The 284,910-nt window shown below is 36.9% G+C and overlaps 7 protein-coding genes, 1 long non-coding RNA gene and 2 pseudogenes across 9 annotated transcripts; 5 read left to right on the forward strand and 5 right to left on the reverse strand.

Moving 5' to 3' along the window:
- Positions 1-28,922: 28,922 nt before the first annotated feature.
- LOC126810623 (frizzled-4) lies at positions 28,923-32,664 on the reverse strand. Its single transcript, XM_050535802.2, has one exon. The coding sequence runs from the start codon at positions 32,132-32,134 to the stop codon at positions 30,431-30,433; it is 1,704 nt and encodes a 567-aa protein (XP_050391759.1). The 5' UTR covers positions 32,135-32,664; the 3' UTR covers positions 28,923-30,430.
- Positions 32,665-42,530: 9,866 nt separating this feature from the next.
- On the forward strand, positions 42,531-58,554 carry LOC126812476 (uncharacterized). The gene is made up of 14 exons (XM_050538883.2): positions 42,531-42,655; positions 43,876-44,031; positions 44,596-44,697; positions 48,080-48,238; positions 48,637-48,735; positions 49,087-49,210; positions 50,422-50,570; positions 51,137-51,217; positions 52,441-52,506; positions 54,899-55,008; positions 55,588-55,648; positions 56,080-56,270; positions 56,900-56,999; positions 57,412-58,554. The coding sequence occupies exons 1-14, from the start codon at positions 42,545-42,547 to the stop codon at positions 57,469-57,471; spliced, it is 1,569 nt and encodes a 522-aa protein (XP_050394840.1). The 5' UTR covers positions 42,531-42,544; the 3' UTR covers positions 57,472-58,554.
- A 471-nt stretch (positions 58,555-59,025) lies between these two features.
- On the reverse strand, positions 59,026-76,453 carry LOC126812478 (testis-expressed protein 11). The gene is made up of 11 exons (XM_050538886.2): positions 76,429-76,453; positions 75,776-75,865; positions 74,067-74,137; positions 72,877-72,993; positions 72,405-72,489; positions 71,417-71,566; positions 67,737-67,845; positions 64,569-64,689; positions 60,137-60,207; positions 59,703-59,796; positions 59,026-59,229 (listed from the first exon to the last, which is right to left on the reverse strand). Exons 2-11 carry the CDS (start codon positions 75,783-75,785, stop codon positions 59,158-59,160), a joined length of 900 nt encoding a protein of 299 aa, XP_050394843.1. The 5' UTR covers positions 75,786-75,865; positions 76,429-76,453; the 3' UTR covers positions 59,026-59,157.
- Positions 76,454-81,198: 4,745 nt separating this feature from the next.
- Positions 81,199-107,930, reverse strand: LOC126812477 (testis-expressed protein 11). Its single transcript, XM_050538885.1, has 11 exons — positions 107,768-107,930; positions 92,998-93,054; positions 92,303-92,445; positions 90,163-90,247; positions 88,958-89,037; positions 88,729-88,759; positions 88,316-88,365; positions 87,435-87,581; positions 86,683-86,763; positions 83,751-83,888; positions 81,199-81,711 (listed from the first exon to the last, which is right to left on the reverse strand). The coding sequence occupies exons 2-11, from the start codon at positions 93,044-93,046 to the stop codon at positions 81,541-81,543; spliced, it is 975 nt and encodes a 324-aa protein (XP_050394842.1). The 5' UTR covers positions 93,047-93,054; positions 107,768-107,930; the 3' UTR covers positions 81,199-81,540.
- Positions 96,300-102,280, forward strand: LOC126812479 (uncharacterized). Its single transcript, XR_007675932.2, has 6 exons — positions 96,300-96,381; positions 96,535-96,619; positions 97,465-97,669; positions 98,682-98,812; positions 100,219-100,282; positions 102,119-102,280. It is a non-coding gene; the product is annotated as an uncharacterized LOC126812479 (long non-coding RNA).
- LOC126812475 (forkhead box protein O) lies at positions 106,832-134,620 on the forward strand. The gene is made up of 2 exons (XM_050538882.2): positions 106,832-107,426; positions 123,826-134,620. Exons 1-2 carry the CDS (start codon positions 107,073-107,075, stop codon positions 125,329-125,331), a joined length of 1,860 nt encoding a protein of 619 aa, XP_050394839.1. The 5' UTR covers positions 106,832-107,072; the 3' UTR covers positions 125,332-134,620.
- A 79,112-nt stretch (positions 134,621-213,732) lies between these two features.
- LOC130010884 (iduronate 2-sulfatase-like) lies at positions 213,733-214,684 on the forward strand (annotated as a pseudogene).
- Positions 214,685-216,428: 1,744 nt separating this feature from the next.
- On the reverse strand, positions 216,429-217,770 carry LOC130010885 (iduronate 2-sulfatase-like; annotated as a pseudogene).
- A 971-nt stretch (positions 217,771-218,741) lies between these two features.
- On the reverse strand, positions 218,742-219,743 carry LOC130010888 (iduronate 2-sulfatase-like). Its single transcript, XM_056099057.1, is given in 3 exon segments — positions 218,742-219,125; positions 219,413-219,448; positions 219,450-219,743. Coding segments are annotated over 3 exon segments (714 nt in total).
- Positions 219,744-226,137: 6,394 nt separating this feature from the next.
- On the forward strand, positions 226,138-239,425 carry LOC126810707 (zinc finger protein 184). 2 transcript variants are annotated; one of them, XM_050535908.1, is made up of 3 exons: positions 226,138-226,305; positions 230,418-231,082; positions 234,354-239,425. In XM_050535908.1, exons 2-3 carry the CDS (start codon positions 230,506-230,508, stop codon positions 236,213-236,215), a joined length of 2,439 nt encoding a protein of 812 aa, XP_050391865.1. In that variant the 5' UTR covers positions 226,138-226,305; positions 230,418-230,505; the 3' UTR covers positions 236,216-239,425. The 2 variants fall into 2 exon arrangements, with proteins under 2 accessions (XP_050391865.1, XP_050391866.1); XM_050535909.1 differs by having other exon boundaries at positions 226,138-226,292.
- The last annotated feature ends 45,485 nt before the right edge of the window (positions 239,426-284,910 follow it).

Here is a 284,910-nt window from a genome sequence, read left to right on the forward strand (position 1 = left end):
TTTCAGGACTTCCGTGCATAGTTTAACTGCTATTATTAGGTCTGAAACGAAATGAAATGGGGTTTAACGTCCTTCTTTTCTGCGCCGACTAATCTAATGAAGATGGACATACGTCATGCAGTGAGCTATGAGGACATATTGCTCGGGTAGCGGCACAACGGCTACTTTTATTTCTAATTCCAACTGTCGGGGCTTGCTTTGAGTTGAACGCCGATGTGTACACGGAACCTCGGGGTTTCGTCCCATCCGAACGACTATACATTGTCCCTTGCCAGGCCGTCCATCCTGCACCGGGAACCACGCCGGAAAATCCCGACGAACTTTAAGGTCGACACCGGGATCGAACATGGTTAGCGAACTAACGTCTTACTCGCTGAGCCACCGCGGCTCCCATTGCTAGGCCTACTTCGGTCCTTTGAGTAGCCTTTTTGGAAATACTAACGATATATATGATACCAAGCCAACCGGGTATCGGAAAAAATCCGTGAAACCGACTTACTCTGATACGCGGTTATCCAAAATGTCGACAAGTATGAACTACTACTTTTTGTCAGTATGATAACGTGCAGGAGTGAGATTGCATGTCACCAATCTGTAGCAAGTGGTTATTGAAATTTAATTAGAATTCAGTACAATTTGTGGCTGATACGTTACCATTGGGACCTAGTAATCAAATATAGCATGTTGGAAATTGATCGCAGCCTGCAGTCTATGTGTGTTCGCTTGTAAGGCATTGCTAGGAAAACAGTACTTTTTTTTCCAGTAAACTCCGGCTTCCGGGGTTAAACATACATTATGCAAGATGTAAATTGGCCTATTACAGACCATTCATTCTTTGGGCCTGAAATGTTATCTAAATTCTTAATTAGACATTAATTAACTTATCCAGACCATAATCAACTCTCGATGTCATCGCTAGCCTACGATATTTTCTGGATTAGAATCCGATCTGCTGCTCAACGCTCATTGATGATTAAATCAAAAGATTGGATAATCGAGACTATATTTTTTATCGTACCGATTTTAATAACGATGATCGAGGCTAGGCCTAAAATTCAATCGCTAAATTCTCGGTTCGGAGTGGATCAACTTGACTGAAATTTTCAGCAAATTCCCTATATATTATCTAATCTCCCATAATGCATCCTTTAGGAATAGGAAAGAAATGGAGTTTAGGATCATCTCAACACATTCGGTCATTTTGAGATTACCATTGTAATTTGTTTTACTTTAGTGGTTACGTGTGCAAGCAAAAGGGGGAGTTTCTCCTGGTAATTCTTCGCATTTCAGCTGCCAAGGGATATGTTACTTGCAACACCAATCTTTACATAAGACAGCGCGAGGAATGGTATGTTTACCTTCATTTTAGGAGTTCACTCAGAAGATATATATTTTTCCCTGTACTCCCGCATCGCCTTATATCCAGGTAGTCACGGTGGCTCAGGGAGTTGGCTTATTAACCAGAAGATTCGAGTTTGACCCCGGTATTTCCCAGAGAGATAGAGAGAGAGAGGGATTAACGTCCAATCGACACAAACTAGGTCGTTTCGGGACTAACATATGGTTCAATTTTATTTCAATCATTCGCTTGCGCGTTTCAGTCTTTAGCAGTGGGAAGACACCCACGAGATTGGACGGAAACCCACGAGATTGGACAGGGGACCCTACTCATTGTCACGTTCAACAGGGGAATCGACACCACGCCAGTTGACTTAATAACCGACCTTACGATGCAACGCGCACGCGTTCTAACCATTCGGATATCCCCCAGATCCCCCCCCCCCGCCACCCCCCGTGGTATAAAGACAATTTGTACACGTGTTGTTGTTAGAAACAGTACCAGGGTTGAACCTACTATATGAATTCTATTATACAGAGTACTTACACAACTAACTAGTAAACGACCAACAAAATTCCCTGACCTAATTTTCTCCCTCGACGAAATGGTGTACAAGACGAGTTAATGGGAAGCTATTTAAATTCCTAGAGAAATAGTTCTATTCCAAAATGTACTGAAATAGTCAATATGTTCGGAGTCAAATTTCAGTCATTTATGACTTGACTTAACGATTGGTGTAAAAGCCTCCGTTCGTTCGTTCGTTCGTTAGTGTGAATTTCGCAGGCAAATAAAGACTACCAAAAATGTGTTTCGTTTTTCATAAAATCGGTTATATCCAATATCGACTTATCTAGGGATCTAATCTTTCATTGTAGATATTTATCTATCAACTTAAATTAAATGTAAGCTCTTAATAGTTCTCCCAAATCAAAGAGGTCATGCCGTTTTGAATGGCCTATTATCTCCTTTTCCACTGGTACCAACAGTATACATAACAATAACGGATTAACCCAGAGACTAACATCTTTCAATGTAGACATTTTCCATCGAAATTAAATAAAATCTAAACTCTTCATTTTTCACCCAAATCAAAGGGTCGTGCCATTTTGAATGACCTATAATTTCCTTTACCATTACTACCCACAGTTTACCCAACAATTTATCAAATGAATAATATATTTGTATTTACAATGTACCGGATAACAGATAAACGTAGATTACAATAATTGATCTACAAATTGATATATTACTGGGTTATAAATAATAATAGTATACTGGACTAAAGTTCGGGTTAGAGCTAATTTTTGGTGTTTTGATAAACGGTCTCGATGAACTTTTAAGATAAAAATACGAGAAAGGTTATTCCCACGGTTAATGTACGCAAGTTGCTCAGTGGGCCAGAATGGTGATTTGAACACCAAAAAACTTATATTTTATAAAAGAAATATCGTTGATGTGCATGGGAAATTCTGTTTTAAACATCCGAGAGAGAGAAAGAGAGAGAGAGGGGGGGGGGAGTAAAATTTCTATCTCGCATTGCAAGCATAACCACTGAATTTACGTAGGTTAGTCACAAAATGATCGAACATAAACATAAACACACAACAGTTAGCCACGGGAACCTGCCAGCGGTCATCATACCAATGTTTTTAACATTATCCCATCTTTATTAACTAATTAACGAATAAAAAAACAGCTCGTGAGAAATAGATCATGACCACGACCAAAATTTTCGCAATATTCAAATATGGGCGGTTCAATACATCTGGTGTAAAACCATGCACCGATAGTTGCCTCCGTGTTTAAAACACAATTGAAATTAAGTTAAATATTGAATCATTGTCTCTAAATCATGTCTTACTTGCAGTTATCACTCATGCTTAATGGAAGCAAAAGAACAAGGCTAATATTGGTCCAAATTTCCCGTCTATTGAAAATCATTATTCCCCTGCTACTGTTATAGTTGTCAGTGCAATTTAAAACAATGACTATCGATGCTATGTTTGTTAGCTTACCCTCTCCCAGATCCGAACCGATGTTTGGTGCAAAATATTTACCCAGTGAATTTCAAGTTGTAGATTTGTGACAACGGTGAGACCGGTCGATGGCTTCTTTCAATTTTAAGAACAATGTGAGGCCGCCATGTTTACGTTCGGTACATACCGGAAATGGCCCCGCTGAAGAATAACAAGAACGAGGCCTCGCACGGTGTACATTAGAGGGTTGAAGAACGTCAAGCATGTGGCTAGCAAATGATTTTTTTTACTAGCAGGTTGAAAGAACTCAATTGTTCAGCAAATACTATGTCATGTCCCGACAATAAATTTCTCCATTTGTTTTAAGATCGTGTATTTATTCGGTTTTATCGTCCGCTTGTTTTAATTTCACCTCGGTGGGTCAATGGCAGAGTATAGTGGTAATTGAATTGAATGTGATAAAATGGCGAGTGAATGTTTTAGTTCGGGCGTGTGATTTGTTGAGCAGTTAACCGTGATTTATAAGACACGAGTTAGCTGTGTAGAATCTATGATGCAATTCGTTTAGATTATATATAGTCTAATTATTGGCTTACTAGGTGATATCGCAAACACTAAAAATGCCTAGAACAAATCCGATGGCCAACAGAAGCCCAGTGCTGTGACAGGCGGGAAAGAGTCAAACGACGACCACGTCACAAGAATTCTAGAAAGGGAACACAGTAACTCGTGTAGCCTATGGCGCTGTCTTGCTAAAATGTATGTTATAAACTACAACCGTCAAATAACCGTGGTGAGTTAGGAAGTAAGGCGCTGTCGGGCACAAATTTGTGATTTGAACATACCATCGACCATACATACCACCAGAATGCTTATACACACAACCGTTGGCAATATGGAACCGGGTTTCAACTATCACAAATTGAGTGTACACAATGATAAGGAAGCCGTAGCCCCGCTGTCGGGGAAACATTTTACTCACAGCAAGTCTTTATTAGCCACCAAACCTTACTTCATTTGGGGCGATCACATAGCTACCAAACTACGATCTGTACTCTTGTATTTCAGATAAATCGTACCGTGTAATATAAGGTAATGATAAGTCGTACCGTTTAAAATGTAAGGTCAATACGTGTTCGTACTGAGAAGATGCAGGAAAAGTTCAACAAAACATAATGTTTCAACATGTGAACATATAGAGAAATTAATGTCATTGCAAATTTTGACGTCTTAGAAACTCCACGTCCTAAATTTACATAATGACTGTAGTAGTATTCCCAATTAAGCTATTAGCCTAAATAATAGTTTTATAAAGATATTGGGTGAAACTAAAGTATTTAATACAGGATTTCGGAGATGACGTTGTGGTGTGGAATTATAATCTGGCAATCAAACACGCTCTAATTCTAGTTTCGTTTTTAATTCATTTGCTATGCGCCGATAGCAGAAAGCCAATTTATTATCCCGGTTGGTGCAGAAAAGTATGACGTTAAACCCCATTTAATTTCATTTCCAATTCTATAATTTGACTACCCGGGAGTTTTCCACAGCACACGGCAACTTTCGTTTTTTCGTTCTGTCTGAAAGAATAGATCCAGTGGCGTCAACGCTGACAAGTTGGAACACGGCCTCATTTTTTTTCTATCGGCCCAGTAGGTGATTCCAACCAGGAGATATTCTAGCCCAACAGTAAGCTGCATTCATTCTAAATTGGTAAAATTGACTTCTCAGATAAAGTATCTTCCATGATAATCAGAACGGATTGGACTAAAATTTAATTCGTCTGTGACCCCTGTCGTTAGATTTCCAATAAATGCAAGTCTCTGCCGTATTGATTGTAAACGACATCTTGCCTGTACGCTAAAACTACAAATAAATCAGAGTGTCTCTATTTATCACAAATGTTATTTATTTCTATTACTTCCCGTCTGACATAAAAAAACTTCTTGCAAATTGTATATCGAAAGCCTGGGTCCTGTGTAAAAGAACGTTTGCCAGTTGGAATTCGTTATAAGAGTATGCCATAGTGCCGCTGTCTGGGCATATTTTTTTTCCCCTAATAGCACACTGTATGACGTACGCTCGTCTTCATTAGCCCAGTCGGTGCAGAATAGTATGACGCTAAACCCAATTTCGATATCTGGTATATGTGTCTTTGGGGAAGGGGATGGGGATGGGGCGGGGGCGGGGGTGGATGGCCGAATGGTTAGCACGTGCGCGCTGTGTCATGAAGTCTGTCATTGAGGCAACTGGCGTGGTTTCGATTTCCCGGTTGTACGTGACAAGGAGTAGAGTCGGTTTTCTCCAGGTCCTCCGGTTTCCTCACACTGCTATAGACCCCTACGCGCAAGCGAATTATTGAATTCGTCCCGATATGACCTAGTTTGTGTCGAGTGGACGTTAAACCCCATCTCTCTCCTTCTCTGTCTTTGTTAAACCGGATTTGGTTGATTGTAACTGATCCAAGGTCACCATTGATTATTCCATCGACTTTAATTTTAATTTCTTCTCTTTAACCCAATTTTCGCTGGGTTGAACGATTTCTGTCACATATGGAACAACTTGTTCTCCAAGGAAATCTTTAGATACACAAATTAGAAGTAGTATATCTTTAAACATGTAACTATCAGGCGTACATATCATCGTAACCAACCTTTCAACTCAACAAAAATCGACATGCAAAAAGGAATGAAAAAATTAAATGAAATGGGATTTAACGTCCTACTGTTCTGTTCCGAACTGGGCTAATGAAGACGGGCATACGCCATACAGTGGGCTATGGGGGAAATTTTGCCCGGACAGCGACACTATGGCAACTCTTATATCGAATTCCAACTGTCAAGAGATCTTTTACGTGCACGCCAATGTGTACACGGGACCTCGGTTTTTCGTCCCATCCGAACGACTAGACAGCTGTCCTTTTCAGGCCCTCCGTCCTGCATAACTGACAAGGGGGAACCGCAAAAAGGGGGGAAAGGGAAAAGGGAGAGAAAGACTTTACATAGAAGGAACTACATTCGTCCCGGGTAACCAATTAATGAGAAAGTAATCGAGTCCTGTGTAAAACTGTTTCAATCAGTGCCAGTATTTGAAAGAAATTTCAGTATGATGGATGGCAAGTAAATATATGCTAAATAAAAGTCGGTCGGAGGCGTTGCTTTTAAAATACAAGCAAAATCGTCATTTGTAATCCATGGGGGCGGGGGGAGGGGGTAGTTGAGTAGGGGGTGGTTGGCCGAATGGTCTAACATGTGCGATTTAAATCATAAGGTCTGTCATTGTGTCAAGTGGCGTGGTTTCGATTCTCAGCTTGCGCTTTAGGTTATAAGGTCTGTCATTGTGTCATATGGCGTGGTTTTGATTCTCAGCTTGTACGTGACAATGAGTTGGGTGGCTTGGCAAACCTCGTGGACTCCCCCCCCCCCGCCCTCTCTCACTACTAAAGACATTTAACCATACGTTAGTCCGGAAATGACCTAGTTTGTATCGAGTGGACGTTAAACCCCATCTCTCTCTCCCCACCCCGTTCTCTCCCTCCCTCTGTCTCTATCTTCTCTCCCGTGCGCGAAGACATTAGTGGTTTTATCGGGTAATGTATGGTATGAAGTAAATGTGAAATATTCGGGTAGATTTTGTACAAAGACACGATAATTAATTGTAACAATTACTGTGTAGACGTACAGCTTGTAAAAAGTAAATGTATGTATTTTTGAGTAACGATATGGCGTGTGAAGCTGTGCCCTCACTAACTCTAGTTAACACGACAAACAACGTCACATCAATCACAAACTGACACGAGGGAATTTTTTACTGGGACAGCTGGGTTTCTCCCTACTCTTCTTCGAATTCCAACTGCCAGAGTTTCTTTTACCTGCACACCAACGAATACACGGGCGGGGCTTTTTTTTTTATCCCATTCAAAAAATTGACTCATTGTCCTTGCAAAGCCCCCGTGTCCTGCACCACCGACAAAAAAGGGCAAACCAGCCTGGAAAATCCTGGTGATCTTTCTCAGCCAACACCGAGACCTTATATCCTATGTAGTATCGTTCACGCCACACTCTCAGATCTAAATAATTTTAGCATTGTGGAATGAAGTCTCCACTGGAGCCGTCCCGGGATTAGGGTTCCTGAAGCGTAAGCTTCATAGTTTCACAGTAGACCCGTCCCTGGGTCAGAATCTATATCAGGATTCGTGACAAGCAAATACGGCTATTTTGACTTTTGGAGTGAAATCCTGAATCCCACGTCATTGAATGTTTTTATTCAACCAAGAACTAAAACTTCATTTGTCCAGATTATCATGATGGACTACTTTTATATCAAGCAGACCTGTTAACTGGACTGGATAACTTGCTCTACAACACGCAAGTTTGGTCCTACGCCATTGTTACTCTCGGAGATTACCGATTGGAACGACGTTGGTTTGAATACCAACGAAGGAATATAAGAATCGCAAACAACTTTCAAATAGTTCAGCAATCATTGTTTCAGCCTATATTTCTTTGTCTGGTTTCTTTTTGGCTGCTGATTTCGTCTATAAAGGAAACACATTAATAAATAACATAATTTTCACTTTAAAATTATTCATATTTTAATATTAAATGTCATCGCGGGAAAAATAACATAGCATTTGGCACCAGAAAGGTTCCAAAGGATTGTGATTTATAGCGATTGTTGTCTACGACATTTTACATGGAAATATAAACACAACATTTTACAGTGCTCTACATTTTATGCCTAACCTTTCGCAAAAGATAAAAAAAACAGCATTAAAACATATATGTCATGGTAGATTATGGTATAAGTTCAAGAACTTTATTTCCCTTTCCTTTGAAATATCACGTTTTATATCGGAAGGTAAGTAATTTTTCATATTTTGAAATTATAGTGCTAAAATTCCTATCAACCTTAATAGCGCACATAGCAATGTACGTCGTCCATTAGCACCAAAACCTGTTACATCAGATATTTTGGTTAAATATTTTTCATATTTGTAGGTTATAGGAGGATTCTTAATAGCCGACCAACTTCAGTGCAAGATAAATCTCAAGACAGGTATTTAATTAACACAGTTGTCTCAGATTGGTGCTGCATATAAGGTGACCAGATCGCCTCTTAAACCAGGAACTGTGGGAACGAACAAACCACTGGTGAATCCACAAAGAATGCATGTTAGAAACATTTCACGTCAAGGCAAAAGCGACAAGCGAGAACTTCCGGTGACAGATTATACGATATTTCGGTCAATAAAGTTATCCTAGGTTCGACCGCGATGATATAATGACATGGCCGCCAACTATAGCGAAATAGAAATTTAATAGTACCTAACTTGTTTACCGCAAAACATGTATATCATGCATTTCCCCAATCAAAGATGTCTGCTTGTTGATTTGAACAGGGTGGGTGTGAGTGGGGTGGCTAACTATACTGGGATTCAGGCAAGATGATCAGTTAAGCTTCAATTATCCTGGATTCAAAATCATATGATTTTTATATCCTTTAACTGGCCTGTTTCACGATAATTTGTGTGTCTATTGTACTGGGTTTGGGTGATTTACTAATAATTCTTATCAACCAGTTTTTAAACCTGTGGTTTACGACGATGGCGGTGAACAGACCTAAAAATAAGGAATATGGGAACTGTTATTTTATGATTGTCCGGAGACTACTTTATATTTAAAGTTAAGTTATTGAAAGTTTTCAGGTGTCTGGTGGACATGGTTGTTGGTTTCTGTATATTGGGCTATATACTTTTTATTACCGATTTTTACCGCGATTTACGATGATGGCTGTGAATAGACCTAGAAATAATTGACATGTGGACTATTACTTGATGACTACTCAGGACCACTTATATTCAAAGTTAACGTTATTCAAACTTTTCTAGCGAGTCGCGGACATATAGTTGTTGGTTTCTGGTTGAGTGTAACATTTGTTAGTCGTTATAAAATGTTCCTTGACTACCCATTCTTAAAGAGGTCAGAGTAATGAATACAGTCCCACGCAGTCCTGGTCCCAGTTAATGTCAAGAACGCTAGTCATTGTGTGGTAAGAATATTGTCTTTAAAGAGCGATGGTGGAATTCACTAACCTACATTCTTGAGTTTTTGGGTCATGTTCCCCACGGGTCAACATTAAAAGACGAAATGAAATGTAATGAGGTTTAACGCACTCTGCACCAAACGAGTTAATGAATATGGGCATATACGTCATGCTGTGTGCTATGAGGGAAAGTTTGCCCGGACAGCCTACTCTTATTTGGAATTCCGACAGTCAAGAGTTATTTTCCGTGTACACCAACGTGAACGCGGGATTTCGATATTTTTTGTGCCATCCGAACGACCGGACACCTTTCCTTGCCAGACCCCTCGTTCTGCATCACTGACAAGGGAAACCCACACAGGAAAATCACGATAGCTGATTTTCAATTTAAATGATACAATTAGAGTATGAACAGAAGAAATATTATAAACTGCCTGGGGTACAGGAGACTTCACATCTTTGGATTTCTAATTATTAATCACCTGGTTGTCCATTGTGAATGTTGCAGGACAGCGGGCCTGGTAAAAAAGACGGGATTCGTTTGTCCCTTAACATTCTGGGCAAAATCCCCCCATAGCGCAATGTATGGCGTATATCCGTCTTTCTGGAGAAAAGTAAGACGTTAAACCCCATTTCATTTCATAAATCACGCCACATGCTAAATTTTGTCTTAAATCATATAATAATTTGTTTGCATCGTCTCATCAATGGCCGATCATAGTTCGTTTCTATCCAGAGTCAATGTTTACACGCAGCTAATCCTTGCTACACGTCACACAATACAAACTTGTTACCATCATAATATTGTTCTTAGTGTAATGAGAATCGTACATGCAAACAAAATGTTAGCAGGTCTGGAAGTTGGTTGGTAGCCTACGTTATTCTGATCTTCGAGATAAAACTCCAATCTATATCCCAATCAATCTATCAACATTCCAAGTTCGGTTTCTTTTCTTCAGACACTGTTGAACGGAACTTGGTTCTCATTTACGATGGCTTAAATTACCAATGCAGACTTGTTCGTTTTTGAACACGGTTCACGAGGTTGATAGATCCACATGTTCTCGGGAACACGCGCACCATCGATACACAATCATTAATGCATTCCAAATTCCTGTGTAAAAGCATTCTTTATTGAAAATGCGGAACCTGTCGTCGTTGATTCTGGTGTGAAATCGTAGATGCAAGTAAATATGGCGGTAAGAGGAGTTAAGGGGTCACGAGCACGTTAAACAACCCCCCTTTTCTCCTTCAAAAGATAAGGTCGTATGATCAAAAGAACTGGTCATTTGATGAAAGAGTTGGCGGCCATATTCAACCATGTAGATATTTAAAGAGGACCTCTCACTCTCACCAGGCAAATAAATGTAATTAATTTTGAATAATATCGCAGACAAAACTCACCTAATTATCGAAAATGCACTGGCATACTTTGAGTAACTAATGTTGAAATTGTACTGGTTAAATTCCTTAAAAACAGAATGGTGAGTACATTGAAAAATGAAACGTGTATATCTCTGCAATGAATAGACAGATATGTCCAAGATTTTGCAAGTAAACTCATTTAAATCTACCCAATTTAACTAAACAGTCAAATCAAGTTTTGGAGTCATGGTGGCTCAGCGAGGATAGCTCTGGCTCACTAAACAGGTCCTGGACTAGGCAGTGGCAAGTAAAGTGTCTAGATGTTCGGATGGAACGGAAACCCAAGGTCCAGTCTTTTACTCGTTGGCTTGTACGTAAAAGACCCATTGACAGTTGGAATTCGGTGAAAAGTAGGCGGAAACTCCGCTGTCTAGGCAAGGTTTCCCTCATATCATACTGCATGGCGCATGCCCGTTTTGATGAGCCCATTAGGTGCAGAGAAGTGGGAGGTTAAACCCCATTCATTTCATTTCAAATCAAGTTAACTGAAGGATTATTTTCCCACTCCCAAAGTGATCACGTCTCTTTAATGTGTACCGGGACACCAGTTAACATCAATAATAATGTTTTATATTTATAATAATATTTAAGGAATATTTTGTTTTGGTGTAAAACATAAAAAGATGAACAATTGAACTCAGACAACTCGCTTTCAGAAATATAATACATTTACGCCGACATACTAATGGCTTTTCTTCGTACATACAACCTTTTCATATCTTTGAACAAAATACTGACGAAAGTTTTCAATTAAGTTTCTGTCCGTCTTGGTAGCCTTTCTAGATGATTTGTGTTCTGTGGTACCCCGGTATGAAATAGCATAAATTACTGTGGGTTCATTTTATAACCACAACTTTGAATCGTTTAAAAGAAATCTGCCACTTGTATTATATGAAAGATTATTAAAAACTGACAAAGATCTTCAAATTTATTTACAACCTCAAACCCTCTATAAGAAGAAATGTAATTTGCAAGCGTCAGAAATAAGGAAAGGTCTTTCTCTCAGAGCGAACCGATTGCAACGGACCAGATAATAATTTTTCTATTTACAATATTCAAAAAGGTATTTAAAAATACAACCCGTGAGGACTTAGCAAAGAACGACGTCTAGTCGTTCGGGTGGGACGAAAATCCGAAACATCGGTTCGGCATGTACAAAAAAAGGACGGTTGGAATTCGTTTATTACATGACATTTTACGTATACATATGACATATTTCTCAGAGCGTGAACGATCTATCCCCAAGATTTACCCCATTTCGATGACCAATGACTAAAAACAATGAAATGAAATGAATTGAGATTTCACGTTCTACTTTTCTACACCGACCCGACTAATGAAGAAGGGCATACGCCATGCAGTGTGCTGCAGCCTATATCAAATTCCAACTGTCAATGGTTCTTCATTAGCCCAGGTTAGGAGCAGAAACGATTATCTGATGATGCTGATAGTTCTTCTTCTCTAAATAATTCTCTCCTCTCCTCGGGTCTTCACTATTTTCAAATTTTACCACCTAATTGTTTTAAACAAGAGATCCCAATCATTGTTTTAAACAAAATAATTGCGTGCTGCCATGTTTAAGAGAGCATTATTGTCCGCAATTATCCGGAATTTCCTGGGCTAACTAATTAAAATACACAATTTATATCCATAAAGTTCGAAATAATGACCCCTGCTATTGTTTCAAGAGTGACACGATAAATTTAATTAAAAGAATTTATTGCGTAGTTCCAGATTTAAAATGCCATTATCAGCGATTATCTTAAACTTCTGCCCATCTAAAATAATTAAAATGTTGTTTTTTCTTTTCGTTTACCAGACCGATTTCTTCCAAGCAAAAATACAAATTATTATCCCAGAAACCTTTTATCGTGTTCTGTTGAGTCGGTGATGCCATGGTTATTCCAAACTGGGAACTGCGGTGACTCAGTGGGTAAGGCGCTGGCTCGCTAATCAGCAGGCGGTTTCGGGTTCGCTGCTGGTGTTGGCCGAGAAAGTTCCCCGGGATTTTCCAGAAGGTTATCCCTTGTCAGTGGTGCAGGTCAGAGGGCATGACAATTGGCAAGGAGAGGGTATTTTCTTTCAGATGGACGGCAAAACCGAGATCCCATTCACACACTGCCGTTCACGTAAAAGAACCATTAAGAGTTGGAATTCGAAATAAGAGCAGGCTGTAGCGCCACTGTTCTGGCAAAATATTCGTTATAACCCCTTGCATGGCGTATGTCCATCTTCATTAGCCCAGCCGGTTCAGAAAAGTAGGGCGTTAAATCCGATTTCATTTTTTTTGATTTATTCCAAATTTCTTACCGAAATGATTTAAGATAAAATTTACGTCCACGATGGTCAAGTTAATACATATATCGTTGTTATTAGTTCCAGCTGTTTTTTTCCGCTTTGCCTTGCTTCCGGAATAACATCCTTAAAATAAATCAACACACGGGAACTGTAGGATTTGAAATGAAATAGGGTTTAATGTACGACTTTTCTGCACCAACCGTGCTAATGAAGACGGCCATACACCATACATTATGTTACGAGGGGCATTTTCCCCAATGATGCCTTCTCTCTTGATTAAAACGTCTAGCGTCAATAGTAGCGGGACTGGACTGTTGATGTTGATTGTCTCTTTCATTTCATATCAGCTTCTTTAATTCTGGTTCAGAAGAAACAAGTACAAGCGTATTATATGAACAAAAAACAGCGATGATGCCATCTTGGAATCGTGACGTCATATCCAGAACCTTAGGCTTTTTTAAAAGAGCGTTGCCTTGAATAAGAAGGAGAAGAAGAGATAACCAAGTCTAGTTTCAAACTCGTTTGTTTTTGAATATTCACTAATTTGACATTTGATTGATCTGTATTTTAAATTAAAGTCATATTTTTTTCATTGTTTTTACTTCATCAGTGTTATTGTTGTATTAAAGGTGTCAGAAAATACCAGACAAGATGACTACTTTGACTTATAATGATAAACATGGAGTCTCCAATATTCATATTTCTATGCATAATAGACAAATATTCGTTTGTACACGGCCCAAAATGTAAACGGGAAACTTTGTGAAAATGGCGCTCAAAAGAATAATCTTTGTCATATGAGATAATTCCACTATTAAAAGAAGACTTGGGAGAATAATAACTTTTTCACAATTGATTGACCTTTTTGGGGTGCTTTATGTGTGTTTATTTTTTTGGCCATTTGATGCATAATTTCCCCTATATAATGCCATTACGATATTGAAAAATGCCTCTATTGTGATTTATGTACAATTATTATACTTTATATTGTCTAATTTATGTTTATGCTGAGTTAATATCGATGTAGACTTACTTCACTGCGGAGCTTATAATAAAAACGTCATAAAGCTCCGCACGGGTCAGTGGTTGTTTGGTATTACGGTGACAATAACTGAAAGGCGAGTCGCGTCTGTATCATGAATTAATTTTACCTCATCATATTTCATACTCTATATACACCATGCGTCTATATAATACATTACTCATCTTCATCGTGTCAAGGTATGGTTTAACGTCCTACTGTTCTGCCCTAACTGGGATAATGAAGACGGGCGAAACACAGGGTGTCATGCTGGACATTTTGCAGAGACAGCGGCGCTAAGGTCTACCCATTTTCGAATTTCAACTGGCAAGGGTTGTTTTACGTACACACGAACGTGTGTGTGTTCGTGTGTACACCTCGGTTTTCGTTCCATCCGAACGACAAGTCACGGTTCCTTGCCAGCAACTTAATTAAGTCACGTTAAAACCTTTAAACGATTTGTCTGAAATGACAATCCATATTTACTATAGATGATAAAATTTTTGATAAACCAAAAATTATTAAAATTTCTGAATTGTATTGGTTTTTATAATATTTAATTTTACCTATTTTTGATATATAATTAATTGTGAATTTCACTTACTTTTAAAATATAATTATTTCTGAATTTTACTTATTTTTAAAATATAATTAATTCTGAATTGTATATTATTTTTTGAACAGATCTCATAATTCAAACTACTCTAAAATATGATTTTATCAGGTTTTACCATCATGACTGCAGACTAATATTTCATTTTAATCTAAACATGCAAGTTTTCTATCTGGTACAAGGATACATTGCCGCCATTTTGCTTTCTTGTGATAGCGTTTCTGACTTCTTTCGTCTCGTGTTGAAGAGCTCTGTAATAAATGAACGTGCAAATTCCCTGCAGAGTAGAAAAAACTGCTCGAGATTGCTTGAGTTTGATTGATTCGACCTGACAAAATGAAGTATGGAAAAGACATAAAAATGATTCCGCCATTATCTTGGGTTGTGAAAATGTCTGACAAACGTTCCTCTTGCTAGACGAAGCAGCCATAGTTAACGTTAAGTCGATATCATTTCTTTTGCATTTTTTCGCTTTCTTCTTTTTTCAAGTCGTGCCTTTCTCTGACATAGATTACCAAACAACCGGTAATTATTTGTACATTTTGGGCTTATTTTAGACAAAGTATTGTTTTTGTGCTTTATGAAAATCTCATTGTAAAAGGTTAATTTTGCTAAATATTTGTTTCTGTTGGTTATTAATTATTTAGAAATATCTTTAATTAATCATTTCGTCCAATTTTTTTTCGACCTAAATTCCGTTGATAAATACCAATTTTCATCGGTGTTATCTATCACGTGAACCAGAAAAAGGGATCTTGTCATAGTTTAAAAATAATACATTTCCCAACACGATATTCAGGACCCCGAGACTATAACACTTTTTTCAGAGGTATCCCAGAATTTATTCATTGTATAAAATACTGAATTTCGAAAACTGCAAATCCAAACACCCCTTAAAGCCCGTATACACAATTATGTATATCAAAGATCGACAAAAACGTAACAATTTTAAAGATAAATCTACGAATGGTTTGATTTTGATAGCCTCGGGGCCTGTTCTTTCTTCTTTGGGGAAATAATAATAAGAGCTTAGACCAATATTATAGAAGTTTTGGTCTGGTTCTTCAGACTACTCGAAGAAAATATTGTGTATGGCGAAATAATGTTTGCTCTTCTGTTCTTAATGACTTGGTATTGTCACGGTTCTACACAAGTTCCAGGAACTGATCCCCAAGCGCTACTCATCGGGTTGTTCTTGTTGGGTGCGACGCTCTTCGATAAAAAAAAGCCTCAGGCTCCGATCGTTCATGTACGATCGATATGAAACATGGATTGGCTGACTTGGCTGTTTGATATGACGCAACAATTCCAATATGTAATAATGTTCGGTTCCTGGTGCATAGTGTTAGTGTTGATTGTTACCTATCATTTGACATAGATTGTATTTACTCACCACCCTTCACTTTTCTTTATAAGAATTTCAACTGCCTGATACTGATCATTGTTATATATCAATGATTAACGTAGCCGGATTGACATCAGTCTAATTACTGGCAGGATTCGATTATACCGACTTCGTCCGCTGGACATTATTTTGTGGTTACTGATTACAATCGACTGTGATTGATGTATATATAGATATCAACGGCAACGGACAGACATATGCAAGGAAATGAATGAGTCTTTCACGTGCTGTCTTGTTTGTGTTTAGACCCATCAGATTGACTTGACGCTTCCCTTGCCCCTGCAACAGAAGGGAAACTTTCTCGGCTAGGATCGAACCCCGCGACCTTCTGAGTAAGCACATCACTCCACGGGTCACCATGTTTCCTCCTCTTTGGTGTTGTGTACAAGGCATGTATTACTTACATCATTGTTCTATACCATTCAATTCGCATTTTTGAGGTTTTTTGTTGACTGTTAGTAAACAAGGAAAGTTTTAATGAATTTAATCATAGAAAATCTCACATTTATGATTTTAAACCCATGGTATTGTTTCTGACAAAAGACAAAAGAACATCTGTTTCCTATAGGATTAAAAGTCTTTTACATTATTGATAATTGATTTAGGAATTTTTGAATCGAGCTCCATTCTTCTTCTGAAAGACGCAAATATATTGAAAATGTAATAAATGATATTTATTGTATTGTCAAAAAAATAGTACACCATTTAATAATTTGCCATTATAAAGAGAAAAGAAATAACCTGCTTTTTGTGGACTAAATCAATAAAAAAAGATAAATGATACATTTTGAAAATATTTTTCTACATATTTTATGTATCCATGTCTTTTTTAGAATATTTACTCAAATGTAATTAAATGACACGCGATGAAATTTCCAATAAATTGGAAAATACTCCCAATAATATATTAATTTTCATGTTTGAAACATCAAAAGACGCCGACACTCATAAAATCCGTATACGATGTTAAATTATATATAAAATATATGTAATTGTAAATAGCCATTGAAACGTGTATAATTTCTTTATTTAAATGTTCTGTCTTCAATGCGCTAATGGTAATATTAACATCTGCTTTCATAGATTGTTCATTAAGAGAATTAGAAACAGAATTAAAATTTTAAAAATTATTTCCATAGGGTATAGTATAGGACTGTTCAACAAGAGAATTTAAATAGAGAATTGACTACACTCGCTTAAAAGCAGAATGTAAAATAGAATATTCTTATCTTAAGGCTTATAGCACTGTTCATCGAGTGGGGTTAATGGGAGATCTAGCTGTCTGAAATATAATTCAATTTCCAAAAAATAAAATCTTATCTTAGGATATAGCTCTGTTTATTAAGGGGTATTAAAGAGATCAGAGGCACTTCTCTCGTTTGAAAATAAAATTAATTGGGATTGAACGTCAGTGGTGTAGGGCTGAGGGCTTGGAACAGACAGTGTCTAGTCGTTTGGATTAGACGAAAAATCGCGGTTCCGTGTACAAAAGAACCCTGACAGTTGGAATTGAAATCAGAGTAGGCCATAGCGCCGGTGCCCTGGCAAAATTTTCCTCATAGCACACTGTAAGGCGTATGCACAGTCATTTCATTTCTTTGAAATGGCCCCATATACCAAGAAATGCTGTGGTCATGTGGAACAAACAGCCGTCTGTGTCGGATAGAAAATCATTATTCTAATCAAACGAGCCCAACAAGCGATATGTTCAAACGGATTAAATCATATTCCTACTCTATTTCATTAATCAGATAAATCGTGTTAAAAGAAGAACCTCAAAGAATTCGATTAACAAAAAAAGGTTCAATATTTTGATAGCGACCATGAAATTGGGATGTTTAAATGATAAATTACAAAAAAACTTTGATGCAAATACCATTGGAAGATTTATTGAAATGTCGATTGGTTAGATGACACTTGTTGCAATTAAGAACTCGAGTTATTAATACATATTTAATGAGTTCTGTGGTTCAATATGAGGGAGGGTCTTCATCAACACGACATCGGTAGACAAGTCGATTTCCAAAATGAGACAATCTTAGGTGAATGGGGTTCAGTTACTCTGTAAATGAAATGAAACGGGGTTTGACTATTGAGAACAAAACACAACAAAAGGTATATATGGATATAACTACTTTTCTGTTATTTAATGACGACGTTTCGTAACACATACAGGTCATGTGTGTTAGGAAACGTCGTTATTAATCAACAAAACTTGAAAACGTGACCTGTATGTGTTACAAAACGTAGTTATTAATTAACAGAGAAGTGGTTATCCGTGTGTTGTGTTTCGTTCTGAATAGTTAACCGTACTTCTAGACGTCATTTAAAGAATTGATGCGGTTTGGCGTCTTACTTTCTTCACCGACCGCGCTAATGAAGACGGGCATGTGCCGTGGAGTGTGTTATGAGGAGTATTTTGCCCGGACAGCGGCGGTACGGATTACTCTTATTTCAATTTCGAAGTGTCAAGAAATCCTTAAAGTACTGCTAAAGGTGTTCACAGGACCATGTTTTTTTCGTTTTACTGGCAAGGGGAGCAGGGGCTGGAATATCCAGATGGGTCCAGGGCTCAAAACATATCCAATGGATTAAATATGTCGGATCTGCAGCCATTCAGTCCACATCGTTGTTTTCAAACCTTCCTATGCTCGGCCCACCCTTAAATGTGGTCTTCTGTACAGTAGCCTCACCTTCCATGTCGTTTTCTTACAAATCTCTTGGTGTTGTACAGCTTACTCTTAAACGTGACCTTCGTTCAAATTGTTCAAGTTTCTGAACTTATTTTGTGCATTACCAATGGGACAAAGTTGCGTGCTCTTTCAATAACAACACCCCGATAGTTATCATAGCTAAACCAATATTATGTTCCACTTTGCCTTTCCATTCAAATCACAGACGTACCTCCAAACGAGAGAGAGAGAGTGGGGGGACGAAATAGGTCATTAGTCACTAACACATGGTTTTCACCTACTCATCATTGAATTACAATTGTCAAGGTTTCTTTTACGCAACGCAAACGTTTACGCGTGATCTCGGTTTTTCGGACCACCCGGACGACTAGTGAAACAACGCCTTACTCACTGACCCACCGTGGCTTCTATAAAACGACAAAGCATGCCCTGCTTCGTGCAAAGCACTTATCATTAAGCGAAGATATTAGCATGTTTAATGACATTATCAAGATATAACTACATCTTCGTTCGCACCAAAGGCCCTGCCAGTCACTATTTATAGCTAAATGCAAGCTATATTAAAATATTATTGCCATAATGATATTATCAAGAAGAATAATTGCATTATCTCGCGTGTTAGAAGCTACATGTGTATGTAGTTGACATGTGAATTAGTCTGCATCACATAAAATGTAATTAACCATATTAAAATAAATTACATGGAAATCTGGTTTAGTATTCAACCATTATTTTTATCGTCTGTAACAAACATAATTGTGCTGATTATGAAATGGAGGAGAATGAATGAATGAAATTTGGTTGAACGTTTTCTGCACCAGTCGAGTTAATGAAGACCGGCCTACGTAATACAGTGTGCTTTAAGGAGAATTTCACCTCTACAGCGACATTTACGTTTACTTTTATTAATCGAATTCCAATTGCTAGTGGTTTCGTTACATGTACGCAATAGAAATAGAGAATTAAGGAAAGAGTTTTATTAATGCTGTGTAGAAATAAAGAAAGGTTGAGTTCTATAATGTTGTATAGAAATGGAGAAGGAATGAGTTCTATAGTGCTGTATAGAAATGGAGAAGGGATGAGTTTTATCAATGCTGTGTAGGAATAGAGAAAGGATGAGTTTTATTAATGCTGTATATAAATAGAGAAAGGATTAATGTTGTATACAAATAGAAAAAGGATGAGTTTTATAATGTTGTATACAATAGAGAAAGGATGAGTTTTACAATGACATTTAAACAGACTAGAGAAAAAACAACTGAATTGATTTAAAGGCTTCTAAATATAATGAGTTGAGGGATTTATTATACTGTTAGACAAGGTAAAAACTCTGTTGACTCATGATATTTTTAACGTCACTTGTTCTGTATGTTATATAACCTCAAGTAAAGGTAGGCGAATAATTGTGTTTACAGGATGAACACATAATTATGTAGGACTAATCCATGGTATAATTTCTATCAGTTATTCCCTTCTTTCCTAGTGACGTTAGGAATCACACTCCCTGCACTTGCATCGATGACATACCTTATAATGATCTATAACGCAAGCGGCAAAATTTTTAAAGGCTACTCCTTTCACTTAATGTGCTCTTTACATCACGGAGTTCACGTTGGGTAACTCCATATACGACGTTTCGGCTACGGCGTTTCGGCCAGAGGTTTTAAACCCTAACTCTAGCCCTAATAGTTCATATTAGCACCTATTATAACCTCTGTGACCGAATTGTCAGTGTTCGGGGGCCTGGATCTAGGACGGGAATGTCCGGTTTCGAACGAAATATGCCAGGGGTTCTTTTATGGGTACGCCAATGTGTACGCCAGTGGCACAATTTCCTTTATCAGCCCCGCAATTTTAAATATGAGCCATGCACACTGTACACCCGTGCAGTACGCGATGCTTCGCAAATGAATTTGAGAAAACGGAACAATGATGTTTATATATAGAAAGATGTAAAACAGTTTAAATCGTAAACAGATAATGACAAAAAGAATTCTTAAAGAGATGTTGATAGGTATTTTGTATAATGTGTAATTTGTATTTTGTATAATGTGTAATTTATTATTTTATGTCCTAAAGTTGAATTGTATTCTAGAGGTACAGTCGGTGTGCACGTAAAAGATCCCCAACTATCACAATAACCAATCATATCATATCATAATCAGCTCTATTATAGATTTAACTGTCGTGAGTTCGAATCCACGCTTGTACGCCTAAATAGGTGTATTTGTGGAGGAGGGGGTGCGGGGGCAGTTTTCTGTTTTCCTCCCAGTTGTCGCCACTCACTTGTCTCTTTATGTATATTGTTTAACATACGCACAGGTAAACAACCTGCTGTACTTTTGTAGACAAAACGTAAACGTTGAAATGGGGTACTCCTACTTTAAATACTATTTTTCAGAATATGATGAAATCTTTTCCAGAACATGTTATGTGTGTTTGATTTTTATTCAAATTAAGATTCTACCATTCTCCTTTAAACCTGATGGGTTTTCTCCGGGTACTTCGACCCTCCCACGTCTGAAGATCACTGCGTGAAGGCGAATTATTGAAATAAATCTGTACCATATGTTAGTCCCGAAATGACCTCTTTTGACTTAATTATAACTCTCTCTCTCTCTCTCTCTCTCTCTCTCCAAGTTGTATTTTTCCATACATCAGCTTGTATTGTATTGTATCTGTGGTTGTATAGGCCTTACTTTACATCAACCTGACAAGTAGGTTGTGTACATATGTATATAAACATTAACGTTTTGTGAGTAGTGGCTTAACACACCGTCATATGTAATGGAGCTTTTTAACAGTTAAAAATAGTTCGCATATTTCAGTTGATTGTCGGGTCATATCTGTCTTAAATAGATATAATGTTGTCAAGAAATGGCCGGTGAGACCAAGCTAATGAAGACAGTGTATACTTCCCCAATAAAAGAGTACAAATAAGCCCCGTATTGAATAGTTAATGGTTGAACTATGACGGTATTATATGCGTGTGTCTTTCATATGTCAAATCACATTATCCCTCTCGTTCAATACTCTCATTTCTATAGGCGCTAAAATCTTTTATGCACCGCTAATTTGTAAATATTGAAAGATAGAAATCAACGTCACGGATCGCTGACCGACAAATCCGTCCAATTCGAAAGAGTTTCTGTACTAATATTCATAGTTTAATTGTAGAGTTGCCATTTTTGTCCAAAGCCCCCAAAAGACGTTATGAATAAAAGGAAACCAGCCTGCTATACCAGCCAACCTGTACACCAGTCTTATACGTAGGGCGACATCTAACAAAGAAAAGCTGAAATCTGCCCCATGAAAACCGATCAGTCATATGTTAAGACCAGACGAGATTTCTAACACACATTTGCCATTGAAGGATAGCAACTGGGTCGGTAGCTGTCAAGTTTCGCTGATAAATTCTCTATATCTGACCTTTAAAAACATAACGCAGGCCAAGCGCTTATTTTAGATTTAGAAGGTATACATTATTACGTACATGCACTCTGTAATAGTATTGTGTGTGTATGTGATAACCACATTTCCACTAATATATATAAATATGCGCCAAAATTCCAATTTTATATATCATTGCCTTGTTATACAATAGCAAAATATTAAATTTATTTAATGTTGATATGGATCTATATATTCTACCCATTTTAAGATGTATTCATGCTTATGATCATATAATTGTTATGGTAACTGTTTGTAATAATATTGTGTATGGATGTGATAAATCATATTATGAACCAAAATTCCAATTTTATATATTATGGCCTCTTATACAATACCAAAATATTAGATTTAAGATTAAAACGAATCTATTATAGTATATTCAGTTCTCTTAAAATGTATTCAATGTTACGACTACATTATAACTTTTATTAGTGTTTGTAAACGTATTGTATATGGGTGTGATAAATAATAAATATGCGCCAAAATTCATATTAGATAGTATGGCATACAATACCAAATAAATATTAAATTTATTTAAGATTGATGCGAATCTATTATAGTATACTTCACTCTCTTAACATTCATTGTTATGATCTTATAATTGTCATTGTATTGTCTGTAATAATATTGTGTATAGATGTGTATTGATGTGATCAATAATGCGCCAAATTTCCAAATTTATATATTATGCTCCACTTATACAATACCAAAATATTAAATATATCTAGGGTCAATACGAATCTATTCAACCCTCTTAATACATATTCAATGTTATGATCTTATAACTGTTACGGTGTTAGTGTTTGTAATAGTATTGTATATGGATGGATTATAAAAAGGGCCACAATTCCCAATATTATATATTATATGTATCCAGAAACATCTTAATCTAATTTAGTCTGTATTGTTTATATAACAATTGACACAAGTGGGTCACAGCGCATAGAATAATGTAATATGAATGTATACAAACTGATTTACGTGCAATCGTTTCGGTTTTTACTGTAATTTCTAATCAGTTATGGTCAATCGAATGGCAATCTCTAGCGTCTGGTATTCCAGTCTACACCGATAGTATTTATTGCGCATGCTCTCCAGAAAAGAATATGGTGTCACCGTTTGACATGACTACAGGAATATGTCTAGCCTCGTTACAAATGGCGCTGAATCACATTATGGTACACGATTCGTTGATTTAAATTGACAAATAATTGGTATTTTCAATGTCGAAGACTTTGGATGGTATTGTGTTAGAGACTTAGCTACTTTAATATCAAATAGGAATCTATTATAACATATAGGCCTACGCCGATTTAAACTATATTCTAGTTTATAGCATCATATAACTGTCACAGCCGACGCGAAGTTGATTAATATATTTATTAATTTAATACTATTATCAATACAGCCGTTTTTTCTTCTTTACGAAAACTTGTACATGCAATAAATATAGTTATGAATAGTTCTTGTGACACTTTACACAACTAAATAATATAGTATTTGATGTTTCTGTAGAAATGTCAGAAATTTATATTATGTGTGAGAGAAAAGATGTCTACTCGGTGATAAGTCGTACAGGGTGTTCTGGAGAGTAAGCATAGATTGTGTACCTTTTTAAAAGAGAAGAAGAAAAAATGTTATTGTTTGTAATCAACTCAAAACAGAGCTGTCAGCTTTCAGTATTAGAGGGAAAATCCAAAACAAGGATATCTCCTAAGCAGATATCAGGCGTTTCTTTATACGAAACCTTTACACGCTGACATTGTTTTCTTGCTGGGATACGAAACTAATTGATATAACCGGGCTACTGTAACGAGGCGGCATGCAGTTAACTTTTTAACTCTACTTGTTGGAGTCTTAGTGTGGTGACTGTCAGGTAAAAGCCCTCTACACACAGGTCTGTCATCGTATCTTGAATTATTTACACAGGAGAAAGCGGTGAATTAATCCTTATCGCACATGTACTTTGAAAGAACGAATCGACATATTTTGTTAGTTGTGGTCGGGTCACCAGTATGTGTTTTATAAGCTTGTTCTCGTTCATACTCGTCACGGGTAGGATTTTAGATGACAGTTTAAATTCGACTGTAGACCCGATTCATCATCCCAGTCCAATACTGTCTATGATTCCCAAATCCGAAAGTACAAGGCAAATTTGTAAATTAAAGTGGTATCAAGTCTTAGAAAAATAATTATGATTTATTAAATTTCAATGGCGGTGTGTATAGCCGTCTTCATTATTGTCTACTGTTCCTAAATCCCAAAGTATAACAAAAAAATGTAAATCACTTGAACTCGTTAAACGGGAAGTGGTATCAAGTGTTCGAAAATTAATTTTTATATTAATTCCAACTACTTTATCAATATATCGATACCCAATCAACCTAAATCATAAACTTTGTTAAAGCAGAATACAAATGGATTACTATTACGTTTTTCTTTCTCTTACAAACGCTTTCAAACATAAATGGAGATAAAAAAAAAGTTTCTAACAAACATTATATTTCGTTTCGGTTACGTTACAAACTATCAGTAAGCGAACCCCGTGGCTTCTGACTTCTGGTTCCCTTGTAAACAATACGAACTTGGCATATATTCTCTGTCTATGCCTTCGCTATAAACATGACATTCTAGATGGAAGTTTAGGCAACCCCTGGCGCTCCCGGTAAATGGATTCCAGTCTCGAGATAAGCCGCCATGACTATCGCCACTCGTATCGTAACACAAAAACTTAAGATACATTAAAAGCCAAAGTTTTAGTTGTGTGTAATATGAAGATATATATTATATCCCCCTGCTTTTTCTCCCGAACTTATCTTAACGTGGATTGCCCTAAATGGGTCAGAATGAATCCATTCTATTCTCGTGTTTTCGAGAGTAGGTTGAATGGAGGGAACAGATGTACAATTCAGACACAATATGATTTAGGAGAAAAAGATTGGTAGAAATTCTACAGACTCGCTCGACCTAGAAAATCGGGTCGTGTGGTTCGCGAGAATGGCTGACTGATGGGCGAGATTAATTGTGGACAGTTATAACCAAGCGAAAACCAGGCAGACATAAATAATAATTATCGATGCAGAAATTTAATTAAATGTTTTATAAATATTTATGAATGAGGAGGTCCAGCCCCCTTCCCTATTTATAAATATTATTTTTATTCGGTAAAGAAAGGGGCTGAGTGGGAAACCGACATAGCCTATATCACCCATGTCACATGGCTCTTTCCAATAAAAATGGAATGATTAATGGAAGCCAAATGCCATCACCCCGACCCCACCCATCTTGGAAACAAATATGCCCCCCGCCCCCCGAGCCTTCATAATCAAAATCGGCGCTTTAATTTCGAGTTTTGAAGATGGTCGACGGTATACAAATATATGTATGTGTATAGTCCAATATTTTAAAAGACATCATCTGTCTATTCCTTTAAACAAAATCATGATCGGGGCTTTAATTGCTAGTTTTGAATTTTCAAAACGCCCCATAGCCCTTAATTATACTGACACGGGAGAATACACGCACATAGGCAAATACGGCGGAATTAAACGAGTGTTTACTTATGTCAATTATTTGGGTTTCGAGTGACGGTTCGTGTTGGATGATTTAGCTTGCCAATATACTAGAAAATAGATGTATCTACTCTGTACAGGTGACAGGTGAAAGTTCAACCTAACTCGGTCTGAGTTAAAAAAGATGATACCAATACATCAGATGTGTACAACCAAAGTTTTCTATACCTATGCGGAGTCCGCAAAAGAGGTATGAATAGGAAATAGGAAAATTTTTATGAAAATATGTGATAAATTCAATATTATATGTAACCAGACTGCATGTTGCTTCAAGAAGCTGCACGTTACTTAAAGAAAACTGCATTTAACTTATTAAAAATACTGCATTTGACTGAAGAAACTTATTTACAATGTATATTGAGAAAGTACGTTTGACGTGAATACTCTAGTCACCCAAATGCGCTTATATCGAACATTACTTATATTAAACAATACTTATAAGTAACTTGGGTTAACATAACCTAAGTAACTAATTTAACTTAAGAGATTGAATATAACTAAGTAACTAACGGTTGTCATTTTAGAAATAATATTCAGTATTAAAATCTTTATTTAGCTTTACACAATAGCAACATGCATTTGTTAGTGAAATACTATTAAACAATACAGACTGTATTGAACTAAAGTAGCTGTGTATTTTAAGCAGCAATGTGTAATGAAGGGCGTCATGCACGAGGCAGGATATGCTTAAGATTTCGGGAACACCCGACACCCTACCTAAATAAACCTAATAATGAGCACCTAAAATATATAAATACATGTAAATAAGATAAGGATAACAAATCAAAGAGTTACTACTAAACAGCCATGTTGTTCAAAAAGTACTGTGTTGCACTTCCGAATTTAAAAGTATCTTTTTATAAAAATATATTCAACTTTTTTAATGACTTATATTTAAACTTGGGTAACAGTGTCGTTAAGATGTGAATCTCGAGGAATCATGTTACAGTAAAGACAGGGGTGTTTGAATTATTGAGGTGGTATATAATAACAACTAGCTTATTTACTGTAGTATATCAGTTATACCATGGGTGTAGTTATGTATTCACATTTTTCATGTTTGAAATATCTCTAGAAAAGAGATGTGAGCTTTTATGATAATTATTTTATTAAAGTAATATAATAGACTTTTAGACTTATTGAACCTTTCAAATAAGACTGAAGTACAAAAGAAATTATTAGCTATGTTAACGTATTCAATAGATAAAGTGGTAGCAGGTGTTCTAGAGAGAGCAAGCATACCAAGGCTCGTGTACGACACCCAACCCCTCTTATATAGCCAATTAAGAAGTTGTCAGCCACAAGTGTTACAGAGAGAGTAAGCATACCAAGCCCTATGTACAACATTCACCGCGTGTTTAAGCCCATTGAGAAGTGGTGGTGGGTGTTATAAGTAAGAGAAAGAAAACTATGCCCCATACATGTACATGACACTCGTCGCTATTATAGACAATAATAATAATAATTGAGGAGTAGTAACAGGTGCTCTAGAAAGCTTAGGTATTCCCTGTCTCGTGTACGGCACCAATCATAGTTAATATGAGTAGTGCAGTGACAAACAGTTATAATGGGGAATTTATTTCAATTAACTACAAAGTAAGTCAAGATTACAAATTACTTTGCATTTGTTTGCAGAGAAGAAATTTAGATACACTAATGTGCGGAAAGTAGTTTCAGTCTTTTGTACTATTTTCATTTAGATGAGATTGTTTCAATTCAACCCTTTTCTTGATTAGCCATTTTTGTGAGCAAAAAATGCGTTGTTATTTTGAAAATTATGAAGTCTCTGGCTCGGCTAGGATTAGTAGCAGTTCTTAATGTGAGGTTTTAATCTATGTTACACAAAACAGAACAAATGTTTCTTTCCCAGAAGATAAGCGGATGAAATAAAGGATATTAGGACTTCTTTAATGTTTGTGTCTTATCTTTCATGTACGCAATAAGTGATTCAATTCCAACATTATCTACCCCGTCTATACATAGTTTGGTTTACAAAGGGTGGAATTTAGTGTTCTAGATTTGGAAGTAAGAGAAACTGTCTAACCCAACAAATATCCCCAAATTCGTTCCGGAACATAAAACAGACTAAATTTGGAACTAAGTGAAACCTAAGGGACACCTACATATCCCCGGGAACATAATACGAATCTATATATAAATTCGGTGTTGTAATGTTGGAGCTAACGGAAACTTTCTAACCCAACGTACATCCTAGAATCACCCTGGAACACAATATATTCGGTGTTCCAGATTTGGAACTAACAGAAGTTTTCTCACCTAACATTATTGAATACATAGAGTAGACCACAAAGCGTTGTGGTATTTTATTTTTGTTTTTGGCTTTAACATATGTTTTACCCAAATTCCTATCACTTGTTCTCAAGGTAAGCTAATATATTTTCCATACGATATACACGAATTGCGTCAACCAAGTCTAAAACACGTGTTCCAGTTATTGTATCGCAGGATAAGTTACAAATATTAGTCATAGATAAACTCAGTTTTTTTTAAAAAGATTTAGAACATTAATCTCACTTAGGAATTATATATAAATATCCAAAATGTTCCTTAATTCCAAACTGAAACTAAAAGACCACAAACATATCTGACTAACAAAAAATAATAAAAGAACGTTTTCAAATGTTCCATAGTTTATATCTAAAATATAACCATCTCTTAAAAACGCTTGTATTCAAATTCTTGTATTGCAAGTAAAAAAACATCATGGGTATTTTTTCTCGAAAAGTTAACTTTTTGGATGTTTTCCGTTTTATCGATTAAAAATATTTTAGCTTAACTTGTATATCCGTGAAAAATAAACATACTTTCACAAAACCCACGAATTCCAACAGAAAAGGAACCAAACATTGATAAAGTTAGTTCTATACTTCAAAGGAATGTCACATAAACAGTGGTATATAGGTGTATCCAGAAGGACCTCGTAGTTATGAAAAGTTATCAGGAGGGGGCGTGGTACCTGTGAGCCGGGGATTACCCCTCATTATCCGAGCACACAACTCGTCTTAGAGAGTAAATCCTCGAATCAACAAACGAACATAGAGAAATAAAGACAACGCAGATGTTCATTGAAAAAACGTTTTCATTCACAATTTTCCATTATTTACATTTTACACGTAACTCCTACCGGTTCAACTTCATTTCAAGTTTTTGGGACTAAATATAGTTTTCTCGTTTTCTTCGTTGTTTTGTTACTATGGTGATTTTGATAAACAATTCATTTTCTTTAAATAGAATACTTTAGTGAACAGTAAAGTTAATAACTTTTAAGTATAAAGTTTAATTATTTTGACCAAGAAATAGAGAGAAACATACATTTAAGTAGAAATTCTGACCAAGAATTTGAGAGAAACATACATTTAAGTAGAGATTTTAATCATTTTGAGTAGAAATTTTAATCATTTGACCAAGAATTTAAGAGAAACATTTGTATATGTTCTTCATTTTGGTCATATATAATTTACTCTAACAAGAAAATGGTGCAGTATTAACGAAAACTTGCCTTACCGTCTTTCTTAAAATAAAAACTGCATCAAAAATCAACATATATAGTCGTTTTTTAAAAATAATATTCAACATTTAACACTTATAATACACAATTTTAAATAACCAATCCCTACACTCCGTCTCTTCGTCCTTTTTTATCGCTTAATCAGAGGTAACCACTAAACAAACGGCACAAAAAAAAAACAAGTTTAAACTTTTTATATATATGTAATTTCACATTGACTTTTGGTTTCTGCTTCTATTGTCACAATTAATAATTCTTGCGATGATCTTTGGGACAATTAGGCGAATAGAGAAATAAAAACAAAACTAAAAAAAAAAAATTACCCGTAGAGTTAGAACATAATAATAACTTGTCGCCTTGTATTCATTTCAACTTATGATAATATATCTTTCTATTACTGTAGGTTGGTCCAAACCTCGACTGACTCACAAAACTTCATCACGAAAGATAGTTATATACCCATTTCTTCACCTGACGTTATTGAGTATTGTAAAAACAGTTCGGTTCTTGTTTTGACATTAAAGTTTCCGAATAATTTGTCGCCTCGATCCCATCGATTCAAAAGAAAGGGAATTCGGTAACAAAACCGTAACGGACATGTCGTGAATTTCAAAACTCCTTCTTATCGATTCCTGTGTAGTTTAACCTCAAAGCCGAATCAATCTACTTTCCTAGTAACCTAACACAAACTTGTCGTCCATTCTTTCACAATATTGCCACATTGTTTTAAAAAGCGCGTCTATTTGTTTTGTTTTGTTTGTTTTTCTTTGGTACAACATATGCATTGCATTGTTCATAATAATGATGTTCAAGATCACGTTTTAGTAATAAAACAAGTCTTTAAATAAAGTTCCGTTCGTGAGTTAAGAAGGGGAGGGGTATTACCTCCACCCCCCACCCCCAACTCACCACCGCACAAATCATCAACATCTTCGTCCTCCTTTCCGACATCGTCGAACATCAATGATATACTGGGACTGTAACAGAGTCATTTTTTGGTATCTCGCTGACAAAAATGTAACACAACAACACAACAATTAATTTGAAAGAGTAGATGTCAGTCATACCACCGTCTCATCGGATTTCACTCGCTTCGTTTTGTCCATTCGGATAGAACGGTTCGGTGGTTTTAAGGGTATCTGATGATAATTGTGAGGCATGCTGTATTCTATGTGTTTACTGTCTCGCTTCCTAACACATAATTTTTTGACAAAGTTTCTCCAGGAACTCACAGTTTTAGCGGACCAGATCCACATGCCACTAGTTATTCCCACGACCAGTGACATAAAAAGTTTGAGCATGAAAATTTCAATATTTGGTGAGGTTTGATAGCTGTAGAGGTACCACGAGGATCTGTTAAGGTATTCGTACAATAAACAGCCAATAACACACGTGGCTGGTACAGTATATAGCACGGAAAAGATGCCAATTCGCACCATCAGAACCTCAAGTTTGTCCGTTTTCACACCGTCACAGCGGACTTGTTTCCTAATCCTGAATAATGCCACAAATCCAGCAACGAGAAATGCGGTTCCTAACAAGAGGTAAACAATAAGAGGCGCGATGCCGAATCCCAGAAGAGTCTGTGTGTTCTGATTTCCGACATAACAGATTCCAGTGAGCTCGTCAGCATCAACATCCCTCATCACTAGAATCACGATAGTTTTTATGGCGGGGATAGCCCATGCGAAGAGATGAAAATAGCTACTATGGAGTTGTATAGCTTCGTGTCCCCATTTTAACCCCGCGGACAAAAACCACGTAAAAGTTAACACCACCCACCACAGTGAGCTGGCAGTACCGAAAAAATATAGCAAAAGGAACACTATGGCACAGTCCGTATTTTCTAACCCTTCTTGGATCAGTATTGCCTTGCCACTTTGACTTTCTGTATCGCATGCTATAGACTCTCGACCAGCCAACAAACGAACAATGTAGGCGATACTGTAAATGTTGTAACACATTGATAGAAAAATGATGGGTCTCTCGGGATATTTGAATCTCTGAGAGTCGATCAGAAAGGTCAATACTGTAAAGAAAGTGGACACGAAGCACAAACCTGCCCATATAGCCATCCAAACATCTGCAAATAATTTATCCTTGCTGGTGAACGCATCGTTTTCTAAACACAACAACGCACACCTCTCCGTCCGATTGATATAAATATATTTCGATGCGTTTCGGTATTTTTCACAACTTTTAGAGAAATGTGGGGGTCGGATGCTGCGTCCGGGTGTATCTGTGCTGCTCTGGGGTCCTCGGGGAAGATGGGGTTTCTTTGGTAGAGGTAGATCATCCTCTATCTCATCCCCTGGACCATCCATACACATGTGGGTTTGGTCATTCCTTTGCGGAAACTTGGAGCAGTTGAGTGCTGCCGGCCAAGGATAGCCAAACTCGTTGAGAACTGGTTGACAGCGGCTCCTGACACTTTCACACATCGGGCGACACGGACCAATCGGCTCCATAACTTTTTCTGTACACATTGGCACATAAACCGAACAGAGGAAAAACTTAAGTTGTTTGGAACATCCATACTGAATGAGGGGGGTAAATGTTTGTAACTGTAAAACAGCATCTCGTTGATCATTGTGGGCCACTAAATTGGGCATCCCAGTAACATTGTAGCCCAATCCTTTACACATATCAAACCGAATAGGTTCACAAGTTCGTACATTCTCAGATGAATAGATGCCAGGAACAGACGAAACAATGGCTACTCCAAGAAAGTACAGTATTATGGTACAAACACCATTACTCCGCATTTTGGCTGATCATGTAGCAAAGAGAACACAATGTGAGTAGTCTTGTTTCTAGCTAGTTGGAACTCGTGTTGAGGTTGTATGAGGGGTACTGCCTAATCTCCTTCATTCACTGTCGACAAACTTTCCCCTCTCCACAATTACACCACGTCCACAGAACTCTGCTTATTGCCAGCCATGTCATTCTTAAAGTTGTCTTCTAATCGCTGTTACATGGGATGGACGGCCTTAAGTTCGTGTACGGCCTACAAACAACTGAAATCAACTAACTATCGACCCGGCCATATACAATCTATGAGAATATAACTCGTGGTAGCATTCAATACAACCAACACCGCGAGATTCCCTTCGTCTCAACTTACCGTTCTATCGTCCAATCATTTTTACTGTTATTCTCGGGAGCCCCGCCTACTTCACGCATTAACAACGCACCACCGCTATCAATCATTGCTTTAAGAGCTGCCAATCATGCGTCTGTCCATTTCTGAATGCGATCGCTTACACCGGTTAAATATAATGTAAAGGCTTTATATGCATCCGATAATGCGGCTATTCATCTCGACTGTTTCTATTAGACAGCCCATTCCGGCATTTTATTTTTCTTTCTATTTTCTATACCTGCCTCGAGAGATTGGTATAATTGAGAGAACACAAGTCAAACAGGGCTAAACAACGTACCTTAAAAAAAGAAAGTAGTATCAGATTAGCGTCGAGATTTAAATAAATTCATCAACGCATACACACACTAGTCTCCTATCCTATTTTATATTCAAAACTGAATTCCATATTTGAATAGAAATAATTCTTACCGCATATATCACTTAAGTCGGTGTATATCCATGGCTTATATTAATGAAACTTAGAGACGGTTAGCGGTCGCTGTAAACTCCGTGTAACCCCACTAACTAGAAGGCTGGCCCAGATTATGACATTTATAGCTGAATTTTATGGACGGGTTTTCATTGTCTTTCACACAAATATAACGGGTTACAGTTAGACGTTATCCCGTCTTTAAATAATTTCATAGTTATTGTCACACCGTTAAGACCCAGTTAAATTATGGCCATTACTCCTTTCCCCTGTGGTTGAAATATGGCCAGTCAACTAACGGCGCGTGCATGTATTTGTATAACTGGTGATAAAGGGGGCTAACAGAAGGGATTAGTCATCAACAGAAGAATGAACCCTTATTTCAGTTCGTCATCAGATAAAGGGTTCTTCTCTTCATTTGGTACTCAGTTGTGTTCATCAATCTTCGACTGTAAACGTTCTCTTGACCAAATATTTCTTTGCTCTTCACTGAAAACCAATTTTGTAAATATTTAGAACAAATACCACCCGGTGTTTGACTCAATCTTTAAGAATATTCAGCTCATGTTTACGGCTCTTTTCGAAGACACTTGGAGTTTGTTATTGTTGCTAATAAGGCTTTTCAATTAGTACTAAACACTTTTTTAAAAATTATATATTTCATGGACAGATTAGAAAGCACGGTGCAGTGGTTCTAGTTGCATGGAACATTCGATGCTATCTGTTCTGTATAAAGTCAGTCATCGGTGTTTAAGAGACAGCGTCTAGTCGTTCGGGTGGGCCGAAAAACCGAGGTTCCGTGTACACGTTAGCCTGCATTATAAAAGAATCCTTGACTCATGGAATTTGAAATAAGAGTATGTCGTAGCACCGCTGTCCAGTCGAACCTTCTCTCTTAGCAAACAGCATGATGGATGTCCGTCTTATAGCCCGGTTGGTACTGAAAAGTGGGACGTTAAACACAAATTGATTTCATTATTTGAGAGGATAGCATGCTGTGTAACAGTTCATATGTTCATCAACCCTTTCTGAGCAAACAACAGAAATTGTCCTTAACGTGTAATCCGAACGATTAGCTAATTTTATTTAAAACAATTAGAACGGTGTTGAAACCCCAGGCACATTTCCCCAGGGTCCTTAAAAACTCCCATGTAACACGAAACCTATAACAAAGCCAATCCTCAACTGAACTAAATTTGTACTTGGATCAATCAACTTGGTCCATTCATAATAACATGAAGTGCCGCTAAGCGAGAAGTTAAAAAGTTTAATTCCCATATCGCACGACATGTAACTTCACTCTGTAAATGTAACTGGTAGCTAATTAATAATGATAATAATAAAAAACCCAAAATTCGATTTTTGTTATTTTGAATTTATAATGCAGACGCCAGTTTATTCTGGGTTTGAAGATTACAAAATATTGATGAATTAGTTCTTTGGTTACATAAATGGTGTTTATCAACTTCTGGTACGAACGTTTAGTCTTATTTATTTGAAGTAATGTTTTAGCACTAGAAAATTCCCTTTTTTTGCATATATTAGTAAAACTCGATCACTCCCATCAATAGCTTATTATTGTTTCTGTAGCTGCATGCTCCAAGACAAAGCTTTTTAATTTTCAAAATCAGTTGCAAAAGGCATGGCGTCAGCTGTCGACTGGCAGAAAGAGCGTATGCCTAGTTGTTCGGATGGTGGAAAAAACGATTCACCTCGCACGAACTTAGTAAATAAAATTAACTGTGTGTTATTTGCAATATAAGCGACATATATTATTTGGTCGAGACGCTCATCGCAACTTTTTCTTTCTTTCTTTCTCTGTAATAGTTCAAGGGAGGTAATCCGGAATTAACTTTTTTCCAGCAATAAAATCAGAACATTAAACGGTGGCTCTGATTTGCCGAAAGCCGACTACCGAATAGATGATTTAGATTCACCTCATATGATTTATTTCCTGTCCAATCCTTGCGATTACCCTAAAAAATGTGTATACAAAATAAATAAATTAAGAAATAAAGGTTTATTTATTTTCTATTACCTATCATGCGTATACGTACATATTGGTGGTTCATTCGTGGGAGCCCCGGTTGTTCAAAGAGTAAGACGGTGGTCCGCAAGTCGCTAACCAGGTGGCTGCGAAAATTCCCATTGTCGATGCAGGACGGCGGTTCCGTGTACATATTGGCGTTGATATAAAATTACCCTCGAAATAAGAGCAGGTCGTAGCGCCTGGCAAAATTTCCCTCATACTCATCTTCATCAGCCAAGTCGGTGCAGAAAAGTAGGACGTTAAACCCCGTTTCATTTCGATTTATCATGGACCTTATGTATTATAAGGTCCATGGATTTATTCACTTTATCGTCATGAATTCATTATGTTAATTTCTCGTATGCGATCTCAAATTGATTTAAGTCTTTCTTTTATATGAATAAGAGCCTATATAATATAACATATTAAAGTACAATGATTACAACATTACTTCGTATCTGGTAATAAGCGAAGATGGGGTAGTCCCCGTTAAAGAGAAGCACAAACAGATCTATGTAAAATAACTTGGAAATTCATAATGACCACTTTTTCAAGTGTTTTAATCTTTGAACATCATATTGTGAAGTAGGGCTTTACACTGTAAAATGTGGGCCAACTCACATGATCCTGTAATGATTGCTTACACTTAAGAAATAAAATGAATGAATAGACCGCAACTGAAGAACAAGGTTTGCCCAACAGTTTGAAAATAAGGATCGACAACTTTGACCTTTAGTGGGCTATTGGGATTAAGTGGGGGGGGGGGGGGGGGCACGGCGGCTCGGTGGGTATGCCCGGTGTTGGTCGAGAAATTTAATCTGGATTTCCCAGCGTGGTTTCAGCTTGTTAGTAGTGCAGGACGGGTGGCCTGGAAAAGAAACGTGTCTAGTCGCTCGGATGGAACAAAAAACATAGGTCCGACGTATACACTGGCAGCACGTTAAATATTCCCAGAGAGTTTGGGAATCGAAATAACAGTAGGCGGTAGCGACACTGTCCGGGCGAATGAGGTTCGATTTTTGCACTTGCCCGCATGACAGCTATTCATTATATGAATGGATAGGCTTGTGAGATTGGATAGGGGTCAAACAAGTAGGGGATCACTGACTGGCAGTCTGTTCTGGTCGCTTGTTGTTCACTTGAGTGACGTGAAGGGGTGCTCGGTATGTGTTGATCGAATGGTATAGCGGTTGTGAAAACAGAGAGACTTCGACGAACTGCAGGCTCTGCAATTAAAGGACCGAATAAGAAGTTAACAGGATAATCCAAGAATTTACTTAGGCTTCGATATTTATTGTAAATGGACATCGGTTAGCGAAAAATACAAATTGAAAATGGATTTTCTCTGAACTTGTCACGTGACAAACAAGGCTGCTTTAAATAAGTTTATACGGCCTGCGGTATAGTTTTCGTGAAATTAAAGTGTCTTGAGGGGAGTTGAAGTTTTGATAGACAAATTAATTTGAGTATATTTAGTACAAATATAATCAAATTACACAGTTTGTACGTAGGAAGGCATCTTTAAATGTAGCCTATAAATTCTAATAAATTTGAAATATTGTCGAAGTATGGTCTGCCATGTTTTTAATTAATAAACTATAAAAAGGGGACAACTTAAGAATTTACGTATACCGGGGCCCTTTTTCACGAAAACTTAAACTAAGATACAATTGAAATTTTAAGAAATACTGCAATTCGATTGGCTGACCAGTAAAATCAATTTGCATATATCCAATGAAGTTGCAGTATTTCTTAAAATTTCGGTTTTAACTTAGTTTACGTTTTCGTGAATAAGGGCCCCGGTATTTAAAAATACGGGTCTACGCATAATCCTCCGTATACACTTCGTTTCATTGTGAACAGCCTCGTATTTCTAAAAATGAAATGCAATGGGGTCTAATGTCCTAAAGTTCTGCTCCGACTGGGCTAAAGAAGACGGGCATATGCCATACAGTGTGTTACGAGAGGAATTTGTCCAGGACAGCTGGGCTACGAACACTGACTCTTACATCCTTTAGCGGTCAAGGGTTCTTTTACGTACACGCTAATATGTACCAGGGACAAAGGTTAACGAGCCAACATCTTACGCACTGAGCCACCGCGGCTCCCCAGTATTTCTATATTGTGAGTAGCATAGGCCAGGTGGCGTTAGTCTACCACTTCCGGTTTCGGAGTTATGACCCCCGAGCGAAGTCTGTCTGTTCGGGGTTGGCGGCTACATCTGCCCTGAGTCTGAAATTTGGGGTATAGGGGTAGCTCGGACCGGGGAGTAACATAGGCCAGGTGGCGTTAGTCTACCACTTCCGGTTTCGGAGTTATGACCCCCGAGCGAAGTCTGTCTGTTCGGGGTTGGCGGCTACATCTGCCCTGAGTCTGAAATTTGGGGTATAGGGGTAGCTCGGACCGGGGAGTAACATAGGCCAGGTGGCGTTAGTCTACCACTTCCGGTTTCGGAGTTATGACCCCCGAGCGAAGCCGGTCTGTTCGGGGTTGGCGGCAACACTAGGTCTGGCCCGAGTCTGAAATTTGGGGTATAAGGGTAGCTCGGACCGGGGAGTAACATTGGCCAGGTGGCGTTAGTCTACCACTTCCGGTTTCGGAGTTATGACCCCCGAGCGAAGCCGGGTATCCTGCTAGTAAAATAATAAAAAATAAAATAAAATATAGGCGTCACATTCCTTGAATCCCGATGATTTAGTTGTTTCATTTGCATTTCGGCTGTCGCCGCTTTTCGGTGGATCCGAACAGCATACAATCTTTAACACGTTGCTAGATAATATCATATTTAGCGCGATTATAAGTATTCACGGCTGGGTGACTCTATTCACGGGGTGTAATGATATTGTGCGCATCGACTGTAGAGATACGACCTACTTATACAGCGTCTTTAGTCACAAATCTACTTAAAATACAACGCCTTTTCCACGGTTGAGTAAACCCAACAAAAACATTTTGGCATAAAGCGCACCGGTTGTAAAGTTTCATTATCATTGTTTGAATCATATCGCACAGTTTACACGCGACTTATCTGCGTGCCATCCTTTAATATATAATAACAAATATAAAACTAAATATTAGAAGCGGTGATTTCACATAAAAAATGAATGATTTATGATAAAATTGACATTTTTTAGATACAGAGTTGTAAAAAGCTTCTGTGTCAAAATTTAAAGAACACGTTCTTTTGTTCAACCGATGATTTGACATAAAAATAAAAAAAACATTGTTTTTTTTTAAAATAAAATTAATATTTGCTTAGATTCAGCAAATAAACTGATGCCGGGGGCTGACGTCAATTAACGTCAAATTAACATAGACTATATATATAATATTAGGTCATTTCGGGACTAAAATGGTGCTATTTTATTTCAAGAATTCGCTAGCGCGTGATCTACTCAAAGCCATTAAAACGCAATGCCAAATTCAAGGTTTATTTACTGCAACAACTTTTAACAAATGTACATAACAATTGACAAAATCGAGATAACAAGCATCTGTGGATAATTTCATGAAAGAATTCACTACAAATGCACAAAACCGAAACGTCAGAGAACCATGAAAAAAAGCAGGAATCAGCTGAAGTCAATATCGGGAATGTCCACCCTGAGCTCTTACACATGCCTGAAGTCGCCTTGGCATGGACTGGCACAGATGTCACACTACACGTTGTGGGATTGTTTGCCAATGATTTTGGGGTGCCTGTGCAACAGTTCGTGGTGGCACGGCTTGAGTTCGAACCCGTCGTCTAAGTTCATTCTAAAGGTGTTCGATCGGGTTCATGTCGGGAGACATAGCGGAACAATCCATAATACGGACATGATGATTGTTCAGAAAGTCTCTTGTCAATCGGGATTCATTAGAGAAGATGACATTTCGAAATGGTTTGTTGTGCAGATACCCCATTACTGTCTGGCAAGTCGATGACTATGCCGTGTTCCAGCAGTTACCCTGGCAGTAGCAGTAGCTGACTGGAACCTATTGCGCAGATGCTGCAGTCGGATGTGGCGATCTTGAGCAGCGGTTGTTACAGGTGGCGTTCCAGGTCGGGGTCGATCGGCAACAATTCCAGCGGCGCGGAAGCGTTGTCCGAGACGAGCAATGGTCGATGAGTGGACATTAAAGTGTCTGGCGACGGCTACCTGTGAAGCGCCCTGATCCAGCATGCCAATAGCTCTGTTCCTGTTTTCTTGTGTAAGGCGTGGCATTTTTCCTAAGTGATGAATGTTGAAATTTTGATCTGTATTTAAAGGGCCAGAGTGCAGGGAATGCACGTGCAAAACGTGTGACATGGGACTGCTTAAAATCGCGAAAAAAGACAAGTGTTGCGTTTGCACGAACAAAGTTCATTACCGAGAACTGATATTGGGTTTAAACCCAGAACTCCACAAAAAGAGACCAGTCACAAGTTTCACCTATGTGCCATAAGATAGGAAAGCCCTCGAAAACGTTTACCAGAAATATTTTACAGATTAGGCATTGCGTTTTTAATGGCTTTGAGTATATATCTGTGGAAGGGAAACCCATGAGGTTAGGCAGGTGACTAACGCCTTGTCAGGTACTAGTGTGGGATCAAAACAAACTGGAGGGGACCGCGGACGAACTGTATATAACAAATTCACAGACCAAACAAGAAAGGACACGTCTCGGTACGACGAGAAGCGGTGAGTTTACATGAAAAGGAATGTTTTTATAATAAGATTTTTTTGAAAAATAAATATACGAATAAATGAAATGGACATTACCGTTCTACTTTTCTGCACCAACCGGGAACTGACGGCGGGCATACACTTTGTAGTGTGCTATAATTGCACGCCAACGTAGTTTTCGTCCCATCCGAAGGACTAGACGCTGTTCCTTGCCAAGTACTCCGCCCTGCACCATTGATAAAGAGAGACCACGCTGGGAAATTCCGGGGGACTATCTGGCCAACACCTAGATGTTTGGATGTGTGTTAACACAAAGGTCCCGTGGCTGCACGGAAAAGACCCATTGGCAGTTGGACATTGAAATAAGAGGAACCATAGCGCGGCTGTCTGGGAAAAATTACACTCATCGCCCACTGCATGACGTATGCGTGTCTACATTAGCCCGGTTGATGCAGAAAAGTAAGACGTTAAACCCCATTTCATTTTCATTTGTTCTACAATTCTATATTCAGTTGGTGCACGTAATATTGATTTGTACAATACAAGGGAGACAACTCTTGTTAAGTACTCATCTTTTCGCAAATACCGCATTCCACGAACCAGGGCCCTTATTCACGAAAACTTAAACTAAGATACAATCGAAATTTTAAAAAATACTGCAATTCGATTGGCTGACCAGTAAAATCAATTTACATGTATCCAATTTGCATATTGGTCAGACAATCGAATTGCAGTATTTCTTAAAATTTCGATTGTATCTTAGTTTAAGTTTTCGTGAATGAGGGCCCAGGCCATTACCAAGTAAAATTCATGTCATTTTTTTTTTATGGACGTGACATGGTCAGAACGAACGATACCATAGATAAAGTACAATATTTTGCAAAAACTAAATGTTGCGGCTCTATACCAATGACGTTTTTGGCCAAGTTCAGCCTTTTTGTATATTTAAGAAATCAGCTAATATTGCAAAATATTGGAAAAATTATTAAATTGCAATATATTGATTTAAACGTTAAAAATGTAGGGTCACGCGCAGAGAACGCTGATAAAATGATTAGATCACGGTTTCTCAACCTTGTCCAACACCCCACTTCGACTAAAAAAAACCCAACAAAACACCCCCCACCCCAAAAACGAGCGCCCACCAGGATCCGACAAAGGCCATTATAAACTTATACTTTATTGCAAGTTTTATTCACTTGTTATTTACTTTCGGCGCCGCGGTGGCTCCCTAACCATGATCCGACAAAGGCCGTATAAAGGCCGCTATCTAGTCAAAATTTTCCCTATAGCACACTGTATATAGCGTAGGCCTACGCCCGTCTTTAATAGCCCAGTCGGAGAGCCTTGATCTTGACGCTGCAAATTTCTTTGATTTTTCAAACAAATTATTGCGAATTATTTCTATGAAAATCCCTACGTCCCATTATGAAACCTAAAACCCAGCAAAATATTGCCTTGTCCCATCAGTGAGGCCTGCGCCCCACCTTGAAAATCACTGGATTAGTGTTAATAAAACTAATGTTTATTCTTCAAGGTCGAGTTAAACCCGTAAACAGTTTCACGGTTTTGCAGGTGAAGGTCAAAATTAATTGGTACCGGTACGAACATTGACGTCATATAGACGTCAATGGGTATACTATGTTGAAACTGAAGTCAAATGATCTTAAAGTAGCATTTAGCGGTTGGGAAATACATTATTAACAGAACACAATTTTTATGTGAAACAATCACTGGTGAAAGTAAATGAATTGCCTACTTGAAGTGACATACATTCCGATTATTATTTTTATAATTGAAATAATTGTCGTTTTATTTTTTTTTTTTAGGGAATCGCAAGAATAGGCCCTAAGAAAGAAAAAAGTAGTTTATTTTCTTTCTTTATTTTGTATCGCATATTTACTCATTGGCAACTAATTAATATCCTTTCTGTGCCCTTAAAGGACCTAAGTCCGTAACTCAAAATCCTCCAAAATCTTCGACATCAAAAACACGAATTATTGGTCAATTTAAATCAACATTGATGATGTAAACTTACCGGGAAAAGATGAGCTTCTGATATCCGATATTTAAGATAAAATAATTTTTTTAACATTGGTACACGAATCGTGTACCATAATGCGCTTCAGCCCCAGTTGTATTGAGAGACTCGGGGGACGAGGCTAGACACTTGCACCAAATCAAATGGAGTTATGTAGACTAGAATAACTAGACGCTAGAAATTTGCACTCGATTGAGATTGCTGACTTATTTCGCCGAACATAACTGATTTGAAATTGGAGTAAAAACGGAAACCATTAAATGTAAATCAGTTTATATACATTCATATTACAGTATTATATGCGTTGCGACCCACTTTTGTGAATTTCCAGGTCCCAAATGTTAGCGATTTAGCTCCTTTAAAAACAACCACCGTCTAAGTTCTCCTTAGTTAGCCGCTAAGCTAGACCCCCTTAAAATGACTAAACATTTGAAGTATAAAAACAGACTTTCAGAATATGAACAATATCAAACAGAAATTTATAACCGATGAGCCCTAATTATCAGCGATCAAGAATTAGCCTAAAAAATGACAATGTTTTGAACTGTTTTAATTATCCCCCAAAAATAAAAGTAGCTGTAGCTCGATATTGAAAACGAGAGGTCATTTCGGGGCTAACAAATGGTTCAATTTTATTTCAATAATTCGCTTGAAGTAGGGGCCTTTAGCAGTGGGAGGAAAACGGAGGACCCGGAGAAAACCCACGAGGTTAGACAGGCGACCCTACTCCTTGTCACGTACAACCGGGGAATCGAAACCACGCCAGTTGACTCAATGGCGCGCACACTAACCATTCGGCCATCGCGTATTAAATAAGTGACTGGAAAACCGACAACATAAACTTTTGATGGTTATCTCCCTTCATCACCTGGCAACAGTAAACTATAATGGCGGAGCAAAGGCCAGTTTCTACGGAAAAAAATGAAAAAATCTCTATAAATAATGATACAATAAACCAAAATCAAAATGATAAGGAGGAAAATGAAGGAAAGGATGAGGTCAATACATTAAATATTCACTCAATTACAAATATAAAACACAGCATCCATTTTACTCGACTTGTGACCAGCAAAAACTAAGTAAAAAAGAAAAAGTGAAAACAAGCATTGAAATTTAACACTAGGCCTATTAAAATCCTGTCAAAGCAAAGTAAATTATAAATTTATAAGAGTTCAAAAGCCACGTCAAACATAAAAGAAATGTTTATTAATCCATTTTCTAGATTTAATAGAAACTAATCCCGAAATATCCCATCACGATTAGGCCTTTCTGTGACCAGCAGTCGAAGCAGGCCTAGCAGAAATGGTTCGACTACGGCACTAGTACTTCAGTCCTTCACGTTTAAGGGGAGCTTTCACTCCTGCTCCTCTTGACGCACGTCGGCTTTCCTTCGAAGGAGTCATTAAAGACTCCTGCAAATTAGCTAGATCGCTCTCCTAAATATTGAGATTAATAAACTACTTTCAGTTTTTGTGTACTTTTAAACTGAATATTCAAGGTATCAGGAGCTTTTTATGGCTCCCGCACAATTTTATAAACATGAAAGACTGGTACTTAGTACTAGCCTACTCACTGATGTCTTCCGTTTTACTCCAGCCACAGTAATGGATCGCTCTGAGCAGTTCCTTGAAGAAAGTTTTAATTTCCACATAAAATGACCCCGAACTGTACTGCACCTATCTTAACATATGGTAATAAACCAATTCCCATCGAAATAAAGGTGAAGCCTTACCGAATAATTATATGATTTGATGAAACCAAACTGCTATGCGAAATTTCTCTCATATCCAACTTAAAATGTTTGCCCAGCCAGAAATAGCATGCACACCTGTCTCACGTGATCATACGTCACTTTCCATATATGGCATTCATAATCATAGTAAAAAAGCATAGTAACACTGCCTTATAACTATTTGTGATAGAATTACTTATTTCAATACTGTAATGATATGTGTTGACAATTCAAATAAGCTATTAAATCAAATTTCTCAGTTGGATTCTGAGAAATTCTATGATTACCAGAAACTTAATTAGAAAAGTCTGCTTCCTTCTCTAATCTTTCTTACTCCTATATATCTGAATCATGAATTGATGAAACATCTACAGGTATCAGTATCACATTCACAAAGACCAAACATCTGCCCCCAAAATAAGAAGAAATTTTAATCTGTTAAGGAAATTGTGAACCTCTCATTTAAACTCTATTTTATTTTGATAGATGGAGAGAGCTTCAGTTGAAGAAATTAAACAAAGCCATCATATGAAGCCTGAATTAACAAACATGAAGAGTTTATACCAACATCGATCTCAACCTTGTCTACCTCACGTTCTCTCAGATTACGGCATGGAAACGAGTAGACAAAAAAAGAAAAAGGTTAATATGAATATATGTATTACTACATTGTATGAGTACTTGCTATAGGGGGAAAGTTAGATCACAAGGTCTGTCATTGAGTCCCCGCTTGTACGTGACAAGGAATAAATTCAATTGGTCCAACCTGGTGGTTTTTTTCTGGGTCATTCTGTGTCCTCCAACAGCTAAAGACCCCTAAATGCAAGTGAATTATTGAAATTAAATAGAACTATGTCATTCCCAATCTTTCCATTACATGGGGGTCAAATGGCTGAATGGTTAGCAAGTTCGCATTGTATCATTAGGTCTGATTGAGTCAACTGGCTTGGTTACGATTCCCCAATTGTACGTGACAAGGAGTAGGGTCCCTGTCCAACCTCTTGGGTTTTCTCCGGGTCCCCCTGGTTTTGTCCCACTGCTAAAGACCCCTACGCGCAAGCAAATTATTGAAATAAAATTGAACCATGTATTAGTCCAGAATCGACCTGGTTTGTGTCGAGTGGATGTTAAACTCTTTCTCTCTCTTAGAAAATGAATTTAAGCAAACCTTGATTTAAAATTGAACTTGCTATTGATATATTGTAGTTATCAGATAAAGCCAGAAGAGAAAAAAGAAGAAAAAGACGTCAAGAATTTGTGGATAGTGATGATGAACGAGATAAAGAACGTGAAAAATTCAAGGAAGAGGTATGACATAGGACAGCATACTTAGACAAACAAAGCTGTCACAGTCCACATCATTTTTCTTAAAAAAATTAACCCAGAAATATAAACACATATTAAAAGTTACGTAGCATGACACTGTATGTAAATGAAATGGGATTTAAAGTCTTACTTTTCTGCACCAACTGAGCTAATGAAGATGCATACAGTGTGCTATGAGGGAAATTTTTCCAGTCAGCATTGCGCGCTGCAGGCTGCTCTTATTTCAAACTGTCAATGGTTCTTTTATGTGTACATAGATCCTCAGTTTTTGTCACATCCGAGCAGCTAGACACTCACCTTGACAGATCTTCCATCTTGCACTACTGACAGTAGTTCAAGTTTCATTTTGTCTTTACAACCTCTGTCCTTTATGTAGTGGAGGATACCAAAAGAAAACCCAACAAAATTTAGATCTGATTATAAAGAAAAAATAATTCAAACTTTATTTATTTGAAAAATGTACAATGCATCATTGAAAATTCTTACATGACAATTTTTTATGCATTAATGAATTTAATGACTCCATATTTTTACATAACCAGCTTCAAAACTTTTTTTAAAACAATAATTGAAAGGGATTGGGGAACAGACATCACATGTCCTCTCTCCTAAATAAAAGAATAAATATGAATATTACATAAAAATAATTAGGTGAAGAAACAATAAAACAATACTTAATCAACAACGTATGAATTATTTACAAACTGGCTACGTGGTTGTTATCTGCGTTTTGATTATGACCAATATAATTTTTTTAAGATCTTCTGATGTCGAAAAACAAGTTTGAAATTTGAAAAAAATGTTTTTATCAAGCAAATATAAATCTATACCTTAGGCCCAACACATTTATTGTGAGGTGATACATGTAATTAACCTGATACTATATTATGTAAAACTGTAGTATGTATAAGCTTATGTATATGTGTTCCCTATAGACTATAGATATCATGGTCTATTAAAGTTTATATTTAACCAGGTTTTTAACAAGGTAATTATATAACATAGATTAATATAATCCAATCTAGGTTCTACCTGTAACAAAGTCAATTGTTTAATAATGTAATAAGATATTCTATTATAAAATCAGTTATTATTATTGATATTATAATTTTGGCAGTTATATATGAAGTTATATGAGCTTTTATTTGGGTTAGTTGCTGAATTGTTTGTCTTTAGTAAGGCATGGATAGCTGTTTCTCATTTTGTGGTCAGGTTGTTCTGTGTATTTAAAATCTCTGATCAACATGTAAGTGATTTTTAATCTCTTGCAAACTAGAACATTGTGAAAGTATAATATATAAGGATTAAGTTATAAAATATTATCTTTTTGTTATAAAATGTAAATGACGATCAGCAAGTTTAAAAACCTGGAATTGGAGTTTGGTGGGGATATTTTAGAAGTAGAGAAAAAAAAAAGAGATTTGAGAATGATATACTGTTTGTAATGGATTTTTTCCAGTGCAAATTACTTAAAGCCACTGATTGTTTTTATTTTTTGCATTTTTTTAACAATATCTCATTCTTCTTGGCTTAATATTAATGTGTTAAAATGTACTCAAATTTATTTAATTGCTTGAAATTCTGTTGTATTCAAAAGATTTTACCCACCACCAGCCATAGGTGTTGCTGGCTTGTTTATTGAGTTTGCAAAGGGTACTGAATGTTGCTAAATTTTCATTTCATCATATCTTTGTAAATACTGAATGGGAATAGAATCAATTTTTGGACTATTAATTGTTATTCATTTTAGTGATTGAATTTTCACAATGTTACTTTCACCAGCGTTACAAAATCTCACAAATGACGACCAGAAGCTTTAACAAATATATATACACAATTTGAGTTTTTGCGACACCCCTGCGTTCCTTTATTTCAATTAACTACTGACACACATGCCTTGTGCCACGTTGGTCTCACACAGCACACATTGACCTACAAAAATACATACACTTGACACAAGTAGTTACGCATAAAAGTGACGCATTCGTGTGAGACAGGCTTTACCAAAAAACATATTGATTGAAATATTATTACAATCAATCAATCCATGAGAATTATTGCCATTTCAAGTTCACATGATTTTTTGTTGTTTTCAAATTATCATCCATAATTTTTTGTAATTGTCAGACAGCATCTAAAGGTTAACCAATATCCATGAACACTGAGGCTAAGATGGTGTCTAACCCATGTTGTTTTTTTTTGATCCAGCCCTTATATTTGTTAAATTGAAATATGGAATATTTTCTGGGCCTTTTGCCAAGTTGTATCTTTGTGTTTAGCCAACACAAAATTCCTTTAATGTAAATATGAAATTAATTGTGATTGATTATATTTAAGTGGTTTGTTCTACATAAAACTAGTGATTATAAAGTAGGTGTCATAATAATAGATTATAGTATAATATTACATGTGATAATTCAATTCAACAAACTAAGTGCTCTTCCATTTAACCCAAACAATGCAATTTTTAGAAATCTGACTTTTAATAATCATATTCTTTGATACAGGAGGTCTTGAAATAATTCTGCATGTTTTACATGCAATTGTTTGAAATAAAATTTGATTGACAGGTTATAGTATGACATTACTTTTGGTGCTGGGTATTGCCACTGCAGTCACGATTCAGGTGCTACGATACAATTCCTATCCCGATTCATAACCAGGTCAATATTTACCAAGAAAATAACAGGATATATGAATAATTGATATTTATAGTCCTGACGAGGAAATATCCTGATATTGATGGGGATCAAAATAAGGCCCCGAAATTTAAGAGTGTTTGTGTACCTATTGATAATGTGTGACATGGATAAATAAGAGTGGCAGGTTACTTACTGAAGCGACAGAAAAACATTAAAAAAAAAGAATCGCGATACATCGATTCAGCGTCTCAGGATTCAATACAATAATCGTGAGAAGGTGATTCGCGATTCAGCGATATATCATGCCAGCACTAATTACTTTATATAACATTATTTTACATGTGTGGATGTAATAGTTGTTACTATGATCCTGGAAATAATCTGTAGTGAAGTCTTCAAAATTGATAATATGGCAAGAAAAACATCTAATCTTTCGGATGGGACATAAATCTGTGGTCCTGTGCACCTAAAAGAACCCAGCAGTTTTTGATAGGGTTCATCAAGTGTGTGAAATACACATCTAGAATATATCAAACAATGTTATAAAATTCTGTGTCAGTTTTTAAGAGACTTAAAAGTGAAAACTTGGGTAGGCCTATTTATACTATAGTCTTTATCATTACCATACAGAATGAGAATATTTTCTGGCATCAAGAGCAGTCCCTAATGGATTGTGCAATATAAATATCGTTATAATTTTGGTAAATGTCATTTCATTTCAGAAATATCTGTCTGTTGTTGATGATTTACATAAATTGAGGAATTATTATTATCGTGAATATCGAGATCTATTGACAAATAAAATTGAGAGGCAGCGGCAGGAAATCAAAGAGAGATCAGAGGTCATGTTAAGTAGGTCACATCTGAAAGAAGAGGATGAGGTATGTTTTAATTTTCATGGGTTTATGTAATATTCTGGCTTTCTTATTTAATCTCTATTGAAATATTCATAGGTTTCTGTCAAGGGTCTTAATCCATTTTGAAACGAATCAGCCACTGACGAGAATTGGGTTACTAGAGGTTGTTGTCAACGAGTTCCCCATGTAATGACAACAAATCACAGCAGACAGCAAGAGACGTGCTGTCCTGTGTGAGCCTCATGAGTTTTTCAGAGAATCCAGTATTTTTCTAGTAAGATTCCATATATACCAAAGAAGCTTTTCATGATAATCAGTATAAGGGATAATATTTCTATAACAGAGAGCTATAATTTTAAAAGTAATATTTCTGTAATGCAGAGCAGATATTCATAATATTAAATGTAAAATGTTTATTGTAGAAAGCAGCTAGTCATAAAGTTAAACGAAGATTACCAAAACATGTGATGGTACATAATGACCAGTATCTGAAAAACATACCAAAAACAGATATGTCCAAGGTTGGTAGCATTTCTAACAAGATCCATTTGGTAGAATATACAGATTGTGATTTTCCAGCCTAGACCAGAGGGCTTAGCAAGGAAAAGCATCTGGTTATTCAATTGGGCGAAACAAACTGAGGTGCTGTATGTGTTTTACATCATAAGGTCCATGATTGAGTCAAGTGGCGTGGTTTCGATTCCCTGCTTGTACGTGACACAGACTAGGGTCACCTGTCCAACAATGTGGGTTTTCTCCAGATCCTCTGGTTTCCTCCAACTGCTACAGACCTATTTGTGTCAAGTCGATGTTAAACCCAATTTCTCCCTCTCTCTACTTCTTATAGTTTCCCTATAATTCTTATTTTTCAGATTGTTAATCTTCAAACTAAGTTACAAAAACAAGGAAAGCTGAAAACTCAGTCTGATATTGATCAGTTCTGGACGTCTATCCAGAATCCTGATGTATTTGCTCTTTATTTTAATTCTGGAAATGGTAAGAAAACTTCTGCTTATTTTGTAGTAAAATGTGTAAGTGCTGTCTGAGTAAAAATTCTCCTCCCTCACATTTAATACTTAACCATAGAGAATCGTGCAGATGCAGACTGACATGGAATTATGAAATATACTAAGTCTGTTATGTGTGGAAACCAGAATGGCTCAGTAAGTATGACACGGGGGTTCGATCCTGGTGTTGGCCAAGAAAGTTCCAGTGTGTAGGGCAAGGAATATGTTCTAGATGTTTAGATTGGATGAAAACCCATGTCCAACTGTTGGTGTAAATTTTTAAAGTTGGAATTTGATGTCCAGGCAAAATTTCTGTCAGAAATTATTACATGGTGTATGCTCATTTTCATTAGCCTAGTTTTACAGAAAAGTAGGGCATTATTAATCCAATTCCATTTCATTTCTATTTGTATACACCCAACTTTATAGAAACTGTGATATCTTGTTTACTAAGCAATTAATTGTGTAAATGTATATTGCTCATGTTATGCAAGAGCTAAATCTGCCTATTCAAGGTCTTTTCTCTGGCTTAAAATGTTATATAAATTATTATTGAAATATTTATTATCATGACAAGCCAATAATTAACTCTCTGAGCCATCAGATGGCTTTGATTTTAACCAGATTAGAATGCTGTCATTTATGTGTTTAATGATTAAAATAAACTATCATAACTTTCAACAGAATGATGTAAATCAACTGAAATTTTCAATATTTATTCAATTTTCTTTATTACCGGTATCTAGTTTTCAGGTATTATAACAAGAAAGGTCAGCTCTTTATCCAATTCTTTCATAGTGCATCTTTAAACATACATTATGCAAGAGTTAAATCTGCCTATTGCAGGTCTTTCTTTAGGCCTGAAATGTTATCTAAATTATTATTTAGACATTAATTAACTTATCCAGACCATAATCAACTCTCGATGCCAATCGCTAGCCTGCGATATTTAGTGAATTGGAATACATTTTTTAAAAAATAATTAAACATAAAAATGGATAATCGCGTTTGTTTTTATTGTACAGACTTTATTAATGATGATTGAGGCTAGCCTAAAATTCAAAACTTAACATCTCGGTTCAGAGTAGAGCAATATGACTATAATTTTCAGAATATTCTATTGATGTTATCTGGTCTTTTAGTCTTGTCATTATTTAATATCAAAATACATTTGAAAATTTTTTTTTTTCTAAAATGAAGGTTCAACCATAAGCCCTGATCCATGTCAGTTGAGTGAATTTGTGGCACCAAGACCACTCAGTCAAATTAACGAATCGGCTGAATCGTCTCGACCTACAACAAGGGGAGATAACTGGGCTGTAACACAGCAGTACAAACATCAACATAAGGTATGTATTAAAACATTATTTATACTTATAGTTCAAATTTCGGTCATACGAAAATACACAATGACATTATCCATATAAAGTTGGGGTCGAGCGAGTTGTCTACTAATGTGGGTATTTTAGATCACAAAGTGTGTCAATGAGTCAAGTGGCGTGGTCTTCGACCCAGACTTTACATGAACAATGTGAAGGAGTAGGGTCTGCTGCCTAACCTTATGTTTTTTTTTTGGTCCTTTGGTTTCCTTCCACTGTTCTGAAATAACCTAATTTAATTTGTATTGAGTGGACATTAAACCCTCCTCTCTCTGTCTCAAACCACAAGAATCACATTCACATGTTAATTTCTTGAGTAATAGACAGTCTGGCAAAACTTCTCACCAGAAACGGCACATAATTGTTAGGGTATACATGGTAAATGGCAAAGCCAATTAAAACGATGTCCATGTAAAACTATAATTTTGAAATACTAATTCTAAAATAAAATTCTGGGTTGTTAGAGAAGACCAATGAAAAGACTAGGTAACACAATTATATAAGCTAAATAATTTGACTATGGTTTTTGTTTTTAGTCTCCAGGATTATCACGACAGAAGACTAACACATCTGTTGGCAAACAAGCGGCCATGAATTTAGAAAAGAAATGTCCAATGGTAAGTTATTTGGAGCGCATGTATGAGTGGCTTGTGTGTAAGGGAATTATATTGAAACAATATAATTTGGACAGAAAATATTCTGTGCCAATCACAAAAATTTGTAAAGATATCTTGGGTGGTTTCCAGGACATGCTCCCGAAAGATATTTGGGATGAACAGAGCCCATTTCAATATCCCTCCCCTTCAATTTGTTCGGTGTTAGAAATAAGGACTTACCAAATCTTAGTCCCAAAATGAAGTAGTTGTTTTCAGTGGCCGTAAACATTTTCTCCCATTCTTGGGGAGGTTGGATGGCCGAATGGTTAGGGCGTGCACGTTGTATCATAAGGTCTGTCATGATTTCGATTCCCCGGTTTTACGTGACAAGGAGTAGGCTCGATTGTCCCACCTCGTGGGTCTCCACCAGGTCCTCTGGTTTCCTCCCACTGCTAAAGACCCCTACGCACAACCAAATGTTTGAAATAAAATTGAACCATATGTTGGTCCCAAAATGACCTAGTTTATGCTGAGTGGACATTAATCGCCATTTCTCTCTGCGTCACCCTTCCATTCTTCAGGTATTGATGTGAATTTTGTTATGTGATTAACTGTGGGCACGATACAACTAAATCGTGAACTCTTTGCTAGTAGTTTGGCTGATTTTAGCTTTGAGTATTCATAAAGGAAACACATGCTGCTCCTCATCAGACTGCTTTATGAGGATTCCTCTACATTCCTATATATTAAAATCACATATCTTGCTCATACATTTTTTGGACAATATCTAATTTTTCATGGCTTAACCAAGATAAAATGTAGGCCCCTACTTTAATTATTTAACATTTAATTTAGGAAAATGAAATGATATGAAATGGGGTTTAACGTCCTACTGTTCTGCTCCTATGCTGGGCTAATTAAGACGGGCATACGCCATACAGTTTGCTATGAGGGAAATGCAGGGATCGAATACCCGAGATTTAATTTAGGAAACAAAAACAAAATATTAATGGTAGATAAGCTTATGGTTTGGATTCAGTTTTTAAAAAGATACATCAAATGATTTTACCCAACACTTACAGGTCATGCTGGCTATATTATCTGCAAAGGATGATGAATGCATCATTATATCTTTGTAAATACCAAACAGAATTGAACCATTTTTGGACATTTTATTCGTGAAATTCAAAATCGTCCAAATGACAAACTTTAATTGTTGTTTTTATTTTGTTTTTCCTATACAGGTTGAAATGCCACCATTACACTGTTTTACCATGGATTTAAGTGCGAAACCTCCTGATCCAGAAGTGGTTTGTATTATTTATAGCTCTTAACTATTGGTAGCAGACAATTGATTAATTTCATTACACATACAACAGTAAACAGGATTTGTTGACTATGTGAATTAAGGTGGTGTTAGTTGATTTCAAAAGTAGTAAAAAAAAAGTTTGCTCAATCAGTCAAAATATACTACGGTATATAGACTGCATTCCATGGGCACAAATTCTCGTGGCAAAAATATTTTCGTTCCTAAAAATCCTGTCTATAAGAAATTTTATCAGTGTTTAGTTAATACAGTAGAATCTGTATGAGCAGCCACTCCTATTCAGCGACATCTCCTTGTAAGCGGTCACGATAAATTCCCCCTGTAGAAATTCTGTTGTTTCATCTCTTTATTCAACGGTCACTCCTCTAACGCGGCCAGCGGTCACTATTTTACTAATAAATTCAACAAAACATCGCCCATTCAACGGCCATTGTTGAATGATACCATCTTGTCGTTCTTTGTAACACCCCCGCTAATCCCGTGAGTAGTATTTAATTAACTGGACCCCCACTGATCAGGTAAAAAGAAATGTAAAAATAACAATCAACCCGGGATTATCTGTTAATTAATCTTTTGTTTTATTAAACGACTAACCTGATCATTGTTTTCACGCGTAACGACACATTATTTGATCCTGATTAAATAAAATAAAAGTACCGAGTTTTGTCACGATCATCTAGTATCTCTCTTAGCGCCTCCTATAATATTACATACAGAGTTACACCCCCTGTAAATAGGTGATAAAATTAGCGATGTTTTTTTGTTCATGTGCTTTTTTGATAAAATAAAATTAATTCATCGATTTTCTTCACAAAAATGGATAAATATTATCGAATGCATCACAATGGTAGACAGTAGTATCGAAGTTTGGTACAAAATGACAAGTTTACAGAAGTTATGTCCGAGATTTGAGTAAAGAATTTTCGTTCGGTGCAAGATTCAGCGACGGTCAAATTTACCGCTTTCAATGCATTCAAGCGTAATATTTAATTTAATTTGAGGCCACTCCCGTTAAGCGGTCAGTTGTGAAAATTCCCTTGGGTGGCTGCTTAATGCAGATTCTACTGTATAGTGATAATCATTTGCAGAAATGTTCAACAAAATTTTTTAATAGTTCTTTGATGATATTCTTCTTTGAAATCCAGTTCATCCAGATTTTCCGGTGTGGTTCCCCCTTGTCAGTGATGCAGGACAGAGGGCCTGACATTAGCCCAGCATAGGAGCAGAACAGTAGGACGTTAAACCCCATTTCATTTCATTTCTTTGAAATCCGGATTATTTATTGATAGTAAAATTCATAGTGCGCGAGGTCACTGGACAGAATTCAAACGGCCAATCACATTATTGTCTACATTAAAAATTTTGCAAGAACCTACAAAGTACTGTGAATCTGTGACAACTTTTTGAAAGTGATAATTACATCATTTACATGGACCTATATCTTCGATTATTGTTGTGGTGAATATAAATAAATTAGCAAAGATATGACTGTCCTCATATTTTCATCAAACTTTACCGACTGGCAATTTTGTCAACATCAATCGTGTCCATCAGATTACGCTCACACGCAAGAGTCATTGAGGCGTCCCACCCCCTCCAACATTTACGCCCGTTTCCACCTGTTCGTCTTCAAGACCCCCATGTTCGATCCCTGCATTGGCCGAGAAAGTTCATCCAGATTTTCTGGCGTGGTTTCACTTGTCAGTGATGCAGGACGGAGGACCTGACAAGGACAGCTGTCTAGTCGTTCGGATGGGACGAAAAACCAAGGTCCTGTGTATACATTGGAATGCACGTTAAAGATCCCTTGACAGTTTGAATTCGATATAAGAGTAGGCCGTAGTGCCGCTGTCCGGGCAAAATTTCCCTCATAGCACACTGTATGGCGTATGCCCGTCTTCATTAGCCCAGTTCGGAGCAGAACAGTAGGACGTTAAACCCTATTTCATTTCATTTCAAGACCCCCAGTTTCCTCAAAAATGCTTTTAGTTTTCTTCTATTTGGAGATTTAAAAGAAAAAAAAATAATTTAAATTTGAGGCTGCTGCCTCCACTATAATTTGCTTCTGGTTAAACCCCAATTCTCTCTGAATAATTGTATAGTAATACAATGTAGAGTAAAAACCAGAAAACATAAATGAAACCAAATATTAATCTAGATTTAATTAGAATGACATGAGCTATAAAATGATAACTTGGTCACAGTCATATTTCAGAAAGAGGTGGTACTGGCTTTTGATCATATCCTGTTTTTTTTGTCTGCAGAGGGTGTCGAATTTTGAATTCATCATATCTTTGTAAATATTGAATGGAATTGAATTACAAGCAATTCCTCAAACCCCCAAATGACTTTCAGAGTAATGTTTTGCTTTACAGACCAGTAAAAGAGTTCAATTAAAAGCTGTAGAAAAACAAAGAAAGAAATTCATGGGGAAATTACATAAAATGCATCAACTGGCAATGGCCAATCATGCTCTAGCAGCTAGGTAAGTTAGAAAATTATCACTTGAACAACCAGTTAATTGTTCAAGATAAACTAACATTCAGTGGAAAACCTAATTTCAACTGAATGCCAATACCTAACAGCCACAGTCTTTTAGGCAAGGGAATGGCATATACAGGATATAATTGTTGACTCACAATGTTACATATGAAAAAAATTAACTCATTGTTAGTTAATTAATGAGTGGATCTGGTAAAAATAGATTATTTTTCGTTTTATTCCCTTCAATAACAGGCAAACCCTCGTCCAGGGGGAATGCATGTTATATGTAGGTTTTTACTGTGTGTATCTTGTAGAAAAATGGTTACTGATTAATTTAGTCCTTATTAGATGGGGCCGACTGATGTGCCTATTTTCCATCCCTAAAATTCTTTCTTTTTAAGTTTTTGAACCAGTGTCTGAGTTTAATATTCTACTACACAATTTACCTCTTGCCTAATCGAAACGCTGCATTCTTAAAATATGTTTTGGTTTAATTTCTTATTAATAAGGCTGTTGTGTTTTAAAAAGTATTATAAAGAATGAATGGTGATTTATAATAATATATTTGTTATAACTGTAGGATATTAGATAAGCATGAAGATTTAACAATGTTTTTACAAGGTCCCGATTTATCAGATTTGGTAAGTAGGTCTATATTCATTTTGATTTATGTAAAAATTAGATACACTAAGCATCACAACAATACTTATTAAAATAATTTTGGCTTGAAAATGATCATATTAGTTTTGGATCAATCTGGTTGTCTTGATATGAGGTCACATTATGTGTTTGACTTTGAATAAATTGATGCATTGATTGTGTTCGACAAAATTTAGAGTTACCAGCCCAACCATTCAGTTACTTCCCAGGTTCTCCGTATTGCTCCTGGTTTTTCATACTACTGGGTTCTCTCCATGTTCTTCCCCCTTCCGACTGAATGAAATATTATACTGATATATTTGTTATTCTGAGATTGAACTAGTTTGAATGTACACAAAACCCTTTTCGAGAACATCTTACATCGGATACCATTTTCTAATTTATTTCACTTATGTATTGTCTATTTTAACAGATATCTGATTATTATTACAACAAGTCTCCTCGTCGTATTCCCTCCCCTCCTCTCTCTAGTGATCAGTGGGCAGTGGAGATGTCCCATCAGTTGCCTGTGTTACCAGATATACCTAGTCGTGGTAGTAGTGAAACTTCTCAACTATCGACATCACCAATAGAAGAGGAAGATGAATCACCTAAAGCATTCTGGTAAGGCATTTAAATCTGGCGCCTCAGCATCCTTGTTCTCGTAGATAGAAAGATATATAAAGATTGCCTCAACGACATTTAGTAATTCAACTGGCAATACACAAATCACAATTTTATGGAATACATTGCTTGATAAATACTAGAGAATCCTAGACATTTGGTAATAAACAGTAGTTGTAATTCATAGACTTGTGACCTATAGATAAATAATTATATATATACATTGTATATGCCACACAGATGTTAATCTGGTTTATAAAAAGAGGTGATCAATAAAAGCCAGCTTAAATTTGACCTGTTCATAAATATCAGCTACTTACCAGTCTTTGATAAGGCTTATCTTGTTGAATAAAAGGATTGGTTTAAAATTGATGGCTTTCGATAGATTTGGGCAGGCAACTTTCATTCATCATATAGAAGAGTAGGCAGAGTCACTATGGTCCAGGCAAAATGAAATGGAGTTTAATGCTCTACTTTTCTGCACTGTCTGGGCTGTTGAAGACAGGAACCTGGCAAATGTCTCCACAGTGCATGGCGTTGCCCAGTTGGTCCAGAAAAGTAGCATGTTAAAACCATTTCATTTAAATTTATCACAAAATGATTTTTTAAAAAAAAATTGTATAATTCAGCGATACACCAATGGAAAATAAGATGAAAATGATAATGGAGAAACCGTCTGCACCTCTTCCATTAACGATGACAGAAGTCATGGCACAGTGTCGAGTTGTTGTAAGTTTATGTAATATTAATTCAAAGAGTTGTCTCACACTTTAGGTGACCTGCACTGGCTATACAAGTCATATGTCACACTCTAGGTTACCTGCTTTGGCTCTATACAAGACACATGTCACACTCTAGGTTACCTGCTCTGACTAAACCAGACATGTGACACTACATGGCCTGTTTGGGCTATATAAGATCCATGTCACCATATGTGACCAGTTCTGCCTATGTAAGACACGTCAGGTTATATGGGACCAGTTCTAGCTAACGAGACATGTCAGGCTATATGGGACCTGCTCTGGCGGTATGAGACTTGCTCTGACTATATGAGTGAAATTACTATGGGACACCAACACTCCCCTTAAATTATTAATCTACAGTTAAATATATTATGTTTTTGTTTGTTTTTATTTTTCAGGAACCAAAAGTTTTGAGTACCAATTGGAATAACTACCTACGCGCTGGAAAAACTAATTAATGATTCCTTTATAAAGTTGTTGTACATGTTTTTTTTTATCAATGTTATTTTTATACTAATTGATTGAAAAAGTTTGGAAATACTCACGATCTGCTGATCCCTATCGTTTGATTCTTGGTACGTACTAATAACATCGAAACATTTGCCTGGCCTTTCAGTGGTATATCCAGCATTTTTTTTTTTATATCAAATATCTACAGATAGCGAGACAGGGGCCGACACTTTAAATGTTTGACAGCCGGTCAGCTTTTGACCTATTTTATTTAACTTGGATTTGTAAGACATTTTTCCCAAAAATATGATTATTTTGGGCAATATCCTAAATTGTTTTGACATTAAACCCATAAATTTAACTGTATTTAAAGGTTAATCTCTAATTATATGGCATATAAAATTGACTGACAGTTAGGTTATCCAGCTGGTTGAGACTAAAAGGAAAGCCCCGAGCGAAACAAAATCTGTTTCTGAAAACGGGGATAAATTATTTGATAACTGTTTTGATAATCAGCATTATTTATTGTAACCAAAGCCATCGATTGATTCAATTTGTTTTGTAAATCGAAATTTTACATTTTTTTTTTAAAACTAAACTGTAGGTGGCTGTATGCTTTCTTTAATTTTCTGTTAAATGCACAGGCCCTATGGATGTAGTTATGGAATGTTTTTCGTATATTTGTATTGTCATCTAATTGTAACTAATATTTTTATTATTTGATAATGTCCTGTTATTCATCCCAATATATACTCTGTCCATCAGTATCTTTTACTATATATTGAAAATCTGTGATATTGTACATTCAGACTTTATATTTTTTAACCAGAAACTGGTTGCATAATACTTGGTAATATTATTGTTGCTTGAGAAAGCTATGGCTCTGCCAATTGTTGATATGTCACAATTCAGAGAGGGCTGCGACGATGTCATGCTCTGTTCCTGGTTCATATAGTATTTATTACAATTGATGGTTAACCTAAATGTAAACCATTCTTGTTATAACACGAATATGTGATATGCTGCTCTACAGTCAATACTCACTATCCATTTCTAGATTATAACTTAATTAAAATAAAACCAATATTTCATTCTGTTTTTTTTTTGAGGAGGTTGTTTACACAATTTTATCTTGTGCTTTGAAGGACATTTCGCCCAGACAGCAACATCCAACTATCATGGGCTCTTTACATACACAGTAACAAGTACATGGATGGGACTTATTTTTCATCCCATCATAACAAAACACTTTATCCTTGCCAGTGGGTGGATGACCGAATGGTTAGCGCATGCACGTTGTATCATAAGGTCTGTCATTGACTCAACTGGCATGGTTTCAATTCCCCGCTTGTACGTGACAAGGAGTAGGGTTGCCTGTCCAACCTTGTGGATTATTTCCTCCTACTGGGAATTTTGATGAATGGTCAAAGGTTCAAATATTCAGTAGAGGAACATGATTGGTCAGCATCAAATCAATTCTATCAGTACCAATTAATGCTGCAAAACCTTTTGAATACTTTGATTATCCATTTAACTAGAAAAGAATATGCAAAATCGCTATCTGGAACTCAGTTCTATTCAAACATAACAAATAATTTAGTAAACATTACACAAGTACCACACATTCTGATGACCCCTCATTTCTCTATTATGTAGAGAGAATAAGATCAGAAGCATAATTTTGTGTACCAAAACTATTCTTCTAATGATGCTAGAGGTTTTGCTTTATCAAGGTTTTCTAATATTTCACCATAAACTGTATTCATCTGAAATTAAAAATATTTTTGGAAAACATTGAATCTAAGGTCAATGCTAAAGTTATAGTGTAATGAAAATTATATCCTTATTTTGTATTGTCTAAATGATTCTGATTTTCTACACAGCTGATGTCCAGTTGGCTATGTTAAAATAAACTAGCAGTTTCCATACAAGATACACCCACACATTCCCAGAGATAAATGAAGAACAAGGAAAATCCTCCCATTGTTCGAATGCTTCATGATTCATAGGGAAAAGGTCATGGAATCCTGAACATTGATAGCGTTTGTTCTCTTATAACCGAAATGCTTCATACTAAATTTGAAATAAATCTGTTAAAAACTCTAGCCTTGACTGTGTTCAGATAATTTTTGGCAAACCGAGTGAACTCGGTTTGAAATGTTCTTACTTTGCATTGAATAGGTAACCAAAATGGCTAAATTATTGTGTTGACTAGAAATTGAACTCCATTATATCTAACCTTTTCTTCATAATTATTTTTAATGGTGGTTAAATGTGAGAGAAGATGTAAAGCCATACCACACCATCTTTCAGCTTCTGTATAATTATCACACCTGTAATTAATAATAGTTATATAATTGTCACCTATAATTAATAATGAATGAAATAGGGTTTAACAACCTACTTTTCTACCCCAGCTGGACAAATCCGGACGAATGAAGATGAATTTACATACATAATTATCACAACTGTAAATAATATTTTTACCACATCTTTAATTAATAATACATGTATAATAGACGTAATCTGGAATGAAGTCAAATGGGTTTTTTCCCCCAAGTGGCAAGTCACGTGAAGACTTTCTGAATTGTATCTTATCACAGAAGGATTAATGCAGAACCATCATTGTTTTTGCAAGTACCAGGACGTAAACATACTAAAGGAATATCAAACCTATAGAAATGTATTCCGCAGTTCCACGCTTTCGTCATTAACCACAGAATTTCCATTTCAGGATAAGCTTCCTGAAAAACAAAAACATTTGAAAACAATCAATTCCAATCTATAGATTCTCTAAATTGCAAAATACGAAGTTGAAACTTGGAGTTGCTGCATTTTTTCGATCTATTAGGATGGGGGGGTGGGGGGGGTTAATGCCGACCCAACACAAACCAGGTCATTTCAGGACTAACATATGGTTCTATTTTATTTCAATAATTCGCTTGCGCGTGGGGGTCTTTAGCAGTGGGAGGTGCAGGGAAAAAACCCACGAATTTGGACGGTGAACCTACTCATTGTCACGTACAACAACCACACCAGTTAACTCAATGACAGACCATTTGATACAACACGCACACGCCAAACATTCAGCAATTCCCTCCCCCACTTTTTAGTCTAAATCTTATATTTCACAGCTTAATCTTATAGCTCGCTGGCCTGGAGGTCGGGTGTTCGATCCCTGCATTGGCCGAGAAAGTTCATCCAGATTTTCCGGCGTGGTTCTCCCTTGTCAGTGATGCAGGACGGAGGGGCTGACAAGGAAGGCTGTCTAGTCGTTCGGATGGGAGTAAAAACCGAGGTCCCGTGTACACATTGGCGTGCACGTAAAAGATCCCTTGGCAGTTGGAATTCGATATAAGAGTAGGCCGTAGTGCCGCTGTCCGGGCAAAATTTCCCTCATAGCACACTGTATGGCGTATGCCCGTCTTCATTAGCCCAGGTTAGGAGCAGAACAGTAGGACGTTAACCTCCATTTCATTTCATTTCTTTTTTCACAGGGGCCACTGTAGCTCAGCGTTGAAGTTCACTAACCAGGGATCTATCCCTCGTTGGCCAAAAACCAAAGGTCTGACATACCCATTAGAGAGGGTAAGTAAATAAAACCTTATATCTGTAATTCTCATTAGCCCGGCTGGTCCATAAAGGTACGACGTTAAACCCTATTTCATTTCATGTCTTATTGCACAGTTCAATTTAAAAGGAATTATACCAATTTTATATTTTAAAAAAATGAACAATAATAATAACTAGATCTGTGAGGCTGGGGTACAGGACAATTGTCCAGAGACAATTCGTCTCCTTGGACTATTCGTACCCCACCAATTTGTCCCTGGACAATTCATCCCCTAGGATTATTTGACCCCAGATAATTTGCCCACGAGGACAATTCATCCCCAGACAAGTTGTTCCCTAGGACTATTCGTCCCCGGGTTGTTAAAAAAATATAAAGGCCAAATGGCGGAAGAAATTAGTAGTTCCCCTTTTCCCGGTTGAAGACTACTATTTTCTGCCAATTGTGAGACCCTTCGGTGGAAATGGGGGGTGCGTGCTTTCTGTTGATCCCCAATCATTTTAATTTTCAATCATAGATCAATTAAATCCTTAGTGGGAAAACATTTAACCATATGAATTATTAATTATCACTTCAGGAACCATTAAGTTAAGGTCTAGATTTAATACTAAATGTAAAACGAAGCAAAACTAGCATCAAAACTGAGATTTAGGATAAAAAGTAAATATTGTTGTCCGGCGACAAATTGTCCTAAGGGATGAATTACCCTAGGGGACGAATTGTCCTTGGGGACAAGTTGTATGGGGTCGATTAGCCTTAGGGTATGAATAGTCTTAAGGGAACTAATATATAGTCCATGGACGAACTGTCCAAGGATGGATAGTCCTTGGTGACGAATTGTTTCGGGACGAATTGTCCAAGAGCTGTCAGGCAGATATGTAAGCTTCATATTCATTGTACCTTTCTTTCACATGTTATGGATTATAAAAAGAATCTCAAAAAGAAAAAAATAATTATTCAAATCAGTCAAAACATACTTTTTTTTACATCTAAGTTCCAGTTCCAGAAAAATTGATCAAGCCGTTTAAAAATGGGAAGGATCAGAAAATGAGCTGAAAACGGCGGAACAAAAACCAAAAAATGGCAGGAAAATCTCTAAAAATAAGGTGAGATAACTTTGAATGATACTTATATTTCTGGAATCGAATTAACTTCAGCTGTTCAAATATTAAAATTCTATAAATTAGATGTTAAACACTTACTTAATTTTAAACAATTTGTTTAGAATTTTATTTAAATTTCTAACAAAAGACAGAATATAGTGACAGCTACTCAGAACCAGTGGCTGCCAGGCAGGATACGCCCACATTTTTCAAGAGATGGATAGAGAACAAGCTAAACAAAAAGCGATTTTTCGTAACATCAAGGGCCATAATTCAGGAAGGTACAGGAACCAAGATCTATGGGTTATAAACATGCATTTCAAGTTTCATTAAAATCGGATCAAAATTGTGACCTCTAGAGGGTCCACAACCTTGATATAACAGATGTTTACACTATTTGGGTAGGGCGGCCATTTTGATTTTGTCTGGCAGTTTTGGTCCGATTTCCATGAAATTCAAACTCAACCACCAATACGGTGTAACGGTGACATATTCAAACGTTTTTTTTTTTAAAATTAGATAATAATTGTGACCTCTTGAGGGACCACAAGCTAAAAACGTGATTTTTTTTTATACAATCAGGGGCCATAATTCAGGAAGTTACGATCCGATATGCGTGAATATCAAAAGGAACCAAGATCTTTGGGTTATAAACATGTATTTCAAGTTTCGTCCAAATTGGGTGAAAATTGTGACCTCTAGAGAGTCCACAACCTTGATATACCATATGTTTTATACTATAAGTGTACGAGGGGCGTCCATTTTGTCCGGCAGTTTTAGTCCGATTCTCACGAAAATTCGAACTCAACCATCATTAGGGTGTAATGGTCATATATTCAAACATTTTGTTTAAATTGGATAAAAATTGTTAAGTCTAGAGGGACCACAAGCTTAAAACGCAATTTTTCATACGATCAAGGGCCATAATTCAGATCAAGGGCCATAATTCAGGAAGTTACGATCTGATATGCGCGAATATCGAAAGGAACCAAGACCTTTGTGATATAAGCATTAATTTTAAGGTTGCATCAAAATTGGAAAAAATTGTGGCCTCTAGAGGGTCTACAACCTTGATGTACCACATATTTACACCATTTGCGTTATACAAGGAGTGGCCATTTTGTCCGTCAGTTTTGGTCCGATTTTCACGAAATTCGAACTCAACCATCATAATGGTGTAACGGTGATATATTCACATGTTTTTTTAAATCGGATAATAATTGTGACCTACAGAGGGACCACAAGCTAAAAACGCAAATATCGAAAAGAACCAAGATCTTTGGGTTATAAATATGTATAAGGTCCACAAGCTAAAAACGCGATTTTTTGTACAATCAGGGGCCATAATCCAAGAAGTTATGGTTCGATACATGTCAATATCGAAAGGAACCGAGATCTTAGGGAGATAAATCTATATTTCAGGTTTTGTTGAAATCGGATAAAAATTGTGACCTGTAGAGTGTCCACAAACAATTGTGGACGGACGGTTCATCAGACTTCCAGACGGACGCCCAGGGGTGACGACAAATCAGTGCCAGAAAAAATGAGAGGCACCACAGTGATTGTGTCTCACGAAGCCAGAATTTGTGCTTAACAATGTCTGTTACAGGTGCCTTATTTCCTTGCTTGGAAATCTGATATGTGAAGTCATTTATTCACACGATCCTTTAGACAAAATAAAGAACTTTCTCCCACATTTTTATGGAACGATTTTCTGCGAATCAGTATTTCTGTAGTATGACCTTATAATGATTTTATTTACAGAATGAAGAATTTAGTCATTGCAGCACTAGTCCTCTGTCTCATTTTACCAGTAGAAGGCGTACGATGGGGGAGAAGACTATACAGAGCTTTAAATCCCAGCTCAAATGCCCCTGTTGGTGGTAAACGAGACCTACAATCTGATGATATGACGGCAGATGTTTTAACACGCAGAGAAATTTTTAACTTATTAGAAATGGAGGAAGATATGCTATAAAATCCTATAAAAAATATTCCGAATGCTATGGTAATTAATAATTCAAGTCATATTATTTTTAGATTTGGCTACTGACTGATTCATGACTCCTGATTCTTCTGTGAAATGATTAAGAAATCATCACAATTGTTTGGCTTGATGACATTTCATTTTAAAAAACATTGTATCACCTTGATTTGATATTTGTTGTTTATTGCTTGCAATGTCTGTATAGTGTGTGTCTTGCCTGTAAGTTTGTCTTTTCGGTTTTGTTTGTGTGGTATATGCAGTCCAACAGTTATTATTAAGAATAGATTTTTGGGACTTTGTACTGAAGAATGTACTTAGTGTTGGGTTAATTTTTCAACGTCCTAGCTATGTATTTTGAGAGTAAATAACTGAAGATCAACCAGTGAAAATACTGCCATCTTAAAAGTTTTTGCACATTCCAGTGTGAACTTTGATAATGCATACCTTAGCTCTATTCTCTATGACATCACAGGTTTCCTTGTAATAATTCATGACTTCCTCTTTAACTGTGTTATCACTAGTAACATTACATATAGACATCTGTATTAAACTGTGGATATCTTTACTGCAATTAGTAACATTATATAATAGACATCTGTTTTAAACTGTAGATATCTTTACTGTAATCAGAACACTAGTAACATATTACATATAGATAGACATCTGTATTAAACTGTGGATATCTTTATTGTAATCATAACACTAGTAACATATTACATATAGATAGATATCTGTATTAAACGGTAGATATCTTTACTGTAATCATAACATAACATTACATATAGATAGACATCTGTATTAAACTGTGGATATCTTTACTGTAATTAATTATAACACTAGTAACATTAAGTATAGACATCGGTTTTAACTACTGCTGGGTTCAAAATTCGTGAAATTGGGAATAATAAATAACTATAAGCACAGCGTTTTAATGTTTTCATTTATTACAGAATTAGGTCACCACAAACACCCTTATGAATATCGTAATATGAATCCGTTTTACTTCTTCGAAATCGGAAGGCCTAAAAATTGTTGCAAGCCCGCGATTCGTGCAATTCTATAATCTGTATCCATGTGAATTCCGCAAAATACAAGTATCATGGTACCAAACTTGTGTTTTAAATGAATAGGCCTACTTCACCATTGCATTGAGGTGTTGAAATCTGATTCTAAAATATCTGCCATAATTACTGAAAATTGATTATCAAAACACGACTTCACACCTGTGCATGACATTATATATATTGCATGAACCACGTGCGGCGGACATGTAACGCCCTCTGGAATTCCTTTCTCACATCCCGTCTATATTTATTTACGCTAAAAATGATATAATATGAAATATTTTCCCGACCAATACAGTACAGATAATTTATTCTGCCATTGTATCTTATGCACAAATGTGTTTCCGAGACTTTATAATTTAGAATGCAGTGGCAAAAGATAACTTCAATCTGATTAAAACACAGATCCTATTTTGTTTCGTTTTTTATAGTTCAAAATTTCGCTTTACTTCTTTACTACACTAGGATCTGGAAGAGTTGTTATATTATTGGCGTTTTGGTTGAAGTGCGGGCTAAGCCAACGAAACAGTCTGTTACGGCGATTTCTTGGCGTGCCATGCACGGAACTGTAGTATATGGAGCGGAATTTCCCCCATAATTCTAACTCCTAACCTAGTAATGCATATGATTTGGAAGCCTGGCCCGATATAGATTACTTCAATGATATCATAAATACTTTATTTGTGTGCGTAAAATATTTCATAATTTTTTGAGGGGAAGAGACAAGCTAAACTAAGCATGACCGATTTATATTCATGTATTCAATTTCATGCATGACGTATATATTATTCTTTTAGAAAACAAATAGGTCAAAACAATCGACAGTTAATTGTTTGTGGAAATGCACGATAAAATAGCCTATTTATTTATCGAAAATAGTTTAAAATAGTTTGCTTTTGTAGGTAAAATATTTTTATTATTTTTGACAAAAAATGTTGTCATGTCTGTCGGGTAAATTGTTCATGTTCCCAATGAGCCACCATACAATTGTAAACAGAGCCGTCTGTTACCAAAATGAGCTTAGAATTATGGCGCCTTTACCGCGAAACATTTGTAACATGTAGGTAAAATATTTTTATTATTTTTGACAAAAAATGTTGTCATGTCTGTCAGGTAAATTGTTCATGTTCCCAATGAGCCACCATACAATTGTAAACAGAGCCGTCTGTTACCAAAATGAGCTTAGAATTATGGCGCCTTTACCACGAAACATTTGTAACATGTCAAAATGTTAACGAAGCTGAACTGCCTACAATAAATTAAAATTAATTATGGAAATTGAACGAAATACAAATTCTAACTGCAATATTTAAAAAAATAAGTCATATAAATTAGCATTTGTACATGTGTAAATAGCCAATTTAACATGTGTCAGTAAGAAGTTACATGCATAGAAGTAAGCATATTAGGGTAAGCATATTAGCATACGCAGAACTAGGTTAGAAGTTAGAATTATGGGGGAAATTCCGCTCCATGTAGGACACCACTAGAAACGCCAATGCTGATTGATTAATCCATAGGGTCAAAGTCTAGTTGAGATATGGGATATCTTATCTACATCTGTCATAGTCAGGGCTGCCGACAACCAGTATCGCAGCGCAATTTGCGATACATATTTTGTCCGTTGCTAATCAAAAATTAAAATCTAACGTTTTTGATTCGCAGTAACTGCGAATCATTAATATGCCTGTCATTTTGGATATTGACACAAAGATTTATCCACATTTCTCAACACTTTCAACGTGTATAAAATATCAAATAAATTTTATAAACAAAACGTAATTCTCCGTGTGACATTTTCTTCTCGAACTACCCAGACTCAATTCATTATACTATATAATACAGGGACATAACTCTATGAATCGGGACTATTAAACTGGAAATAGGAAATCAAGTAGTACCACTCATGTTGCGAGACATGTCAATTTCGAGTAATTATATCAGTATTCAATTTGAAAAAAAAAATAAATTCAGTGTATCCCCCACGTATTGTAAATAAAATATAAAAAATAAATACGTGTAAACGTATTGTAAAATGAGAAATCAATGTAAGAATTCCCGTAAACTATTATTGTGTATATCGCGTGCGTCTAGTTAATCGAGATTATTCGTAAAATACTGCGTGCTTCCAATTGAACAAAAATAATAACACACGATAAAAAGCAGACGAAATTGTTTTCTAACGAAGAAATAAGAAGCCACTGCCAAGAATTGGCTTCAGACATAAGGCCTAACAAAAGTCTACATTCATTCAGAAATGTTCACAGCTACCTGTAGAAGTGCTAAAATTCTAAAAAATCTTAAGAATGAAATCTAATCATTTGTTATCAATTAAAATTAAAATAATCTTGTTATTTAGGCGTTGTATGTTGAAATTGAAAAAGTGCTAATCAATTTTTAAATTTGCTAATCAAATTTGGCAAAATTGGACTTTTTGATTAGCAGTGCTGCTAATCATCTGTGAAAAATTACCGACAGCCCTGGTCATAGTCTGATTTAGATATGAGATATCTTACCTCATAGTCTGGTTCAGATATGAATGACTTACCTACATCGGTCATAGTCTGGTTGAGATGATTGTAAATGGGTTCTAATCGCCACTTTCAAAGCTCGTATACTGATATTTTTATTATTAGCTGGAGCCTCGATTGACAAGGCTGAAATTATACAAATCAATGTACTTATATAGGCACTGTTCCTCACTCTGTACATATTTGCCTATATATACTCTTCAAAAAAAAAGTAGGGGATATTGAAATGCAAATACCTATGCAGGTTGTGATATGATAAATAGTCATAGACACTTGACATGCTTTTAGAGTATGTTCACAGATGCAGAACTTATGGCCCGCAACAGAACCACTGAGCTGCACATGCGACAAGCAATAGCGCCATACATGTGGGAAGGGTTGATGAAAACTGCCGCGTGCTGGTTTATCCTATCCATGTTTGCTTTCCTATCGGTTCTTGCATAAGATTTACTGTTTAGCATATCTTTGCTTGAGATGTCTTCAGCTTGATGAACGTCTACGTTCAGGTCGTCCTAGAGCCACTACACAAGCCCAGGATCGATACATTCGAACACAGGTCCTGCAAAATCGAGGACAAACGGCCAATCAGCTTTCTGTAAACTTGTACCAAGTTATAGGAATTCGAGTTACACCCCAAACGATTAAAAATCGGCTACATGCAGCCCATTTGCAAGCGCGATGACCGCGTGTTGTGCCTCCATTAACTCGCCAGCACATGGTAAACAGCCGTCAATGGTGTAGGCAGCGTAGAAATTGTGGTAATCGTCAATGGGCACGTGTAATGTTCCCAGATGAGTCCAGATTTACTCTGGATTTCACCGATAGGTGTGCTCGCGTTTAGAGGCGTATAAATGAGCGTCACGCTAACGTTAGACAGCATGACAGATTCGGGCGTGGGTCTGTTATGGTGTGGGGAGGAATCACCATGACTGGCAGAACGGACTTGCATATTATTCAAGGAAGGGTCACTGGTGCGTACTACCGTGACCACATCCTGGCACCGATAGTTCTGCCCTTTGCTCAACGTGCAGGTCGACGTTTCATCTTTCAAGATGATAATGCATATGCCCACCGCGCTCGTGTCGTGAATGACTACCTCCAACGTCACCATGTTGTCCATATGCCTTGGCCAGCCATGAGTCCTTACCTTTCCCCTATAGAGCATGTCTGGGACATGATCGGGAGACGTGTTCGTCGACGTCAACTTCAACCAACAACACTGCAAGAGGAGTGGGTCAGATTGCCCCAAATCGTGATTGGACGGTTGATTAGGAGTATGCCACAACGAATTGCTGAATGTCTGAGGATTGGTGGCGCATTTACTCATTATTAAGACAAAAATCAACCAGCGGCTGCCAGGCAGGATAGCCCACATTTTCGAGAGATGGATAGAGAACAAGCTAACAAGAAAGTGATTTTTCCTACTATCAAGGGCCATAATTCAGGAAATTACAATTCAATATGCACGAATATCGAAAGGAACTGAGATCTTTGTGTTATAAACTTACATTTCAAGTTTCAACAAAATCGGATAAAAATTGTGACCTCTATAGGGTCCACAACCTTGATATACCATATTTTTACGCTATTTGAGAACGAACGGCGGCCATTTTGTCTGTCAATTTTGGGTTGATTTTCATGAAATTCGAATTTAGTCGTCCTTAGGGTGTAACAGTGATATAATAATACAGTTTTTTAAATTGAATAAAAATTATGACCTCTATAGGGCCCACAAGCTAAAAACACGATTTTTCGTACAATCAGGGGCCATAATTCAGGAAGTTACGGTCCGATATGCGTGAATATCGAAAGGAACCAAGATCTTTGGGTTATAAACGTACATTTCAAGTTTCAACAAAATCGGATAAAAATTGTGACGTCTATAAGGTCCACGACCTTGATATACCATATTTTTACGCTATTTGAGAACGAACGGCGGCCATTTTGTCTGTCAATTTTGGGCCGATTTTCACAAAATTCGAACTCAGCCATCCTTAGGGTGTAACGGTGATATAATACTAGGTTTTTTTTAAATCGGATAAAAATTATGACCTCTATAGGGTCCACAAGCTAAAAACGCGATTTTTCGTACAATCAGGGGCCATAATTCAGGAAATTACGGTCCGATATGCGCGAATATCGAAAGGAACCGAGATCTTTGGGTTATAAACTTACATTTCAAGTTTTAACAAAATCGGATAAAAATTGTGACCTCTATAGGGTCCACAACCTTGATATACCATATTTTTACGCTATTTGAGAACGGCGGCCATTTTGTATGTCAATTTTGGGCTGATTTTCACGAAATTCAAACTCAGCCGTCCTTAGGGTGTAACGGTGATATAATAATATGGTTTTTTAAATCGGATAAAAATTATGACCTCTATAGGGTCCACAAGCTAAAAACGTGATTTTTCGTACTATCAGGGGCCATAATTCAGGAAGTTATGGTCCGATATGCACGAATATCGAAAGGAACCGAGATCATTGGTTTATAAACTTACATTTCAAGTTTCAACAAAATCGGATAAAAATTGTGACCTCTATAGGGTCCACAAGCTAAAAACGTGATTTTTCGTACTAACAGGGGCCATAATACATTAAGTTTCGATCCCATACATGCCAATATAGAACGCAGCCGAGATCTTTTGGAGATAAACCTATATTTCAAGTTTCGTCAAAATCGGATAAGAATTGTGACCTCTAGAGTGTCCACAAACAAATTGTGGACGGACGGACGGACAGGGGCGACGGCATAATACGTCCACATGAAAATGTGGGCGTATAAAAACGTCCATTTTCACTTTTGACAGTGTATCTCTTCGCCAGTGAAATGGGGCCGCCAGATAAGCCGTCCATATGAACTGTTTATGTTCATGTGTAGGCAATTGGCCTGTTATTGACATACACTAGTTACCTCTAATAAAATCAGCAGAGTTTTGTATTGTTTCAGAATATCCCCTACTTTTTTTGAAGAGTATATTTCTAATGGGCATGAGAGATTTAATGCAGATTTTAGTCAATTGACCTGAAAAATACTGGTGATCCAAATGGTGACAGGTCTTGTTTTTTTAGGTGCCATTTGAATTTTGTTTGATTTAGACTGTACAATTACATTTCCTTATTCTGGCCAAAGCAATTTAATGATCAGTTCTTCAGGTTCTTAATAAATAGTCATTAGTCCTGTTAAACAATGAGAACATTATGCAAAATAAAGGTGACCAAAAAAGAAGCTACAAGTGTAACACTATTTTAGTAGTGATAACAGAGATCAGTTTCGTAAATATATGATTTATTTACATCAGGAACATCTACCATGTCATTTTGTATGTATAGCTGACCACATACCTATTTCATTTTAAGACAATGGCCAGGTTATACACGTGGGATTAATTAATTCTGTAATTCTTTGTAGAGTTGAAAAGATAATAACATATACATGTATTATCAAAACCAGCTTAAGGTCAATAAGTTCACTGTATATAAATAATCGTTCAATTTGATAAAGTTATAGAACCCTTTGTCACACAAGAAGCAAATTTCTAATAGTTGTTCCTGAAGAACAAAAATTTAAGTTGGTGTAGCCTAACTGCCATTCTCAAAATATCACCATATTCTCTGCAGAGCGGCAATGTTCAGATGATTATGCTTGATTATGAACAGAATATGAAATCTAAATTAAGAGTAAACAACCTACTAGCAATGATTTCAAATGTTTTAGGATCTGGTTGTGGTAAGGATAAGATTTTATCTAGAAGTTGTTCTATCTGTGGATCATCAAGTTTAACTCTAGATTCAAACTCACATAATAACAACAATATGTCAGAATAGTCCTTATTATTACAATCTGAAAATATATCAACAAAACTATGTAAGGAATACTGGTAGAAACACCCTCAGGATTTTCATCCCATCTAAAGACTAGATGCATTGCCCTCCCCCTTTCGTCTTCCACCACCGGCAAGGTAAAACCAGAGGAATTTTCTGTGAAAACACTGGGATCTAAACTCGGGAGTTCCTGGTTAGTGAACCAGTGCCATATTCACAAAGCCACTGTGACTGAATTGCACCAATTTATTTACTAATTCCTTATAATAAGTCTTGGATTCTTCTTCTGCTATGATTGTAGCCAACAAGCTAAGGTAAATATATTGAATCATGGACTAAAAGAGATAATACTGTATTTTTCAGGGTATAAGTCGATACTTTATATTCCACATGGATGAAGGTAAAAAAAAATGATATCAAAAAATGTTTTTTCTCTGTAACTTTCATCTATGAAGTACAATGTTGAGTGACATCATCCTCTGCTAAATATTAAAATAATAGCATGCTCACAGCAAAGTCAACTCACATTGTTCAGACTTTCCTATTGTTATTCCAAAACATTTACTTGTCAGAGTTTTAAAACATATATAGTTTGTTTAATTTAAAAAAAAAAAAAATATAACCAACATTGAAATAATGATCATAAAGACTAGGATAACACTCCCGTAATTTGATGAAAGATTACTACCCGAAATGAATGGAAAAACATTTGTCTTATATACCGTTTCGATTTATCTATGGACGGAGGTAAGAAAAACAGTAAAATATGACGATTCGACTTATACCCCTTGTGGATCTATACCCTGTAAAATACGATACATCTAAAACATGAGAAAAATAATAGTGGTTTTACTTACCAGTTGTTGCCCAGAGTGTATCAGCTCTCTGTGTTTGTTGTCTATATTCATTCACATGATGTAAACATTCTTCATACAAGCATTTCTTTATATACAAAACATCATACAAACATTTATTTATATATAAACATTAAATGTACAAAATAAAATGGGGTTTAACATCCTACATTTCTGCATCAACCGGGTTAATGAATACAAGGATATGCCGTACCATGTGTCCTGAGGTGAATTCTGCCCAGGCAGTGGTGTTTCTGCCTACTCTTCGTCAAATCGCAACTGCCAATGGGTCTTATGTACCTGCCAATACATCGGACCTTGTTTTTTTTAATGTACTCTGTCCATGCTTTGATTTTGTTTTCTTAATTAAATGGGAGATAATCTAATATGGATTAACTTGGGTAAATTTTGCGAAAAATGCAAATTACACACAGACATTAAACCATACTATATATGGTATAGTATCAAGACATACCCTTTCATCATCATTACTAATATGTCTAGCCAACTGTAGACAAGCAAAACTAGCCATCATCATACAGGTCTTCTGTCGACTTGCTGTGTTTATATCTATCTCACACAATGATAGAAGCTGAAAAAATAAAGTTGAATTTTAAACAATTTTCATGTGAAGTATTGATACTTGCATATACATGTACTTTTAACTTTTAGCAGAACTCAGAAATAATCCATATAAATCTGGCTTGGTGTACAAGTCGACAATTTCTTTATATCCACCACTAGTTGGAGGCATCATGTCTTAACCACCATGGTGCTGACTTTCTAACTAAAAAGTCCACAGGAATTTCCAACCTTGTTTCCACATGTTAGTGGGCAAGGGAAAGCATCTAGTCATTTCATTGAGAAGAAAAAACAAGGTTCTGTGTACACATTGGCGTGTACATAAAAGAACTCTTGGCAGTTTAAATCTGACGAAGAGTAACGGTAGGTGGAAACGCAGCTGTCTAGGCAAAATTTTACTCACAGCATATTGCATATTGTATATGCCGGTCGTCATTAGTTTGGTTGGTGCAATAAAGTTAGATGGTGAAGCCCATTTCATTTCCACCATTTTGATATAGAAGTTACATGTTACTAAATCAGCTAAGGCATTAATAGGATTTTATAATTTGTACATGCTATTCTGAATATGGGTCAGTATAAAGAACAATTCACTTTCTGAACAAATTACCAATTAAAGGGGCATTATGAAAGATTAGATAAAGACTTGGCAGCTCTAACTATAGTAGTTGGAAACTAAATAATGTAAAGGAAATATGTTGAAAATTTCAGTCAAATTGCTCCACTCTAAATCAAGATATTAGTGTTTGAATTTTAGGTCTAGCCTCGATCATCATTACTAAAGTCAGTACAATAAAAAAACTTAGTCATGATTATCCATTTTTGGATTAAATCATTAATGAGCGTTGAGCAGCAAATCGGATTCAAATCCAGTGAAAATCTGACACATAAGATGGCATCGACAGTTGATTAAGGTCTTTTCATGTTAATAACTGTCTAATTAATAGTTTATATAACATTTCAGGCCTAAAGAAAGACCTGTACTAGGCAGATTTAAGTAGAACAAGAGTAATAAATTAAGCTTGTAGATTTGAATAGTTGAAAATATCATTTTGTAATACTGATATTTCCCAGTTTACCAACCTGATAACAAAGCGTGAAAAATTCTTTCGTTTTTTTAGGATCTTCTTTACATTTTAGTCCCATATTCCAAGCTAAAAATACAGTTGCATAGTAAGGCAACACAAATAAAATAAGTTGTTTCTCGGGCACCGCCCGCACGCAAAATTGGTTGCGCGTGCAGCCTATTTATTAGTCTTGATGAAAAATAAAAAATATGTAACGCCCGCCCGAACATCGATAAGCAAGTCATAAAAAGAATATGCCGCATGTATCTACATGCCCCATACGTGAATATCCATTCAAATGTATTAAACTGATTTAGATGCAAACGCTCATTTACGGGTCTTTTTTATTGATATCGAAAGAACCTCCATTTTTGTATCACGTGATTTTAATTACCTTCCCTTGTGAACTAGAATTTGATTCGTGTTAAACACCGAAAGTCATTGACAACAATGCAATGTATTTCAATCATTCGATCTTAATCGGCACATTATTGCCGGCTTCAGTCGGTCCATGTTTGAAAAAATCCTACTTATAAAACAATGAATCGTAGAACAGGTTAATTATTATAACTTGTGGCTACGAATACGATACGATGATAGTCACCATACCTTAGTCAGAATCTGGGTCATTAGCACATTTAACGGTATTTTTGATAATCCGGAAAATAATAATTGACCAGTTGTTAGTTAAATTTAAATAGTCATTCGATATAAACCCCAGATAGAACACTGAATATCCTGAGAAACACACCGAATATCCTGAGAAACAGTCATTTCCCGAATCCCGATGACACGTGACATGCATTGGTTGGAATTAGGTCAATCATTATAAACCAGCGATACTAGATTTAGATCTAAGTGTCATTTACCGTGATGATTAATTTTGATACACATGCTGACAGAGGCTTACTCTTTAAAATATTGTCGTTATTATGGACGTCTATTAATAGTCGTACGGAATTTTATTTTAAACCAATTTTAATTATGGTTGTCACCATTACCATTAGTAAGCTACATTAAGTGAATTAAATATGGAAAATTATTTTCCTTTCAGTCAGTGTTCAGTGTTTGAGTAGACTTGATTTTTGGGTTTATGTTCTAAGTATGTATAATATATAACTGAAAGCAAAACCGTAGACGAGTAATGACTTTCTCATTAAAAAAAAGGCCGCCCTCCCGCCCCAACAATTTTCAACAATAGCCAAATTTTATTTTGCACCATTCTCTAGCCAGAAATGAGGTAAAAAAAAAAATAACCCGCCCTCCCCCCCTATAGTTTCAGCTGTCAGTTGCCCGAGAAACAAGACATTTATTTTGTTTAGCCTAAATTATATTTTAGTCCCATATTCCAGGCTAAAACTAGATAACTCAGTCATCAACATCCTGCACATGATTTACAAAAACGTTCTAACTAAGAAATATCTAATAGCAAAAGACATAAGTAGTATCATTGGTCAAAGTGTGAACAAAGTTTCATAAATATATCTTTAATAGATCTTGAGGTATGCTGTGTGGGATCAAAAAAGTTACATAATAAATTAGAGTAGGGTAAGACCTGGATCTCGGGTTATTATTCAAGATATTGGCTGAAATCCATGATGGTCACATTTAAATGTATGAACAATAATCGAAAATCCATGGTTATACCTGTTCATAAATAATAGTTACAGTTAAAAGTTTAGCAATGATTTAAGGCATGAAATAGATTTAATCTATTATTATTACCTATCTTCATAAACCATAATGCTTCATCTTTAACAACAAACTTCTCTTGTTCATCACATTTATCTTGGATTACCAATAACTTATTATACGCTGTCAGAAATATAAAATACATAATATAATTTATTATGTGCTGTTAGAAATATAAAATACATATTATTTATTATATATGCGGTTATAAATATAACATACATAAAATTATTTATTATACGCTGTTATAAATACTAAATACATATCATTTATTATATGATGTTATAAATATAAATAATATACTCCATTATACGCTGTTAAAAATATAATATACATAATATTATTATTCATTACATGGTGTTATAAATATAATATACATAATATCATTTATTAAATGCTGTTGTTAATATAGCATACATAATATCATTTATAATATGCTGTTATAAATATAATATTCATAGTTTTATTCATTATATGCTGTTGTAAATATAACATACATAATATTATTTATTAAACAGGGTTATAAATGTAACATACATAATATTATACTCCTACTTCACAATGTCTAAAGTATTTTAGCTATTCATAATATTTAGTTTTGTGATTTGTTATATCTTGAAAGGAGGCCAAAACCATAGCACAAGAAAAACTCAAAGAAAAAAAAGAATAAAACTTGAAGAACTAACCTTGATATTGGTGAACTAACCTTGAAATTGGTGATGCCTAAAAAACACATCGAGATATATGCATATGCAGTAGACATTGCAAACCTGTTAAAATGTTTAAATGAAGCTTACCTAAAAGAATCATTTGATGTATTTTTTCTATAACTTGTCTGAAATTATAAATTGTTTTACTAATAGCAAGAATATCTTGGACTGATTTTACTATTCAGATCAATTTCTGGACCCTTTCAATGAAACAAAATACATAGGTGGATCAGGTTCATTATAACTTATTAGCTTAAAAGCCATGTCCACATAATGGCTATGTCGATATGTATTTACAGTATTAGCCATCGAACTCAAAGCAAACTTTCCCTTATAGGATGCTGCATGTTGTATGTCAGTATTCCTTAACCCTGTTAGTATAGTAAGACGCTAATTGCCATTTCTTTTTATTTTATTTTTTCATGAGCTATAAACCTACCCCTGTTTCTGTTCATGAGTTTGATCTTCAGTGAGAGACAGCTGTAACCTTAACAGACATCGTATAGCACACAGTACCTGGCCGTTATCTTTACTACTGTTTATAAAACATTCCATAGCAACACTTGCTACATCGTGACTATTCTCCTATAATATAAAAACATTTCCATGGAAACACTCCCTACACCATGACTATTCTCCTGTAAAATAGTTCAGAGATCATAGTGTAGTTTTAAGGTATTTCCCTTTGTGGGACCTATTGGAGTAACTCTTTGGGTCCACTAAGCTTTATATAGCCTAGGCCTCACCCTCACATAGTATAAATCCAGCACTGGTAGTTTTATATACACCTATGACAAAGACCCTCCTTGTTACTTCTGTTCAGTCATTTTCTCCCTCTCCCTTTTGCTCGCATTGTGAAGTAGAATTGAAGAATATGGTTTGAATCTACATTTCTGTCAAGTTCTTAATGAATGTTTAGGATTTTGAGAAGGAAGGATACCAGAGTGAAGAGGTTGGTTATGTTGAAATTTTGGGCTGATAGGTTTGTTACTTCCAGTTTGTGAATCTCAAGGGGGAAAAATTAGAGTTGGTCAAAGAGACAAGAATCAATAGTGGGGGAAGCAATGGGAACCCGGGCCATAAAGCTTACCTTGAGAGCTAACTGAGCTGCAAGACAGATAAGACCAGTGTCTATGGATTGATCAGAATTATCATTATTCTTTATATTACACACCATTTTCTGTATACTTGTTATTGCTGTAAAAATAACAACCAATTCAGGGGTATACTGGTAAGATTAGACACTATTGTTTTACCATGGAACTGGGGTATTTACATGTACCAAATGCTAAAATGTTAACTAAGTTTTTTTTCTAATAGAACACATCAATTTAAATCTGTTTTACTATTTCAAGAAGAATGACACTGTGACTTAAGTGTAATAAAGAATTGACAGAATTATGGTAGTGATTTTGATCCTTGGATCAAGCCCACCAAAATTTTACACACGCTTAGTCCACTAAAGTATGAGACTTGATCATTTCACAATGTACTGATAATTAATAAAGGAAACACATGAAAGACAGCCAATAAAAATACTTAAAGCTGCTTATGGTCATTTAACAGATTTTGAATCCCTTGCAAAATACAATATTGTGATATTTGAATCCCTGAAGGAATAACTCAATCATGCTTTTTTCATACAATTAAGAAACCAAAACATCAATAGCAGATAATCTGTCAGATTGGATTCAATCGGATTAAAAAAAGGCCCATGAAAAGATTTTACCCAACACTTCATTCAGAATATTGTAGTTAGCAAGGGAGTCATGATTCCTCAAATACTAATGGGAGCGCTGAAGGGTCGCTAACCAGGAGGTTTCTGGTTCGATCCTAGTGTTGGCCTAGAAAACCCGCCAGGTTTTTCTGGCTAGTTCACCCTTGGAGTGGTGCAGGACGCAGGGCATAGCAGGGTACAGTGCATGTAAAGTAGGCCATAGTGCTGTTGTACAGGCAAACCATGCTGTATAGAGTATCCCTGTCTTCATTAGCCTGATCAACGCAAAAAGTAAGACGTTCATTCCGAATAACAATCAGCAGCTTAAGTCACTAATAGTACAGACCTGTTTCTTTGTTTTCTTGTAGTAAAGCCAGTTTATATAGAAGATAATAGGTGGCAGCAGCAGTATCATCACATCGTATAGCTTCACCCAATATCTCTTCAGCCTATTTAAATAAATCATACATACAAGATAGGTTAAAAATACAGCTTCACCCAATAGCCTAATATCTCTTTGACCAAAACAATTATATAATACCTTTTATAAAACACTGGCTTTGATGAAAAGTAGGCGGAAACACAGCTGTATTGTGTATCCCTGTCTTGATCTGCCCGGTTGATGACCCCCCCCCCCCCTCTGACCCTTTCATTTCATTTCACTAACAATAGACTTCGATAAACGTCTATTAGACAGAATTAACCAGTTTTTTTATTCATAAAATATATCAGATGGATCTATTGACATCTGTATTTAACGACAATATACCTGATGATATTTGCCTAGACTAATGAGACAAGAAGCTCTGTTTCTATGTAGTTTGGCCATGCTAAACTCCTGTCTTTCGTTTGGTGAAAATAAACTCAAAGAATAGTTATACCATTGTAGAGCTTCATCTTTATTATCAGTCTGAAAATAATTTAACAATTAGTTTTACTAAAAAATTGAAAATAGATTGTGGACTTGTCAATCAAAATTATGATCCAAAAATTTTGGAAACTGACTAACCTCATGAAATGCTCCCAGTTCTCTGGATTATCTCCCACTTTTAAAGACAACTGCCTGCAGGCGAATTATTGAAATAAATTTACAGTTTGATTTTTTTGTCATTAAAATCCAAAGTAATTAAAAAAAGAAATATAAAATTTGCAAAATTAAATGTTTTAAAAAATATTTGGTAATTCCTTTAACCTCAACGTCTGTAGCAGCTTGTTCCCAAAATATGCGTTGAAACTGTTTCTTAATATTTGATTCTAAAACTCTTCCTGTGTTGTGACCTGAAGTGAAAAATAATAAAATTTCCGGGGTCAAGGTAGTCATGAGGGGAAGCTGGCCAGGAAGAATCCTCAGAAATTGTAAAGCCTGGTGTCACTTATCAGGGATGCATGGCACTTGTTGAGTTGACAAAGAAAAATCGATGTTTCGACCATGAATACATTAGTATGCACATAAAAGAACCCTTGGCAGTTGGAAATCAAAGAACAGTAGACAGAAACACACAAGAGTCTGAGCAAAATTCAATTCCAATGGTCAAAAATTGACTGGCTGGCAAAATTTGAAAGTGAAAGCCCTACCAGGAAGTAACCCAACTGAGTTAATTTACTAACCAATGATTATTTGTTCTGTGAAATCTTTAGCTGGTTGGAGAAGTTTGCATGATAACAAGGCCTCTAAATGTGCTGTAGCTATTTTACCAAACTCTGTAGAATTCTCATATCTCTGTAATAGTTTAACTGCATAGTCTTGTTCATACCTTAATATATAAACAATATTTTATTGAGGATATCTGAATCAGATTGGGGAACAATCAAAGCCCATGAATTATCTCCCTTTAATCTTCAACGTGTTACAATTTCATGATTGGTATCAAGAGGGAGAAATGGATGTTCACTAGGTCGTTTTGGAACTGGTACATTTTATTTCAATAATTTGCTTGCTGTAGGTGGCTACCACTGGGAGCAAACTGGAAGACCTGGAGAAAACCGACAAGGTTAGACAGGCCTTGGTTTTAACCCAAGCCCTGCACTGGATTCAATGACAAACCCTATGATCTAAAGCACAGAAATTAGATTATTTTAATACACCCCCCCCCCCCCCCCAACAAGAATTAGATATCAACTGAATGTTACCTGTTGTATTTTCTCATCAGATGGATGACATTCAGACTTAAATCTATAGTACAATCTGGATGCTTAATTAATTCACTCAATACTAAAATATATAAAATCAAAAAAACAACTCAAAATACAATAGAGAATTGAAAAAAATATGTTAACACTTGTTTCTGAATAAACAGTCCATAAATTCAAAATAACTAGACCTGTTTGAAAAAAAATGTTGATTTGCTTTGTGTCTTGTGATATGATAATCGGACTTAATTAAGAATCAGATAATGCCATATAACTGATTTTGCATTACACTGTCAAAGCAGTAAGCCAAAAATTAAACCAAATTTAGTCAGCTAGCTGATTTCTGCTTAATCTGTCAAAACATAATGTAATGGTATAAAGCTTTCCCCATCACTAGTTAAAATTGATCTTAATCAAATATGTTTATCTCCTTTAAATCTTCGAGAATGGACATTTAGAATTCTTAGGAATTGAATGCAAAAAATATCAAAAACAATGTTCTTGCTTATTTAAGTCCAAACCACCAAAGCAGCCAATTCGTAATACAGATATCTCTTGTCACCTGTGTCTCAGTATATCTATACATGTATATGAGGCCCAACAATACGAATAAGAATAGATTACTAAAGCTATCCCATATACATGGGTGGAATTGGTGGTTGAGTGGTCTAATGTGTGCACTCATTAGATTATAAGGTCTTTCAGGGAGTCAAGTGGCATGGTTTCGATCCCAGCCTTGTATGTAAACTTGTGGGTTTTCTCCAATATTGATATATTGTATTATGGCGATGTGATTGTCTATATATCTTACCAGTGTTTAAAGAAGAAGAGGTGTCTTTAGACAATAATAAAACTCGTAACTTGAGATATAGTCCAGCAGGATGTACATACTCCTGTAGAAAAACATGAACATTTATTACTCTGGCAAGGAGTGTCTAGTCATTCGGATGGGGAAAAAACATTTGAAGTAAGAGTAGGCAGTGGCGTAGCAAAATTCAAATGTTCAGAACAAATCCCCTCTCTCAAATAAAAAGGCTCTTGAACATGTATACCAATGATAATAAAAGATTAATAAATGAAAGACAAAAGATGTTTTATCTTAAATTTTTGAACCAGGAACTGGGTACCAAGCGCTACTCATCTTGTTGTTGTTATTATTGTTCTTGGGGACAATGCTTTTCAAGTAAGATCAACATGAAACTTGGCATACTTTTGTTCCTAGGATAACTGTGCATTGATTTTTACAGAAAGTCATAATTCCAAGATAATGTCATGATCGGTTCCTGGTCTATTGTACACTCATACTTGTGACTTACAGTATTTGCCAGTGTAATAGCATTCATGGCTTTATCACAATAATAATCTTCATTCCATTCTAAATATACATTAGCTAGAAATCTCAAGGTACGAGCCTGCAGATAAAATACACATAAATATATAGTTCAGTTATTGTCACTTGTGTTTTTATTATATTATTTATATTGTCTTTTAAAAAAATATAACACAAAACCCATTAAATGTTTGTAGGGTTCTTTTTATTAAAAGAAAATAAGCCTTTTATATCAAATACAGTTCACTGTAACCCAACCTAATATTAATATTCTGTGAGGGATAAGCCTAGTGAGGGATATTGAAATGTGCTTTGTCCGTTTATCCTTTTGTTCAGGTTGTGTTTACTGGGCATATCTCAGGAACCACTCAAGATATCTGTATGAAACTTTGCACGCACATCACTCTATCATAGTAGTTATGCCTTCAGCTATTTTTAAAAAGTTTTGTATTTCCATGAAACAAATTTGACTTAATTTTGGTATACAATCTTTATTCTAGATGATATACATTGTATACTATTCAAAAAAAGTAGGGGATATTTGATTTTTAAGTGTTATTAAAGTCACCTAATGAAACTGACGAAGAAACAAATGACAAAATGAAATGAAGTTCACATTCATCGATTTATTCCAAATGATCGTTAGACTAAGTAAGGCACAGACTGGCCATTATAAGGGTAAAATGATACCCGGGGTCACAACCAAGTCAGTAACGGGTAAATCCTCCTCTGTTTGCCAAACAAGCATTAATCCGACGTGGCATACTCCTAATGAGACGTCTAAGGTCATTTTGGTCCAGATTGTCCCATTCCTGTTGCAACGCAGCAGCAAGTTCTTGGACATTGGCAGGACGTTGTTGACGTTGACGTAACCTCTGTCCAAGCATGTCCCAGACATGCTCGATGGGGGAGAGGTCGGGACTCAGTGCTGGCCAAGGTAATGTGGTGATGTTCTGTTGTTGGAGGTAACCTGTAACGATCCTGGCCCTGTGACATCTTGCGTTGTCATCCTGGAAGATGAAACGGCGGCCATGACGTCGTGCGAACGGCACAACATGGACTGCCAAGATGTTGTCCCGGTAGTACTGGCCTGTAACACGCCCTGCAACAACATGTAAAGCCGTTCTTCCAGCAACAGTGATGCCTCCCCACACCATAACAGAACCACCCCCAAATCGATCATGTCTGATGACGTTAACGTCTTGGAAGCGCTCGTTTCGACGACGCCACACCCTCCTACGTCTGTCCAAAAAATCAACAGTGAACCTTGACTCATCTGAAAACATCACATTGCTCCAGCGTCGATTATCCCAGTGTTGACGATCCCTACACCAACGACGTCTTGCCTGAATGTGATGATCTCTCAAACAAGGGATCACGCGAGGACGTCGGGCGCGAAGGTGACCCCTATGCAGTCGATTCCGAATCGTCTGGCCACTCACTCTCACACCAGTGTCTGTTTGAAGACGAGCGCTGATCTGATTTGCTGTGATGACACGATTTCTCAAGGCCAAGGTACGGATAAATCGATCCTGGGCTTGAGTTGTCGCCCTTGGTCGACCTGAGCGTGGTCTGTCCTGTACAGATTGTGTATAACGGTATCTGGACCATAGCCTGCTTATGACAGACTGAGAAACATTCATCGTCCGCGCCACAACCGCCTCTGTTGTGCCGATCTGTAGCATGCCAAGGGCACGTAACCTTTCATTTTGGGTAAGCCGACGCATATCAAAATTTGTTTTCTGGTCACTAAAACAATTAAACTGATGTTTCCACCCTGGAATTCAATGCCACAATGACTGTAACATTCAAAGTCAGAGTCGTGCAAATCTTGGGTTGGACCCCCATGATGATCCCAAGCATCACCTGCATTCCATGCGGTAGCTATTGGTGCGTTTGGGCGTCACATGTAACTGGAAATGTTTCTTCTGTTAGGTTCCATAGTGACTTTTTTCGTAGTCATTTGCATATTTTAGTATTATGCCCCCAAAATCAAATATCCCCTACTTTTTTTGAATAGTATATCTCATATACTTTTCAAGATATCATAATGAAATGCCTTAGATCACTCAGCTAACTCTGAAAAGCTTCACAATTAGTAGTTTGATTGTTATTGATCACCTGATTTTTAGGGTCCAATCCTTCTCTTCCCTTTCCTAATTCATAACTTTCTTTTAACCAGGTCACACTCTCTTCATACTGCTTTCGTTGAAATGTATCGACACCGAAATTATAACATAACATACTCATATATGATCCCTGAAACATACATTACTCATGATCCCAGAAACACATTTTACTCATACATGTACATGATCCCAGAAACACATTTTACTCATACATGTACATGATTCCAGAAACACATTTTACTCATACATGTATATGTACTGTATGATCCCAGAAACACTTTACTCATAAATATATATTCACTTTACCCATATATGCTCCCTGAAACACACTTTAAATATGATTCCTGAAAAACGCTTTACTCATATATGATCACAGAAAAATACATACACCAATCGCATATACCTGAAACACACACATTAGGCTACTCATATATGATTCCAATCTGATTAAAACACAGATACTATTTTGTTTTGCTTTTTATAGTTCAAAATTTCATTTTATTTGTCTGTACTAAACTAGGATCTGGAAGAGTTGTTATATAACCTATGTCGAATTCTTGGCGTGCGATGCACAGAACTGTCGGTAAACTACTACATGTAGAATCGTCAAAGCTGATTGATTAATCAATCTCCGACGTCATAGGGTAAAAAGCCTTTCGTACGACCTTTGACGCAACCTTTTACTACAACCGGTCAGATCTTCATGTAGTATAGGCCATTGAAAGTATAAAAAAAAGAAATGAAATATAGATCTGTATTTTAATTAGATTGATATGATTCCTGATCCACACACATTACTAAGTTATGATCCTTGAAATATACATCATTCATGTTATCAGAAACACACACATTCCTCATATTTGATCCTTGAAACACACCACCCATTACTCATATACATGATCCTTAAAACAACACATTACTCCCATACATGATCCTTAAAACAACATACATTACTCCCATACATGATCCTTAAAACAAGACACATTACTCACATACATGATCCTTAAAACAACACACATTACTCACATACATGATCCTTGAAACAACACACATTACTCATATACGATCCTTGAAACAACACACATTACTCGTATATGATCCCTGACACAATATTCCAGTGAATGAATTCTGCAACATCTTACAGCAGAAAATACCCATGATGAACTGAAAATAACAGGTGTTCCAGATAAGGCAGGCACAAGATATATATAAATACTGGGGCCGGTTTCACGAAATTTTAACTAAGATAAAAATCCAAATTTTAGTAATTTGATTGGATAATATTAGATTGATTTTAGTGCTTAGCCAATCAAAATTGAAGTATCTACTAAAATCTGGATTTTATCTTTAGTTAAAATTTCGTGAAACAGGGCCCTGAGCACCTTGGAAAACGCATCACTTAGTTTTTCGTATAACAAAATGATCCTGTAAACATATCTTATTTATTTTGCTTCTTATTGTGAACAATATTCAAATGGGAACACATCAATAACAACACATTTGTACACTTATGGATGTTTAATCTGTAATCAACAGTACAAAGTCAGAGGGGTCAAAACCAAAAGTACGACACAGATGTCAGTAGCGCGTGTGTCCTCCACGGGCTCTTACGCACGCTGTGCAGCGACGTCGCAGGGTATTTTCCTATGTTTGAAAGAAGGCCTTGGGTAAATTGTTCCATTCTTGGACAAGAGCAGCTTCTAAAGAAGCAATGGTGTGCATCTGTGGTCTTCGATACAGACGGCGTCCAATCTCATCCCAGACATGTTCTATCGGTGCCATGTCCAGAGACATGGCTGGCCAGTCCAAGACATTGATGTTGTTAGCAGCCAGGTAGTCCATACTAAAACGGGCGGTATGCGGACGTGCATTATCCTGTTGGAAGTGCTGAAGTTGTGGGTGTGCTCGAAACATCGGAACAACAATTGGTTGCAAGACATCGTCACGGTAGGCTACAGCATTAACGCGCCCCCTGCAAATGTGTAGGGCGGTCCGGTGATGAAATGTGAAGCCTCCCCACACCATTACACTTCCCCCACCCCATCGATTCGTTTCGAAGACGCAGCAGTCTGCAAGACGTTTCCCAAGACGTCTCCACACACATTGACGGCCATCAGCGTGATAAAGATGAAAGCAACTCTCATCACTGAAGAGCACACTTTGCCAGTCTACTCTTCTCCATGTCTGGTGTCCTTGAGCCCATATCAAATGCCGCTGACGGTGATGATCCCTGGAGTCCTACTTCTCTTAGACGACGTCTTACGGTGTTGGCACTTACTGGCCCTTGTCTTCCAATGACTGCTGCACCTTTTCGAGTCGCTGGGCGGAATCTGTCACGCAGATGAGTGAGTCGGATGTAGCGGTCTTGAGCCTGGGTTGTAACGCGTTGTGGACCAGGACGTTGACGGTCACGTGTTGATCCAGTAACTCGAACATGTTCCACCAACCTTACAATAGTGGACTAATGATAATTGAAGTGTCTGGCAATATCAGGTGTAGACATGCCAGCCTTGGACATTCCCATGGCTTCATTCCGTTGATTTTCAGTAAGTCTCGGCATCTCTAGCTCGATTCCTTCACACGTTCAACAACAAATTACGACAGATTGACGTTTCACAGTTCATGTACTGCACATTAAGTTGAAAACATGCTTTTAAAGGGCTCACACACAATGCTGCACATGAATATTGGGTTTTTCATGTGCATCTCGTCCAATTTTTTTTTGTGCACACAGGCCGATATTTTTTGCGCTTGGGAGCATTGTGTGAAACAATAGTTCATAGTATTGCATAATATTATACATACAAAACTACTTAGTAATAAAATATTTGGGGAAAAAAAGTGATGCGTTTTCCATGGCGCTCAGTATATATATGAGGCAAGTAAACAATCACAAGAAAAGTTTCTAAGAAAAAATAATCTACCTCTCGAGGAAATCTTGCCAACATCTCTTTAGCTGTAAATATCAAATTTATCGCAGTTTCAGTCTGCATTTGTGCGGATGCCTGAAAATATTCATAAATTTGTGGAACAATGTGGACATTTTAAACAGATGACATTTACACCTACTTCTTCTTCATTACCATTTTGAATCTATACCTATGCATGTTGTTTAAACAAAAGGCACAAATTTAAACATACATTATGCAAAAGCTAAATCTGCCTATTGCAGGTCTTTCTTTATGTCTGAAATGTTTTCTAAATTATTAATTAGACATTAATTAACTTATCCAGGCCATAATCAACTCTCGATGCCATCAGAGTTCTCCAATATTAAATAGATTAGAACAGTTCAGCCATATTTTGATTTAAGCTAAAAATGAAGGAGCGAGATTTAGCTTCGAACAACCAGTACGGTGGCTGAAATTATTGCACACATCTTGTCAAACCTCCAAAGACTAATATCTTTGCTCGCAATAGAGTAATTTGAATGAAATTTTCAAATTATTCATTTTACATGCTCTATTTTCAACTATTATAGCAAGAATGGCTAGCTCTTTATCTAAATCTTACATAATATATCTTTAAGTAACCATTGTACCGAAACACTGTTGTTCCCATTCATATGGCTCACCCACCAGGAGGTCCAGGGTTACCTTGATGTTGGTCAACAAAGATCATTTTGTTATTAGGCTTGTAATTTCATTAAAAAAATTGGTAAATTAAATTCACTTACAACTTCAGCTTTACAAGTAAGTATTTTAAGAATATCTCGGTCAACTTCAAGTCTGTCTTTTTCTAGAGTTCCACAATTAACCCCATTACCACTGGTGTTCCCTGCATTAATCCTATTGATAAGGGTGGTCTTCAACTTCTCTACACACTACAAACAGAAACAATAAAGAGATGTAACACAACTTTCACTTCAAAACTGTTGCTAGTTGGTCAGAACAGTAATACCTTTCTTCCAAAGAATATGAATATTTCTAGCATTATGCCAGTTTTTAAATTCATTATGAACTGTTTTTGCATATGAAAACTGTTTTTCAAGCAATAGTTGCAGATTTTCTTAGAAAGTCAAAACAAATATATCTATACATATGTACCTATTGCTTAATTGGATATCAAATCACTATTATACAATCATAGAAATCATTCCAGCCCAAAGTACATTATACTTGGAAATTGTATCATAATGGCAGTGGGGAAATCCACTGGTGTTGTCTCAATTGACAAAGTCTGTGGTCAAACAGATAAGGATAATGATGCCTAGTTTACTTAGTCAACCTGCACACATCATATTGTTCTAATAATAAATAAAACAGCTCATATGGTATTAGCAAACTTGAACGTAGATGTTTGAACCTAAAAATGATATATTTGCCAATTTTAAATGTACACTGCATAATTTTAGAAAATGTCATTATTGCTTTAGGATTAAATATTTTGAAATTTCAAATTAATGTCATGTAAATTTGAAAACAGGTGGTAATAAGCTCTCCATCTGGTCAATTTCACCACCGGTAAGTTTCAATATATTTTCTTAATGACCGCTAAGTATTTAGGATCTGGACTGTCAAGAAAATATTGTTAAAGGATAACCTTAAATCAGCATACCTGATGAGTTACGTTTAAAACTATTTCTGCTTGTTCCATCTGATTACATTCTACAAGATATAAACATTCTTTTTACAAGTGGGTATGGGTAATCAAGATCGAAGAGGATATAGAAAATTTTGTTGTTGTTTCTGTAGTAACTATTTATAATCTTGTTCTCATCAGTCATCCTTTCTGCATCATATTAGGGTATGTTGCTAAATCTCCTCAACATGCTGAACAATTACCAAGGGAAATAGCTACTCAAGCCAATTATTCTGTACAAGTATTTAAGCGTACTCACAAACGTGTATATCTGGGAGAGTGGTCATCAAGTACTCGCATCAGTTTGCTAGTGGCAAGCCTTGTGAACTAATTTTAATACATTATTACTTTTAAAACAAAAATATCTGTAACAATCAGAATAAATTTACCTATCCAAGCTCTTGCTGTCTTCATTCCCATCTGAAATCATTTAATACAAACAGATCATACTTTCATTAATAATTTCAAACACCTTCTGCTATTCCATCTGTTGCTTAACATAAACTAAAACTTGCAAATTGAAGATTGTTAATTCTAATTCCAGCAATAACCACTTGTAGCCAAAGTGTCTCTGGGAAGGTTAGGGTAATGATAATAATAGAAAATAAATCATCTTACAATTGTTTGTCGTTTCAGAACTGCATCATCAACAGAATCAGAACCAGAATATGTTACAGCCATGAAACAAATATGTCTCACTGAAATAAAAGATAGGTTGCCAGGCAATGAAACATACGCCCACAGCAGCTAAGTCATCCGGACAGTCAACAATATGTTTTCTTTTGCCAGGACTGAAAGATTTATAATAGTACTAAAATCTGATTACAAGTAATAATATTAAGTAATTACCAGAAAATCGTTCAAATTTTTTTGGCTTCTAGTTCTGCCCATGCTAACAGGGGGGTTGGATGGCCGAATGGTTAGCATGTGTTCGCTATATCATAAGGTCTGTCATTGTTTCAATTAGCGTGGTTTTGAGACCTTAAACACTGTGTATAAATGTGAAGTCAAACATATATTAATTTTAGCCTCTAAAGCTTGTGGACGCCAGAAGGACAGAAGGGGGCAGTGGCAATATACAACCACATTTCAATGTGGGCATATTAAAATCAAAATCATATATCATAGCTCTCCTTCAAATTCCAACTTACAGTGCATCTTAAATACTGGGCTCCCACTATCACGATTTGCGCTATGATTGAAATCACGGTTTTTAAACGTAGAGTAATTGCAATGCTATCAGTTAGTCATAGGAATCGTGTTGATTGCATCAAAACGTATCCGAACTTATCTTCACGTACTAGATTGTGGACTCAATAGGGGCAATTTTATCGTAACACATCGCACGACAATGGGAACCTTATAGCATTAGGGGTACTATTTATTTATACAAAGTTTTTTGTACCATCCACTTCATGCGGTGCTGTAAGATTTTTCCGCACATGCTAAACTACAATATTTTCAAAGTTGAATCTCTAAAAGGAATATCAGTCCAAATATGATTCACCTCTTTTCAGTATTACAAAGAAATGGTATATTGAAAATTTGTCAATATTCAACATCTACTGCAGACAATACATAGGACATATTTATAATCAGCCAGCGCTACTTGTAATTTTCGCTGAAATCGTTTAAATGACCTCTTTCTAATCCTACTGAATCCAAGCCAGCAGATAATCTACTGTAGATATTTTGGTATTGTTTTTTTTTTAAAATTAATTTTAGTTAATTTTAGCGTTGATTAAACCATGAAAAATTAAATCTTGTTCCAAAAATGCAAATGATGATCAGCAGCTTTTATTGAGATGATTTAATCCACTTACATTTAGCATTAGAAATATTTGATAATGATCCCTGAGTTTTCATAGGTACAATATGATTCCACAGTTTAACAGCATTATTTTCTATCTGAAAAATCAACCCACAACCACAATATTTTATGGTTTGTTGACTTAGGTCAGTAACAATTATTGTTACTGACTTAAGTCAACAAACCATAATTGTTATTCATTTAAGTCAACAAACCACTGACAATTGTTAATCATCAATCTGATTAAAATACAGATCTATATTTCATTTCAAATATTTTATAATTTCGATGGCCTCTACTACATGAAGACCTGATGAGTTGTAGTGGGAGGTTGCATCAGGGGTCATATGAGCGGCTTTTGACCTGTTACATGTACGTCAGACATTTGATTAACCAATCAGCATTAATGTTTCTAGTAGGATACCCACAGTTCTGTGCATTGCATGCCATGAACTCGCTGCAACAGATTGTTTCATTGGCTAATCCCTCACATCATTCAGAACATGGGTTACATAACAACTCTTCCAAATCCTAGTGCAGTAAAGACAAGTAATTTTGAACTGTATAGTATAAAAAACAAAACAGAATAGGATTTTAATTTGCTAAATTAACATAGGGCTTCAGATGGCCTAGCGGTCTAGAGTGTCGCACTTCGAGCTTACTCCGGTTTTCTCCTACATGAAAGAGAGAGAGAGAGAAATGAGGTTTATCGTCCACTCGACACAAACTAGGTCATTTCGGGACTAACATATAGTTTAATTTTATTTCAACAATTCTTTAGCAGTGGGAGGAAATCAGAGGACCCGGAGAAAACCCACGAGGTTGGACATGAAACACCCCTGCACATATGCAAAGATAATAAGAATTGTCTGCGATATCACCATCAGTGAAAGAGGACGTTAAACACCAAGAAAAACAACATTAGTTAACGTCATTTTTAGGTTTGATTTGGGGCTGGTAGTACATGTATAACCAAGCATTCCAACATAATGATTGAAAAACATACATTATTTTTCTAATATTGTGTATTTGTAAATAATTCTTGTCATTTATTCAAATCATATATCATTTAATTGTATTTTTAAATTAAATGTAATTCAGTCCAGTAATAGCTATAGTCAGACACTAATTCTCCTACACTTGTTTCATTATAATTAAATCTTTATCATTTTATCAGCTAAAGCATATTTTATTGTTGTTTTAATAGTTTGGTATCTTACTAAATTCCAATCTCCTTTACTTGTTTCAAAATACAAAGTGGTTATTGTTATGACGAGTCTGAGCCAAGTTTAGAACGAATTCCAAAATGGCTGCCAATCTCCCAAACACCAGCTTTGAAAAAGGAGCAGTATTTTCAATGCTTTCAGAACTGAAGGCAGCAATTAAGAGATGGGAAGGGTTAGGGCTATTACGACTATTCAGTTTTTAACTTCGCCGATGGAGGGCTGTGAAAGCATCGTCGTAACAATATCCTGGGGACTATTTTTACAACTCGTCGTAACAATAGCCACTGCCTTCAAAATAATTAAATGTAATTTTAGTCTTTACCTTTTTATCAACTGGACCATTATTATATAGTTGTTTTAATAGTTTAATATCAACTTTCTGCATCCTTATATCTATTGTCTTTATAAAATTCATTTTAATTTAAGATTTAGTTTAAGTCGTTTGTGGCAACATTTTGATAAAATATTTATTGTGTAATATATTGAACTTTAAAAGTATTGGAGATTAGTGTCTAAACAACCAAAACCAACTGAACATCTGATTATAACTAGAGATATATATGTATATTAATTTTCCATGTGTAAAGATGCACATCATATTATTCTGCCAGTTTAGTTGTTAATTTATTTTAATGTTGTTATGCTGTTGCTGATGGAATAAATTTAATCCAGAATTATAAAGTTGTTGAAGGTTACAGTATTATGGGCTTCATTTCTGCTGTCCAGTGTTTATTCAACGGGCTAACTAGCACAGACTCATGATCTGGTGGGATTCCACAGACAGACATTCCCAACTGACACAACAATACTTGGTACCCTTTCTAAAACATCTGCACATTTCACCCAAGTTTCCTGGATACTCTTGATATGAACTACCCTTTATTTTTATCAATATCTGTTTATTGTAAGAACATAAAAATAACTTACAATCTTAGAATTAGTATCTTTGTTTTTCTCATCAAAAGAATTTGTCTTCAGTTGTAAAAGTATTTCACTTGTTTTGTCAACAACATTTAACCACCACTCAGGCACCACAGATTCTTTCACAGAACATAATTTCTCTACATTTCCTATTTTTCATAATCAATAAAATATTTCAAAATCATAATATTAAAAGAATGGAATGGAATTTTAACATCTCATCCATGTTTCACTTACATGTAGGTCATTCTGAGATTGACATACAGTAATTTTTATTTTTACGCAATGTAACTTATGTAAGTAGAAAATTTTGCCAGTACATTGAGTTTTCCACCTATTTTTTTTATCAAATTCCAACTGCCAAAGGATCTTTTACATTCACTACCAATCTATACATGGGACTGGGGTTTTATCTCATCCGAATGACTTGACCAACATTCCTTCTGACCAAAGACAAATGTCAATGAGAAGAGAACCAATAAGGTTGAGAATCCAGTGTCCTAAACCACTGTTGCCCTCAAAATATTGAATGAAACAGCTTGATCCACAGTAGACCAGCACTCTTCCCTAGAATATAGTCATTAGTCCAGAGTAGAGTAGAAGATAATCTTTAAAACTCGGACTACATTATATTCATATCATAGTCATAGTGTACATGTGATGTCACATGTCATGTCGTGTATTAATATTATGGGACTTACCTTGAAATAACTTGACCACGTTTTCTCTTGCCTCTGGGGTAAACTCCATTTCAACAGCTAAACAATATAAAACGACCAATGAAGTATTAAAGGAGCTAATTTTTTAAATCACTAACATTTGGGACCTAGAAATTGACAAAAGTGGGTCGCAACGCATATAATACTGTAATATGAATGTATATAAACTGATTTACATTCAATGCTTTCCGTTTTTACTCCAATTTCAAATCAGTTATGTTCGGCGAAATAAGTCAGGCAGTCACAAGCGAGTGCAAATTTCTAGCATCTGGTTATTCCAGTCTACATACGCCGTTTGATTTGGTGCAATGTGTCTAGCCTCGTCCCTCTTGATACAACTGGGGCTGAAACTCATTATGGTACATGATTCGTGTATCACCAATGGTAAAATGTTTATTTTGTCTTATTGGATATCAGACAAAAGCCCATCTTTTTTCCGGTAAGATCACAACATGAATGTTGATTTAAAGTAGCTAAGTCTCTAACTCAATATCATCCAAAATCTTCAACATTGAAAACACGATTTATGTGTCAAATTAAATCAACATTCATGTTGTGATCTTACCGGAAAAAGATGGGCTACTGATATCCAATATTTAAGACAAAATAAACATTTTACCATTGGTACACGAATCGTGTACCATAGTGCATTCAGCCCCAGTGGCAGTTGAATCAAGAGACTCGAGGGACGAGGCTAGACACATTGCACCAAATCAAACGGCGTATGTGACTGGAATAACCAGACGCTAGAATTAATTTGCACTCGCTATTGAGACTGCTGGCTTATTTCGCCGAACATAACTGATTTGAAATTGGAGTAAAAACGGAAAATATTGAATGTAAATCAGTTTATATACATTCATATTATAGTATTATATGCGTTGCGACCCACTTTTGTCAATTTCTAGGTCCCAAATGTTAGCGATTTAGCCCCTTTAATTTGACAAATAAAAAGTGTTTTCAATGTTGAAGATTTTGGATGATATTGAGTTACTAGAGACTTAGCTACTTTAAAACAACGAAGTATAAAACGTTCAATGAAGTACTCACGTACATGTCGGTTTACAGAACCTTCAAAAGTATGAAATTTTGAGTTATTTCCCTTTGATTTTATAAGCACGTGATTTAGCGAAAAGACATCCAACCTGTGGACATCCACTTGCAGGAATTATGAACTCTACACAGGAAAAGTTCAAAAGTATGGTACTCTGTGGCTTCACTTGTCAGATTAATGAATAAACATGCCCAATTTAATTATCTAAAAGTTCTAAAGCAGTTGATTTTCCGCCGACGTTAGGCCAGTTTCTTCTTTTTCTATAGCCGCCAGGTCACGTCAACAGGAAGCACCTGTTGCGCAATCTCCAGAGCCTGGTACTGTAGGTGGCGCCAAATTCAATGAATCAAAATAGTTCAGGGCAGAAACCGGTAAGAAAACATTACGAATAATACGTGCAAACATTACAGTTGACTGATTATGCTACTTCACCACTTACATGCTTCGAAATATATTGACACAAAACAGGTATTAGACTCAACGACTTATTTTATTATCATTTTCTTTTCAGTTTTCAGCATCTTCCGAACATCCAGCTGATAAGGACCAGCTAGCTGTGACTTGAGTTGATGGCAGATTTGTCGACATTGTATTGTGAAGATAGCCTAGTCGCAAACGAATGATTTTCAATACATAAATGTATATATGTTCATAATTAAATTTGTACTGAAATAAATACTTTTTTATCACAAACGATGAAGTGTGAACCATTAAAGATAGTTTCTCTTTCTTTAGATAGGCAACATTAATATTGTAATGCGTTTTTTCGAGGCGACCTTTTACCGTACCATGACCATGATCATGATGTGGAGATGACATTACCCACGTCAATGGCCACATAAAATCTTGAGTAGCCATTGGATTTTTCAAAATTATGAAATTGTATGGAAATGTGGATTAGTGTACTGGTCTCTCTGGATTGCCCCTTTGCAGTATAAGTATTGGAGGTATAGTGTACACTATATAAATAATTTCTTCTTCTCCCCCATCCCCTCTCTCCACCATAGATCCAAGAATTAGACTCCACAACCCCATCTCATTCCTTAGCTATTCCCTCTCTTGGGCCTCATTTAGCCAACTGCACTGGTGTGGTTCCCCCTCCCCGGTTGTATGTGACAAGGAGTATGGTTGCCTGTCCAATCCCGTGGGTTTTTCTCCAGGTCCTCCGGTTTCCTCCCATTGCTAAAAGACCACTATGCGCAAGCGAATTATTGAAATAAAATTGAACTGTATGTTACTACTTTGTCTCAAAATGACCTAGTTTGTGTCGAGTGGACTTAAACCTCTCTCTGTTCTTGGGCCTCCACAAAAACACCAGGCCAAGTGTTGAATGTATGTTATTACTAGTCGAAGGGCAACAATCCAGAGAGTGAACACAATTAATTATAATTATGTTAAGCTATGCCAGATTAATTGGAAATTAAGGGAGTTACAAGCTTTTAGTTACAAAACCTGTTGGAAGTCCTTAGAACCATCCACTACTGTGACTGAAATCAAGGCCGGAAGTTATTTCTAGTGCAACCATTTCTTGGCCTTACCCTAACAACTCATGTTCTTTACTTGTGCATTACAGATTTGCAGTGGTGAATGTGCCAAAGCAATACCTGTAAAGCACATAAAACACTGGTTAGACATAGGATATTCCCTGAATCTCTCCCATAAGTGATAATACTATTGGCTGCTTCTCTAAACAGATTTTCTAAAAGTAATCATTTTTTTGCAAAAAGATGTCTTTTTTTTTTATAAATATTTATGTTGAATTGTAAGAGAAAATATTATCTGCCATCGTTCAATGTGCAACCCCACAAAATTATCCTCTTTGTGTGTCTTGTCCCACCAACAAATGATTTTGTTGCCTGACAAAATTATCTTTATGATTTTTATTATTGTATTGATTGACTAGATATAAAGATGAATCCTATTACAACTCATGACTTAGCAATTACTGCCCTTGTCATTTTATTTGTGAACTTCTTGTTTCACAAGCTGTAAATATGGCCCATATTGATTGACATTTGGAGACATTCATCAGATACAGTGAAGTTATTTCCTTTGTCAACAAAACCTTGTAATTAGAGTTTTGATATTATGTTTTTTTCTCAAAAGAACAACTTTTTAAAGCGCTTTGAGGCTTTGGTGACAAATGACTATGTTGATTGTAAGTGTATATATCTTTGCCTGGCAAGTGGTAACCAATATTTTTTCATGATTTTGTGTGATTTTTTTTAGTTGTAATATTAGGCCTAAAGGGAAAAAGAAGATTGAGTGGAAATGCTCCCCGATAGACTGTATGAAAAAATGGCTATGTCATGGTAATGTATGGTTTGAATAGAAAATGTAAAAGAACTTGAAACAAACAAATGTAATGTATGCAAAAATGCCTATTATGTCATGTACTAGTAACTACTGGTAGTTCAGAAATGCAGTCTCATGTTTTAGGACTGGTTTTAATCTTTATCTTTCAGTCCTGTCAGTGAAAATGCATGTGAAGGAACTAGACCAGCTATGGAAGCCATGTTACCAGAGAAAGAGGCTAAAGATTATCATCATGTATGTATACAGTATTCGATGGAATGACAGTGCAGTAACGTCAGGCTGGTGGAAGCATGGGTGGGAGGCAATTTTGGCAACCCCAGATGCATAGTCATAAATTTAGCTTATTAAGTTATTTTATTAAATTATGCAAATTGAAAAAGGAAGAAAAGGGTGATAACTTGAAATACATTTAATACGGTACCGACTAAATGTAATAACAAATATAATTTGAATGTTTTCAATTACATTTAAACAGAAAAATAAATCTGAAAAATGGAAAGGGCATAGTTATTAATAAACAGGTAGCATAGCCCAGAGTAAGCTTGCCCCTTTTCACACTTGAACCAGGGGGTGACTGGTGCGACTGACTTGCTCTCATGAATTATACCAAACCATCCCACTTTTGAGAAACAAGACAGCTGTACAGTGTACATGTATTAGCAAAGATATTTGTGGTCAAACCAAGGTTTTGAGGTTCCAATTAACACTAATTTGGTCATTTCGAGGACTACCACAGTACATTTTTTTTCCATATGGTTCTTTAGAAGTGGGGAGGTGGGAGGAGGGGGTTGTTGTAGCTCAGTGACTAAGCGCTGGCTAACCTGGGGGTCACAGGTTCAATCACAGTGCTGGCCAAGAAAGTTCCTTAGGATTTTCCAGTATGGTTTCCCCTTGTCAGCGGTGCAAGACAGAGGGTCTAGTAAGTTACAGTATCTAGTTGTTTGGATCGGAAAAATGTACACACTGGAATGCACGTAATAGAACCCTTGACAGTTGGAAATTGAAATTCGAGTAGACTCTATATTATTGCTCCATACATTCACACTAAAATTTAAATTTCACATTTGTTTCTTTATTAGATGACAGATGGAGTTAACTTTACCCAGAAATCGGTTTCAAATTTAGAGTTAACAGAGTTAGATGGTGATGTAGGATATTCTAGTCACGGAACACAAGATGACAGTTCTCAAAAATCAGCTGATCAAATTAACCATTGGCAGGATTTTAATCAAGATGAGTTAATGCACGGGAACAACGATTTAGACGACCTGTTATTTCATTTTAGTATGTTAAGTTTTTGTTTTGCCAATACAGTGAAAACTGGCAAGAGGCATACTACGGGGTTTCAATTCTAATAGCAGCTCTTATGTGAACTGATGCAAAAAGGAGACACTAGAGGGCTCCAAATCTAATCAGAGCATACATGTATCTGTAATCAGAACTTACACAAATAGATACAGACTGACTTGAATTAATGCAAATAGATTTGAAACTGATTTTGTTTCACTCAGATCTTGCGTGCACAAGAAGACAAGTCAAGCTGTAACTCCAGTTAACTGGGGTAACAGACTTGAGTAGTAAAAAGCATGAAAATGTTCTTAAGGCCGTCGGTCCGTCTAACTTACTTGTCTGCACCCTGGAGAAAACAATTTTTGTCGAATCTTTTTCCAACTTTAGGATAATGGCTGTTATGAATAGACGAGAGTTGAGTTTGAACGCAGTCTCTATTTTTGTCCCAGAGTTATGACCCTTTACCGGTAATTAGCGTAATTTTGCTTTTCCTTTCAGATAAGCTTGTATGCTGTCTTTTTTTCGAGACTAAGCTGATGTGCAGGCGTATTTCGCATTTCCACACTTTGCAAGGTTTGCATGGGGTTGGATGGCCAAGTGGTTAGCACGTTACGCTGTATCATAAGGTCTGTCATTGAGTCAGCTGGCGTGGTTTCGATTCCCGAGTTGTACGTGACAAGGAGTAGGGTGGTCTGTCCAACTTCGTGGGTTTTCTCCGGGTCCTGACTCCGGTTCTCTCCCACTGCTAAAGACCCCTACGCGCAAGCAAATTATTGAATTAAATTGAACCATGTGTTACTACTTAGTCCTGAAATGACCTAGTTTGTGTTGAGTGGACGTTAAACCCCTCTCTCTATCTCTCTCTCCCTAGTTGCATTTCTCAAAAACTTTTAGTTCAATGGTTTGAAATTTTAAACAAAACTCGAAGGTCCGAAAAATTAAATTGGAACCCTGTTTTGCTTTATTTATTCAGTTTTACTGAACATGATGCGACCTATCTTTATAGATAACTTTTTCAAGGAGAAATTTGACAGTGAGCTAGAGAATTTCCAGAACTCTATGAGAAGTATGTTAAGAGAACAACAGATTCACATTCGACAGATTGTTCATTCTACTAGTTGCTCAGACAGAGACGAGGTGGGTACAGCATTGCAATTAAAGACAGGTCTTCTACCAACAACTTGGCTGTATAATCAACCGTGGTTCTCAGCAACTAATGCTTGCTGCAATGTAGATCAAAAACAAAAATACAGCAAACTTTAATTTCTAAAGAACAGGCTCTTTAACATTGTGATGGAACATTCAACATTTAAAGCCTCGATTTGCAGAGAGAGAAGTTGGGTTTCAATTCTTAATCAGCAATAAGTAGGTCATTTTGGTACCAACAGAAGTCTTAAGCGTTGGAGAGAAGTATTGGGTTCCATAGACAACTAACATGGTTAAGCAGGTGACGCTTTGCCTTGTCACGTACAAACCTGGAAGCAAAACCATGCCTCGTCTTTCAGTGACAGACCTTATGATCTAAAGGAGAAACGTTAGACCCCTCAGGCAACCAACATTCCAAGATGTACATGGCCTTGTTTTTGATTTTGAACCATTAATTTAAATAATTATGACCAATCACTAATAATGCATGGATGAATTTCCTGTTTTCATATCTTTGATGTGATATGGTAATAGAGTATTGTCAAATACTAATAATTAATCTATATCATTGTTTCCAAAAGTTTTGATGCACTTCTTTGGCAGAAATATCGATCATGTTATGAAAAAGTATGATATGAAATGGTAAAGAAATGCTTTTTAAAAGTAATATAAACTTAAGTTATTTTTATCTTAGAGCTTGATGTTTTATTACTGCAAAGTGTTTTTATTCTAGGCACGAATTTAGTCAATCTCAATTCTCCTCTTTGTCTGATAGCTCATTATCTTCAAATTGTTGTAAATTTCAGACTCATGATTTCTTTCATTTCACAGTTTTAAATTTCAGTCTAATGATTTCATTCCTTTTTCAGACTAAATTGATTTCATTTATTTCACAGTGTCAATTTTGGATTAACAGTTTCATTTTTTTCACATTGCCAAGTTTCAGGCTAATAAAAATATTACGAAATTAGTCTGCAGGACTAATGGTAAATGATTTAAATTCTATCCATTAAGTTATTTTTATCTTAAAGCTTGATGTTTTATTACTGCAAAGTGTTTTTATTCTAGGCACAAATTTAGTCAATCTCAATTCTCCTCTTTGTCTGATAGCTCATCATCTTCAAATTGTAAATTTCAGACTCATGATTTCTTTCATTTCACAGTTTTAAATTTCAGTCTAATGATTTCATTCCTTTTTCAGACTAAATTGATTTCATTTATTTCACAGTGTCAATTTTGGATTAACAGTTTCATTTTTTTCACATTGCCAAGTTTCAGGCTAATAAAAATATTCTGAAATTAGTCTGCTGGACTAATGGTAAATAATTTAAATTCTATCCATGTACTGCATATGTTTAATTCGTGAATTCTGTAGAAATGTTCTATTTCTGTTTCAGATTGTGTCAGATTCTCCACAACATCATATGGAAACCTGTGATGTGCATATAGCAAGTACCACAAGTAAGATATGAAATATTTTTTCATGAAGTGGCAGGGGATTTTGCATATGGTGATCGTTTTCAAAATGGTTGAGGATCAATCCAAAATAAACTCTACCACCAAACAGCCAAAAGTATAAAACAAAATTAATGCACAGTACAGGTGTGCAATACTTTGATAATACAGTTTAGACCAGTATCAAAAATAAAACTTACTTAAATGATTCCCTAAGCGAAATTAGCATTATTTTATCCATCATTTATCAACAATACAGTAATAAAATTATTTACCTTTTTTTTTATCAACAATATAGCAATAATATGATTTACCCATCATTTTATCATACAATAAAATAATAAAATCATTTAGCCATTATTTTATCAACAGTACACACTGTAACCCAGGTATCGTTTAATCTTGTGTATCTAGCACTAATTTCTTTCACATTCGTTTAATATCAAATCTTTGTTTAAAAATTCATAAAAATCGTTTAAAATCACCAAAATCATCTAATTTGTACATGTGTCCAGTTTAAAGCTGACTGATTAATTTTGATAATGAGTGTCCAATTTACAAGTATTTAATTTCCTGGTCACTGTTCAAAAATTAATCATTATACATCATTAATCAATTGGGTTGTTTATTTTTTAACAATGATTGAGAAATTAAACACTTGTAAATTGGACACTTATTATCAAAATTGAATGGTCAGCTTTAAACTGGACAGAAGTACAAATTAAACGATTTTTGGTGATTTTAAACGATTTTTGGTGATTTTAAACGATTTTTACGAATTTTTAAACAAAGATTTGATATTAAACGAATGTGAAAGAAATTAGTGCTAGATACACAAGATTAAACGATACCTGGGTTACAGTGACAGTGATAGCATCATTTAGATTGTAACATAGCTCAAACACCATATACTTTAAAGACACCATCCCGATTTTAACAGTCTCAAAAATAAAAATCTGTATGTGTGAAATTTAAGCCCCAAAATATAGAGGAATGGTGTATTTACCTTGTCTAAAAATTTACAGCTCAAAATATTCAGTTGTTTGGAGGTGAACATCAAAACTGCTTATCCGGACATGTAACCCTTTTAAGATTTTGGGTAAATTCTTTTCGTTTGGTGACCTGGTACTCTAATTATATTCTTTTAGAGGTCTATACAGTGCACGACCATGTGATGTACTTCATAACGAAAAGTAAATTTCACCTACGCGTTATTTTATAAAATAAAAGTCTGGTTTTATCCAGGCACCATATAATACAGCTTGTGGCACCAGTCTCCATTTCCAGATGAAGACTGACGGGTTGAAGTTGTTTGAAAACGTATCACGTATATTGAGTTAGTTGCTCAGCCCTAAGGTAGATGATTTTAAGGGCTTTTAACACAAAATTAAGCAGTTTTATTCTTGAAAATATAATCAAGATTGGCCCTTTGATATGCCTTAATAAACCTATTTGATTTGAGTATAAAATAAAATTATCGATATGTGATGATTTGTTTTGTGAAAATTTCTAGTAACATTGTTTATCATTAACACATATATCAACATGAATTCAGAAGGTTAATGAGATATTCTTAAAGCCCAACACTGTTGTCAGGGGTGGTGGTAACTTGGCCGATACGAGAGTATGCCTATTTGTTTGGATGGGATCAAAAAATCCTTTTCACATTGGCATGCATGTAGGTGAACCCATGGCCGTTTGAAATTAAAGAGAAGAGTAAGCAGAAATGCTGCTGTTCAGACAAAAATTATCCCAGGGCTCATTGCACCTTTCCTATAAAATTAAAAATACAATTTGTATTGTGTTGACAATACATGTACATCTATCCCCAATGCATTCCAGATAATTCAAATCCAGAGGATACGGCGTTTTCAGAGAATGAAAATCATCTGGAAGTGTTTAAAGAGGAATCCAAGAGTGAGCTTATACAAGAACTGTTGTCTTTATCATGTGGCATAACAAGAATATTACATGATGCTAAATACAGACTTTGATAAATCCACAAATAATATCATTTTTTAAAAGGTATAGTTCTTATTTCTTTTATTGCTTTGTACAGCAGTTCTTTAGGGATTTTTTTTTGGAAAAAACATTCAAATCCGTTTATCGTCACTTACATTTTTTGGGCCTAATCTGTGCTGATATGATCTGTATTCAAATTAATTATTTAACATTACATTAAACATGCATTATGCAAGAGCAAAATCTGCTTATTACAAGTCTTTCTTTAGGCCTGAAATGTTATCTAAATTATCAATTAGACATTAATTAACTTATCCAGCCTTCGATGTTGGCTGGATTAGATTCCTATTTGCCGCTAACGGCTATTGATAATTAAATCAATAAAAGTGGATAATCGAGACTATGCTGTTTATATTAAAGGGGAAGACCAACGATTTTCAATAAGGTTTCCATAAATAATAAATATATATTTAGAAATAATCCCTCCTATAACATATGCAAAAAATAATTTGCAAGCGAGAAATTAACTTTTATTAATACCGGAAGTGACGTAGTTGGTTCGACACGCTCACTGGTCACTATAGTAAACATACAAATTTGGAGCAAGTTTAGCGCTGTATTTTGTGATCGTTTCGCCGTTTGGCAGAAAATCTGATGAAAGGTAATCTTTATTAGGATATTAAGAACAAGAACTTACGGTGTTTTGGAGGTATAATATACAACGCGTTTGTGTAAATTAAGTTTCTAAACTGGACACTGTGACACAATTTAAGCCACATGGCTAATTGTTTACATCACGTGATAGCTGGCACGTGACAGATATTAACCGAACACAAATTGGCGACCTATTCGGCTAGCGACCTATTCGACCGATCCAGCTGGCAACCTGTTCGTTGGCAACCTATTCTTATCTCTTTATCTTATCTCCCATAATGTATCTTTAAGAAAATAACATCAAAATATCAATAGTAGATAGACTCCCGGTTTGGATCAATCTGATTAAAATACAGATCTATATTTCGTTTCGTATTTTTTATACTTTTGATGGTCTCCACTACATAAAGATCTGACCCATTGTAGTGGACGGTTGTGTCAGGGGTCATACGAGTCGCTTTTGACCCTATGACATCAGACAGTTGATTAACCAATTAGTGTTGATGTTTCTAGTGGGATACCCACAGTTCCGTGCACCACATGCCAAGAACTCGCCGCAGCAGACCGTTACATTGGCTAATCTCTCACATCAAACAGAACACAGGTTATATAACAACTCTTCCAGATCCTAGTGTAGTAAAGACGAGTAAAACGAACCTTGAACTTCACAACTCAATTATCACAGGTAGACATTTTAGCTGGAAAGTGCAAGACTTGGTATTCGCGATGATCGAGAAATCTGATAGGCTCTCAAGCTGGGTGATTACCCAATTGAAATTAATGCCGAAATATGCAGGGTATTACGTGAAGGCCTTGATAAGATGTAAGGAGTTAAAAGTGAGATAAGCCTTCTATTGAAAACGATGCCAAATATAATAGCATTCTTACTTGGTTTTATTTTATTCATAATTGTAGTTATCTCCCTTCCATCATAGAAGTTATTCTACTTTCACTTTGATTTTATTATACACACATTAAATTGATGTGAATAAATATTTGGATTGAATATCAGGCAATATTGGTGATGGTATTATTGTTCATTTCAACTCAACAGAATTACAAATTTCGAATCGTAAACTTTCAATGCTTTTTGCGTATGTAACATTCACTCCAATGATATAGCTAGCTGTACTTTTCTGCAGGTAGCGTGTCTCTTAATGCACTTTTTATTAACTGAATTTTCCTTTTTTTCATTTAAAGCTTAGTTCTGAGATCCTAACAGAGTTTTTAAAACATGCTCTGCAGGATTTGTTAATAATGATTTTAGATTTAGAATGGATGAATTTGCTGCTGCAGTGGACCCGTCAATTCCCCGTCTCTGGTTAACTCCCTATTTAATTATTCCATAATACGGTCATTATGACAATCTCATTCAGATATCATTTTGTCCTGGTAATTATTTAATGAACATTGTACATTGGCTTTTAAACCAAACAAAATCATTGTACTATGGTTGACATTCTTTGCTTGTATTCCAAAAAATTGTGTCATGTGTTAAACAAAATCATATATGAAAGATTTTAATTGTGTGTGTGTACCCTGATATTTTTCCCAAATTACCTCCCCTTTGACCACAAGGTTTATAGCCAAAGGATGTCGGGTTTATAGTTTGTTGTTAGTTATCTATTTGAACTTTGTAGTGCATCTTTGTTGATAGATATATTTAGATAGAGAGAGGTTTAAAGTATCCAATTGTCAACTCATGGCATCACAAGACAGTGGAGGTCGCTTTTCTTTCTACAAATGGTTCTTATTTAATAATTTTAGTATGGCTACATGAACCTACCATGACAACATTGGGACACCCTTGCAAAGAGTAAGGACACATTGCATGCCCTATGCACGACACTACATTATGGCAATCCCTTTAAATTAAAAATAGATTGTTTATCTTGTTACATAAAATGATTTTTTTATTGTCTATTGTGTTTACCACTCCCATTTAACAATCATTTTTAAAAAAGAAATGTCACTATGCCTTTCATAATGTCACTGTAATATCTTTCAGTTTATTCGTAAGCCAGTATGTTAGATGGGTGCATTGCTTTTCATTGCCAGACCCTCCGTCCTGCACCACTGACGTTGCCTTTTAGTTAGGCCAGAAGTTCATATTTCAATTTTAGAATACTATTATGATACAAGAGAAATCTTAACTGTGTGAGCTGTTCAAGTAAGAGTTGGTATCAGGTGTTCAGAAATGAAATGGCAGGTGTTTGTTCCACGTATTTGCTCTAATTAGCCAGTAGAGTTCTGAAATAAATCAATAATGTGACGAAACTACATTAATATAATTAACTGACTCATCTGCTAACCATAGATAATACTTTATGAAAATTAAAATACCAAAGCAATTAAAACATTGAACATCTACAACCAGTAGCATAGATGTGGGTGATATGGAGGGCACTTAGGGGGGGGGGGGCATTTTGCGCTACTGCATTGAAAAAATGTTATTTTTCTGCTGGAACATTTACAAGCCAAATCTATCACAACCTAATAAAATCAGCGAATTAAAAATAAACTGGGAAATCTTTATAAATTGTATCGAATTGCACTATTTATCCTATGTTATAAAAAAAAAAAACAAAAAAAAAAAATAAAAATTTAGATTGTGTCTGACCTATTCTGTTATATCAGAAATCGTAAATTTTAAACTGGTTTTGGTAAATGACTGAATGTATTTAAAAATTAGTCAAGCATTTTTATGTTCAATGCTGAGAAACAATCGAATGGATGATATCTTTAGCATTTGTTGGTATTTTTAATATACCGGGTATTGTGAATGTTTTATTAGGAAATCAGTTTTAAGCAACCAGAGACAACACAAAGGTTAGTGGTGAGGATTAGAATTGTTTATTTCTCAGCAGAAGCAGTTTTGTATTTTAGAACAATTTCATATGTCAGAACAAACTGGCATTGTGGCCGTGGGGTCAGTCTAGTTTTGTTTTATTGAACACAATTTATAACATCACGATTTAGACTACATAAAACTGGTTAAAACCACCCATAAATACACAACTATAAATATCCATTTTATTGTTAGATGTTAATCTGTTAAAAATCATAAACTGGATTGTGTACAACCGCACATCACTACTTGAAACTGGTTCAAGCTAACTAAATACTTTATACTGATTTCACGCTTGCGGGCTTGTGGGATCGTATATTTTTATATTTAATTATCAGTACTGATATAATGAAAATTTTCAATATTTTATTATTTGTAATTTAGAAAAAATATTAAATAAAATAATATATACAGATCTCACAATTTAGAAATTTCTGAATTCTAACCCTAACTTTGTATATTATACATTATAGGCCTACAGAGTGCCAAATTAGGAAATTTCTGAATTGAGTTTTGTATATTAATATATGCTTACATATTTTTCTACAATTATATGAATTCAGATAAAATATCTTCTATCAGTACAAATAGAATAAATCGGACAATTTCTGAATTTATAATTGCCCTTTTTTTTATTTTTTTTACTATTTTACACTTTTACAGTAAATGTCGTGTATGTTTGCTTCAAATCTACTTCAAATGCTTCCTAATCATTGTTTTTAAAAAATAATTTTTAATATAGTTTTATAATTTTATCTGCATCAAATAAAAAGTTAATATTCCAGGCTTATGAATTCAGCCCCATTTCATCCCTCTGAGTGATTACAATGGCCTCGCGAAAATTCGCTAGGAATCAGCTGTTAAATGCGTCAATTTTGCGAATTGTAGTGTATGGAGTAGGTAGGAACATACCAGCCTTGCACAAATATAATATGATGCTCTAGTAGACTGATGTTCAAGTCTACAAAATCACGTGGTTTTGTTATTACGGAAGTTTACCGTATGTTGCGCACTGGTATTTCGCGCATTTGCGCACGAGAACGGGCACATGTATATGCAAATCACCCGTGACAACAAATACGTCATCAGGTGCTCCCCATAATGTTAGTGCAGCCTTGCAAGCAATGGCCGTGTGGTTAGCTTGCTCGATTCACTATTGGAGTATTGATGTTTTCTCTATACGGATTGTCAGTGTCTGTTGACAGTTCATAAAATGATTAAAGTGGATTATATACTTGTGAAACATATATCTAGTTAACGTGTTCATACTGTCTTATCGAGACCAGTCTTCATTTTTTCTTATACGTGCGTGAACCGTTTGCAAATCTCAAGATGGACGTAGCCGATAACATAGATCCAAATTTTGAGCCACAAATTAGGGCACGTTCTAACACATGGCCTCTCAGGCCAAATCGTGAAATATTAGACGCACAAAACAGCCCTGTTTCAGAGGAATCTGGGGATTTATCAGTGAAAGAAACGAAAGATCCTCTTGGTTTAAATACCAAAAAAAGTGGGTCTAGAAGAAATGCTTGGGGAAATTTATCTTATGCCGATCTTATCACTAAGGCAATCCAAAGTACACCCGAAAAGCGACTGACATTGTCACAAGTTTACGATTGGATGGTTCAAAATGTGCCATATTTTAAGGATAAGGGAGATAGTACGAGCTCCGCAGGGTGGAAGGTAGGTATTCCTTTTTTCTGACAGGGGTCTTATTCCTTTTATCTGGCGCACGGCGGTTATAACGGTAAATGGGTTACTGAATGAGGTCACGCACATTCTACATGGGGGTATTTCGGGTCAAATCAAATAATAGCAGATGTAGATGATTATTTAATCTACGCAATAGTCAATATTAATAACGATTATATTCTTGAGACGGGGGATGATGTAATAGTAGAAATACGATTAGCTACTAATGAACTAAATGCTGATAATGTGACAGCTTATTGGATTTCAAATATCGCCGAGTTAGGGTTGAAAAAAAAACGCCCACAGAAAATGAATAGTAATGAACGCCTTACTTTTGATTAACTTCAAGCGGGTTGACGCTGGCGGGTTCTAACCATAACTCAACACCATATCACGTTAATCCCCTATTATGAACTTGTATAGTCAATCGGATAATGTTGACGGCTTCCGTAAACTTATAGTTTTTCGCCCGCCGTTTCTTTCTTTGTTTGTAAACATTAATCACGTGACGTAATTGGCAACATAGTTCACAATGTTTGGATAACGTAACTTTGTGTAATGAGTGTAAAGCCCCGGGCGTTATAGCATAACGCTTAACAATATTGCACACTGCGGTTACGTCGATGTGGTCTGTAGGTCAGTTTCGGGACAGCACTTCCCAAGCTGACTACATTATGAAATAATGAGTTACAGGTGGATTTTGTTATCCAGGATGTGATGTTAAGCTTTGTAAATGAAATACCTTGTAATTTATTTGAACACCTTTCCATTATCTCGGATTTATCCTAATAAAATACAGCCATATTAATATTCAGATTTTCATCTTGATTGTATTACTAGACAATTTATTAGCCTGCCATTTACCAATATTATTAATAGGTAATCAACATATTGCTACATGTAAATGTATGTCCTCACATTTTTTATGTCAGTACACATGTATTTCCCAGAAAAGATGTATCAGTTTGGTAAAACAATTTTCATGATTTGTAAAAATATGGATTTCCACTTGATTTAGTTGGTAAAATCAAATGAGATAATAGTCTACACATGGCATACAAAAGATTTAATTCTAAAATTTGGTTAATCGCATTATCAAAATGAACACAAACATTTAACCATATTGTACAACTTATGAAATGAAATATCTACTATGGTAGCTTATTAGTAATGTATATCTTGCATGAGGCAGGGCATGCCTTAGTACACCTGATGCCATTTCTCATGTATTTATTTTAAACTGTAATAAAATTTTAAAAGATAGATGGGTTGAGTTGGAGACATCAAGCCTGCAAATAAGGCACCTGTCATAGACATTGTTAGTCACAATCCCTCTGCTGTCTTGTGGTACTTACATGTACCTGTATGTCTGACACAGATTCGTCTTTTATCAGTGTTTTTATGATATATTTAATACATGTCTGATGTAATGTTCAAAATGTCATACACTAGGTCATATTATAGTTCCCGACTCAGAGTTTAGTGGACAAATTCTGTGATTGCTCCAAATGAAACTTTCAGGTTAATTTTATCAATGTCAAATATTTCCTGGGGTTCACATAAAATAACAGATGTCCTAAATGAAAGGGGTATCAATGTATCTGACTGATAGATATTTTTAAAAATTCAAATCTTCTTTATTTTAAATATTGAACACATGTATGTCAATTGTTTACAGTTTACAGATATGTGAAGAGAAAAAAGGATTTAATAACAAATGTACTTGCCTAGATTCTTGTCAAAAACTTCTTACCTTTTAAAATGGTAAACAGAATATTGTTTTCTCAACAAATGGCTAATTATTAGAATTAAATTACATGTAGTTTGGTCTAATGTTTTGACCTTGATCTTTTATAGTACTAGTACATGTTGTTTAATACTAATAAAGAATTTACTAAATAGTGTAAGATAAATACATGTATGATGTCATCATTTCTCACAGAGGTGGTTATAGTATTGATACAGTTTAATTTCTGTTGATTTTTGGCCTAATGTTTATAAGAACAGCATATTCAACAATTTCGCTCTGTGTAGACTGGTACTAACTTGATAGATGTTTAAACTCTTCTTCTGTGGTTTTAGTCTCAGATTATATATATAAGCTTGTTTAATGGGAAATAAGCCTACATACATGTACATGTACACTACATCGGTCAGGGTGGTGGCGGGTCGAGGGGGTGGTAGATGGTCTAACGCATCCACTTTGAACTGGCCTGGAAATAAAAATTTTAGTACCTGACTAAATGACAGGCTCAATTGTACTAGCACCTGACATTTTGAAATTTGTTCTGGACATGTACCGATATTACACAATCAACAAATAACAGAATGAAAAGATAAATCAGTGCCATACAAAATGACAGACAACAGAGGGATTGTGAATAACGGGGTGTGAATTTGTTCTTGACAATGTCTGTGACAGGTGCCTTATTTCCAGGCTTGTCTTTAGATCATAAGATATGTTATTGAGTCAAGTCGCAAAGAATTAAATTTACATGCATTATCTAAATTAGTAAAACGAAGATGCCTATTGGATTTGAGCAATTTCTGTTCATAACTTCTAGAATTATGGCCCTTGTTTCACTTTGTTGAACCGTGTTGTCTATCGACAAGAGTTATTATTCAATCTATATGAAATTGATATCAGTGTCTCGTAAATTCACCCAACAACACTTTTCGACTGCTGTGGACCTATGTTATGTTGCTTTGCAACCTATCTTACAATAATTATTAAATTTTGGTGTGATAATCCATTTAACATTATTGGCCATGATGGCCCAAAGGATTGATTATGGGATTGTCATGTGAATACATGTAAATTATAGAACATTTGAAGGCAGACAAAAGACCTGCAATAGGCAGATTTAAAGGAGCTAAATCGCTAACATTTGGGACCTAGAAATTGACAAAAGTGGGTCGCAACGCATATAATACTGTAATATGAATGTATATAAACTGATTTACTTTAAATGGTTTCCGTTTTTACTCCAATTTCAAATCAGTTATGTTCGGCGAAATAAGCCAGCAGTCTCAAGCGAGTGCAAATTTCTAGCGTCTGGTTATTCCAGTCTACATACGCCGTTTGATTTGCTGCAATGTGTCTAGCCTCGTCCCTCGAGTCTCTTGATACAACTGGGGCTGAAGCGCATTATGGTACACGATTCGTGTACCAATGGTAAAATGTTTATTTTGTCTTAAATATTGGATATCAGAATCCCATCTTTTTCCGGTAAGATCACAACATGAATGTTGATTTAATTTGACAAATAAATCGTGTTTTCAATGTCGAAGATTTTGGATGATATTGAGTTAGAGACTTTGCTACTTTCCATTATTCTATAAAACACTTTTTAAAGATATGCCCTTTTTTAGTTTTTACGCCTTGATTGTTAAATGTAAACAGACACTATTTTGATAGCAAACTACATGTAATTTAAGAAGTGGGGTTTTCAAACTTTTATTTGAAGGCGTGGCAGTTTTTCGTAAATTATCAAAATCTGAATTAATCTTTATATTTTTTTATCCTAAATCTCAGTTGTTATTTTAATGTTACATCGTTTTACATTTAGTATTAAATCTGGACCTTAACTTAATGGTTAATAAAGTGATAATTCATAAAAATAGCATCTGCATCACACTTTTGTCACTCAAACCACCAGTGGATAGTTTTTGCCAAACACCTTACAGTTCTTTAAAAAGGATCATATATTTGAATGGTTTCTCACTATGGATTTAATTGATCTATGATTGAAAATTGAAAGGATAGGGGTTCAAACCACTAGTGGATAGTTTTTGCCAAACACCTTACAGTTCTTTAAAAAGGATCATATATAATATATGAATGGTTTCTCACTATGGATTTAATTGATCTATGATTGAAAATTGAAAGGATAGGGGTTCAATAGAAAGCATGCCCCCCCCCCCTTCCTCCACCAAAGGAGGAGGGGAACTACAAATTTCTTCCTCTATTTGGCCTTCATATTTGTTTTTAACAACCCAGGTACGAATAGACCTAGGGGGTAAATTGTCCCTGGGGATGAATTATCCAGTATAGTCCTAGGGGACATATGGTGGGAACGAATTGTCCAGTACCCATTGTACATGTATATGTCTTCATTGTATGCAAAGACTGGACTTGATTTGAGTTATGGATTGACAACAATATTGCTACATGTACTTTAAATTCAGATCTTCTGGGCCTTGCAAGTTATATCATTTCCTAGTACATATACTTAGTCACAAATTCACAATACATGTACATATTTAAACTAATGAGAGTGGAGAGATTCTAAGATCTAACCCATTTAGGGAATATGGGGTGCAGAAAAATACTTGTAGTTATATATTAGCATGCACTTATAAAAAAAAAAAAATCTTGTGAGTTGGAATTAAACAAAGAGTAGTCAGAAACGTCACTTTCCAGGCCAAATTTTCTCTCATAACACACTGCATGTTGTATGTCCATCATCATTAGCTTGGTTTAAGCAGAAAAGTAGGTTGTTAAACCTCATTTGATATTATTTCCGTTTGTAAATCAATTTGTTAAGTCTGTAATGTGTAAGTACATGTTATATTGTACATGTATAATAAGTACTTGTCAAGATTCTTGCCAAAGTGTAGAAAATGAGGTTTGAATTAGTAAGTGAGGAAAGTTACATACATGTACACACATGTGACTACATGTATCGTAATAAGGAGACTGATCCCTTTCATTCATAAGGAAGAGGTACATGTACATCTACATGCTCTTAGATTAGTACAATATTTGGAGTCTATTAAGCCAGGATTGTGAATTTTTGATTCTAAGTTCATGTACATGTAGTTGCACTGTTACACAGTGACTTTTGACCAGTTTTTATACGCTCACATTGAAATGTGGTTGTATACAATGTATTACCGTCACCTCCTTCAGTCTGGCGTCCACAAGTGTCTGACATATGGATTAGAATCTGCCAGCATTGTTTCGTGCAAACTAATGAATGAAACTGAAACTAAAATAAATGGTACACGGAACATAGCAGAGCTTTTTATACAATTCATAGTCATCATAGTCGGAACTACATGTACATGATCGGCACTTAAAGCAGACAAGTGTCTAATTTCAGAAGCCCATGTTCTGGCTACAAATTTCTGTCATTGATATTGTGTAAAGAAACTGATGGACATTGCGTACACACTAGCGAGACAGTAAATCTCATTTTTCAAATTTTCTACATTTGTTAAATTTTCGTAACATAAATCTGATCAGCAATGCTCTTCATTTCTCAGGATATGCTATTCAACATATTCAGACTAAATTGAACCCAGAATTTAGTGTTTAATTCAAGCGTATTCACTTGAACATTTAACATTGAATAATTTGTACATGTACATGTACTATGTTGTTAAAACGTAGTACAATTTACATGTAAGTCTATGCAAGCCCGAATAATTCGTCGTCATAAAACAGCTTTCAATCCCTATGTGTAATTGTTGAATACATGTTTGTATATTAATTTAGAACTTCTACAGTTTAAAGGGACAATAACACTCTTGCTGGCTTGACAGCTCCAGGAAATAAAAAATAGCCATATTCTAAGTACTACATGTATGTGCGTTAGTGTCCTACCTGTTGTGTAAATTATCCATTAAATCTAATTTTACTTGTCCAGAGGGTTCAAAAAATTTTTAAATCCAAGTCACATTTGAAAAGCTTTACATGTATGTCAGGCTTTTCAAATCATTTAGTTGAATTTTTCCAATTTTTTAAATTAGGTGTGTTAAGATGAAATTTGTGTCATCAATTAATTGGAATATTGTAAAATAGTACAATTTGTTGACCAGAATAAAGATTGGGACATATTATTCAGTTACAACAAGAGTAGTATTGAGGCTTTAAGCTCTGATACTGACATCATCTTAAGTGCCCATTTTTTATCCCTCTTTAATGTCACTTACTGTAAACAACGTTGTGGCCTTTTTGCAATTTCACAGCAAAAAGTCAAGATAATGAAATGGCTTCAACGAACAGCCTTCCTTAGTACATGTTTATTTTTGTAGCCAACAAATTTAAGAATTAATGTTTTCCAAAGGTTGTACATGTACTTTAGAAACGTGGAAATCTGTAAGATTCACTAGCTCCTCAATCCCTTTCAATATCTGGATAAAATATCGGTCAAAAAAAAAAAAAGAATTTGTGAAGGCCAATTGCTTTTATAACATTTTCACAAGGGTTGTGTCTGTATTCGGACCTGGAAGGGTGTCTAGTTGTTTGGATTGGATCGAAAACCGAGGCCCACCTGTGTACACTGTCACATATATGTATTCAAGGAAAAGAATCCTTGACAGTTGGAATTTGATAAAGAGTACATGTACATGTAGGTGGTATAGTCACAGTAAGCCAAAATTCTACTCATTATCAGTATACACGTGACATCAGAAAAAAGCCACTTACGTGCCGTAGATTACATGTATACATGTAGATTAATCTCAAAATAACCAAAGTAATGTATTAACGAAACGCTCCATTTCTATCTTATCTCATTTTCATAATTTACAGTACTAGTATGATGGTGTGCTCCCATATCTATTGTTGAGAGTGGATGTTCTGCTTGAGGCAGAGTATGTTCTTATAATAGCAAGACTGGGTGTTCACTATTAAAATTAATACATAGTCTTTCAAGAATACCTGTACCTCTAAAAAAAATAATTGTTTCTCTTCAAGGCCATTAAGTCTGGCAAAGTGCCCGTAAATAATAGTTAGTGTAGGTGGACTTGCCCTTATGTTTTTTGTAAGTTTCAATTTCAATATTGACATTAATCTTGATCAGTAAATATGAACAGCTCCATGAGGGTAATGCATGCATGTTTACTGTTTAAGCCTGTCTGCCACATTTGTGCATTGGTAATGAACAGTAATCTACAGTTTTAGGAAATGGGGTTTAACGTCCACTAGACACAAATCTAGTAATGTATGGACTAACACATATTGTACAGTTATTCCATGTCAATAATTCACTTGGATGTAGGAGTATTTAGGCTACATGAACCAGTGGGAGAAAACCTATAATAAGGTTATATGTTTTGTTTGATAAATCTACGTGTACAATCAACACGGCTGTGTGAACACATAAGTTTTGTGTCTAACTACAAAACCTGTAAAGAAAGAGAGAAAAATTAGTTTTGTCCATTCAACACAAACCATGTCATTTTGGGATTAACACATGAAACCGTTACCTTTTCAATAATTTGCTTGTGTGTAGGGGTATACAATAAACTATAATACATACTTATGGAAGAACAATTACTGATTTATCTAGGTGACTTGCACATGTGTGCTTTAGATCATAAGGTCTGTCATTGCAAATATCGTGGTTTTGATTTCCAGCTTGTACATGTAATCATGAATGTGGCCAGGAATGGGGTGGCCTGTCCAACCACATTTGTTTTCTCTCGGTCCTTCGGTTCCTCCTACTAAAGAATCAAAAGAACCCAACGTGCAAGTGACTTATTTGAATAACCCCATTTTTCTCTATCGAATTCCATTTTTTGGAACAAAATAAGTCTGCTTTTAATTATTGTTGAATGTTCAAACTTCATGTAGCTGATGATATTCATTTGAGGGATTTTAACACTGTAAACCAGGTATCATTTAATCTTATGTATCTAGCGCTAATTTCTTTCACATTCGTTTAATATCCAATTCGTAAAAACTGTTTAAAATCACCATAAATCGTTTAATTTGTACTTCTTTCCAGTTTAAAGCTGACCATTTAATTTTGATAATCACTGTTAAAAATAAACCCAATTGATTAATGATGTATAATGATTAACTTTTGAACAGTGGTCAGGAAATTAAATACTTGTAAATTGGACACTCATTATCAAAATTAATCAGTCAGCTTTAAACTGGTGATTTTAAACGATTTTTACAAATTTTTAATCAAAGATTTGATATTAAACGAATGTGAAAGAAATTAGTGCTTAATACCAAAGATTAAATGATACCTCGGTTACAGTGTAAACTTCTTATAAACTACACAATTATCAAAGGTAAATCTCTTAAATCTTGTGCCGGACATGTATTATAAATATCATTAAAAACGTTGAATAAAAACTACACAGACAGGCACCAAAGGGATATTATCGGACAAAGCTTATTGTTTGCTTATTATCCCGCCTGAAATGAAGTTAGGAGGAATATTGAAATGGTGTCCGTTCCTCCCAATTTCGTTTCCGGAGCATATCTCATAAACTGTTCAAGATATCTTTCTGAAACTTGGTACAAACATCAACCTATTACAGTAGTTGTGTCTTTTGCTATGTAGGAATTTCTAGGATTTATATTTTTTGTGTTTCCATGGAAACAAATTTGACATAGGTTTTGGTGTATGATATCCTTTTGAAACTTTGTGCACACATCAACCCATTACAGTAGTTATGCCTTTGGATATATAGGAATTTCTGGGATTTTTATTTTTTGTGTTTCCATGGAAACAAATTTGACTTAGTTTTTGGTGTACAATTTTGTTTCCGGAGCATATCTCAAAAAACATTCAAGATAACTTAATGCAACTTTGTACAAACATCAGCCTAGTTGTGCCTTTTGCTAATTTAGAATTTCTTGGATTTAATAACTTTTGTGTTAACCATGGAAACAAATTTGACTTAGGTTTAGGTGTTCAGTTTTGTTTCCAGAGCATATCACATAAACCATTCAAGATATCTTCATGAAACTTTGTACAAAAATCAACCTATTAAAGTTGCTAATTTTGAGTTTCTCGGATTTAATCATTTTTGTGTTTCCATGGAAACAAATGACTTAATTTTTATGTACAATTTTGTTTCCAAGCATTTCTCATAAATATCTTTTTGAAACTTTGCACACACATCCTCCTATAGTATTACAGTAGTTGTGCTTTTTGCTAATTAGAAAATTCTGTGTTGAATGATTTTTGAATTTTTACTAGGTCCGTCACACTTTTTGGGACACAATAACTCTGCTTCTAATTGAACTAGAATGTTCAAACTTGGTGTAGGTGTTGACTAGGTCAATGCCTTGATGGAGTTCGAAGATAAGCAGAGATAAGCAATTTGATTGGTTGATGCTTTGAGACATGATAACTTTAGTTCTAATTAAGTGAGAGTGATGAAATTTGGTGTCTAGTTTCATTACATCAATAGCGATAAGCTATTTGATTGGCTGAGACTTTAGAACACAATAATTGAGGTAGATTGCCTTGATGGAGATCGATGAAAAACATTGCCTGCTTACGGTAAGCAGAGATAAGCAATCTGATTGGTTGATGGTTTGGGGCACGATAACTTTGGTTATAATTAAGTGAGAGTGATGAAACTCCGAGCATAGATTCATTATATCATTACCTTGACTTTTTTTCGATGATAAGAATTTTCTGCTTAGGCTAAGGAGCGATAAGTATGTATATGTCGCCTGAACATTACGTCACAATGACCTACTTCACGTCATAGCAACCAAATTCCTAAATAAGATGGAAGCTTGTGAAGAATGTGGAAAAGTTTTTTCTAAGAGATGCCATGTCCTGCGACATGCCAGGGAGAGGCATCACCCTACCTTCTTTACGTGTACAGATTGCGGGAAGAAATTCCGCAATTATTTCATGTCGCAATAATTTTTTCCCCACTATAGAAATTCGCAATAATTTCATGTCGCAATTATATTTCACCACCCCAACTCGCAATAATTTCATGTCGCAATAATTTCATGTTTTACAGTATTGTCAAGTTTTATGATGTAGATGTAGATTCATCTTATACAATGTATTCTCCTATTAATCATCGACATTACATAAATTAGCTACTGAACGGGTGAACCAATTACCTTTGATCCTTCACTTATTTCTTATAACTCTGTAATTGATAAAACATGTATGTACATGTACTTAAGGATGTAGATACATACTGTAGAAGGCAAGACTGTCGATTTAGGAATATAGATCTGAAAATGCTTAATGTCAGATTACATTCAGTATTTACAAAAATATGTGCCACCTACATGTACATGTACAAGTGATTGGTAAACTTTTGATGCGCCTGTATTTAATCCAATTGATTCCAAGCCTGAGTCTACGACTCAAATTTTTATATATTTTTTTTTCGTAATTAAATTTTAAATAATTGATTTGAGTCCATTTTAGTGTGGATTAAACCAAGAAAAATTATATTTAGATATTGTCTTGAAACTGAAAGGCCAAAGATGATCAGCGGCTTTAACTATAATATTCTTTTCCAAAAAAAGTAGGGGATAGTGAAATGCAAATAACTATGCAGGTTGTGATATGATAAATAGTCATGAACACTTGACATGCTTTGAGAGTATATACACAGATGAAGAACTTATCGCCCCAACAGAACCACTGAGCTGCACATGCGACACACAGAAGCGCCATAAACGGGGGAGGGGTTCATTGTCAAATTTGACACTTCAAGGAAGGGTTGATGAAAACTGCCGCGTGCTGGTTTATCCTATCCATGTTTGCTTTCCTTTCGGTTCTTGCATAAGATTTACTGTTTAGCGTATCTTTGCTTTAGTGTGTGACGTCAACGGCAACCGACAACACTGCAAGAATTGTCCGTGACACTGCAAGAGAGGGTCAGATTGCCCCAAATCGTGATTGGATGGTTGATTAGGAGCATGCCACGACGAATTGCAGAATATCTGAGGATTGGTGGAGCAATTACTCATTATTAAGACAAAAATCAAAAACGTCCATTTTCAATTTTGACAGTGTACATGTATCTCTTTTCAAGTGAAATGGGTCCGTCAGATAAGCCGCCCATATGAACTGTTTATGTTCATGTGTAGGCAATTGGCCTGTTATTAACATACACTGGTTACCTCTAATAAAAACAGCAGTGTATTTCTGCAGTTTTGTATTGTTTCTGAATATCCCCTACTTTTTTTGAAGAGTATATATCCTTATGAGTTTTTCTTGGGTCTTCTAGTTTGATCCCACTGCTTTGCTAGGACCCGTAAGCAGAAGAGAATTATTGAAATTAAAATGCTATACAGGTATGGTACTACTGCAATGGTAGTCCTACAATGACCAAGTTTGTGTTGAGTGATTGTTAAGCTTTAACTTAAAGGATACTTTAAGATTTGTCCTATTTGTTTATGTTTTAAAGGTACATGTATGTCTTGAGTGTTCAGTAAAGAGTGAGAGAAATGGGATTTAACATCTACTGACACAAACCAGCTCATTTTATTTCAATAATTTGCTTGCATGTACGCTGAAGGGGTACTTGGCAGTGGAAGGAAACCAGAGAAAACCCACTTGACTCATTGAGACCTTTTGATATAAAGTGCATACATGTACGTTAGACCACTCAACCAACCCTCCATCTTAATTTTTGTTAGCGACAATTATTAAGGGTTTTCAATCACTCTCTTGGTATTCGGTAAACTTTTTTCACGTAAAAATACCTGTATTAAAAGGTTAAGGTAAAAATAGTTTGTGACATTTTCTATGTTGATGTAAAAGTTTAACGGAACTGTACTTGATTCATCTCTCAATAAGCTTTCATGTTTTAAAAGTATGCATGACATTTCAATCAACAGTGGAGGGGTGGGGGTTACACACATCCGGATCATGCATTTTTTTTTTGACAATATCTAATTTTTGTACCCATTGCTGTCGCCCATGTCCGGCGTCCACAATTGCTTGTGGATGCTTCAGAGACTAAAGTTAATATTTGATTGACTCTAAATTTATACTCAGTGTAAAAGGTCATGAGACGAAGAAGCCTATTGGTTTTTTTTTGACAAAATCTAATATTTGTACCCATTGCCGTCGCCCATGTCCAGCATCCACAATTGCTTGTGGATGCTTCAGAGACTAAGTTAATATTTGATTGACTTTGAATTTATACACAGTGTTTAAGGTCATGAGACGAAGAAGCCTATTGATTTTCAACAAATTCTGATTATTACTGCCACAGTTACAGCCCTTGATCACTTTGAAATATCTTATATAAGTTATTATCCAATTGACTTTAAATTTATACACAGTGTTTACGGTCAAGAAGCCTATTGATTTTGCCAGGGTTTATGGTCCTTGATCGCTTTGAAATGTTTTGTGGATGTTCTAGAGGCTAAAGTTAATTTATTATTGACTCAAAATTCATACCCAGTGTAAAAGGTCATGAAATGAAGAAGCCTAATGCTTTTCAACAATATCCGGTAATTACTGCCAGAGATACATGTATGGCCCTTGATCACTTTGAAAATATATTGTATGGTCATATGAAGAATCCTATTGATTTTTTAATGATTTCCAATAATTACTGCCAGAGTTATGGCCCTTAATACTTTGAAATGTCTTGTGGATGCTCTAGAGGCTAAAATTAATACCTAATTGACTTTAAATTTATACACACTGTTAAAGGTCATGAGACGAAGAAGCCTATTAGTTTTTAGTTTTTCCAGTAAGGAAAGAGCAAGATCACTAACCAGGAGGCTCCTGGTTGCCGAGAAAATTCCTCAAAATCTTTCAGGACGTTTCCACTTTGCAAAATCAGTAAAGTTAGAAACTATCTACTTGATGATACAATCAAGACCTCAGTTCAAGCCCTTGTCACTGCTAGACTCGACACCTTGGCTTCAACTCTTTACTTACTGGTGTTCCAAAGAAACTTCTTAACTAACTTCAGTCTCTACAAAACTCTCCTACTAGACTTATGACACACCCACTACTGTCATATTACTGAAATACTAGTAAAAATTCCACTGGTTACCTGTGCCCTATCAAATTGACTATAAAACTTTACTTTTAACTTTTAAATCCATGTACAATTTTTAATTTTATTTATTTATTTTTTATTGTTAAGCACATCGGGCACTTATGTGAAAGATGGGCTATAAAAAGTACCATAATAATAGAGCGTCTGGCATTGATAAGTGTCAGTTATTTGGATGGGATGAAAAACCCAGGTCCTGTGTAGGCATTGGTGTTCATGTACATGTTTAGAACCCTTGGCAGACAGAATTCAATGAATAATGGTAGTACAAGAAATCTGGAAATGGCACTCAGCATTGAAAAGTTCTCTCATACTCATAGCACATCTTCATAAGCCCATTTCAGCTCTTAAGAAAAGGGTTTTATGTTTCCCAGGCAAATTTTTTGAAAGAGTTTCATGGTGCTCTTGCAACAAAATTTTTTAACAAGTACATGTACATGTACATGTATGATTCTGCAAAACCCACCATCATGTGGACCAATATGTATGTACATGTATATATGTAAGTGTGTATACAATTCTGTCTAAATGAAGTTATAGTTGGCAAGGCTCCAAGGTATGACTCTTAACTACCTATTTGGCCTAAATTCTTGATGCTAAATCTGGCAGCTAGCAATAGCTGATGTCGTTTGTGTTAATATGTAACTAAGTAGCCAAGTATAATGTTATTCATGAGTTTTCTATTGTTGTTTATTATTAATACATTGATTAAAGCCCCACTTCTACTTTATTTTGGTTTCTGATGTTAGTATAATGTTATTCATGTCATGAGTTTTCTATTGTTTATTATTAATACATGATACATATAATATAATTATAACTCATGACATGGATTAAAGGCCCATATTGGTAACTCACGTTAGTATAATGTTATGAGTTTCTATTGTTGTTTATTATTAATACTAGGGCTTTGACAATATATCGTTCCACCAATATGTATCGATTCGTTCTGGTGATTTGAAACAGAATATGGCTATTTCGCTGTATTGTTGAAAAAATATGTTTTTCAGTTAAGAAAGACCCTGAAACATATTAATAGGTTCAAAATAACTATTAAATTATTAATTTGTTTGATTCGCCATCTCTGTCTTTGTTGCAAACGATTTGTTCTGTGCATGGATCTTCCTTCATCTGGTACGATGTCCGGTGAAAATACATCAAAGGTTCGGCTTCATTTTTTATCAGAAGAAAATAATAAAGCCCTGTGTAAGGCAGAGGTGGCAACCTCTGAGGGAAACAACAAACATGCTTACCTATCTCAAATGCCTTGAAACAGAATGTAATTTGAGACTATTTTGGACATACATGTAATTCGTGATGTAACCGTATTGTGTATTTGCTTTATTGTCAATACGTATCATATCGAAACTGAACGTATCCACAGCCCTAATTAATACATGATATTAATTCATTCGCTGGATTAAAAGCCCATATTGGTCTCTCAATCTGGTTATTCATAACAGGTCCAGTAAGTTTCCTTTGTAATAATAAACCACATGGCGAAGGAAGACATCTTGCTCGGCATGGATTGTGAATCTCGGGATTTGTGCTTGTAAATTGGACCCTCATTATCAAAATTGAATGGTCAGCTTTAAACTGGACATAAGTGATTTTAAACAGTTTTTACGAATTTTTAAACACAGATTGAATATTAAACAAATGTGAAAGAAATTAGTGCTAGATACACAAGATTAAATGATACCTGGGTTACAGTGTTTAATGTTCAACTCTTAGTGGCCTATATCAGGACTGGCCAACCTTTTACATACCATGCGGTAATTTGTTCACACACTAATTCAGATGTGCCAAGTTACTCTTGTATCCCCATCTACGTTTTGTAAATATAACTTTATTAAGCCGGTACCACATGGGTGTTCATTATTCTGGCGTAAGCCGTAGGGTGATTCCATGCGGATGCAGCTTATCTATTACTCAACATGTACATCAAGTGACGCAACCATAGCATTGCACAAACCTGGTGCGATTTCCACAACACTGCATTACTCATAGGAATCGATATATATAGAAAGAAGATAACATTCACTAAAAAATAATGAGTAGGCTTACTTGCGTACTGCCTTACATGTACTTTATTATTATCATGTGATGCACCATTTCTAATCATCCAATACACAACGTTTGGGGGCTGAACCGGAGGTTGACCATCCCTGGCCTAGATGCATATGCAAGTAGGATTGAATTCTAGAACCCCATTCTATTCTAAATCCAGATATCTATTCCATCCAATATATTTATAAGCTTAGATTACAGCAGTGTATTAGAGGTCTTTCTCCTTGTTTCCCTGCATGTAAGTTGTCTTCGATATCCCATCTGTATTATCTAGTTACATTGAACAGAAAAACCATTATTGATGCTATTGATCCAAGCACATTCATTTCTGTCTGCTCATCTCATCCCAAGATAAAAATCTTTTTAATTATAAATTTTGTGTTAGGAGACCCGTTTAGAAGGCTGTGGCTGTTCTACTGTGTGATCGTCCTGTATGATTATAGATTTATTACCAGCCTAACTTGCTACATCTTTTATGTACATCGAATAGGGTTTATATGGACTTGTTAATTTAAGAGAGAGAAAGATGGCGTTTAATGTACGCTCAACATAAACTAGGTCATTTTATTTCAATAATCCGCATGTGAGTAAGGGTTTGAGCTGTAGGAAAAAACTGGAGGACCCGGAGAAAGCCCATGAGGTTAGACAGGTGACTTTACCTTATGACACATACAAGTGTAGAGTTGAAATGACATATTAATTAGTCCATTATTTTGTACTAGTACTAGTAGTAATATGTAAATGGTATATTGTTGTACCCATGATCTCTTAATTTCTGCCTAGTATCCCTGTGTTAAAATTGAATCAGATTTTAAACTAGCTTATTATAAACTATATGTTGTTGCAGACATATAAGGAAGTTTTATATGACCTACAATGACTATTTAAAGATGATCTCTGTAGGAGGGTTGGAAACATATTGATTTAAATAACAATGATGGAGAAAACATGGCAATGGTACTGAGCTAGACCTGGCTTAACCGTCATTTGTATTTTTCTGATAGTATCTAATTTTTCATGGCTTAATTCACTGTAAATCTTCTCAAATTGATTATTTTAAATTTAAATAAAACAAATCTCTCAAATAACAACCAGAGATTTTTAAGTCTGTAAGAGCTTGTCCTCTCAATGTGAGCTGATCCTTGGCTTTGTAACAATAGTTTTGATACAAAAGTGCTGAATCATGATACATGTGACTTAGTCCATTATTATATGTGTATACGTAATAATTTTTTGAAAATCTTTTTTTGTATATTTTATTGTCACCTAATTTTGCTCTAAACTTGCTAGATTGGAGAGCTGCAGTGGGTAAAGCACCGGCTAACTAACCAGGTCTAGGGTTTGATGTGGTTCATTGATGCACAACCGAGGGCCTAACAAGGAACAACAGTTCAGTTAAAAGAACTCTTGAATGCCATTGCTAGTTGCGCAAAATTTCCTTATAGCACTCTGTGTGGTTTATGCCGTCTTGCTTATCCTGGTAGGTCGCAAAAAGTATTTTTACTGCCTAGTTTTATTTCCTCAAAAAATATTTTTTTTAATAACTGCTATTATTTATATTTTTCAGAATTCCATTCGTCACAACTTGTCACTACACAGTCGTTTTATGAGAATCCAGAATGAGGGTACGGGAAAAAGTTCATGGTGGGTTATCAACCCTGATGCAAAACCCGGTAAAACACCTAGACGTAGAGCTGGAAGTATGGAAACAAAAAGTTATGAAAAAAAACGAGGCCGTATTAAGAAAAAGGTTGAGGCTTTACGTGCTGCATTAGAAAATAGTAACAGTCCTACGTCTACTACTGAGGATTTCTTGGACCCTGCTTATCCGTTCTCGTTAAGTGATTTTCGACCCCGTGCTAGTTCCAACGCCAGTAGTTGTGGGGGACGCTTGTCTCCAATTCAGGCTGGTCTTGAATCCGACCTCCACGATAACCAGGTTCCACCAATGTCACCAATACCATGGGCCACGGAAATAGAAAATGGATTTGGATATAATTCCGGCGATGGATTTACGGATCAGTTAGTAGATTCTCTTGTCGATGGTATGAAACTTGGTGACACAGGAGGCCTAAATATAGCAGATTCTATGGACATGAGTGATCAGTTTTTACCCAGTAACTCTAATAGTGGCGACATGAATTTGCCTGATTTCAATCAAAATACTAATTTTAATAGCTCGAACTTTGATAACCAATTTAACACCTTACCAGCCCCTCCTCCTTACCCAGATCGAACAAATGTTCTAACTAATCTGGATAGAAGTCCAGTAACCAATGGTAATACTTTCATGCAGAGAGCAACGCCACCTGTGTACAGGAGACAAGATTTGTTTCAAGAGAATGGCCTGAGTCCTAATGTTAACGGCCAGAGCCCTTTGACCGTGACAACCCAACAATTAAACTCTCCTGTTAGATCTCCAGCACAAGGTAGTCCTCAAAGCTTCCCAAATCGCCTCAGTCCACTTCAACCGCTGCCCAACCAGAATTGTCAGGGTTCTCCTCAAGCACGGCAGATCTCACCACAAGGACGTCAGTTGTCTCCCCAACACATCGGAGGTGTAGTGGGAAATGGTGGACCGAGTGCCCGTACATTGACCGCTCTACAGCAACATTTACAACAGTCTAACAACGACTCCATCCTAAGAGCTGCCTTGACGCAGGGTCCCGCGGGCTACCAGCAACCGACAACTTCCTCCAACAATACCCAGCAGTTTCAACAGTCGTTCACCAACACTGTGAACGCGTTCCCGAATATGAACGGGCAGGTTACTTCCATTAACGCTAACATGATGAACCATGGGGTCACCAGACAGGGCCAACAGCAATTATTGTCAGATCAAGACCTCATGCAGGGGGATTACAACCAAGTTCCTCAGCAGCAGACGGGCAACACTGGCCATGGCCACCCGGGCAATCCAAATGCGGGACTTGATATAGACATTGATTCTCTTATCGCAGGATTAGATTACGATGTAGATTCTATAATAAAACAGGAACTGACACTAGAAGGTAACTTAGACTTTAACTTTGATTCGGGTTCGCAGCCAGGTGGGCGTGGAACGGTTCGATGATTATATAGGAAATTAGAAAATATAGAATTTTAATGTTTTCTCTTTTTTTAAAAAAAAAGTGCATATTGTTATATTTGCATGCTTGTCCGATAATCGTGGTGAAAATATACTACTGCAGGTGATTGATTGTAAATAGGGCAGCAGCACGGGATGATAGTATCCATGGAGACATTGTACCACACAATTGGGTAAAAAATATGGTACATTTTATACACATTGTTCAAATAATTCATCCATTGGTAGGGATTATAAAATCATAGTGTTGATAATAAACTGTTAGTACATTTAAAGAACTACTATAGTTGTTATACTACCCATTTCTTTCGTGAAGTGAATTCATTGTTATTGGAGAGGTTAAATACATTACATTACTAGAGAAATACTGTTATATTTCATTATGTTTTACTTAATTAGTTCATCAATAGTCTATCCTGGCGTTTATTGTGCGTGTTATATATATATATTATATATCATATACTATTTCTATACGTTGTTCAAAATAAACAATGCTACAGTGCCAATGGTTTGCTGTATATAATACTAATGTCGGTGACATAACGACAAGATTGTTACGTGTGTCACCATTGTTCTAATATTTGTTACGTTTGAAACTTGTATTTTAAAAAAGGGTTCCAGAATTATTGCAGGGAATATTGTTGATTTGACTCGTCCATGAACAGATTTCAAATATTTCTGTTTTTAAAGTGGGAAAAATGGGACTGCCATGGGAGAAGTTATTGTGAATTGTTTTATCATGCTCCATGTTGACATGTGACAGCATGGGTGGTTACTGGTGGCAGACCCTAACAGAGTGGGTTTTGAAAGTAATGAGACAGCTATGGAGAATTTAAGGAGTGGATATCGCTTGAAGTACTTGTACAGTGACTCTTGCCTTGTTAGCTGAGTGGATGTCACAGAAGATATAATTGCTCTCCCTTACGTACAGTAGTAAATCATATATATGTGTTAAAATACAGGTTATATGACATAGTAGCTGTGGTTTATAAATGCATATCGCTAACAGTACGTTGGATGTGATGTGAGTAGTTACTGGTGGCGAACCCTTTTGGCAAATCCTAAATATGTGTAAGAAACTCGTGTTATGGTTATCTAATGTGAGTCTCTTTTTTTTTGTACATACTATATAAGTACTAAAATACATCACCAACTAATAATATCTACCTTCTTGAGCATAATGCTTTGTGGTACAATCTGTAAGCGCTCATGTACATTCGATATATCCAGCAAGAAACATCCCTTTTAAGTCAGAAACACCCTAATCCCTAGCTATTGGAATAAAATAACTTTAAAAAGTCAGAAACACCCTAATCCCATAGCTATTGGAATAAAATAACTTTAAAAAGTCAGAAACATCCTTATCCCATAACTACATGTACATTAAAAGTTGTCTTTCAATGTATTTTAGTCAGCGCATATTAGCCACAAACCTTTTACAAATGTATATTGAAGCAACAAAAAACTTGAATTAGTGGTATTCAGTTTTAAGCTGTAATTCTGAAGGACACTATATTGCATTGAATTGATGGGCAACTGAAAAATAAATTTGTGAACTGGTCAATTTCATTGAAGTTTACCCTCCCTGATTACTGGCATATATAGGTCAAAAAGAAGAGCCCTTTGTAATTAAGGGCTAATAATTGAAGACCGTCTGTGAAATCGTACAAAAGAGTGAAACCTGATATTTTGTTTATTGGAAAAGGGTTTGATGGGAGACAAAGAAGTCTTTGAATAGCTGACAAATATTGTCATTAAAAACAAATTAGCATGAATAGAACAATCTTACATGTACTATAAATAGTATCCTTTTAATCCCTGAAGATTGTACATGTATTAAAATTATGTTTTTTTGTACATCCTCATTATAGCTGGAGCTTGTTGTCTGATATAAACATTTAACCAAAGTGCACTAAAAGTAATCACCTTTTATTTTAATTACTATCATTCTTTACATGTACATGTAATTAAAGTTATGAATTCCATGAAGAAGGTGATCCTCAGATTATGTGATAAGCTACTAAAATCAACTTGCAGCCCTTTAAAACTGATTAATCTGTTCGGCTATCATTAATGAGAGAGAAATTGGGTTAATTCTACTCAACACAGACTAGGTCATTTTGGGCACTAACCTGCGGTACAATTTTTTTCAATTATTCACTTGAACATAGGGGTCCTTTCATTAGTGATGCATGAGCAAGTGTATACTTAGACTTGGAAAGAATTCATATTTTTAATGTCATTTCAAAAATTTGTAGATCCTTCTATTTAATCTCTACTTTTCCAACGCTTGTGTTTAAATGACGAATGCAAACATTCGAGATTTGTTTATTATTTTCGGGGGATTTCAATGCATTGAAATAATTACATTAGTGGCAACAGGCCCGGTCGAAGATTCATTTCAAGTTATTAAATCATTCTATTCATATCCAGAACCTGTTTCAGTTTAAATAGTAGTGATAAAGCCCCTCCTACTTTCTAAAAATCATAATGTTTAAGTTGCAATCATTTTGTGAAAGGGGTGCTTCATAATGTGAAAAGCACCACACACACCTTACATGAATTTGGATTAGACCTTCTAAATTGATGTTTTTTGCTGGATATTATTCGACATGTGCTGAATCCAAACCCAGATTTTATAAGAAACATAATTTTATTCAATGAACACTTTAAAGTATGCCGTCTTTCCCTGTATCATGTATAAAACAATTGTTTGTTTATTCACACTGTTATAGAAAGTTGTTTATAGATTTATTTTTGGTGTGATTAAAATCAAAGCTGGTTTTTATGTTTTGAATTTCAAGTAGATTGTAACATAAACTGTATCATCTTGTCCTTTTCCTTGGTCAACTATTACAATATGTTCCTTGGGTGAACATGGAATCCTGATTGTCATATTACTGGACGATGGTGACTACAATGCTAACAATCTCCTGCAGTCTGGTGCCAATCAAATAACAAGGTTTGGTAACCACTCTTGGCAATCATTACCCTCATTGAAACAGTTGTTCTATATGAATTAGCCTATAATAATACAACAGTTTATGAAATAGGCAAGAAACTGTCCATGTCTAGGTCAAACTTAGGGCTAACTTAATTTCTCAATTGTGATTGGTCGGTAACTTTTCTCCTATAGGCACATGTCTGAGTCACAATGAGACATTGTCATTAATCTGGCCTTCAATGTGTTTTAGACATGGCCAAACATTTTTTTTTGCAGAAACTGTGTATTATATGTTTAGATTGTAAGCTAATTTTAGATATAATTGATAAAGAGGTTTGTTACCTTAGTAATTGAATCTTTAGCAAGAAACTGTTTGGCCATGTCTAGGTCAGATTTAGGGCTAACTTAATTTCACATGGCCAAACATTTTCTTGCATAAGCTGTATGTATAAATTTAGATATTAGGCTAATTCCAAATCAGATAACTGATTAAGAGGTGCATGACCTTACTAATGACATCTAAGGGCAGTAGTGGACTTAGGAGAATTGACAAGATAAAAAAATGTGTAGGTAAATGTAAATATTATAATGTTATTAATGTATTTCATGTAGCTGTACATATCGGCACAATATTCACCCGTTATATCTTCTTGTTATTGATGTACAGATAGTGTAAATAATAATCATTCATGAAATAGACATGCCTACTTACTGTATATTAAAGGGGAATGTTACACACATCCATTTTTTATTTGAGACATATATCGGTGTCCAGATTTCATAAATTTGAATTTTATTGAAAAATGAAATTTAGAATATATTTGCAGTGAGACGGATGACCAACATGTAGCAATTACACATGTGATTGCTGGTTATTATTTTTGGCATACATGTACATGAGTTACAGAAATTTTACAAAAGTAGATTTCTGATCCGATAAGGTTTAATTTTACAAAAGTAGATTTCTGATCAGATAAGGTTTAATTTTGCAAAAGTAGATTTCTGATCAGATAAGGTTTGTTTCAAGAACACATACATGTACATAAGTAAATTCAATATTTAGGATATTGAAACAAGTTAAGATGCTCATAAAAGTTTATTAACAAAATTGCTGGACCTGAGTAACTTTTCCCTTTAACATTACATAATATGATTGTTTATTATGTTGATCTCTTTGTATCATACATATGTTCTCCATGACCAGTATATGAGTGTGTGTGCGTGCGTGTAATTGTGTACGTATAGTGTATGTGCGAAGACGTATTGCCTGTGATATATATCTGTTTGGCTATCAGACTTTTCTTTTCGTTATTTTTAGCAGTTTTTAGTTTAATTTTAAAAAAATAAAATAAGTTGTTAAATTTTCCTGTTAAAAAATGTTTTCTCAGACTTGGGGTGGTACGCACTGCACAAGCAGCACTTAGCTAATGTTAATGCTGTGTGTACAACTCTTTAGGAACAGTAGGATTATATTATTTTAAGTTGTTATAGTGCTGTAATTTTATTTATATGTATGTTTTATTGAAATAATGTAGTGCTGATTTTTTTTTAATTTTCTTTCTCGGGGCTCCCTTTTGCACAAAAAGGCTTTGACCTCTTTGATTTTGGACAAAAATAAGGGTCATCTTAATGAAAATTTATGTGTTGATTAGCTGGGAGACTTCCTACATTTTAGGACTGCAGATATGACAGTTTATGGTAAAACTGAATTAGTAAACAAAACCAACATCTGCTTAATCTTTTGATTTAATCAAATTATAATAGATCTAGTTTCACTTCTAATTGAAATAAAATTATGATAGATCTAGTTTCACTTCTAATTGAAATCAAATTATAATAGATCTAGTTTCACTTCTGATTGAAATCAAATGATGATATACCTAGTTTGAATTGTAATTGAAATCAAATTATAATAGATCTAGGTTCACTTCTAATTGAAATAATATATTAATTATCCCAATTCAACACGATACATGTATGTTCAATTGGTTATTTTGACTAAAATCAAAGAGGTTTAAACCATCAATATAGTGCTATAGTAATAAAATAAAAACACTGTAGTAATCAGTTCATATATTTCCCAGGTTAAAGATTATACCTCATAACAAACACGTACTATTTCCATTTTAATAGGAGTTAATATTTTCACAATTAAAACTATTCTATAACTAATTTCCTGGGTACATATTTTTACAATTTAAAATGGGGCATAATCTATGAAATAGCCTATATTTTGAAAATACTACATTGGGATTCATACTTATTTGGGCCCTTAATCAGTGAAAACACAGTATCCAGAAAATATTTTTGTTATAGATTTTTTGAATAAAGACCAAATTCAGTAATTTATTCCTATTTTGAAGTGTAAATGAAATAGTTATAAATTTTAATGTTAAAGTAATTCAATGAAATTGCTGCAATATATGGTTCTATATTCGTTACTATTATAAAACTCATTGATTTAGATAAATATATATACATGTATTGTAGTATAGTATACTGCTGATTATAAAAAGAAAATAACGTATAAATTCCAATTTACCTCAATAAAGGGTTGTGTGGATATGACGTATACCATTGGAAATAAAGAAACTGTTTGTCATTGTACAACACAATACAGACTTCCACCTTTTATCGTCACAACCCTGACCTGAATAGATTTAAAGAGCTGTCATGATTATCATTTTTGAGGGATATATTCATTACTTGAGGCCCCACTTAACAATGATTACATATATTTATATTTACAAAAAACAAAACAAAAGCTCTAGGTCAGCTAAACAGTTGTGCAATGATGGGGCCATAGACTATAACTCATCTTATGTCTTATATACAACCAACACGGCACGATTATTCTACTTTCAGCTGCATAGTTTACCATGAGCATTCGCATCATGCTATCAACATTTAAAACAAAGTGGGGGAGGGGGTATTGTCCCGGACCCAGAAATTATATTAAAGTCATAATAGCTCTTTAAGTTGTATTTTTGATTAATATTCAGTGAACCATGGCTTAACTGACAAAATAAGTACATGTTTGTTTATGCATCATAATCCCAGTGACACTATCAATTCTCTGAATATTAATGTTAAATTAAACATCTTTGTTTAATGGACTGTCAGTTTACCCAATGTTGGTTTATTAGACTGTCAGTTTAACCAGTGTAGATATATTAGACTGTCAGTTTAGCCAGTATTGGTTTATTGGACTATCAGTTTAGCCAGTGTTCACTGTTTAAGGTATGACCTGTTGTCAACTGCTTGTTATTAAATGCTATATAACATGTTAAAGTATACATGTATATGTTGGGTACAGTGCCTTTAATCTTTATAGCCTCTGTACACTATCTTTACAATATATAGTCTATATCAAGATTATCTTTCAATAATTTACAAACCAGTCAGTTGTTTTATGTATGTAGCTCATTAGACATTTTTCTTAATCTCTTTTTATGAATTAAATTTTAAGGGTTTTTACACATTAGAACTGTAAATTTAGCTGTATTCATTGTGTTTTACACAACAAAACTTATATAAACATATTGTGTGTTCTAGGAGGAGTAAAACTCCATTTCTTCTCTCTCTTCTATTATCTTATCCAGATTTTCTTGGCAACTTGAGATAGATAGATATTGACCATGAGTTATCACATATTTCACACTTCGTATATCATGGCTCTTCCATCATACCTTGACCTCCAGTTACTTATTTGAGCAGGTTACTCATCTTACAGCTAGTTATCTGTAACAAAATCCATTTTCTCCTTTAGTCTTTTGCCTTCAATAGATCTTTAAACCTGTCGCCCACACCTCATAACTGTCAGAAAATTGCTCACCACTAAGCCATTAATGTTCCTGGTTGGTATTTTTCTTTTAGCTTTTGCCAAGGTTTTTTTACACATTCAGTCAGTTTTTTAGAAAAAAAATTTAAATACCTATGTAGCAGTTGTCAAGCCATTATGGCATTAGGATTCCAGAATTCGGATCTTTGTGTGGGCCAAGAAGAACCTTGGGATTTTTCAAGCCTGGTTTAACTTGTTAGGACTTCATCCTACAACTACAGTGATGTTAAACCCCATTTCATTTCATTTGTCATTTTAAGCTAAATTAACTTGACCTGAGACATGAATGTATGTAGATTATTTTTATACTGAATTATCCAGGTAGTATTAGTGAGTAAATCCTCATTAGCAGGGAGGGATCAAGTATTTATGGCATTAAGTTAAAAATAGCACCAAAAGGCTTACTTCATCTCTTCATGTAGGTTAGAAAGGACAAAATACTATACCAAGCATTCAAATATTCTTGTTCAAAATACATAGAAGGGTGGTTGAACCCACTTTCGTTCATCGATTTGAATTTTGTGGCTTTGATTCCAAGTTTGTTCAGTCCCAAAATGACCAGGGTTTGTATCAGTGGACTCCCACACAAATAACTTGTACCTAGACTTTAACACTCATTTCCATTCTAAAGATTATTTGGTTTACACCCCACCCAGCCACCCTTAATTTCAGAAAAACTGATATCAATCTGTTGAGAATTGGATTCAGTTTAAGTTAGGGCTTACTCCTTCTAGAACACCTCATACCACTTCTCATTTACTTTACTGTATAATAATATTACTGGTTTCATGTAAGAAAAAGAAGAAATTGTTGCTTTTAGTTTCTCATGGTATTAAAGTCACATACCTAACAATTTTTGTTGACCTTAACCTTTTATTCCATATTATAATACAACATTATCAATGCTTACTTACAATGAGTTATTGATTATGGCTTAAAGAAATATTTTTATGTGAAAATTTGCTGGTTAAAATCGAATTAAATTAAATGTAAAAAAAACCCCAAAAAAACAGAAGAGTTACTTCAACTCCTTATTGGTTGTTGTAAAAAGTCTTCTTTATATTTTTATTACTGGATTATCGTATCCTTATCCCCAAACCATGAATTTCTAAGGTCCACAGTCAAATTACATTGTTCTGGAGCCTATATGGTGGTTTAGGTCATAAAGGCTTTTTTACACTGACCAACTTTTATCTATTTCTTAAAGTAACTGTGTGTGATTTGCATTTTTTGGAAAATATCAAATTTCACATGGCTTGGTCCAGGCTCAGCTAATATGTACTCAGATTGATTATTAAGAAAACAAAATCAAACTATCAACGGTAGATAATCTCCCTGCATGGATCCAGCCCATCATAAAGATAGCAGTAAAACATTTACATAGGGAGCAGCCTAGATCATGGTATTTCAATTGATCATTTTTTTGTTAATACTGAACAAAATTGAACTATTTTTAGACTGATATTCCTATTACCGATAATTAGAGATTCAACTTTTACAATATTGCAGTTTGGAAGGGATTCCTATGTCGCTCAAATCAAGCTCAGTCTTTAAAAAATTATTAAACGAGAATATAAATGTTAAAAAAATAAGTTAATCAAGTTATTGAGCTGAGAATGTAGAATAAATGTTATGCTTGATGGTTATGCTTGTTAATGATATCATTATATTATGTTTTCATTTCATTTTGTGGTTTTGTTAAAAATGCTTAAATATATATATACATGTATATTTTATCTCTTGGGGCTGCATTTCTGTTTGTTGTTAGAACCCAAATTGGAGTTTAAAATTAAATGTTGCTTGTGTAAACAAAATAAATATGCTGTTAGTCTTTTTGTGCATTACCTCTTTTAGTGTCCAAGAGGGATACCGCAGCCCCCTGTGATCCTCATTGCTATCCTTTTGCATTCACTCTTAGTAACAGAGCCAAATGTTCAGGAGAAGCAAATGGGACTGTGTGTCATGATCAATGCTTTAATTGTATGCTGTCACATTCAATCCCATGGATGTCTGTTTCCACCAAGGTTGATATCTCAGGCATGGGCATTGTAATACATATTATAATTAAGGGCCATCATGTAACACATATCAGTTAAGCCAAGCTTAAAAAGTCACAATTTTAATCTCCAACAAGGGTTAAACGCACAATAGAGACCTTATTCATTGAAGACTTAAATCCTTAATAGTTGGTTGTAACTTTTAATCAACATTTTGTTACCATAGTAATTTTTTAACAATCATGATTTTGGGTTACAATTGATTGCAGAGTAACTGCAGAACAAAACACAAAGAGGTCTAAGTCTTCATGAAGAGGTACCCTAGAACTCGGCCCCTTATGACAATGATGAAGACTAATTTTATAAATAGTCAAATGCTGACTGACAATACATAAGATATTGTTGAAATTTAATGGATGTATAAAATATGATATAATATGATGTTCTGTTTGTTTATGTTGAGATTCTGTGTTAATAATAATATATCTATCATATATCTTTTGTCTTTTCTTTATACATACCATGGAGTCTTGGGTATATACTTGTGCCTAAATTCTAAGAAGTATTGGGTAATTCTTGGGCAATGCAATTGTGACTAAATCCTCTGGAGTCTTGGGTAATGTACTTGTGACGAAGTCCCATTGAGTCTTGGGTAATGTACTTTTTTTGTCTACATACCATGCATTCTTGGGTCAATTACTTGTGCCTAAATCCAACGGAGCCTTATTTGAGACTACATACTATGGAGTCTTGGGTGATTTACTGGTCTTTCCATTTCATGTTGTCTGGAGAATTTATCATTACATTCTATGGAAAGTTGGGGAAATTTACTTATCCCTGTCTAACTGTGGTTGTAGGATGAGTTTGCTGCAGCTAATGCTAGCTATACAGTTGGTGCTGCTCTAGTGTCAGTCACATCTGGTACTGTCAAATATGCTAACCCTCTCGTTGTACAGAGGGCTCTGCCATGTTCTGGTGTCCGGTTGGGCAATGTTCCATTAGGTGTCACATCTGGTAATCTGGTTATACATGTACATTAGGTTCTGTGCTGGTGTCATAGCTAGTGCTGCTCTAATCTCACATTGGTTGCTATTTCATTGACCAATGCGTTGCTTCTCAAGTGTCTCATCAGGAGATGTTCTCCCCAGTATATGTTTGCTGCTTTTCTAATTGATAGCACTGTCTGTCAAGTTCTGTTTATGTGGGATAGATAGTAACTAAATCTGGCTTCTTTAATAAAGAATCCTGACCAACGGTATAACAAAACTATAGTGCATGGAAACCGCACAGAATGTAAAGTGCTGTGGTCAACGGAAAAGCCTTTACCATGACGTAAAGCGGGGGAAATGAAATGAAATGAAATGGAGTTTAACGTCCTACTGTTCTGCTCCTAACCTGGGCTAATGAAGACGGGCATACGCCATACAGTGTGCTATGAGGGAAATTTTGCCCGGGCAGCGGCACTACGGCCTACTCTTATATCGAATTCCAACTGCCAAGGGATCTTTTACGTGCACGCCAATGTGTACACGAGACCTCGGTTTTTCGTCCCATCTGAATGACTAGACAGCTTTCCTTGTCAGCCCCTCCGTCCTGCATCACTGACAAGGGAGAACCACACCGGAAAATCTGGATGAACTTTCTCGGCCAATGCAGGGATCGAACACCCGACCTCCAGGCTAGCGAGCTAGCGCCTTACCCACTTAGCCACGTGATCCCCGTAAAGCGGGGGAGGGCTAATCAAAATGTCAAAAAGCTTCTGTCTTGAGTACAAATTCCACTCCGCTCTGAATTAGTCCACGTCTAGCGTATTAAAGCCAGATATTTTCCCTTTTCCATGCACGTTCTTAATGCTTTATTTAGCTAGCAGTTAAAGTAGCTAAGTCTCTAACTCAATATCATCCAAAATCTTCAACATTGAAAAAACAAATTATTTGTCAATTTAAATCAACATTGATGCTGTGATCTTACCGGAAAAAGATGGGCTTCTGATATCCAAAATTTAAGACAAAATAAACATTTTACCATTGGTACACGAATCGTGTACCATAATGCGTTTGAGCCCCAGTTCTAGCAAGAGACTCGAGGAACGAGGCTAGACATATTGCACCAAACCAAACGGCCTTTGTAGACTGGAATAACCAGGCGCTAGAAATTTGCATTCGATTGAGACTGCTGGCTTATTTCGCGGAACATAACTGATTTGCAATTAGAGTAAAAACGGAAACCATTGAATGTATATCAGTTTATATGCATTCATATTACAGTATTATATGAGTTCCGACCCACTTGTGTCAATTTCTAGGTCCCAAATGTTAGCGATTTAGCTCCTTTAAGCTCATTTGTCCATTAGATCCATGTTCGCTTTCCATGGTACCTTTACCTTGACCGCAAAAACGACTGTCGAGCACACCGATCTGAAATTATATTTTAAAGAAGCATTAACTTCTTGCAGTCCCATATTTATATAAACAGAGTGTGTCCAACTCCGATCATGTTCGCCATTTCGTCACCCAATCTGTAAGTTTAATAGTTAAACAATACATCAAAACAATTATAAAATAACAAGGGTCACTGAAGACAAAAAAAAAGCCATTTCGTTACCTAATCACAATTGAGGCAACAGTTGGCCAGATTCTCTATATATTTATATATGGCCTTGACACCTTGAAGTTTTTTGCCGCTATGTACAAATTTTGTTTCGATCTAATAATGCAGATATTATACAAGAGGCGTTTAGATTAGATATATACAAAATTCGATATAGATCTTCAGACTTACAGGGCGGACTGGCCATAAGGGCATCTGGAAAATGACTGGTGAGCTGGGACCGCCAGGTAACAAATGGTTAAAAATACTGCCGAAAAGCAATTAATGAATAATTATAATAAGCCACCGGACGTTGTGATTGTGTCATTCATTGCATTAGCTTTCTGGGTTAATGTCGAATAACGCAGTCAAGGGTATCAGATTTCTGAAAAGAGTAGTCTCGGTCACCCAGAACCTCATAATCTTGAACGTTGGGAGGGTCTGGGTCAGTTGTCAACATTTGGGGAAATTTACTGGATAATCAACCACTTAAAAACCAAACTCCCAGTTAAGCACGGGGAAATAAACTTTTAAGCTAAAATCAAGTAAGAGCTGCGCCCCTTCCCGAAATAAATCGCATACTTCATGCATTATTAGCCTATAAACAAACATGAATCGTGACAAACGAATTAGAATTAATAAAAAAAAACATGTATATGGTCCTTGAATTCGTTTCGGTTTATTGTCCTGTAGTGCAATATCAGAATTAAAACGTAACGAAGTTGACATTTGATTTTAATCAGACCAGAAGGCAATGGATCATTAACTAGTAAATCTTGACAATGATACGGGTTGCCCGCATTTGTTGCTAAGACGTTCTGAAATGATATTTTGGTTAGTAAGACATGATTTATCCTATATCACGCTAGAACAGGACTGACCAGTTATTCGTTCGGTCTGGTGTGTCTGTATTTAGCCTGGCGGGAATAATCTATGGCAGGGGCGAGCTGGCAGGGAGTTTAGGAGGGCGGTGTCCTCCCAGACCCCCATTAAACAATAAGTCCACCCGTATAAGCGGGCCCCCTGAGAGCTCTAATTTTCACGCGGAATCCCCTCAAAAAATTGAGAGTGTATAAGATGCAATTTATTATTTGGATAGAAATACATTGTATTAGCATTATTATATTAAAGATACATTATGGGAGATTTTTATAGAGAGTTGGCCATTCTTGCTATAACATTTCAAAAGTAGATGATGAAAGAAAAATATATTGAAAAATTCAGTCAAATTACTTTATTCTGAACATAGTTATCATCGTTGTAATATTTGCCTAGAGATGGTAGCGAAATGTGTCTTCACCTTCGCCGATCGTTTGATTGACAGGCGTTAACTCCACCTACATATCTCGATTATCAAGTAAAGTTTTCAATGGCATACGGAAACCCTTTACAGCGGCCTCGCTAAGTACACTCTGTCATTTAGCCTCGATCTAACTGACGTATTTTCATCAGGTTACCCCTTATTTGATTTAATCAATTAGTGAAATCCTATTTAAATCCGAGCTGTAGCCGAGCCATCCGTGGGTCTACAGAGTTGATTTTGGTCTTGTTTAAATAAAGATCTAATTTATAATTTCTATAACATCTGAAGCCTAAATTAAGACTTGCAATAATCAGATTTAGCTCTTGCATAATGCATGTTTAAGCAGACCTGTCACGAGTGTCTTGTGTAGTACAGTAGTATGTCTTATAGTCAAAATAGCAGCATAAATCGGAAAATATGATACCTAGATTTCTCCCAGAAGTGCTTGCAAAACGCGTTTCCCGTTGTCAAATTTCAAAAATTTTCTGGGGAGAAAACCCCCTCAGACCCCCCTACCCGCATATGAAAGTAGGTGCTGTGCAAAACATGCTATGTCGAAAGCGTGAAGGACAAATGGGATGTGGCAGAGTGTAAAATGTAATAAGAGGAATGTAAAATGTAGACACGTCAAAAAAAGCATTTTCCCAAACATTTGTCATTTAACACTTAACATTTGACGTTTACCTTTAACTCTTGCCTTAGAGGTATTTTGACTTAATCATTACCGGTATTAGGACTTTGTACATTGTACTTTTTACATATCATCAATGGAAAAGACATTGTAGCAGAGCATTTAATATTGGCAGCGATACCCTTCCATAAAAAAACACCCTACAGTTTGGCATTTCGAATCCTGCTATATTGACATCTGCTGATGTATTTTGTAATTTGACACTTTTAATATAACATCGACTACACGGGCTTTGATTGCATACTATATATATAAAAGGTTTATGTCTCTTATAAGAAAAGGCTTAACCAAGTGAAAAACTGAATTTGAATACACAATGTATTACCGTATATAATCTGTTATTGACCTGCCTATATATATATATATATATACTATACTGTAGAGTGTATTAAGGTTGTATATATGTGAGGATAATCAACTGGCCAGCTATAGAAACGACCGTTAGCACATAATTGATACCACAGAACCATTGCAAATCCCAGATTTTTTTTTCTTATTTCTTTTTTTTTCTTTTTTGACGAACGACGTGGAACAAGTACCAGGGAGGGGTGGGTCGAATCAAAAGGACCCATTTCCTCTAACCCATTTGTAATGAAGCGACTTGATGAACGAGGCTAAACATATCCCACAAGAGAATACTATCGGTGTAGACTAGATTAACCAGACGCCAAAGACTGCCATTCAATTTAGAATCTTCGCATTTCGCCGAACATAAGTGATTAGAAATTACAGTAAAAACAGAAACGATTGATTGTAAATCATGCGTTGTGACCCATTTGTGTTTATTTGTAGGTGCCAAACTGCCCAAAGAATAGAGATTTAATTCCTTCAACTAAGATGTAGAACAACGACGAGACTAACGCAACATGTAGTGATATTTTACAAAAACACACAATTTCGCAATTTTGTAACTCAAATATGGTGTAAAATTGGCACTATTTGGGGGCGGGGTGTGGGTGGGGGGCATTATTTATTACAGAAGAACAGAACAGAACAGAAGTTTATTTACAACTCAGATCAAATGCATGACATATGAGTGATAGGTTGTTTACATATTTACAAGATGGGGGCTTTCAATTTCTATGTCAATGGACATAAATTTGTTAAAGGCTCAATACCACTCTTGTTGTAACTGAATGATATGTCCCAATCTTTATTCTGGTCAACAAATTGTACTATTTTAGAATATTTCAATTAATTGATGATACAAATTTCATCTTAACACACCTTATTTAGAATTTTTGAAAAATTCAACATAATGGTTTGAAACGTCTAACGTAAACCTTTTCAAATGAAACTTCGATTTAAAAATATTTTCGAACCCTCTGGACAAGTAAAATAGGGTGTAATGGATAATTTACACAACAGTTAGGACACTTAAACATCTAGTACTTAGATAGAGATATTATTTATTTTCTGGAGCTTTCAAGCCAGCAAGAGTGGTATTATCTTTAAAAACATACATAATTTTAGAATTATTGTTTGCTTAAATTAAAAAGTTTATTATATTTAAAAGTATTCAGTCTTGTATAATAATATCTGGGTATATAGTTTTCGCGTTCTTTAATAAAATAAGTACAATTGAATAGGTAGTGATATTCATCGCCGACTGTATTAACTTCACATAAAGGACAAATTCTATGTTCAAAATCTACATTCATCCATCTCCCGACCTCGACAGGGAGTGTATGGTTACACGTTCTATATCTTATAAAAGTATATTTAAAATTATTCGGCCATGAGATAAAATACGGTTCTTATTTAAATTCAGACTTTTAAATTCTATAATTAACAGATTTATTCGATATCGGGATATTAGACGACCAGGTTTGTATATACTCATCTTTTAGTCGTTGTAACAATTCACATTTCAGGTTAACTGGGTTTTGCGTCTGTTGTGAGTTCCATACATAACTATATCCACATTCGTCAAGAGTATTTTTGATAGTAATAGCCATTTATTAGTATGATTTACATCATTTTTTAACAGAGACTTATAACAACAAAGAATATTTGCCAGTTTTACCACTTAATCCAAAAGCTAACCATTCTATGCTTAATATAAATACTTAAAGGGTATCTCCCAGTTTCACCATATAACTTATGCGGGAAGTATTTTTTTTTCTACTTTGAATATATTTTTTAAAACTGGTTATGGATAGTTTCTGTGGGGGATAATTCCTCAAATCCCCATATTTCACAATCGTACAGTAATATCGGAAGTATAGTGTGATCAAAAAGTTTAAGTTGACAGTCAATTGGCAGATTGAGATTATGGGTCCTCGAATACAAGAGGTATATAGAGTTTTAGATGCCTGGTTTTTAATTCTTTGTTGCGCTTGCACGAAGCTGATCCTTTAGAGAATACAACGCCCAGATAACTGTAAAAACAGTATGACACTCGTAATAGTGTAGCTCATTCAGAATTACAATTACAACCATTCTGGTGGTCATGAATATCAGTTACACCTGCTGTGTGCAGCTCTTTTTGTTGGTTACGCTTGTGGATATGTCACGTTTTGAAGATGCATTATTTATGTAAGATTTAGGTAAAGGGCTGGTAATTCTTGCTATATTAGTTCAAATATAGATGAGGATAACTGTAGCGTTTAACGAAGAAATGACAGTCATGTTCAAATCCACTTAATATCTCAGCCATCCGATGACTTGATAGTCGATGATGGGCTTGTCATGTGCATAAATGTCTGAATGATAATGTATATAACATTTGCAGCCGGAAAAAAAGACCTGCAATAGGCAGATTTAGCCCCAACATATTGCATCGTTAAAAAGGCTAGCTGTGGTGTAAATATTACACTACTTCTACTTGTTAAATGCACCCGTATTTAAAGGAGAGAAGGAGGGGGTGGAGGGGCGATCGATTCAGCTAACACGAACGCTCGTTTCGTTTTGGCCGAAACTTAAAATTTAAGCTTGACCGAGTGCGACTATTTTTTGACAGCTGCACGGTTCAAAGAATTTCACCATGTTATGAAATCGGCGTCGCAATCTTTAGGGAAAAAAACCCAACAGTAAACAGACAGTACTATCTCTGCGTATCTCTTTTAAAATAAATAGCATTAACTCCCGTGTTCATAAACCGTGTTTTTATAATTTCTTATCTATATTTTAATGGGAAAAAACAACACCAAAAATACCCCCCCCCAACCTCCACCCCTATCTCCGCGTATCTCTTTTGAAATAAAGAGCATAAACTCCCGTGCTCATAAAGCGTGTGCTTCTCATAAAAGATTTTATCTATTTAATACATTTTGACAAGGTTATAGAACAAAACTTTTACATTTTTCTTTTTTTTTCAGAAATTAATAAGCAAATTTATTCAAGCAATTACATTCTTTGGGGGATCCGACTGAGTCCAGGATTAAATCTTTTCAGTTTATCTATACCCTTTTGTCACCTTAAACAAAGATGAAACCGTAAAGATAACCCCTAGAAAGTGTCGGATGCGGATAAGTTTTCTCTTAAGCCCTGTTCAAGCGTTTATCTTTCTTTGGCAACACTGCAAGATTTTAGAATTTCTAAAATGTTTCTCTGTGCATATTGTTCGAGTGTTGACATTCGTGTGCTTTAGATCATAAGGTGTGTCATTGAGTCAAGTGGCGTACTTTCGATATCAAGGAGTAGGTCGCCTGTCCAACCTCGTGGTTTTTCCCCGGGTTCTTCGGTTTCCTCTCACTGATAAAGACCCAAAGCGAATTAGTAAAATATTTTTTTTTAACTTGTGTTAGTTCCGAAATTGTGTCGAGTCGGCGTTAAACCCCTGGAACCGAGCTTGACGTCATCATGCCATCTTTGAATCGTGACGTCAGATTTATACTCAAAGTTCCTCATTCGATGCGCCATTGTCCAAGGAATAAGCATGCCAGTATTTATGTCGATTGTACTTGAAAGAGTGTCTCCCCCAAGAAGACTAACAAAATGAATAGCGTTTGGGGATGTTGTCCAAAAATTAGAGCTCTTGAAATCACTCTCTTCTATCTCCGAGTTCATCACCCTTTTAGACTCCCGTTACAATGAAGCATATAATATTTCTTATACACAATTTATCAATGTAAAAATTTTAAAAAAGAGATTGCACGACAAACCTGAATGAGAAAAGCAAAAAACAAACGAACATGCTCATGAAGCATATTCTATCTCTCATATAGAATTTCAACATAGATTACACGACAGATGATTTGGCACAAAAGGTTCAACCATTACCAAGAAAATTTATTCATATATTCATTTAATTATATTGTGTATTTGTGTGAGGTATCCGCTTGAGTAATACACTAAAGGTTTAAAATCTCTCTGCGCATCGTCACAGCAGATACGTCTCCTGATCACCTCAACAAGGCTGCTGCTGAATATTTCTCAAGTGTTTCCCTGGGCATATCACTATGACGGTAGCGTGCTTGATCCCGACATTAGCACTCCTACTGCAAAGCGTTTATGTTCAACGAAAAGCCGAATTACCGTAATCCGAGACAATTATGGGATTTAGCGTCTTAATTTTCTGCGCCATCCGGGTCAATGAAGAAGGACATGTGAGATGCGGTATGCTAGGGTGGTAATTTTGCCCCGACAGCGGCTCAACGGCGTACCATTTATTTCAAATTCCAGCTGTCAAGGATTCTTTTACGTCCACGCCAACGTGTTCACGGGACCACGGTTTTTCGTGACACCCGATAGATTAGATAGTGTTCTTTGCCACGCCCCCCGTTCTGACACAGGGAAACCACGCGGAAAATCCCAGCTGACTTTCTCGGGAAAAACCGGAATAGAATCGCGGATCTCTTGGTTAGCGAGCCACAATGGCACTAACGCAAAATACATCCCACGCATGTTCGTGGAATTCTAAATCATAGACGTGGATTAAAATATAGCGAGAATGATCAACAATTTTAAGATCGGAATAAATCTTGCTGGATAAACAAGCGTGAACAATACACCAACTCGTTGAGAAACAATATTATTATTTCTCTGTTTTAGCGAAACTGCTAAAATAATCCAACACAATTACTGGACAATTTGTAGATAACCTGAGAGTTAGATTTTAAAAAAAAGAAAACATTGTCGGCCTGAGAAATTCCAAATACAGAGAAACAGTTTTAAAAAAACAAACAAAATCGGTAATTCAAATCTTCGCCGCCCGGTTAAACTCCGTGCCTGTCATTTACTGTAAACTACTGGATACGAAGATAGGAGGGAAAGTTACTTTGGTGTCTTCGCCATAAAAGAAAACAAGTCCTAACTAGGCGAATGCGACGATGCGACAAAATTCATCACTATCACATCTTCGGACAAGAGCGATTTACTTCAAAACAACATATTGAATTAGGTCGGTCTGATATGTTATTACGATTAAATGTTTGTTTGCTAACTACATGATTTACGTTTTGGCTTACTTTGTCAACAGCGGAACATTGGCTTTATCTATAGACAGAATATTTTCAACATGCAGTAGACAAATTGTCAGCCTACAAAACGAAATGTAATGGGGTTTAACGTACTACTTTCCTGCACCAATGCGTTTTTAATAAAGAACAATGGCGTATAAGAAATGGCTTATTTAAGTCACAGTTGACGAAACTGCAGGCAATCATTTTACGCTAACTACGTAAATGTTGTTGAGTGTAAAAGAACATGGCTGATACAAAATCATGCCACTTAAAACAATCTTTTATATTTTTAAGGTGGTTATGCAATTGGTGTTAAACGGTAATACAAGGTTTCCGTGACAACTAGTAAATAACTTCAATAACGAGCAGGTAAAACAGGAGATATATGTTCAAAATCTGAAAATTATTCATTCATTAATAATCACTCACATTATCACCTGTGAAAATCTTGAGAGAGAGAGAGAGAGAGAGAGGGTGGAAAATTCCAAGAGCAGAGATAGGCTATAACAATAGCGGTAATCATCATTTGTCTGTTAACGGTATATCTTGGCCTTCCAATTTAATTGGCTTATAGTCTACGAGGGCTGGCTGAAATGTGGCAGTGTGAATTTTTTCGATATTTGTGAATAGTCGCCCACTTACCGCATCGAATCATTTTCATATAGGGAGATGAGATTTAAAAATCCCAGTTGTTCCGCGCGAAGACTACACCGGAAATCTTCGTAAGAGAAGAGAACTTTGTAATACAATGATAGAATGATTTTGGCGCAGATAGATGAATAATATTCAGAAACTTTCCCCTCAATAAAGGAGATATAGGTTTAGTGGTCGATGGAAATGTTAAACGTGCGAAATGGAAGTTAGCAGAGATTATAAACACTTATACTGGATGCGAATGTAAAATTTTCAGATGGGAATGTATTGAAACGTCCAGTAACTAAACTAGTTTTATTGATGAAAAATGAAAGAATGAAAGGCTTGATTTAGACATCATCAATAATGATATCTTTAGTTCGTTTTAGAAAACTTATTTAATCAAATGTGTTTTGGAGACATTCTGTAGATATACATCCATCAAACCTGCTTTTTGAGATTCAAGTTTAATTCGCCAATAAAAAGAAACAAGGAGAAAGTGCAGTTTTTATGAGAATGAGAATATAGAAAACTTATTTAATCAAATGTGTTCCCCTGGTGCTAAACGGATACTAATAAAAGGTTCTAGCCCTTGTAGAAAAGCTGCAGTAGATAAATCCTGAACACATTATAAATTTTTCTGCTCTTGTCGCTGCACGCGCGAAAACTGCACAATAACCTTTTGTTACTGTATTATGATTAAGTTTAACATTTACTGGCCCTAAATAATCCACTATTGTAGTCTGAAAAGGCGGGGTACATGGCTTTATACGAAAGTCTGGCGAATAAGGCCATTCGTTGCTCAACTGTCTTTCCACGACAACGAATACAAATTAGACATTGGTTTTGAATACTTATGTCTCTCTAAAGCTATAAGATAGCTAATATAACTTTTCTTGAGAAGCATATACGGATGACAAATATCATAGGATATTGGTGCATTGTGAATTCTTCCTCCAACTCTATATACTTGATCTATATCGTCGTAAATTGGTCCCAGTTTCATTATATGACGGTTATCGCAATCCAAATCCTTTTGGAGCATGTATAATCCAGTATAATTCCGCATCATTGATTCTCTTGCGAGAATGCCAGCGAAATATATTCGTCGTTAAATCCTTTATCAATTTATTCCTATGGATATCCTTAAACGATAGGATTCTTGCTGTAACCATTACCAGACAAGTCCAACTTGAGAACCGACAAGGATCCAAGAACTAATTGTCTTGATTGAGTTGAGTTGCTAATATTTTGGCATTTCTGACGTGGTCTTTCCTTCTCTATCAATAGAAACATAAGAGGTTATTCGCCAATCATTCAAATATTTATGTAACCAGCGGCTGTCAGGCAGGATACGCCCACATTTTGCATGAGATGGATAGGGAACAAGCTAAACACATAAACGATTTTTTGTACAATCGGGTGCCATAATCCAGAAAGTTATGATCTGAAATGCGCAAATATCGACAGGGACTAAGATTTTTGGAATATAAAGATATGTTTTAAGTTTCATCAAAATCGGATAAAAATTGTGACCTCTAGACACCCAACACAAATTATATATATGCTGACATGTTTTCAACTTTAGGGGATGATCCCCCTCTTTTTCCACAGTAAAGAAGTTGGCTGCGGACTTTAAGCGTGGGAGAGAGAGAGAGAGAGAGAGAGAGAGAGAGAGCCTTAACGATGACCCGGGTCCTGGAAGGCTATCAACAGCAACCATTTAAGAAAACATTACCCGGGTGCATGACATGGTGATGCAGTGTTGTGGGCACTTTTCATGAGATTATCCCCAACGAGTTACGAATGACAAAAGTTTCTGCAAGATTGGTGCCAAAGCCCTTGACTGTGGATCAGAAACGTGTCAGATTTCTGACGTCCCGTGACAATCTGCGCCGTTTTGAAGCAGATACTTATAATCTTTTGACCGTACTTATAACCATGGATGAGACCTGGATGCACCCCTTTCTCCAGAACTCAAAATCCAGTCTAAACAATTGAAGCACCCAGATTGGAACGCTCTCAAAATAGCCAAGTCGGTTTCTTCTGCTGGAAAAGTGATGACTTCAGTCTTTTGGGATTCCAAGGATATTCATATTCTGCTTATTGACATATCTTGAAAAAAACCATCAATGGAAAATATTATGCTGACTTACTGAGACAGTAGGCCCCGCCAGACTTCCACCTGTTTCCAACATTGAAAAGGGAACTAATTAACGGGTCGTCATTTGCCTAGTAATAATGACGTTATGTCAGCTGTGAGCGACTTTTTTTTAGGATGGCTGAAGAAAAGAAAATTTCTTCCTGATCGGCATCCAGGCCTTGCAACATCGTTTGCAAAAGTGTGTACACCTCGAAGTGGACTACGTAGATAAATAAATGGAAACCACCGACTTTCTACATGTCTTTCTCAGATAGGCTTAGAACTTTTCAACCAGCTCTCGTATTCAGTGTAAACTACTGGACTACGACCACAAGAAGCAAAGCTACTTTAGTAGCTTCGCAATAAAAAAATACGCGACTTCGAGGAAGCGACGAAATTCGGGGGGTCGCGTCTTCGTAATTTCGCGGAGCCACGGTACTTCAGTGAATAAGGTGCTAGATTGCTAATCTTTTCGGAATTTTTCAGCGTGGTTCCCCCTTTCAATGGTAGTAAGGCTTTCGGATGGTTACGAAAAACCGAGGTCCCGTTTACTAGTTGACCGGCGCGTAAAAGGATCTTTGACAGTGGTATTCGACATGTGTTTTTTCGGTTATTGATGAGGTAAGCTCTATACGAAGGATTAAGCGGAAGTCGGTTTATTTACCTACTTTAATTTTATATAGATTACTGTCAAGGTCCATGCTGTGTCGAACACAAAATCTGTTAGATCTCAACGGTGGCTTTGTCTAAATACGCAAAATATTCAGCTAAGATATAATTGTCATCCCTCAAAACAAAAGCCGATGAAATTGACATGTGTAAGTTTACATGTATATATATATATATTTGACTTATATCAAAGAGATTAAAATCATTTTAATAAATTCACCCAATTCGTAACATGGACATAGACATACAGGTCCGAAATAATTCCCGTTTACAGACCTACGGCCGCGCCGGTCATCAACGAACGCCGAAGTCGCGGAATTTACCGTATAAGGACCTCCCCAAGAAAATTTGGAAAACTTGACGGCCGCATAAACGCGATTTCCTGGCATTGCAACCCATGAATCCAGCAACTTCAAAGTGGTCTAATATAGCCTAACCTAGTTGGCTGACCTGAATTCCATTCAACTATTAAATCGTTTACATTCCACGGAGACGCGACCGTCTGGAGAAAATTTGGAAAGGAGTTTTCCTGCTATTCCAGTAGGTGAATATAGTAACTTCAACGTGGACCAAAATAGCCTTACTTAGGCGGCTGATCTGAATTCCAGTAAACCAATCAACCGTTTAGTCCACGGGGGGTGGGGGGGTGGCGGTGGCGTTTTCGGCTATTCTAGCCCTGGAATAAAGCAACTACAAAGTTGTCCAATAGTTTTGCAACCGAAATCTCACTCTAAGCCAACCTGAATACCAATTCCAAACAGACAGGTTTAGATCATGATGTTAGTCATTGAGTTAAGTGGCGTAGTTTCAAGCCCACTCGTCTGTTTCTCCGGTTCCACTGGCTTCTCCCTATGTCACCGGATTAGAACGGTTCGACCATTCAATGATTTAATTTAAAAATGGAGAAGCGAGTCAAAGACTAGAATGGTCACGTCTTGTCAAAACTACAGCTATTGATAACTTTCCTCAAAATAAAGTAATATATTCATTTTGCATTATCTATTTTTGAAATATTATATTCGTTATCTAAATCTTACAGAATTCCCCTTTAAAGCACTGATAATGCGTAATATGTGTAATATAACACAAGACCAGAAAGCTTAAGGATGCATTGTATAAGCGCTAAATCTGCCTATTATAGGCCCTTTTCTGGTTACAAATGCTATATAAATTAATATTAGAAATATATTCAGATGACAAGTCCATAATCAACTCACTAAACCATCGAATGGCTGAAATATTGAAAAGATTAGATCATCTGTACCATATAATCTTTTAACGTTAAAAAATACGTAAGTCTAGAAAAGGACTGTCAATCACGATTTTGTTGATTTATCATGGAAATGGTGCACAGAATAAAGTTATTCAACGTGTGCGGTTGAATCATAAGGGTTGCCAGTGAGTTGAGAGACGTAGTTTCAAGTCCACTCTCGTACGTGACAAGGAGTAGGGTCGCCTCCTGGATTTGAACCACAGGCGCCTGTATCATGTTCGTAAACGAGATAATCAAATAACTGGTCTGTTTCCAATTTCTAACTCAGGGGAAAATAACTCGCCTGAAACCAATTCTCTTTCAGTAGATATAATAATACAAGGTGAAAAACGGGTAGAATTAAATAATTGGGATCAAAGTTCACTACTTTAGATTCCGTCAACCCGTGGCAATACGCACTATAAATTTTGCTAGGTAGACAATTGAGTTTACGATGACTTTTTAAAATTATTCACGTCACTCTCTTTAAGTCACGTGGACAATTTTTAAACCAAAAAAAAAAGAAGAAAAAAACCCATTTGTACTCGTCGTCAGCTTAAGCTAAAAATAAGCTAGGAGTGGGCATAGAATCGGCTGAATCTTTGATGCAACGTGCCAACCGACATTTTTGGGAATGTATTAATACATGTTTCAAGTATAAAACATGGCACCAAATGTAAATCAAGTTCTGTATTTGCCATCTATATATAGGCTCACGGTGCACTGTCTGATTCGCTGGGCCGTAAAGAAATAATTCTGCAATTCTACGCCCCACCCCACTCCCCAACATATACGTGTAAGAATATTCTTTTACAACATCGCGTTATATAACTGTAAGTACTGACTGGTGTCATTAACGAGCCAGAGTAAAGATTTTCTTTATCGATAACTTGCACACTAATCTTCATTTATTACAGGAGAAGGGGGTAGCCAGGAGTGTAGCCTGCGAGCCTGGCAAGGAAGGTATACCTAGTCGTTCGAAATCGACGCAAAACGAAGGTTCAACAGTGTACACATTGGCAAGCACGTAAAGCGTCCTTGACAGTTCAAATTCCAAGCAGAGTGTGCTAAAAAAAACACCCCTGTTCGGATAACTCCTCCTCACGGCATTGCACGCGTAACCACAGAAATATATATAAAAAAATACCATATGTTAGTCACAAATTGACAGAAGTATTGTGTTGACAGCACGTTAAATCCCACTCTATTTACCTTGTGGTTTTTGTGGGTATGAATTGAATTATATTGTGTGGTATTGTTAAATCATAAATTTAATTGTATAGATAGCTAAAAAATACAAGCGCGTGATTACTGATTTAAACCACATAACCAATAAACCAAACATATTCAACGATTTTATTCTCAGCACGTAAATGGTTTTTTTAAGGGTATCCTCTATGCTGGGTTATTATGTGGTCTATAAAATATCTCTTTATAAATATGAACATGTTTAGAACGATCACAGGTATGTTATGCTCCAACGCTCCCGTTATAAAAAAAAACAACTCGACAATGAAGTATATTCGTATTTAATATATAATATTGAAGCTTAAAAAAAGACGTTAAAGTAGTATTATATAAAATGACATTAAGGACTGTCACTGTGGCTATTTATAATTTGACCTTCTCACCTTTGAACAAAGAGAAAATCAGCGGGGAATAAATGTAAAATGTTGCTAACATTTTCATCTTCCTTGTACGTATGGGAGATAGAATGGGAATGAAGGTTAACGTCTGGTTAACACGAAAATGAAATGTAATAGGGTTTAACGTCCCTACTTTACTGCACCGACTGGGCTAATGAAATGAAATGGGATTTAACGTTCTACTGTTCTGCTCCTATACTGGGCTAATGAAGACGGGCATACGCCATACAGTGTGCTATGAGGGAAATTTTGCCCGGGGAGCGGCACTATCGCCTACTCTTATATCGAATTCCAACTGCCAGGGGATCTTTTACGTGCATTCCAATATATACACGGGACCTCGGTTTTTCGTCTCATCCGAAGGACTAGACAACTGTCCTTGTCAGGCCCTCCGTTTTGCACCACTGACAAGGGGAATCCACGTCGGAAAATCCTGATGAACTTTCTCGGCCAATGCAGGGATCGAAGACGTGCATACGCCATACACTGTGCTATGCGGGCCAACACTATTTCAAATTCCAACTGTTAAGGGTTCCTATACATGCACGCCAATGCGTACATATGACCTCGGTTTTTCGTAGGGTCTTTAGCAGTGGGAGGAAACCGGAGGACCCGGAGAAAATCCACGAGGCTGGACAGGCGTCCCTACTCCTTGTCACGTACAACCGCGGATTCGAAACCAGTTGACTCAATGACAGGCCTTATGACACAACACGCACGTGCTAACCATTCGGCCATCCAACCCCCCTGTCCAGACAAAATTACCCTCATAGAATACTGCATGCCGAATGTCCGTCTCGATTAGCCCAGTCGATGTAGAACAACAGGACGTCAAATTCCATTTCATTTCATATTCAGTGTTCTGTTTTAACTTGATAAATCGGTACCAGCTCCAATATTTCACAATAAAATTCAAGAAATGTCAATTTTCGTTTTTTTTATTCGCCATTATGCGGCCTCAAAAAAATCGAACTTCTTTTTATGTCATGTGTAATATTTCATTCGATTGCGGTATAAAGTGGATATTGATCGGGTCGTAACGATTGTCGCCTTACAGATTTACCAATAGCGATTACCTCGTAAATACTTTTGAAGAATTGATGACCTAACCCTATAACCCTACCTCATTGAAGCTACCAACGTGGCACGCAAAATTGTAATTCATCCGTATACACCATGCAATGTGTTATGAGGGAAAGATTTTTTGGATAGTTGCATGTCTGCTCCAGACTCGCTATCCAGGAGGTCGAGGGTTTGCTCCCGGTGTTGGCCGAGAAAGTTCATCGGGATTTTCCGGCTTGGTTTCTCCTTGTCAATGGTGTAGGACGGAGGGCCTGACAAGGACAGCTGTCTAGACGTTCTAGTGGGACAAAAAAAACGAGGTTCCGCGTACACATTGGCGTGCACCTAAAAGATAACTTGGCAGTTGGAATTCGATATAAGAGTAGGCCGTAGCGCCGCTGTTCGGGCAAAAGTTTCCTCATAGCACATTATATGGCGTATGCCAGTCTCCATTAGCCCAATCAGAGCCGAACAGTTGGGCGTTAAGCCCCCTTCTCATTTCATTTTATTTCTGTCTACCCTTCGTCGAATTGACGTAAATGCCAACGTGTACGCGGGAGCTCGGTCTTTTCGTACGCCAGAACAAATAGGCGCTGTCCAGCACCATTGACGAGGGAAAATCGCGATAAAAAGTTTTCATCGCAGGGAATTTTTCGGCCAATACAGGGATCGAACGAGCAGCAAACCTACCGAGCCATCGTGTCTCCGTACTTTAAGTTTTCATTGTAAGTGTTTTAAATCGATTGTATTAAATTGTAATAATGAACATGGTATGTATAGGAAATGTCAATATCTAGGATAGGATTACTATTGTTCACATATCGAATTTTCCCAGCTTGACTATTAAAATATCATGTGGCGCATTCAGTGCTCAATGTTAATGTTTCTTTTATAATGGGAGTATTGAATCATAAGGTCAATTACCGATACAAGTGTCGGGAGTCCGAGCCCACGCTTATGTCGTTATTGATATAATAGTTTAATAAAAAAAAGCATAGTTGTTGCAAACTTATATTTAATATGTCAGTTGCATCGAGAAACTCGTTGATGGGGAGTCGGGGGATGTCTTGGCATATAACTGTGGTAAATGGAGAGGTCACTTTGCTAAAAGACAGAATCTGAGATTTAACACAATAAAGTATGACATACCAAATACATATACTACGTTTTAGTTTTACTTATGTAATAATAATCAGATGTACACGATTTTGACAGGAAATTTTAAACAAGCAAACGAAACTAAAACGAAAGTAAAAGCTTCGCTTTCAGTTTTCGTTTTTAATGATCGGATAACAGTCAGCCTATCTAGAGCTATCGATAACCACGTGCATGATCACTGGCGACAGAGTGCGACACTTTGGCGCCCTAAAGACCTGGACTAGGCCCTGATTAGGTGCCGGGGCCCGGATACCCTGATGGAACGAGGACGGACAGCCCCCCCCCCCCGGCGCGGAGGCCGGGGCGGTTGTCTTATAGTTTTTAATTCACCAATTTTCCACAAAAAAAGTGGACTGGCAGAATCCGACTCTAATCCTACCCACGCCACTGGGTACCCACATTCAGAAATGTCACCGGTTTTCTTCTACTTTACGATCAAGTAACAGTATATTTTTTTTTATCAATTTATACTAACAATATTTTAATAAAAAACATTACTCAGCAAACCTCCGGCCCCCTAGAGAAGTGTCCCAACTGTCCCCCTCCCCCTCCCACAGGACCTGTGCAGGGGTAACTACCGCTACTTCCTTATCAGTCCTCTCGGTTCCTCAACAGATTCCGGTAAACTGTCAGTTGTTTGAATGTATTCCGGAAGCCATGCTGCCCCAAAAAGCGATAGAGACTAGTTAACATTAAAGATGCATTATGTAAGAGGCAAATCTGCCTAATGCAGATCTTTCGTTCGGCCTAATTTTTTTTATAAATCATTAATTAGACATTTATTCCCATGCCAAGCCCGCAATTAACACTCTAGACTATCTGGTCGTTTTGGTTTTATGAAAATGAAATGAAATGGGTTTAACATGCTTCTGTTCTGCACAAACCAGGCTAATGGTTGCCCAGAGAGTGGTGCTACGGCATACTCTTATTTCGAATTCCGACTGTCAAGGATTGTTTTACGTGCTCGCCAACGTTACACGGACCCCTGGACCTCCTCAACCACCGCTGCTTCCTTATGAACTACGTTAATATGTTATGGTTGTAGATAGTGACAATCTGATTCAACTCACATCCCTGATTAATTGGCGTTGGCGTGGGTATGTAGGCGTTGGTCGGTGATCTGAACGTGACTCATGAAAAGGGGGGTGTTCGATTGATCAGTATCCGTATTCATTTATTTATGTTCAGGAATCTTCACTTAATAGAATACTTTATGCTTGATGCTGGAGTTCTGCCCTACATATGTATGTCGGGAATATGGGATTTCAAGTTTGTGACAAGAAATAAAATTAATAGAAACTGCATCTATCGGATTTCAAATCTAGCAAGAAATAAAATTAAAAGAAGTCGAATTGGTCGGATTTCAAATTACTTTCAATCTGACATACTTGACAGCAGTATTCTTACCAGTGATATATCAACATTGACAGAAACATTTTTTTGTTCATAAAGAGAATAATCTTGACTATGAATGTCAGCTTACCGGCAATGTGTTTTTTTACTACCAAAATGGAAGTTAAATCCGCTGAATGTCATTTGAGGGATTTAGAATCCCTTGCAAATTACAATAAAACGATAATCAGTCCAAAAATGGTTCCATTTACAAAGATAATAATATGAAGTAAAAATGTCCGAACATTCGGCAGACTCTGCATACGATATAAACAAGCCATCACCACCTATGAGAGTTGTGCGAAATATTTTAATGGATATATTTTTAATTCGACTGAATCCAAAAGGGGTATTATATTATATACCGTTGATATTTAGGATTCGTACATAATATTAGCGTGGATTAATCCGTGAAAAAAAAATTCTTCATAAAATGCAATGGTGATCAGCGGCTTTAAAGGTGTCGACTATCATCAATTTTTGTACCTTTTAAACTGGTAAGGGTGGGTGGGTTGGGGTGATTTAAGGTCTACGATTGAGTCAAGTGTCGTCATTTCGATTCCCCACTTGTACATGACAAGGAGTAGGGTCGCCTGTCCAACGTAAAACGAATTTATCGAAATAAAATTGAACCATATGGAAGTCTAGAAATTAGCTAGTTTGCATCTCTCTCTCTCTTTCTCCCTGTGGTGGACAGAATAGTGTCTATTTTCTCAGATGTTGGCAATAGATAAAACTGGTGGCGTTGGTGTAAATTATAACAGGATTATTTAGGTCTATGTCTTAGAATAGTTACAGACGCGATGTACAAGAGAACAGCTATCTAATATCTAAGGTCATTGACTTTCTCTCTCTCGCGTAGCACCAGTTAACGTCCAGCGCACACCAAAGATTTTTTGAACACAATTTTCGCGTGGTCGATTTCTGACCCCCGACGTTTTATGGACCCCTATCATCTATTCTGTTACATTTCCATACACGAATTGTTTCAACAATTGGCTTTCATCCATGGATTAAAGTAGCCAAATCTCTAACTCAATATCATTCGAAGTCTTCGACATTGAAAACACGAATTATTTGTCAATTTAAATCAACGTTGATGCTGTGATCTTACCGGGAAAAGATGGGTTTCTGATATCCAGTATTTAAGACAAAATACACATTTTATCATAGGTACACGAATTGTGTACCAAATTCGTTTCAGCGCTCGGGGATCATAACTCCGAAACCGGAAGTGGTAGACTAACGCCACCTGGCCTATGTTACTCCCCGGTCCGAGCTACCCCTATACCCCAAATTTCAGACTCGGGGCAGACCTACATGTAGTGTAGCCGCCAACCCCGAACAGACAGACTTCGCTCGGGGTCATAACTCCGAAACCGGAAGTGGTAGACTAACGCCACCTGGCCTATGTTACTCCCCGGTCCGTGCTACCCCTATACCCCAAATTTCGGACTCGGGGCAGACCTAGTGTAGCCGCCAACCCCGAACAGACCGGCTTCGCTCGGGGGTCATAACTCCGAAACCGGAAGTGGTAGACTAACGCCACCTGGCCTATGTTAATCCCCGGTCCGAGCTATCCCTATACCCCAAATTTCAGACTCGGGGCAGATGTAGCCGCCAACCCCGAACAGACTTCGGTCGGGGTCATAACTCCGAAACCGGAAGTGGTACACTAACGCCACCTGGCCTATGTTACTCCTCGGTCCGAGCTACCCCTATACCCCAAATTTCAGACTCGGGGCAGACCTAGAGTAGCAGCCAACCCCGAACAGACCGGCTTCGCTCGGGGGTCATAACTCCGAAACCGGAAGTGGTAGATTAACGCCACCTGGCCTATGTTACTCCCCGGTCCGACCTACCCCTATACCCCAAATTTCAGACTCGGGGCAGACCTAGTGTAGCCGCCAACCCCGAACAGACAGACAGACAGACAGACAAACGACAGTCACAAATATATATATAGATAGATTAACTTCCCTCAGGGAGACTTCATTATTTTACATTTTTGAATGTAAATACAATAATTCTTAAACATGCACCGGCATTTTTGTAGGTACTTTGGTTTTGTTTTCATTATAAATTAGCATCTATTGATATTAATATCCTAACATAATGTTTTTCTCAGAAATTATTTACTGGCATTTCATTCAATGGTTATAGACTGTATGTTATAGGTTAAGTGCAGCAGAAGTTAACATAATCTTGGATTCTTTTAACAGAGGTCTTGATCTTATTTGTTCGGGGATGCTAATAATATTTCATCGTAGGTATATCAATAAAAAAAAATTAAAAAAAATTCTTGTATTAATTCTGTCTGTTAAAATGTCAAGGAATGTTCATACTATATGTAATACAACACTTGAGAAACTATAAAACAACTGTTGTAAATAACGGAAACTCACATCGCCATCAGTACCCTGTCACCGTTTATTTAAAGTAGCTAAGTCTCTAACTCAATATCACCCAGAATCTTCGAAATTGAAAACACGAATTATTTGTCAATTTATATCAAAATTGATGTTGTGATCTTACCTGGAAAAGATGGGTTTCTGATATCAAATATTTAGGACAAAATAAACATTTTCATTGGTACACGAATCGTGTACCATAATGTGTTTTGTAATAAGGGACTCGATATTCCACAAGTCATGTCAAACGGTGACGGCATATTCTTATACTATCGGTGTAGACTAGAATAACCAGACGCTATAGATTGCCATTCGATTGAGACTTCTGGCGTATTTCGCCGAACATAACTGATTAGAAATTACAGTAAAAACAGAAATGATCGAATGGAAATCAGTTTATATACATTCAAATGACATTATTATATGCGTTGCGACCCATTTTTGTCAATTTCTAGGTCCCAAATATTAGCGACATAGCCCCTTTAACTATAGTGTATGTCTGTATCAGAGTGTACAATGTCACTCATTCACACTAAAGTTTACGATTTTAAGTTTAGAACAGAATATAATATATAATCTGGATATTATAGATTTTTCGTGTTATATAAAGGATGTTATTGGGCATTGGCTGTTTTACTATGTGTCTAAAAGGATGTATATTGTTAAGTCATCTGTAAAGAGGGAACATAAAAGAATATATTAGGACATTTACATGTTTATACAAACTATAAAATATACAAAACCATTAAATACTGTATATTTTAAATGATCTATAAACTGGGTTCTTAATTTAGCTATACATACAATATTATTCACCATGCCAGATGCCGTCAAATGAACACACAATGCATATACCTTCCTTGTGTTAATATAAATTCTTGTATTAAAGAAAAAATACCAAACGGCAAATAAACGGCTAATGAATTCTCCTCGTACATGCGCACATCAGCTCCAAAATCATAAACTATGTCCGTTTTTGAAGGGCGACGTTATGTTAAAAAGCACGACTGAAATAGAACACCATACTATCGCGCTGTTTTCTTTATCGCAGACCAATGAAATGAAATGGGGTTTAACCTCCTATTTTTTGTACCAACCTGGTTAATGATTGAATTGAAATGAAATGACAACCTGGATAATGAATGAATTGAAATGAAATGGGGTTTAAAGACCTAGTTCTCCGCACCGACTGGGCTAATGAATAATGGCATACGTCATAGTGTGCTATGGCACTACGACCTACTCTTATTTCGAATTACAACTGTCAAGGATTCTTTTACGTCCACGCCAATGTGTACACGAGACCTGGCTTTTTCGTCCCATCCGAGCGATTAGACACTGTTCCTTTTCAGGTCTATCGTTCTGCACTACTGACAAGGGGAAACCACGCAGGAAAATTCCGGGGAATTCTCTCAATCAACACCGGGAACGAACTCAAGATATCTTTGTATGAGTGATAATATGCCTCTTTATTTTCAGGTCTAACGGTATTGAATATAATGCTACCATTTCACTCACAAAAATGTCAAGGTGAAGGTCATTTTCTGGCTAAAACCAAGCGTGACATCGGATACCGATTACAAGGTGGGACCGATGGGTGTGTGGGGTGGGTGTGTGGGGTGGGGTGGGTTAACGCGTACGCGTTAGATCATATGGTCTGTCATTGAATCAGGGATGTGATGTCCTAAAATCACCCGGAAATCTCTTTTCTCTCAGTCATGAATTCGATCTATAACACGAGCCGTAACCAGTCAAGTCACGTGCTTTGAAAATATGTTGCATACATACAATCACGTATTAAGTTCACACATAAGCTAGTATGAATATCCCTGGAGTTACATTTCAAAAACTATAACCATGACATAATCATTTCGTATCTTTGGCTCGAGTCCAACAAACTGTATTTTCAATGTTAAACATGGTTTAGCCATTACTACCGCGAGCGTTAAGTGATAATACAACCCGCGGTACAGTTCCTCACCAAGGTCGTGTTCTTAGAGGTCACTAATAAAAGTACAAAATGACTTCTTAGCCACATGAACGTTTAAAATATGTTACAAGTGGTATCGGGTGTTCTTGAAAGATAACGTTCATTGGCGATCATCTGTTAAAAGCGGATGGGACGAGAAACCGAGGTCCCGTGAACACATTGGCATGCATTTAAAAGATCCCCTGACAGTTGGATTCGATATAAGAGTAGGCCGTAGTGCCGCTGTCCGGGAAAATTTTTTCTCATAGCACACTGCATGGCATATGCCCGTCTTCATTAGCTTAGTTCGGAGCAGAACAGTAGGACGTTGAACCCCATTTCATTTCATTTCATTTCTGTTAAAAGCGCGTGTGAAAAAACAATGTAAAAAGTGAATTTGGCAAATACGCGAGAGAAGTGTTAACAGGTGTTTTAGACAGAAAGTTGTCTGGAGGTCAGCTAAAGCGTTTACTAAAACAAAAGTGCATAAAAATGAAGCTCCTTACCAAGGTCGTCTGCCTGGCGGTCATCTAAATCAGACTTATATATCAAACAGACAATATGGTGGTCTTCACCCTCGCCAGCGAACCTACTGGGCAACCGAAATAGTATGTTAATAAACTAGAAGTTCGTGGGTATAGACTACGTCATCTAGACCAAGGGTACGGGTAACCCGAATTGACACAAATTGTTCCGTGCACGTCAGAAGTGCAACACACCTATTGGGCAGTGCAGTTTATATATTATAGTATGGAAAATTATAGTATAGTTCATGGGTATCTAGTAATTAACGGTAATCAGCCATAATAAGGAAAATATCATAGCATCTCTAATTACTGGTATATAATTAGTTAGCATATCTTTATTATAATAATAATAACCGTTTTGATCTTTCTATCCCCAAGTGAAGGTCAGCATCTTCATTATCATTTGCATCAGACGACTTTAAAGTGAAAATCACTAATAAAAATAACCTCTACACAGCTTAGTGCATGAATGAAATAGGGTTTAACGTCCTACTTTTCTTCACCTACCGGATTAATGAAGACCGGCGTATACGCCATCCAATGTGCAATGAGGAACATTTTGCAAGGACTACAATTGAATTCCAACTTTCAAGTGGTCTTATACGTGCAAGACAACGAGTACTATGGAACCTGGAGTTTCCGTCCCATCCAAACGACTAGGCGTAAACACAGTTTAAAAGATAATTGATCAGAGTTAAATTTCTCGTTAACACAATATTTTGTCATTTTGAGAGTCATACAGCTATTTTCGGTCACCTGAACATCATAGGGAAGAGAATTGAACCCTGACAGTGGCGATGCGACTTACTCCTCATCGAATTCCAACTGTCACCCAAGTGTTATTTTATACCGTAGGTGTTTTTTTTTATCCGCAGTGGATTTTCGTCGGATTTCAACTTTCAAGCTTTCTTTTACCTGCATACCAACGTATACAAAGCACCTCGATTTGTTCAAACGACTAAACGATGGTACTTCGCGCTGCACCACTGACAAGGTGAAACCACGCCGGAAAATTCCGAGGAATTGTCTCTGCCAACACCTGGATCGAGCCGAAGACCTTTTGCTTTGTGAGCCAGCGCCTTACTGAGTTGAAAAGCCCCAGGGACGCCATTTTGGCTCGCTTCGCTGACAGCCCATATAAGGCGCACATAAAAGAACTCTTGGCAGATGAAAAGTAGGCCAAAACACCGCTTGGTGCAGAATAGAACTGTTAAACCCAACTTCATTTCAGTAAAATATTACAAGTAGATTTTTTTTTTAAAAATGGGTATATGTTGCTTAGTAAAATATTACAAAACATGAAATACTATTAAAGACATTTGTCAGAAATGGAGATTTAAAAATCTGAAAAAAATGAACAGTCATTTTCTGTAATTAGATTATACTACGAATCACATGACTGCCAATCTGATTAGAAGACAGATCCTATTTCGTTTCGGGTTTTTTTTATTCATAGTTTTAAATTTTGTTCATTATGTAGTTGCTGCAATTGAAAATATAAAACCGGAACGAAAAGTATAAAAAGAATCAGGATATCATTAAAAGATATAGTCTAGTTTTCTATAAACAAATTGTATTTCGGAATTTCCACGACTAACCCTCGACCAAGTAATTTAAAAGTAAATGAAATGTAGTTTAACAAACAAATTAACGCTATATTTTTTAATTCTAAAAATTAAGGCTCATTGCAGATTTGGTCAAAGGTCACGAGATGTAAACAGGGCTAGCCCTAACCCACAATCTCGTGAACAAACACGTGCCCTAACCCTATTTACATCTCGCGACCTTGGCGCCTTAAGTTTTAGATTCTGCCGTGCTATGAGGGGCTACGGTCTATTTTTATTTCGATTTATATTTGTCAGGTGATCTTTAAGGGCGACGAGAGTTCCTTGTCAGGCCCTCCATCCTGCACCACACACAGGTAAGGAGAAATTACGACCGAACCTCCTCAGTAGTGAGCCATCGTGGATATAAGTAACGTAAATGGCTACGTGAAATAGAGCGAGAGCCAAGAGGTCATTCCAAAAATTGGAATGTTTAAATCAGTTATGCGCACTACCAATTTGTACAAGTTGCCAATGGCAAGGTAAGCGTCTAGTCATTAGGATGGACGTAAAACCGAGGTCCTGACGTGCATGTAAAAGAACCACTGACCGTTGGAATTCGAAATAAAAGTAGGCCATAGCGCCACTCTCCGGGAAAAATTCCCCCCATAGCAAAATGTCTTCGTTAGCCTAGTCGGTTCAGAAACATAGGACGTTCAACAAAATTTCATTTCAATTTTTCTGAGACGTTTTCACTCGAAATTCAAATCGAGGTCCCCATTAAGTCTCATAATGGCGGTAAGTGATTGGTCGCGTGCTAGGGATCATTAATGTTAAACAAGAACATGCAATTAGAGCTTTAGTATTTCACGTTATGCCGCGTGTGTAGATTCTACTTTCATTTTGGCAAATTGTTCTGTCGAATGATCATTATTCCGTGAGGTATGAAGGAAATTCAGCCCGGGCAGCGGCGTTTCCGCGTATACTCTTAGTAAATGAGTAAAAACTCAAGTAAATAAGAAAACATGTGTGCCATGTCCAGTGGCAAAGTCCAAGGTTAAGGGGGCAAAGGCACGAGCTTCAACTAGGGGTAGGGGGCCTCCCCCAGAAAATTTTGAAAAACAGGTTGCCGGAAAAGCAGTCTGGCAGTATTTCAGGCACTGATCGATGAGGTAAAGTGTCAAACGGACGGACTTGCGAATCACGACGAAGCCCACTCACGAGCGTCAAAGTAGGGAGTCCTCTCCCAGAAAATTTTGAAAAATAGACTGCCGGAAATGCTGTCTTACAGTATTCCCAGGCACCGATCTTCGAGATAAATAGATCTGACCAGATACCGTCCGTCGCCTGATCACTAGTTTATCCGACTAGAGAACAAAATGTCAAACGAACGGACTTGCGAACCTCAACGAGTTCCCCTTGTGAACGCCAAAGTAGCGAGTCCATTGGGGACCTCGCCAAGAAAATTTTGAAAAAAAATAGACTGTCGGAAATGCTCTACAACATGCAAGTTTATGACTGAGTGGGGATGTGGGATTTATTCACCGTAGAAGGTATTGATTACCGAAACGTATCACAAATATCTTTTTTTATTTTCTAAAATTATTGGGGGGGGGGGGGGTGCAAACAGAGGGCAGACCAGATTAATGGGGGCGGCAAATGCCCCGCCCCATGCCCCCCCCCCCCCCTGGCGCCGCCACTGGCCATGTCCCCAGACCAGGTTGTCATTAGTGAGATTGGGTGACTAAATTTGTCATCTATGCATGACATGGATTCGACCCAGGATATGAATATGACAAACCGCTGAATGATGTGATTTGATCCAGGCTTTTCCGATGCTCCGCACGGACATGTTACTTGTTGGAAACATTAAGTCAAAAAGAATGAGCGCAGTTTTCTGTTCGAATTGTAAATTAATCGTATTGGAAATTATTTAAATATATACCATATGTTAATCCCGAAATAACCCATGCTCTAAACCCAATTTCCGTTCCATATCCCCGGGCCTTGTTGAAGGTCCTGGAAGTATAATATAATAATAACAGAGTGTTCCAAATGCTGCTGTCGCTAGGCTATTAGGTTATCGGGTTGAATACCCCAGGCTGGTAAAGAGATTAATTTTATACCATCACGTGATGTACTGACGGCCATTAACAGAATTTATCACATTTTGACTTCCCTTATCAGACCATGCAATAGATAAATCGTCATATCATTGATACAGAATCGATTTGTATCGCGTTTACAACGTGTGACATATTGACATACAGCATAAAACACCATTACAATTATTTTTATTATTATCCAATCTAATGGCTTTTTGCTTTATATAACGTATAAAATTCAGAAAAGCTCGTGACACGCAAGTGGTTTTATTCCGTTTAACGTTTGATAGGTCATTAAATATTATTACATCAAGAGTCACAGTGGTTTATGTCAGTCTTCCAACGATACCGTATTTGGAAATGAAATGAAACGGGTTTTAAGAGCATGTCCGCGAGAAAAATGAAATGAAATGGGGTTTAACGTCCTACTGTTCTGCTCCTAACCTGGGCTAGTGAAGACGGGCATACGCCATACAGTGTGCTATGAGGGAAATTTTGCCCGGACAGCGGCACTACGGCCTACTCTTATATCGAATTCCAACTGTCAAGGGATCTTTTACGTGCACGCCAATGTGTACACGGGGCCTCGGTTTTTCGTCCCATCCGAACAACTAGACATCTTTCCTTGTCAGCCCCTCCGTCCTGCATCACTGACAAGGGAGAACCACGCCGGAAAATCTGGATGAACTTTCTCGGCCAATGCAGGGATCGAACACCCGACCTCCAGGCTAGCGTCTTACCCACTTAGCCACGTGATCCCCATGTCCGCGAGAAAACCATGCAGAAGGTGCTAAGGCTTCAATCACAGATTTTGACCAAATTTGGTTTATAAGTTGGGATAGTCCCAAAACACATAAATGTACAATATTAGATAAATCTTTCAATTCCTGTATGAGAAAATTGAAAAAACATTTTTCATATGGTGAAATTGCCAAAATCTGTCTTTTCTCAAATACCAACTTTGGCAAGTCCTTACACCTTTACTATACGTAGCAGAAAGACCAAACTCACACAGTTTATCGATGACTCAGTGCTGTTACCACAATATTAACTTCAGACGATTCTGGCGAACGAGATCTGTATACGGACTGGATATCAAAGCCTGTCTAAATTCCCCATTTTTCGTCACCCAAAGTTTGACGCCCTATAGATACTTCTTTCATGGGGTGGGTTTAAAAAATTTATGCTCACGTGAACAAGCAACCTCCCAACATTTGATACAAAAAATAAAAATGACCGGAATCGACTTGACAAAAACTAGGTAAAGGAAACAATAACCCATGAAATTAACCTGTAATTTCCCTATTTTGGAGATAATTAACCGTAGTAGATAAAAAAACCCTAACAATTTATTTTCCTTCTCATTCATGTGGTGTTTACTACCAGCCCTAAAATACATTAGTATCTGTTTTATAAAAATATCTTGAAAAAAAAAACTTTCAAAGGCCTGTAATTGTTCATGGCTCATCTGGCGTCAACAGGAATTGACTTCTGCAGTTGTCCACGACCTTCCATTGGAGTTTCGACGTGCTCAATCTTAACAAACATATCCATTACTCTCAAACAGACATTATTTTAAATAAAATAATCCAACGAAAATGAAAAATTCACCTAATAGTGAGATTCGAACCACCAACCGCATGACTTCCCCCGACCCACCCTCTCAGCGAGTTGCTTGTCCCAGGGCCCCAAGGTCCATGTCGTGGGCTCTGTTCAGGTGGTTTGCCTAGGGCCTCTCTTATTTTAAATCCGGCCCTGAAGGTGCAGCTGACGGTGCCCGAGAGCTGTAGCTACTATACTACACTGTTCAATGTCACCCACTTCGACGCAATTAGGCTTCGTTGCCGTTAATATTTAAGCCTCCACATTTCTGTATTGTAGAAATCAGTGGATGTGTCCCATAATGAATAGTGGAAACATGCTCTGAAATTAAACTTTTTGTAGCCATTTTCGGTAACTTGTTTGAAAATGAAATCTTAAAGAGACAATACAACAAATATGTTAAAGGGACAATACGACAATACCAAATATACAATAAATACAAATACACACTTATATAGAGTACAACATGGTACAAATAATGGCTATGGATATGATGAAAACGTATAAAAGTCAAAAATTTTATTTCTCTAATAAAATTTGCAAAAAAAAGGAACACAAAAGCTTATTTTTAGCACTTTTCAATAAGCTGTATATTTTAAGTATGTTGCATTCCGGTCATTTTTTTTACACCTACTTGCGACCATGAAAGAAAAAGTTACAGTGTATCTTTTTCTGCACTATAAGGACAATGTGAATATGGTACCCTAAAACATGTCCACACAAAATTAGTATGTACTGATTTTTTTTTTCAAATTAGTGCTGGGGTAGAGGTTGACCACCCTCTTTATCAGACAGGGTCAAAATTAGAAGGTTTCTATTCCACCATAGAATGCAGTCTGTGCTTAAAAAAGGTGGTAAATACACATGTGAAAACCTCAATTTTACCCATAAAATGAATAATTCCTGTACAGTCCTTTAGAGCGACATCAGACTGTAACCACTTCAGCATGTTACCTCTTGCCCCTAGGGGGTGTCATACCATAAGTTTGATCAAAAACTTCCGACCCCCCATCTTAGCACTTTTTGCGATTTTTGCATGGTCTTCTCGCGGATACACTCTTAACTTTCTACTGGATAAAGACGGGTATACGCCATTTAGTGGGCCATGAGGGATATTTTGTCTATAAACAGCGGCACTTCAGTCTACTTTTATTTCGAATTCCAACTGCCGAGGGTTCATCTTACGTGCACGTCAATGTTTACACGTGACCTCGATTGTCGTCCCATTCCTAACGAACGACTAGACCCGGTTCCTTGTCAGATCATCCTTCGAGGAAAGCACACCGGAAAATTCCGAGGAAGTTGCTCGGCCAATACCTAAGATTGCATTGTTTAAGCTACTGCCTTGGTCATTGCGCCAGAGTTCTGTCACCAATGCAAGTGTCGTGATTTCAGATCCACACTTGTGCATGCCATTGAGTAAAAGCGCTTGCCTGTAACCTTGTTTTCTCTGTGGTCTATGATAAGTGGACGTTAAACCCATCCTTCTCGAAACTACTCTCGGTGATTGAAAGGTAAAGTCACAGAAGAGCAAAGACAATGGTCAGAGACTAACATACCATTGTTTGTAATTTTCTATGACCTCGTGTGCAATGCTAAAACAAAAGTTGAAGAGCGGGGGAGGGGGTCTGTGCTTTTCATCCATCAAGAATCGCACCCACTACTTTGGTAATCTTGTGACTAATATAGGGCACATGTAGATTTTATTCACAAAATGGCGATATTCCTGACATTTGGGAATCTGTGTCGCAGTTCGACCCGGTTCCTTGTTGGACCAGGTTCCAAGTGTATGTAGTTAGAGTAAAGAACATCAGCTACGTATATGGTAACCTAATTCATATGGAATAAGTGGGTTTTGTGGCCGAGTGGGTTAACGCCAGCGCTCCAGGTCATAGGGGCTGTCATTGTATTTAGTTTCGTGGTTTCGAATCCTACATTTGTAGGCGACTAGGAGTAGGTTCGTCGGTCCAAACTGGTGAGTTTTCTCTGGGTCCTTCGGTTTCTTCCCACCGGTAAAGCCCCTGAAATAAAATTGAATCATATGTTAGTCCAGAAATGACGTAGTTTGTATCGAGTGACCCCCCCCCCCCCTCCACACCCTTCTTTATCTCTCTCTTACTGTGCACTACTACCGATGCAAATAAATGCTTTATATAACAGACATCTAAAAGTGGAACTCGGCTCAATTTATCATTCGAAGCAGAAGTCGATTACACGTCTGGTGTCGTGTTGGGTCCCAATAATCAATATCAGTAATATACTAGTCAGCTACTTCATCTTCTCTCTCGTATACACTTCAACAATCACAGAAAGAGAGAAATGGGCTTAACGTCCACTCAACATAAACTAGGTCATACAGTTTTATTGCAATAACTTGCTTGTGTGTATAAGGGTATTCAGCATTATCAGGAAACCGGAGCACACAGACAAACTCTACTAGGTTAGACAGTAAACCACGCCATTTGACTCAATGACAGACCTTATGATCTAAAGCGAACAGACAAATCTGGAGGGTTCATATATCACCCCTAATGATAAAAATGCCCTAAACTATACGTTTCTTCCACAAAAAATACCCCTTATAGATACGAATTTTCTCTTTTACTTTTGATTTTCTACTGTTTGCTCCAGGTTGCGTTTTGAATCTGATACACCTCCACGTTCTGTTACATACACCTCCACGTTCTGCTACATTGATTTATTAAGGGTGTGTGGCGCGCGGGGCAAAATGTGTGTAAAATAAGCGTACAGCATTCCCAAAATATGTAGTAACCATCCCCATTTTGTACAGTACTGAAATTACACTAATGTATCTAAAACTATGTGTTAAAGTCTATACTATTTTTACTGAAGTGAAATCCCTTTCTGTACTGTACAACTGGAAGATGCATACATCTGAGATTTAAGTGAAAAAAGTAATCATTATTCATAATCATGGTGGCGGAATATATTACTCGGTGGTTGCGGAATATATCTGTCGATGGTGTTGCATATTGTGTGCATATATGTTTTCTATCAGTGATAAGAGACATGACGGAATGCATGGTTACAGTAATAACTGGAGCCATTTAATGCACTTAACATAACATGTGCAGCACTGATCAGCTTTTTTAAATTTTATACCCTGTTCTATAAATGAAAATAAATGTATTCAGAACTTTGTGATATTTTTGAACCAGGCTCTTTCCATTCGTATAGTCAATATTGCACAGATAGCCATGGAAACAGGAAAAAAAAACCTAGATCATAATCTAGTCTGAAACATTCCACTGTTCCGAATGCCCTCGCAGCTGTCGCTCTATTTATCGCAGCTCTTAAATTTACTGGAATCCATGGTGACTAAGTGAGTATGACACTGGCTCTCCAACCAGGGTATCCCGGGTTCGATTCCGCTGTCAGCTGAGAAAGTCCTTTGTGATATTACCGGTACAACCCAATGCCCCATTGTCAGCGGTGCAGAATGGGGGGGGGGGGGTGTGTGTGTGTGGAAAAACCGAGGTCCAGCCGTGTACTTGTTGGAGGGCAGGTAGAAGCCCACATTACATGACGTATGTATGTCCGATTGTATTATCCAAGTTGGTACAGAAAGGTAGGACGTTAAATCAGATTTCATTTGCCATCACTAATCAAAATAAAACATCTTATCAACCCATTTTAGAGTTTTATTTTGGTCTAATATTCAAAGAGGTTTCATTTTTTTGTCCATTTCATTATCCAGGTAGGTAGAGAATAATGGTACATGTATATTAAACCGTATTTCATTCCATTTCATTTCAATCCTACATACAATAATCTTTTAAATTTAAAAAAAAAGGTGTAAGCTATAATGTAAATTGTGTAAGGTTTATATAAATATCTTCTTGCTATAATAGTTAAAAAACAGATAATGGAAAATAAAAAAAAAATTTTGAAAATTTCCCTCAAATTACTTTATTCTGTGCGAAGTTATGAACGTGAAGAATCAATAGGGTTTATCTCGTAACCCCAATGTTGTTTACAAGGAAAAAAAAAACAAAACTGGCAAAAATTTAACCTGTATTGCGTACACAAGGTTTTTTGGGTTAAAGTGGCAGAACTCTGGCACGAAAGGTTGTGGAAAGCTGAATATTTATACGGTCCGTCCTCCCCCTCTCACCACAATGCTTCACACCAAATTTTTAAAAAAAATGAGTCAAAAACTGTAGCCTCTATCGCGTTCACAACGTTTATCGAATCACACCATCGATTTGTATTCTCCAGTTTTCCGGCAACACATCTGGAACTTGAGCGAAATTCAAATATTTTAGTACATTATCTCGGTTGGCGCCGAAAAGTAGGATGTTAAGCCTCAATTCACTTTATTTAAAGGGCACATACGGTCACCACAGGACCTCAAAAGTCGAAAATATATAACTCCCAGTACCCTCCCATTTCAACTACGTCCCATTCCGACTACAGCTTATAACAACAGATTATTCAGTCAGGTGGTTTTATTATCCCTACTTATATACCCTCTCTATAGTTAAAATAGATTCTTCCATAAAAACACCCCTTTTTGTGGTGCCGCTCCCGAGATCAATTGAGCATATTTAGATTGTTCGCACGTCTCAATATTTCAAATTATGTCAATATATCTATAGAGGTTAGGATGACTGTGTGATATGGTTTTATTAAATCTTGAGTTGAAACCTTCTAGGTTGTTATTAGTCCTGGGCCCGCAATGTACACAATGTTAAGGAATAAATAAAGAAATAGTTCTACTTCCCAAGTCCCGGATTTGAAAATAAGCACAGAATGTATTATAAAGGAATTCAAATAAGATAACAAAAATTTTAGCTGAATGGTAGCTAATTCGAAGAGTAAATTTACAACATTTGAAACATTCATCTTATATTGTTACGCAAGTATTAAACTCAATGCAATCTCCAAATATTACAAATGTTTGTCAAAATATAATATATTAAGAACAAGCTATTTTAACAATAATCATTGCATTATTCTCTTAATCAGTGGAATAGTTCAATGCTGATTAGTTGAGGGTCAGGATTTTGGGTGTAAAAAAATTTGTTGTCGAAAAGGGATGCAGTCTAAATGGGAGTGAATCGAAAACACTCATAATCCCCACAGACGCCAGTGACGTCATCGTGACTGAATGCATCTTCGGAATGTTTATTCCTTAAATACCTATATACAGCCGGAGTGTGTATTCATTAACGCCTAAACGGTTCCTTAATCCCCTAAATAAAAAAAACCCCAACAGACTACGGAATTTATTTGTTTTGTAATTTATTTAAATTTATGATCCAATCAAGAATTTGTTTTATAATACAATAACAAAGACAGTCGCTGTAGTCATATTCCCCGTGTCCTTTTGATCAGAATAAATTGGAGTAAGGCAACAGTAAAAATGTACAATAATTCGCTTTCTATGAAAACAACAAGATGGATGTAAAATTGTTATACCAGATTCCTGGAGTCATCATACGGCGCAAATGAGACCGCCATTCTCAATTTGGATGCCGGATTTGATTTCATTACTCTAAAATAGACCGTAAAAAATGAAATAGGAAAAATATCTCACTATGTTAGAATAACAGTAAGCCTACAACAAAATTTGTATATAGTGTATATAGTGACCACTGGCTATAAGTACAGAAAATGTCGTCTGATGACCTTATGTGCTCTTTAAATATTACACAATAAAAACAAATTTGACAGGCAATAATATTACTTTTCGAGTTGTTTATGAGACACATAAAAAAGCTTCTCAAATGAGAATTGGAAACTCATTGTAACAGGAAGTATTAGCATTCAATCACTGCTTCCAAAAACATAATATTCAAAAATATATTCTTAGAATAAAATACTTCCTGATTGAACCCATATTTATAACCGGTCACATGAAAAAATTCTGTTGTTCAAAGTAAAAATTCTTTTAAAGACGCATTATGCATAATTTAGATAAAGAGCTTGCTATAATAGTTCCAAAATAGATGATTCAAATTTAATATATTGAATATTTAATTCAAATTACTTTATTCTGGGCGAAGTTATCACTGTTTTAAGTTCTGGCAACGTTAATCAAGACTCGGGCTTGCTGCTCCACCTTTGAATTAAATCATTAAATGGCGATCGTATTTCAATCCGTTTACATTATCTAAGGAGTTAATTATTGGCTTGTTTTGGAAATAAATGTTTAAATAATAATTTATATTACATTTGACGCCAAAATAAATACCTGTAATAGGTAGATTTACCTCTTACATAATGCATCTTTAACCTTTACTCGGTCATTTCTGGTGCTCTTTGCTTACAGGGGGCACTCGGAGAAAACTTCTAAATAAACTGGCAATATAATTACGTGTACTTTTTCATTCAGGGTTCAATCTGCTTGTTCTCATAATATGTCCCGAGATTACCTACTACCAAATATCTTCGACAAGGACCATTCCCGGCGGCTTAAACCCTTGCTACGACACTGACCCAAAGTCGGTTTTAAAACTTTAACGAATTTACTGGCATCTTCGCCAACACAAATAGGATCCTTTCGACACTAACATATAATTTAATGTACAGTATTTCAATATTTCGATTACCGCGCGGAGGACAAAGAAGAACCAGGATAAAACTATCTCACTACGATGCCATACTGGGGCCGTAGGCACGACACTTGAATAATTGACAGATCTTTACTTGAATGGCAATATTTCAATGTATATGAGAGAGAGAGAGAGAGAGAGAGAGAGAGATTTCCAAGGATGTAGCGCTTACTGAGAATGACGCCGTTTCTTGTTTTAGATTAGAGACAAATTTCGTTTGGAAGACAAATGTAAATTCAATTCTATAAAATTTATTGTTTTCAACTGTTGAAATGTCACCAGTTACCATCGTTAATGTTTAAAAAGACAGAAATATATTGTCTACACAATTTAAACGAAGTTAATTTTATAAAAATAATGAAACAATGAATTGGATCTGCTGGCAAGATAAAGTTGTAATGACACTTTTTAACTCCTGTAAAAAAAAATAAATGATCATATATATCTTTCTTAATAGTCAAATGGAGCTATAGATCTTCGTTAGCTACAAAACAGCTTGATCAGTTGAACAAAGTCTTTAGCAAGAAATGTGTTTTCATCAAGTTTCTAAGGTAATGGGAATTAACTGTTAAATAAAAGTACGAGCGTATTAAACATGAACCGGGTGCCAAACATGACATCATCGTAGCCATGTTGAAATGCGACGCCATGTCAAGCATCGAATGTGCCACCCTTTGCCAGTAGCGGACGAGGTCTTAAAATCGACCCGGGCATACTTCACCTACCCATTATTCATTAATTGTTTTTCGACAGTATTTGTATCCAGTCTGATGAACGGAGGCGTATAGAAAGTAAGTTGATTCTAGCAGCTGTCATTATTTAATTACTATTTCTTTTGAAATGTACCATCTCTCTTTAAAATAAAGGTAATGCAGTAAGCAATGTGATCTTCCCAAACAAATGAGAAGTGGTATCAGCTGTTTTAGAAAGAGTATATCGTAGCTAATGACACCAGTCTCCAGTCTCCTCAAATGATCCATTTTATGTCAATAAAAACAATTGGAGATCCTAACATTCCCCAAAGAACTGGATCATAGAACTAACGGAAATGGTAGGAATGTAGTTTAACGAAACGTCCAAACAACACATGGATTATTTTGAGACTAACATACAGTTAACTTTATTGAATATGACACGTACGCATTCTGCAAGGGTGTTATTACGTGCACTTCAATGTACATAAGGGCTGATCTCACAATTTTGGGATCACGTGGCTAAGTGGGTAAGACGCTGGCTCGCTAGCCTGGAGGTCGGGTGTTCGATCCCTGCATTGGCCGAGAAAGTTCATCCAGATTTTCCGGCGTGGTTCCCCCCTTGTCAGTGATGCAGGGCGGAGGGCCTGACAAGGACAGCTGTCTAGTCTTTCGGATGAGACGAAAAACCGAGGTCCCGTGTATACATTGGAATGCACGTAAAAGATCCCTTGGCAGTTGGAATTCGATATAAGAGTAGGCGATAGTGCCGCTGCCCGGGCAAAAGTTCCCTCATAGCACACTGTATGGCGTATGCCCGTCTTCATTAGCCCAGCATTGGAGCAGAACAGTAGGACGTTAAACCCCATTTCATTTCATTTCATTTTGATCTCACAATTTCGTACAATCCGAACGACTAAGTAATTCTTTCATTGTCAGCCCCACTGGTGCTACCCCAGACAAGTGAGAACCGAGACTATCAAGACTAAGGGTGAGATTAAATTATGATCCTATATAGCAGAAAGTGTGACAACTTGTTGTAGATAGCCATCTAATGATCAATATACGCCATCGATCACTGTAGCAACCAAATCATCGAATGTCTGTCAGATCATCCTCTATCATTCTGTTAGATCACGTCTGCTTCGTTGGTGATCTAACTGACGCCGTAAGATATAGGATGAAATGAAATGGGTTTTAACGTCCTACTGTTCTGTTCCGACTCGGATAACGAAGACGGGCATACACCATACAATGTGTTATGAGCGAAGTTCTGAACAGGCAGCGGCGCCACGGTCTACTCATATCAAATTCCAACTACTACAGGATCTTTAACGTACACTTTAATGTGTACACGGGGTCCTGGTTTTCGTCCCATCCGGGGGATCACGTGGCTAAGTGGGTAAGACGCTGACTTGCTAGCCTAGAGGTCGGGTGTTCGATCTCTGCATTTGCCGAGAAAGTTCATCCAGATTTTCCGGCGTGGGTTCCCCTTGTCAGTGATGCAGGATCGAGTGCCTGACAAGGACAGCTGTCTAGTCGTTCGGATGAGAAAAAAACCGAGGTCCCGTGTACACATTGGCGTGCACGTAACAGATCCCTTGGCAGTTGGAATTCGATATAAGAGTAGGCCGTAACGCCGCTGCCCGGGCAAAATTTCCCTCATAGCACACTGTATGGCGTATGCCCGTCTTCGTTAGCTCAGGTTAGGAGCAGAACAGCTGTCTAGTCGTTCGGATGAGAAAAAAACCGAGGTCCCGTGTACACATTGGCGTGCACGTAAAAGATCCCTTGGCAGTTGGAATTCGATATAAGAGTAGGCCGTAGCGCCGCTGCCCGGGCAAAATTTCCCTCATAGCACACTGTATGGCGTATGCCCGTCTTCATTAGCCCAGGTTAGGAGCAGAACAGTAGGACGTTAAACCCCATTTCATTTCATTTCATTTCGTCCCATCCGAACGACTAGACAGCTGTCCTTGTTACGCTTCCGTCCTGCACCATTGACAAGGGAAAACCACGTCGTATGGCGTATGCCCGTCTTCATTAGCCCAGGTTAGGAGCAGAACAGTAGGACGTTAAACCCCATTTCATTTCATTTCATTTCGTCCCATCCGAACGACTAGACAGCTGTCCTTGTTACGCTTCCGTCCTGCACCATTGACAAGGGAAAACCACGTCGGAAAATCCCGATGAACTTTCTCGGCCAAAACTGGAGCAAACCCACAATCTCTATGCAAGCGAGGCAGTGTCTTACCCACTTAGCCATCGTGGCGCGATAATAAAGTTTTGAACAGTTTCAAATCAGTTATTATCGTGTTTCAAACAGGAAGTATTTTATTGCACGTCCGAACGACTATACGTTGTGCCTTGCTAGGCCCCCTGACTATACGTTGTGCCTATACAGGTCCCCTGTTCTGCACCACTGACAAGGGAGAACCAAGTCGGAAAATAGAAATGGAATGAGGTTTAACGATTGTCAACACAATGCTTGATGATGATGAACTATCGCCAGTTAATTTATACATCTCGTCAACACAATACTGCATTCATTTCTTCCATGTAATAATTCTTCTGTCATTTAGAAACTATACCATTGTTTTATGGTTACGTACGAGGATAATGCGAAAACATTTCGCGTAACCCAATGTCCTATAGTGGTAGGTTTCCTCCAGTTTTTTGTTCAGATCTGTCGAAAAAGGGGAAAGGAATTAGAGTATATTCGTGCTCTCATTTTACATGTAGATATTAACAGCGGATGAAACAATGGGAAATATCCTTTTAATCATTGTTACAGTTTTACAAGACAAAGCTTGCTATTTGTAGAACCATTGCCTTGAGCGTTATATTTTATGCTATTAATCCAAAATAATTCGACTATGTCCTTTGGATATATTAAGAAAATTCATTAATTCTGGAACTATTTTCTGTATCGAAAACTGTTTTGCATTGTTCAAAATAACTAACTGCACAAACAAATTTCATAATGCAAAATTCCATTAAAATACCCGTAGAATCGATTTTTGTAAAGTTTGACTTTTATTTGAGCAATCGTAGTTATAATAATTATGTCAAGCGAAGCGTGTAATGGCGCTTTTAATCTGTGGCCCATAAAATGGAGGGCTATAGTATAAAATCAGCTGTATGCTTATACTCGGTGGTCTTATCTTTAAATGAAAGAAGTTCATTACAGGTTGAAAATGTTTTAAAACAGTTTTATAAAAATATGAAAAATGTCTCCAAATTCGACACCCTTTAAAGCCTCGTTGCGTCATTTAGTGCTATAGGAAAACCTTGCAAACTGCAACATTATTTTGAAAGTTTAATTTCTAATGGGAATGTCAGTATTTACAAAGGTATGAAAAATTGAAAGTGTACTGATCTGTGCTGCTCGCTATAACAATACGCCGCCATTTTTTATTGGTAGCGGAGAAACCTGATTGATGGGCCTAGTTTAAATCCGATTGAATCCAATCTGTCAGATTATCTATTGTTGGTATTTTGATCTCTTTATTAAATATTCAATAATCAATATGAGTACATATTTAGCGTGGATTAAGCCGTGAGAAGTTTGGGATTTTATCGAAAATGCAAATGACGAATAGAGTCCTTAGGTGTTAGTTTGGATTTAGCGGTGAAAAATTAGATATTGACCAAAAATGCAAATGTTGATAAATGGCATTAATGTTTGTTGTCGTCTTCTCTTTATTTAAGCCATCCGAGAAAGTAGAGCAGCTTTGATGCATTAAATAATAAAATGCAAAATAAAATGATTTGTAGGTTGTTAAAGTACATTATGCAAGATTTGGATAAAGAACTGACCATTCTTGCTATACTAGTTCAAAAATAGATAATGTATAATAAATATTGCAAATTTCATTCAAATTACTTTATTCTGAGCGAAGTAGTCACTGTTTGTAGTTTTGACAAGATGTGTGCATTGATTATTCAATATCGCAACCACAGTGCTGGTTATTCGAGTCTTAGACTCGCTTTTCCATTTTTAAATTAGATCATTAAATCACCGAACCGTTCTAATCTACTTAAAATCGGAACCACCCGATGGCATCGGGAGTTGATAATGTTCTTGCCATGTTAATACATGTCTAATTAATAGGGTTTTTTTTAACATTAAGGCATACAGAAAGACTGTAATAGTCAGATTTAGCTGTATAAGGCCTTCAACTTTTCTGCAACATCCGTGCTAATGAAGTCGTGCAATACGCCTTTAGAATATTAAGTATGAACAAGTCGATCAGATTTGATAAAATACAACCATTAACGTACTAATTAAATTTATTCTGCTGTTAAAACCAAACTCACGCACTTGTTAATTGGATTACCTTGAGTTCAATGGTACGGATAATACATTAATATGCTTCAAAGGTTTCTTTGTATATTTAATGGCATCTAATGATTTCTACTTGTAACTCGAACCTGATATCGGTAGAATTACACTGAGGAATTATATCAGGTGTAGGAATCATATTATTCCTGGAAGGACCGCTTCATGGTAAATAAACTCACAGAATGGGGCTAGCTAATAAACCGGAAGATACGAAAATGAACGATATCTTGCATAGTATCTTCTTTAAATTTGATCTTTTAAAGTAGTAATATTGATATCATTGATATTATTTTATAATAACCAACAACGTCCAATCTTTGGAGTTAAAACATACTATTTTATGGTCATCTACAAATATATTGAATCTTACAAACGAGAACACCCAAAACAACTTATCATTTATTTAATTATTTGAGACTTTCACATAGCAAACATTTTGTGTTGTATTTTTGTTTTGCAGTGATGCTGTAGTAAATGTATATTCTTCCTGGAACACTTGATACCACTTATCATTTATTTAATTATTTGAGAACCTGATTTCTGTTATTCTTTTGTTCCTAGTTTTGCAGTGACGGGTGTTGTGTACGCTGCAGTGTATGTATATTCTTCCTAGAACACCTCATATACGACTTATTTAATTATTTGAGAACCCCATTTCTTTTCTACTTTAGTACCTGGTTTAGCTCAGTAATTTGGATATAAAAAGTTTTTCTCCAGATAGGAAATCCGTGTAAAATGAACAAGCTCTAGCATACTGTGTATATTGTTAACACCTTCTCTCCCAAAGTTGGGCTTTTCGTTTTGATGCACCAGACGACTGCCATCTCAAATATCCGCGAATGTATGTATTTAAAAGGTCCCGAAACACTTATTCGGAATCAGTAGGAACCAGTAGAACCAGTCGGAACGACGAATTATCAAAATTCCTGACACATTCGAGAGGGGATTTCAAAGTGATCAAAATTCTTACATCTTTGTAAGAATACCGTTCAAATACTTAGACTGCGCTTCGAACCCGCTTCGAAATTTTCTTCCACATTCAGGGTGTGTTAGCTCTCGAATGCAGCTCAGATAGTAGTTGGAACACAGCAGGAATATTTAGAATGCTTTTAGAATGCAGTGTGCCCCCCGAATGCCGTGCGATTGCAGTTCATTTGCCATCTTGTTAAAAGGTGCCTCGAATGCTATACCAATTCCGATTGAATACAGTCAGAACGCTTCCGAAATGCCTGGCGAATACGGCTCGAACGTCCGAGAATTCAAACAGAATGCAGCTTGAACACTTCAATTGTACTTCGACCTTACTTAGAATGTTACACGAATGTCCCGAGGGAATCAATAATGCAACAGGAATGGTCCCCGTCAGGGTATAAAATGCTGCTGCATCTTTTAACAACCGGCTTGCCGTTGAACGCGATCAGAATATCTCGAATGATGCCGTAAGAATATTTAGAATGCAGTCAGGGTGCATTTAGAATGCCGTTCGATGTTTCTCCACTTCGAACACACCTCGAAAGTTTTGAGCATGAGCAAGACATTCGGGCCCGCCCCAAAGAATGGGGCCCGAATATTTCAAATGCACTCCGACGGCACTCCGCTTCTAGTGTGACTAGGGGTTTAAGCTTGCAGTGAAAACTTCTGAATGCAAGTGCCCAAGACAGATTTCTATTCTGCCATGTATTCGAATGGGACAAGGGTTGAATTTGCAGCTCTTAGTAGAATTCTCAAACATGTTGACGCTAAAGTGCCATTGCTTTCTACATATTGTATAACTTACCAAATAGTTAACTTAAAAATGATCTAACTGAAAAGGAAATGCAACGCACACAGTGTCACTATAAATGGTAAATCAATGAGAAAACAAACAATTAGACCAGTTAGATCACTGCACCACACAAACCTCCACTAATATAAATTGCCTGGATGCATGGTGGATCTACAACGGAACTAAGGAAGGTTAAGCTTCAGGGCCCCTAATCCAAAAGGGATCGCAAATGCCACATCACTTACACTGTTTTAGTTTACTGGTGGGGCAGTTACTACATAGAATAGGGATGTTTACTTTACTGGAGGGACAGTTACTACATAGAATAGGGATGTTTACTTTACTGGAGGGACAGTTACTACATAGAATAGGGATGTTTACTTTGCTGGAGGGGCAGTTACTACATAGAATAGGGATGTTTACTTTACTGGAGAGACAGTTACTACATAGAATAGGGATGTTTACTTTACTGGAGGGACAGTTACTACATAGAATAGGGATGTTTACTTTACTGGAGGGACAGTTACTACATAGAATAGGGATGTTTACTTTACTGGTGGGACGTACAGTTACTACATAGAATAGGGATGTTTACTTTACTGGCGGGACAGTTACTACATAGTAGAATAAGGATGTTTACTTTACTGGCGGGACAGTTACTACGTGGAATAGTGATGTATACTGTACTATAAATGGGTGTTCTGTTAATATCCCAGGTAGAATCGGGATTTAGGACTGGAGTTTCGATTAAATTGGACGTCTGAAGGGTTTTTGTATTGATTTTGGGTTTTTCTTCCATGTTAAAAATATAGCAAACAGTAAGCTGTCATTGAACAACCCCACTGAAGAAGATAACATTGGTTAACTAACTTATGGTACTGGTGGCGAAGGACACCAATGAGATTTCGAGCTTCAGGGCTCCAAAATATGTAGGTAAGCCACTGCTTGGATACCCGGATAAATACTAAGCTGTTAGTCACGTGACCCTACCCCAAACCATTTGCGACAGAGATCAGATCTATGTCATGTTTTGCAAATCTATATGGATATTCTGAAATACAAAAAAAAATTAAAATCTGTACTCTCTAGCGATTATTGTCTAGCACAAACCAGGTAAATATGAAAGGTTGATAAGACTTTTTGGTATAGAATACATCCCAGCTTCAATCACAAAACTGCCACAATCGCATTAGCGTGTTCAGGAATTTGATCGAAGTGGGTGGGGGGGGGTGTCTTGGGGTGTCCAGACTTGGACATAACGTCAAGTTTTGATTGGTGTCTGGGGGGATGACCAGAGAATTTGATAAAATCAGAAGCTCTGAGACAATATTTCTGCTCATTTAGGTGCATACATGTCCAGGATTAGTGTGAAGTGAGGCCGAAACGTTAGCAATGCTTTGCACATTTGTTTGTTTGTTCGACGCTATGTCGATAAACGTAGGAGGTAACAAAATTCTCTGCGTGAGCAGCAGTCGCCCCGTGGACTCCTAACCCCCTCTGGACACGCGCCATAATTCTTACAAATTACTCCTATGTCCACATTTCATACAGACAGTCTAATGATGCTGGCATATTTATTAAGACCAGAATTACCGGGCCTCGTATTGTTTCTAAATTTCATTTTTTAATGATATTTATTTTAAATAGTTTACATTAATTTTTAACGAACCTTGGTCAAAGGCCTTAAAATCGTTGTTTGTATTTAACTTTGATTTAGGTCCGAATAAATTATTGAATTCTGTTGATCTGGAGCATTATTTCGATTAGGTAGTTAATTTTTTTTTCTTGTTCAAAGTAATAATACCTCTTTAAATATCGTAGCACGCCTATCGTAACAAGTAACCGTTACGCGGAAGGTAAAAATAGGCCAATAAATTCAAACCTAGGGCTAAGTTTGATTTGATGAAATAAAAACTGCTTATTAAAGAGAATTATGGTAATCTTTCTACACTCCTTTTCTTAATGGACGACTGGTCTGCTGACTGCCGGACAAGTTCAAAAGAGCAAAAAAATCAATTTCATGATATCTAGATTTCGCGTGCAGTACATTCGGTCGGCACTCTTTTAACAAGGTGTCTTCGACATGTATTGATTCCAGAAAGTCGAATGGTATTCCACTTTATTTCTTGGTCAGTTCTTGCATGTAACACTCACAGTAAGCTACAGTCGTCGCTAGGTCACCAGATGATCGCCATCTTGTCTCAGCCCACTTCCGTTATTTACGTCATATGCCCGGAGACACGCGAGAGCCTGCGGATATCCACGTGCTTTATGTGTAATAAGGGAAGATTAGATGGATTTACACCAGATATAAGGAGGTTAAAATGGCGGTTGATGTCAGCCCACTTTTGACGCCTGATACCATCCAATTATAAAAGTGCCTAATTAAAGGAGAAACGGATCACCAAGTCCATAACTATTTTAAAAACCTAAAAGATAGAGCGTCTTTGGTTTGGGTAAAAAGTAACAGTGTTATATTAATTAAATAAAATCTTGATTCTGTTTTGGTTAGTAAAAGGTTACGTCTTTGTGAATTTGTGATCAGAAGGCGATAGTTTAAAGATACATTGTGTAAGATTTAGGTAAAGAGTTGGCCGTTTGTGCTATAATAGTTCAAAATTAGATATCGAGAAATGTATATATTAAAAAATTCAGTCAAATTATTTTCTTCTAAGCGAAGTTATGAATGTTTGAAGTTTTAACAACAAATAGCATAAACAGTCTCGATTGTCAAATAAAATTGCTACGTTAATAAACGAAGTTTCGATGTTCCATTTTAACAAAGATAAATGAATAAATGTCTAAATAATTTATAGAACATTTAAAGCCAGAATTGGGCAGATTTAGGCCTTACTCAATATAACAGAACGAGACTAAAATTAGCCAACATACCGACTTCCGCTAACTATTATGAGACTAAAATTTAATCGGAAATTGGCATTAAGCTCCATTTCATTTTATTACTAATGGAAAGATTAACCCAATTCAACAGTAGACACTTTATCATAATCCACAAAGAGAGAGAGAGAGAGAGAGATAGAGGGGGGGGGGGTGTTAAAGTCAACTCAACACAAACGATGTCATTTCGTGATTAACATACATGTATGGTACCTTACTACATACAAGTGTGGGTTCAAAACCAAGCTATAGATTTATTACAATGCCAGACATTATGATTTAAAGCTGACGAAGATGGTGATTGGAACGAACACGGGTCATGAAAAACTGTGTTTAGAATCTAATGATATCATATAATACAACAATTTTGTCGAAGATGACGATTGTAGGGTCTAAGGAACACCTAAATCTAGAATCTAATGAGACGATAGAATAAAACAAGGCTGGTGAAGATGATGACTGTAACGACTAAGAACAGCTGTATCAAGATCTAATGACTTGTCTGGCATATCACCATCGGTGGAAGCGAATCAACGAATCCAATGAAATGATAGAATTAAACAAAGCTGACGAAGATGATTGTACGGAAGGAGAGATGTGTCTAGAATCTAATGAGATAATATAATAATAAAGTAAAATTGATCTTTTTTTGAGAATATCAGCCATGTCTATATAAATCTTGTCACGTTTTTTTTTATGGAATCTCATTCGCCTTAATTAACACAAATCTCATACTCACGAGTAAAAAATGTTGGTGGGATTAGTATAGTATAAAGGAACAAGCTCTTACACTCCTACATCTTGTCTGCGATATCACTATCGTGGAAGCTGATGTTAAAAGATGCCTTCATTCCTGCAGCAGTCCAGTATAAAATAACCATAAAATATATATATTTAATCGACGCGATTATAAGGGCTGTGTCCTTCGAGAGTTTTTGATCGTCGGTAGAAATATTTTTTTAAATTTGCACTAGTTTGACTTTACAGTTAAATCAGAAATGTTCAAATTTGAGACAAATTTGTCAAGACATCCATCTGATATAAACGTTTTAACTTTCAATTTTTAATTGTTTTCAAAGTTGTCGACAAACGCCCCTTATACCCTAATAGAGTCTCCACTGATTAAATGGTGGTCGAATGGTCTAACACGTGTGCTTTAGATCCCAAGATCTGTTGTCACTGAGTCAAGTAGCGTGGATTCGATCCAGAATTTGTACGTGATAAGAAGTAGGGCCGCCTGCCTAACCTGCGTGTTTGTCTTTCTGTTTGTAGCTATGTCTATGAAATTACAAAATAAACCGAACGTCAAGATGGAGACAAGACAGTTAGCTACGTGGTAACCCCAATTCGTATCAGGTGTTCCTGAAAGAGTAAAATTTGACATTTTCCCTCCGGAAATAGCAAACAGCAACTACATTTTTAATTAATTTTTATATATTCAAACGATTTATAATGGAATGCATTTAAAGGATTATACTGTGACGTTATAATCTGGTTTATTATGACATACAATCTCTGAAATTAGCCAATTAACAATAATTACAAAGATAATACCCTTAACATTATATCTCAATGTCTTGTAAATTGCAGATTATGGTATTTTTCATTACAATTTCTTGTATTTTCAATTATTGAAAGTAATATGTCGCCGAGCGGCTTAATAAGGATCAACTAACTCTGCTTGAATTTAAATTTACAGAAAGATAATACCATGAATTATAATTAACCGTATTATAAGACTGTTATAGTCTTTCAAATTCACGGATAATGACGTATTGAGAACTGAACGGACGAAACCCAGAGAGAGAGAGAGAGAGAGAGAGAAGGGAAGGAGGGAGCTGGATATAACTATAGTATACGTCTATTCTGGACTAACATATGGTAGGCGATCGGGTGGCGTGGGGTGGGGTGGGGATCCCAGAGAAAAAGCACGAGGTTGCGATTGAAACTACACCACTTGACTGAATGACTGACTTTATGATATACAACTCACGCGTATGCACCCCCCCCCCCTCTAAAAGATATATATTATCTATTTGTGACGATTGGACTAGGCAGAAATTGTATTCGCTTAGTTCTCGGTTCATAGTGAATCAATTTGAATGAAATTTTCAGCAAATTGCCTTTACGTTATCTAGTTTTTAATTATTATAGTGAGAACTGCCAACTCGTTATCGAATCTCCCATAATGTATCTTTAATAAACCAAGATAATGTTGTTTTTGGGGTAATATTTAGCTTCAGATTTATTTTGCATGGAATTCCGTCCCGATATAAATTTTAGTTATGTAAACATTTTGTGTCATCGCACCACCACCCCTATCCCCAGGCGGCACCCTCTGGAGCTTGTGCATATTCGACTGTATTGTCAGGTATTATTATTATATAGTTTAAAAACGCATACATACAGTGGACGATTACGACTGGCACCCGGATCCACTCATTTCATTTAAAGTAGCTAAGTCTCTAACTCAATATCATCCAAATTCTTCGACATTGAAAACACGAATTATTTGACAATTTATCAACATTGATGTTGTGATCTTACCGGGAAAAGATGGGCTTCTGATGTCCAATATTTAAGACAAAATAAACATTTTACGATTGGTACACGAATCGTTTACCATAATGCGTTTCAGAGCAATTTGTAACAAGCGAGGTTAAACATATTCAACAAGTCATGTCTAAGGGTGACCCCATATTCTTATCTGGAGAGCATGCGCAATAAATACTATCGGTATAGAGTGGAATAACCAGACGCTAGAGATTGCCATTCGATTGAGACTTCTTTCGTATTTCGCCGAACATAACTGCATTAGAGTAAAAACGGAAACGATTGAATGTATAATGGTGTGATAATCTGCTATCGCTAATTCAATTAATGCTTCTTAAATTAACCACTTTAAGGTCAACTTCCTAGTAAGTCGTTAACCTGTCACCACTTTTCAAGCCGTCATTGGTAACGACGTTAATCCCATCTATTGTTTTTGTTGATTTATTATATTGTTTAATCTTTTATGCATTGTTCATCTATCGACATGTCAGTTTTAATTACATTTATTTTTATCTTTTTATCTGATTTTCCTTAAATATTACAAAAGTGCAGTAACTGGCCTGTCAGTACTGTATGACGATATATATGTATATTTATGTTCCGGTATATTAAAGAATTGAAGAATCATTCGAAGTCTGTTATATCCGAAGAGAGAATTTACACCTCTAAAAATGTAAATCAGTTTATATACATTCATATTACATTATTATATACGTTGCTACCCATTTGTGTCAATTTGTAGATCCCAAATAATATTAGAGATTTGGCTCCTTTAATATACATTTGTTGTTTACTGTCTAATATGTCTGTGTATATTACCATCTTCATGAACTGAGTAAGAGCAGAACAGGACGTTAAACCCCTATTTCATTTTATTTATGTGTGTATTATGTGTCTTGTCCGCGGGTTTGTCTTGTGTGGTGCGGTCCGTCTACAACTACTGATACAGCCGAAAACATTAAAACATGGTTGTATATAAATAGCTGACGAAGCAAACCGAAAAGAGTTGACAGTATGATGAATTCCATTACATTATATTGAATAATTATTGTCGTATCAGATCTGCCTCCACCACGCAGTCATACAAACTGCACCGAGCTGTAATTTTCGAGAACCTTTGAACCTCATGGAACAAGGACTGTGATAAATGATTTGTGAAACAGCTTTATCTAAAGCCCGCTTCCACATTTAAGTGATATTACAGAGAATGTGTAAATATATGAATAATGATGGTGATGACGACCCGCCAGGGAAAAGTCGTTGTGTTCATATTTTCTCACTCACATAGACGCCAGTATTGTAAGTACAGTACAAAAAGCATCAAATTCACTTTATAAACTTTTGATGACACTTCCTGGAAATAGGCTTCCTGGTTTTATTTCCGTTATCTATTATTTTGATATTTGCAGACACGCGATAAAGGCAAGTCTCATGAAGGATTTAACGAGTTGCTGACCAGAATAAAATCAGTGATGTGATTAGAATACTCGTCAAACGCGGATGACAATTTGTATGGTATTATTTGTATTTGTGTAGACACAACCATTATTATTCTGCACAATAACTGCTGACACGTTATTAATTTAAACAACGATCGATCGATAACATTTTCAAGAGTGACAGAAAATGTGCTAAAATGATAATGAAAATCTAAATTACAATGTTTTAAGAATTATGTCTATTCATCTATTTGAGGTCAAATTTGTGCTACAATTTTATTGCCCAGTCAGTGTACCATATTTTAAGTTTTCATCACTAAGGTCCGTAGATTTGTTCAACAATTACATTACCTGTATATCACAGTTGGGTTTAAAGTCCACTCAATAGTATACTAATCTGTTCTTTCGGGAATAACAAATGACACATCTTTATTCCAATAATTCACAGAGGGTGGAGTGGGGGTGGGTGGAGAAATCCGATTAGTTTAGGCAGACGACTCTATTCCTTGTCGGGTAAAGACAGCGAAACCACGACCTCGTGACCTAAAGCGCATTACAAAAGGCAGTGACCATCGGGTAGGGTTAAGTTGTGGTGCGGAATGTTAGCCCAATCAGACGCTCAAGTTGAACTGGTGAACGCAACACTACCCGATGTTAAATTTTATAGTAAGTGCAGGAGGACCATACTTCACGCAAACACAACCGATAAGACAAACCCGTGGAGAAGACCATCCACAAAGACATTGTTACATATCAAATCAAGTGAATGGATCCGGCGAGCCAGCCGTAAGCGTCCACTAGTTTTAAAATAAGCGCCTGTACGGCCTATGACTATTGATAACTGTATCCATATAGTCTAGTAATCCATATGTTGTACAATATATTTGTGACTAATGACAACTTTATCTGCGCAGACTAGTAATCTCTGTATACCATATTTGTGACTATTGGTAACTGTATCCATACAGACTAGTAATCTGTGTATATTATATTTGTGACCATTGGCGGTTGTATTCATATTTGTGACTATTGGTAACTGTATCCATACAGACTAGTAATCTGTGTATATTATATTTGTGACCATTGGCGGTTGTATTCATACAGTAATCTGTGTATATTATATATGTGACCATTGGTATTTTCTTTGAATGGCATTTAGTAATTGGAACTTTATCAAAAACACACTTTTATGGAATAACAATTACTATGTTTTATTTCACTGCGACGTTTCAACAAGATTTCACAAGTCGTTATCAAGCATATACACAAATAGATGCAACATATATTACATATATGCAACTTATTACTTAACTATAAAACATAACCATCAAATTTTATATTTCTTAACTGTTATCACTCAATGCATAAGATTATGGTTTCGATATAATTCTATAAACCCTCAGTTTGATCTTCTTGAATGTTTATTTAGTTAATCATAGTATATACTGGATTCAAGTATGGTATAATGTGTATGGTTTCAATATTTGATTATTTCGGTAATCCCCAGTTTCATCTTTTAATTGTATAATAAGCCAATCCTAATATATACGATTATGCACCTTTGTTACATCAATAGCTTGTTATAGCTATTCATGCCCATTCTCCTTGCATTCCATTGGATAGTTCGCACTGATGTTTGTATATATATATTCATATCTTTCTCAATTTTTTTATTTTTTTTTTTTTTACCAAACCCAAAACTTTCTCCTCTCCTTTCGATGAGATTTTTAACTTGGGCAATCCCTGCTAAGACACTATGTCTCAAATTAAACTGGACCAAGCCTAATCCACACGGCTTCCTCCAGTAAGTTTCTTAGGAAACATCTTTGTCTACGATATCACCTTAGGTGGAAGTGGACGTAAAACCCCAGAAACCTACCTACCATCCTCATTTTTTTATCTATTTGTGTATATGCTTGATAACGACTTATGAAATCTTCTTGAAACGTCGCTGTGAAATAAACCATAGTAATTGTTATTCCATAAAAGTGTGTTTTTGATTTGATGGTGACCATTAGTAACTGTATCCATAGTAATCTGTGTATAACATATTTGTGACTATTGATAATTATGTCTATATATTATAGTAGTATTCTGTGTATAACTATTTATTACTATATCCATATATACTAGTAATCTGTGTATACCATATTATTGAATATTGATAACTATATCCATACATACTGGCAATCGGTGTATATTATATATGTGACTATTGGTAACTGCATCCATACAAACTATAGCTAGTAATCCGTGTATATTATATTTGTGTCTATACATATTAGTAATATTTGTACATATATTTGTCACTATTATCTATTGACAACTGTATCACATGTATATCATATAATATACAAGTCATCTGTGTATACCATATGTGTGACTAGTTGTAACTATATCCATACAGAGAGAGAGAGAGAGAGAGAGAGAGAGAGAGAGAAATGGGGTTTAACGTCCACTCGACACAAACTAGGTCATTTCGGGACTAACATATGGTTTAATTTTTTATTTCAATATTTCGCTTGCGCGTAGGGGTCTTTAGCAGTGGGAGGAAACCGGAGGACCCGGAGAAAACCCACGAGGTTGGACAGGCGATCCTACTCCTTGCCACGTACAACCGGGGATTCGAAACCACGCCAGTCGACTCAATGACAGACTTTATGATACAGCGTGCGTATATCCATACAGACTAGTAATCTGTGAATAGTATTCAATCATAGATTTATAATACCCACCCCCGTCTCCTGTGTATTATCGTTATAGATCACGTAGTCGTTAGTACTGTCATGGCTGTCAGAAATAGTTGTCATCGTCAGAATCAAACTGAGAATTATTTATAAATAGTCAAGATGGATAATGCTGATATATTTGACGAACCGTATTAGATGTCTGATGGGAATAATAGTCATTATGAAAGGTTTCTGATAGGTTTCTGATAGTTGTATCATTCACTGTTGTGGATGCAGGAAATGAATTTGTTTTAATCATTTTAATAGATATAAAGAGGGGGGGGGGGGGTCATCACCTACCCCCCTCCCCCCCCCCCTTCAAACTGCAATATTTTGATTTTTGCATTCAGTTATAGAGCCAAAGTTATATGAAAAAAGTTTTTGTATATTTGTTATTTCGAGATTTCACAGGGCACCGGTTTAAATACATATATTAAACCCCAAAAATGTGAAGACATAACCCAGATATGTTTAAAAATAGATTATTGCGAGAATAAGATATGCTTCTATATATATTTAATTATTTTGTGTCTCTTGATCAGTAGGCCGACCCATCGGTCACAGAGGTTTCAGCTATACGTGTTAGAAAAAGATGTTTTGGTTAAACAGCAGCTAACTGGTGTTAATAGATGTTTGGCCACGGTGGTTAAAGAGGAACTAACTGATGTTAAATAGAAGCTAACTAATTAGAGTTAAAAATAATCTCAGTGATCGAAACGTCATTCTGTGAATGAAACCCGCGAGGTTATGTTGGCCTGGGATACATTTTTAGTAAGTTTTGGAAATTCTTTGGCTTACAATTTGATTTATTATGGAGGTATATCCGGTCTGGAATTCTGCCTAAATGAAACCCTTGAGATAAGGTTACTAATTTTCAGTAAGGTTTTAGAAATGCTATGACTTAAAATTTGATTTATTAAGAAGAAATATTCTGTCTAAAATTCAATCACTACTTGACTTGTATAGTGTAAATAAAAACACGGAAATGAAATGTATGTATAATTTACAGTTCTCTGTCTGCGAATCATCATAATTATAAACTAATTATATATGGCATAGAGATGATAAGTCGGTGTTTATAGTATGTTCTTAGTGACGGATACTTCCGGTCAGTACGAACACAAGAGGCACTGGTACAGCTGTACAAATGTTGTTTTTTTTATGATTAATTAACATTCATGTAGATATCCCATTCGTCTTAATCTTTTAAAGGTACAATTAGCGAAATAAAATTAATTGAAATGAACAAATGAGACTAATAAGACCGACATGTTCAGTGTGCTATGAGGGAAATTGTTCCCTGACAGCGGCAGCGTTTCCGCCTACAATACCAACAGTCAACGTGCACACCAACGATTACACAGGTAACCGGTGTTTTTTTGTCCCATCCAAACGACTAGACGTCCTTTTCTTGCTAGGTGCTCCCACCCCTCTTGTGTCACTGATCTGGGGAAACCAGGCTGGACAATCCCGAGCCGAGGAACTTTCACTTCCAACACCGGGATCGAACCCTTGTTAGTGAGATACATCTAAATAGACAATGTACACTGCCAGTTTGGGTATTGCCTCGTTTTTCTACAGGATTTGAACTACCTTGCCCATTTTCTGTGCCTCGTAAATGTTACCATAACTGCATAATAACCTGACTTGCATATTTACAATTCTTACCCGTATGGTGTTTTTCTGAGAAAACTAAAGATAAAATTCCTCGACTAAATACATAACTATCGACTGGAAAACACATAAACAAACTTCCGGGAAAGATGTATTAAATTACATATTTCGGGTACGTCAAGGGAAACAGTATTACGTTCAGGAAACTTTATTACGTCAAGGGAAACTTTATTGACGTAGCATCAATCATTTAATTATACCACTTACAAGGCGTTGCTAAGATAGCAACGTTAGGCTAAATAGTTGACGCTTTGTAATAATTGACGTGTTTAATTATTAATGGGTTTATAAGCAATTTGGGGCTATACTTTGATATTTTTTATCACTATCAACGCCGTTCTTCGGGAACAAAATACAGTTGGAGTATCGAACAGATGACTATGTATAAGGTAATATCTTTAACCGTAGTCAGTCCCGGGTATTTATTTTTTTTTTTTCCCAAACGAACAATAATTAAAATGTTCAATTCGTGGTGGGGTTATTAAACAATTTAGCTTATGATTTGATTTTCTAGCTCATTACAAATATCAGATAAAAATCTTTAGGGGCTTTACTCCGGAGTATTTATTTATTTTTCTAATTCCTTCAGATAGGTAACGTATTCTTCAGATCTTCAAAAGATCATTAGTTGCTTTAATCATGACGAGATGGCGTGGTATAGTTCACCATGAAAAGGTATTCTAACCTCAATAATTAAACCTTCTATTAATTTATCCACCTCAGCTGAATAAATAACGTTTCCATGACACTTTTACATGTGTAGCATTCTTTTTTTCATTTTCCATCAATTACTGTTGTTTGCGATTCTAAACGAGAAATGCTGTACGATGTTATACGTCTACCCATGCAGTGGTGTATCTAGTGGTCCTTGCCCATGATGCCCCAGCTCCTCCTCTCACCCTACCCATCACCTTAGGTACGCTACAGTTAGGAAAAATAATTATTGAAAATGAAATGAAATGGGGTTTAACGTCCTACTGTTCTGCTCCGACTGGGCTAATGAAGACGGTGGAAATAATTGGAAAGTGGTGTGAGGTGAAAAATCCCGAAAGTTCTTCGAACCCGGGACATAATAGTAGCCAATGAAGCCCTACAGCTCGACCGTCCCGCTACGATAACAGCACAAGTTACGCAATATAAAATAAATCTTGCCGAGAATCTATACTTCAACCATGAGCGTTGAAATAATTGACATTTTAAATAATCGTACATCCGAGTATGAGATTTTTTATTATCGCCCCATATCTTAAAATGGCCCCGCATTCTCTCCATGCGGTATTCGTTAGCGCGTTAATTAATCAGCAGAGGCGTTGGCGCTTTGGTGATCTTCGATGGTTGGTTTAAAATTTATTTGATTTATCTACACTGTTATGGGCCCTCAGTGCCAGTCAGCGTCCGACACCTTTATGTGTCAAATCGTTTCTTGATCGGAGCAAGGAGGCAACGTGGGCCAGTCAGCATACTGGCCTATCTGGCAAATTTCCTAGGAAACACCCTCGGTGGAAGCGGACGTTAATCCTTATCTACTACTATCATTACGATATCGATATCGGAATTTTGGAGATTTGAGACACATCTGCCTATACATCACTGTGATGTTTTAACTTTCAATTTACGAGTGGCACTAGTGTACGTTATATATATATATAATAGATATCCAAATTAATTACATTTAATTAGATTTTATTTCCTTTTTCAGAACAGAAATGAAATGAAATAGGGTTCTGGGAGAATGAAGACAACCATAGAGCGTTTTATGAGATAAATTTTGTCCAGACAATGGCGTTTTCGTCAAAACTAACTGGGTTCTTTTCCTTGCACGACAGCAAGTGAATGGTTGATCACGGAATTTATCCCCATCCGCACGACAGAACGCCCTTTTTGCTGGATTCGGACACTGTGGCTCCTTTCTATAACAGTTGCCTATAATTCCAGAAAACGAATAATACATCTCGTTTATAAATTAGATTGCTTAAATATTTTTCATACTGATAAATAATAAAATTATGACAGGCACTATTGTAGAAGCCCGTAACCCCAGCCTAATAGGATAATTTCTTTGATTTATAAATTATTAATGGAATGGTAACACTATCCTCTTTTTATCTCCTTAATGAATATAATCACTTACTCCAAATGAAAAGATCGTGTCACGCTCTTCTTTAATCTCGTCAAATCGCGTTTATCAACGATGAGGAGATTTGACGTTTGTCGTCATTCCATTTGCATGGGATCCATATTTTCCCTAATGCTTTTAAGATCTCGAATTCTTTGATCAAGCCATTTTAGCTATAAGTATACTTATAGGTGTAGAGACTCGAGTTTCCCCAGCAGTTGAAGATGTGAGCAAGTATAGCGTGTGAATACTGATTAATACTCAGTATTCTGAGGTCAATACGTCCATTAAGACCATAGTGGTGATAGGTATCGTATTCGAGACAGGGTAAGCTTACTCTTTCCAAACCATCTGATACCTAGCTAATTCATACTATTAAATTTGGTTTTACTTCATTCAGTTTTGTTTTAACCATATGAATTAAAATTCTTTATATATTTTTTCACCAAATCAGTACAGATTTTCTTGAATATAATCACACCCGAGGTAGTTGGCAGCATGTATTAAGTATCAGAAGTTCGTGGATACATGCATATTTAGTTTAAGGTAATCTTAAATCATATATACGAGAAAGGTTGTCTAAGAGGAGAATTAATTACACCACAGTATCTAATTATACGGTGAAGTGATTGTCATTAACATTTTGGCTATATTTTGACTGGTTTTGGAGACGTTTTTAGAACAAAAATGGCTTTGAAGTTCACAACTCTAAAGCAAGTTCCTTGAAAGATAATTCCATATCATGATTTCTGCAAATACGGATTTGGAAAATCAGACGATGTATACCAAACAGAACTGTGTTCACCATTCATTGAAATGACGTTAGTGCACTAGTAACACCAAACGATTCTTTCCCATATTCTGAACCAATGCTGTAATTTGTGAATCAGATGTGAATTTATTTTAAGTGTCTATTCCCATTTCCGATCCAACTACAAATCGTGTAAGGTTCGTTAACAGCTAGATTGTCATTTATTCAATATGTAAACGATGCGTGTAAGATATACACAATTTATAAATACGGCATTTTGGAGATAGAAATTTGTTTTAAAATATTATAAAACACAAAGAAGTCATCAACAAAGAAGTAATCTGACCATGTAGCTATTTTGGAGTTTTCCACGCAGGGCATAGATATTTGTTTAGCACCCTTTCCAAAAGTAAATATATTTGCTATAGAATTAATATACGGCTTTGGTTTTGGAACTGATATATAAATATTTGAATTTGGCCACTGTATGAATTCAATGCAATCTGATTAAAATGCAGATCTATATTTCGTTTTTTATACTTTCGATGGCCTACACTACATGGAGATTTGACCGGTTGTTGTGGAAGGTCGTGTCATAGGTCGTACGAGGGGGTTTTGACACCATGACGTCAGACGTTTCTAGTGGTTTACCCACAATTCCGTGCATCGGACACCAAGAAGTCGCCGTAACAGATGGTTTCATTGGCTAATCCCTAACGCCATCCAGAACGCAGGTTATATAACAACTCTTCTAGATCCTAGTGTAGTACAGACAAGTAAAACGAAATTTTGAACTATAAAAAACGAAACGAAATAGAATCTGTGTTTTAATCGCGATTGAATTCAATTATGCGATTTTACTTTGATTTCACGTTAAACTAACCAAGCCGAAAGCGCCTTTTCCTAAATCTCTTTCCTGTTAGCCAAACGCGCACTTTAAAATGAGCAAATGGTGCACATGAATATAGGAATCTTTTAAAGCTGAAAATGCCTTTATTTTAAATGGACTGGCATGAGGTTTAGTATCTTCATTTTCTGCACCTACCGAGTTAAATAAGATGGACATACGCCATCGGGAAAATCTTGTTATGACAGCGGTGCTACGACCTACTCTTATTTCCATTTTCAACTGTCAGGGATAGTTAAAGTGCTGCCAATGGTATACATAAACCGCGATTGGCCGTCACACCCGAACTTTTACTTGCCAGGCCTTCTGTCCAGCACTACTCACATGGGGAAACCAGGCATGAAATCCCGGGGAGTTGACACGTCCAAGTTGGTAAATCCACAACATGGTCACTAAGACGGCGTGAATCCCGCCTATATTTTAACGACAACACTAGATAAAGACACTGAACGACAAATTATGACTTCTGGTAACAGTTTAGCACAGCTTCAGTGATTTATTTGAGACATCTAACTAATAAAACCGTTATATATTTCTCAGTAAACGATGCTACTTACTAACAATTGATTTATAAATCCTTTTGTAAAAAATTCTATACACCTATAGCAGATAATTTATTGTAGAGTATATAGCCCTGCAAATTCATTAGCTAAATCTCTTGATTTGCCTAATGCACATTGGATGCACAGCTCGAATGGCTTAGATGAATCTTTACGCGGGCTGATAACATTAAACGGTGCCGAGAACACCTCATTGCACTTTACGGGTTAGCTTGGCACCGTTCTCAGTAAGGCACGCTCATGTTTGACCCGTTTACTCTACAAAAAATAATAACTACGCCGTTCCCGTCACCGCCCCTGTCATGCTTTAAATTTGTAATGTAAACGGGACTGAAATGGTAGGAAATATCGATATCAGGGGCGGATCCAGGGGGGGGGGGTCGAAACCCCCCCCCCCTACTCAGCTACATAATTTTTTTTGTAAATCAACACTTTTTATGAGAAAAGTTTCTCGGCCGTGTGCTTTATCCTTTATCGTCAGATGTGGGATAGGATGGGCACTTAAAGCACGAGATAATGATATAGACATTATGTGATATCACAATTAATGCTTTGCATCCATGAAATTGAATCACAATGTCATTGTATTAATTCATAATAAAAATTGACGTCAAACGAGATGTTGAATTTCTATGTTTAAAAAGCTCAATGTGTATGTATATACGCCAAAATGGCCATAGAGACCATGTGGGAGGGGGGGGGGGATACATTGTCTCAGGAACCTGGCAAACCCCCTCCTGCAAAAATTCCTGGATCCAACCCTGGATATGGATTAATGGCACACATTATATTACATGATTTTTTGATATCTGAATAATTTACCTTTCCATAATTGCATCTTCGACCTTTAAGAAAGAGAGAGAGAGAGGTAGAGAGAGAGAGATATCAATTATATTGCTTCATTTACGTCCTATTCGAGCCAGGAGACAAAGCGAGACAGAGAGAGAGGTTAACGTCTACTCGACACAGACTATGTCATTTCGGGACTGACATGGTTCAAATTCGGTTGCGTATGGGTCTTTAGCAGAGGGATGACCAACGACCCTACTCCTAATCACATGCAAGCTGAAAATAATCTAAACCATACCACTTGACTCAATGACTAAATGAATACGAAAGTATCGAGTGTGCAAGGTGTCTCCTATGTTCAGTATAATATGCGCAATATACCATTCCCATCACGACATAATCTCTATTTTATCAGCTCTGGATGATCACGTTAAATTGTTCTCCACGATAAATCAATAATACAACTGATTGTTCCTTATATATATTATAGCTATATTTAAATATGTGTACATTGCGACTAAAGGTCTCGCGCACATCTCGTGGATCAGCTAAAGGCCTACAACTGAAATATTAGAAATGCCAGTATCAAGATTAGACGATGATTGAAAATTTATACGTTGTTGATACAGTCTAATTAACAGACTCTTAAGCTTGGGACACACGGGATATATTCTAAGACAGTTTCTAAACGATTTTAAATACTCCCATAATGCTAGAAAAAAATTACCCCTGTGCTCGTCATTGTGACGTCAACGAAAATAAGACTTTTTTCGCCTGTTACGATTTGCCAAATATAAGACAATTTGATATTCGGCGACAAAGAATTGCTTGTCACTCTGAAATTGTACTTCAGTCGCTGTGTACGCGGTAGCAGGCAATCTGTCGTGGCGCTATATTTTAATTAGACCAATCAGCATAAGCCAAAATATTACGTGATCTTAGCGGTGGTCTGCAAATTGATTATATATGCGCGCCCACGTCGCTGTGATTTCGACAACACCACCGGTTGTCTAACAATTACTCGCCCGTGTGTGCCTGGATTTATGTATATTATTTCTACAAAAATAATTGTGTTGTGTTTTGTTCATTTATCGTGAAATTGCCGTTGCACAAAACCCCTCTGACATCTGACTCCAGCAGCAGAGAAATGAGCTACCGGTTGGACAGGTTGGAAATTGCCCACCTCCAATTAGACACGAAAAGGGCTAGGGGAAAGTAATCCTTAATCCCGAATTCCCAATTGATGAATTTCATATGGAAGTGATCTCCTCCCAACCATCTTGAAGTCAGACAACACCACCCGAGACATGCATTCAACCTGGAAATGGCCCACTTGAGCACAAGAGTCAACGTGCTGTTATACTATTTCTCTTTTTTCTATTGAGATTAACGCCACATTCGCTGACCGTCATGCACGCATTGGTATATAATAGTATCGGATACTCCTATTATACTCCACAGCATTCAATATAATGCGAGCTCCCTCGACATAAAAAAACCTATACTTGAAGCGCACTAATCGAATCAAGAGTGAAGGATCTAGTCTCTGATTATACATAAATAGATCATGTATTATTTAATAGTATATTGACTGGTATATTATGTATCGTCTTAAACCACTGATATAAGTAACTCTTTGAGTCGAGAAAGGTCTATTGACAAAGAGCTCATCGTTAAAAAATTGAACGATATCCTTCACTGCCAACGTCCTCCAGTGCTAATGTATTAACCGAGGCGTGATCTACTCTTGAAGTGCGTGATTCCTTTAGTTCGAAAGTACTCGCCCGGATAGAATGATTACGCGTGAATACATTCTTCTTATCTGATATAGATTTCATATTGTAAAGAACAGGGTACCAGATTCCAGGTTGTAACACATGTAAAGGAACAGTCCTAGATTCTATATTGTGATAAAAATAAAGCCACAGCCCTAGATTCCATTGTAGCATCATTAAAGGTGAATTCCATACTGTACGAAATATTGGAGGCAGAAGTGCCCCGGTTTCTATATTTTAACATCATCAAAGGCACCGGTCTAGATTACATATTGTAACGCCGTTAAAAGTGAACTCCCAGATTCCATATTGTAAGGGGCATTGAAGCAGGAAGTATTCCAGGATCTACATTAAACACCATTACAGGTACAGTCCTAGATAACATATTGTAAAGATATTAACAGAGCTGTGTCCCAGATTCAATATTGTACCAACATTAAAGGCGCTATGTGTTAGATTCAATTGGTGTCAGACCACCTAAGTTGTAAATTACTACAGAGCACTGGCCTCTCGGCTAGATTGTCCTGGAGCGGAATTCCGGCGTTGGCCGAGAATACCATTCGTGTTTTTTAAAACCCGACTGTCAATGACTGACAAGAAAATTGTACCTAATCGTTAGGATCCGATAGAAAAACGAGGTTTAAAGAAGATAATGGGGAAACGTCAAAATTACCCAATTCATATTGTAGACGTGATCACAGAAATGAAATTTACCATATGTTAGTCTCAAAATAACAAAGTACTGTGCTGACAAGACGTTATACCCCATTCTATTTTAAATTAACAAGGATAACCATGCAACTATATCCGTAAATTTGATCCTGGTCGCCCATATAAATTTATTTATTCGCTAGACAGGCCACAACGCTATTGCAGCAGTTTCAAAATGACTCTGAGCACGTGCTGCCGTATGTCACTCAAGGCGACCAGCTTGCAATGTTACCTTTGTCCAAACATGTTGTTTATGAAATATTCGCCAATTTAATTATTTTTTCAACAACTGTAAACATGTCTAGCCACTATTTTTAAAAGTTCATTTAATAGATATGATATTTAACAAATGTCATTAACCTGTATTAAGCCTTGGGGATGTTATTTTTAGATCATATATCTGCTGACAATCAGCATTCTAATCGTAAATTGGTAAATACAACACATAATGAAATCTATAATAATCGGTCCTATTATAACTTTATTATATAGAATAAAAACACACCACAATTTGTACGGAAAACAATCACTGGCTTCTATACTTATAGCACTTCGACAGGTGTTTTTTCTGAGGTCAATCGCTAATACCACACAAAGATTATTATAATAAGTCTCCTTACACAAAATAGCCTCATCAGTCTTATTGAAATCAGATAGCTGTATTTGTTTTCATCTGAGACAAAACGAAATTTTAATCTAATCCTAAACTAATTAAAATGAGATCCTTATATTTCTTTTCGACCTGTGGTATATTGTAGGGTTTTCAACTCTCGATCTCTGCTGCTTTACCTCTACCATTACCTGTCATCAGGAGCCACGATGGCTAAGTGGGAGAGAGAGAGAGAGAGAGAGAGAGAGAGAGAGAGAGAGATGGGGTTTAACTTCCACTCGACACAAACTAGGTCATTTCGGGATTAACACATGGTTCAATTTTATTTCAATAATTCACTTACGCGTAGGGGTCTTTAGCAGTGGGAGGAAACCGGAAGACCCGAAGAAAACCCACGAGGTTGGACAGGCGACCCTACTCCTTGTCACGCACAACCGGGGAATCGAAACCACGCCCGTTGACTCAATGACAGACCTTATGATACAGCGCGCATGTGTTAACCATTCGGCCATCCAACCCCCCAAGTGGGTAAGAATGTTAGATGCTGACTCGCTAGCCTAGATGTCGCAGATTCGCTCCTGGTGTTGGCCGAGAAAGTTCATCGGGATTTTTCCGACGTGGTTTCCCAAGGACAGCTGTCTAGTCGTTCGGTTGAGACGAAAAACCTAGGTCCTGTGTACACATTGGTGTGAACGTAAAAGACCCCCCGACAGTTGGAATTCAATATAAGAGTAGGCAAAATTTCCCTCATAGCACACTGTATGGCGTATGCCCGTATTTATTGGCTCAGTCGGAGCAGAACAGAAGGACGTTAAACACCTTTTCATTTCATTTACCGGTTATCTGTTCTCTTTAAACCCTGTTTTGGCCAACCATCATTGGCTGAAACGGGTATAGATAAAGGAAAGGCATCTTTTCATTGGCTAACTTGGGGATCAAGTCGGACCAACTGAATACAAACTTCTTAAAACTGCTGCTCACAAACGAAATGAAACGAAATATTAAGATCCGTGTAATAATGTCACCAATGCGTGGGAAGTATTATGGAATGCAAATGTCTGTTGGGGGAAGGCCGGCGGGTAGAGTTGCGTGCACTGCCCCAGGAGTTCCGCGAGCATAAATGGGTTGGGGAACCTCTAGACTAATTAGTTGGGTCTACAAAAATGAACAGCGCAAAACGCACGTGTCAATCCGACCGTATTTGATTCGGTTTTTTTTAAAATTCTTTGTGTACGCAGATACATAAATCAGTTCTATACATATGTAAACAATAAACTCCACAGTCAGTTCGGCTATAAAACATAATAGGGCTATAAACGCTACTTTTATTACTAACTTTTATTGTCGTTTTGACCTATTTAACAAATGGAGGAAATGTGTTGAAGCTGGTTATTTAACGACATCAAACTTGGTTTACTGATCCACATTTAATATTACAATAAATACAAGAGAGAGAGAGAGAGAGAGAGAGTGAGAGAGAGAGAGAGAGAGTGAGAGTTTAAAGTTCACCCAAACTAGGTCATTTTAGGACTAACTTATGCATTAATTTTATTCAAATAATTCGCTGGTGCGTAAGATATCGAGCAGTGTTAGGAAAGCCCACAAGGTTAGGCAGGCGATCCTACTCCTTGATTCAATGACAGACCATATGATCTAAATCATTAGTCCCCCCCCCCCGCCACACACACACACATCACTTACAGTAGCCAATGTCATGGTTTGATTTCGATACCTTACAGGGTTTTTTTAGTCACAAAATGACCTTCACCTTGACATTTTTGTGAGTGAAATGGTAGCATTTATTCAATACCGTTAGACCTGAAAATACAGAGGCATATTATCACTCATACAAATATATCTCGAGTTCGTTCCCGGTGTTGACCGAGAGAGTTCCCCAGGATTTTCCGGCGTGGTTTCCCCTTGTCAGTATAGTGCAGAACGAAAGCCTGGTACGAAACAGTGCTGTCTGGTCGCTCCGGGACGAAAAGACGAGGTCCCGTGTATACAATGGCGTACACGTACAACAGCCCTTGGCAGTTGGTATTCGAATTTAGATTAGGCCGTAGTGCCGCTGTCCGGGCAAAATTCCTCTCATGGTGCACTGTATGGCGTTGGGGGAGGACGTGGAGGACCCAGAGAAAACCCACGACGTTTGACATGCGACCATACGCCTTGTCACGTTCACGCTGGGAATCGAAACCACACCACTTGACTTAATGACAGACCTTATGATATAAAGCTAACGCGTATGACCCCACCCAACCCCCCGGGGGGTGTAACCCCCACAGACAAGTACAACCCAAATCCTATACATTTTTCTTTATATACATTTTTAAATATATAGAGTACCAATAGTAGTATTTGTTGATCACTCGGTCTTTATAACGCCCCCAGGTAACAATATATACATGAGTAGTAAATGACAAGAATTTATGAGGGCATTTTTGGTATAATTCATGAGCTATTTATGGTGTAGATATAAAAATACAAAAATAGGTATACTTTATCTATTCGAATATCTTATATCAACACAAATAACCATAGCATAAAATATATAATTTGAAATCGGACCGCTTGAGGGGGTCATTTCCATACGGAAAATTATGGGTTAACTTTAAGTATTTCGCGGGGCAGGGGTTGGGGTGTTAAGGTTAACCCCTAGCCCTAACCACAACCCACAGTCCATACGCTTGTGGTGAACATTTTTGGGTCATCCCACCCACTTGAACATAGACTCTCCCCGATATATACCAATACGTCATAGGTGTGGTGATTTAGTAAACATCCTGACGTAAAAATGAAAATAGCACGTTTGCTACATGTGTATAGACTACAATACTAATTATCAGTTGCTTGATAATGAGTAAACGCCGCTGAGTAATACATTGTATCGTATCTGGTTTAATGACTGAAATGAAATGAAATGAAATGAAATGGAGTTTAACGTCGGGCTAATGAAGGACCCACCCCGTTGCGATGTGCTATAAAGGAAATTCTTCTACGGCTTATTCTTATTTCGAAAACATATACTATTAGGGGATCTTTAACATGCTGCTAAAAGTATACACGGGGCTTCAGTTTTTCGCCCCACCCGAAAGACTAGACGCTTTGCTTTACCAGTAAGAAAGATCCTTAGGATCAAACCCTGGACTTCATGATCGGTGAGATTGTGTCATACTCCTCGAGACACCGTGCCCCCAGTTCAATGTTAAAGTCATTGAATGAGTTTATGAAGGAAATAGTAGCCTCAAATTCTAGATTTATAGTTTTCCTTTTAGTGTTTTAGTACTTTTTTGTAGTGTAAGTGAGATTCTTTGAAGTTTTTTTTTACTTCACGTAGGACTAGAACCCCGAATCTCTAGATTTTTAATGTGCCTCTTTTACTTCATGACGGTACACCTTGACGGACGACATCAAACGGTCAAAGGAGCTACGCTAGGGCTACGGGTTCATATTTAATAAGGCCACGGTCGACTTCTCAAATAGTTTTACTTGTACTTTGATAATAGATTAATAATTTTATCTCTACCATATATCGATATTTTATGGCTATTCTATTAAACACCCCCGACGAAAATATAATAATAATGAATACATATACATGATGACGTAGTCTGGGTAAATAGCTCGTGATTAAAATAGTACCTTTTGTCCAAACGAAACCCAACTTTTAATGACCATACTTGGATACAATAAACATCCAGCGAACTGAATACAATATACATTAATAAAATAGAATTATATATATTAACTGGTTTTAATGACTGTTTAGACAATGTAACCAGTGACTATTTAATATTTTTATGTGGTGTCTTGGGGTTTACAGAAGTCGTTAGAGTCTAGGGGACTTGTTTGATTGAGAGTCAGGATTCTGTATTTATAGGAAGTCTGTTTGATTGAAGAGAATTAGGGGGATCCGAATCGTTTTAATACATTGGCGGTTAATTCTGTCTATGACTGAAGTCAAATTCCCGGTATTTTGCCTGGACAGGGGCGTATCCGCCTACATTTTGTTGAATTCCAAATGTTAACGTTTCTTTTACGTTAACGTCAACGTGTACATGGTATCTCGGTTTATCGTCCCATGCACCCTAACGACTAGACAATGCTGACTACGCAATGGAACACAACCCACATACATTAATGCCTCTGTATATATAAATTAAGGTATGGAAGGTCGGATGGGGAGGGGGGGGGCGGTAACTGAAATTTGGCTATAAAAGCCAAATTTCAAATAAATCTGGTCTACAGTTTGCTGGAATCACATATACTTTCTTCAATGTCTCTGTACACAAAAATTTAAAAAATGGAGGAGTGGGAGTGGGAGTGGATCAAATAAAAATAGGGCTAAACAGAATTCGATTGAATCGAATATAAGCCGAATTTCAAACAAATCTGTTCGGAAGGACAATCAAACGCACCTGAAGTGTATACATATAAATGAATACATAAAGTAAGTAATTTTATTGCCTATCGTAAAGGAGTATGATGAAGTGGCTGATAGCCAAGTGCCACTACATATCACATGAATAAAATCAATGAATTCCCAGCGGTCAATTAGCCTATATTTTATATAGTAACAGTTGGCCAGTGAAGTAGTGGCCCATGCTCCTTCACAGCTATGCTGATTACCGTTAGCTGTATGACGTCTATTATATTAATTGAGGTATGCACAGCACACAATTATATGGAATACAATTACTGTTCACTACCGAGGGACATTTTTTATTAATTTTAATCAATAGAATTGTGTTCCTTATTTCCAGTACAATTACTAAATGCCATTTTGAGTATACACAGGACACAGTCATATGTCTAGTTCATCTATCGCTATGTTATTTTTAATTACAGTATTTACTTTAATCCTATTATTTGATTTGATAACGAAATTGTACATTGCTAGAAAAATCAGTACTTTGGATCCCTTACTACGTGCAGTAACTGGCTTGTCAGTACTATATGACGATATATGTATGTTCCGGTATATTAAAAATACAAAGTGTAAGGTCTAAATCTGTCTATTGTAGGTATGTTTTTAACTTCAGATGTTATATAAATTATTATTTAGACATCAACTTCCTGGGTCTTCGGGTGGCTCTGATATTTAATGGCTAATTAGAATAGCCCAGCCATTTAATAACTGAACGAGAAAATGGTAAATCGAGACTGGTTAATGGTTCTTAACAATCTAGACTATGTTTTTCAAAACTTCAAACTACTGTAGCGAGAACGGACAGCTCTTTATTTATTCAAAGTCTGTTATATCCGGGGGGGGGGGGGCGGTCTTGGATGGCCGAATGGTTAGCACGCGCGCTGTATCATAAAGCATGTCATTGAGTCAATTGGCGTGGTTTCGAATCCCCGGTTGTACGTGACAAGGAGTAGGGTCGCCTGTCCAAACTCGTGGGTTTTCTCCGGGTCCTCCGGTTTCCTCCCACTGCTAAAGACCCCTACGCGCAAGCAAATTATTGAAATAAAATTTTTAAAAATAACATAAGTTTGTGTCGAGTGGACGTTAAACCCCATTTCTCTCTCTCTGTTATATCCTAAGATAATTTACACTTCTAAAATATATTTTGAAAACCACGGCCTTTAAGCCTACTATTCTTGGAATTCCAACTTCCATGGGAAAATGAAAATGAAATGGGGTTTAACATCCTACTGTTCTGCTCCAAACTGGGCTAATGAAGACGGACATACGCCATACAGTGTGCTATGAGAGAATTTTTTTCCCGGACAATGGAACTATGGCTTACTCTTATATCGAATTAAAACCGCTAAGGGATATTTTACGTGCACGCCAATGTGTACACGAGACCTCGGTTTTTCGTCCCATTCGAACGACTAGACAGCTGTACTTGTCAGGCCCTCCGTCTTGCATCACTGATAAGTGGAAACCACGCCGGCAAATCTGGATGAACTTTCTCGGCCAATGCAGGGATCGGACACCCGACCTCCAGGCTAGCGAGCCAGCGTCTTACCCACTTAGCCACCGTGACCCACAAACTCCCATGGGATCGTTTACGTGCACTAATACTTTGGAGACAGGTCCACATTTTTATACCATCTATCACTATTGAGTCATGTGACAAGTTAACGATGATGAAAATCAAATAGGATGTTGAGGAAATTCAATTTGAAATCGATAATCCTTGGAGTAGAGTATAAGTAAGACCTTGATACATTTTCAGCACGTTCCTAATCCGCACAAGGCGCCTCCACAAGCTTCCATCATCAACTCAATTTACCAGGATGCTTTATCACAATTTCTGTGGCATATTTGAAATTGCATCAGTCACGGCATCCAGCAATCTGTGGTTTCATCAGCTTGACATGAGAATAGGATTGAATGTGGATTGATTTTACGACTAGTCCCTGGGGGGTAAATTAGAGTTAGATAATTTATTTATAATTTATAAAGAAGGTGCTGAAAGAAAGATGAAAATAAAATTTACTCTCGAGAAAGTGCTGGAAAAGCAGATATAATCACGGAACAATCTCTGTGATTAATTTACCGAAAGCAGTAGCCCTATATTTCACAGGAACTTCGGTGGCTCAATGAGTAAGACGACGGCTCTCTAACCAGGAATTCTTGGGTTCGGTCCCGCGGGGTCTTGCCGAAATAGTTCCTCGGATTTTCCGGTGTGGTTTCCCTTGTCAGTGGTGCAGGACGGCTGAGTGTCTAGTCGCCGCGTGTACATATCGCCGTGCACGTAAATGAACCCCTGAAGTCGGAATTCGACATAAGAGTAGTGCCGCCGTAGGTTAGTTTCAAATATAAACAAGGGTTGTCGAAGATACGTTAACACCATTTGTACCACTATAATGAAACCATAGTTTAGAATTTAAATTGAGGAGCCGAAAATACTGGGTAGAATATACCCTCCGGCCGAACCATGTTTTTGTGTAATGGAACGTCTACGTACTAAGCCGGGTCAATTTTGGCCAAAGGTCGTGTCCTTAAAAGCTTCGAGTAGTAAAAAAAAAATGTTATCTTGCTATATAATAATTCATCATAAATATTAATATGTCTGTTTCCTCCATTGCTTAAAAAAACGTACACGATTTATGAAGTGAATAAAGGTCAACAACCGTTTCCATGAAGTTCAAGTTCAGGATGAAAAATGTCTGGAAAAAAGAATGCGATTTCATTGTTTAAATAAAGGATGAACGAATCTCGTTCTAACAAGTACGACCGTAGTATTACTCTGTTTTAGGCGTTGGATAACCTGCTCTAATACGCCAGACCAACTCTTACGTCACCCCTTTTCTGACTGGTCAGACTAGTGCGGTGACGTAGGAACACGTCTGTCGTCATTAAATTCAGAGGAGGTTATTCAGTCAATACAACAATCAACTAGAAACCCCTGAGTTGTGACGTCATCGGCACCATTCTGAGTAGTCCGCCAATCCATGCTCAGTTTGTTCAAAGAGAAAACACGTCAATTTTTATACGGATCGTACTCGAATCGGCGGATCCTTAGGCTTTCTCTTTTGAAGAGCGTCAACCGCCCAAGAAGACCAAGAAAAGATGATTACAAAGTTCCTGGTTCAAAAATAAACACAGATTTTAAAAAAGAAGAAGATGCACATTGACAAAAGGTGAACGATGAGAATATTTTAAGAGTTACTTATACGTTAGTGATTCAGATATTTAATCATTATTCAAACGTTTGATTGCTTGTGCATTTGCACCTACACAGATAATTTTAAAATTACAAATTACTATAGTTAAGATTTATTGAATAACTTGTAGGTCTAAGACCGTACTAACAAATAAACAGGCGTCATAAGCGCAATATTCGATCAAGAACATAACCAAGTTCCTGAATCAAACAGTTGCGCGTTGCACCTTGAAGTAGAAACGAGTGCATTTGTCAAGACTTAATCGGTTGAAGAAGTTTAGCTATGCTGCCATGAATTGACCATTTCAATGAATTTAACCTTTATAATCAAGTTACACTTTAACATTGACTGATAAGGCTATAAACTGAGACAATACTGTAATCATGCTATGAATTGAGACAATGCTATCAATTGAGACAATGCTATGCTACGAATTGAGACAATGATATTAATTAAGACAATGCTATAAATAAACTATAAATTGAGACAATGGTATAAATTTCATACACCGACACAGAATTGCCGACGTTGGTTGTAGATCATGCAAAGTCGCTGTGTGAACTGTCTAACTTCATGGGCACTCCCTAAGTATCGCCGATTTCCTTGCACTACTAAAGCCCCCCCCCCCCCTCTCAACTCCCCTCTCTCTCTCTCTCTCTCTCTCTCTCGACCACTTTCTATCTTTATGACAAACGAATAGGTATGTACAGCCACGAGGTAAGATGAATGATAAAAATGACAGATTTTACTGCCAAGTGATCTGAAACGATTTTTTTGGTAGGATTAAGCCTTTTTTTTATGTCGAAGTCCTGCATAGTTCAGTGACACATATATGTTGTTAGAAAATAGACATATATTAATTTAGGGTGAGATACCGATCACTGACCTTACACAATGATAAAAAAATCAAATGATAAACATAATACATGTATGTAAGACGGTGCAGGGTGTAAATAGCAATACCATTCATTTTTGATGTGGTCGTGAAGTGCAATGAAATGGAGTTCAACGACTTACGTTTATGCACTAACCGGGATACGTCATGCAGTGTGCTAAGGGTTCTGTCTACTCTACTGTCAAATGTTATTTTACGTGCACTTTGTTCCCAGATTTGTCGCCAGAACAACAAGACGCTTTTCCTTGCCAGACCCTCCGGTCCCGCACTACCGACAAGGGGAAACCAGGCAGGTAATCCCGAGAAAGTATCTCGGCCAATCCGAGATTTCCTGGTCGATTAACCAGCGTCATCCTCACTAAGCTAACGTAGCCAGTCACTCATCCCACACCCATACAAAAGCCACTGAACCATCGTTAACGCATAAGAATGTCTGACATTTATTTATCAGTGGCACTGTAGCAATTTGATATTGATTAAATATTAAAGTGGTACTAGGTTTTCTGGAACGAGTATGCATAACCTCCCCGTGCACGTCCACCACTTGCAGCCACATGGTCGACATGCGCTGTACGGATGATGAACCAGTCCGCATAAAGAGATTACGAATAATAGTTCACCTCACTTAACCTTAATTTGACCCTTAATATGAATATGGACATTCTTTTTCTGTATATAAGGCTGACGGCCATTGGGTAATTAACGTTGAGCTCTAGATAATATGTTGTAAGGGAAGATTTTTTGGGCAACTAGCTCTAGGCTAAGACGGACACTATGTGTGTCACAGTTGAGACGAAGAAAGAGAATTAGATAGAAGGCTATAAGAGAGATTATGGAGCACGGTTCACCTCACACGCTAATTTTCAATTGACAGCCGAGGCTAGAACATGCTTTCATTGCCCATATCTACATTTAATCTGACTTAATCTGCTAATGTACTACATTACGACCATTTTCTTCTCAGCATTAGACGAGCTCCTTCAAAGCCCCGACATGCTGATATAAAGGCTAAATATAGAGTTGAAAGTACACATTTAAAAATACTTTTGCTAAAAACAGCTAGGTTAAATATAAGGGTTCAAACGAAACCCATTAAAAGATATTTTTATTAAATAACAGGTAACATTCTACACATTTAAAATTACTTTTATTAAAAACAATAATTGGGTTAAATATAGAGTTTAGAATGAATTCCCGCGAAATTATTTATAGGGTAGTTATTTCCAATAAAATTATGGCAAATTTGGTATATATGGAAAGTAGAGACGCCAGATATTACTAGAAAAATACTGGATTCCCTGAAAAGCACCCATGGGTCAAGCACTGGACAAAAATGTCAGGGCATCACCAACTGGCAACCCGACGGCGTATTGTCTGCTAGCTTGACTTAGGGAGCAGTTGTTATTTCCTGATCGAATAGATAATCATTGAGGGAACAGTGAGGGGGGTTTAAACGTACAACAGAATCTGCCCTTAAACGGCGGGAAAAGAGTTTGGCAGAAGAGAATCCAAGAATTTACTTAGGCTTCAATCAATATGTATGGTAAATGGACAACAAGTAACGACAAATAAATGGGCCCTCTCTCAATCAAGCTACATGAGTCCAAATATATCATCTAATCACACAGTTTGTACCGTGGGAGGGCATCTTTAAGCAGGGCATCTTTAAAAAGTTAAGCCCCCATCACACCAAAGAAATATCAGACGCGACTCTAATATTTTGAGTCGCCCTGTAAAGCTGGAGAAGGTCTTCACGGATTGCGAAGGTCACCGATCGTGCAGGATCAACTCGCTCTATCCCAGATCCAACAAGAACTTGATAGGACCTACTCGACCTAATCACGGCCCCAGACGACAAACTCGCTTCAGTCCAGATACTGTACAGTTATGTCCAGATTTATTCTTGTTAGATCTGCAGATACTCCCCCTGATAATTGGAAACCGCAAATGAAAATATTGAAGGTTCATCCCGATCCTTTCCTCATTCCGTAGATCCCATTGTTTGCTTAAAATTCGACTTTCTGTCCCTTTAAAGCAGGACTGTGTACACGCCAATTAAGGATGCATTATGTAAGATTTGACACGATGTGGCGTGGATCGTTTATTATCGTAACAACGGTACTTGTTATTCGAGACTTAGCCTAGCTTCGCCATTTTTTAAATTAAATCATTAAATGGCGAGGGGCTTTTAATCCGTTTAAATCTTAACCATCAAATATCCTAGAGAGTTGATTATAAACTTGTCATGTGAGTGAATGTCTAAATAATAGCTTATATATTTTTTGAAGCCAAAATAAAGACCTGCAATGGGCAGATTTAGATCTTACATAATGCATCTTTAAAGAGACATTAACTTTATGTCGGCCTTCACCTGTTTGTTAAAAGTAATCTTCGATGTAAGTTTGTGCAAACTTCCATAATCTAGTGACTGGGTGCCCATTTATTACAGTACATGTTACATGTAGCAATATTGCCATGCCCAGTTTAAAAAATTATGCTTGTCTAAAAACTTATATAAACATCCACATTTCTTAAATGGCTGGCTTGCAAAGACTTTTTACCATTTTAAGAAATTCATGAATATGGTTTTATTCAAAATTAGTCACATTTCTTGTCTTGTTGAGAGTGTGTCGCTTTAAGATTTCCATTATACTGCCTATAAATAGTTATAGAAAGGCCACTGACCGGGCATATACATCTATAGCTATTATTAGCGACCATGAATAAAGGCTTTGATCCAATATTTCTATCTGACAAGTTTAACTGTTCACGGTTGAAGAAAATCTATAATTAAATCTGTCATATTTATGCGGTATTATTTCAAGACCCACAGTATTCATTGGTGACCTATTTCAATTATACTATGAATAACACGTTATGTATATGATACTATTGCTACTGTAACTTGGTGAATAAGGCGATGGTTCACTACTCACAATATGTCCAGGGTTTGGTGTTGGCTGAGAAAATTCTTGCTGGTTTCCCCTGTCAGAGGCCGAATGGGACCAAATAAACTAGTTCCCGTGTACACATTGGCCTGGACTTAAAAGAACTCTTGGTATGAAAAACGCCTAGTCGATGGGGTAGGGGTTAACAAATTGTCTTCAAAAATAAACTGCTACGTGCTTGTACTTTTATTGACAAGTGGTCCCTTTCACCAAGCACACACAAAGTTACGTACACGTGAAAATAACATGAAATGGTGTTTAACGTCCTACTTTACTTTTCTTCACCAACCGGGATAATGAAGACGGGCGTCAGCCCTTCCTTCTTCGACTTCTAGAACCCTTGGCAGTTAGAATTCGAAATATGCATGAGTAGGCCGTAGCGTCCCTCAAAGCACACTTCATGTCGTATGTCTGTATTCATTATCCCGGCGGTAAGATCTAAAAATTATGGCCAACTGTTACAGCAGATTTGGTAAACAGATCTAGCGCTAACTCTAAACTTATACCTAAACCTAGCCGTAACCCTACCCCATAATCTCGTCAAAAATCACATAACCCAGCCTTGTTAACATCTCGTGATCTTGACGAAATCCGCAGTTGGTTCTAATATTTAGACTTTACCTCATCCAGGTTAGTGCAGAAAAGTCATTCTGCACAGAGAACTAGCTACTTTGAGTTAATTGTAGACAGACAGTATAATTCTCGTATGCGGCAAAGTAGGGCGTTAATCCCCGTTTCATTTTTTTCTCAGGTTAGTTTAATACAGATGTTTGTATAACGACTAGATGATACACGTCAAATAAAAACATATATCCCTCGAGTTACAGATACAGTGTATTATATATTACAGAGGATAGTACAACATGAAGACATGTCTCCATTGATATTGATGTCATTCACACATACTGTATAATAAGCTAACTACAATCCATAACGACAATTTATAGATTTATGCAAGTGCGAGGTCCTAGATTTTCTGTTTTGATTTTGCTGGTAAGCGGAGCGAGGATATATTGTTTATTAATCTGGAGAGAGAGAGAGAGAGAGAGAGAGTATATGGGAGGAGGGTATAATTTATATTGCTTCATTTTTTACGTCCTATTCGATTTAAAAAAAAACATAGTTGCATTATGACACCCGCATTTGCAAGAAGGAATTATGACTAGCAACGCTATTAATTACCGTAAACACGCCGCACATGTAGGGGAGAGGGTGTAAGTTATCCTTGGGGTTAAAGATGCACGAATGGTGGTACCGTCTCAAAAAAATAGTCTAATAAATGATAGTTAATGGTGTAAGGGGCAAGTCAATTTCACCAAGAACAAAGCAGCTACGTACAAAAATCTAAATTTTAAACTCCAAAGTGAATTTCTTGAAAACTACGGAAGACCATTAGGGTCAATCAAATGGAAAAAACATATTGTGATTATCTTCTTATTACAAGATAGCTATCTCGTTCTTACAAGATAACTATCTCATTATTTCAAGATAACTATATATCTTGGTGCTCTTAATACATAAGGAAATTGTATGTGAAAGTTATAATAGATAGATCATGTCCTATGACCAACTGGAATGTTTAACAACATGAATAAATATTGTATGTTTGTGAAATATATCAATACTTCTTGATTACACTGACTCGGCCCAACTTACCCCAGATGGTGGAACAACTTACCCCACCATTTTATTTCGACATAGTAATTTAACTGGATAATATTGTTAATAATGAACAACGTCTTAAACTATGTAGTGAAACCAATTGTGTCAGAAAATTTTGGGTACTTTGGACACCAGAGCAGTCTTTGTGACAAGTAGTACAACTTACACCCTCTCCTCTATGGAAAGCAGTACACGATATGTATTGAACGCCGTATTAGTATTGTGATATATAGTTAAACTACACGACATGTATCAAACGTAGTATTAGTACTGTGATATTATGGTTATAGTACACACGTATTCTATGATTGTACAAGACGTCGTCTGTGTTAGAGATCGATATTACTAACTGTCAATAATCATCTCTGATAAAAGTCAGAATTATTAGAATTAGCCTATTTCCTTCTCGACTGTTAAGTATTTCTGGCCTTTAATAAAGAGATAGACTCGTTCATCCACTTATCTCGGTTATGCATAGTGTCCAGCCAACTTATCTCGGCTGTACATAGTGTCCATTGTACTTATCCCGAATGTACATATTCTCCACCCCTCTCTCGACTGTACATGGTGTCCAATCTCCCCCCAGTTATCCCGGTTGTACATATTATTCTCCACCCACTTATCTCGGTTGTACATAGTGTCCACCCACTTACCTCGGTTGTACATAGTGTCCACCCACTTACCCCGGTTGTACATAGTTTCTATCCGCTTATATCGGCCGTACATAGTCCCCATTTTCTGCCTACTTATAACGGTGTACAAGAGTATGAAGACAAGCATTCGCTAATCGCCATGCACTGTGCTATGAGGGTAATTTTGCCCTTGCGTTTCCGCTTACTGTTTATCGAATTCCAACTGGTAAGCGTTCTTCTTCGTGGGCGCTGCGCCTAGGGTTCGTCCTTTCCAGATTCTCGTCCTCCACCATTGACAAAGGGAGGCTACGCTGAAAAATCCCCGTGACCTCTTGACTAGTGAGTCAGCGATTACTCACCCACCGTGAGTCTCGTACACCAGGCCTCGGTTAATGCGATATAAATCAGTTAACATTGACTCTAATAGAGTATGCAGCTAACAGTATGCAATACCCATTTTTTTTACGTGCAAGCCAACATGTACACGGGACCTAGATTTTTTCGTCCCATCAGAACAACTAAAACCACGCTGGAAATTCACGGGGAATTTTCTGAAGCAGCATAGGTTTCTAGCCCGGGAACTCTTCGTTAGTGAGCAAGCACATTACTCACTTCACCACCGTGACTCCCTATACACCAGAAATCAATCCCGCATGACCTTAATAGAAGTTGGAATCCCAGCTAACTGTATTCAATACACATTCAATTATCATTATAGAACTTCAAACAAACCAATAATGTTTTATTTACTTAAATGATATTTATTTTATTACAGGTTCGTTCTTTCTCTTTTCAGTTATGGATGAAAAAAAAACCAACACACAATTTTAGATATTTACTCTAGAAAAACTCCTAACAAATAAAACAGTTTATTGATTAAATGTATATAAAACACCAATTGATTGGTTTTACAACCGGTTGCTGTATCTTTGATGTTGTGAAAGTAAGTATAAATACACGACCCATCTTGCTTCGTTTATTGAACGACAGAAGCTTCGACTGGCCCAGTCCAAGTTATCTCCGCGATGGGGGGGGGGGGGGTCGGGGAGAGAGAGAATTGTCATCAATATTGCTTCCGTGTGCTATCCGATTGTAAAAACGCAGTACGTTGGAAGGCGACCCTACTCATTGTCACGTACAAGCTAAGAATCGAAACAACACATCTTGAGCCAATGACAGACCTTACGATCTTAAAGCACACGCGTTAACTCATTCGGCCATTCAAACCCGTGGTTCAGTTTAGTAATGCATATGTAATTGATTTATATCGTACTAACCGAGGACTGGTGTGCGAGACTCCCGGTGGCTATGTGAGTAAGTCACTGACTCACTAATCAGGAGGTCACGGGAATTTTTCAGCTTGGTTTCTGCTTGACAGTGGTTGAGGTCAAGGGCCTGGCAAGGACGAAACCCGTAAGTGCAGTGTGCACGTAGAAGAACGCTTACCAGTTGGAATTCGGTACACAATAGGCGGAAACGCCGCTGTCAGGGCAAAATTACCCTCATAGCACAGTGCATGACGAATGCTCGTCTTCATATTTCCATGCTGGTACACATTAGCGTTTACGTAAAAACATTGAATCGGTGTCGCAACATGAAAAATATTATTCATTAATTCTTGAACTTCGATCAACTAGCTAGCAGCCACCCCTTGAACAGTTTATACAGATACATCCGACGATGCAAAAACATTAATTATCAACTCTCACAGGCAGCAATGATATCTTTTTAAAACATGATTAAAGACTGGGCAGAAAAGAGAATCACTTAAATATTGAAACGTCTGGTGACATCAAAATATTCATCTGCTATTTTGAAAGTGCAGTGATTAGTTGTAGCCGGATTATCTATGCCAAATAGAAGCGATTTCATTGATTGCTAATGTAATGGTAAAAGATGTATTGTCTTTTTTTCTTGCATCTGAATACAATGGGCGCCAGCAGAGAAAATGTTCAGAATCTTCAAATCGATGACTACAGCTGCATGATGGATCCACGGAGATAAGTCCGTTTAGGTCACTATAAGACAGTCGCAATCTGCTATGTAATGATCTGATTGGTTTTTTTTTGCCTTGTAAAAATGAATTTGGAATAATAAGATCCGTTAGTTTTAATTTTTGTTTGAGTAAGTAATAAGAGACGGAGAAATTCATACTTTGATATCAAGTTTGTTCCATACTTTTTGTTGAAGTGACAAAATTGTTGTTCTGCAAAGTTAACGGTGATGATTTCCAATTTAAAAAAAAAACTAAATTCAAATTACACTCTTTGATTGAGTGCCCCTCCGATATGGGTACCCGGACCGTTGCACCCCAGCGCCTATGTATCCATTTAAACTACAAATAATAGTTGGGAGTTGGATTAGAACGGAACTCTGAAACCGAAGCTACTATCCCAATAGCAACGGCCTATGACACAGCCACCAGAGTGATCAGCAGAGTGGTTTTCGCCGCTGCAGTCAATGTTCTGTATTATATTGTTACTTGCTCAGCCCCGGTCACTCAGAATTTACGCGCTTGCCCAGTACAAACGTATAACGAAACTTAGAAGTGGTATCGGATGTTCTAGAAAGACGAGACCTGGCAGTATGTGGTTTCTAAAGAAAAACAAATATTATCTGAATTTTTTCTTTTTTTTCTTTTTTGTGTGTGTTTGTTTCTTTTGAAAAAGAAGAAAATTTTTAATATTTGATAAATAGACTATATAAAGCATAATCATTAAGTGCACAGATTATATAAAATCGAGTACATTGTGGTTGTATTCTAATGATGAAGTCTTATTTGATCTTTACGTTCCTGGTGACCGTAAGGTGTCGGAACAAGAACATCCTGTTTTTCGTTTCCGATGACATGCGACCAGAAATTAGAGCTTATCTTGGTCCCGATTTTCCATCTCCAGTTCATCCGCAAATACATACACCGAATCTCGATGCATTAGCCGCTAAAAGTCTGCTGTTAAACAGTCTTACGCTCAACAAGCTGCCTGTTCTCCTTCCAGAACATCTTTATTAACGGAACCTCGACCTGACACAACCCACGTTTACGACCTCATCCATTATTTTCGAAACATTGGAGGTAATTATAGAACACTTCCCGAGTTCTTTAAGAATAATGGATACAGCACAATCGGAATGGGTAAGTTATTCCATCCGCAGGGCAATTAGCCTTAGATAATGATGATCCCATGTCCTGGACGGACGCTTACTATCATGCCCCGGATATAAAGTTCCGATCTTGGCTGCATAGTTGGCGTGCCGTTTCGAAAGATGAATATGAAATACGACCACTGGAAGACATGCAAATAAAGGACCAGGCCATAAAGATGCTCCGAGAAGTAGCACCAGCTGCAAAACATGGACAGCAAAATTTCTTTGTCGCAGTTGGTTTCCATAAGCCGCATACGCCTTTTATTTTCCCTGCAGAATTTCTATCGCTTTACTCACGACAGAACATCCAGTTGCCCGACAACCCGTACGCCCCAGTTTATATGCCAGAAGTGGCTTGGATTAATTATATTACAGACGGCGAACTATTAGCAACTTTTGAGGATATATTACAATTACATCCTTCAGGAGCGATTAACAGCACATTGCCTGATTACAAAGTGATTGATCTCAGAAGAGTATATTATTGCGCGGTCTCTTATATTGACTCCCTGATAGAAGTTGTGGCAGAGCTTGAGAACTTGGGACTCGCAGGGAACACCATTGTGTCTTTCTGGGGCGACCATGGTTGGCAGCTCGGAGAACATGGATAATGGGCTACTAACTTTGAAGATGCAACCCATGCTACTATGTTGTAACAGAAAGACTTACATAATTTGTTGATCTATTTCCAACCCTTGTAGAAGCAGCCGGCTTCGATCCATTACCTCTTTGTCCTGTGGATTCAACCAGAACAGCTTTCTGTACCGAAGGAACGAGCATGTTACCTTTGATGAAAGATCCAACCAGAGAGTGGAAAACTGGAGCATTCTCCCAATATCCACGTAAAAATTACACTGTGATGGGATATACTTTAAAAACTGACAAATGCAGATACACATTCTATTGAACCGGAAGAAAATTATAATAAAACTGAAACCTTATGTTAGTCCCGAAATGTCCTAGTTTGTATCGAGTGGACGTTAAACCCCAAGGGTTCGGTAGAGGGTGGGGGTCGAATGGTATAACGGGTGCAAATTTATACGCGACAAGGAGTACAGTCTCTCTCTCTCTCTCTCTCTCTCTCTCTGCGATATAGATCAAAGTTAGCAATGGAGGAATTGTTAAAAGTTTTTACTGATTTTCTGACCGATCTCCTTTCATTTTACATATTTATATAAATTATTTTGATACCGGGTAATTATTTTTAATTTTATTCATTTTATTTATGCATATAAATATCATTGCGACCACCATAAGTGTAGCCCGGTGACGCTAAGGGTCATACAATGAAATGGGTTTAACATCCTACTACTACTTGCCAGAAAACTCCATTCCATGTCATTCGTTGATTTAGCTCAATTGTTGGGGCTTGTATCTGTACTGACTCCACGAATTAGTATAACATTACAGAATTATTATAACTGGCGTTTAGGAATTTTTTTATGCCACGGAAACATTCCTTTAAGAATTTTAGAAACCAAACGGGTGCTTCAGATAGTAAGATTATAGACAGGGAGAAGGGTGAGAGTGGCTGTACAATAGACATTTAACAGCTAACAGTTAATGGAATATTGATTAACTCCTGAATGTCGTGTGTACTTTAACCAGAATACATAACCTCTGAAGGACAGACAGCTAGCTTATAACTTAATGTATATCGGGATGAAGGAGAAAAGATTGTTCGAAAAAATCAAGCCGCTGGAGAAGAAATCAGAAATGGAATGATATGGAGAGAGAAATAGAGTTTAACATCCACCTGACACTAGGTCATTTCGGGACTATAGCACATGGATCAATTTTATTTCAATAATTCGCTTGCGCGTAGGGGTCTTTAGCTGTGGGAGGAAATCGGAGGCCCCGGAGAAATCACACGAGGTTGGACAGGTGACCTTACTCCTTGTAACGTACCAACGGGGAATCGAAACCACGTCACGTGACTCAATGGCAGATCTTGTGATCTAACGCGGACACGTTAAACAATTCTGCCACCCAACCCCCGAAATGATATAGTATTTAACGTTTCTGCACTAACTGGGGTATTGAAGACGGGCATACCCCATGCAATGTCCTACAAGGGAAAATTTTCCCTGACATCGGAGCTACGGCAAATCGTATTCCGATGTCGAATTGTCAAGGGTTATTTTACGTGTAGGTAATGTGTACCTCCGTTCTGCACCACTGACAAGGGGGAAACTACGGGAGAAAACCCGAGAAACGTTCTCGTCCAACACCGGGAGCGAGCCCGAGTCCTCCTTGCTAGCGTGCCAGCCTTTTACTCACTGGGCCGCCGCGGCTCCCATGAGAACTCAAACCCTGCCAACACTTTCCTTTATACAACGAGAAACACTGTTCATTACTAATATCTTTCATTCTGTTATGCCAAAAGAATATACTATATGTTCAAGGAGAATGCATGACGCTGGGTGGCTGACTATATCTCCAACCTTTTCTAAGCTGAGAACTAAGTTCAGTGACTATAGTTTGGTATTGAGGATCCTTATATCTGTTATAATTCTCTTCCAGATCAATAGAATGATCATAAAGTTCAACACTATAAAGTTCGTTCCAGTTGGGTTTGTAATCAGGTGCCATGGTAAATTCTGGCCATTTTGTGTATCTGTATTTGTGTAATTATTACGTGGATATTGGGAGAAGGCCCCAGTTTTCCATTCTCTGGTTGGATCCTTCATCAAAGGTACCATGCTTGTTCCTTCGGTACAGAGGGCTCTTCTGGTTGAACCCGCAGGACAATGTGGTAATGGATCGAAGCCAGCTGCTTCTACAAGGGTTGGAAATAGGTCAACAAATTCTGTAGGTCTTTCTGTTACAACACCTTTATCTGTAATCCCGGTACACTAACCATCATAGGAGCATGGGTTGCATCTTCAAAGTTAGTATGTTTATACCATTCCCCAAGTTCACCGAGCTGCCAAACCATGGTCACCCCAGTAAGATACAATGGTGTTTCCAGCGAGTCCCAGACTTTCCAGTTCCGCCTTAACTTCTCGGAATCAACATACACTGTAAGAGACGGTGGAATAATATCCTCTTTCAAGACCAATCACGACCTCATCAGACAATGTGCTATTAATCGCACCCGAGGGATAAACATGTTTTATATCGTCATAATTACCCAGTTCTTCCGTAATATAATCAACCCACGCCACTTCCGGCATGTTGTCAACTGGGGCGTACCGATTATCAGGTAACTTGATGTTCGCTTTCGGGTAAAGAGATAGGAATTCTTCGGGGAAAATAAAAGCAACTGAGGTTTAAAGATACCAACAGCGACAAAACAAATGTGTCCGCTGTTTGCAGCAGGTGCTACATCTCGGAGTATCTTAATGACATGGTCTTTTATCTGCATGTCAGGCAGTGGTCGTATAGTATATTCGTCTCTAGCGACGGCACGCCAACTCTGCTGCCTAAACTTAAATTTTGCATCCTGGGCATGGTAGTACGGGTCCGTCCACGATATCGGATCATCATTATCTGAAGCTGTTCCCAGGTGGAATATCTTACCCATTCCGATTGTCCTGTATCCATTAGTTTTGAAGAACTCGGGAATTGTTGTATAATTACCTCCAATGTTTCGAAAATAATGGATGAGGTCGTAAACGTGGGTTGTATTTGGTAGTCGCCCTGATAATAAAGATGTTCTGGAAGGAGAACAGACAGCCTGTTGAACGTAAGACTGTTTCAGCAGCAGACGTTTAGCGGCTAATGCATCTAGATTAGGTGTATGCACCTCTGGATGAACTGGGAAGGAAAATCGGGACCCAGGTAAGCTCCTAGTTCTGGACGCACAGGGAAATTGACCGTCAACAACATCATCGTTGATGTGTCACACAATGAACAATAGTGTCCTCGCTCTCTTTTATTTAATCTGATATGCACCAAATGATATGGGATTTATATAGTCAACTTATCAAGAGTAAATGATACAACTGTTTTTTTTTCAGTATGGTAGTGTGGTAATTAATATTGCTCTATCTCGCTCAAACTAGGGCCCTATACTTGACTCTCGGGACATATAATCAGATATGATCAGGAGTTGGCTCAGGGCATCACCAGGCCTTTGCACGCTACTGATATAATCAATTTTCACAGAAAATTTGTCCCCTAATAGAAATCGTCAAGCGGCAATAGGGTACATTCAAAACAATTTCATATCCTTTGACGGAACAATTTTATTACATATCTCAAAAGAAAAAAAAATAATTGTATTAATGAACTGGGATGCTAGTTATATTTATTTATAAACTTAGAACTGTACCTGGGATCATTGTGCAGCCATGACGCTGGGTGGCTGACTATATCTCCAACCTTTTCTAAGCTGAGAACTAAGTTCAGTGACTACAGTTTAGTATTGAGGATCCTTATATCTGTTATAATTCTCTTCCGGATCAATAGAATGATCATAAAGTTCAACACTATAAAGTTTGTTCCAGTTCGGTTGTAATCAGGTGCCATGGTAAATTCTGGCCATTCAGTGTATCTGTATTTGTCAGTGCTTAAAGTATATCCCATCACAGTGTAATTATTGCGCAGATATTGGGGAATGCTCCAGTTTTCCATTCTCTGGTAGGATCCTTCATCAAAGGTAACATGCTCGTTCCTTCGATAGAGAGCTGTTCTGGTTGAATCCACAGGACAAAGTGGTAATGGATCGAAGCCGACTGCTTCTACAAGGGTTGGAAATAGGTCAACAAATTATGTTAATATTTCTGTTACAACGCCTTTATCCGTACGTCCTGGGACACTAACCATCATAGTAACATGGGTTGCATCTTCAAAGTTAGTATGTTTACACCATTCCTCATGTTCACCGATCTGCCAACCATGGTCACCCCAGAAAGATACAATGGTGTTTTCAGCGAGCCCTTAACTCTCAAGCTCCGCCATAACTTCGCCTATCAGCGAATCGGTATAAAAGACGGCGCAATAGTATGCCCTTCTTAAACCAATCACTACCTCATCAGGCAATGTGCTGTTAATCGCACCCGATGGATAAACATGTTGAATGTCCGTATAAGCTCCTAGCTCTTCCGTAATATAATCGACCCAAGCCACTTCCGGCATGTCAACTGGGGCGTACTGATTACCAGTTAACCTGATGTTCCCCGTGGGTAAAAGGCTAAAAACTCTTCAGGAAAAATAAAAGGCAGATGTGGCTTATGGAAACCGACTGCTACAAAGATATTTTGCTGTCCACTGTTTGCACCTGGTGCTACTTCCCGGAGTATCCTTTTTGCCTGTTCTTTGACTTGCATATCTAGAAGTGGCCGAATTGTATATTCATCCTTAGAAACAGCACGCCAGCTCTGTTGCATGAACTTAAATTTTGTATCCGGGGCTTGGTAGTATGGGTCCGTCCAGGATACGGGATCATCAAATCCGGAAGGTGCCCCTGGATGGAAAAATCTTACCCATTCCAATGACCTTATATCCATTATTTTTGAAAAACTCGGGAATTGTTGTATAATTGCCTCCAACGTTTCTAAAATAATGGATGAGGTCGTAAACGTGTGTTGTATATGGTCGCCGACCTATTAATAAAGATGTTCTGGAAGTAGAACAGACAGCCTGTTGAACGTAAGACCGTTTCAGCAGCAGACTTTTAGCGGCTAATGCATCTAGATTTGGTGTATGCACCTCTGGATGAACCGGTGAAGGAAAGTTGGAACCGAGGAAAGCTCCTGGTTCTGGTCGCATATCATCGGAGGCGAAAATCAGCAAAGTACATGGAAAGTAAAAAGCAAAGACTTCGTCCTTCGTTCTCTATTTTTTTAAATCTATAATGTACCTTTTGACATGTGCTTTATATCATCTACTTATCAAATATCAGAAATAGTAAATTATCTTAACATCAGTTGTATGCACAGTTAAACAGTCCATCGTCAAACTCGACCTGAATCGACGAATTATTTCATCCAGTGTTTATGGTCGCGGAAATTTATTATTACCAATATTTATAAAAATGAAATCCGTGGAATACTTGTTATATCCGATCGAAAAATAATGTCTTAACAAACTCTAGAAGCCATTAAAGATGGGTCGGGAAAGGCTCGTTAAAGGCCCTGGATGAGACCCAAGGCAAGAATAGTTTGTATACTTTATGGGAACCACGGCTAAATATTCCTGGCATTGGCTCACTAAACAGGCTCGATTCCGGTGTTGCCCAAGAAAGTTCACCGTGATTTTCCGGTCTGAATTGTCCTTGGTCAGTTGTGCTGGACATAGAACCTGGTCAGGAAAAGCGTCTAGTGGATCGTTTAGATGAAACGGGAAACCATTCGATAAAGTCTAGGTGGAAACGTCCTTGCCTGTGCAAAATTACCCTCATAGCACTCTGAAGGACGTTAAACACCATTCCACCTATATACCTTCATCCAACTAATTTATACATCTATGTGTATATTTGATAATATTTCTCAGAATAAATCCAGTTTTAAGTGTACATAAGAAATATGAATAAAATGAAGTGGGGTTGAACGTCTTACTTTTCTGCACCGACTTGGAAAATGAAGACGGACAGTCTTCTATGAGGGAGATTTTGACCGGACAGCGGTACTATGGTTTACTCTTATTTCCATTTCCAAATAAGAAGGGTTCTTTTATGTCAACGCCAATGTGTACACGACTCCTCGGCTTTTCGTTCCACCCGAACGACTAGACACTGTTCCTTGTCAGGCCTCCGTCCTGCACCACTGGCAAGGGTAAAACGCATCGGAAAAAAACACCCGGAGTGAACGCAGAGCGGCTGCAAATGAAGTACACGTCATTTGATAAAATGTTTATAATGTCGATTGAAAAGTTCAACGAATGTAAACAAAAATATCCTGCTATCGTAGATAAAAAATGTTTGTATGAAATGGAAAGAACACAGTACAATCTAATAAATAAAATCAAAGACGCATGTGTGTATGGGACGGGGGGGGGGACGCCCCTCCCCCCTTAGAATCGGAAGGGGGGGGGGGACGAATAGGTCTCAGTCCCCCCCCCCCATGATTTTGATCGCCAGAACAGGTTTATATCCACATGAATGTCCCGTTCTGAAGGCTATCTAACCACTAAATTGGGTCTCGCCATAGTTACTGATCTTCACGATACATTAGAACTGGGTCTAAGAATCAGTCAGATATCACCTTGTGGAATGTGACCCTGTTGTGAACAGATTGAACTTTACATTATTTAACATTATCATGTTTTATACTTGGTCGGTACACTGATTAATTCTATATTAGGTTTCACATATATCCTGTGTTATAATAATTGTTCCTTTGTTCTAATTAATACATGCGCATTATAATATTTTAAGTCATACTTGTTTTGTCGATTGGGCGATTGAGAAGTTAGACATTCACACAAATTTTGAGGTATTTAAACTTATAATTATGTATATTATTGTCATATTTCGATTAATAATTGTTCAGTGTTTTATTTACCATGTTTTAATAGTACTGTCAATCTCTCAATTAGTTACTTAGCCAAGGTTTTTTATACGTTTTCAGATAATAAGAAATACTTTTATGTGTCTGTAAGCCACGTCTGTTTGTTGATTTGAAGATAAAACATTATACTCAAATTCAAATTATTTGAATGAACAAAAATTGCCCATTTTAATCGTGCCCGCCTGTCGGCAACCCCCAATCAAAAACTATTGGATAGAGTGGTTCTCCGGCCCTGGTGGACGTGGTCATAAAGCGCCATACGCATCGTTGGTCGTAGTTCATAATAATAATAATAATAATAATAATAATAATCCATCTTGTATAGCGCTGGTACATTCAGTAGAACTGCTCAGTGGCGCACAAATTAATAACTTAAAACACTCCTTAAAATTTAAAAGTAAAACTGAGTTTAAAAAGTTAATTATTAATAGCACTATAGAAACATTTAAATCACTGATTAAAAGCCATATTAAAATAGTGTGTTTTGAGATTCTTCTTAAAACTTGAGGCAGAACAACTTTGTTTAATGGAAAGGGGCAATTTATTCCATTCTTGGGGGGAGGCGAAACAGAAAGCTCTTTCTCCAAATTTTGTGTTTGTTTTGTGTGTTTTGAGTTGTAGTTGATTTGATGACCGGAGGGAACGTTGGGGAATGTATAGATGGATTAGATCTTTAAGGTATTCCGGAGAATTAGGATTGTTGAGGCAGTTATAGGTGAGGGTGTTGATTTTGAAACATATTCTGTAATTTATAGGTAGCCAGTGTAGATCTGCAAGGATTGGAGTTATGTGTTCTCTAATGTTGGTTTTTGTGATAATTCGGGCTGCTTTATTTTGAATAGACTGTAGTTGGTGGATGAGATTTGATGGTAAACCGTAAAGAAGTGAATTTGAGTAGTCTAGTGTAGATGTTACGAAGGCAATAATGAGCAATTTTGTAGTATCAATGTCTAAAAAGTTTCTGATTCTGCCGATCCTATAGAGATGGAAGTTCGCTTTCTTGCAGATGGTAGAAACATGTCGTTTCATTTTCAAATTTTTATCCAAGAGCACTCCAAGATTACGGACACAGTTTGTAGTTTCAATGTGTACATCACCAACCAGCACAGAGTTGTGCAAAGACAGTTTTGTTTTTGAAAAGAAGATAGCCTCCGTTTTGTCATCATTTAGCTTGAGGAAGTTGGACTTCATCCAGTTACGAAGGTCTTCTATACATGCCTCCAGTTTCGCATTATGTCAGCAACTGGTGTAGTGTAGGAAGTAAACAGCAGTGGGCCGAGTACTGATCCTTGTGGGACGCCGTAGCGGAGACATTTTGGCTTAGATCTTATGCTGTCAACGATAACCTCTTGCTTCCTACCAGTAAGATAGGACTGAAACCAATCTAGTGCAGCACCATTAACACCGAGTCTGGAAGATAGACGTTTAAGTAGCACCGACTGATCAATCGTGTCGAACGCTGCGCTCAAATCCAACAGGACTAGGGCAATGGTTCTGTTGTTGTCAATAGAGGAGACGACATCATTGTATACACGTACTAATGCAGATTCAGTGCTGTGACATTTTCGATAGGCTGACTGGAATTTAGCCCCTAGACAATTTTCTTCTAGATGATGACAAAACTGTTCAGCTACAACCTTTTCAACCAATTTTGAAATAAATGACAGATTGGAGACGGGTCTATAATTCTTTAAAATGTTAGGGTCAAGTGTTGGTTTTTTCAGAAGTGGGTTAACTAGTGCAGACTGGTGAGACTTCAGATGTTGACAGGGATGTATTGACGATCGCTGTAATCACAGGTAGTAAATCATCTAAACAGGTCTTGAGTAGCCAGGTTGGAATAGGATCCAAGGAGCAGGATTTTGGTGTCGAAAAAGAAATCAGTATCTTTATTTCAGCTTCAGAAACGGGTTTAAAGTGATTGAGCAAGTGCCCAGTAAATGTTTCGTCCGGTTGGTTTAAGCCTGGTTGGTCATTATCAAGTTGATCTCTAATAGAAGATACCTTTTGGTCGAAGAAATCAGAAAATGTCTGTGTTAATTGTTCAGTGGTCTGGCCAGACGGACGGTGGGATGATTGAGTGGACTGCAAAAGTTTATTCGTAATTTTTGAATTGAATTGAGGTATAATCATATACTGAGATATTGACCAGATGAGGTTTTCCTTGATTTTACATCGAATGTTATTTAGTTACTGAACTGCTCATTGTGTACATAATATGAAGAAAATTTCTAGTTATTTCGCGAAGAAAAATGAACTACCTGGAACAGAGTCGACGCCTCAAGTTGACTCCGTGCCCAGTACCAGTGTCAGTGTTTCCGAAGAGAACCGAACTGAAACGAGTGAGGTAAATGAACATATTTCTTTTCAATGCACGAATCAACCGAAACATGTAGACTTTATGGTGTTGCAGCTCTGTGGTACCCGGACTTTGAAGTTCCAGACCAAATGGTATCAGGGGCGATCTTGGCTACATTGCGATGAACGATCAGGAAAAGTTTTCTGTTTCGTGTGCATGGATGCAGTAAATAAGGGTCTTTTGAATCCATCACATTACCGGAAGGAAACTGCGTTTAGGGTGGAGGGGTTCGCGAACTGGAAAAAAGCCATAGAAAAATTCCATGCCCATGAAATATCTGATGTTCACCGAGATGCCCGTCTGAAGCGCGCTAATCTCAGCAAAAGGGATATACGGTGTCATCTGGACGAGCAGCTGTCATCTGACCAGACTAATGCCAGAAATGCAATGCTGAAAATAATAACTACGATAAAATATCTGGCCAGCGAAGGCATTGCTCTTCGCGGAAAAGAATATGACGAGGGGAAATGCAAGAGCCTTCTTTCCTTGCGGGCAGAGGACGATTAAATCCTATCAAGGTGGCTGAAAAGAACCACTAACTACACAAGCCATGATGTTGCCAATGAGATCCTTGGAATCGTGAGCCATAAAATTTTGCGACAAATCGTTAAAAAGGTAAAAGCTGAATCAGTTCAGTTTGGTGTAATTGTGGACGGCACGCAAGACATCTCAGGAAATGAACAGGAGACGATATGTATCCGATACACCACCGACGATTTACAGATCAAGGAGGATTTCATTGGATTATATTCGACCGAATCTACAACCGGTTCTGCGCTTGCAGATCTGCAGATCGGTTGACCTTACCGTTAACCCAAATACGTGCCCAAATTTATGATGGCGCCAGTAACATGTCAGGTCGCTTCCAAGGTTGTCAGGCACTTTTCAAACAATCACAGCCCCTTGCTCTCTATACTCATTGTGGTGCCCATGTCACGCATTTAGTTACTTCTTATGCCGTCAGTGAAGCTGTTTTCATCAGGGACGCCCTCGACTGTATTCAAGAAATCTTTATCATGATGGCGACAACATCAGACCGACGTCCACGAAACCAATATGTCCGACGAGATGGCTCACTCGGAAAGCTGCCGTACTCTCTGTTCTGGATAATTACCAAAATGTATTGGACTCTTTGCAGAAATCGGGTTTTAGTCCCATCAGAACACTTCGCTGGTGCGCCCCACAAAAAGACCCACGAATAGGCTGAAATCACGCCAGGGTTCGAACTCGGGACATTCTCCAATCAACCACTCGTCTACAAGGAAAATTTATATTTATACATGCATATTGCGGGGGAGGGGTTAGGGCGAGTAGTTGAGTGGTGTAAAGCGTGTGCATTAGATCACAAGGTGTGTCACTGCATGAAGTGGCGTGGTTTCGATAACAAGCTTGCACGTGACACGGTGTGGCATCGCCTGACTAATCGCGTGGTTTTCTATAACCCAATGCTAAACGGGGGCGGATTGGGGTCGGGAACCGGCCCGGGCTCCCGTGTCGGAACGGCCCCTTTTACTGGCCGCGGAGCCCGGACGGTTGGGGGGGGGGGGGGGTCCGGGTGCTCTCCCGCGGGAACATTTTGAAAAATGAACCCCAAATATGCGATTTGGTGGCATATCTGATTATAATATCTGTCAAATTCAGCCAGCAGACCAGCTATCACCAAATTTTGCTGAGGACTTAAAATTGATTTTTTTTGGGATATACGAACCATTGGCAGACGTTTCTGGCGTATCCCCACAAACAGTGTGCAGGTGACTTAATAATTAGTAAATTTGCGGGCGACAGTGTCGGGTGAATCCGATGAAATTTTCGGATGAAATTTGGAATCCCCATTGCAAGATTCCGAATTCCGGCCCACACCCAGCACACCCGGCCCAGAAAGTCTATTATACCGGCCAGCTCATTCCAGACTCCAGTGATGGCGTGGCGGCCCGTTAAAGCCACCGGCCACAACATGATCATCATCGCTCCATGGCCGGTCCAGTAGGGCCTACCCCCGCCAGTGTCTAGTCGATCGGATCGGATGGCACAAAAATCTGGTTCCGTGTAGATATTGGGTTGCACGTAAAACCGCATTGACAGTTGGAATTTGAAATAGCCTACGAGTTTATTAGTCAAGTAGCGCCGCTGTTGGGGTCAAATTTCCCTGATGCCACATTATGTGGTATGCTCGCCTTCCTTATTCCAGTCGGTGCAGAAAAGTAAGTTATAACCGTATTTCGGCCAGTCTAAGCGAGTGGATCAAAGTATTTTATTGTGGCGTGAGTCCAACCGGAAGTGGTGGATGGAGGCCGCCATGTTTGCGTTCCAGAAAGAATATCGTCTGTTTGTTGACGTTTCATATTTTTGTTGTAGCTCATGTTGCACTGAATCGAACGCGTTGTCAGCTAAATTGTTAGTATCGATGATAGCTGAATGTCTATTGCTAGCATACGGTGTTAATTGACCCAGGTTAGTTCGTGAAGTAAGTATACGCGCCATCGCGCCATGTGTCTGCAGTTCGTCTGCAGTAATGACACTAAAGTCTAATGTAGGATACGTGTATTGCTATTGCAGCCAATTTTTACAGTATACACATATGTTATTAGTACGGCCGTATAGTTAGTTTAAAGGCAGATAATAGAGGGGTGATGTGTGAGCTTATTGTTTGGCATGTCCAGGAGTAGTTCAGCTCTGAACGTAGATCTTATAACACTCGCCCTGTACGTTCAGGAACCGTCCTATTGAATCGTTGACCTTGTCCTTACTCCTTGTCGAAATACTTTCGATTCCCAGTTAATTTTACTGGGCAACTTTTTACTGCATAGGCCAGTCACTGTGAACGCCTGTACAATGTAAGAGAACATTTCAGTGAGAAAATAAGACCTTGCTTACCTCGCTACAGTCAGTATGTGCGACACAACATGCTGTTGAAAATACGTCCCCTTCTGCTAGTGCTAAACAGGTTGGCAGATGCCATTGATGATAGGCCTGCTTTAATCCCAGGACATTATTCTACTCTCAAGCATATCATTGATATTTTGATTTTGTTTTCTTTTAAATATTAAATAATTTAAGGAGCCAAATCGTTAATATTTGGGACCTAGAAATTGACACAAATGGGTCGCAACGCATAATATAATAATGTTTTATAAATATATAAATAATTTACATTCAATCATTTCTGTTTTTACTGTAATTTCTAAACAGTTCTGTCCGGCGAAATATGCCAGAAGTCTCAGTCGAATGGCAATCTCTAGCGTCTGGTTATTCCGGTCTACACTGATAGTATTTATTGCGAATGCTCTCCAGATAGGAATATGCCATTAAATTGTGTCACCGTTTCTCATGACTTGTGGAATATGTCTAGCCTCGTTCTTTGAATCCCTTGCTACACATGACGCTGAAACACATTATGGTAAAATGTAAATATTGGATATCAGAAACCCATCTTTTCCCGGTAAGATCACAACATCAATGTTGATATAAATTGACAAATAATTTGTGTTTGCAATGTCGAAAACTTTTGATGATATTGAGTTAGAGACTTAGCTACTATAATTTAGCATGGATTAAGCCATGAAAAATTTGATATTTAAGTGAACAATGTAAATGAAACGCCATTAATTTAACTATGGAATAATTTGTTTTATATGAAATGAGCGAGAGTACTTAACATAGTCTCTATAAATTGTGCTTTAATTTTGGATCCTATTTAGAATTTGTCCGTCCCTTTTCTTTTGATCAAAAATCCCCCCCAAAAATCAAGTAACCTAAGCCAACAGTACACCTACAATAATAGGCTTCCGATTAAACCAACAAGTTGGGTGAAAATTTATTATTGCACAACCCTCTTATCCCACACATTCCTCTATTGCATAATTTCAAATCACACATTCACACATGGTTATAATTTCAAACGAATCAATACAAAAAGGATATTACACTTTCTCCATACAATTACTTATTATAACTGGTTATTGGAATTAAGTTCATCTGTTAACCTCAACAAGCAATAGATTAATTATCATCTGGGGATTAAGATTGTTGATTGGGCATTCAATTTTTGTAAATCATCAAAGAAGTCGCCACAGCCGTACATGTGTTCTGTTGTCTTTGTCACATGACTGAATTAAAATCCGGTTTATCTGACATACGTTACAATTGAATATCGGATTGGCTCATTTTGCGAAAAAGGCACAAGTTTTGGAAAACCAACTTAATGAGCCCCAGTGGAGCTTGATTCATTCTATATAAACTTTTTGATTTACGTATATTATACAATAGATTGGGAATAGGTATTGATTAGTTAAAGAGTCAAATATGTTAATTGAAGCATATGAACAAAAATTGACTAGATTCTGCTGTGTATCAGAAAAAAGGCCCATCATGTTTCTTTTGTTTGCTTGAATTTCCACATCTCGCAATAATACAAAGATAAAGCACCATTTTAAAATTCAATTAAAAATTTTCCAGTCTCAAGTTTGTAATCCATAACAATTCAAGACAAGAAAGGTAATGTGTGTGAAATAGCTTTATTTTACGTCTGCTCCTCGAGTTATAGGGGGGTTGGATGGCCGAATGGTTAGTGCGTGCGCATTGTATCATAAGGTCTGTCATTAAATCAACTGGTGGGGTTTCAATTCCCCGGTTGTATGTGACAAGGAGTAGGGTCGCCTGTCCAACCTCATGGGTTTTCCCCGGTTCCTCCATTTTCCTCTCACTGCTAAAGTCAAAAGACCCTTATGCACAAGCGAATTATTGAAATAAAATTGAACCATATGTTTGCTTATTTGTACCTTCGGTAATGATTATTTCAGTCAGTATATGAATTTAATAGTCAATAAACATTAGTGTAGGCCTATATCGAAAAATTGAAAAGTGTTTAAGAGCATTTTTGGCACGTAAATGTCAATATAACAAATAATTTTATCCCCCAATAATACATTCTACAGTAGATATCGCTTGTGTGATATATTTCATAATCTACTGCGATATCTCCTTATATGAATTTGATTGGTCAATTGAAAAGGAACTACTTTTTTTTATTTTCAAAGAACAGTTCATTTCTTATTAAAAGTAACTTTTTTTTTTTATTAAAAATGAACTATTGTTATTCAATTGACCTTGATGGAAACACTGGGTCAATATAAAGGTCTTTGCAATGGTTGAATTGCTGTCAAAAAATGATGTATCACTACGCCGTAATGTTCAGTAAAAGTGAAATCTACAGCAAAGAATTATATTTATCTATTTGTGCATGTAAGAAGGGATTGGGTGATAAATAAAATCTCCTACTCGTCTTTTTTGATATAAAAAAAATATCAACACTCGTTGATAAAGTAAAAAAAAACTCGGCAGAGCCTCGTTTTTGTTACTTTATCAACTTGTGTTGATATTTTTTGATATCAAAAAAGACTGGTAGGAGATTCTCTATTTAATCATATTGTTGTGAAATTGTTGTAAAGTTTATAATTGTGTTTGGCCATTTTATGTGCCCTTTTAATTAAAATGTCTGGGTCACCAATTGTGAAAGCTATTGTCCTGCAATCTAATGTATGTCACATATATATATAAAACCTGCAACTTTGCTGTCTTCCAGAATCTACAGGGGGGGGGGGGGGGGTTGGATGGCCAAATGGTTAGCACGTGCGCGCTGTATCATGCAGTCTGTCATTGAGCCAACTGGCAGGGTTTTGATTCCCCGGTTTTACGTAAAGTAGGGCCGTCTGTCCAACCTCGTGGGTTTTCTCCAGGTCCTCCAGTTACCTCCACCTACTAAAGACCCCTACGCGAAAGCAAATTATTGAAGTAAACTTGAACCATGTGTTAGTCCCAAAATGACCTAGTTTGTGTCAGGTGGATGTTAAACCCCATTTCTTTCTCTCTCTCTCTCCAGAATCTACAATGTTTCACTTTCAGAAAATATAAACATAATGGCAAGTGAAGGCTAAGCTTCAATTATCCCTAAGCGTCTACCCAGCCCAGCTGGGATTCGATTCCGAGACCTTCTAGTTGAGATTTCCATGCCCTGATTCCATGCACTTAATTAGTGCAACAAAGTTATTCTCCATTATGTACAATTTATATTATATGCATCATTTTAATTCGGTAAATGGAGAAGCCTATTGAATTTTAACAATTTGTGTAAATTTCAGCAATTTCCGTCATATACGTCTAAAGTTATGGTCCTTGTTTTACATCATCCAATCTGTATGAAATTTATATGCATTATTTAATATTTAAATTAGTAAAATTAAAAAGCCTGTCAAATTTCAACAATTTCTGTAAATTACTTCCAGGCTCTTGTTTCAGTTTGTAAAACCTTGTGAAACCTGAAATGACTTGTAAATGCCCCCAATTACCTACAGTACAAACGAATAAATATGCAACAGCCCTTGTCGACCACTTAGTCGATTTAACTGCTGTGGGCGTACATGTATGTTTCGTTGGCTAGCAACCTATCTTATGTTTATAGATGAAACTGAATAGGAAGAGGGAGAAGTTAAATTTAGATGCATGTAGATCTCTAACTGTTATAATTCATCAGTCTTTGTTTGTATCCCTTTCATTTTTTCTTTAATTTATTTTTTATAGATGAAAGCTGATTACTACCGGATTAGAATGAATGGTAATGTTGGGCAGTTAAAATTGAGATATTTACAGCAGTAAATAAACATTAGATATGTCTTGTGACGAATCCTTTGTTTATATAGACTATGCAGATGTCGTACCCATATCCATTAATCAGATATCCAGTCCTCCACCTGCCGGTTATAGAGTTCCTGAAAGCGAGTCTTGCATTGTTATAGATGATGATGGCACTGGACTCAAAGATCACAGAACGAATATACCCAGTATATATTGGGGAGGTGGTCCATCCAATAGCCATAATCAAATTCAGTCCCAGTCAGCAATCACTAAAACTAGCAATAGAAATAATGAGGAGGAGGATTGTGTTATTGTGGGCGTGTCCATCGAAGATGATAACTCATCATGTAGTTCTTATCAACATTTACCTGGCTTGAGTGGAACGGGAACTGAATCCGTTTGTGGACCTCTAGGTATAATGCAAAATAGATATGCCGCTCGAGAGGAAGAAGAATCTGATCTAGGATATTGTGAAGGTGAAAATAGTCCAATAAACGATGGACCAATCATTTGTGATGCACCAACCCCTTCCTGTGATGCACCAAGTCTGACTTATGATGAACCACTCCCGTCTTCTAATTTCAGTTCTATAGCTAATGAAACTGAGGGTGGTAAGTATTTGCAATAAATGTACCAGTATTTTGTATACATGTAGTTGCACTATTCATCTGGAATTTTTTTTTTTTGATGGATATCATACATGTAATAAACATTTGTATGTTTATTATAGTAATTTAAAATTAAACCTACTGATCGTCATTTGAAGGGTTTTGAATCCGTTTGCAAAAATGTCGGAAGCTGAATTTCTAAAAGTATGAAGCAGTCTAAAAATGGTTCAATTCCATTCAGTATTTATAAAGATAATTTGGTAATATTCTGCAGACTATATAATCTAAATAAGCAATAAATGTAGATGACTAGATGTACATGTAGCACCACATGTAAGTGCTGGCTAATAATACTAATATCATTTCATTTGTCTGTTTTTAATCCGGAAGATTATCTATTTTGGTTTTCTTATTTAATTGTTGAATAATCAATCCGATAAAAATTAGATACCTGTATATGTATTGTCTGAAAATTACAATTAATGATCATCAGCTTTAGCCGAAGATGTTAAAAATACAATTCTAACAATGATAAGATTTAATTAAAGATGGATAAACAGGAAAACAATTTAATAGATTAATATACAGGAATAGAGTGGGGGGGGGTGATGGCCACGCATCCTTAAAAGACTAACAGTGGCTGGACCAGCGGTAGTTCTATGTACATGTAGCTACTGGATCGAATTATGATGCCAGCGGAGAGCGCAGAAAGTAAAAGATATTTTAAACGCTATGAAAGTGAATAAACCACCTCTCATTTAAGTCTGTTTTTGTACTGCAGTTGTGTGGGGATTTTAAGATTAATATACAGTATACATGTACTATATAAACAGTCATGCACTTGTGTTTTAAGGTGGGATGTTTTAAAGTTACTGTACTTGTAAATTCCTCTTGTCAGTGTTGCAGGGTGGAGGGTCTGCCCAAGGAACAGCATCATCTAGTTGTTTGGATGGGACTGAAAATCGAGGCCCTGTGTTGGCATGTATACATTGACGTGTGCCTGCACATAAAAGAACTTATTGACAGTTAGGATTTCAATTACATGTAAGAGTAGGCCACATGCAGCTGTCTAGGCAGAGTTTCCCAAGTAACACACTGCATGGCATATGCCCGTCTTATACTTATACTGAAATTAAAAGGCAAACAATACAAAATTAATTCTTGTCCTTTTTATACACCCACATTGAAATGTGGTCGTATATTGTCGTCGCCCCCGTCCGTCGGTCCGGCGTCCACAATTTCTTTAAATTTATACACAGTGTTTAAGGTCTTGAGACAAAGAAGCCTATTGATTTTCAGCGATTTCCAATATTTGCTGCCAGAGTTATGGCCCTTGATCACTTTGAAAAATCTTGTGGATGCTCTAGAGGCCAAAGTTAATATCCGATTGACTTTCAATGTATACACAGTGTTTAAGGTCATGAGACGAAGAAGCCTATTGATTTTCAGCGATTTCCGATAATTACTGCCAGAGTTATGGCCCTTGATCACTTCAAAAAATCTTGTGGATGCTCTTGAGGCTCAAGTTAATATCCGATTGAGTTTAAATTTATACACAGTGTTTGGGGTCATGAGACGAAGATTCCTATTGATTTTCAACGATTTCCGATAATTACTGCCAAAGTTTAAGATCTTGAGACGAACAAGTATATTGATTTTCAATGAATTTTTATGACTTGAACAGTTAAATCTATGATATTAAAAGCTTTGCATACAAAACGTTTGCATGGGGCAGAACTTTATAAAAACCAAACAAATTCTAATAGTTTTCTGATAATTATTTCGTGAGTTGTTGCTCTTAATCAGATTTTAGTGTATTATAAATGTTTCATTACCGAAAAAAGTAAAAATATGCGACAACCCTTGTTGACTGCCCGGACGATTTAGTTGCTGTGGGCGTATGTTTCGTTGCCTGGCAGCCTATCTTTAAAATAGGTTATATATAGATAGATGCTCAAGGAACTGAGCCAATCTGGGTATAAAGTCAAACCACAATTTAATGTTATCTTTTTATAGTACATGTATCTTCCTTCCTGTCTGTCTGTCCATCTGTTACTGATGATTGGAGGATAAGCCTATATGTATTGAACTTCAGCGATTTCTCATAATTACTACCATAATTGTTTCATCGAGTCACTTTGAATATAATACACGGTACAATGTTTATGCTATTGATTTTCACAGTTTCCGCTAGTTACTGTTGACATTACTGCCCTTAATCACTTTTTATTAATATCTTGTGAAGGCTCTAGAGGCTACAGTTATCATTTAGTTGTCTTTTACATTTGTATGTTGTGTTTACTATGGTCATTGGATGAAGAATCCTCTTTATTTTTAATGATTTCCAATAATTACTTATGGGATTATTGCCTTTGTCTGCTTTAAAGAATCTTGTTGACCATCCATGTATACATGTACATGTGGTTATCGTAGGATTGATCTCTGAATTAATATTTGCAGTGTTTGCATTCATGAAACGAAAAAGCCTATTGATTACTGGTGCAACTACATGTATGGACCGCTATATGTAGGACTAGAGAAGTACTGTGGATGTTTTGTTGCATGACAACCGTTTTTTTTTGGTTTTTTTGTCTGAAGGAATGATGCGTGTATCTAAACTCGATAGTCAAAGGGGAGGCAAGGTGGTTAAGACGCTGGCTCGCTAGCCTGGAGGTCGGGTGTTCGATCCCTGCATTGGCTGAGAAAGTTCATCCTGATTTTCCGACGTGGTTTTTCATGTCAGTGGTGCAGAACGGAGGGCCTGACAAAGACAGCTGGCTAGTCCTTTGGAAGAGACGAAAAACTGAGGTCCCGTGTATACATTAGAATGCACGTAAAAGATCCCCTGGCAGTTGGAATTCGATATAAGAGTAGGCGATAGTGCCGCTGCCCGGGCAAAATTTCCCTCATAGCAAACTGTATGGCGTATGCCTGTCTTCATTAGCCCAGTATAGTAGCAGAACAGTAGGACGTTAAATCCCATTTCGTTTCATTTCATTTCATTTTCGAAAGTCAAAGGATGGAAAAGGACAAGTTCAGTCGCTGTGTTTCTTGCAGAACCTGGCACACTATCTATTTTAATAGTTCAGTATAGATTAACAAATTAGGACTAGGGGTTTGACAACTCAATCAGTTACTTGCATAATGACTCACCCATTGTGCATGTCTGTTAATTAAAGTTTGTTTTAATTTTTTGAATTTGGAAATTAATGAAAATAGACATGTTTTGTTTTGACCAAGTAATAAGTTTGATTTTATTTTTCTTCTTGTTTAGGTTTTGAGCCTACACTGTCGTTCACCAGGAAACCAACTCGTGGACATAGAAGACCATTTTATTGTCCAGAATGTCGAACTGTATGTTTCGATTATCACGAACACGAACAACCTGATGAAGATACCACCAACATGCCAAAGACAAAAATTTATTCATGCAAATTTTGTGGACAAACTTTTGATAAGGCTGGCGTATTTTTACGCCACTGTCGAAACTGTGAGTATCGTACCCAGTGTCAGTATTGTGAATTGGTTTTGCCCGATAAAAAAAGCTTAGAGGATCACTTGAACTATGTGCATAATGAGCACGAACACCCGGAAATGCCAGAGAACCCTAGTCAAAATATTGTTATGGAAGAACACCCAGTTCCTCAGCAGACTGATGAACTTCCAGAGTATGAGGATGAGGATCAATCCAAACAATCAAAGTCTGGAAAGGAATTTAAAAAATCAAACCTCCCTAGTATTTCATTATCCACTAAGAACTCAAACACCCGAAAGCCTAAGTCTAGTGTGAAATACACCTGTGAATATTGTGGCCGTAAAATGGTTTATTTATCAACTTACCAGAAACATCTGAAAACTCACAGGTCTAAAAAACAAAATCCATCGAGTACCTGTACGACCTCCTCTGAACAACACAGACAGAATAACAAAGATGTTGGTCAAAAAACACAAAGAAAAGCTACTAATTCAGTTCCTATAGTGGAATCTACAATAAAATACACTTGTCCTCACTGCAGTTTTGATGCAAAATGTTCCGCAAGTTTCAGAAGGCACCTTAAAATTCATGATGGGCATAGTACAAATCAAGATACAGCCACTTCTAGATGTCCTGAGAGTTCCTCAGAAGACGAATGTAGAATTATTGAATGCCAGCTTTGTAAACTAATTCTGCCCGACTCAAACAGTCTAAACGAACACTTCCAGAAAGTCCATAATCCGAACTCTGAAGAACAACAAGAAGGTTTCAAAGAGTTTAATGTTGAACCCCTTGAGAGCAACAATGAAGTGACAAATGTTCAGGAACACCAAAGCACAAATCCAATGTTATCAGTGAAATACACATGTCCACATTGTGATCTGGAAGTGATTAATTTAACAAATTTCTACAGTCATTTAAAAACTCATGTTGTTATTACAGAAAACAAAATTAAAAAAGAACCCAAGAGGCAGTTTTTTGAGTGTTCTGAATGTGGTTTGAAATTAACCTCTCTCACAAATCTCAACAGGCATACCAAAGAGCACAAAGTCCTCCCAATTACATGTAATCCAAATGAGCCCTCCTCAAAAAGGCTGAGTAAAAAATATCAGTGTCCGGAATGTGGAATAAAATTGACCTCTCTCAAAAACTTTAAAAGACACAGCAAAACACATGCAAATCTTCCAAAAACTGAAAATCAACAGGTTAATAAAAAACGAGGTAAACAGTTCAAATGTTCTGATTGTGACCAGAAATTAAGTTCATTCAAGAATCTCAAAAGACACCTAAAGAGTCATCAAGATCTTCCAAAACACGAAAATCATTCTACAAAAAAGAAAAAGAAAAAGTTTGAATGCATAGAGTGCGGGAGAACATTCAGTGCCTTTAAAAACCTTAAGAGACACCAAAAAACGCATTCAAGGGACATGGTTGATGACATTGATGAAGAATCATTAGATACAAAAATCATAGATGATTTGGAACAGGATAAGCTCAAATGCCCTGATTGTGGACGAGGCTTTTGGTATGAAATAAATTTAGAACGACATCGTGCAGTTCATTCTGATAAGACATTATATCGTTGTCAAGTTTGCTATGTTAATTTTGTGAAACAGGAACATTTACAGGACCATTTTGAGAAGTTTCATTTAGATGAGTGAAAAAAAGTTAATGTTACTGTGTATATGTACTGGTATAGCTCTGATATACCTTATGACAGAAAACTAAAATCACTTCGATTGTTATTTGAATCGATTGTTACTTGAAATCGATTATTACTTGGAAACCGTTGTTTTTTTTAATCCATTGTTACTTAAAATCAATTGTTACTCGGAATTGATTGTGTGACATGTACTTAAAATAGATTGTGATTGTGTTACTTAGAATAGATTGTTATTATATGTTAAATAATATAGGTTGTGACTTCTTTGTTACTCTTCATATCTTGATTAAAAACTCATCTTATCAAAATATATTTCAAAAATTGTCAAAAAACTTGGAACCAGTGAACTTTTTGTATAGTTTTGTATGTGCTTAATGCATTTTTTTGTGGATTTGGTCCTATACATGTACATGTATAAATGGCATATAATATGGCAATTTGACATCCGAAAAGTCTTCAGTAATCACATTACATATACTTCCAATTTTACACTTACCTAGGGTGTTTTTTGTCCTGTTGGTTAATGATACACACCATTAAATTTGTTTATAAGAGAGTGAGTGTGTGAATGTGTGTGCAGGTTATTCGGTCTGTTATTTGTGCAAGAAATAAATTCATTTCCAAGCCCACCTAATCTCCTGGGTTTCCTCCTTCCCTCTTCTGTAAAGACCCCTTCAAGCAAATTATTGAAATAGTATCTACATGTACTCTCTATCCATACCCCTCCCCCCTTTTTTGGATTGGTACATGTACATGTATCTTTACTCTTTACTTTCTTATCAGCTTGAAAGACAAATCACAAGCCAGTTTAATACTTTGGAGATCCCATTTCTTGTGGTTGCATGTTTCATTTATATTTTTATATATATAATTTAAGGCCCAAAGAAGGACCTTCAATAATTAGATTTAGCTCTTACACAATGCCTGTTTAAGTAATGATTTTACACTCCTTTTTTTTTGATATATGTGAGAAAGCATTTACCTGGATGTACATGTATATAATTATGTTTTATATATTGAATTTCTTTAATAATGGTTTTGTTTATACATGTACATGTATTTCTGATTGTTACTCCCTGGAGCATAAAACTCAAATCTAAGTTGGAATTCTGACATGGGCTAAGTAGAATTTCAGGATTTTTCAAACCTAGTAAGCCCCCCCTGTTGCCTAGTCATTCGAATGGGAGCAAACACCTGAGGTCAAGCCATGTATAGATTGGCAGGCACAAATATTTGAGAGGTGGTAGGGAACTGTCATTTTGACTAAAAACGGGCCAACAAGGAAAGTATGCCTTGTCGTTCAAACTGAGGCACATCTGTGTTTATTTTATGTACAGGTATAAGAACCATCAGCCATTGGGATACGATGAAGGTTATATTTACATATTCATCAGGGTTCTTAATCCATTTTGAAATGAACCGACCAGAACTGTAATATTCCTGATTAAATTATTGTGTAGGTTTTTTCGATGAATATAAGCTGATACGACACCATGGTATTTCTTCAAAACACAATTTATTTGTAGTTTTTGTCTATCACGTAACTTGCAAATGTTTTTATTCGTTCGTCCTTGATTGATCACGTGGCAACCATAATTGAAATTGCTTTAAAATAAAATTCTGTGCGACTATGCCATAGCTTTCAATAATAATAATGACAATATTTTTAAAATTAAGCCTCTGTCAGCGTCTGTATAAAATAAAAAATCATAACGGTAAACGCTATTTAAAACTAAAACTATCACCCCTGGTTTACTGACCTAATTCCAACCGATGTCACGTGTCATCGGGGATTCGGCATTGGAGATTGTGTCGGAAATAGATTATTAATGACTGTTTCTCGGTGTGTTCTGTTCGAGATTATATTCAACCAAGATTTAAATTTAACTAGCAATTGGTCAGCGAAACCATTAAATGTGTGATCCAATAATTATTTTAATACCTACCAGTACCTGGAATTCATACGGTTCGTCGAAAACGCGCGATTCACAAGCGAAGTGCACAATCCATGCAGATATCGTCTTCCTAAGTTCCTTCGACCGCCACGTGGCGATCCACAAAGGCAACTTTCCAGACCCGTTGTTCATGTACTTACTACGTGTAAGGAATTGCATTACCATGTTTCAGTCATAATTATTTGTCATAATACCCAATCGATGTTTATGTGTTGTCCCTTCTACATACATACATATATTAGCCCCCTTCAATCAAATGGTTGGGTGATCTAATGTTTTTTAGATCATAATGCCTGTCAGTTGAGTCAAGTGATTTGGTTTTCACCAGAGGCTAGCAGGTGTTACTCCCCCCCCCCCTCTCTCTCTCTCTCTTTCTCCTCGCTCTCAAACAATCTGTGATAAAAGTGTGCATTTAGTCTATCAGCCACAGATTGTCAGTCAGTAGTACCCCTACTGTCCACGATACATTGTGCACAATCCGTCAGGTTGTATAATTTACCTCAGTGCTTATTTGTCCTTGGTGTTTACTCACCCAGATATACATATTTGGTATATCAAAACTATGTAGTTTATTTTTGCTTGCCACACATTATTCAAATTGGCAACAAGTGAATGCCAAAGAAAAAAAATCCTTTGTATGTCTTGTTTGCATGGATATATTTTGTGAATCAAATCTGTATTTTTATACGCCCACATTGAAATGTGGTCGTATATTGTCGATCCCTTCCATCCGTCGGTGTGTCCGGGGTCCACAATTGCTTGTGGATACTCTAGAGGCTGAAGTTGACTTTAAATTTATACACAATGATTGAGGTCATGAGACGAAGAATTCTATTGATTTCCGATAATTACTTCCAGAGTTTTGGCCCTTGATATTAAATGTTATATACATGTATATACTAAACATTAGTATAGGGCAGAACTAGTCTAGAAGCCAAATAAATTCAAATGATTTCCGATAATTACTTAATGGGTTGTTACACGAAGTCAGATTTTAGTGTGCTGTAAATGTTTGCATTACTGACCAAAAAATAAATGTGTGACGACCCTAGTTGACTTCCGGACGACTTAGCTGATGTGGGCTTATGTTTCGTTGTATGGCAATCTATCTTTTTTACTTATCAAACAGTTTTTTCAAATCGGCAAAAAGTGAAGATTTGAGCCAGTCAGTCAGTATTTACTGGTATTCTGCATTTATTATAATAATAATGTACTTGTTGTATTTTATATGCTTATAAAGTTTTTGAAATGTTTTTGTTATATTATCTCATTCAAAAGTTTTAGACGTACGGTGTATTCTGGAACCCTTTTATTTTAAAACATATTGGCTGGTGGTGACCTGTGTACACTTCGGCCAAGTCGAAACCTACGCTGCGTTCAAATAATCTATTAACAACGATCACGAGTTTCTCCCTTGAAATAAAACTACCAGCCGTATTTTCCACTTGCCAATTCGACGGTCACAATATTTCTTGGCTTTGCTTTTAATATGATTCTCGAGATTGTACCTATACATGGTTGTACATGTGTTGTAAAAGATGGATGTTTGACAACTTCGCTCCGAATTGCATGTTCATCGCTAAAACAATCTGATTAAAACACAGATCCTATTCGTTTCGTTTTTATATTTCAAAATTTTGTGTTACTTGTCTTTACTACACTAGGATCTGGAAGAGTTGTTATCATTGACGTGTTCTGAATGGTGTGGGGAATTAGCCAATGAAACGGTCTGTTACGGCGAGCTTTAGTCGTGTTTTGCACGGAACTGTGGGTAATCCCGATGGCGTAATCAGTCAGATTCGGGTCTTAGGGTTGCTGCGGCCACTGAATGTAATGGTCTGGGTTAGATTGCTTGTTTTGAAGATTCCAGAGCCACCTCTCATATGCTCAAGTAATAATTTCACAGTTTTATACGCCCACACCAAAATGTGGGCGTATTACGTCCCCCTGTCTGTCGGTCCGTCAGCCAACAATTGGGTTGTGAACGCAATAGAGGCTACAGTTTTTGACAGATTCTTTTCAAATTTGGTGTGAAGCGCCGTGGTCATACGAGGAAGCACCGCGGCGTAGTCATAAAAGGACGAACCCTGTCGATAATTAGCTTTCCACAACTTTCCGTTACGGAGTAATCCCCTCTTTTCAAATTTAGTTTGAAGCATTGGGGTCATGAGAAGATGAACCCTGGCGATACTGAGTGTTCCGCGACTTTCCATTCCGGAGTCATCACCCCTCGTGAACACGATTGGCTACTGGTTATTTCACCCTGGAACCCGCCAATTTACGGAAAATGAATTGAAGGAGGCATTTCGGGCTAAACGGACATAAATAAGCAGTTTGGGTGCAACTGTGTTTTATATGATACAGATTTGCCCTTTATGTACCACAATGGACTGCATGGGCGACTGTAATTGTAGGCGTATATTTTGCCTGGCAAACTACATTTAATTTGACTTCTAATTTCATTACTCGTCAATTTATAAAATCCAATCCCCTCTCTTCTTGGCATAAATAGGATACTGATCAAACAACCACGTCATAATATTACAACATTTCCATGTGCCCTTGTAATAATCAATATGCGTGTGCATGGAAACGTCATCGAAGACGTTTGAGTTGAACAGGAACAGCAATGCTCAGGGCAAAAGCCTTGTCAACGCCTATGGGACATATTGTATAAGAAGTGTAAATGTCAGTGTTATTTTAAGATTTAGATGTTTTATTAGCTTGATACATGTACCTGACAAACTTGATTCATATTTGAGTAACTTAGATTGTGGAAGTTAATTACACGGCCGTCTTAACGCACGGGCATGCTTGGCAGTTACTAATTTATATGTGACTTGTACGACTTTTTAATAAACACCGATTTTATTAAAAGTACGAATACAATAAATATGTGTTTATTTTCATCGACCATTTACATTTTTATACGCCCACATGGAAATCTGGTCGTATATTGATCATCTGATTGTTTTGAAATTGATATATATGTTGCTTACATTAAAGAGATAAAGAAGCCTATTTAATTTTAACAATTTCCGTTTATTTCTTCTGGAGTTATGGCCCTTGTTTCACTTTGTTGCACCTTGTGAACGCTCTAACGATATTTATATCCACCATTTATATTAGTGAAATTTATACTCCTATTGAAATTAAGCAATTTCCGTTAATTACATCTAGAGTTATGGTCCTTGTTTCACTTTGTATAGCCTTGTGAACGTTAAAACGACAAAAGTTATCATTCGATTTGTGTGAAATTTATATGCATCATTTAAATTAGTGAAACGAAGAAGCCAATTGAATTTCAACGATTTCAGTTAAATTCTTCTGGAGTTAGAGCCCTTGTTTCACTTTGTTGGACCCTGTGAACACTCGCCCGACAAAAGTTATCATGTAATCTGTTTCAAATTTATATGCATCCTTTAATTTAGTGAAACGAAACATCCGATTGAATTTCAGTAATTTCCGTTAATTACTTCTAGAGTTATGGCCCTTGTTTCACTTTGTTGGACCTTGTGTACACTCGAATGAAAACAGTTTGTCATCCGATCTGTATGAAATTTATATGCACTAATTTCTGTAAATTACTTCCAGAGTTAAGGCCCTTGTTTCAGTTTGTAGAACACTGTAAACCCCCAAACGAAAATTATAAATATGCGACAACCCTTGTTGACCGCCCGGGCATATGTTTCGTTGTCTGGCAACCTATCTTTATTCCTGTAAGTGGTTGTGTAGGTGGGGACCCCAGTGCACCTATTTTCTCGGAGGCCTATAATGCTGTTAAGATGGCCCTGGCAATTATAAATGCTTCTTTCTTTTTGACATATTCTTCTTTGATAAAGTTTTTTAGCTGTAATTGGACCACCTTTTACGCATGCAACCGACTTCATTAGCTCAGTCGGAACAGAACAGTAGGACATTAAACCCCCTTTCATTACATTTACGCATGCGAATTACATAAATATCTCCCCCAAATTTCCAAGTTTTGTTTGAATGTCACTCAGCTAATATCTGTCATATTCTCTTTCGTATACACACCTGGGAGATAGTCTAGTTGTTTTTCGGGTGTTATGAAAAACAGAGATCCCGTGTACTCGTTCATATAAAAGAACCCTTGGCAGTAGGAATTCGACGAAGAGTGGGTGAAAACGGACGAAATTTCTCTCATAGAACATTACATGACATATGCCCTGACGACATGGCTGAAGTGGGCGTATGTTGGACAAATTTATGATTTAATAACATAATATTCAAACATTTGTTTCTTGTATTAGATAACGTTTTACAAATGGTTCTCTCTACAGAGGTATAAATGTATACTGGAGGGCATTTCTTAATCAGTTTCTTCAAGCGGGTTATTAAAAATAAATATATATATATATACATGGGTTTTATTTTTTATTAATGAGAGAAAATCTAATTTCAGCCATATAAAACAGTCTGTTACATCAGTGAATACGTTATGATTTGTAATAACATCATTATATTATGCTCGAGGTACTTTAAACTTACCCAAAAGGGGAAAAAAGCACCCATTAATACAAAAGCTCTTATTGAAACTATTTATGTTTTTTTCGGACATCATTGGATATTTTTCTGGCGTTATTGCAGTATTTAATTGTCATTCATACGTCCATCAGCATGTAAGTATGTACTCGTGACATTTATATAATTACAATCATTCCTTAAAGGGTGATCAGAGACAAGGTCAATGAAACCACTGAAGTCTCGAATTGCGCAAACTGGTCACAGCTGCTTCATTCACGCCACACCCACACCTAAAGTAGTTTAGGTTTTGAATGGGCCCTTTTTCTATTTTCAGTTTTATATATACGCAGTAAAAACTGAATCATTCAAATATAATGGAATGTTATGCAGTGGAGTTTAACCTCTTGCAAACACAATATTTCGACCATATCGAGACTAACATGATTATTTTCCGCCTATTCGTCGACGTTCATTTGTCAAGGGTTCGACCGGAACCGGATTAAGCTTGCATGGAGCCCCTGCCTGAAAATGTCATTGCATCAACGGTGAAAGGGATTCTGGTCATTGTCTGTCATACTCGCACAAATGCAATTTGTACGTCAAGTACGATAGATAGATTTATGTGGTACAGACATATACAACATAGGACATAATAAATAAAATCATAATATTATTAATTATTTGCTTTATATTAGAGCCTCTGGCTGCAGCTCTACCCCTATCCCCCACCCACACTTTGATCCATCCCTATCCATGCCAATTTGGTAACCGGATTTGATTATTTTATTTCAGCGGTTCGGAGTGCAACAGCGACGTTTCCGCCCACTCTTCTAATTCCATCTACCTAGGTTTCGCGTACACGCCACATTGAGAACCCGGTTCGCAGGGATTCTAACTCTTGAGGTCAGTGCACCAGTGTTCTATCGCTTGACCACCGCGGCTTACATAACGCCTCATTTGCATAAGATGTGTCATTGAATCATGTGGCGTGGTTAAAACAGAATCCTCCCATATACTCCCTCTCTCTCTCTCTCTCTCTCTCTCTCTCTCTTCTTTACATCACTGTGATAACATATATTATCATGCCCCACACAGTGTAGAAACAGTTTATATTCAGGGTATTCTATAACTTGCCCAAAAGGCAAATAAACAAAAGCCTCCTTTAAAACCCATTTAATTATAAATACGATTTCAAGATGGCTGCGATGATGTCGTACTCGGTTCCATGTTAGGCTGGTGGGGTTTTTTCTTACATCATTTTTCTTACCTTATCTCCCTATCTTGAATCGTCCTTCACAACGTTGTTCGTAGACTGGAATTAAAACCGCCAGCAATACGATATACACGACTTGTAACCAGAGCCCGGGGCACCTCCTTTAAGCTGTCTACGGTACATAAAGGAGCTGTGGGGAGATTTAAAGGGTTAAAATAGAACCTAATCTGATCTATCTCGCCTTCCAGATATAATCATCAAATGTCACCACTGATGTCATGTGTTTTGACATTTGATGTAATTAAGTTATATATTCCCTTCGTCTAACTCTTCTGTCATCAATGGCGGTAGCTTCTCGTGGTCTTGGAGCCATTGGGACAGGTCGAGATAACACCTGACTGTCTTGTTCTCCACTTCCTTCCCTCTGAATTGATTTCTGAAGGAGGTTAAAATATATTTTATATTTGGATTGAAATGAAATGGAATGGGGTTTAACGTCTCGTCACCATAATACTTTGAGAGAAACATACGTAATTTTTTTTTATTTCTATGACTACGTGTGCAATGCGAGGTGGGTTCTTTAAAGTGCAAGTCAGTGTGAACACGGGTAAACCTTTTCTTTTCTTCCCATCCGAACTACTAGACAAACTTTACTTGCCAGTCTCGCAGTTGCCAACCCTGACAAGGGCATATTTTAGTATAGCAAGTAATGGGACAATACCGATGATGTTAAGTGACAATCACACACTAATTTTGAGAGAAGGAAAGTAACATATTTTGGTGAACATAACACAGAATTGAGAATTATATACCTTTTGTGACACGCTTGAATCACGATTTACAACGATATAGTGGTACAAAGTCCATGATACACAATTTGTCGTTTTCTGTGCACTGTGTCGGCCATGATACCCTTTGAGTAGTCTACTGATATTCGATCGAAAGTGAGTGTCGCGCTAATTTCTATATCATTAGTTTCAGCTGCAATCTGGATACTCCAGCTCCACTTAAATGTATGCCGAAATTCAAAACATTGGGTGACTGGTGGGGTGGGGGACAAACCCGCCCGTTCCCCATGCACCAATACTTCAGATTCCTGAAACATGCCCAGCGAAATGTTGCTCGGTCCCAGGAGGATTAGTTTCGAACCCAGTACGCTCATTACCCAAACATCTCGACTACCACTGCCCCCCCCCCCCCCCCCCTGTATAATAAAAAGGCATTTTGGAGGAAATCTGATGCGTTGCAATCTGCGGGGTGTCTATCCAGTAGGCCCATGACAAATTTTCGAATTTTGAAATTTTATAACTCCTGTAAACCTAAAGAATGATAGCGGCACCCAAATATAAATAAAATAAAATGGGTTTACTTTTCTACACCAACCGGGATAATTAAGACGGCCAATCGAATTGCAACTGTAACGGGTTCTTTTACATACACGCTTACGTGTACATTGACAAGACCCCGTTGTTTGCCTGGTTAATGTTCTAGCGTCTCACCCACTGAGCCACCACGGCTCCCTAGTGTATTTAGTAGTACGTCAACATTGAGTGCAGCGGGATCATAGAGGCCATGTATTTTTCTCCTCTCCTGTAAAATAGTCCACCATACTTTCCTTCTCATAAATATTTAATTATTTTTTGAAGGACAGTGGGTTAAATAAAGGTTATCATTAAATTGCCGAGCACGTGTAGGCAAAACACGTGACAGCATCTATAAACAGTGGTAATATTAATGTAATATTATGGAAGATAACGACTCAAAATTCAATATTAAACACCAAAGGCCCACACAAATTATAATCTCGATCATCCCCTACGGTCAAGATTGAAACGTGATTGGGATGATGATGATGTGAATCAGGCATTATCTTGGAGGTTCGTGATGGGCGTGGGTGAACGTTTTATATCAGTATGTACCAGGCTACTTACAGTGAGAGGTAGGGTTAGAGGGGTAGGGGGATTAACACACGCGCTTTAGACAATAAACTCTGTCACTAAGTTAAATGGCGTGTTTTCGATCTCAGGCTTGTAGGCCAACGTTTACTCCGGGTCCACCGATTAAAGTCCTGCAAATTATTGAAATAACATGGCACCTCTCTCTCTCTCTCTCTCTCTCTCTCTGCCTTTGTGTACCACTCACCCACCTCAGTCACGAAGAAGAGAGAGAGAGAGAGAGAGAGTGAGAGAGGTGATACTCCTTGTCACGTATAAATTTGCATCTATGATCCACAATAAACCATTCGCCCCCCCCCCCCCGCCCACCGAACCCCAACACCACTCCTTAAAATAGCCTTGAATAAAATAAACGATGATAAACACACGTGCAATATTTCGACTGGCTAATGTGGCCTTGACAGTTCATCAGCACAAAAATCTAGACGAAACGACAATGAAACGTAGACAAAACAATTTTTATTGACTGACCCTATTATTGATTATTGATCCACCAAAAAATCGATATCATATGATCAATGGAGTATGTTAACAAGAGGTTAAATTATTCGGTTTTTGAAAATCAATTTAGGTTTAACGTGGTTGATGTTTTAAAATCAGAAACAGGTTATTCTGAACCATAGTATTTAAGGTTAGTGTCCGGGTTAGGGCAACTTTTTATTCGGAAAATCTGTGTAATAAGGCGTGTTTGGCAGCTTAATGGGCCAATGTTACGTCATCAATGCTTCAAAGTATGTACGAGGTGATCGTAATTCATAAATACAGTACTCAGGTAGCAATCTTTATTCGTACCTAAAAAAAGAATTTTTTAATTCATATATTCTTGTTATTGAAAATGATCAAATCAATTTTAACGGCCTTAAATGATAGAAGTCAGTCCTATTGATCCCGACAATAACTACAGGAAGTCTGAGAAACATTACAGGATATTTATTGGATTTGTTATCGGATGTATGTCTAATTAGAAATACAAGCCATTGTCTCATTGACTGAGTTCTCCAAGTTGACCTGACACACAAAAGTATATATAAAAAAATGATTCGCCATTACTAGTTTAATTCACAACCGCCTACTTCTTAAAATGACGGGTGTGTGTTAGTGGTGGTGGGGGGGGGCTGAATTTTAGGCTCCCTGCGAATTATTGAAATAAAATTGAACAATATGTTAGTCCCGAAATAACATGGCCCAGTCGTGTACGTCTTGCGTCTGCGTCGGCATGAATGAAGATGGCCATACGCCATGAGAGAAACTTGGCCAGGACAGCAATTGCATTCCAGGTTGCAAGGGTTATTTTGCCAGGGCATCCTGCCTGCATCACTGACAAAAGGAACCCACACTGGGAAATCTCATGGAACTTTCTAGGCCAACAATCGAATCGAACCCGCTAGTGAGAAGATAAAGACCGGTTTATTTAACTTCCGCTTTCCCGACGACCTTGAAGAACTAGATTAGTAACAATTAAATAATGGATTCTCTTAAATTGCAACACGTGCCTGGCTTTTCTAATTAAATCATCCATCTCTAGCCTGTCAAATTAGTCAATTAATGTGATCTTATCCTGAGATTTTCAGGTACTCTATCTATCGTCTCTTACAAAGGGCAGAATTAGGCTTACCTAATCATATACAACCCCACTCGTTGGCTTACTAGCCATGACGTCCTCTGTTTTTTTATTTCAGTAGTGCTGGGCCGCGGGCTTGGCAAAGGTCTTTTGGACGGTTTGCACATTCAACAAAATACGTCGCTCAATATGAAACTAATTCAGGTAATTGTCAGTTTCCATGTTTATGTACAGTGTGAGTGACGGGGAGTATTTTGCCTGGATATAGTAACTTTTCGGCTTAATACCAACTGATGATGACTGTTTTGTTTAATGAACAATGTGTACAAATGCCGTACCCTCCCCCCCCCCCCCACAAACACACACTCCCTACCCCCCCCCCCCCCAACACATACCCCACACCCTTCTTAAGGAATAAACAATCCCGCATTTGCGGCGTAGCCCAAGACAATTGCGCACATTTTAAAATATGTTTTTACTGTGGTGGCTGAAAGCGTCCATTTAGATCGGCGTGTTTCTAGATACAACGCGAGAGTCGCCGTTAAGCCAGCACGACGAAAAAGGCGCCGATCGGCGACTTTTTCGTCGTACTGCCTTATCGGCGACCCGCGACTTTCGCCTCGGAAGTTTATAGTTAGTTACATGCGCAATGGCTACATTTTACTTCTTGTATATAAAATGGAGGAGCTTTTGGATGAGTTAGGACTTGTAGGGTAGCCTACTTTCTGCCACAGATGGAGCAACATGTGGCAAACTCTTGCACAAAAGCATGTATGAGGTTTACCATGAAATACACAAGCTGGAAGTAGGGACAAGTGTAAACATGCAATTTTCGGCCCTACATTTCAACCTAACCAACCTCTCAAAATCATGAATATTCACCAAAACCTGGCAGAAAATGTATTATCAAACCCCTTTCTTCGATTCTACACCAAAAATCGCCATTCAAAAGGGGGAAAAGGGAAAGGGAGAGAAAGACTAAAAATAACTTTCGCCCTACATTACGGCGTAGAAATATTTGGTGATCAGTGTGCGTAAAATGTAGCCATTGCGCATGTAACTAACTATAAACTTCCGAGGCGAGAGTCGCCGTTAAGTAAGTCGCCGAAAAAGGCGCCGATTTTTTCGGCGACTTTTTCGGCGCGTGGCTTAACGGCGACTCTCGTGTTGTGAAAGTCGCGGGTCGCCGATAAGGTAGTACGACGAAAAAGTCGCCTTTTACCGACAGGAAATGTTTCCTAATGGTTATGGAACGGGAAACTCGGTTAGTCGAGCTGTAAGAGTACTAAACGTTCGATTAGAATGTCCCGGGGTTGGGAAGGTACCTCTGGATTTTTCAAATCGGCTTTCCGTAGTGCCGGCTGTCCGTGCAAAAAACTTTCCTCATGTCCATCTTCATTACTCCAGTCGGAGCAGAACAGTATAGGACGTTAAACCCCTTATCATTTCATATCGTATTTTAGCATGTTATATATTTGAACATGTAGAGTCCCATCTTGTATATTTCTGAAGATTGTAACTGAAAGAGTGTATATACATAAGATATAAGTGGGACATTAATTGCTTTAATTCTGTGAAGGAGGTGGGGGGTCTATATTATCTTCTCGTCTTTTTATATTATACTCGTTCACTACCTGCCTGACCTTTCCATGCCCTCTTCTTCAACATGTGTTTCATTTACTGCTCTATCAATGATGTGGATCTCCGATTGTTCCAATGAATGGAGATTATAGCCGCTTTTAATAACCCGATGATGTTCTTATTGATTCGCTAGCACAATCGCTATGTAATCGCTACTATTGTTCGTTTGTCTGCGATATGTCTTAATTGCGAAATAAAGGGATTTGAAACACATGCCATTGTTCATTTATATACTTTAATTCCCTCCACGTGCATCCATAATTAATGTACATTATAGGTGAATTATGTTTAAACATGCTCATTTATAACAATATCAAGGGTGATAAAAGATATGGATGTTTAAACAGCCAGTCTCTTATATTCTTTACTTGGTAATATACAGCCCTGTTCAATAAGAGAGAGAGAGAGAGAGAGAGAGAGAGGGGAGGGGACAAAACGGAATGAATAGGGCGCCACAGTAGCTCACTGGCTCACTAGCCTGAAGGCTTCGACTGCGACCCCGCTGCTGTTAGAGAAAGTTCCTGGTGCACGTGAAAGAATCATTGACAGTTGAAATTCGAAATAACGTGGATCGTAGTGGCACTGTCCGGGCAAAATTCCTCTCATATTACATTGCATGGCATGTAACCGTCTTCATTATCCGGGATGGAGCAGAAAAGTAGGACGTTAAACCCCATTCAATTCCAGTTCCACTATTCTGTTATTTTTACCTTGAATATTAGTATATATAATATTTTCACGTGTTTTAAAACATTAATATTTATTTATTAAATATGTTATATGATATTTTAATGTGTGTATTATAATAATAGGTTGACAAGACTACAAATCATGAAGTGATAAACTGAATCTTCGGGCACAGATATTATCACTCTAGGTGGAGGCGGATGTAAATCAAATATCTAGTTAATATTTATTTATTAAATATTATTTTATGATATTTTAATGTGTGTACTATAATAATAGGTTGCGGAGACTACAAATCTTAACTGATAAACTGAATCTTGGGACGCACAGGTATTATCACTCTAGGTGGAGGCAGATGTAAAAAAAATTCGAATCTTTTCTGAGTGGAATGCTTCATGTGAGAAATGATGCGTCATATTTTTTTTCTGCTACAGGACAGTTGGGTTTCCACATATATATTCGAATTCCAAGTGTTATGAATTCTTTTATGTGTACGCCAATATGGACTCGGGGTGAGTGTGGGTTTTTTTCTGGCCTGTCCAAACGACTAGGCAACATTTTCCATGTCAATATGCACTCGGGATGAGTGTGCTTTATTTTCCATATATTGATACGCAACACATTTTCGTTTTAAAATTTTTAAAAAAAAATCCTTCATATCCACATGTTGGTGTTTACCAAGTTTACATACAATGCTGAAGTTAACCCAAATGTCCCGAACTAGTGCTTTTAGGTAACATAACATTTATATATATTTTGTTTAACCTCTTTTACCAGAATTCCCCTGTCAAAATATTGTTTACCCTAGATACAACTTAATGCTGACGGCGGTGCTTGGATCGTTTTATATTAGCTTTATTTTCGTATTTATATACATTGTATGCTTCCAAACTAGATCTGTTGATGCAGTAAAAAAAAATCTACCCACCTACATGATGGAGTCAAATTTAGTTTGAGGCCAGCATTGTACATTCCAAGGCCACCAATTTAACAAAAATATATTTACCAGGCCGTAAAAGTGACCCACATGGCCCACGCACGTATCATTGACATGACCGTTTAATCTGTTTTTCTTTCAAACTATTATCATGTAATAAGAAACAAACTGTTCAAACAATAACCCCCCCCCCCCACTTTCTCTATTTAACAGGAAATTCCCACATTAAGGAAACCTACTTATTATATCTACACACAGCGAAGCAATATAATATTATCAGTTTGTAGGGGTGACTTAGTTCATTATAATAAGTTATTGGTATATTCAAGGCTCACTTCTACATTATGCTCTATCCAATGCTGTTAGTGCTAGTATGATTGTAGGTGCTATCGATTTTCAAGTCGGTGTGTGTTTGCATGTGTGTGTGTGTGTGTGTTGGGGGGGGGGTCAATATGGTTGGGGAAATCAGGGCGACTGGGGAGAAAAGGCCGGTTAGCGAGTTCAGATCGGTTGGGAAGATCAGGTCGGTTGGAAAGTTCAGACCGATTGTGGAGATCAGGCCAGTTGGGGATATGGTCGTCTGGGGAGATATGGTCAGTTAGGGAGAACAGGTCGGTTGGAAAGGTCATACCGTTTGGGGAGTTCAGCATGTCTCCGATCTCAGACCCATTGGAGAGATCAGGCCGGTTGTTGAGATGAGGTCGGTTGGAGAGATTTGGTCTGTTGGTAGGATTTCAGGTCGGTAGGGGAGGAAATCCGGCCGGTTGAGGAGATCATTTCAATATGGAAAATTTCATTGATCGGGAATTCTGGGCTAGTGTTATTGTTACTTACCCATACCCCTAATCCGAACCCTTTTGGCGTCTACCTCCCAAACCTTTCTAAATAAAATCAAATTGGGATAACGCACAAACCGGGATAATGAAGACGGATATGCTACGCATTGTGCAATGGGTTCTTTATGCGCATACCAAACGGGTACACGGGGCGTCCTTTATTTTGCTCCACAAAATGGGGAAAGCACACTATAAAAATCCTAAGGATTTCCTCGACCAACACCGGGATCAAACGCGGGAGCTCCTTATAGTTGGTGAGCCAGTCCCTCACAGACTGGGCCACCTAATTATTTATCGTACATTCTCTCATATATTAAGTTTCTTAGTGTAGAAAGCTCGGAAAATTCAGATCATATCGATAAGACCGAGAACTGGGACAGTTGTGGCAGTGGTCGTATGCATGAGCTTAAGATTGTAAGGCCATCGATGTAAGTGTCGCTTGTCCAATCTGATTAAAACACAAAACCCTATTTCGTTTCGTTTTTTATAGTTCAAAATTTCGTTTTACTTGTCTTTACTACACTAGGATCTGGAAGAATTGTTATCATTGACGTGTTCTGGATGATGTGAGGGATTAACTAATGAAACGGTCTGTTACGGCGAGCTTTTGGCGTGAGGTACACGGAACTGTGGGTAATCCACTAGAAACATCAATGCTGATTGGTTAATCAAATGTCTGACGCCATAGGTCAAAAGCCTCTCGTATGAACTAAAACCTCCCAAAACAACTGGTCAGATCTTCATAGTATAAAAAAGAACGAAACGAAATATAGATCTGTATTTTAATCAGATTGTCGCTTGCCCAATCTCACTCGGTATCATCGGTTTCCTACCTGCGTACAAGGTAATTATATGAAATAGTAAAAAAAAAAGTTAGCCTCCCCCCCTCACTCCAATAACCTATTTAGTGGTGTAAAGTCCTGGGTCATATGTTTGACTTAAGAATAAAACACCGGCCATCGATGACGTGTAATTGTTTACTAGATAAGATGCTATTTAATATAAATATAATATGATAAATCTAAGTGTCACACCTATAAAATCAGTCTACCTTGTTTTAATATTTATTTATTTAATGTACACCCCCGCACAGAATCAGTTTAAGTGTTCCCAGGCCATACAGTACGCTATTCATTTATTTATTTATTTAAATGAAATCTTATAGTGTAGTATGGTGTTCCCGGAATTTAAAGGCGGGTGGTACACACATATCTAAAAAGAAATTTACGTTCAAAAATTAAACATGCATTATACAAAAGCTAAATTTGCCTATCGCAGGTCTTTCTTTAGGCCTTAAACTATGCCATCTCGATTTTAAACAGATTAGAATCCAATCTGCGGTTCAACGACATTTATTGATTTAATTTTAAATGGACGATTGTTTAAATCCAAACTGTATCCAAGCCATTCGTGGGTCTACAGAGTTGATTTTGAGCTTGTCGTGTAAATAAAGGTCTAATTAATAATTTCTATAACATCTGGGGCCTAAATACAGAGTGGAATATGCAGATTTAGCTCTTGCATAATGTATGTTTAAATTATATTTTTCCCCTAGAAATAAGAAGAACAGAAAACAGAAAGTGAAATTGGTGTGGCCTTATACAGTATAGCGTTCTATTGTGAATGGTGGCCACTGGCCAAGGTTATCAAATTACTAAAAGACATCAATTTATTTGTTGGGATAGTTTTACCGAGTGAAGTAAGATAACGTATTATTAAATGACAACAATACCAGCTCATCATATAGAATCAACCCGGATCATATTAAACGTGTGTACACAGAATATGATGATCACTTATTTAAAGGGACACTCACTTCATGATTTGTAGTCTCCTCGGTCTATTATTATGGTACATACATCAAAATATCATATAACATACATGTATTTAATAAACTGACATTAACTAGACATACAACACAAACTACATGTATACAGTTCAGTATCGCAGGACACCTCCATCGACTGAGTTTGCATGGTAAGAGATTAGAAAATAAATAAAATATCACTTCATTGCTGATTACTTTCATTAGCCAGAAAGCGTCTCTGACGATCTAGATCCCCGGGACACTCGCCTAAAGTCCTAGGATGGTAGCCCCCCACCCCCAATCAAGAATTGCTTCCGCCGGCCCTGATTTCAGTTTATCACTTCATGATTTGTAGTCTTGTCAACCTATTATTATAGTTCATACATTAAAATATCATATAACATATTTATTAAATAAATATTAACTATTAACTAAAACATGAGGGAAGACTGCTAGACAAAAGACAAAATAAGATAAGGGGGGTTAAAATGAAATGGGGTTTAAAGGCCTACGTTTCTGCACAATCCCGATTAATGAAGACGGGCACACACCATGCATTGTGTTATAATGTAATTCTTCCTGGACGCCTACTCATTTTTGGTCCTATCCGAAAGACTGGACGCCGTCCCTTGCATCATTGACAAGGGGAAGCCACGCTAGAAAAACCCGGGGAACTTTCTCAGCCAATACCAGAATCGAACTCCGAACCTCCGGGTTATTGAGCCAGCGACCTACTCACTGAGCCACCGTGGTTCCCACGTTATATATTTTACTAAAGCTGACAAGTTCTCAACACGTGATTCGCCTTCTGAATTAACCTATAACTGATAATAAAACTACACCAATCAAAGCAATCGTTAAAAATCTAATTAATACATCCGTGAACTCTTAACTGTTCCAAATATATTTTCAATACCAAATAGAGTTTTCTGATAAATAGGGGAAGTGCAGCAGTATTTCGATTGAATAAGTCAGTTATTAGGCATATTTAGTGACGGAACACTTGCCGCTAATCTTCGTTTGGAAAACAGCTAGCCTCTAAAGATATTGAATACCACAAAACAGCAGTATTTCGAATGAATAGACAAGTAATATGACATATCTAGGAAAATATTTTTTGTAACAGATCCAAGTGGCGAAGGGGGGTTGGATGGCCGAATGGTTAGCACGCGCGCGCTGTATCATAAGGCATGTCATTGAGTCAACTGGCGTGGTTTCGAATCCCCGGTTGTACGTGACAAGGAGTAGGGTCGCCTGCCCAACCTCGTGGGTTTTCTCCGGGTCCTCCGGTTTCCTCCCACTGCTAAAGACCCCTACGCGCAAGCAAATTATTGAAATAAAATTAAAACCATATGTTAGTCCCGAAATGACCTAGTTTGTGTCGAGTGGACGTTAAAGCCCATTTCTCTCTCTCTCTCCCAAGTGGCGAATATGGTAGGTTGGAGTTGATCGTTGTCTCTTCGTGAACGGGTCCCTTATCGCTAATTTTCGTAATGTTAAAGGGCGTGTAGTGAAGCAGCTGCACTCATAAGATATTAAATACCCCCAAAACAGCAGTATTTTGGTTGAATCTGCTGAAATAATTTTTTTGAACATCCTGAAATAGGGTGTGTGGTAGGGTGGAGGTGGCAATTAACCGCCAATAATATATCAGACTTACCCATACGTAAAGCTAAACAACGGTATTAACATGAAACCCAAACATAAACTGTCTTGTTCCGTCAATATAACAATTCAGATAAGGCCGTTATTAACGTGTCCTAAAAAGGATAATTCCGTGTTCACCACAACACAATAAATATAGTTTGACATAGATAAGACAAGTAGATTACGTTGATAGAAGTAATTACATGTAGAAACGCGTTCGGGCAAATACCTTAATTAATTGCTCTTGTCTACTAAACATTGTTACTCCCACAAGTTTCAGAGACAGTCTGTTTGAACTTCCTACTTCCTGCACGAACCGGGACAATGAAGACGGGCATTTGCCATCAGGGCCCTCACATAAGGGGATGGGGGGGGGGCTGAGGGGGACATATGCCCGAGGGCTGAGCTAGCGAATAACCGGCCTTCGCATCCCCTAAACCTGTATAAACCATTCATATTTCAGCAAATAGAGAGGGTAGAATTATGATTTTTTCAAGATATAATATAGGGGTTTTCGATCAAATGGAGAGCTGAAGAGGAAAAAAAAACCATAAATATTTAGATAAAGTGTTAAAAGTATAAAAAAAAATGTATTTTGAAATTTCTAAACATGTCAACTGAGCGCAGGCACTGAACGATGCAGTTCCAGTATGTGGGAAGCGGGGGCGGGGGGGGGGGCTGTTGCCATGCAATGTGCTCCAAGGGAATTTTACGCGGACAGCGAAGCTACGGCCTATTCTTATTGGGAATTGGAAGACACTGTTCTTTGGCAAGCCTTCCGTCCTGAAAAACAGGAAGATCATTGGAACATATTACCAAGACCTATTTATGACGGATGTTTCCGTTTTACAGATATGTCCAATAGTGATACTCATTACACCGCATCAACGGCAAAATATGGTCATGTGTCTGACAGAGAGAAAGAGAGAGAGAGAGAGAGAGAGAGGGGGGGCATTACGAAACTAATATAATATGGTTCAATTCTATTTCTATAATACGGGGGGTTGGTCATTACGAAACTAATATAATATGGTTCAATTCTATTTCCATAATTTGCTTGCGCGTAGCTGTCGTATAAGCTGGAAATCGAAACCACGCCACTTGACTCAATGGCAAACCCTATGACGTAAAGCGCACGCTTTAGACCATTCGGCCACATTCGGCTACCCTAACCCCCGTCTGACAAATAAATAGCAAATAAACAAAATATGTGAGGAGACCTGAAAACTCTCTGCGTGTACGCGCTTACCACGCGGAGTAGTGTTTGTCTTGGTTGTCGCCTGCATTCTCCTTTAGATTTGTCGCCTGCATTCTCCTTCAGATTCCATCAACAATTCCAGTAAATATCCCACTGGTTAGACTTTTTGAGGTTTCTTCCCAAACCGTGCTGAGATTATTAGGTTTGTCATAAGGTGGGATCACATCGATTTTCAGATTAATTCATCAATGCTTTACGGAGTTAAGACCCCTGACGAGAAATTCGACTTTTTCAATGCTGCTGGTGGGTGTGTATTCATTGCCTGGCAACGGAATATATAAAGATCAGGCGACAATTGCAACAGTCACTATATAAAGCCTTGGATGGGTTTATTAACGATAAGGATGTAGACAATATTTTATGTAAATTCGGGTGAATTGTACTTAAAGGCTCAGTATAATGTAACGGTCAGTCAGTACACCGTGCTGTCTTTAAAATATAAGCAAACAAGTACATAACCACTTTCAAATATGACGTATCAATAGAGAGAGAGAGAGAGAGAGAGAGAGAGAGAGACAGAAGAGGGTGCATGCGCGTAGAAGTCTTTAGTAGTTGGGGACCTAAAGGTGCACGTCCGGGATCGAAACCACTACACATGACTCAGTCACACAACTTATGATCTTAAGTGCACGGGTTAGACCATGCCAAACCCCCGTCTTGCACTAATGAGGAAAATCTGAGAAGCTCTCTCGACCGACAGAATCCCTGATCAGTGGTAAACTAGCGTTATACTCACGGAGTCACCGTAGATGTCACCATGAGTGCTTCCGATTTTTATAAATTACGTTAGTTATCATCGTGTTGAAATAACGCACCTTTAAAATTGCACTAAACGCTACTTGTACATAAAGAAACTCAACACATTTAAAGGTCAACGCCCCTAAAGTTACAAACAAGATAAGTAAGAGTGTTAAGAAAACAACGAATGAAGTCATTTGTCGGTCGACAGATGATATGGCAATCACGGGGTGCACAAAAATATAGGTCAGTTCTGGGTATATAATATATAAAGGCAGTAGAAACATCTCCCGTAACCTCACCCACCGCAATCCCGAACTAAATAGATGACGCTCGTTAATTACTATCATCTTATAAAGCATCAAACAATCAATTTACTTATCACCCTCTTTAAACTCAGTTATCGACTGAGACAGAGGGGTTCAAGTTAGATGAACACCCGAGCTCGTGCAAGGTTGTACACTGAGAACGCGTCAGCGTTCGAAGTGTTCAATTGCGCGAGCTCGGGTGTTCCTCTAACTTGACCCCGAGGGTCGAAGGTCGGTAACTGACTTACACACTGGATTCTTTGTGTAAGAAGTTGAATGAGTCAATGAAAATGGCGGATACGAGAGAGACGCAAGTTTATCACAGGTCCTTTATCACACAAAATAATTTTACCAATTCGTCTATAACAGGTATCAATACATTATTTTACACGTCATAATATATTGTTGTTTACTCAGCAGATTGGGGAGTGGGTCAATAACCTGAATATAGCCAGTGTATACCTGTTTATTTACGATGCATACAAATCAGATCGTTCCAATGTCAGGTTTTTGAAATACAATTTTAAGAAATGTGGATTGATATAATTATGGATAAATGTATTTTAACCTAGCCTATTTGCTGATTTCCGGTTTTCGACACATTTTTGTACGCCCACGTGTCGTATATTGTCGTCGCTCCCGTCCGGTGTCCACGCTCTGGAGGCCAAACAATTATGGTCATGAGACGAAGAATTCTATTGATTTTCAATGATTTCCGATAATGACTTCCAGATTTATGGCCCTTCATATTTAATGTTTTTAGTACTCAACGTCACCACTGCCCATCACTATAAAATTTGCCTTGATGTTATAGTTGCTAGAAATGACAATTCATAAACAAATATCTATTAAGTGAATCAAGGATTATTTTGAGTATGATTTTGTAGGCGCTTCATGGCAGAAAAATAAGGTTGTCTTTTTAATTTCTATGAAAAATGTTTTTTTATTTATATAGTCATAAAGTAATGGGTAATGGTAATTAATTACTTTCAATGTAATGGGTAATGGTAATTAATTACATTGCTAAAAATGAGAAAGTGATTGTAATGATTACATTTAAAAAGTAATGGTAATGTAATTAATTACACTGGCATTGTAATGGCCCCAGCCCTGGTCAGTATAGGGCAGAATTAGAAGCCAAACAAGTATGACAATTTCTTAATGGGTTTGTTATTCGTAATTATATTTTAGTGTGTTGTAAATGTTTTCCTTACCGACAAGGGGGGGGGGGGTGTCATTGAGTCAACTGGCGTGGTTTTGATTCTCCTGTTGTACGTAACAAGGTGTAGGATAGCCTGTCCAACCTCGTTGGTTTTCTCCGGGTCCTCCGGTTTCCTCCCACTGCTAAAGACCCCTACGCGCAAGCGAATTTTTGAAATAAAATTTAACCATGCGAGTCCCGAAATGACCTAGTTTGTGTCGAGTGGATGTTAAACTCCATTTCTTTCTCCTTACCGACAAAAGAAATAAATATGCGACACCCCTTATTGACTTCCCGGACGAATTAGCTGTTGTGGGTGTATGTTTCGTTGCGTGGCAATCTATCTTTAAAATCCACAACAGGCAATATCAATTCGGTGTGAATGGGATATGCTGCATTGACTTGAAGACGTTTTACATTCACGAATTGTCAGCCACAGAACAAACTAACCATGTCTGATGTAGGAAAGGTATTTTACAAGATTACAATTATCTAAAACATGACGAAACAAAAATTTATCCCAGTTCCCTAGTTTTTGTGCATTTGTTCCTTATACTATTGGATGCGTTTTCTAGCTAATGATACTATTTCACAATCTACATTGAAAAAATATTTATTTATTGTTTTAACTACATGCATTTATCTTTTTTAATTAACACGGTGTTTCTTGTTATTTCTAATACAGTGCACGCACGTGCTAAAACAACACATTACAGGTTGATCAGTAACTTGAACACCCGAGTCAGAACAAAGGATCCAGTGTGTAATGCTTATTATCGAACGTGATCAAGGTATTTATAATATAATGAACTCCGGGCCGGATTATAACATGGTACATTGGACGTGTGGGGGCGTCATCACACACCGCATTTACGGATCCTACCCGTCCCATTATTTCCCGGGTGGCGTGCTGTGATTTAGACTGATCTGGAGAGCACCTCCCGACACTCATAGTCCGTTACAGGGGGAAAACGTGATGTGGGTTCATCGGTTCCACTCGGATTCGGCTCTAAATCAAATCAATCTACATTCACTGCATTTTACGCGGCTGAGATTTGCTATGCCTCCCTCCCACCGGAACCCGGTGTGGAGGGCCATATTGCCCGTGCCCTATAAGGCCCCACTGTCCGATTCGGTACTAAATGGACTATACATCGAGTTTCATCACTCTTACTCTACAAATATCAATAAGTTATTATGTTCCAAAGATTCGATAAATCAAACTGCTTAAAGATACATTATGGGAGATTAGAAAAAAAGCTGGCAGTTCTCACTATAATTGTTAAAAACTAGATAATGTAAAGGGAATTTGCTGAAAATCACTACTAAAGTCGGTACGATAAAAAAAACAGTCTCGATTATCCATTTCATGATTAAATCATGAATGAAAGTTGAGCAGCAAATCGGATCATAATCCAGTAAACATCGCAGGCTAGCGACGACATCGAGAGTTGATTATGGTCTGGATAAGTTCATTAATGTCTAATTAATAATTTAGGTAACATTTCAGGACTGAAGAAAGACCTGCAAATTGCAGATTTGACTCTTGCATAATGTATGTTTAATTCTGCTTTACATCGAAGTCGGTCAAGATATTCCTCCAATGAATAGCTAAGTTGAGTCCCAAAAAGTGTACCCGACCGTAAATACGGGGACTGGCAGGCCGACGGACTGAGGGGCGAACCTATTCAATCGCCCCCTGCTTTCTCCATGTACCGAATCTGAAATGACAGTATATATAAATCCCAGTATCAAAGAAAATTCGTCAATAGAACCAGAAACACGCAGTTGAGAGGTGAACACATTGAATATACCTTATCTCTTGCACCATATTCAACATGTAGCTAATCCCAAAGTGGCCAGGGTTTAGGGTAGCAATAACCCCAGGAATAAAATTGAAGAATGATGAAACGTTTCTTTACAGAAATGAAATGAGAATTAAGGTCCCACTGCTCTGCACCAACCAGGATAATGAAGAGGGGCATACGCCATGAAGTATTTTATAGGGTACATTTTGCCAAGACAGCGGCGCTACGGCCTATACTCTTATTTCAAATTCCAACTGCTACTGTTTTTTCAACCCATCCAAAAGACTAGACACTGTTCATTGCCAGGCTCTCCGTCATGCACCACTGACAAGAAGTTAACCACATTGGAAAATATCTAGGTCCTTTCTCGGAATCGAACCCCAAACTCCCTGGTTAGTGAGCCAGTGTTTTATTTACAGATTAACCTACTGGTTGAAAATTTTATTGTATCTCACGATAATGCACTAACTTGACCTCTTTTGAGAAATTAAAACTAAACCAAATATATGTAAGAACCGCGCGGATTCGGCGTTTCTTAGTACATTTCAAGATTGGTGTATATTTTTGCCAATTTGATTTCTAACTATTTCGTGTGTACGCGCAGTGATAATGAAACTGCATGTTATACCAATTATGTGGGGTTACGCCCCAAAAGCCTATCCCATTTTCCTTCACCTTGTTATATAATTTATAAGGTCACGAATTCACTGCGCAATTGTCGCCACTTTATACATTTTTTTTTCATTTTAGATACCCATGTTTATTATTCATGAGCAGTCAGAAAGTTACCCTTTCATATCAACACGTTTTCCGCCTTTAAATCCTGTTCGAGTGTGCAACCGTGTTATCTCGTATTACATAACAAAGACAAAGGTTATTCAACTCTGGAAAGTATTTGTCATTCAATTGCGTTCTATATTCTACATTATTTATATTTCCTTTCGTTTTATTTTTGTTTCGTTTTTTTTAACTGACCAATTAATCAAAAGTAGACACAAACCCCGCTGTCCTGGCAAAATGTCACTCATGCGTTTATGACCGTCTTCATTATTTCAATATTGGTGTAAAAAGATCAGCTTATCAAGAAAAGGAATGCCCTTTTACTTGGATTTCAGAAGCAGTTGTTCTATAGTTTCCACCTGGACTTATTATTTGATAATCAACACGTTTTTAATTTACATTTCTAATCTTAGGTTAATTCATTTATAGACTATACATAACATTTTATTAACCAATACCACATGGAAGATCAAAAAAATACTGGACGAATTAGTCAAGACATATTTTTTTCAGTTGTAAATTTAATTTGCTTTCCTTTGTGAAATATTACGCAATAACTAGTTGTTTTGATGAGTCATCATAATATTCTCTGATTCACAAAAGTAAACACGTTTTGTTCCTCCACGTATACGTCACGCGAACCAATTGTAGAGAAACCGGCCAGACGCAATCATTTCCAGCTCGTCAATAACGCTATCTATAGTAATGTTATCCTAATATGGGTGTCACGTATAACCTTGTACCCATTTTTACCCAATCACAAACACTGTTAGATAATAAGAGCGGCGTCAAGGATCAAAATTGGATGTTTATATTGGTTCAAAGTTGGCCCAAAACATCCGGTATTCTGACGTCAGGGTTTTTGTCGTACATTTGTGTGCAAATATTTTGGTCTGGCGAACAAAAGATCATTTTTTTTATAAGAATACAGAAAACATCTAAAATAGATATGTAATTATAAGTCTATGTATAAATAACTCCTGAAAACTTCTGTAGAAATAGGCTATACCAGAAGGGGACTAAAATAAGTAGAACTACCATAACCATTCCATCGGTCTATTCTTGAGATCTATTGTAATATTTAGTTGCGCCCTCTCCTCTAAAGAACAGAAGTACGAATTCGATATTCAGTTATACGTAAACTAGCCTAAAGCGTCTATATAAACTTAGAATGGCGGAAAATAACTTCCTATGTTAATACAACGACATTAACCTATATTAAGTGTAAGCTGGCAGATCCATGTTACCTTAATTCAGTCCAGAAATACCTTACAACACCCAAAATACTGCATCCTTTAATTTGACGATTTTATCAAAAGAGCCAAGTTATGGCTATTGTCCGATGTCTGTTGTTTTTTTTTTTTGGATACATAGAAAGGCGCTACTGTATATCTCATAGTAATAAAGTGGGATTTGGAGTCCCACTTTTCTGGGACCTTGTTTTTTTCCCCCCGTTCCGTCGAGCACGGATGACAAGAGGGAACCAGGCTAAAAAATTCCGAGGCCCCGTTTACACGTTGGCGTACATGTAAAAGTACCTTGGCAGTAGGGATTTGGTAAGTCAAGGCGGAACGCCACTGTCCTGGCGAAATTACCTTACAAGACACAAATTATCCTAGTTGGTGCAGAAAAGTAGAAAGTTAACTCTTATTTCATTTATGGACCAAACAGATCCCGAGATCCTACACTACTCCATTAAAGTCATACAAGTACAAGGCAATAAGTATTTTGTGTCACTTACTGACGGATCAGATAACGAGATTAGACAGGCCTAATTCTAAAACAGTCGCTGATTTCGACACAACTATGAAAATGTTACATTCTTATTGCAATAACGTGTGAATCGTGTTAGACTTGGCGTGTATATCTAAATCTGACATTATCAGAAACAAAAATAAACACTCCTGAGAATAAATGGATCTAAAAATAAACTTTGTTTTTTTGATATTGCTCAACTCAAACAAGTGTTGAATTATTAGCTTTGCGAACCCCCCCCCCCCAAAAAAAAAAAAACACTTTTTTTTTATCTGCTTGTGTTAAAAAAAAGCTGAACAGAAAAATTAACAAAGAATTGATTAAAGTAGCTAAGTCTCTAACTAAATATCATCAAAAGTCTTCGACATTGAAAACACGAATTATTTGTCAATTCAAATCAACATTGGTCTTGTGATCTTACAGGGGGTTTCTGATATCCAATATTCAAGACAAAATAAACATTTTACCATTGGTACACGATTCGTGTACCATAATGCGTTTCAGCGCCATTTGGAACAAGGGACTCCAAGAACAGGGCTAGACATATTCCACAAGTCATGTCACAAGGTGACGCTATATTCTTTTCTGGAGAGCATGCGCAATAAATACCATCGGTGTAGACTGGAAAAACCAGACGCTAAAGATTGCCATTCACATGAGACTTCTGGCGTATTTCGCCGAACATAACTGATTAGAAATTACAGTAAAAAACAGAAACGATTGAATGTAAATCAGTTTATATACATTCATATTACATTATTGTATGCGTTGCGACTCATTTTTGTCAATTTCTAGGTCCCAAATATTAGCGATTTAGCTCCTTTAAAATCCGTCGTTGAGACTGGTCCTTTTGGATTTGGTCCTCGACCTACGTAAAAAAAAGAAAGTAAAAACACACCAGATTCGCATTGATTGATTATCGTATATTTAAGTTGATTTAAACTGAATGAGCCACCAAATGGAATGAATACATTGTACGTGTATAGGTCTGTCCCTGTCTCAAACAGGATGGTAAATATTAGCAGGGCAATTATAAGTACACTTAGTAGGCAGAAACTCAATAAGCTGCCTGCTCTAAGTACAGGTTGGGGTGACCTTCGCGACCATGGGCATATCGTGGTCTATTTACAGTATGCAGGATTTTCGAAAGGAGGCGTTCAAACGATGCAAAAATGAATTGAATGGGTGTTGAAGCAAAGCCTTCTAATAAAATATTTTAGTAAAATAATGAAACAAATACTCTCTAAAAAAGAGTTTAACGTCCACTCAACACAAACTATGTCATTTCGGGACTAAAACGGTAGAATATTATTTCAATAAAATCCCAATGACCGAGCCCAGGACCTCGTGGTTAATAAGCATACGTCTTACAGGGCCAGCTTAATCTTACATACATAACTGAAAAGACGTGTTCCATATATCTGGGAGAGTAAAATTGGTAAAAAAAAAATGTTTTAATCGTTAACAACGCAAATATTCAATATATTGAAAATACTCCCAAGAACTGTAAATAAAATTAGTTTGATAACATTGAGATAACACTCTTCGAAACGCCGCCAAAATAAATCAGTAGGTATTTTCCATAAGTATACGTATTATAATTTATTACTTCAATATTCATAGATTTGAAAAAAAAATCGGGTCTATTGCTATAGTTCCATAACCATAACGTGTCTTCGTTTCCAAGCTATGAAGGGTTCTTGTACATGAGTCACAGCGTTTATAACTCTGATATTTATTTTACCTGCATTATTCTTTATATGTCGTTCGGACGGGAAGAAAATATTGAGGTCAGTCGTAGCAATCGTGTTGTTCTTATCGAAACATATCCGAACGTGTCTGCACATACCAGATCGTGGACTCAATAGCGAAAATCCTATCATAACGAATCGCACGACAGTGGGGACCTAGCATTAGGCAACACTCCTGAAAAATGGAAACCGGGATTGAAACATCACGATCTATAGAAAATCTAGTGTTAAATACGCCAAGCTCACGGAAGTTTTGTCTCGACAAATGAAAGTGGATCTATAAGTTAATGCATCTCATACAGGATATAGTTTATTCTACTCATAACATATTACATTTCCTATTACTTAAAACTTGTCCAATCATCTATCAAATATTCGACTGACGGTTAAACGGAGGGTGTCTATAACATCAAATATCGGAAATACATACCGGTATAATTACTTACATGACATCATTTACTTATTAAATATGTCATTGTCAGGATGTGTTCTATTTTCTTTGATTATAAGGTATATTTTATTTTGAGATTGTGAAATACCGTATGTTGTCTACGGTGTAACGCGTGCTCTTTAGATCATAAAATCTGTCAATGAGTCAAGTGACAATGAGTAGAGTGTCCTGCCTATACCCCTTGAATTTTCTCCGGGTCGCCGTTTTTTTTTTAGCACTGCTAAAGACCTCTATGCACAAGCGACAAATTGACCCCCTCTCTCTCTCTCTCTCTCTCTCTCTTCCTCTCTTCTGTTTTCTGGGATTATAAAAAAAATATCTCCCGTTTTCTGGGATATTAAGAAATATATTCTATTTTCTGGGATCAAAGAAAAAAAATAATGATAAAATATCTTGCTTTCTGTGATTATAAGTTACAGTTAAAAAGACGTTACTGTAACGGTATTTTAAGACACAAGGTACAATTTTATAGATACACAATTACTGAGTTTAATACTAAGCGACGTTTCGACGAGGATACTCTCATCTTTTTCAAACTAATTATGCAGGGATGTGAATAGTAGGCAAATACTAAATGCCAGTCAAAGAAGATGTAACGATATTAAGGTTCAAAGGAACATTTTGAGATTTAATAACCATAAAGGCGGTAATCAACTTTGATTTAGGTCTAATAAAGTGTTGAATTAGTTTTATTTGATATTTTATTTCCATACGTTTAGTGATGGGACAAGAATGATCGATACGATTATTTTTTTGTCCGGAAATATTAAGCGGAGGTTTTGTCTTCGGCTTGAACTGTCGACTTGTGAAAACAAAATTAGTTATATCTCAACATTGTGAATACATCTTTTGCATTATAGTTGTGTCGACCGGGCGTTTTCTTGCATTCATTACTTTCATCATGACGACTGTTATAACCCAATGCGCGTCATTAAAATCACCCATCCTTTAAACGTGAATACAAACCACAATTAAAGGGAAACAACTCTGCTTTTGTTCCCCACTTCTAAAGTACACGGAGCTCCGCGTTTTATACTATGTTTTGATGCAGTACTGTTATTTTACATCATGAGGGTTCTTTTTTAGTGGTGTAAATTCTCGAATTATTTTTCAATTCTTTAAAATACCGGAACATATTCGTTCCAATGGGAATATAAACCGAGGTCCCGTGTACACATTGGCGTGCACGTTAAAGATCCATTAGCAGTCGGAATTTGATATAAGAGTTGTCCATAGTGCCGCTGCCCAGGCAAAATGTACCTCATAACACACTGTATGGCGTACGCCCGTCTTCATTAACCCAGTAAGACAGTAGGACGTTAAACCCCATTTCATTTCATTTCAGTATATACTGACAGTATCCAAAAAAGTGACTGATCCATCAATGTACAAATTCGTTATATTTAACTAAAGTCAGATTGACATAGCGACAGATAAACTTGGAATAACGAATTAAGCAATACTAAAATGAACAAAACACAATAGACGAGATTAACGTCGTTACCCAATAAATGTAAGCTTGCGAGATATCCATTTTTAAATGGTCCTTAAAACATATATTTTAAGTGCTTATCCAAGAGAAAAATCGGGAAATTGGGGAGGTTGGGGTGGGGGCATGTTCCTGAAGCAACGACTGCGAGTTTCACAAGATGTACGTAGTTAAAGCGAGAAGCCTTCTATTGAAGATGGGGTGGGGGTCGATTCCATTCATTTTCACAGGGTTAGATCATGCCCATTAGATTAATCTCGACAGCCAATACCGACGAAGGCATGGCCAAATCCTATGATTATGATTGGAATATGTCGACCCCCTTACTTTTCCGATTTCTGCAGGGTTTTCTTCAGCAAGGTAAAGTGACACTAGCGGGCGTTCTGAAGTCAGAAGATTTTTTGTTCTGAAGGGCACTTTTCAAGGTTGCCTTAGCAAGGTGAAGATATGTAGCGAAGATTAACTATGTCTGCAAAAATTTGAAATAAATCGACCTTTTTCGCAATTTCGGCGGCATACAACCCCTAATCCCAGGAGATATACAACTTAAAAATTCCCATTCTGATCATCGGCCACCATGGTGCCTCCGTTAGGCACAGTGCCAGATTTGTCCGCGAGTTAAGGAAAAACGGTCAGCTAGCTCGCCTACTAGTAGTACAATAGTCAAGTTTTTAGGTTTTCGATTTGCTTTTCCGTTACTATGTACCGGTAGTGTGAGATTTCCGCGTCCTCGCTGCCGTGTCTTTGGGATACGCATATCTTATACTGACAACGTTTACCGGAACATTATATCGATATGAAAGTTTCATTTACATCACAGTACACACACAGTTATGCGGTATTCCATTTAGTAATAAAACACTTCACCGTTTTATAACAGTGAACATTTACGTGATTTAATAATATTAAAAAATACAACATTTATGAACTTATTGGTGTATAAGCAGCACTTCCTGTGAAGATTGAAAATAGAACTGTAAAAATTTAAGTCGTTATGGCTTCCATTGGTAAATGTTACCATAAAGGCAGGTTTCTAAATGTTGGATAGATTATTATTCATTTATGTTAGAATAATAAGTATTTTATGTTAAATCATTAAATGGCTGAACCGTTTTAATCTGCTTAAAATCGGACCCATCCGAAGGCATCGAGAGTTAATTATGGTAATAAATGTCTAATAAATAGTTTACATAATATTTAAAGACCAAAAGAAGACCTAGTGTCCTGTTGCACGAAATTTTAACTAAAGATAAAATCCAAATTTTAATAGATACTTCGATTTTGATTGGCTAAGCACTACAATCAGTCTAATATTATCCAATCAAATTACTAAAATTTGGATTTTATCTTAGTTAAAATTTCGTGAAACAGGCCCCAGCAATAGTCAATTATTTAGCTCTTGCACAATGCATGTTTAATTGCCAGATATCTTTACGCTTCCCGGCACAAAGTTTCTAAGGGTGAATTAAGAAATCATAGAACATAAGCAGTTTCAAGGAGATTTTGATGCTGGATTTACTATTTTCCATATAGACCCTAAATATTTAATCTAGATGGCGTTTGTGATGGCACTCCATACAAAAAGTCTAAAAAAAGCCCCTGAAAAAAATGGAACATGCTGAAAAAACATAGTTTCATTATATGGAGAGAGAGAGAGAGAGAGAGAGATGGGTTTAACATTCACTTGACACAAACTAGGTCATTTCGGGACTAACATATGGTTCAATTCTATTTCAATAATCCGCTTGCATGTAGGGGTCTTTAATATTGGGAGGAAACCGAGGACCCGGAGACAACCCACGAGGTTGGACAGGCGACCCTGCTCCTTGTCACCACGCCAGTTTACTCAATGACAGAAATTATGATACAGCGCGCACGTGCTAACCATTCGGTCATCCAGCCCCCTTCATTATATAGACTTGGTGTGCTAACACAAAGATAGTTTTCAAATTAGTCCTGTTGGTTGTAGTGTATATTATATTCAGAGATCTCTGTGAGACTTCGTGATTTCCCATCTTGTCTTGTTTTCCATGTAGATGCGCAGTGCTGAATGGTATATTTGCTTCATATTTCCAAAGCTACAAATTCCGAAGTCATTATTTTCTATTTTCACCCATTTCTTTAGAAGACATTTTAACCCTTACGTGCCCAGGCCAAAGTAATGTCTAATTGCCAATCTCGCAATTTTGCGAGAGGTAAAAATGGCCAAAAATTCCTGATCTCGCATTTTTGCGAGCAACGAATAATGGCCGAGTATTCCCAATCTCGCATTTTGGCGAGAGATGTACACGCCTCAGATCTTAGTTCCACATTTTAGTCTGGCTCCACTATGGCGGTTGAGTGTATATGTTACTTGTGAAGAATCGGAGTCATCAATTGGTAGTTTTTACAGTGCTAAACAACAACCTGGTGAGTTAATTGATAATTGGGCATGTAGGTTGGAAGAATTATATTCTCGAGCTACTCGCGGTATGACGCCTAATTTGAACGATAGTAATGCTGCGCTTAGAAGTGTCTTTTGGCAAGGTTTATTGCCTAATTTGAAAGATCTTGCTGCTCATAAATATATATGATCAACCAATAGATTTTTATCAACTACGAATTGCTGTTCGACGTATTGAATACGACTTTAGCCAACGCAGATATGTAGAACCAAAACCTGCTCCATCTAAAATGGCTAATTCAACTAATTATGTTTCTAACTCTGAATTTCAGGAAATTAAAGGCATAATCAACAATCTTAGCAGTGAATTTCCCTACTTTTAATGAGCAAGTTTCACAAAGACCAAGATTTAGTTCTGCTTCGGGAATTGATCAGAACTGCCCTAATTATTCGCGCTCACCTCCTAACCAATACGCAGGTAGGTCATTTAATTATTACAGGAATCCTCAGGTTTCGTCCCGATTTCCAGGACCTGTTTGTTGGAGATGTGGTAGTCCAGGTCATTTACAGACAGGTTGTAGAATTGTTTTAAACCGTAACCGTTCTTTAAACGTACGGGACTCCAGCCAATGGGAAGCACCCTGGGGTGTGCAGCGCAACGACTTCCAGAACCCAAGACAATAAATTTGAGTAAATTAGTTGGAGTTGCTAATGAGACAAACATTACAATTGACGGTTTACCATGTAAAGCATTATTAGATACGGGGTCAACAATTTTAACCATAAACGAAGACTTTTATAAATCAAAATTATCGAATTTAACATTGCATCAACTTCAAACAATTTTAGACATTGAGTGTGCCGATCGTAACAAGTTACCGTATTCTAGATTTATTGAATCTGATTTAGAAACTGTTGGTGTTGATGGAAGTGATAAATTAACGTGTATGTTTTCAGTTATTCCGGTGAGTAAATATAATTCCTCTATACCAGTATTATTGGGAACAAATATTCTCTCCGAATTAATGAGTCAGTGCAAGAATCATCATGGTCAATCATTCTTACAAGATGCTAAATTACATAGTCCGTGGTATTTATCATTCAGGAGCATGATTCTTTCAGAGAAAGAATTGATTAAACGGGATTATAGTTTGGGAATAATTAAAAGTGCAGAAACTCACAACATAGTGGTTCCTCCTAATACTCAAGTTACAATAAATGGTCATGTTAACAGAAAAGTGCGTTATCTACTTTAGCTGATCTTGATGTATCTCCGACTTTAACTATTTATAATTATCATCAAACTAAACATATTCCTATTATTTGTCAAATGTGTCTACCCAAACTTTTGTAATATGGCCTAATGCAATATTTGTGAATTACAACCCGTTACTATTGAGTCCACAGTTGGTAATGAACAGCCTGATGAAAGTATAATTTTGGGTAAAGTTGAAATAGATTCCAGTGACCTTACAGAAATTGAACTCAAGGTAAAGACTTGTTATCTAATTTTAAATATGTTTTGCTAAAAATGATTTAGATCTTGGACGTACTTCAAGATTTCAATATCGTATAGGACTTATGGATAATGTACCCTTTAAGCAAAGACATCGTCGCATTCCACCTTCTATGTTTAATGAAGTTAAGGATCATCTTAATCAGTTACTAGCTTGTGGCGTTATCAGACCTTCCCACAGTCCATGGGCGTCTAACGTTGTTCTGTGTCGTCGAAAAAATGGTAAATTGGGAATTTTAGACAATTAAATTTGAGAACAATTAAAGATTCATATGCGTTACCAAGGATCGAGGAAATCTTGGATCACTTAGCTGTAAATAAATTTTACAGTAAACTAGATATGAAATCGGGTTATTACCAAGTCGAAGTCTTAGAAGATCATAAGGAACGAACTGCATTCACTGCCGGCCCTCTAGGTTTTTACGAGTATAATCGCCTCCCATTTGGGCTTTGTAATTCTCCCACGACATTCCAGCGTTTAATGGAAGAGGTTTTAGGAGATCTTCATTTATCAATTTGTGTTGTATATATCGATGATTTGATCATTTTTGCAGATACGTATGAAGAACATTTAAAGCGACTTTCCATGGTTTTGGATAGACTACGTCAGTGTAATCTTAAATTAGGTGCAGATAAGTGTAGTTTGTTTTCATGAGACGTGTGAATTATGTTGTTCATATTATTTCAGCTAAAGGGATAGAACCAGATACCGACAAAATTGACGTTATCAAGAATTGGCCTCGTCCAACAAACTCTGTAGAAGTCCGTAAGTTTCTTGGCTTTGCAGGATATTGCCGCCGTTGTGTCCAAACCTTTTCTAAAATAGCTAAACCACTATCACAGTTGATGCCATCTCCGAACAAGAAAGGTAAATAGGATTTTGATCAAGAATCGGCTTTCAATGAATAAAAGGAAAGGTTATGTTCGTCACCAATATTAGGAAGTAGTGACTACACGTTGCCTTTTGAATTGCATATAGATGCTTGTCAGAAAGGATTGGGTGCGGTATTGTATCAGAAGCAAAATGGTATGCTAAAAGTAATTTCTTATGCTAGAAGTTTAAATAAATCATTTTACAGTATTTACCGATAATAACCATTTAACTTATGTTTTAACTTCAGCTAAACTAGATTAAACCGGCCATAGGTGGTTAGCAGCACTTTCGGCTTATAATTTTGAAATTAAATATAGACCAGGAAAATATAATACAGATGCTAATATTTTATCAAGGTAATAAGATTCTCCAAATAATACAAATGAACATATTAGCACCGAACATATTAAGGTAATTTGTAGTATTATTATAGATAATTATGCTGAATGTCTAACTATTTCACCTGACATAGTTCCAGATATCGGAGAAGGTTTGAATGGCATGACTCCAAGAGACTGGAGAAAGGAACAGTCGAACGATCCTACTTTGTTGTCTTTAATTAGATATATTAGATCGGGGATCAAACCGAATCCAGAACAGATCAGTAAAGATTTCGTTAATTTCAATAGAAATTTTGAGAAATTGAAATTGAAACAAGGTGTTTTATATCGAGAAATAAATGTTGATGGTCATACAGTTAATCAATTAATTCTTCCGTTACATTACAGAAAACCGGCGTTTGTGGCTCTACATGATGATATGGGACACATGGGAAGAAACTGAACTTTGTTACTTCTCAAAGGACGTTTTTATTGTCGAAAAGTGGATTAAGAATTGTGAAAAATGCTTAAGACGTAAATTACCTACTGATGTTAGAGCATCGTTGGTTAATATTGAAACTACATTCCCACTTGAAATAGTCGCAATGGATTTTCTTACGCTAGAACCATCAAAAGGTAACTTTCAGTACATCTTAGTAATAACCGATTTATTCGCAAAATACGCACAAGCGATTCGAACACGGAATATGACAGCTAAGACTACGACAGAAGCTTTCTTTAACAATTTCGTTGTTCATTATGGATTACCTACAAGAATTCACTCGGATCAAGGAGCAAATTTTGAAAGTAGTATTATAAAAGAACTTTGTAAACTTGCAGGTATTGCTAAATCGCGAACTACTCTTTATCACCCATGGGGACGGCCAATGCGAACGATATAATAGAACTCTCTTAAATATGTTAGGAACATTGGAACAAGATCAGAAGTCGGACTGGAAATCGCACGTTTCGCCATTAGTTCATAGGTATAATTGTACTCGTCATGAAACAACGAAATATTCACCATTGTTCTTAATGTTCGGACGTCATCCTACATTACCGATTGATCTAGCATTTGGAATAAATACAGATTCTTCTATAATGTCATTACACCTTTACACCAAGAAATTAAAGGAACGTCTTCAACGAGCATATGAATTAGCCGCGATATCCTCTACAAGGAGTAAACAGCGACAAAAACAAGATTATGATAAGAAAGTTCGCGGTATAAGAATTGAAAAAGGTTATTGTGTTTTAGTTAAGACTCTCGCGTTTGATGGTAAACATAAGATAGCCGATTGGTGGGAAACCGATACCTATATTGTTGTAGACCAACCTAGAGGTTTCCGTGTATCGAGTTAGATCAGAATCTGGGTTGGGAAAAACTCGTACACTTCATAGGAATCATTTATTACCAGTCAGTAGCATTATTCAGGATACAGATGTGTCCAGTTTAATTTCAGATAAACCTCAACCTAAACCCAGGAAATTGAAAAAGGTAATCGTAGATGTCTCATGGGAAATAGCCGATTCACAGCCTTTTGAATCTTGTGAAGATTTTGAAGTACTTACACGTCACACTCCCATTGACGCCGAAGACGTTGTAGATGAAATATCTGCTGTAGACAATATCCAGGAGGATATTGAAGGTGGGGGAGAGAAGAGTATTGGAACTGAAGTAGAAGAGATTCCCGACATTTCTGATTTACCAGTACCAACTGACGTTATTCCAGAGGTAATTAATTCCGATGATTCCTCTGGAGAATCTGTACATGTGGAGGCGCCACCAAGATAAGCGTGATGCTTCATCTTTAACCTGTAACCACGTTCGCGGAATGATTATATTATTTTGTTGTAACTATGTGATATTGGGGATATTTATATAAACTTTTAAAACCATCTTGCGTTATCATTTCTCCTCATCCTATCCCGAACACTTAAAGCAGCGAGTCTAAACTTTTATTTAGGCGCCGCATATAGCTTCGACAGTAATATTGCAAATAGTTCATATTATTTCATGAATATTTCCAGAAAAAAAAATGTTTTGGGGGTAAAAATCGTCAAAATCTCGTGGCTTTCGTGAAAAAAAAACTTTTTTCCCCAAAATATGTTACATGTTTGAAATTAACAATTGTCAATGTATAGTTCTAGCAATATGCTGGGGAAGTTTCAATTATTCTAAAACTGTATCTCCATTAATAAAAGAGTCACAGGCCTTCAAAGATGCCATACCTCATTATCATATTTAAAAAAAAAAATTGGCGGGAAGGTTGGTGACCATCTTAAACCAAATGGCGGACATCCTCAAATTTTTTTGCCCCAAAATGGTAGGGAAAATCTGGTGGGCACATAAGGGTTAATGCCGCTAGCCTAAGAGCCACCATAGATACCAACCGTCTATTGAATGACATCGAAGGCTACATTCATCATATATTCGTCACAGCTTTATCTACTGCCTGTTTCATGTTCATAGTCTGGTAATCTACACTTCAAGTATTTCCCATGGGTATTTCCCATATGTATATTAAAAGTATTTTATCTCCAACAAATATCACACAGGAAGTCATTGTTTAGCCCACAGAATTCTCAGAAGACACATAACCGGATCTCGTTTAATAGAGTCAAAGTTTCGTTAAATTAATAAATGAGAATGTTAGAAGCATTTCTTAGTAAAAGTGGGAAACGTCCCTTTTCTTTTTATTTTGGTGTGCTGAATACGAATATCCATGTTCCCAAGCCGAAATTTGAGTTTTTGAGCTTCTAATCAGGATAATTAAAAATTGGCCGCCAAATGCAGCTAAATAATTGACAGACATAATAGTGGGGCGGTTAAGCAAAAAATCGTGCACTTTGGGTTAAAAGCATGAAACTTCGCACATAGATGGCATCATCCCTACTGATTATTTTGGGATGTGGATCCACCTCAGCAGCTCCCCCTGGTGGTCGTTACGGCCATCTTTTCCAAAATGGCCGCCTATTCATTGATATACATATAACAAGGGGTGTCACACAATAAGACATTTTTTTACAAATCATTTCAGGCCAGCAATTTCCAGATGCAAAATTGCTAGCTGTACACGATTTTTGAAAAAAGATTTATCTATGACGTCATTTTCCTTTGGGGTTTGCCTGATTTCAAAAATGGCCGCCAAAATCTGAAGAAAAATGAATTTCCAGATAGGATGGGTGATTATCACGCAATATATGCCTTGTAATATATCAAATATAAGGTTTGTTGTTGTAATTGAACTGAAAAATAATCTCTAAAACTAGTTCCCCAAATCCAAGATGGCGGAAATTCAAAATGGCGGCCAAAATATAACCCAAATGGCGGATTGATCAGATTAAAGTCATTTCACTGTTTGATTTGGTTTTTAATATATAATTTAAAGGGTTTACATTGTCACTGAACTTAAAATTAATCTAAATAAAAAATAATTTCCAAAATCCAAGATGGCGGAAATTCAAAATGGCAACCAACATTTATCTAAAATGGCCGATTTGTCAGATAAAAGTCATTTCACTCTTTGATATGGTTTGTAATATGTAATATAAAGAGTTTTCAAAGTCATTGAACTTAAAAATCAAACTAAAATAAAAAAGAGTTTCCAAAATCTAAGATGGTGGAAATTCAAAATGGCGGCCAGAATTTGCCAATAATGATCAAATTTTAGGATAATCGTGAATTTGCTGTTTGGTATGCCTTGTAATATGTCCTCTATTAAGTTTTCAGAGTCAGTCAATTTGATAATTGTAGATGATTGTTTCAGAAAAAAAGAGGCAATCATCAATCTTTCTATTGGATTGGTTTATAATAGCAAAGTGTAATAGTTTATCGAGGGCAATTGAAATTGACTGGACTCAGGAATCTACCCGTCATTCAGCTAATTAGAATTTCAAAGAATTTAACCGTAAGACATAATAAATGTAGTTTAATTGTTTTATGCATTAAAACAAATGATGCTAATGATAATGTTAAGAATTGACACATTCTTTGGAGAAAATATCTGGTTATTCCGACCCCACCCCATAACAATACAACGGGGCCAATTGAGGCATTTTAATTTCATCTCCTTTGTCTTTGCACCATTTTACCGGAGTGAGAATCATTTATGGTATTTGCAGTTGTAAAGAATTTAAGTTCTCCTCTTCGTTCAGAAATAGTAATGTGATCCGTTTTTGCATCGGAAGACTCTGTGTCCAGTAACTTTTGTGGTAGAGTCTAAATGTGGTATCCACAGGTAATTTTTTTCAGTGACGTATTTCACAACAAGTTCTACATGTAAGAACAACACATTAGAAAAGAGGAAATTGTGGGGGATGACTTTTGGGATACCGATACTAGTCGTAAATGCATTTCAAATTATTTTCGTGATGATTATTTTTAAACTTAGAACGGTGTGTAATACATTAGACACGAAAATGATCTATGGAAAGTGGATACCATATTTAGACTATAACACAAACGGTTTCCGGCCATAAGTATTCTGAACCAGTGAAAAGTGTAAAATGAATCATCAAAATCCGGCAACTTTTGTCGTATAGTCTAAATATGGTATCCACAGATCATTTTCGTCTGTAATGTATCGCACACCCGGTTCTAAGTTTAAAAATAATCATCACAAAAATAATTTGAAATGCATTTACGACTAGTATAGGTATCCCAAAAAAAAGTCACCCCCCACGATTTCCTCTTTTCTAATGTGTTGTTCTTACATGTAGAACTTGTTGTGAAATACGTCACTGACGAAAATTACCTGTGGATACCACATCTAGACTCTACCACAAACGTTACTGGACACAGAGTCTTCGATGCAAAAACGGATCACATTACCATTTCTGAATGAATAAGGGAACTTAAATTCTTAACAACTGCATATACCATAAATGATTCTCACCCTGGTAAAATGGTGCAAAGACAAAGGAGATGAAATTAAAAATGCCTCAGTTGGCCCCGTTGTATTGTTATGGGGTGGAGGGTCGGAATAACCAGATATTTTCTCCAAAGAATGTGTCAATTCTTAACATTATCATTAACATCATATGTTTTAATGCATAAAACAATTAAACTACATTTATTGTGTTCTTAAGGTTAAATTCTTTGAAATTCTAAATAGCTGACTGGTAAGTTCTGCACATGGTTAATTGACTGACAGGTAGATTCCTGTGTCCGTTCAATTTCAGTTGCCCTCAAAAAACTATTACACTTTGCTATTATAAACCAATCCAATAGAAAGATTGACGATTGTCTCTTTTTTCTGAAACAATCATCTACAATTATCGAATTCAGTGACTCTGAAAACTTAATAGAGGACATATTACAAGCCATATCAAACAGAAAATTGACGATTATCCTAAAATTTGATCATTATTGAAAAATTCTGGCCGCCATTTTGAATTTCCGCCATCTTAGATTTTGGAAACTCTTTTTTTTAGATTGATTTTAATTTCAATGACTTTGAAAACTCTTCATATTACATATTACAAACCATATCAAAGAGTGAAATGACTTTTATATGAAAAATCGGCCATTTTAGATAAATGTTGGTTGCCATTTTGAATTTCCGCCATCTTGGATTTTGGAAATTATTTTTTAATTTAGATTAATTTTAAGTTCCGTGACAATGTAAATCCTTTAAATTATATATTATAAACCAAATCAAACAGTGAAATGACTTTAATCTGATCAATCCGCCATTTTGGGTATATTTTGGCCGCCATTTTGAATTTCCGCCATCTTGGATTTGGGGAAACTAGTTTGGGAGATTATTTTTCAGTTCAATTACAACAAAAACCTTATATTTGATATATTACAAGGCATACATTGCGTGATAATCACCCATCCTATCTGGAATCAAATTTTGGCGGCCATTTTTTAAATCAGGCAAACCCCAAACGAAAATGACGTCATATATAAATCTTTTTTCAAATATCGTGTTCAGCTAACAATTTTGCATCTGGAAATTGCTGGCCTGAAATGATTTGTAAAAAAATGTTTTATTGTGATACCCCTTGTTATATGTATATCAATGAATAGGCGGCCATTTTGGAAAAGATGGCCGTAACGACCACCAGGGGGAGCTGCTGAGGTAAATCCACATCCCAAAATAATCAGTAGGGTTGGTGCCATCTATATGCCAAGTTTCATGCTTTTAACCCAAAATGCATGATTCTACCAAAAATTCTTCCTTAACCGCCCCACTATAATAAGAAGCCCCAATGAATCCAAAAATGACGTCATTATGCCCTGTGACGTCATATCCAAAATGGCACCGTGAAGATAGAATTTCTATAAGAATCGAGATTTATTTTCATAAACTGTTGCACATTTATTTCAGAATGACATTTATTTAAGTTTGAAAATTTATGATTAGTTTAAAATTTATAACGGCATTTCAACGACACAAACTAATGTTTTGAGTGACGTAACATGGCGGAATTGGTACTTCCGGTGACTTCACACCTCTCAGCCAATGAGCTATCCAGTTATTATATAGATCAATGGGCTTAACATATTCGACACGTCATGTCAAACGGTGATGCCATATATTCAGACTGGAATAACCAGACTCTAGAGATTGCCATTCGATTGAGACTTCTCACGTATTTCGCCGAGCATAGACCTAACTGATTTGAAATTAAAGTAAAAACGGAAACGATTGAATGTAAATTTGTTTATTTACATTCATATTACATTATTATAGGCTATGTGTTGCGACCCATTTGTGTCAATTTCTAGGTCCCTAATATTAGCGATTTAGCTCCTTTAAAGGGACAATAACACTCTTGCTGGCTTCACAGCTCCAGAAAATAAAAAAATAGCCTTATTCTAAGTACTAGATGTGTTAGTGTCCTACCTGTTGTGTAAATTATCCATTAAATTCTATTTTACTAGTTTAGAGGGTTCAAAAATATTTTTAAATGCAAGTCGCATTTGAAAAGCTTTACGTCAGGCTTTTCAAATCATTTAGTTGAATTTTTCCAATTTTTTTAAATTGGGTGTGTTAAGATGAAATTTGTATCATCAATTAATTGGAATATTGTAAAATAGTGCAATTTGTTGACCAGAATAAAGATTGGGACATATTATTCAGTTACAACAAGAGTAGTATTGAGCCTTTAAGCACATTGCAAAGCTACGTACGTAACTATAACGTACGAAAATTAATTGGTGGCTAGCTTTTTTTTCGCACGTATACAGTGAATGGCCATTTTGCTCAGTAATCCCAGCCAGAATTTGGCTATTTTCTAAATTTGCGTTAAAGTTTAAAATATTTCTTTTAGAACTGAAATAAATTAACTATTAGTCAATCACAACGCAAAAAACAGCAACAGAATTGATTGTGTATATCTGAAATAGACACGACCGACGCACAAAATAGTGCCAACCATTCGCAGACGCTGTCATTAAAGACAGCGTCAATTCTACGAGTTCCACAGAAAGCTTACACAATTTGCTACCAGATGGCGCCATTAAATGGGGTTCGTTGAAAAAATGACTTAGATCGTTCTTCCCCAGGACTCTTCATTTGTAAAACATAACCGTCCGTATCCCGAGTTACATACAATGTCTTAGATCTACTAACTGGCAAAAAGTCAGTACACATTCAATTGCTAACTATGTACTGCACAGAGATTTTTTGAACATGTTATTTTTTAATGCTGATGTAAAGTTTGATGGTAGTCTCATGTTTGGACCTGAAATGCTGTATTCTTGGTCTCGATAGGAACCAGCACGTCTATCTCTCTCTATGTCCTTTATCGATGATTTTTCATTTCTGTCAAATACAGAATGGATATCTTGACACAACACATTACATATTTTAACCAAAATATAACCAGCAATTGCACCAAATGTTGCTGGGGGGTATCCAAGAAGATGGAAAAAATCCATTTAGGCTCACAAGACTCTATTCTACTTTCAAGGGCCTTCAAAAGCAAAGATGTTTGAGTTGATATCATGGTTTCATCTATATAACTAAACACAAGTGGCATTGTGTGAGCGGATAAGATCTGGTAATCACCAGGTCTTAATTTATTTTTGATAAAGAAATCGACTCATCATATCTTTCTCCATTTTCAACTGTAGCCTATGATCTTGCCGGGTTTTTTTCCGTTTCTTTTAGGTACCGTCAAAAGCAAATGTGCTTGGTTTTGACCAGGAGGGGTTTGCAATAACTTCTGAAATACATTTGTCACGAGACTTTTTTACCATTTTCATAAACGTTTAAAAGGAAATCTGTTGATTAATGTTAATTAATATATCTTGTTCCGCATTATTCTTGAATGGATTAGACATGTTTACAATTCTTTCAGTAATTTTGATGCGATGTGCTGTGTTCTTCTGAATATTAGCTTGTCTCAATTCAGAAGTTTCATCTTCAGGTCTGGAAATGCCTAAATGTTCAAACACATGTCCAACTATAGTTGCCCTCATATAACGAGACATGGACCATTTCCGTCTAGCTGCTATGGAATTTCTATGATGATACTAATACCTGAAAAACGATCAGCAGTATCTGCATTAAATGTCTGTTCTGCGTATGGGAAGGGCACCTCTATGGAATTCGTCAGATATTCCAGGATGTGTTTCATCTATTTTCATCATATTGTCATTCAACCAGAGAATCCATCTGGCATAGTTTGGCTGATATAAACTGAAGAATAAACTTGACATTTCAAAGAGGCAGTATGTAATAAAGTTGTCACCACCATGAATACCTCATGAAAAACGGTGAAATATTCGAATTATTTTCACATACGTGTACCAATATTTGGCTGTTTTGCCATGTTCACTGGCCAGTGTCTTTTGTGTATAATCAATTATTTCATTCAGTTCTTTGGAAACATTGTAGCTTCTGAAGAATTTGGATGCGTTTACATCGATTATAGTGGGTACCTGTTAAAAACCAAGTAAGAGAACCATCAGCTATTATCCCAGCATCCCTCAATTACGAACGGTCCTTCAGATTCTGCAATATGGTTACCAACAGCTTTGAAATAATTATTATGCCCTTGATATGTGGAAAGGTCCTGGCATTATGAATAGGTTGTCAAATAGAGGACTTTCTGCAGCCTGAATTGTATATGCCATCTTTGCAATAGCCAAGTCATATGTCACTATCACTCTTCACTAATCTGCTGGGATCTCTTCATTGTTTCCAAACCAAATTGAACGAGGTTGGCGATTGATTGATTTTAGGAAGATAACATATTTGTTGTTGAGGAAGGTTATCTTTTACCACAAGTAGTTTCTAATACATGTGATATCATCCAAATAACATCCAAAAGCTTGCCATCTGCACAGCTACTAGGAATAACAGATCTTCTGGGATAAATCCACTGTTAGTCATTCTAAGCTTCTTCCTATATGGTTCCAGATTTAAAAGGATTGGAGTAAATGACCATCTTTTCCGACAAACAGGAAGCTGGTTATCATTGTCAGTTGTTTCATTACTGGTACTTGTATCTGATACAGTTTGTAGTAATTGTCCCAGGCCGTGTATTCCATGTGGAACCGTACTCTGTTCTTCCTGTAAACTGTATGTTAATTCGTCTCTAGTTCATCAATGCCGTTGTAATTAACGATTTAAATATCAATTACATTTCTTAGGCTTCCTGTTATACTCTTCATCGCCATTACAAGAGTCAAATGTTTGGAAGTTTTAATTTTGCCACACGAATAGTGTATATGGCATCTTGAGAAATTGAGGAAATTTTTCTTACATTTTTTTCTGTTTTCCTACCTCTCTGGCCAGGCCCGCCTAATAAATGAGTAAAAAGTCGATTAATAAATCTGGTACAGAAACCTCTCCTTGAATTATATCCTGCACTGATAATTTTGATGATAAAGTGGACTTTGATATTTTAGGATTTCCTTACGTAATATGTATGCCATGTCACGAATCTTTGCTTTTATCGATGATTTTCTAAGAAAACACTCTTTAATGGCCTCTTCAACATTCATTCTATTGTTATAAATGATATTTCCTTTAGTATTTGATGATAATAATGTCAATTTCTGTGGTCCAAAGTAATCCACTATCTTCCTTTCAAAATTGAAAATAGTAAAATCACCAAATATATTATTATCTTGGCTGCCATCCTCTGAAAAACTGGTATATACTTCTAACAGATTGGCAATGTACTGACTATACAGCTCTTTTGTTATGTTTACGTTTTCTTGTTCAATAATAGATTCTTGTATAAAAGATATTGTCATGAAATAATTTAATATTATAATCGCTATTCTTTGGCACCTGGAAATGGACACAAATGGGTCACAACACATAAAATAATGTAATATGAATGTATATAAACTGGTTTACATTCAATCGTTTCGGTTATTATTGTAATTACTAATCAGTAATGTTCGGCAAAATACGCAACGAGTCCGAATTGAATGGTAGTCTTTGGCATCTGGTTATTCCAGTCTACACTGGTAGTATTCTCCTACATGGGATATGTTTAGCCTCGTCCATCAAGTCGCTTCATACAAATTGCGCTCAAAAATGTTCTGACACACGATTCGTGTGCCAATTTTAACATTTTCATTTTGTCTTAAATGCCAGAAGCTCAACTTTTCATGGTAAGATAACAACATCAATGTATGTTGATTTAAATTGACCATTTAAGTCGTGTTTGCAACCTTGAAAACGGATGATATTGACTTCAAGACTTTGCCCCTTTAATGGAGAATCGTATCACTTGGTTGAAAATTGGGGATAATATTGAGTTCAAGACTTGGCCCCTTTAATGGAGAATTGTATCACTTGGTTGAAAATTTGGGATGATATTGAGTTCAAGACTTGACTCCTTTAATGGAGAATCATGTCACTTGGAGGCCAGCCATGCTGTATTGAATTTCTACTATGTTGTTGAAAACTGTAAATTAATAGTGGGGTGTCAAATTAGTTAGATTATAGATTTAAATTTGAATTGAAATCAAGCATGAGTATTCAACCTTTGGGTGGTTGGTGACAATTAAGTGGTCAGATTAGGAGTTTGCCCCACAGAAACCCATCAGATTTTATATTTTTAGAACCGACTAATACATAGTTAACATTTGGCACTAGTTTCAGTCATATTACTTATGAGGCAAATTTTGACCCCATTTGTGGGCGTGGCAGATTCGGCACATTTAAGTGGTCAGATTAGGGGTTTGCCCCAATGAAACCAGTCAGATTTGATATTTTTAGAATAGTCTCATAATTAGCTAACATTTGGCACCAATTTCAGTCTTATTACTTATGAGGCATTTTTGGGCCCCCGTCCACATTTTTTAGAGCAGTCAGAAAGGGGCGTGGCCCCATTTTTTCCGATCAGATTTTACATTTTAAGATTCAGATATAGCACCACAACATTTCAAAACTATTTCTGATCGTATTACTTATGATGCAAATTTTGACCTTTTTTGTGGGCGTGGCAGATCGGGCAGATTTTAAGTGGTCAGATTAGGGATATGCCCCACTGAAACCAGTCAGATTTGATATTTTTAAAATCGGCTCGTACATAGCTAACATTTGGCACCAATTTCAACTATATTACTTATGAGGCAAATTTTGGCCCCCGTCAGCACTTTTTAAGGCAGTCAGAAAAGGGCATGGCCCCACTTTTTCTGGTCAGATTTATATTTTTTATATTCATACATTGTATGGCAACATTTTAGAAATAATTCTGATCCTATTACTTATGAGGCCAATTTTAATTCTTTTTTGGCCCTTTTTATCTGCCCCTCCCAGCCAAATGCCCCACTGAAACCTCGTAAGACTGGGTGTTTTGAATTTGCCCTATCAATAGCTGCCAATTAATATAGTCAAACCTTCTATTACTTATGAGGCAGTTTTTTCGTCACTGGCTCTTGGACTATAAGTGTAGCGTAGGCTACATTTCATATCCGACTTTCTGCATTTGCATCGATGAGCGAGTAGGCCACTACAGCTTGTCTTGTAGCTATCGGGGAAGGGAGTTAATGACATTAGAATAGGTTTCAATGGTGAAGTTAAAGGACAATATTGGTGTCAGTTCACACAGGTGTTTGAATTGGTTAAACACTGGTTATTATTTTACACAGAGATCATTGCTAGAAAAGGAAGTAAAGGAAAAACACGAGTTAGCTTTCGGTATACCTGACTATTGTGACGAGTGATAACAGTTACATCTCACTTCTAGCTCGTTGCCAGTGGCAACCTTTGATAAAACTTTCCTGTTTATTTCCAATACAGGCATAAAAGTATCCATGTATCAGAAAGAGTACTGTTCATTTCCGACAAACGAACACTTTTATACAAACATTGAAAATACGCAGGATGAAAACAAACGCATAGAAATTTTATTACAAATAAATTTCAACGGACGACTATTACACGGCTTTGGTCACAGGGGCATAATGACATCATTTTTGGATTTATTAGGGTCGACTTGACGACTTCCTACATTTATAGGCCCAAAGGTTGATAGTTATCGAGATATCTTACCATCCGTAGCATTTGCCAGCCATTTTGTATTTATGCTAATTAGACGGTCAAAAACTCGAACATGGATATTCGTATTCAGCACATGAAAATCATTAAGTAAAGTCATGTTCTCCAGTTTTACTAAGAAATGCTCCTTGATTTTTATAAAAGAAAAGAAAGAAATGGTGTCTAGTCTCTCTGTTTCACAGCGGTTATGCGAAAGCCTTCTTTTAACTGTGTACAAGATCACAGGTCATGTACAGTAGGCCTATAGGTCCATTTGTGGCGTCACATCATACGGCGTCGATAACACGTGGGTTTTATTTTTTCATTTGACGTAGAAACACAAACTTATCCGGGCAGAATTGGTGCCCTTTGCCCATTTTACGCCTTCGTGTACTATTTTATGTACCCATTTACAGTAAATAGAAAATATTTTTGTTTCCAGATAGGCTTTCAACACTTTTTTTATAATGATTTAAAAAATGTTTTTATAATTTAATTTACTGCCAGGGATTGTCATTTGCATTTTTATAATGATTTAAAAAATGTTTTTATAATTTAATTTGCTGCCAGGGATTGTCATTTGTATTTTTGGCTAAAATATCAAATTTCTCACGGCTTAATCCACACCGTATTCAGATTGAATATTGAACATTTAGTTTAAAAAAAAAAATCAAAATACCAACGCTAGATAATGTTCTGGCTTGGATTTAATCGGATTTAAAATAGGCCCATCAATAAACCTTCGCGACTAACAAGATGGCGACAGGTTTACTGCGTAGCGAGCGGCATAAATCGATGAAAGTTCAAATCAACTGAACGGAACTGAACTATTTTGAACTAACATTCATTTTAGAGATTCATCTTTCACAATAT

This window comes from Patella vulgata, chromosome 2, assembly GCF_932274485.2.
Source record: "Patella vulgata chromosome 2, xgPatVulg1.2, whole genome shotgun sequence".
NCBI classification, from domain to species: Eukaryota; Metazoa; Mollusca; class Gastropoda; family Patellidae; genus Patella; species Patella vulgata.

Excerpts from the sequence above, each read along its gene's own strand:
- LOC126812477 (XM_050538885.1), bottom strand. The coding sequence starts at position 93,046 with ATGGAGTTTACCCCAGAGGCAAGAGAAAACGTGGTCAAGTTATTTCAA. Across the intron at positions 92,446-92,997 it reads CGTGGTCAAGTTATTTCAAG|GAAATGTAGAGAAATTATGT; the intron begins GTAAGTCCCATA and ends TATGAAAAATAG. Across the intron at positions 90,248-92,302 it reads AAGATACTAATTCTAAGATT|ATAGAAAATAATGCTGTTAA; the intron begins GTAAGTTATTTT and ends TTGATTTTTCAG.
- LOC126810623 (XM_050535802.2), bottom strand. The coding sequence starts at position 32,134 with ATGCGGAGTAATGGTGTTTGTACCATAATACTGTACTTTCTTGGAGTA.
- LOC126812475 (XM_050538882.2), top strand. The coding sequence starts at position 107,073 with ATGGACGTAGCCGATAACATAGATCCAAATTTTGAGCCACAAATTAGG. Across the intron at positions 107,427-123,825 it reads CGAGCTCCGCAGGGTGGAAG|AATTCCATTCGTCACAACTT; the intron begins GTAGGTATTCCT and ends TATATTTTTCAG.
- LOC126812476 (XM_050538883.2), top strand. The coding sequence starts at position 42,545 with ATGGCGGAGCAAAGGCCAGTTTCTACGGAAAAAAATGAAAAAATCTCT. Across the intron at positions 44,032-44,595 it reads GTAGACAAAAAAAGAAAAAG|TTATCAGATAAAGCCAGAAG; the intron begins GTTAATATGAAT and ends GATATATTGTAG. Across the intron at positions 55,009-55,587 it reads AATCATGCTCTAGCAGCTAG|GATATTAGATAAGCATGAAG; the intron begins GTAAGTTAGAAA and ends TTATAACTGTAG.
- LOC126812478 (XM_050538886.2), bottom strand. Across the intron at positions 59,797-60,136 it reads TGCGGAATACATTTCTATAG|GTGTGATAATTATACAGAAG; the intron begins GTTTGATATTCC and ends TATTAATTACAG. Across the intron at positions 59,230-59,702 it reads AAAATAATTATGAAGAAAAG|ATGAATACAGTTTATGGTGA; the intron begins GTTAGATATAAT and ends TTTTAATTTCAG.
- LOC126810707 (XM_050535908.1), top strand. The coding sequence starts at position 230,506 with ATGTCTTGTGACGAATCCTTTGTTTATATAGACTATGCAGATGTCGTA. Across the intron at positions 231,083-234,353 it reads AGCTAATGAAACTGAGGGTG|GTTTTGAGCCTACACTGTCG; the intron begins GTAAGTATTTGC and ends CTTCTTGTTTAG.